This window comes from Sphaeramia orbicularis, chromosome 4, assembly GCF_902148855.1.
Source record: "Sphaeramia orbicularis chromosome 4, fSphaOr1.1, whole genome shotgun sequence".
NCBI lineage: Eukaryota > Metazoa > Chordata > Actinopteri > Kurtiformes > Apogonidae > Sphaeramia > Sphaeramia orbicularis.
This window is the reverse complement of record NC_043960.1, coordinates 16333918-16622275: the sequence shown is the minus strand read 5'-3', so window position 1 is coordinate 16622275 and position 288358 is coordinate 16333918. Positions and strand designations below refer to the sequence as shown.

The 288358-nt window shown below is 36.0% G+C and overlaps 1 protein-coding gene and 1 long non-coding RNA gene across 2 annotated transcripts; one reads left to right on the top strand and one right to left on the bottom strand.

The window, feature by feature from the left end:
• The first annotated feature begins 51130 nt into the window (after nt 1-51130).
• On the top strand, nt 51131-67114 carry LOC115418674 (uncharacterized). The gene is made up of 4 exons (XR_003935341.1): nt 51131-51188; nt 54208-54214; nt 54621-54630; nt 67102-67114. It is a non-coding gene; the product is annotated as an uncharacterized LOC115418674 (long non-coding RNA).
• On the bottom strand, nt 58845-172714 carry LOC115418673 (BMP/retinoic acid-inducible neural-specific protein 3-like). The gene is made up of 9 exons (XM_030133218.1): nt 172065-172714; nt 143267-143623; nt 112563-112753; nt 100414-100604; nt 92390-92495; nt 91885-92121; nt 79499-79721; nt 61819-62161; nt 58845-60053 (listed from the first exon to the last, which is right to left on the bottom strand). Exons 2-9 carry the CDS (start codon nt 143485-143487, stop codon nt 59283-59285), a joined length of 2283 nt encoding a protein of 760 aa, XP_029989078.1. The 5' UTR covers nt 143488-143623; nt 172065-172714; the 3' UTR covers nt 58845-59282.
• Between the last annotated feature and the right edge of the window lie 115644 nt (nt 172715-288358).

Genomic DNA, 288358 nt, shown 5'->3' with positions numbered 1-288358 from the left:
TAAATACCACTTCCTTTACATTGTACTTATTTTTTTTTTATTATTCCATTTATTCATTATTTATCAATGCTCATGCACCTGCATACACGTCACAACATTCTGGGATCAAAACAATGAGTCTACACATTCATATATAATTTGTAGCGAGATAAAAAAAAAAAGGCATAATATATTTTACAATACATTGCATTTTACATTCCAAGTAGTCACTTTTTGCCTGATAACAACTTTGCAGACTCTTAAGTAAGCCACATTTATTTGGTATAGCACTTTTCAGGGACCAAGGTCACAAACTGCTTCACGAAGATAAAAAAAAAAATTATAATAATAATAAAAAAATAAAACAATGAAAAGCAAATTGTAAAATAAAGAAATACAGGGGAAAAAAAGGCAGTTGTCCGTTTCTCTGCAGTTGGTGCTACTGAATTGTGTACCTGACTATTCCCATAGTAACAAAGGTCTTGACTTTCTAAATCCTCTGGTAATACCAGTTGGTGGTTATTTATTTTATTTAACTTTGGTCATTCTAAATTAGTCTGAGACTCTCCTTTGTTAAAAAAAAGTAAAAACCCAGCGTCTGAGCCTTTTGTTTTTTATTGATCTGCTCCTTAATTTAAGAAGTCCGTCCTTGCTCCATGCCTTCCTACCTTTCCAAGAAGTTTTCAAGTAAAATCGGTGCTCTAGTCTTTGCATAATCCAACCGACAACAGGAATAATCACATGACCACCGTGCTGGAGTTAATATAACATTTAGACAACAGATTTCTTGGCAATGTCAAACTAGCTTCATGGTGCGGTCTCCAAGGATTTTAGTGCAATTCCTTACAATCTGAACTGTTTTAGAATATTATTTGTGTTGTGCCAACTTAGCGATGGTATCAAGGGGCAAAGACTTTGGCTGCAAAATGAAGCTAATGCAGAAGTAACTTCAAGTTCTAATATTGCTGACAGCAGCTGGGGTTGGCTCCAAAAATTTCTAGATCCCATAGACCACAGGTGTCAAACATGCGGCCCGGGGGCCAAAACCGGCCCACCAAAGGTTCCAATCTGGCCCGCGGGATAAATTTGCAAAGTGCAAATTAGGGCATCAAACTCAAAAATAATATTGTAATAACCTGCAAATAATGACAACACCAATTTTTACTCTTTGATTTAGTGCAAAAAAACATTAAATTAAATTAAATGTTTACATTTACAAACTATCCTTTAACAATAAAATGTGAATAACCTGAACAAATATGAGCAACCTGAAATGTCTAAAGAAAACTGAGTGCAATTTTAAAAATATTCTGCCTGTTACTAAGTGTTTTGTGCCTTTGTAGATCTGATCTGTAATGCATATGTATGAATGAAAAGTCGAGGCAAAATACTGATAAGATTATACTTATATTTCTTAACAAATTTCATTTTTTTCAGGTTATTTACGTCCTTTTTGTTTGGATAGTTTGTAAGTGTAAATATTGGCATAAGTGAATGTCTTTTTTTTGCGCTAAAACAATTTGGAGTTGTCATTATTTATTGGTTATCATGCTATTATTCTACTGGTCCGGCCCACTGCAGATTTAATTGGGCTGAATGTGGCCCCCGGAAGAAAATGAGTTTGACACCCCTGCCATAGACTAACACTGAACGTGTTTGAAAACCCGAAGTCAACTTTTCTTAATGTCCAGGTGTCATTCATGTCTCATTCATTTAATTTGGAACTGCTGATAAGTGATCTTGTGTTCTTCCTTAAATTCAACAAGATCTCAAGGTGAATAGAAGGCGGTGAACGTCTTGCTGAGTCAGCCTTTGATTGACAGCTCTTTATGACAGCTCGTTCATCTGCCAAGTCAGACTTTTTGGGTTTTCTTTACTTAATACTACACATCTTTTCTTACAAGATGGTTAATAACTTCCACTATTGACTGTAAAATTACTTTTTTATGCAGTGCTTGATCAAACCTTTGGCTTTATTGAGTCACTTATCTAACACATCTCCAACCTCTTGAGCTTCTGCATTTCTGTCTATTTTGCCTAAATATGGTCACTTCCGGCCACAAAAAACTCTTATCTTCAAAATGTTCAGAAAACAATGGGTGATACTAGAGCAGGGGTCTCAAACATGCGGCCCGGGGGCCAAAAGCGGCCCGCAAAGGTTCCATGCGGCCCATGGGATGAATTTGCAAAGTGCAAAAATTCTACAGTCAAGGCTGTCAAACTCATTTTAGTTCAGGTTCCACAAACAGACCAATATGATCTACAGTAATATAATAACAGCATAATAACCTACAAAAAATAATGACTCCAGATTTTCTTCTTGATTTGATGTGGAAAAAATATTACACTATGCCTATAAATAATGACAACTTCAAATATTTGTCTTTGTTTTAGTGCAAAAAATAACATTAAATTATGAAAATATTAACATTTACAAACGATCCTGTAACAATAAAATGTAAATAACCTGAACAAATATCTACAACCTGAAATGTCTAAAGAAAATTAAGCACAATTTTAACTATTTTCTGCCTGTTACTAAGTGTTTAGTGTCTTTGTAGATCCGATCCATAATGCACATGTAGAAATGATAAGTTGAGGCCTAATATTGTCAAAATTGCACTAATTTTTCTCAAGAAATTTCAGTTTTTTCAGGTTATTCACATTTTTTTTTGTTTGGATAGTTCATAAATGTAAGTATTTTCATAGTTTAATGGGGGGGTTTCGCACTAAAACAAAGAAAAACATTTGGAGTTTTCATTCTTTATAGGTTATTATATTATTATTTTACTGGTCCGGCCCACTTGACGTCAAATCAGGCTGAACGTGGCCCCTGAAAGAAAATGAGTTTGAGACCCCTGTACTAGGGTTTCTTCCTCCTCTTATACAGTATTACGCAGTCTGGTATTCAGCAAATACTGCAAATGTATGACTATAAGCGAAAACCCAAAAACAAGAGCAACTCAACTCAGTAAAGAGAAAAACATTCTATTATTACAAGAACATATGAAGGTGTAAAAGCTTCAAAAATATCTTCAAGTGTACTTACAACACCTATGAAACACTGATAACTCACAGACCCTTGTTCTAGAAGCAGGTGTTCAAGATTTTAATGTATTTCCGCTTTCTTGTAGAGGTGGATTTAGACAAATGGACTTGAATGGAGTATTCACATTAACGCCCCACCTTTCATTGTACTGTGATTTAATACATATGAGTTTTTACTGGAGAGCTGGAATACTATTTTGTTCAGGAATACGTCAAGCATTCATATGTCACAGCCAAACAATTCATAGTCTTATACTTTAATTAATTCCCTGATGTTATTAGGCGGTCCAGTGCATTCAGCTAAACAAACATCCAAAAAGTCACCATGGTACATTTATAGTTATTAGATTCTTGCATGGACCAGAGAAAAATCTTTCTTGTTTTTGTAGTGTAATGTATATTAATCTGTTCATCCATAAAATCAGATCAAGGATTATGACAAACGCTGAATCCAATACTTTTCATGAGACATTAACCTCATATGTACTTATCGCAAATGGTGTTTGTATCATCAGCACAATGATAACAAACAAAACCACCGGGGAGGCTGAGAGAAAAGCAGAGATTAGACTTTCTTCTTTCTGCTTTTCAATGCAGAGCTCCCTTCCTCCTCCTCCTCCTCTTCTTCCTTACGGTTTTTAGACTTTAATTTGTAGTCACTCAGTGATTACACCAGAAAATAACAATGGCAGAAACAACAATAGGCTATTATGGAAAAAAAAAGCCACTTTGACTTTCAAGATTTCACGATTGTTGCAGCAGTTGCTTGTGATTTAAAAAAAAAAAAAAAATCTTTTTGAGGATATGCAATTATCTTGAAGGACATCAGACGTCTTGTCAACTGGGAAGCAGCAGACAATATGACCCCATCCCTATGAGCAGCAGATAGGTTCAGCCCTCATGTTAACTGTCTGACACCTTTACAATACTCTCATCAGGCTGACACTTGCACCTTGACCATTTTTCACAGCACCATGTAGCTGCCATCCAAGAGCTATCACAGATGACACAAACCATATTTCCATGTCTTCACTTAAGAAAGCCAAGGACTTCCTCAGAATGCAATTACAAATTTTAAAGGCTCCAGTTCCTTGGTCTGTTCCTCTGAGGGCCAGAATAGCTCTGCAGCCACGAGGACAAAGTGATATCACTTGTGACTTTCTAAAAAGGTGAGGAGGACTTGATGGGGAATGAACAAGTCTTTTGGGCAGGTCTCAAAGGACTGAAGATCAGAGGCAGAGGTCCTCATAGATCCAGAAAGAAAAATGGACAGAGAGAGGTAGAGGTGGAAAGGAGGGAGTTGGAGAACATGGGGTTCAGAGCCCAAGAGAATGAGTGTGAGGAATAGAAAATGTTCATATTCACTGGTCATATGTACACGTTTGATGATGGTTAGAAACAAATAAAAAGAAATCACAGAAGTTGCCATGTTAAAAAGACCAATCGACTTTCGAAATTGTATAAATTAATACATGTGAAAGGTTGTCGGTGTCAGATTTGTTCAAGCTCGTGTGCTTCTGTCTATTTGTATTGGACTGCTGTGCTGGGAGATGGACTGAGTTAACATTAGCTGAATGCATTTCTGAGCTAACAATGTCTAGTGTTGCACACTGTTGCAGTGGCAGAGGAGCAGGAGAGAGGCACTGAAGAACTTGAGTGAGTATAAGGATTATCACAGAAAATCCGTCCAGAAACCTCTACATAGAAATCAATATATTCTTGCTGTTATCATGGATGTAGGCAACCGAGGCAGGTGTTAGAGTAGAACTGGAGTAGAGTATTGTCAACAAATGACTGTCTCTCTGTAAAAAAAAAAAAAAAAAAAAAAAAAAACTTAACGTGAACTTCATGTATATACACAAACAGATGTATGGATTGCCAATGTATGAAATAATCCCAACCTTCACATCAATATTAAGACAAGGGAAAAGCAGCTTATAAGTGGTAGATACCCACAGGTTGAACAAGCTTGATAATACCAAAAATATAAACGCTAACATCTTTACAAGTTGTTTTTTTTTTCTTTTGTGAAAGCTGTTGGATGCGTAATATCATCTTAACCATAGACTACCATTTATGAAGCCACCCAATGAGATTCAGTCCCACTATGGTAGCTTGGAACAGGCTTCTATTACCTATACCTGTTTATTTATTTATTTTGGGTTATTGGGTTGAGTTGTTGTTTTTGTTGGCGGGCACAAGGGTAAGATGAGGCATATTAGGTCGGTTGTAATCTGCAACCTCATTATTGCATTTCCTATAAGTTGTATTTATTATTTTACACACTTTGTTTATGTATCTTTTAAATTCTATATTAGAGTAAATACACACTTGCTATACACTTACATTAGCCTCTACTTACGCTCTTGGCCCTGTTCTCAATTATCATGCTTGTTTTGTAATTGTTTCGTGAAGTGACTTTAATTGTAACTAGTAACAGAGACCCCAATAATGTTCTAAGAAACAGTAGAAGTCAACCAACCATGTAATTTCAGTGTCAGTAAACCGACACACCAACAGAAAATTTAGCAGAAGCTCAAATAACTTTTATACTACTTGTAAAAATGGTAATAATAATGATAATATAATCATCACTTACACGTTTGAATAACAAGCGCTAACGCCTAAAATACACATATGTAAATGGGATGACTCGCACTAATATTGAGCCTGAAAATTGTATTCATATTTGTGTTCTGTCTGACCTTCTGGCACCAACGACCACATTTTTCTCCATCACATGAAAGGGAAAAACCTGACATGTTTGCCTGAGGACCATCCCATTTCAAAGGTGGATTTTGTATGTAGACAACAACCCAGTAATTTCCCTTGGCGCAGCAGCTGAGCACACTCGTCTGTGTGATGACAAACGGAAAGGGTTATCTGGTCCCCTCAGAATACCTCACAAACATCGCTCAGATAAACCTAATTTTGCCCAAGGCTCTCTTCACCTGCTTGAAACTAGAGCAATAAATTTGCAAATATCTTCAAGAAATCCCACTTCTCTAAACCTGCAGTAACTATAACTCCAGAGGGGCATATTGCTTTCCCTTGAGGACTTTGGGAAATAACGTTGAGGCCTTCAATTTTTTTTCTGACTGTTACAATTACAAATGTCATGGAAGAAAAATCACAAGCTCCAACAGGGGCCCTGTAGCACTTTTTAGGGGGTGACATTGCCAAATGTGTTGGCTGTTTATTTATTAATTTTTCTCTTTTCTTTGCATAGCATTATTCATGAATATTAATGTTGCCTCATGGTGGGAACTGTTTGCAGTACTCAGTGGGCCGGAAGAGGCCATGAAACAAAGCTGTGGAAAATCATACTCGCTAATGTGAAGTGGGAGTTGTGGGCTTTCACTGCACTGGAACATTCCCTGAAATAAGTTCTCACTAACAAATTTAAAATGACTTCACAGGCATAAAAATGACAATTTCTGCTCAAATATTTGACATATATTTTTTCATTCTGTGCCAAAGAGCTGTCCAAGAAAAGTGCCCTGCCATTTTTCAAGAATAAGTCATATGGGAGCAGTGGGCTGACCTATAGTGGGTCTTTACCCTGAGACCAGAGCTGCTTTTAGAACAGACAGCCAAACTTCAGGTCAGCAGGGATTAATTAGCTTTTTGAAACCCACCCAGCAGATGTCAAGGTAATCTTGGGATGCAGGCTGCAGAGGTCAATGCAATATCTCAGAACAGAGGGAAGGAGAGCTGATCTCACCAGTGTCCAACACTCTATGCCAGGCATTAGTGTCAAACAGGCAGAGACCACTCAGCGCAGACTTCCAGCCCTCATTCAGGACTCATTAAAAGCAAACCATAAAAATGGGTCACACTAACAGTATTACCAAAATCAACGTGACTTTTTACATTTTCACTCGTTAATAGCTGTAAAGTAATTCAGCTTGTGTGAATTATCTTTTGGCATGGACTTTTTGAGGTATATCTTCGCATATATCGACTTTTCACACATTCACTGACTCAGTTTCCTTTTGTCCATTTTTATCTGGGTGAGGAGAGTCTTGCCTTGCCAGGTTTACCTTCATTATTCTGGAGTCGCTGTGCCAGAGAAGGAGCAGAGTCCAGCCAAACAGTTAAAATATTTCTGTAATTCCTGCAGTTAATTATCTCACATCACCCGGTATGATAATGTGAATTCTTTATACACTAAAAAGTTTCCACTGCATCATCAGCATTTTTGTTTTGATGTCAAACACAGTGTGTGTGCATTTTGGTCTGCATACTCTGGGAATACACAATAGACCTGTACTTCCTTGTATTGTTGTATCAGTGATATTCCAGCTAAAAATGCCCAATCTCAATCTCTGGGTGTAATCACATCCAGAGGTGTCAAAAGTATTCCCATTTATTACTCAGGTGGAAGTATAGATACTAGGATTTAAAAAGAGTAGAAGATGAAGTATCAACTCGAGCTTTTTACTTAAATAAAAGTGTAAAAGTAGCAGTTTCAAAAGTACTTAAAGTATAAAAGTGAATGTAAGGGGAAAAATGCCTTTAGGACAAAAGTTTAGGTGATGCCACAGCGGCCTATAGTGCACTACCCCACCTCCACAAAAAACAATTTTTCTGAAGGCCATCATGGCTATAATGTTGTATTAAAAAATTTGGGATGCACTAGGCTACCTGTTGTAGCCACATTTAAGCCCATTGAAAATGGTCTTCCCAGCTGGTGCTTGGTTGGGATATTTTGCTCGAGTTCTCTTGAGTCTCTGTCACGGACATTTTCATACTAGGCTACATACGTCTGCTATGTCCTCGCTGGAGTGGAGTTTTTGGAATGACGACAAACTGGAATGAAAACAAGCCAAAATGAAATAAGAGTAACGAGGCTATTTTTAAAATGTAAAGAGTAGAATTAAAAAGTCGTCTGAAAAATAATTACTCCAGTAAAATACAGATAACCAAAATTTCTACTTACATAAGCTAAAAAAGTATTTGTATTTTGTTACTTGACACCTCTGATCACATCACCATGTCCTTAGGGTCTTCAAACACAAACCTGGGGCTGATGTGTACCAATGGAGCTCTAAAGGTTAAATGGTTCACTTCCCTCAGTAAACAACAATTTTGTGACAACTGTTGGTTTCATAATAATCACACAACCTTTCAAAAAAAAAAAAAGACCTCTAACATCTTACCCATAGCAAAATATCACTCCATCTGTTAGGTCTAATATTAACAAAATGATCATTTGGCGTGACAAATGACAGTTTGAGATGTTGCGACAGGTGCAACACATCAACACACATGCATTTTCATATCTCTTTTATTCATTATAAGAACCAAAGGTATGAATAACCAGACTCAAACAAGTCACAACTCTTCCATTACATCTAAATAATCCACTGTGTTGTGCAATAAGATCAACTGTATTTGCATCCAGTGACATCAGGGAGTTAATGCAATTGACTCAGTGATAATCATGGACATGGCTTAAGCTAGTTAGCCACAGGTTAGCCGTTAAAAACAGGTACATATAAGTTTATTCTCCTGTCTGTGCCTCTGACCACAGTGCTGATAAAAACTTGAAGTTGGTCCCTGACCCCTTCAAATGGCAGCTCACAGCTCCTAATATGTGGATTTCAACACACATGTTCCACACATGTGCAAGTCTATCACATATTTTCCTATTTACGACAGTTAAGAAATATTTAAGACAAATGGTTTGAGAATACGCTGTCGCTACCAGTTCAGGTTACCAGTTCAAAACGCTAATAATTAATTAAATAATAATAATTAATTCATTAACCCTTTCATGCATGAATTATAAAAACCTTAGTCGAGATTTTTTTCATGAGTGTTTTTATTCCTCTTTAGGCATAAAAAAAACAATGCAATTGATTTTTTTTTTTTTTTTTTTTTTATGAACCTGTTTTTCATGGAGTTACAAACACGTCCACTCAACTGGACACCATGCATTTAATTTTTGAGGCAAAGAAACGTGTTAAAAACCCATCATCAGAACGTCATATACTGTGTGAAAACTGTTCATTCATTCATTATTTTTGTTTATTTCGAGCATTTACAGAATGCAGGCAAATTCAGAATTCCAAAATCATTCATCTACACGCAAAAAGGAGTTGGAAGAAGAAAAACTATGAAACAAAAACATTTTTCATGCAAATAATCTGGTGTTTTCTCACATTTTAACATACTCTAATACTAGTTAATACTAACTTCATGGAGATAACATGCAAAAAAACAAAAAACAAAAAACCTTTTTGATTACGAAAAATGTTAATTATAGTCTAATAACAATTAGCAACTGATTTCAAGCATGTTACTGCAGATCAGGTTTATCAAGAACAGCAAAATTACAGTAATAATATGAATGTCAGTGTATGGGATGATGCATAAGTGTCCACTGTGTTGTCTGACATGGAACTAAAACAACAAAACCTATGAATATACAAGAGAACAGCTGTAGAATAACTGTCCACTGGAGTGACCACTATGTATGAAAGGGTTAAATAATAATAATAATAATAATAATAATAATAATAATAATAATACTTTATTTACACTACTCTAACAGAAGTATTTAGTATTACACACTCATAATCATCGGCAAGAATGAAAAGAAAAGTGTTTGATCAGTCCTAAAATATTAGAAACATGCATTAAGTCTGGTTTTATTCTGCTGCAATTACTGTACAATACCATATGTTGGTAATTTTAGATTGCATTTATTTTTAAGATATTTTTTTTTCTATTCTGACTATTTTATTCAACCTGTACGATGGCAAGTAAGATGCAGCGAAATTTCGTTTGCAGTGTACAGTACATAAACAGATGTATGTTCTGAATGACATTAATAAAGCTCTATATATATATATATAGAGAGAGAGAGAGAGAGAGAGAAACATCTCTGGCAATTTTTGTCCAAGAAGACTTGCAGTACCCAAGATGGCGGAATTCGACTAGTTTTTGTCTAAACTGTTTTTATAACTTCTTGATTTCGTAATAAAATGACATTATTTCTATGCTCAGAACACTTTTTGAAGATTGGATTAGTGTGCCGTAAATTGAAACGTTGAAATGCAAGTTGTGACGTAGTTACATGCATTTGGGTGACCTAACTGGAACCGATTTGGTACTAGCGACAGTACTAATAGGCTATGTGTGCTAATGCTAATGCTGGAGGAGTGTATGTATTAGAAATGTAAAATGCAGACTGAATTTCCCTACAGAGATAATAAAGCAAGATAGCCTGGATGTTTTCATTAACGGTTAACCTGGCCAGATTGGAATCTGTCATTTTTAGTCTATCTTTGGTACACAGTCAGTTACAGTAGCGGTCACATGATCACCAGGCTTATGGGATCACCATGGAAACAATGACCTAGCAGCCTCAGTCTGTAACAGTAAGAGCAAAACAACAACATCTATGAACATTATACTTTAACGTAGAGAGTGGATAAAATTATTTGCTCAATATGAGATTGTTCTGTCAATTGAAAGAATAAACTATTGGTATTTAGTCATTGTTTGTAGGAAAACTGAATAAAGCTGTGGCATATAATTTTTTTTTTTTTTTTTTTTTTTTTTTTTTTTTGCACTTACACTTATAGTCATTTGTTTTCACCTCAGAATACATATCCATTCAGACACCTGCCATTTTGCCAAATTTCCTGAGCTGGGGAATTATTTTAATTCACTCTGGGATGCAGTTCATCATGGAGATGGATGAAGTGGCGTCCTGGGAAAATTCACCAGTGTAGTTTGTCTGCAGTGGATATTTGGCACACTGAAAATTTTAAGTTAATTCATTGTGTGTTCCTTAGTTCTTCTGGTCACAATCAGTATTCTGGTGCTGACTGCTCACACTAATTTACTGTGTTTGCTTTTTATTTTAATTGATACACTGTATTTCACGGTAGCCTCAGTTATTTTTCATCCTTTCCAGACACAATGTCACTTTATCTGTTTCCACTCTGGGAAGGATTTAGCCTGATAATATTTGCATAACAGTTTAGATTAGAAACCATTTATTGTATCTCGTCATCCTCAGACCCCGTGTCACCCTTTCTGTATCAGCCAATGCAATGCTAGAGGAAAAGCTTTGCCTGATGCCAGTTCAATGAATCCCATTAAATGAGTACAGACTATGTACTAATGTTGGGTAATACTGACAGATGTTTCTTTGTGCGTTATTACTTTGTCCACTTCATTCATGTCAACAATGTTCGGCTAAATAAGAGAAGCACTTCCCAGTACGGTGCAATACAATTTAACAGTATCACTCGTACTGAAATAAGCAGTGGCACAGTCATTACTGCTCTCCACAACTAAAAGGCTCTGGTTTCTAAGTGCCGGCTCGGTAGGTCTCTGTGTCCTACAGCAGCAAAGGATGTTGTCATCGAGGGGGATTGTATAAAAAGGCACTAGAGAACACTGTAAAACCATCGCATTCACCTGTTACTGGTGATAATGAGCATTTTATTTATTTATTTTGTATTTATTTGATTTTATTTCAAATGTATCAGTGCAAAATGGTGTATAGTCCAGTTGTTTCATTCATGTCATTGGTTTACAGAGGACATTCTCCATATGTTTACATGAAGGGAATTGAATCTTTTATAGCATTGTGATTTGTTACTTAGGCATGTGGTGAAAGTATGTGTTCTACTCACTCTACTTTATTTGTGTTGTAGCTTTTTTGAGTTACATAGATGAAATAATTGCTATTTAAAGGGGTCCCATTTTTTTAAACCCACTTTTATTAGTCTTTGGTACATTTATTTATGTATTTGGACCCTAATAGTTCAAAAAGTTTGAATGTGAACCCTCCAGGTGCTGCAAAGCTTTCTTTATATTCATTTTGGCAAACATCGAGTGGATTTCTACAACCCCTTTTAATTCCTGCTTAATTTGTTACGTTTTATTACTAGTTATGTTACGACATTTGCACATATAAGGTCAAGACTTTCAACAAACATTTCTCAGAGTCCACCGTAATTGTTTGTCAGCAGCAGCGGGTGTAGTCCATACTGAAAATATAGTAGCGGAAATAATGATTAGACCATCAAAAGTCACCAGAAACAATGGTTATGCAATCAAGTATTAACTCCTGTGTGTATTATGTGACTAAAACAGACAGAAAAGAAAACATGGAATGCCTAAAAGCACTGTTTTTGGCAGTACAATGCCATAGCTATTGATGTAAGAACTGAAGTGATTTTGGTTATTATCAAGAAAACCATGGAAAATGGATAGATATCAGCTCTGGAATTAAACTCTTATGAGCATTTTTTGTTGTTATCATTATATTTGTCCAAACAAATGTACCTTTAGTTGTACCAGGCATTAAAATGAACAAGAAATTGAAGAAAACAAGGAGTGGTCTAATAATTTTTGTATGTCCAAACTTCGAGTTGATTTGAGTTATTGGTTGTATTAAACAAACACAAGTGGCTGAATGGGACAGAGCAGCACAGCCAACAACCTGGAGGGGGTGGGGCATGAAGTGGCTCATTTGCATTTAAAGGGCCGGCACTCAAAACAACCTTTCTGGTGTCATTACTCAGAAATAGGGTTGAAGATGGACCTGTGGAGTTGAATTAATGAAGAATTCAGACCCAAGTATAGCATTTACAGTTTATGTAGACCACAGGGAAATGTTTTAAAATGCATAATTCCATTTTAAAAAAGTTAAATATCACTCCTTAAAACTATTATATCCACACAAATAATGGGTATAAAACTATAGTAATATGTTGAAGAAAAATCACAAAACGTGGTTCAAAGTTTGCTGCGATGAGTGTAGCTTTATTTAGTGTTCCGGAGCACGGTGAGAGTACCGATGCAGACAGAGTCTGTTTCAGTAGTCTGACCCCAAATCTATGTTTTCAGATGGTATTTATACAGTTACTTCAAAGCAGTCAATAGAAAACAAAAGACAAACAAAGTAATAAAGAAAAAGGGGGTTGTACTTTAGGAAAGAGACAAGAGAATTCACATTCAGGGGAAAGGGGAGGGGGGGTCGCACTCCAGAAAGTGGGGGGGGGGGGGGGGGGGTTCACACCAAAGGAAGGGAGGGTAGGTCTCTCAGACCTGGTGGAGGCATCTTAACATATAATCAAAACATCACTGGTTAATGCTAAAGAGGTTAGCTCGGCAGGGAACATGAAACAAAAGGGTGCCTTCTGTGCTCTCAAACAAAAGGGTGCCGTCTGCATTCTCAAATCACAAATTTTCTTCCTCAAATATATAGTTTTTACAGTAAAACTATTGTTAGAATGATTTGAAAATGACAAAAGTATAATTAATAAAAGTGACAATTACAGTAATTATACTGTAAATCCGCTTGTAAATTAGAGATAAAAGAAGCAACATTGTGATGTTTTAGACTAAGCAGTTGCCTTTATTCACTACTGTTGTTGCAGTTACTGTTATGACCCTTCTTCAAACCACTTTTAAGACGATTGATTATATTCCCCAAATCAGCAGATGTTCCAATTAGGCTCACCCTTGTGGAGTCCCAACTAGGTTTGGAGAAGTTTTGCATCATTAGCATGAACATGGGTGGCATGTGCAACACATGCTGCAGGCTGGGGAAATGTTGTTGGACAGCAAATAATGGACCAAATGAATCAACTCCCCAGCATAAGATGCTGTGGAAGTTTTTTTTCTTAATAATTGCTCATTATCTTGCACATATGTCATTATTGCTCAAGACGGGAGAAAAATATGGAACCACCAGCTCCATCTGTGTATTAAATGTAACTATCCCAGAGCTAAAAAATTAGAACATTTACTAGTACTATCTGCCTCATAGTTTACCCATTTTAGGCATTTATGTGGGTGGAATACTTGGAAAAACATACAGTGTTTCTGCTTGAAGCTGGAATCATTAAGAGGTGAATGTTGGACAACAAAAGGCCTACAGTGTGTTTATACATAACTGAGAATAGGTCATTCCCCTTGTTCCTGGTTGATCCAAACTGTTGACCTGCTCTCCAGTGACGCTTTGTTAATGGCTCGGTAAATGTAGTCAGGGACAACAACACCAATGGACACATCATTACAGTCACCATAACACTGGATGTGCACTGTTTTAATAAGCAGGTGCAGCACTTGAATGTAGGTCTCATCAAATCCAGCAATTAATAGGTTTAGAGGAGCAATGAGGAGCAGCATTTATTTCAGTAACAGCCCACTAAAAAGCACTAAATTCAAAGTGAGTAAATACCACTCTCTCCAGCTCTCTTTGTATTTTTTGCAGGTGTGCCTGGTTATGATTCATTCTTTGAAAAGGAATTCTATTTTCAAGGTATACACAGTATTATCTGAGAAATGCCACCTATATTTCTTCAGACTTACTGCTGAACACAGCAAAGCTTTCTGGTAGAACCTGCAGGATGAAGCCTCCTATACTCCCACAAGGAACAGCTGAACTCCTGTCTGGTACAATAATAACAGACTCCTGTTCTGATAGATGGTGCTAACATTTTTATCAAAGTTTAATACAAAAAAAAAAAAAAAGAAACTGCATGAGTGAGAATTTTGTGCAAGTTTACTCATTTAAAAGGTTGAAGACATTTCTTAGCGTGTTTTCTCATGAGAAATGCATGAACAGTTGATGTATCTGATATGCATGTAGTTGTTTGGTGTCATGCCTAAACAACACGACTGTTAACCCCCCCCCCCACTGTGATAAAAGACAGACGTTTGAGGGTAAATTTATCATATGAGTGTCCACTCTATTAAAGTGTCTGCAAACGCAGCTCTGAAACACTGCAACTGGGCCATTGTACTATTGGTTACTGATGCAACTGATTACTTTGGTTCTTATGGGGAAAAAAAAAACAAAAACAAATGCAATGCTCTTCATGTCAGAGAACATTAAATAAAGTATGTGCAGATTAACCCATGAAGACCCAAACAGCCACCACTGACCAAAAGCATCTACTGATGTAAATGTTTAATACCTGTTGTTCTATGAACTCTGTCAATACATGTAAATAATTGGTGTAAAATACAGTTTGTCATCTTTTCATGGTCATCAGATATGACCCATTTGGACGTTCAGAGACTTCATAGTGAACATGGAAACACCGTCATCTTCTACAACATTGGTTCACCATTAAAACTCATGGAGTTGGATCAATGCCAGTAGATGGACACACTTATTTTATGTTCAGTTAATGATATATTTGCTGAAATAATTACTTTTTTCTTCAGTTTTCTCTGTTTTTGATATAACCACCGTCAGCTTTAATCTGAGCTTTTATGAACATTTACATGATCAGTGAACTAAATATGACAAAATACCTGATGTTCACTAAAAAAAAATGCAAAATACAGAGGATAACACTGGAATAAATAGTGATAAATCACTTGAGAAAGGTTAAAAAAGAGAGAAAAAAATAATTTGGGAACTGACACAAAAGTAGTACTGGGTCTTTATGGGTTAACAGCAGTGGTGTGGCCGGGGGGGGGGCGGGGCAAACGTGGACCCCCCCCCAATTTCCACACTTTTGTTCTGCGCCCCCAAACAACCAAAATGCGTACCCACTTCCCACTTAACATTGTTGTCACACCTCTGGTTAACAGGCTATGTATTACTAATGTTTGTACTGAAATGTATGACTCGTGCATTCAGTTTAATAAACTGTGCGTGCAAATCAGTAATCCAGGGAAATCCTAAATGATGAAAAATGTGGGCTTTGTTTAAAAAAAAAAAAAAAAAAAAAAAAAAGGGCCCATGTTTGTGTTATTGTGAGGATACACCAGCATTAGAATGCGTGCAGTTTTTTTTGTGTGTGTGTGTGTTCAACTTTTTATTATAATCAGTGAATATGCAAATACTGACAAGTTTAAAAAGGGTTAGAGAGAGAAGGAGTAGAATCTCTCTCCAGTAGTGCATTTTTAGTGTTCTTATCCTCTTATCTTACTATTGTTAAATTAAATTCAAATAACAAAAATGAAGAAATAATACTGAAATCCTATAGCTGATTAAGAGTCAATTTGCAGTGTATGCTTGAGCAAGTCTGTATGTGATCCTTCATCTATCCATCTACTCCTCCTGGAGAAATGGAAAAGAAAAAAAAAACACCATACATGGATGGAGAGGGATAAAGTGTTACTTCTTGCAGGGAGTTTTCCTCCTTTTATCCTCCTCAACACGGCAGCTGGAGTTCAAGGTCCTGACAGAAAAGCCACCGAGCAGCTTGTAAAGAGGCTCATGTCTTGTTTGAGGACACTTGAAGGTCGTGTGTAGTTTAAGGACAGATTTTTACTGTCTGATGCAAAGCTGTTATGCCCTAATGTTGGATGGATCAAGCACAGAGACAGATATATAGATATATATCTATATATCGATAGATAGATAGATAGATAGATAGATAGATAGATAGATAGATATAAAGAATAAAGCCTATTAACTGATTGTGGGATTAGTGATATTGGTCTGAATGAATGACCTTAATCACAGTGTTGTTCAACAAAAATCTCAGATGAATCATCAGCTGACTGATTTCACCACAATCTGCATCATAACCATTATCTCAATAAATAGCAGAAACATAAATTTAATTGCAGTGCATCACCCACAATGCGAACAGCATATAATTTCAAATTATTCCATATACTGACATAATTCAACAATGACAATCACTACTGTGGTATTAACAAACCAACAGTTGAGCCCACAGTCTGTTATAATGAGTTCTATTCAGTTGTGGCCAAAACTTAATCAAAATGTGGGAATGAACCAACACTATAAGACTTTGTAACAAGCAATGATCTTTTCCTAAAAACAATTTTGTTACCAAATCCTAATGAAAAACTACACTTACTGTATATGTGATACTTAATTAGATGGTGCTCTAGAAACTAGTGTGGAAAAAAAAAAAAAAAAAATCAAGGTGCAAGTTTCAATTTGAATTGAGGCTGGGTGATAAAATAATGTATATTGCGATATAAGGTTTCCTCAATAGAAATATGAGACATGTTTGATACAATTTCGATAGAATTCATTCGACCATGTTTTGACAGACATAAGAACAGCCAATCATAATTAAGTAACACTACACCGCACCAATCCCACAAGAGCCACAGCTTAGGTTAGGTTGATGCACACAGAGGGGGGGATTTATTTTTTTTAATCTTGAAAAAACAAGCAATTAACAGGCATAATTCTTTTTTAAGTTAACGGTAGGCCCTATTACATGTCAAACAGTCGGACATTCATCTTTGAGAGACAGAGAGAGAGAGAGAGAGAGATCACAGTACTTATGGAGAACTCCCTCCTTCCTGCTCTAACGTATTATTCCCCCATTTTATTCATCTCCCCCGAGCCCCCCTTACAATTTATTAACCCCCTCCATCTCTTAAGTTTCACTTTCAGTACAGAACAGACCACACCCCCTGTCTGTGGATCTGTGCATACCTCTGAATCCAGGTCTGCAGGTGCACTTGCTGATGGGTCGGGTATACTGTATAATGCTAATGTTTGGGCTGCAGCAGGAGGTAATGAGTGTTCCCTCTGGAGAAAATATGACTGAGAACTCAGGTGAAAGGGTTACTGAAAAGTAGGGTGCGGTATAGAAGCCAGGAGTCAGACGTTCAAAGTATATTAAGTTTCATTTTTGGTTTACACCAGTTATGGCAGTTAAGGAATGCACCCCCAGTACTGTTTGGTGACGATGGTGTGTTTTGTTTGTGTTCTCTTTTAAAACTTGAAATCTTTTGCCTGCTGGCCAGACTTTTTGTTTTTGGTTTAGTTTTAAATATATGGACCTGTTTTATTTATCTGAAACAGTTGTATAATGATCTTCAGCACATCTGTCCTGTTCAACCTCTGACAGAAAATAAATCATATTTAAATTGAAAAAAAAAAAAACAACTGATGTCTTCACAACTAACTTATGAGGAACGGAAAAGTTCATCTTGACAAAAATAGTCATTTGATTTACATCATGATACATATCGATATTGTCTGATATGTAAAAAAAAATATCGTGATATGACTTTTTTCCCAGCCCTAATTTGAATTTAATATTACAAGGAGGATTTTTTTGTTGATGCTGCTTAACATCCAACCACTGAAACTATGTTTTATGTTAGCACATAACATAAATAACTATAATTTGGCATCTTAATCATGAAATAATAATGTTTTACTATTTCTTTCTTTGTGTTTTTTTTGGGGGGCGGGGGGGGGGGGTAAAACAGCACATTTGAACATTCATGGATAACAATAATAATTATATATTTGCATTAAAAAAATCATTTTGGTTAAGAGCTTCTACATACTGGTGTTTAAAAAACTACAGAAACATAAAAAAAAAAAAAAAAGTAATTTCGTGTGGCAGTGGCATAAACCTTACATTGGGTGGTGGTCTAATAAATTTGTTAAGCACTGTAGATGTACCACTTAATGTTTTTGGTTGTAAACTCTTCATTCAAGTCATATTTTCTATCTGTTGTATGAGCTTGTACCATTTCTTTTCAATGAGTCACCAATCACTGGAGAACACTGATTGAGACACGGAAGTCATTTGGGGGAACATCTTCATTTTAGAAACAACAAAGGACTGGAAAATTAATGAGTATTAAAATAATCTCAGAGCAGCTTTGAAGCATTGTTTCAGAAGTTGTGCCTTCAACTGTATGATTATATATATTATCTTTTAAACCTGGGAAACCATCGCTTTATTTACCCCCTGCTGTATTTTTTTGTTTCTTGTAACTCTGCAAGTTGGAGCCTATCTTGTCTTTGTGTTTGATTATTAGTGTTTAATTTACATAGAATTAAACGGAAAAGAAAAACAGTTTTTAATAAACTCCAAATCATTTGAAGGTGTCATTTTCTCCCCATTCTCATTGTTTTTCTTTAAATATTTGAATACATTTGGAAATCAGGTAAATTCCTCTGCAGTGCCCATGATGAACATCTACACTTGGTCTCCAAGCGCTGTCAGTATAATATGTGCTTATGCTAACTGCTAATGCTGGATGTTGTGTGTATTAGGGAGGATTAGAGTCCAAATTTCCCTGTGAGAATGATAAAGCAAGTTAACCTTTAAAGCTGTGTATGACTTCCATCACCAATTTTTTGTCAAATCTGTAAAACCCAAGTCATAGCCTTAGTATCACGAATCTGTAAGTCTTTCCGTGATTACGCACCTGAATCTCTTCCCTCACGGTGAACCATTTCGAAGTGCACTCCAGCATAAACAGTCCATTTGTTTACAAACACAGCCGGTAGGTCATTCGGGCATTTTTGTAAATTTGTCGCAACGTGCATTGTGGGAAGCGGAGCTACACGGAGCCGCAGTAGCAAGAGGCAATGAAGCCACTTCTGTTTTCATGTTTGTTTCTCCTGTGGCCATTATGCAGCTGCGTGGAGCTTCACTTCCCACAATGCACGTCACAACAAATTTACGAAAATGAGTAACCTGACCTACCGGCTCTGTTTGGAAACAAATGGTTTGTTCATGGTGGAGTACACTTTGAAATTGTTCACCGTGAGGGAAGAGACTCAAATGCGTCATCACGGAAAGACTTTCTGATACGTGATACTAAGGCAGAGATTAAAGTTCTCTGTCACCATGTCGGATTGCCATCAAATGGAAAAATTGAGGGGGGGAAAAAAGTCATATTGAAGTAACTTCCCCACGTGTTTCGCGGAGTCCAGTCGGGGTCCTGGGTCTGCTGTCCTGAATCTGCAGGTGTTTAACACAGGCACAGGGGGCTGATAGGTTTAACAGTGATGATAATAAGATGACTTCTTTATTTTTATGTCGGGAGGAGAGATTGATGACTATTTCTCTTTGGAAGGAAACGCTGCTCATTCTGTGCCTCAGAAACACATGAACAAGTTCAGCTTTACCAAAGTTCAGCCTCCAGACTAACTTTAGTTTAGTGCTAACAAGTAGCTTTCATTATGAAAGAACCACAGCGAAAAGGGAAGAAGACAGAACTGATCTGCATGTACCTTCATGTTTGGGTTCATAGCTTATCTCCTCTTGCTGGTATATGACTAGTGTGTGTGTGTGTGTTTGTGTGTATGTGCCCTTCCCGTGCGTGCGGCTGTGTGTGCCGCGGCCTTATGCGGTTACGCACCCGACTGCATAAGTGCTTTATTTGGACCCGTTTAGCATCTTATTTCTATCTGTGTGGTACAGTACGAAGATAAAACTGAATGAATAACACCCTTGGTATTTGCAAAGCCACTGTATTTTAAATACCCTCAGAGAGTATCTGGAACAGAATATAATTTCTGTTTCAGTTGACGTAATTTCTTCCAATCAAAAGAGAACATGATATTGGCGGGAGGGGGTTGTGGACGCAGGTTTGACGACGTACAGATTATTTTGGCTAGCATATACGACATCATGGACACGTTTGTAGAGGAAGGTGCTGAAGTGGTAACTATTGAGAGATGCGTGAAAAATAGATGGAGGTGGGCGTGGCTTGATGAGAAGGGAGACGATGGAACTCCAATTAGATCATGGCACAAAAAAATGAAGCAGCCTTGTTTTAGGAGTTCCTAAATTGTTAAATAAGTTTTTCACTCATTTTTTGCAGTAAGGTTTTCTTCTAGTTATTATTTTCACTTGCTTCAAAGGTTTTCATACCCTTTAAAATTAACCAGCGAGCACCAAAATTGACCTGAAGCTTTAAAAATTTTCTGGGGGAGAACCCCCAGACCCCCCACCAATACTCATGACATTTTTTCTATCCATGTTACTAATCTTCTACACCTGTACACTCTCCCATTCAGTGTGTTTTACAGTATTGCCAAATTTGACTATATAAACTTGTACGCTATAGTAGTATTGTATTGCATCATTTTTAATTGTGGCCAATGATTTTGACCGGAAGAAAATTTTCAGTCAGATGAAAAATTTTTGCTTTTATCCCTGTACTAAGGCTATGACTCAAGTTTTACAGATTTGATGAAAAATTGGCCACAAAAGTCATACACAGCTTTAAAATGTATCATTCATTGTGATTTTGATTCTGCTTATCAATTCTGATCATTACTCATTCCCTGTTTCAAGTGAAAAATAGTCAGAGAAAAGTTGGCCTAAGAAGTATTTAATAAATGCAAAATATAAAAAGGGTTAATCCTAAGGTATGTGCATGGGGAGGAGCAGGAGCTGAAATTAGGAGGAAAAAAAACCACCTAAACTTGCCTCTGCAGCTTTCAAGTCAAAAGTGACAGTGACACAAATCTGTCCATGTTATAACTTCGAACAGATGCAATTACACCAGTCTTATCAAACGATCAGATTTGCAGTTTTGTACTCACATCGTTTACGCATAATGCTCTTGTGTTATGAAAGTGAGGGGGATCTACTTTATATTTGCATAAATCCGTAGAGATAAGCTGTGAATGTTTTGCGAAATGACGAAGGAATTAGATCTTTGTGTGAGATGCTGGCAAAACACAAGAATTAAAAAAAAACAACAAAAAAAAAAAACACAAAAACTACTTATGGCGTAGTCCCATCTGTGTGTATTCCCATTTTAGGTCACAGCAGTAAAAATAAGAGAAATGCTGCATAATTTCCAATCTTAACAAGAGATTATGTGGGTTTTCAACAGTTTATCATACGTTTTTCCCAGAGTAGCTGTCAAGAATATGGTGATCAAAATGTGACGGATAGCTTTCACAGTAGCCCTCGCCTGCAATTCCTCTTGGCAGCACCCACAGAGGTATTCATTCATACTCAGCACTGTGGGTGTAAATGTGAATGTACATAGCTATAATCTGTCATGCTTTGTCACAGCACACCAAGGAGCAATTAACTTTAATCAGGCTTCAACTGGGTCAGTAATTCCAAAAGCAATCACGATATTCCAGTTATTTTTACATTAAATGCTGACTTGTCATCCGGTTTTATTCCTCGACATATTATTTATGTTTATTGACCGTGATAAGTGTCATAGGAAGTGCTCTATTCTATATCTGTAGTCATTTACCTTTCAATGGAAGGTTAACCCAGAGAAAACTGTGCTGAAATGATGTGAATTTTTAAGGTGAAAAGTAATTTGTTAAAGGGACATAGAGGAGTCCTAAATTTAGTAGTGTACTTGAAAAAAAAAACTAGGGGGACAGAAGACCAAAAAAAAAAAAAAAAAAAAAAAAAAAAAAAAAAAAGATAAAAATTAGTGGAGCAAACACCTTTTAATGTCATGCTCCAAAAACTCTGGATCCTACACTTCCCATAATACCTTTAAAGAGCCTCTAGGCATGATCAGGGTGGGATTAGATTACTTAGAAGTGGCATGAACCATTGTTCTATTTTGGAAACAGCAAAGACTCTTGTTCCAGCACCTACAGCAATAGTAAGTACATGTGGTATGTATGAGTGCATGTATACGGTCTATGTTTGCACTGGCATTTGTATTCAGGGTTAAAAACCAAAACGTGATATTTCAGACTTTATCCGAAATCTTAAAAAAACAACTTAAACCAGATCCAGTTTTTGCTTTGTTTGGTTTGAAGCCAGCTGCTATAGAACTTTCTAACAACCAAAACAATATGATATGTTTTGTGGTGTTGCTAGCGCGAAGATTAATCCTATTAAATTGGAAACAAAAAAACTCCCCCCGCCCATTCAGCCTTAATGAGAAGTAATGAAACACTTGCAATTGGAAAAAATTAAATTTTCATTAAAAGGGAAATTGAATGCATTCTACTTAACATGGCAACCTTTCATTGATTATTTTAATAATGCAAATGTGTAAACAACTTAGGAATGGCGATATATGACGTCCTCAGTTTGGTTTTTGATGTTCATTGTTTACTGTTGTTTGTGTGCTTTTTGTTTTACTGTGTGTTCTCATTTTTTTTGCATTGAGCACAATGAATATACATGAACACGTTTTTGTTACTATATGAAAAAACTCAACAAAGAGAATTAAAAAAAAAAAAAAAAACGTGACTCCAAAACAGAATTAAAATGTTGTCAAATGTACATACAACAGTGATGCCTGTTTGGATCAACGCAGCAGTAGCTGGGTTTCCATTACTGTTTTCTGCTATTAAAAAAAAGCCATATTTCTACAATTTTGACACTTGTAGATGTTTCCATTGAAGAGTTTTTGGCTTCTGATGTCTGATTCTAATCTATTCTAAATTCCAATCTCGCTACATGTCATAATTCTTGTAAAATACTGCTGCCAGTGACGACACTTGGTGACCAACTGTAGATATCCATTAGGGCACAAGTCTCAAACATGCAGCCTGGGGGCCAAATCCAGCCCGCCAAAGGGTTCAATTCAGCCCCTGGGATGAATTTGTGAATTGCAAAAATTACACTGAAGATATTACGAATCAAGAATGTTAAAATCACTTGGTCATTTCAGTCTAAAGTGGATCAGACCAGTAAAAGACTATCATAATAACCTATAAATAATGAACACTATAAATTTGTCTCTTTGTTTTAGTGTAAAAAAACTGTAAAATTACACAAAAATGTTGACATTTACAGACTAGCCTTTTACAAAAAACGTTAATATCTGAAATGTCTTACGAGAAGTACGTGGAATTTTAATAATTTTCTACCTGTTATTTACTGTTTTGTGTATTTGTAGGTCCACTGTGATCTCTAAGTTGTGATTCACATGTATAAATAATAAACTGAGGCGTAATACTGTTAATATTGCACTTATTTTACTCATGAATTCTCAGATTTTTCATATTTGTTCATGTTATGTTCAAGTACAATTCGTAGATGTAAACATTTTCATTACGGAATTTACTTTTTTTACTCAAAAGTTCTTATCCTATTATTTATATTATTTTACTGGTCTGGCCCTCTTTATATCATATTAGGCTGAATGTGGCCCCTGAACTAAAATGAGTTTGACACCCCTGCATTAGGGGCACCATGGGAGAACTAATCTTGCTGTGTTTTGCAACGTTATTCTTCATGTCGTCTCCCCCTAGTGGTGTGGATGTCTTTTATGCACTAATTGGAGAGACAGTAATGTGCAACAGTTTCATGACTTCCCCTGCTTCTGTTCTTGCTTTAGTTCTGTGTACAGCTTCTTTGGTATGTTTCTTATAATTGCAAGCGTAGTATGTTATTAAGTAATGAGCATTCTTATTTTCACACAGGAGTGTGTACAGTTTAATGGTTTTTCAGTTTGACAGTGTTAGCTACATGAAATTGAAGCCTTTGTTTAGCCCAGGGGTGTCATACTCATTTTTGTTCAGGGGCCACATTAACCCAAATTTGATCTGAAGTGGGCCAGACCAGTAAAATAACAACATAATAATATATAAATTATGTCATCTCCAAAGTTTCCTCTATGTTTTAGAGCAAAAAAAGTAAATTATGCAATGAATATGTTTACATCTGCTAACTATCCTTTAAAACAGGGGTGTCAAACTCCTTTTAGTTCAGGGGCCAGATTCAGCTAAATTTGATCTGCAGTGGGCCGAACCAGTAAAATAATAACATAATAATATAGAAATAATGTCAACTCCAAACTTTTCTCTATGTTTTAGCGTGAAAAAAAGTAAATTTACATTATGAAAAGGTCTACATCTACAAACTATCCTTTCAAAAGATGTGAATAACATGAACAAACTGAAAAGATAAGTATAATTTTCACAATATTCTGACTCAGTTTATCATTTACACATGTACATTATAACTTACAGATCACAGTGGATCTACAAATACACAAAACATGTAATATCAGGCAGAATATTGTTAAAATTGTACTTACTTCTCTTAAGACATTTCTGGTCATTCACATTTTTTGCAAAATTATACTTTGTTTTAGTGTAAATACATGAAAATATTTACATTTACAAAGAGAAACATTTGAAGTTGTCATTATTTCTATGTTATTATGATAGTATTTTACTGGTCTGACCCACTTGAGATTGAATTGTTCCGAATGTGGAGCCTGAACTAAAGGGATTGGTAATATTTTAGTGTAATTTTTACATTTCACACATTCATCCCAACGGCCAGACTGCACCCTTTGGCGGGCCGGATTTGGCCCCCGGGCCGCATGTTTGACACCTGTGGTTTAGCTGTTAGCTATTATTATTATTATTATTATTATTATGTACCTTTATTTAGGCAGGACAGTGCACATTAATGAACACATTTATACATTCCATTTCAGTATAAGTATGCAAATATTCCACAGTTAGCGTCAGTGATAATTTTCATCTGCAGTCCCCACTATTTTGAATGAGCTGTAAACTTACATGAGATTCTTCGGAGACTAATGTAAGAATGTATCTCTCCTTTTGCAGTTTTACCCTTTCTAACAATAAAACAACAATCTGAGCCTACGTCTTGTTGATTGGGAAGGAGTTTAGCTGCCTGTCAAATCACATGCCATGTTTCAGAGGACAGAAAAAACTTACCGTACTTTCAGGACTATAAGCCGCACTCACCTTGTCTCCAACATCTCACCATCGCTTCATTGATGCCAAGCTTACGTCCAGCAGCTCTGTTTCCTTTTTCGTCAGCCGGATCGATCATTAGCCCAGAAAACATAAATTACCTGCATCATTTTAGAGCCGCGGGGTCACAGTGTGTGGAAAAAAGTAGCGGCTTATAGACCGGAAATTACAGTATATGTTCCTGTTTTTATAACAAGAATGCTAACCACTATGTCACTGTGTCACCATAATATCCAATAATGTTAATACACACCCCTATTTGTTTTTATTTTCACACAAGCCTCTCTACATCTGCTTTAACAGGCTGTGGAGCGCTGTTCATGACTAGTAAATTGAACTTGATGTGTAAAATTGGTGAATTCCAGCCTAAATGTCAAACTTTAACTTAGAAATTACCCATTAATCAGCAAATCGAAAACCTGAAATCCACTGTCTGAAAAAGGGAAACGATCATTGGTTGGAAATGCGTTAAAATATATTTCTGCATGTCACAAATATCTGCAAGACTGATTTTTCACAGCACTTTTGCAGACCTGTGTGTGTATGCGAGAGAGAGAGAAGTCCTTGTTTACATCTGTTCCAGAGCGCTGGGTTCATTGTGAGTGAGCATTTATTCAATAAAGGCTTAGGGGGATTTGAGATGAATCTTGTTTCTCTGCCGTTTTCTTCTCCCTGTTTGATTTCTGTTTGAAAGGTAAAGATGATCTCATAGTGTGCCTTTCATTTGACCCTTGGCTGATTGTTTGACTGCCTACCTATTCAGATTCACAAGCGATGTAGCTACAATCACGTCAAATTAACGTTTCACTCAGCAACAAATCCTACCAACTCCTGACCCTGATGCCTTCTGACAGAAACGGGTGCTTCTTAATTCAACATGATCCTTTTGGACCTCCTCACGAAGATGTCACCTTGATCTGAAAGCTTTACATTAGGGAACGCTTTAACACATTCAACATTTGCTAGCGGAGCTAAACTTGCACATTAAAATGACCCTGTTCTTTTAAGGAGATCAGAGATTGAGAAAGCTAGAGAAAAGCCACGATGGTAAAGTAAAAGAAAAGGACTGATCTGTGAATAGATCTGAAGCACGAGTTCATTTCTCACTGGTCAACACCTGAATGTTAATGCCCACACATGTATCAGAAAATCAATATTGTCTGCAAACCTTGTATTGTGAAGCTCCCGGTAACCTTGCATGGATATTCCAAAGCTTGTAAAGTGTAAATGCTTGTAGGATGTATTAACTTTAGTGTAAATGGTTAGTCATTTTCCTGCATTTGTCATGTCAGGATCAATTCTCCACAGAAAGACTAATGCTGTACCTGCTCATGTCAGATTGATAGTTATGACATACGTTACATGATATCCTGCTGCTTGAGCTTATCTGGTAGAGGCTGCGAGCTGACACATTACAGAGAACACTGGCATCCTTATCAATATTCACTCTGCATCCCAAACTGCTATGAACAGATGGCTTTGCTGCTCTTTTTACATAAACCCAGAAGAAATTGTTACAACTCTTGCATACAAAACACTACGTAGGCTCAAATAATGGGGGTGTCACTCTGCATAATGTCCAGATTTCTGATGGATTTGGGCTCATAATGGATTCTTAATTAATACTTGTAAGTTTTGAAAGGCGGCAATGGCTGTGCGAAAGATAACGCTCTCCAGACGCTTTTTGGGGATCAGTGGACGGGAACGGGATGATGATGATTATGATGATGATGATGATGATGATGGCGGTGGTGATAACAGCTCTATTTAGATTCCTGTATGTATGTGCAGTCACCACACGGCCATACATCCATCTGTGACATTCTAATATTCTGCGATGTGGGCTGAGAGCGTCATTTGTCTTAAGTGTCAAAGGCACTTGACATTATGGGACTTCCAGCTCGCATCTCAAAGAGAGGCTGACAGGGCTTTACCAGGCGATTTGGAGCCATATAAGACAGCGCTGATCCGCCACAAGTCTCTTTTTCATGCACTTTAAAAGTTAACCGCCAAGATGACTTTTGGGAAACTTGAGCCGAGGTCTAAGATCAACGCGCAACTCCACAAAGAAAGCCGGTCACCTGGCTCCAGCCCGCTGAAGAAGATGAGGAGATTATTCACTCTGTACAGCACGATGGGCCTTGGTCCATTTAGCAATTTATACCAAGCCAGTTAAGTGGTGGGATGCAGGAGGCAGAGAGGCACTTGAATTGATTCTCTGTAAAAGTCTTTCTTCTAATGTCTCATAAATCTAAATGATCTGCACTTTTTCTTGACCGCGTAATTTCTAGTTTTCATGTACTCCGATTGGTTTGAGAGAAATATATATGAACTGCGCTGAAGTTTTATGTTTTCCCTCCACTCCTTTCCTGCATCTAATCACTCTGGAAGACAAACTTGCGCTCCTGCTATGTCTGATAAATGTCTCAGCAATGATTTATTTCCGCCAGATACCCCTAACGTCACCATTCTGTCAAATTCATTCACTCTGATCAAGGAGCAATTTCAGCAGATACACTAGAAGGCCTTTTTTGATTTACTTTTTGACATTTTTTCCAATATGTCTGACATGCAATATATGCAAATTCACCCCTCTAATGAGCATCTTCTTTGGTTCAATTGGTACAGACCTTTTTTCTTTCCTCTGACTGTCTGTGCATCTAATTTTGGTCATGAAAATAGCCTTATTATTTTCCTGATAAGGGCATGTCTATTGAGATGTCACTACTCTGTTCTCGCGGAGCAATCATCGCATCCATTCAATTTGGTTTTAAAATATCACTTCTACTACTCAGGGTTTGTTACCTCTGTGTAGCATGTACACCATGCATAGGCACACGTAAGGACACCTCATTGTCATCTCAAGTAAAAGGTGAGTGATGGATGATTTTGTAAGATGTTCAAGGCCAAGAAAGAACACTGAGTTCTCTCACCTGACTTTTTCCTCTTTTTTTTTTTCTTTTTTGGGCAAGTTAGTGAAGCCTAAATTCGGCATCAATACAGGATTTTTCCTTATTGGTATACAACAAGCAGTTACACTTAGGGTTAACCCTGTAAAGCCTGAACCATTAAATCATTGACAGAAAATTCCAGTTCTTTGAAACTGGAGCCTTTATTGGTCCTTCTTAACAACCCCCCCTTTTTTTTTTTCTTCAAATATCAATTTCCATCTATGAGTTTCAACTTTATATTGTATTTGATACATTAGGAGGTAAACTTTGGAATAACCTGCCCCTCCCAATAAGAGAGCGTCCAACATACAACACTTTTAAAACTTACCTAAAACAGTGGCTCCTAGAAAACCAGAGATGCACTCATTTTAAATTGACAAACATTTCATCACACATACACTGTTTCTGTTCTGTTATATGTAAGTATAGAGGCAAATGTATAGGCTAATGCCCCTGTGATCATCCTATCTCTATTTGGTTTTTTTTATTTGTTTGTCTGTTTGTTTTGATGATGCCTATGTCATCATTATGTGTTTTTTGTTTTTTTTTTTTATTTATAGCAAACAAGTGATTTATTAATGTTAGCTGTTTTATGTTTTGTTTCTGTCACCTGCCTAGGGACTGTAGATAAAAAGTAGTTATTTTTACTAATTCTGGCATATTTACATGGGTGTATTTTTTTTATACAGCAATGGTTATAAATGTGCATGGTCCCTATTAAATAAACCAATAAAATAAAATAAACAAACACTGGATCTCAATGTTCAAATATTATTGTTTCTGAACAAACAAAAACATAATATAACACAAACATGTCTAACTAATTGGTAGTTCCTTTTCAAAATTGACTAAGTTCTGCCTCCTTCCACATTAGTGACAGTCTTGTAGTGTCACTGGAAAGGCCTCTGGTGAATGAATTCCTCCCCCCTGGTGGATTATCTGTGTATTGCATGTATCTAATTGTATACATCAGGTTTTTCAAGAAAAAAAATATCACACTGATCATGTAGAGGGCTTCAAAACTCATGTATCAAATATATGTTTGGTGTTATAGGGTTCAGTGGCACACATTAAGGTCTTGTGGTAGCCTATATAACTGTGCCTTTTGCCCTTGAGAGGTTTCCAATCCACCCAAATGGTCAGTGCACTCGATCTGTGGGTGTGTTCTCCACGAGAGGGTGAAAAATGAACAGCACCAAAGCCGATCTGAGAAACTGTTACAGAGCAGCTGCACTGTGAAATTGATATTAATTGAAATTGATTATTCAATCTGGGACAAATGGGTCATTAATTTCTAATCTCTCCCTTTAATCAATAATAGATCCCTCTCTCTAAAGTATCTTTTACAGCGTTTAACTCTTGTTTATGAATAAAAATGATTACAATGATACCATTCCTTAATTAAAGCTGAGGCTTCTCTGCCTCATTATTTTACTGAATTTCATGCCTCTACTAGACTTTAAAAAAGTCATTAAGTGAAAAGAAAAGAAAGATTAAGAGTATGAGCAAATTATTTGTCTAAGCTTTGTCCTTTGCATCAAACAGTTTTCTTTTTTTTTTTCTTCATCACTAGATACAAACGAGTTGAGACTAATCTCCGGGTCTATTCTTTTTTCCTTTGGCTCTTTTCAGTTGAAGCGTTTGGGGGGGGTTGGTGGGGGTGAATAGTGTGTAAGATGCAGCAGCCATGTGCCCTTGGGCAGGAAGGATTTAGCATCGGCTAGATTTCCGTCTTTTGCTTTGGACATATCCTCATTTGACCCAGCACACACGCAGATTTAATACAATATCACAAAAACAGTGAATATAGTGCATGTCTCCAAATTCATTGGTGTAATATTTTGCAAAAAGAATTGTAAGTTACTATTTTGTATAACATACAGATGTATAGCTAACCACAGGCATGGAAGTACAGCTTTGAAATGCAAATGAAAAATACAGCGAGATTTAATCTTTCATCTTCTTCAGCTACATCACTGTATGTCTCAATAGAATATAATAAAAAATACATGCATTGGTTTGTTTTGTCGGTCCCAACTGAACAAACTTGGCTCTACCAATGTATTAAACATGTATTAAAAGGCAATAAGTAAACTATGGATGATCAAACCAACCACGGTGCTCCTGCCAAATATTCACTTCTTGACAACCCCCACTCATCTCACCAACTATTAAATGTGTGTAGTAGTTGTGGACATGCTGAATGAGCAATGTTTTTTATTAGTCTTTTATGTTTTGCAGCTGCAAGTGTGGCTGCATTTTTATTTTTTTATCAAATCATAAATGCATCCATTAATTTCACAATTATAGTAGAATGTAATATGGAATTGGGACACAGCCAGTGATTTAATTTAGAGTACAACTTCAAACCCACATTTCATGTATTATGTTCCTTAACAAACAAAAATTCTCATTAAAATTCAAGCAACTATGTTCTCAGCGGTGGCCACTTTACATGGACACAGAAAATTAACACAAGCTTCTCCAGGCAGAGGGTTTAACCACAATACAGCTTGATTGGATGTTGATTATGTTTGTTGGTTCAACCTTAATTATCTCGTCTGTTTGGTTCGGCTTCTTCTTCCTCTGATTACCGACGCATCTATCCATGAGGTGGCGAGGAGCAACATCATGCGAGCGTCAACAGGCATCTCGAATGCCTCTGAGGCTCCTAATGATCATTTTGAGGCACTCCACACTGCCCAGGATTTGATTTGAAGTATGTGGAACAGAAGCTTTTTCAGTAAACACACAAATCTTGAAGGCTTTTTTTTTTTTGGTGAACTTGGCGGATCTCGAATCATCATTCTCAAGGATGTTAAGACCTGTTTTCCTCAGAAGTGATTAAGCTATCTCTGTCTTCTCTTTACTGAAGAGTCTCTGATTAATGATCATAGGATACATGTAAAAGTGTCTGTGTTTCTGCAGCCATATGTAATTAAAAATATTCTAGTGTTTATTTATGTAGTGTTTTATTTCTGCTGCTATAGGTACAGCAAAAGAAGGCATGTGCCAACATTGCAGATCCCCCACTTTAGTTACTGTGATACTTTTATTCCTTTTAGCTTTATTTAACCAGATAAAGTCCCATAGAGATCGGGATCTCTTAAGGGTGACCTTCGCCAAGAGGTCAGCAGCACATGCCATGATGAAAAACAGGTTAAAAAGATTGGTGATAACAATAAATAAATAAATAGGCCATAACAACCCATATAACCCCAATTGTTACAGTCAGGCTCAGTGACCACAACAAAACAATCAGATGGAGGACGGAGGATCAATGCTAGACGTGTGATTTATTTTACAAAGTAAGGAATAAGTGCAAACGAAACCATAACCAGAACACAAAGTACAATAAAAAAAAACAAAGGTGGCTCAAGCTGAGCATCCAGCTGGTGGCAGAGAGAGAGAGAGCGCTGTCTGGACAGCCATCCTTTATAGTAGGGATGCACCAATACCAATACGAGTATCGGCGCCGATACTCAGTGTGTGTACTCGTAAAAGATATCCGATACAACTGCACTGATACCACTTACGGTCATTAGACATTCCTAGTTCAGTGCAGCAGGTATGCGGTGGAATAATGTCTGTGGAATGTGAAGAGTGTGGAGACTTTTCAAAATAATTGACGGTGATAAAAGTAACGCTGACTGCAAGTAACGTTAAAGACACTGACAGATACGGACGCAGATGTTCTGTCCATCCTCTGCGTACTTTCCATCCGTTTTCCAGGTGCTGGAGGATGCGTACCCAGAATGAGAATACCAGTGGGAGTACGGAGCGGTGCAGACCCCCACCAGCGGAAGTGAAAATGAAACTTATCACTCATGTATCTTTTCTCTACCTGCTGAAGCTAAGCTTTTAAACCTTATGAACGAAAACGCTGCAATATTAGTATCACATTAGTGTTGCCTCTGTCGTCTCCATGTTTGTTATTACTGACTTTCTTTTTCTTCTTCTCAAAAAACTTTACTCTTCTTTGTGGTGTTTGTCCAGTATGGTTAAGTCAGAGCAGCGCCCCCAGTGGATTAATTGAGAAACGCTCATTCCAACACATTAAATGTCAGTAGCAGCACTTTGTTCCAGGCAGACTAATGACAATGACAATAAAGCACATTTACAAAAGGAACTAAGAACTGGAATGGGATTATTAAGTACTCATATCGGTACTCAGTATCGGCAAGTACTCAAACGTAAGTACTCGTACTCGGTCTGGAAAAAGTGGTATCAGTGCATCCCTACTTTATAGACTGGGAACCAACGGCCGCAGGTGTTCCCGATTCCCAGGCTCCACCTCACGCACACTGACGCAGCTACTGCAGGGGAAGGTAACACATCCACAAACACACAGCACAGACAGCACAGACAGACAGCCCAGAGGCCCTGGGGCCGTCACAACATGTTAAGTGCAAAGGGAGGTCACACTAAATAAACCAGTAGTACTTTGGTTTACAGAAGCTGTTTTGCTGTATATACTTCATATATATCCAGGTTGGATCTTAATACAGCAGGGGTGTGACGATACACTCAGCTCACGAGACGAGTCGATACATGGGTTCAGGAGAATGAGACGAGACGATATTTCACATTACCTAAAAAAAAAAAAACTAAAATGCCAAAATGTATGACTGGACAAACAGACTTTTTCATTTAACAGAGTTACAAAACAATGTAGCTGCATTTTGAAATGTTTTATAACTTGCATCCACGCATGACCTAAGCATGAGCTTCAACTATTGAACTTCTTTCCACAAATAAAAGTAAATATTTATTTTTTTTAAAGAGCAAATAATATGGGCAAAATTGTAAAATCACCTCATATCAGCTGCGATGAAAACGCTGATGTCTGTTGTTATTGCCGTGGCTCTGGCATTTGATTCTGAGAGTTTATAGGTCCAAAGGGATCTGTCAGTGTTGTCTGGCCTTTAGCTGTTGTAATCACAGCTGCAGTGGATTTTAGAAGCGAGCTGTGGTGGTTCTGTATGTGTCTATGCATTGAGCTTATGTTGCGGTACTATTTTCTTCCAGTGCTTACATATTGTCCATGTCTTGTCTGTCACTCAGTTGCCATTTAGTATTTCATGGTGCGCCTGCAGAGTGAATTTGTGGAGTATGATGGGCCGCACAGGAATTGTGAATAGTTTATGAAACTGTGGGGTGGGGTTCTCCATAAGCACCGTGATGCTGTGCTGCAATGCACCTCACCTACCTCCTACCTCGAAGTTTGGGTAGGTGACAGTCTAATAGGCTTCTGCCCTGTGCCCGCGAGACAGCTTTTCACTTAAATGAGGAATATCGTCACAATTTAATCTCGCAAGATCTCATGGCACAACCCTATAATACAGAGAAATGCATATGTGTGATCATATAACTTTACTGAACCAGCAAACCTAATGTTGGATTCATGTACACTACTGTATAAACGGAATTAGTAGTAGTAGTAGCAGTAGTAAAATTACCATTAAAGTAGTAAAACTAGGTTATTCATGCTTTGTTGAGCTGCTAAAAAGCACCTGGAGCCTTCACCAACATTAGGTTTAGTGCATATATAAATATTCAGAAACTCGGATTTCAATCGTAGGACTTTTGCATAACTCTCATGGTGATGTTGCTCATATTTTGCCCCGGGGCTCCATTCAGCTAAATTCAGGCATGTGTTCCTTCTTTTGTATAAGGAAAGGATGTAGTTAGATGTGTTTTTTTCCATGGATGCCTAAGGAAATGGCCCCCATAACGATCCTGAACTGAGACACACAGATTGGTGAAACAGCTCTCGAACAATAGCTTGAAAAATGAACTGCAACTTCATTTCATCAAACTCTTTTCACAGCTGATTACCGCTTTATACATGGTACATGTGGGTGTTCCTATCCATTCGCATTATCTTTGCGAATAATTACGTAATGATCCTGATTTATATCACCCTCTTTTAAAAGAATTGCTTATCTAAGGGTCAAATCTAATGTTTCATGAGCGCTAAGAGGGTAAATAATATATTATTAAACCACATTAAAGCACACAGCACTGTCTGGCCTCAGTTACCCCAAGAAGGAATAATGCTGATTTCACACCACAGTCCCCGAACACACAACCAGACTCAGACATTGACTGCACAGCTGAGTGTTTGTAAAAATGTGACACAAATCCAAATAATTCATAAATGACCTTGTCTAGTGCTGTGCCTCAATCCTCTGATGAGTACATGTCACAGCAAAGGATTGTCTAATAAGTGATGCATTGGATAGCCTGGCTAGAAGATCCCTAAAGCAATTCTTTTGTAATTGATGTTGCAGCATAAAATGGCTCTCAGTGGGCCAGGCTGATTAGGTTGGATTTTTGTTGGTGTAGTCGCTCGCCTCTCACAAACAGTCACTCACCAGGTGGAATGACAGTTTCACATCCAATTATCCCATTAAGCCTGTTCACATTATTGAATGTCCTGTCGTGTGTCTCCCATCTCATCTCTAAATGCATGTTTGTGGACCAAAACGGTCTGCATACTAATATAAAAGAAAGATTATTGACTATCACTTGTATTGATGAACGGCAGAGAAAACAAACATAGGAAAGCAGACCCAGTTTATTCTTGAGTATTGAATGCAATCTATAATTTATGAGGATGAATATGCTGGAGAAATTCCACTCATTCTCCGTCTCTCTTTCTGTCTGCCTCTCTCTCTTTCCTTTCCTCATCTGCCTCATCCTCCTTGTTTTATTTTCTGTATTCACTGCCATGTAGACTCTGGGGACTCAATGCAAATGTCCTGGTGTTCCACTTACTCCTCAATCCAACAGAGTTCATCAAATCTAATCAGATATGTGCTCCGTTGCCTCATAAAATACAAGGGAAAAGAATGGAATCTACTGTATCTATTTGCAGAAGTGACATTTAATTTCTTAGAGCAGTTTAAGGAGAATTTTAAGCATGAAATTATTAACTGAAGCTTACTATGCAACATTGCACATTATATTAAAACCTTGATAGAAAGTGATAAATCCCCCATTGTGTAGATGGTGCTTGAAGATATTTAGTCATTTTTGAGTGTTGCATCATGAGCAGCAATTGAAGTCATGTATCTTTCGAAATATTCATCTTACACGCTATTTAAAGACAGGTAAATATAGGGGTGTTTTTTTCTCCTGTCAGTGTCTGTGATGATGTTTCAGTGGTACCTCACTTGCTCCTAATGTTTGCTAATGCTAATGCTAGTGTATGTATAGCAAGGTTATTATCGTTAACGAAAACTAACGAAATGACGAAAATTAGAATTGAAAAAATATTTTTGTTTTCTGAAATAAATAAAAACTACAATTAATAGAAAAAACGATAACTAACTGAAACGGTATTGTGTGCTTAAAAAATTAACTAAAACGTATAAAAATTATTGATAAAATGCTCTTCGTTTTCGTCTTTGTCAATGTGGGATTGATATGAAATCGATTTATTTCGCTTGACCAATTTTAGGTTTATGGTGGCACCATACGACACTTCATGGTCCGACACTTTTCATCACTTGTTATTTAGAGTCGTCTTCTCATCCTAACAACATGGAAACTAAAGTTGGGAGAAAACAGCAGAGTCCTGTACGGGAATTTATTTGAATATGACAGTGAGAAAGATAAAAGATATGAAAAAAACTAAAACTAAACTAAAACTAAGCATTTAGAAAAAACAAAAACTAATAAAAACTAGCAAACCTGCTCTAAAAACTAATTAAAACTAACTGAATTAGAGGAAAAAAAAGTCAAAACTAAATAAAACTAAACTATAATGAAAAATCCAAAACTATTATAACCTTGATGTATAGACCACTTCGGAGTTGACGTCACGGTCTATGTCACTGCAGTTGCACAGGCAATCTGGTGGCAGAACAACACTGTATATATCCTATTTGTTGTACATATCTCTCATCTGTAGTACAGAGTTAGCTTTTGTATATTCTTTCTGTGTATTTTGTTCATGTCAGGAGTTCTAGCATTACTTTAGTAGCACATGTGGACTAGTATTTTATTCTGAAGCCCTTGCACAGTCCACTGTGATATTTGTATTTTATTTTTCTTATAAAGTCCCTTTTGCACAAAGTGTTTTGCTGCTAAATTGAACTGAGCTGTTAAACGGATTTTCATTGTTCCTGTGACAGTGACAATACAGATCTATTCTATTCTATTCTATTCTATTCTATTCTATTCTATTCTATTCTATTCTATAACATTGGAGGTAAATTGAGAGATCGGACAGAATAGAGAGAAAATAGAAGGAAACATGTCTCGTTATGCTGTAGGTTGTCAGAATAGAAATGCTAAAAAAAGAAAAAAACAACCTTCACTTTTACGCCTTTTGAGGCTGTAGACGGTTATGGTTGCAATCCATTAAACCACAGGTGTCAAACATGTGGCCCGGGGGCCAAATCCGGCCCGCCAAAGGGTGTAGTCCGGCCCCTGGGATGAATTAATGAAATGCAAAAATTACAGCGAAGATATTAATCATTTTAGTTCAAGTTCATAATTTAATCTCAAGTGGGTTGGATGCGTGAAATACTATCATAATAACCTATTAATACTAACAACTCCAAATTTTTCTCTTTGTAAATGTAAACATTTTCTTGTCATTTTACTGCATTTACACTAAAACAAATTATCATTTCACAAAAAGACGCAAATAACCTGAACAAATATGAGCATTTTGAAATGTCTGAAGTGCAAGTTTTCCACTATTCTGCCTGTTATTAAATGTTTTGCGTATTTGTTGATCCACTGTGATCTGTAAGTTGTAATTTACATGTGTAAATGATAAACTGAGGCATAATATCGTTAAAATTGCACTGAGTTTTCTTACGAAATTTCAATTTGTTCATGATATTCACATTATTTTAAAGGAGAGTTGATAGATGTAAACATTTTCATTGCATAATTTTACTTTTTTCACTCTAAAACATACAGAAAAGTTTGGAGTTGACATTATTTCTATATTATTATGTTATTATTATATTGGTTTGGCCCACTTCAGATCAAATTTGGCTTAATGTGGCCCCTGAACTAAAATGAGTTTGACACCCCTGCATTAAACGGACGGACTCGACTGATGGAATCATCTGGAATTCTGGGCTCTGCAGTGCCCATTTCATATCAGTATGTACATTAAACAACACTTACCCAGTCATGCAAGTGCACTTACTCTGTCAGTATGGAGTTGATCACTTGTCGATGATCGCCCACGTCTTGTAAAACTGCGTTTCATGTCCTTGGCACTTACTATAGGCAGCATGTCGGTTCTCAACACACGAAAACCATCAGACAAATCTCAGTTTTCAATATCCTGGACATGACCGCAAAGTACAAAATTTGTTACATATTCCAACCTGTTATGTGTTCTTTGTACTCTTATTCTGAAGGGTCAAACAGGATGTTCACTCTTAAAAAGTGACATGGGCTTAGTGAGTTCCTGTCAAACATTACCGATAGCTGCGTATGGGATTTTTCTCCCGTGAATTGTGTGAGTTACCATGGTATTCGTATTGTTAAAATTTCTGGTGCAACAACGTTATAGGCATGGAGGGGTTTGTATGGCTTGAGCTTTTCTTTTGTGTAAACGCTGGGTTTCTCAACTAGATATAAACAGATGTCCATGACCCACTGAGAAGACAGTGCGTATGGATCAGAAAACCACCTCACCCCGCCGCTAATGGTCAACTTATCTTTGTAAGACACCTTGTCTCTCGTTGACAGACCATTAAAATGATTGGAGAAGGCCTCTGTATCTTCCATTACTCTGTTTCTCTCCTGATTTTCACGTTGCTGACACCAAATTCCATGTACTGTTGACACCACAACTGTCACCTTCTGCCACCAGTTAGGCCCCACCCACAAAATATGTCATCACTGTTCACCAACATTAAGGAAAACAGGAAAAAGGAGTTATATCTTATCCATTGTAATCTTCTGCCCCCAAGCTTCTCAATGTATTTTATTGATGCCGGACCAGAGTTGAACAGGTCTATACTCAGTACACATATTCTGTAAATACTTCACCTACCCTCGTATGTAAAAATAGGTGTCACTGTTTACAATTGTGATGAAGAGATGAAGAAGACCTTTCCCTCTGGTCACAAAGATATTGAGATAAGTGTTAAGTTGCAGTGAGCTAGTCACCATGATGCTGTGTATAGCATGACAACAGTGTATGATGCAGAAATCGAACTCAAAGATTCGCAATGACAAAAAGCTACTTTAGTTGAAGTGAGAGTTTGCAGCAATGTGAACTGGTGTCAGCTGTTATTCAGTTCATCAAATCGCCAGTGGCTTGTTTTAAACTGCGGTGCCATATAGGTGATGTTATTCTCAGTGTTTATAGGCTTTATAGGTCACCAAGAGCGCTGCACTGTTATCAGTCAGTCCCCTGGTGAAGTCCTGTCTCAATACTTTGTTTTCTCTGCTTATTAGAGGTGACACCAACACATCTGAACAAGAGGACTGCTCCAGGAGACAGGATAATTCCCGACCCACTCATTTTATGCAGGTGTTTAGCAGTTTCAAGTGAGTCACTGTCATTATCCTCATTCATATTGTAAAAGGCAGTAAATTATGTCTAGCTAAGAAAAGCCTACAAAAAGTCAAAAGAGCACCTGCAAAGATTTGCATTGTCTGTGAAGTGACAGGTTTTCAAAAGCTTGTAGAAAAGTGTTTTTCAAATGGTTGCAAGTGTTTAGCTTCCTTCATTATGAACCTATAGTCTGAGGAGGCGTTAACAGACCATAGCATTTTGTTATTGACCATGCAGTTCAGCAAAGCAGTGGAGTAACACCAGTTTTCTGTGCATTGAGTCAGTCAGCTGATAATCCTACTATATAATCCACGTTCTGTGTCCCATCGGTGTTGCAGCACAGGAGGGTGTTTGTACAGGTTTTCCTCAGCCTTCACAGGCCTGATCACCACCAAATGAATTTAAACATTACCTGACTATCTACTAGGCACAATTTTATGTCCGTATTCAAATGTTGTGAGATATGCTGGGCAGTTTTAGCCTCTCTCTTTTTTTGAATTCTTCATCCCTGCCGCCATACACCATTTTCGGAAGTGGTTATGCTGCTGTTCATGACATTTCTACTGCTAGCAGACAATGCTACAATGTGAAGTCTGCATTTACAATAATGTATAGGCCAGGGGTGGGCAATTAAGTTTCCTATGGGGCCACATGAGAAACTTTGGCATTTGTTAAGGGCCGGATCAATATACTTGCAGCTCTCTCTCTATATATATGTATACTTTACGATAATACAAAAACAGTAAATGCAACAATACAATAATAAAATGAAAATGCGGAGCACAGAATACAACTATTTAATGAATATTCACAAAAAGACTTTCGAAAATGTGCAAAACCAGCTCCACATTAACTTTAGATGAAAAACTCTAAATGCATCCAGCTTTGTTTGTTTGCATATCACAGTTCCTTTTATTTTTCTTTACCTCTGACCTCAGTAAAGAAAGACTTACAAGTCCATGTCTTGTTAAAAACTCTACATTTAGAATCAATCTTTCTTTTTTTGCCGTTAGCTGACATCTTCATGGGCTGAAACTGACCAACAAACCAATCAGTGCATAAGCCTTATGCAAGTACAGAAAGTATGTGTGAAAAAAACGGTCAATTAGCAGATCCTTCAAAATAAAAGCAGTGGCGTTGTATTGGTTATGTCTATTATGATGATACATATTTGCATTGACTTTTAATTTGCCAGTGACCTCATGTGGGCCAGTTAGGGTCAGCTGTTGGGCCACATGTGGCCCCCGGGCCTTACAATGCCCAGGTCTGGTATAGGCACTTTTAACACACAATGGCACCACGGGTACAATGCCGCTAGTAGCTTTTAAATGTAAAGTTTAACTGAAGTCTCCCTGCATTTTAGTCCTAATTTGGAATATCCACCCACATGAATATGCTGTTTACATGATGCTTCTCAAAAGAAGAATACTGCCAAATTGTACACATTGCAGTATTTGTGAAGAAAAGACCAGTGTTTACCATGTCGGCTTTGAGTTGGACTTTCAAAACTTCTGTTGGAGAATCTTAAACCTCGTTGCATGTTGCAGAATACAAACCCTTCTTTCCTTAGTGGCCTTCCCACTAGTTAAGCTCTGGACCTGTAGAGTCAGTAACTCAAATAGAGCCCTACATTACCATGTAGCTGATTAGACAAGTGCTGTTTTGCCTTGTACTCTGTTAAACTACAGTCTCTGTAAAAACCAGAGGGTGAGATGACTAAACAGAGGTATAAGAGGCTGAATAGGACTAACATTTCTTACCTGTGACATTTGGGGCTGCTTAATCATCTGCCTCACATTCATTCTGGAGTCCTGAGAGCTTCTGTGTGTCACTCGAGGTGACTTTACAACCCAGTGAAAATGATCCAATCACATTAAGACAACAGTATAAAAATAATTGTAACTAGCTTCAGAGCACATAAATTAGCATCCGGGGATGATTCTTTAACCCTTCAATGAGAGCACAACCTCATACCACAAAGTGAACTACACATTCACACACACACATTAACCCTATAACGCCAAACGCATCATATTTAATACATGAGTTTTGAAGCCCTCTACATGATCAGTGTGATTTTTTTTTTTCTTGAAAAACCTGATGTATACAATTAGATACATGCAATATAAGGCTAATCCACCGGGGGGAGGAATTTGTTCACCAGAGGCCTTTCCAGTGACACTACAAGATTGTCATTAATGAGGAAGGAGGCAGAACTTTGACAATTTTGAAAAGGAATTACCAATTTGTTAGACATGTTTGTGTTATATTATGTTTTTGTTTGTTCAAAAACAATAATATTTGAGCATTAAGACCCGATGTATCAAATATGATTCAAAATTGAAACTCATAGATGGAAATTTATATTTGAAAAAAAAAAGTTTTTTTTTCAGAAGGACCAATAAAGGCACCACTTTCAAAGAACTGGAATTTTCTGATAATGATTTAATTGTTCAGGCTTTACAGGGTTAATATATGACTAGCACGTTGACCTGTAGGGATCCACAGATTCTAGCTGTGGTAGTTTTTATGCTGTATGTATTTGTGCATGCTATACCGCATTTGTCCAGCAGTCACCACCAAAGCATTCTGGGTATAGCAACATCCCTATAGCGTCGGTTCATTCCCACATTTAGATTAATTTTTGGCCACAGCTGAAGAGAGAGCCCATTAAAACAGACTTGTGCGTTGACCCATGGGGAACCACAGGTTCTACATGTAGTAGATAATAAACCTTTGCTTTCTTTATTGTTTTGGTAAATTCCACTGGCATTTTTAGTTGAATAACCTCTCAGCTGGCATGTCTGTTTCTGCACATGAAATTTGACACCATGGCACTGTGGCCCTATTGTTTATTTGCTGCTTGGTAACCCACTTCAATTCTATGATTCTGGGCAAGGCAATTGTATTCCAAAATTACTAATATCTCCTAAAATATTGATCCTATCAACTTGCCGTTTTCGCTAGTCTCTTCCTTGATCCAAAATACATAAGTATGCCAAACTGCAGCAGTCGGCTTTTTCTGGATTTTGTGTGAATCCCGAGACACATATACACGCACACACACAGACGCCCCATGGCTTTTATAATATATATATATATATATATATATATATATATATATATATATATATATATATATATCTTTGCTAATTTTTTGCTAAAATTATCATTGTTAAATAATTCTTCTCCATGGAATTATAACTGGGGTGGTCCCATTATAACCCAGCTGCTTTTGAATAAGATCACATTTCAGCTGATGAGCCTCATCCGGCAACAATGATCATATTGTTAATATGTGCACAAATATAATGAAATTCATCTGTTCTTAATCTAATATTTACTCAAAGCTGATTTCACAGCTGTATGGGACTCATTTTACTATTTAAAGTCATGTTGCCGTAGCCGTATATTTTCACTGTGTCACCAAAGCTAATAATGTCTGAGCTAATTATCAGGTAGCAGAGCCAAAGCCCAGTGTTCACAGCAGTGTGTTAAATCTACAGCTGCATGACTCAAACTCTGTTAAAAAAAGGATGATTTTATCAGGAATCAATAAGGGATGTGCTATAATGATAATACCATCAATGCAGTCATAGGAATTCTATCCATATGTAACCGGTGGTGTCGGACTCTGCGTTGTGTTCTTTTTTTTAAATGATGAGACCCGCACGTGTGTCCTTGGAGGCAGTCTCCGTTTATTGTTCTGACAAAAGTGACAGAAAACATAAAAACCTCCGGTCAGTATCCCACGTAAAACACACACCTGCACAAACCAAATGATAAAGAAATGTGTTTAAATACATTATAAACGCCTGATACAGCCTAAACTAGCCAGTTCATGTAAAAAAAATTAAATTAACAGAGGTTAAACCAAAATTTTTCACGAACGGTACGGCTGCTTACCCCTCCCACAGAAATCCGGAACAAAAGGGAAGAGGCAAAGGTGCGAAAACTTCGGTTATAGTGCGCAGTGTCACACCGTGAATTGTTCGCAGGGGAACAGACCAAAACCAAAAGTTCCGCACACTGATCCAGAGGCCCACAATGTCAGGTACCAACCAAAAGAAATTGAAATAAAATGAACAGATTTTGTGTAATAATAACAATACACAATATAATATACATACCCACATTGCTGCTAAATAATTGACCGTGTTACACATACATGAAAAATGCATGATTTATTTAATACCACTTTTCATCATTCATGTTATAAATAGTACTGGTATTATGTTAACGAAATAACCTTCAGTCCAAACATCAAAAAATATGTTTTAGTTCAAAGCATCTACGTGTTTTCTGCACTACACATCCACAGTCAATGCAGCATTGCCTCCTAATGAATGGCATTCATCTAGCACCCTGAGTAATGTCATTTTACAATGCATCATACTGGCTAATAAAGCCAGGATTGATTTGTGCTTATACAAAAACACGTCAGGCGGAAACCATCACGTCAGTAATAAATTGATGCTGATCTGGTCGTGGGGACGGAGCAGCCAAATGCCAAGAGAATATTATTTATTTATATCTTTTTTTCTTATCGGAGGCTTCTCAGTGGTGCGATCGATCTCGGTGCAGAGCCTTTTGTTCTCTGAAGTAATAAAGCAGCATATTGATTTATTGGCGGACGACAGTTACCTTTCGCCTCCTCCTCCTGTTCTCTGTTTCGTTGGACTGTTGGGTCCCCCGGGAGGAAAAGTTTGGTCTGTACGGAAGCTGGAGCCTTACACTCTGCCACAGTACAATGCACATCCATACTGACATCAAGATTTAAGATCCCTGGGAAAATACAATGTAAAAAGATATTGATCTAGATGAGCACATGTCTCCGGGATGTGTTTTGGTCAGGGCTGGAGGCTCTATTGATGTGCAAAAATATGCTTGTTGATTTACTGATTCCCTCAAAAAAAAAAAAAAAAAAAAAAAAAAAAACAACTCTCACTTGATAAATGACCTCTTTATTTGCTGTAAGTGTGTGCATAATTTTGTACCAGCAAATGTCACCATGCAGACATTATGCAGGAAACAAAGTGGCAGATGTGGGAGCAGAAGCTTCCCAGTTCAGGATCAGCTACACCTACACTAATAAAACTGAAAGCAAATGTGTCCCATTGTTTTTAATGTAATATTTAAAAATGGATTCATGTTAAAAAATACAAAAATAACAGCCCCAGCACTAGAAAAAAATGGTCCCATTGTTTGTAGCTCCAAACCACGGATATATGTTACTGCAGCAAAATGCATTGTAGAACTATGCGCTTGTTTTTCTCTCTTGATAGGAAGGAGGTGGATTTATAAAACCAGGACTTTGCCCTAGAAACTGAAGTTTTGAGGTTTAGTCAATAACAGTATATTGGAAAAGATTGTGGTTTGAAGGAGATATTCATAAATATATTGTCAGTCATTTCTATCACATTCTTCTAACTTTTTCTGTATTAAACTAAGCTGTGGTATCTTTCCCTGAAGTGTTGTCAGTGCATAAGCCTCACAGTTAAAAAAACAAAGCAGTTAATTTACATATTCATGGATTTTCTCATCTGAGAGCATGAACAGTTAAACCGCAGGTATAAACATCTTGAAATGCAACTTTTAATTCAAGCGATAGAACTGCAAATACCCAGCTTTTAATTAATTTTACACCAGAAATATTGTCATGAACTGAATTTTAATTGCTTCAACAATATAACAAAGACAACTTATTACCACATCAAACATTAATTATAACCAATTCTGTCCAAACTATGTTTAGAAAACTAATCTACACTTTTATCTCTAGGATTAGCTTCTGTAATGAGTTACTGTTTGAGTAAAAATTGAGCTTCTTCCTTCAGACAGAGGCTCATTCATTCACTCCCATTCTCAAATCGCTATCACTGGATTCCTGTCTGTTGAAGAATTGATTTTTTTAACAGCTGTTTGCTTATAAATCAACTGGGTAGGGATTAAACTTGAATGTTAACCCAACAGACCTTTAAAATAAACTGAGCCTGGTCGTTGATGAAGCAGTTGTGTATTTATATAAAGTAACATATGTTCTCTGTTACGCTTAATTCAAGTGATGACTATAATTGATGGATATTGTCTTCACATCTTTTCTAATTCAGAGGTGAAGTTTCATATCTTCCACTTGTGGAAAAAAAAAAACATAGTAGTATTACAGTCATGAGTGGGAGATAAGTACTTTTTGATTTTATTTACACATATGACATTTGTTAGTTTAAAATATCATTTTACAAGTTAAGAAAGTCATAGTTTCTTGTAAAACTGAAATATCAGGCTATATAGAAATAGAAAGACAGTAATTAAAAACTCACATACTGCTGGGAAATGTCAGTGAACCCTTCAATGTAACTGAGCTGATCAAACCTGCACAATGTTCAGGAAGAGTTTAGGACCATTCTTCCATACAGAACTGCTTCAGCTCAGTCTTATATGTGAGATATTCTCGCTGCTGTATGGTTTTTTTGTAAAATACCTTATGTTACCCAGAAAAGCCGGTTTGTCGACGTCTATGGCACAAGTCGACGTTACTTTGGAGAAGTCGACTAGTCATGTGTTATTCTCTCTCTCAATGCTCTCATCTTTCTACACTGAACAAAAATATAAACGCACCACTTTTGTTTTTGCTCCCATTTTTCATGAGCTGAACTCAAAGATCTAAAACTTTTTCTATGTACACAAAAGGCCTATTTCTCTCAAATATTGTTCATAAATTTGTCTAAATCTGTGTTAGTGAGCACTTCTCCTTTGTCCTTTGCTGAGATAATCCATCCACCTCACAGGTGTGGCATATCAAGATGCTGATTAGACAGCAGGATTATTGCACAGGTGTGACTTAGGCTGGCCACAATAAAAGGCCACTCTAAAATGTGCAGTTTTACTATATTGGGTGGTCCAGGGGGGTCAGAAAACCAGTCAGTATTTGGTGCGACCACCATTTTCCTTGCACAGTCTTCTTCATGAATTCTCTGAAACAGCTTTGGAGATGTCTTATGGCAGAGAAATGAACATTCAATTCACAGGCAAAAGCTCTGGTGGAGATTCCTGAAGTTAGCATGCCAGTTGCATATTCCCTCAAAACTTGTGACATCTGTGGTATTGTGCTGTGTGATAAAACTGCACATTTGGAGTGGCCTTTTATTGTGGCCAGCCTAAGACACACCTGTGCAAAAATCTTGCTGTCTAATCAGCATCTTGATATGCCACACCTGTGAGGTGGATGGATTATCTCAGCAAAGAAGAAGTGTTCACTAACACAAATTTAGACAGATTTGTGAACAATGTTTGAGAGAAATAAACCTTGTGTGTACACAGAAAAAGTTTTAGATCTTTGAGTTCAGCTCATGAAAAATGGGAGCAAAAACAAAAGTGGTGCGTTTATATTTTTGTTCAGTGTACATGAAAACATGGAAAGCAAGGTAGTGATGTGCGGATCAGCGGAACCAAGTCGGGTTGATGCAGGTCCAAAAAAGGTCACTTTATTTGCAGGGCAGGGCAGGTCAAATAATTTCACAAAAGTGGGTTGGAAAAAAAAAACAAAAAAACAACCCGTGCATCACTAGCGCAAGGCCAAGACTGAAGGAAGAAGATGACTCACTAACTTACTAAACTGACTGTAACCTAGAAAAACTATCGTCTACGTAATGTTCTGTGAACCATGGAAGCATGACAAATATTGAATAATAACTTGGACAGCCAGTGTGTTTGGATTATTTCATGAAGACAATAATGCACTCTTTTCTCTAACATGCTGTGCGTCTTGGCTGCCACTGTCAACCTTTTCCTACTTTATGTTGTTCACTTAAATTTAAAAGAAAATTAAAGGTGTTAACCTACAATGAAAAAAATGTTGTTTTTTTGGTCGTAATATTTCTCAGGTTAACTGTCACAATTTTTAATTTTCTAATTGTAAGTATCAGTGAGAAGTGGAATTATTCGAGTAAAACTAAATATGTCATTCGTGTAGTAAACTGTGTGGGAAGAGTAAGTTGTATTATATATATTTTCACAGTTATTTTCACAATTGTAGTCATTACACATGAACCTAGAAATACCAAGTGAGTTTTAATAGGCAATTTAAACCGTAGAAAAAATATGTTAAATTTTGTGTAAATGTTACTTATGTATTGTCCATTAATTAAAGTTAGAAAAAGTATTGTAGTGAGCCACACTGACCGTAATGGGGGCAATTTGTGCCGAGTCATGTGACTCACATAGTTTACAGTGTCACTGAGTCATGTGACAGCGTGCTACCTTGCAAGTTGTTAATATTCTTTAAAAGCAAGTTGCTGTTCTGTGTTCTGTAGTTCTATGACTCATGTTCTGTCTATAGGGGACAGTATCTGAGTTAACTGGGCGGAAGGTATATTTCAGTTTGACACCATGATTGAATGATCTGTGTTGTTGTCATACAGTCTGTGCTATTTTGCACATGTTATTTAATGAAAGTAAATACCACTGCCTTTTTAAAAGCGTGTTGTGTATTGGGATCCGAGAGGTACGACCAATGTGCACTCTCCCGTAACTTTGTTCTACCAAAACATCACAGTATTTAAAAATTACCTTGAAAAGCCATTAGCTTTACACTGAAAAAAAAAAAAAAAAAAATTGATGCAGTAATATTTCTTAGGTTATCTGTCACAATTTTTATTTTCTAATTGTAAGTATCAGTGAGAACTGGAATTATTCAAGTAAAACTAAATATGTCATTTGTGTAATAAATAAACTGTGTGGGAAGAGTAAGTTGTATAATGTATTTTCACATAATATTCAAAGGTTATAGTCATTACACATGAACCTAGAAATACCAAGTAGGTTTTAATAGGCAATGTAAACTGCAGAAAAAATTTATAAAATACTGTGTAAATGTTACTTAAATATTGTCCATTCATAAAAGTTACAAAAAGTATTGTAGTGAGCCACACTGACTGTAATGGGAGCAGTTTATGCCGAGTCATGTGACTCACATAGTTTACAGTGTCATTGTGCCATGTGTCAGTGCGCTACCTTGCAAATTGTAAATATTTGTTGAAAGCAAGTTGCTGTTCTGTGTTCTGTAGTTCTATGACTCAAGTTCTGCCTGTAGGGGAGAGTATCTGAGTGAACTGGGTGGAAAGAATATTTCAGTTTGACACCATGACTGAATGGTCTGTGCTGTTGTCATACAGTCTGTGCTGTTTTGCACATGTTATTTAATGAAAGTAAATACCACTGCCTTTTTAAAAGCGTGTTGTGTATTGGGAATCCGAGAGGTACGACCAACGTGCCCTCTCCCGTAACTTTGTTCTACCAAAACATCACAGTATTTAAAAATTACCTTGAAAAGCCATTAGCTTTGGGTGCATTATCATTAGCATTTTTTCAGTTTGAAGCAGTCAGAGTCTAAGTAAAACTTACAAAGAAGGTAAAATTCAAATATTAATAATCATCAGTAAATTACCTGAGGTTTGCTAGTAAAATAAATGTACATCCACAAGTAAAGTTTACTTGATTATCACCCTAGTAGAATTTACTTACAATTCTAAGTGCAAATATTTTCCTAAGTTTTCCTAAGTAAATAACACCCTCAATTATTTTCAGTGTATGTTTTGGTTTGGTTAATTGTCTGAGAAGGACTGTTGATGCTTGTGTCTTGCATGTTTTTTATTCTGCTCTGTACTGTACGTTGTTCATGTTCCAGTGAACGTTAGTACAAGTTGATTATTGTTGAACGGCTGTGTGTCTGTGGTGTTCCTCCGCTGTCAATGTGATGACGTCATCACGTGACTAGTCGACCCGACTTCGATTTTATTGACAAATAAGTCGATCTAAAAAAATCTGAAGTCACTATTGCCCTATTACCCAGTATGAAATGGTGAATACATATGCAGTCTTTCAGTGGCAGCTGCTGAATTTCCTTCAAGTCCACTTCAACTGTCGGATCTATTTTGCAGAAATGTCCCGACCCTCAGGTGAAATGTCCTTTCAAATAAAATCAAAGAAACTAAGAAAAGGAGAGAAAACATTTCCAGTAACTAAGAAACAGGAAATTTACTCGAGCAGATGTACAGTGAGTGGGATGGCCTTTTCTCGCCTCTGATAGCCTTGATTGACAGGTTCCTTAAAGGTCAAAGCTTCTCTAATCGAAGCTTTTCTCTTACCACCCACTCACACTGTCGTAAGGGATGCTGCATGGAGTCACTGGTGGAATAAAAAATTGAGCTATTTACAAGCTCACGTAATGAATTATGGCTAGCTGCCTCTGCAGGACAGGTTTTTAGAGTGTGGTAATTGCCCAATAAGCAGAGTGCTGTTAAACATCATAATTATGGGTATACTACCTTGGGATCTTTTTTTATTATTGTGCAGGAGGAACACATATAATAGGGAGAGCGGAATTATTTCCAGTCCTCCTTTTCCATTTTTCTTTAAAAACATACAGTCCATAAATACTCAGAGAGACTGTGCAGATGAGTTTTTTTTTGGTAATGTAGTGTTTCATGTTGTTTTACAGAAAAAAATGTATTATATGTGTGACAATTGCGGCCACTTCATGACCTCAAAACTGCAAGTCATCGTAGAGTCACACATATACTCTGACTTTTTTTTTTTTTTTCATTGCTTCAGAACCTCCCTTTTGATGCTGCCATGAAGCCCTCATTTCCTCCAGATAATTGACAGGGCTGTATCCAGAAAAAGACATGCTGACATTTGGTAATACATTCAACTAGTCACACATCTCATCAAACACTGCTCATCCATGTACAACCTTCTGTGAACGTAGCTTTTGACATGAGCTGGTTTCCAGGGGAGGAACAGCGCACAAATTGAGGTGATGACTGTTAACCTTCACAGGTGCTTGACTTCCCTTTGGACTGTTGTGTCATTATAAGGCACGTTACCGTTAACAGATTAGAGGTGGCATCTTCTACCTGACATTATTAACGCCGGAGAAATTCTCTGAACTACACGTACAGGCAGACACAACAGTGCTCGGTCGCGGTGGCTGACCTAAATGTCCTGTTTGTGTGTTTCTCTCACATCAATAAATCATGATTAGTCTGGAGACATTAGTATAATTAGTGTAAGGAGAAGACGCCAACGTTAAAAAGTGAGGCTGTTTAAACCTTCCCAGCTGAGATTGGCTTGAACAGATTAAAGTGAACACGAAACCCAATGGAAGAGAGAAAGTCTGAGCTATTAAGCTTCTTAAGTTTGATTTGGTTTGATTGATCTGATTTGGTGATTTATTCTGAACATGCAAGGAAATTTAACATACACTACAAATAAAAAGTTAAAGATATTTCATTTTTGATTTGTCTTTTTTTTTGTGTGTGTCATTTTTGCCATTTGTAAATAAAACTATGTCTGGTCATCAAAAAAATGTGTTTCAATTCAATTCACACACAAAAAAGCAAAAAGCGCTGTGCAAGAATTCAAACTGAAATAAAAATAGCCCAAAAATTTAAAATATCCATAACTTTTTGTTTGTAGTGTATATGTGAAAAAACTTGAGTCTGGTTTCAACCAGCTCTATATGTAAAGTGTCATGAGATAACTTTTGTTATGATTTGGTGCTATATAAGTAAAATTTGATTGATTGATTAATTGATTGATTGATTGAAGTAAAACATAAATAATAATACAAAAATCAACAATCAAGATAGTCTTAGACAGAAGAAGAGTACGATAGTTTCATTCACATGCCCGAAAAGGGGTGGGACAAAAGGCAACTTATTTAGTCCCACCTCTTCTCCATATAATATTAATAATATATTTTTATCTCCCTAAGTTTGTATTTTGCATGCAATTATCTGGATTATTCTTCAATTGCATGATATGAAACTGGTCCCTAAAAACAGGACATGGGGGCTAAAAATTCAAACCAAATGCAGACTAATGTTATGAAGCAAGTTTAAAAGCACTTTGGGTCTATTTTAGAAATAAATATTTACTGAGATAAAAGAGAAACTATTTTTCACATGAAACACATTTTTATATTATTTTTATACAAAATATGTATGTAACACGGTAAAAAGGACACAAAAATGACATGCTACTATTTTTTCCAATATCTTTTTTTTTTTCTCGTGGTTTATCGTTAAACTTGTCTTTGTGTTTTCATACTGTGATATTCTGTATCTCAGGTTCAAAACACACCATTGTTTTATGAAATACATTTGTGAAGTTTCACTTTTAGCAATTTGGGTCGCCGCTTCTCATTGAGGGGTGGTAGTGGGTCCTGAAACCAGACCAGTTGAGAACCATTGCTGTAAACCAGGGGTCCCCAACCCCTGGTCCTTGGACCGGTACAAGTCAGTGGATCATTTGGTACTGGGCCGCAAAGAAAAAAAAAAAAAAAGTGGTTAATATTAATTTTAATATCAATATCAATAATGTAATTTTTTTCCATTAGTCTTGTGGAGATTTTATTTTGAAAAGTGACCATTTCCGCCCTCGCCTCAACCGCTCTGGACTCTGGTGCACTGTTTCATGAATCAGTAGTAACACAAGCTAAAGAAATGAGCCAAAAACAAAATTAACTGGAGAACTTTTTCGGGAAGAAACGATGAAACGATGAGGCTGCAGAAGGGTCACAGACTGCCTGTGAACAGAAAGCTGCATTTATAAAGAAATATCATGATTCTTGCCAGTCAAAACTGCTCCGGCACATCGATTTATGTTTGAGACAACTTCAAACTTCTTTGCGTTCTGGAATAAAGTCAAAGCAGTATATGTGGATCCCGCCACAAAATCCCTGAAAATCCTTCAGTTTCCAACCTCATGTGTTTGTGAGGCTGGGTTTTCTGCGATAACATGGATCGATGGATTTACGGAACACAACTGGAGTGTGTGTCTCCCATCACCCCCAGATGGGACCATCTAGTTGCAGGGAAACAAGTCCAGGGTTCTGGCTGGTTCTGCATTAGGGTGAGTTGATATTGTACTGTAGAATCATTGTAACTGCCCGATATACAGTGTAATTGTTTCAGATCACATGCTCTGAACTGACGAAGGTTTTTGTTATTGGAACACCTCGACCCGGTCTGCAGAAAATTTTCATGCATGGAACCGGGGACCATTGCTCTAAACCATTAGACGGCAATATCTTTAGATCCTAGTGTTGGGCCAGCAAGGTCTTCTGTACTGGCTTAAAGAATCAGATTTACACCTTGTATTTTTATATTTATTCCACAAAGATCTATTAGATTATTCCCAATTTTCTGTTCTCTGTATTTTGTAGTTTCCAGTGGTGTATGTGTATGTTAGAGCATTCGTCCAATCATATTTCAGCCATCATGTGTTGCCGGGTAAAATACATCTGCTTCGAGGTCTTCAGAATCACAAGCTTCAAATAAATTGCAGTAAACCAGTTGGTTTAAAGAAACAGAATTCATGTTGACCACACAGGGGCGATCTGACAAATGTGCATTCATGTCAGTATGTTTATGTCATTTGATTGGATGGTCAAAGAGCAAGCTCAGCTACAAACCACATCTGTAGTGACTTCTATAAAAACAAATTGGTTTATATTCAAAAGCTGTTTTCCCAAAAATAAGTGACAGAGGAGAGTATATGGATTTAGTCACAGACATCCTAAAAAAATAAGCAGTAGTTTTGGTGAGTATAATGTATTTTATTATTTTTTGTCATTTTATTCAGTGAATATTGATAATCGTGCTTGAGGTGAAGTAGGTGGTGCAGCTGTGGCTGTAGTGAAAGGAGACCTGCTGAGCTGTGTTTGTTGGGTTTCTTGCTTTAGTAAATGTATTCATTCTTGCTATGTCAGATACCTGTCTGTGATGCAAAACCCTGTTATAGCACTTTTTTTTGTAAAGTATTGATGGTATAGTATTGATATTAAAAGGTGGATTAAGTCATGTAGAACACTACCGAATAAATCTATGCTAGATCCATAGTGATATTAGGGATAATAACTGTTAAAATGCAGTATTCCAAAACTGATTTCCTTGCAGGGGTAAATATGACTGACAGTGGTAGCCCTGCAAAAATATTTGAGCTGTTTGTCAGGAAAAAAAATAAATAAATGAAAAAAAAAAATCAATGTCTGACTCAACTCCTGCCACTCAAAGCTGACACAACAGGCATTGGCCTTCTTGTCTTCAAAACTGTTACAACACGTACAATTTGACAATATTTTGAATGTGACAGGTCTCATGTAAACAGCATATTCTGCTCATATATTCCAAATTAGGCCCATTTCCAAATGGAGCATTTTCTGATTCACACAACTAAGATTCTTTGCACATATAAATGACACATTCAGTAAAGAGTAGAGAAGGATACTCCACACCTCTGATCACAAGGACCTACTGAGGATATCAACTGGTTTATAGAAATGTGCAAATATCAAACAGCTGACCTTCTTCTAGACCACAGGTGGCAAACATGCGGCCCGGGGGCCAAATCCTGGATGAATTTGTAAAATGCAAAATTTATACTAAGATATTAACAATTATTTTAGTTCAGGTTCCACATTCAGACCAATTCAGTCTCATAATAACCTATAAATACTCACAACTCCAAATTTTTCTCTTTGTAAATGTAAATGTTTTCATGTATTTAGACTAAAACAAAACATAATTTTGCAAAAAATCTGAATAACCTGAATATGAACAACCTGAAATGTCTTAAGAGAAATGCAGTTTTAATAATATTCCACCTGTTACTAAATATTTTGTGTATCTGCAGATCCACTGTGATCTGTAAGTTATAATGTACATGTGGAAATGATAAAGCATAATAGTATTAAAACTACACTTTTTTTTTCAGTTTGTTCACATTATTCACATTGTTTGACAGGATAGTTTGTAGATGTAAACATTTTCATAATGTAATTTTGCGTTTTTTACTGTAAAACATAGAGAAAAGTTTGGAGTTGACATTATTTCTATATTATTATGTTATTATTTTCCTGATCTGGCCCATTTCAGATCAAATTTAGCTGAATGTGGCCCCTGAACTAAAATGAGTTTGACACCCCTGTTCTAGACTGTGTTTGGATCAACAGAAGAGTGTGTTCACACAGTAGAACATCTGGCACCTGTAGAAAACCCAAATATATACATATATGGACTGCACAGTTGCATGTAAAAAGGAGTATTAGGGCAATATTGATTTTCATTGGCCTTGGAAGCAACTTGCAAAACAATATACAGTCTTTTTCAGAATGAGGGCAAGAAAAATATTATTAGTGTTGATGGGGAACATAGTCAGTGACACTGGTTTAGAAGCAAGAAAAACAGTGAAAGTGTTCATCTTATATTGAGTTAAAATGTGAAATTCTGTTAATTAATAAGAGAACAGGTTTCACTCAAAAGGAGTGTTTGTCTGTAAGCCACCAGATCTACTTCAAGACATTTACTTTTCACATTCCTCCCAGTGGAAGGCTTAAAAATCTATATATAAATGTATGCATGTATATATGTAAGTGTATGTATGTGTGTATGTATGTCCATATCCATATAACTTAAAAGCATCATCCAAATAGCAGATTTGCAATTTGTTTTCTGATTTTTCTAATCAAATATGTCAGATTAATAACATTTCATATTGCATTTCACAAAAATTGTAAACCAGTGAATTTGTGAGTCTGTGCGAAACATCACCTTGTCTGAATACTGTAAAGTTTAACACAAACGTTCAGCTGGAGGCAGGGATTTATCAACTTTGGTCAATAAAGTCAAATGTCAGTTATAAATAAACAGAGAAAAAAAAAATGCATCTTATATCTAGATAGGAATTTTGTATTTTTTTTTGGGGGGGGGGGGGGGGGTTGTTGTCTATATGTTTTTTGTTTTGTTGTTTTTTTGTTCTGTTTTGTTGTTTACTTTAGTTTTGTGTTTTTTTCTTCCCCTCTATAGCTTTGACTTCTTCCTTTCCTATTTGGAAATGAACTGGTACATTGTTAAATGAGCTTTGTTGTCAAGGAGTGTTCATGATTGTATGCAATCAGTGTTTGACCTTGATGATCAATAAAACTAGTTAAAAAAAAAAAACTATTTGAACTTTGACCTACTGCTTCCAAAATGTAATCAGGTCAATTCTGGGTCACTAGCAACAAAACTGCTGATTGAATTCATATCAAATGTGGGTTTATAGTAGAGCCCGACCGATTAATCGGGCTGATTATAGCGTTTCACCAGTTAATCAACATCGGCCAATATGTAGCCGATATATTAACTTTTTTTTTGCTGCGCGGAGATTCTGTCGCTCGCTGCTCCTGTGTGTGTGTGTGTGTGACACGGAGAGTCAGACGAACAGTAAAAAGAGTTAGTTTCACTTTGACTCCTGCTCGGACAATGACGCTATCACCCCCCCCACACACAATCACATAATCATGGAGCTACTGCTAATCCCCCCCCCCCCGTCTTATGAAGTATTCACCCCCACACACATATCTGTGCACTTCCTGTCTATCTCACAGTTTCATTCTGCCGGCATGCCTGGGTGTTAATAGTGTAGGGGAGACTGGGGACAGTTGTAACACAGGTCAGTTGTAACTCTTGCAATTGCTCCAATCAGGAACAACTTAGGACTCACCTAATTCACTCTGCACATGCTCAGTTTAGTCCTTAGTCCACATAAGAAGTTGTAGTGCCATGAGGCAGACATATCAAAATTTGTGAGTGAAAACATAATTTTATGGTCAGTCATATTTTTTGCTCTAATTATTTTTGTGATTGCATAGTTTGCATTTGAAAGTTGTGTAAATTATATTTGTCAGATAAACACAGATTTATGCAACTGTTAATCCACCTGTCCACAATTATCTGATAAAAGTTTATTATATCCTGTGTACATCAGTGTTCTTATTTCATATATCAGCCAATATATCAGTTATCGGCCAATATCAGATATCGGCCAATATATGGGATATCGGCTTTTTTTAGCCCCCAGTATCGGTATCGGCATCGGCCCCAAAAATCCCATATCGGTCGGGTTCTAGTTTATAGATTGCCAGAGTGTTAACAAACAAACGAATTTAACCAAAAACAATACCCCAGGGTTATAAATAGATAAGTTCTGAATAATGAAAACAATATTGACAAACTTTCAATTATTTATATGATAGGACAAGCCATACCGATAAATTGTAGATACAGTATTTTAGAAGAGCTTGTATTTAAAGCTGAGGACAGACTTTTGGGAAAACTAAGAGAAATACCAGCTGTTTGTATGAAACCTAAATCACATCCTGACCTGTGATTTGAACTGCCAGACTTCTCACAGAGTCATGATACACACCGTTGACTTCTCAAACTCCGTCCCCCTGTCAGTGTTTAACTATAGTTCCTTTAGCTGCTCCACACTTGAATGGGACACAATGTGCTGTGTGATGCCTGAGTTTAATTGGTATTTGGTCCCATCACCTTGTCTACACTGGCCACGCAGAGATAGCAGCACCTCAACAGCAACAGCTGCTATTGTCTGTCACTGTCTACACAAAGTCTATTCTGTCACAGGACCGTCTGTCACCATTGTCAAGATGAATTTGACAAATCTCGCTGTACAATACAAACATGTACCTGCGGGTGTCAGTGATAAAAAAGAAATCGGGTATAAGAAAAAAAAAAAAAAAGGCTTCAGGTCAAAGTCACTACAACTGCACAGCCCATAAAGCTGCTATTGAGCCACCTGCTGTATTTTGTATTGTACATCATTCTTTTTTAGCAAGAAATTAATTTTCAGGCAGTGAAAATAAAATAAAGTCAATTATACATGAGTTTTTTCCTCTTACCCCATAAATTTTTCCTCAAACTACATTTGAGCTTCAATCGTTGGTTTACATCTTGTATATCTTATTATTTTTAGCTTTTATTTATGAGAGACAATTTTACCTTAAATTAACCACATGTTGTAAAACATAATATGACAAAAAAAAAAAAAAAGAGTATAGTTATTTACCTTTGTGTTATTATTTAGTTGCATCACTATTATTAGTGATGGTATGCTGAGATGTACTCTGAGAAATGATCGTCGGAAATCTTGACCTTAACCCTTTAAACCCGAAGCCTAAAATGGTCTGTCTGGATTTTCTTTTTTTCTTATTTTGACTACAAAAGGGTTAGAAATTATGCTGTGAGTAAGTCCTTTTGCCCATTTTTCCAGAGCACTTAAAATAGTGTTTTTTAACCTTGGGGTTGGGACCCCACATGGGGTCGCCTGGAATTCCAAAGGGGTCATCTGAAATGTCTAGTAATTGATAAAAATACAAACTTACTAATAAAAAATATATGGTGAGTTGAGAGAGACAATTCCAATACATAAAAGACATGACAAACTCTGAAGCTGAAACTGAAGCACTGTGGTACTGTTGATCTTTCAAATGTTCATTGTGGTCAGTTTCAGATGCTGCAGCTCTTCTATAATTCATAGTTTGAGTTCTTGTTTGTTCAGTATTAATTGTCAGCCTTGTAAATCCAAGCTGGACTGACTGTACATATCCTGACCAAGGAAAATATAATTCTCACTTTGTGCAATAATCTACACCTGGCTTTTCTGCCTCCGTCCATGATAATATACATTATATAGACTAAATGTCATCTAAAATTAACATTATAGCAAACTATTACATGATCAAAAACCAATTAATTTTAGCAAAAAAAAAAAAAAGTCTCTGTTTTGAATGTCTGGGGTCGCCACAAATTTGTGGTGTTAAAATGGGGTCACAAGCCAAAAAAGGTTGGGATCATTGCTGTAAATAAAACATTAGTTTATATTGTATTGGAGTAAGCTGGTTCAAGACAATGCCATTTCAAGTGACAATGTTTGTTTCTATAGCAACGCCTCTTTCTGCAGCTGGATATAATTGTGCACAAGTAAGCGTAGTGGTAGTGAGTGATTTACTCCAAGCTGCATTTACAAAGAGAAAAAAAAAATAAGAAAGATGGTAATCCCACACCACTGCTGTTGTTTCGAGAAGCTGGTGTCACCTCTAATGAGCAGTGAAAACATGACCTATCAAGACGATAATTCTCCAAGGGAACGGCTCATGATAATGCTGCTCTTCGTAGGCAAAGGTGCAAAGTACCGTGCATAAATAGTGAGAAAAACATATACAATATAGCATTACATCCTAAAACAAATTCACAAGCAGCCCCATAATGTCGAATTGTAAACAATTTCATCTTGCCATGAGTCTTTGGGCTTTTCACAGGTTATTTGTGCTTGGAACTCATTAAGTTAATTCTGAGGAGCACATAGAAGTGAGGAGAAAATGTGCATAATTGTAGAACAAAACACTTGAAACTACTTAGGTCCGATCTGTTCAATTCAGCTTCAACATCTGACAAGGTTTAAAAACACTTCAAAACTAGAAGCACTCGGAGAGCACAGACCTCCGCCAAGGCAGATCAGTGCCCCGGATTTGGATGAAAAATTCAGGAAATGTTGATACTGGCACAAGGAACAAATGATTAAATTTTGGTGGTGATCAGGGGTGGGGGGCCACGGGGGCCCACTGATCTGCCTTGGCGGGGGTCTGCGCTCTACGAGTGCTTTTCTAGAAAAGACAGCACCCCCGTGCCCCCCCCCCTCCCTAATCACCACCAAAATTTAATCATTTGTTTCTTGTGCCAGTATCAACATTTCCTGAAATTTTCATCCAAATCCGTCCATAACTTCTTGACTTATCTTGCACACAGACAGGCAAACAGACAAACCAACGCTGACAAAAACATAACCTCCTTGGCGGAGGTAATAACATCAAGCTTATTTGCATCATGAAACACCATTTAAAACAAAAATAAAATCCCAACAAGCCAAATCTGTTATAACATGATGTTTTAATATCAATTTATCTACAAAATCTTGACTGACACCACTGTATTCTGGTCTTCATGGAAAGTGCACTGTCACTGAAGCAAAGGAACATATAAAAATTACAAACAAACAGACTGTACCATTGTTTTTTTTTAGCATAAAATGTCCAATCATTTGGGAATGGTACTTACAGTATAAATGAGCAGTCATATCGAAACAAGATGGTTCAACTTTATGTAGCGGTATCTGAATTTCTACTGTTGATTTCTTTTTGTTAAAGATTATGTTCTTGAGAAACCGTTGTGCATGTTCTTGCTAATCCAAGTCATTCTTTATAATATAGCACTGAAAATAGTCGCCACAAAACAGAAACCAAAAAAAACAACCAGTTGAGTACATTCTTCAGCTGTCAACAGCCGGGTAGTCCAGAGCTGGTCGTCTCCTGATTAACCATACAGTTTGGTAATCCACAGAGGCAAGAGTACAACTCTAAGAATAAGCACCACAAGTGGTACAATTCATTTGTTCAGGATTTTTTGCTTGAAACCATTTACAGTCCTGGCCTCCCTTCAAGCAGCTGTTAACTACACAGCTTGGTGGTCTCATAATCCAATGAATTGGGCAGACGGGAGCTGAAGGCCTGCAGGGACGTATGAATGCGGACCACTTCACTAGCAGTGAGTTTGAGACGATGCCGAAGAAGACAAGCAAATAGGTCCAGCCTCTGTTGTCCTGGAGGGGACAGGCGATTCACCCGGTCACGTATTTCCAGTAGCTGAAGCATGGCTGTGTCCTGGGAACCTTGGGTGTACGGGTAGTCCAGCTGCAGAATCAAGTCACGTATCGCTTCCGGATCAAAGTGCATGCTGTAGCCAAAGACCTGAATACTGTTGATCTTCATGTAGCCCAGGTTCCGAGTGGGATCTGTCATTTCTAAAGGTTCGTAGTAAACACTGTCATTCACCGCATCCTGAGTCTTTATCCTGCTCCGAAGGTAGATATGGATGGTTTCAAAAAATGTCTTCCACTTGTTGCCTAGCGTCAGAGTCCAGTTGTAACACTCAAAGGGAAGGTCCAGCTTAGTGGCTTGCCAGTCGGGGAAACCGTTTTCGTTGACGGGGATGTACCAGCTCTCTGAATGGCTCCCTCCGAAAGGATTGATGTAGAGAGTAAGGGCCGGCTCCAGGGTGCTGTTCTTTGTAAGGCAGATCTGGAGTGATATTCCCAGCAGCATATGGACCATGTTGGATTTGTATTTATTACTCTTCAGAGTCAGCAGCATCCTTTTTCTCCACGATGGGTCAAACCAGCTGTTGAGTCGCATGTCGTTGCTGATGAATATTGCATGAACCTAACAGAGGAACACACATAGAAATAGTATAAATGCATAAACTAATGAACTAGAGAAAAGGCAAATAATAAGAATACATAAAAAGGTTGTAGTTGATGTAAACAGATACAGACAGGAAAAAACAAAAAAACAAGGGTAGATGAACTCCAGTTGTCTTTCATGTAGTATAAAGTGCAGCTACTGCTTGATTACATATAATAAAACTGTATAATCATGTTATTTTCAACGCTTTACGGTTCTTTACTGTTCTACTCATTTAAAGTGTTATATGATGAATTTCACGACATCCATTGTGAATGTGAAAAAAGCCATTAAAACAAAAACTGCTTTTGAAATATGTTTAATTTAAGCCTGTGTCATTGTATTTTTGCCGCATGTGCCTAATGTGCTGATACTGTCTAAATTCTATACTGTCTGAATTTATAGAATTATCTTAAGTTGTTTTAGAGTAAGGGTTTTAGCTTAGGTAGAAATAGGGATTGTCTTCACCATCAGTTGTACTGTTTGCTTAATGTCTTGGGCCCCTGTTTATAAGCTATGGATAGCTTCTGGGGTTACCCTTTTTACACAATCATATGTTGTTGGAAATTATGAATACAAGTTGCATACGTATTTTAAACCATTAAAATGTGAACGGAACTGAAATGAACTGAATGTACCGTCACGGAAAAAATTATTAAACCACCCCTGGTTTTCTTTAATTTCTTGTTCATTTTAATGCCTGGTACAACTACAGGTACATTTGTTTGGACAAATATAATGATAATAACAAAAATAGCTCATAATAGTTTAATTTCAGAGCTGATATCTAGCCTTTTTCCATGATTTTCTTGATGATAACCAAAATCACTTCAGTTCTTACATTAATAGCTATGGTATTGTGCTGCCAAAAACAGTGCTTTTAGACATTCCATGTTTTCTTTTCTGTCTGTTTTAGTCACATGATACACACGGGAGTTAGTACTTGATTGCATAACCATTGTTTTTGATAACTTTTGATGGTCTAATATTTTTTTCCGCCACTGTAGGTGTACCAAACTGATCTACTAATGCAGATTGTTCTCCCAAGACAGTCACGTAAAATTTGCCCATTAAAAGCCTTTTTAAGAAACTAAGAACGGCACATTAGAAGACTTTTCAATGTGAAATGGTTAGTCTTGGGTTTGCATTAATGCAGTAATTTTAACATGATAAAGGTGGGCTGATCAAAACATACCAATAACAATGATCAAATAGACAAAAAAAGATATAAAACTGTGTGTCTGATACAAGCCTGTTTTAAATAAAAGTGTGTATCATCTTAAAGTTGATATAAATGGAAGCAGAGGTCAAAGTTTGAGAAAATAACCTTAAAATAAAAGCATTAATCAAGATCAGAGTGCCATCTTACATGTATGAAGTTGCTATGAAATATACGTTGAGGCAAATATTGAGCAAATTGAACAGTGTGTTAAACAAAGACTGAGTCAATGTACATTTATTCAGATTAAACAATGACAAAATTCAATTGTTTTTTGTTTAATATCATGTTGTATTCCTAACAAGGCACCAAGGGGCTGCCTCAGGCATACAGAATATCTAAAATTTGTACAACACAAATTGGCAAAAACAGTAAGGTAACTTTAAAATGCCAAAGTAGCCAGAAGGGTAAGACTGCTGAGTGGCTCCCCTGAGTCCAGGTATCCTCCCTAGGCTACCACCATGAAAGACAGCTCAGGTTTGGGTCATCCTGACATGCTCTAACAAAGGCTAAAAAGAAAAATACCTCTAGCCTGCGGTCAGCTCTCTGCAGTAAGTATCCCAGCTCCAAGTCCTGGAGGTCTGTCTCGAAGCCCAGGTAGTTCTCTGTAGAGTCCACCACCATTGGCCTGCAGGCGCCCTGTGTGAGGGTGAAGCCGGTGTTGCAGGTTCCACAGCGGGTGTGGTTGTCTGCTGCACATGAAGCGCAGGACGAGCCTTCCCCGACGGTGCACGGTGCGGGCAGCTGACAAGGACTGTGTTCGTATCGACAGCTGCAGCTATGAAGCTCCTCGGAGAATGCACCGAGCTGGTTGTTCTCTGAGCAGTACAGAAGAGCCTGGAAATGACTCAGCCAGTAGGACTGAGGCCTGCACAAGGGTAAGAAGAATAAAAAGAAAGGAAGAGAAAAGGGACAGGGAGCAAATAGTTATTGAATAGGGCTTATAGGATGAGCTGGTTTAATAAGAGCTGCTTTATTAGGTCCAAGACACCTGTCTGGGTCTGCAGGCAGCCTGCTTGTTTAGAATACACAGAATATGAGAAGAAACCAGACAGACAAGAGCCATCATATACACATGAGTTATATAACGTGGTTCAAAGAGTCAAAAGTAAACCAAAGATGGCAAAACTTTATATCAGGGTTCAATTCTACCTTAAAAGACCCAAATATACGCCAGTGACCAAAAGCATCTACTGATCTAAAATAGCAAATCTCTTTAGAGCCACTGATCTTATCAATATGTGTAAATAATTGGTGTAAAATACAGTTTGTCATCTTTTCATGGTCTGTAGATATGACCCATTTGGACATTCAGAGGCTCTGTAGTAAACATGGAAACACCGTCATCTTCTACAACATTGATTCACCAGTAAAACCCATGGAGTTGGATCAATGACAGTGGATGGACACACTTGGATTATGATCAGTTAATGATAGATTTTACTGAAAAAGTCACTTTTTCTTATTTTTTTTCTGTTTTGATATAATAACCTTTGAATTTACTCTGAGGTTTTATGAACATCTACATGATCAGTGAATTAAACATAGGAAAATAGATGATTTTCACTGGAAGAAATGCAAAATTCAGAGGATAACATTATAACAAATGGTGATAAATCACTTTAGAAAGGTTAAAGGGAGAGAAAAATTCATTTGGGAACTGACACAAAAGTCACACTGGGTCCTTATGGGTTAAAAGACCCAAATATACATCAGGGACCAAAAGCATCTGCTGATCTAAAATGGTAAATAACTTTAGAGCCACTGATCCTATAAATATATGTAAATAAATGGTGTAAAATACAGTTTGTCATCTTTTCATGGTCTGTAAATATGACCCATTTGGATGTTCAGAGGCTCTGTAGTTACCGTAGAAACACCGTCATCTTCTACAACATTGATTCACCGGTAAAACCCATGGTTTGATAAATGACAGTGGATGGAGACACTTGGATTATGTTCAGTTAATGATAGATTTTACTGAAAAAGTAACTTTTTCTTATTTTTTTTTCTGTTTTGATATAATAACCTTTGAATTTACTCTGACATTTTATGAACATCTACATGGTCAGTCAATTAAACATAAGAAAACAGATTTTCACTGGAAGAAATGCAAAATTCAGAGAATAACATCATAACAAATGGTGATAACTCACTTTAGAAAGGTTAAATAGAGAGAAAAATTCATTTGGGAACTGACACAAAACTCACACTGGGTCTTTATGGGTTAAAAGACCCAAATATACACCAGTGACCAAAAGCATCTACTGATCGAAAATGGTAAATAACTTTAGAGCTGGTCTGAAGAGCAAGCAAAACATTTTGTTTTGCAGTCTTCAGAAAAGTATAATTTGACAAATACACAACTTTGGATCTTCTTCTACTGAAGTTCAAGACCTCCTATTCTTTAGAACAACTGCTGAAAATGTCATGCATCTAAATAAGTCTGACTTATTGAACTCAGCATCTTTTTTTCTGCACCACTCATTATTACAATACAATCAGCGTCACATACCATTTTCAAAGCCCAGTATCTCAAAAAATAATTACATTTACATTTATGCATTTGGCAGATGCTTTTTTTCCAAAGCAACTTACAGAAGGGAGATTAACAATTAAGCTCTCTCTGCTTTATTTGTAAAGCACTTTAAAACAACCACAATGGACCACAATGCTGTACAGAATAATAAATAAAGCCAAAATAAAAGAACAAAATCCAAGAGTAGATTAAAGACATAAAACAGGTGTACAATTAAAAACAATAAAAATTAAAACAATAAACCAATACCAAATACCAAATAAAACAACAATAATAATGAAGAAATAAGGCTGAAATGTTGTGTGGTGTTTACTATGATTAATATTAGTACATGAAGTATTATTATTATTATTATTATTATTATTATTATTTAAAGTATGTAGCAAATCAGAGATTATCAGTGTTTAATGATTTCCACACAATATTACCCATAAACCACTGCTGAAAAGGACACATATCATAGCTCATGGGTTCAGGGGCCACATTAAGCCAAATTTGATCTAAAATGGGCCGGACCAGTGGAATAATAACATAATAATATGTAAATAATGTCAACGCTAAACTTTCCTCTATGTTTTAGAGCGAAACAGTTAAAATTTTGCGATGAAAATATTTACATTTACTAATTATCCTTGAAAACAATGTAAACAACATGGACAAACTGCCATTTCTTAAGAAAACTAAATACAATTTTAACAATATTATGTCTCAATTTATCATTTTCACATGTAAATTACAACTTACAGATCACAGTGGATCAACAAACACATAAAACATTTAATAACAGGCAGAATATTGGTAAACTTCTACTTCAGATATTTCAGAATGTTCATACTTGTTCGGGTTATTTGTGTTTTTGTGAAATGATAGTTTGTTTTAGTGTAAATACAGTAAAATGACATGAAAATGTTTACATTTACGAAGGGAAAAATTTGGAGTTGTGAACATTTATAGGTTATTATGATAGTATTTTACTGATCTGACCCACTTGAGATTAAATTGGTCTTTAAGTGGAAGTTGAACTAAAATGATTGATAGCTTCAGTGTAATTTTTGCATTTCACAAATTCATCCCACGGGCCAGACTGGACCCTCTGGCAGACCAGATTTAGCCCCTGGGCCGCATGTTTGACACCTCTGATATAGACATTTAAATGTAGGCTTTGTGAGGCTATAAGGTGGTAGTCCAAACAACTATAACTCTAAATGAAGTCATTTTAACCCAGAATATGTTCCTTATTCTAAAGCAAAGTCACGGACGTAACATAGGACTCTAAAAATGAATTTGTGATGATGCTTAAGATGCTGTATTTACACTGTTGCTTATAAAGTTGGAATAAAATAGCTCTTCTCCTAAAATCATGTGATTTATTCATGATAGATAAAGTGTAACTGGGACTCGGTATGTAATCATTGAACAGGTCAAAGGTGATTACTGATGTGTATAAGTAGGAATAAAAACAGGAACGTGTCTGAAAACAAAATTAGTCCAACTTTATGGGCAACAGTGTATTTTGTTTTACATGGTTTAACTGCTAGTGACTGCTGCAAAAGTCCTTCTAGGTTTTTTTTTTTTTTTTTAGAATTGCAAAATGTAATGTTTTATAGAAGAGGATTTTAATTTTAATGTCAAGGCTAAAACTGTTGCGAAAAGCCCACTTTGTTTCAGTTGAATAATTACTACAGTATAATAATTGCAGAATTAATCCCGGGTCAAACCCATTAGGACATTTTATCACACTGTTTTCAAAAGTAACTATATTTTTTTGGATTCTGTCTGGCCTGAAATTCCTGCGTTTTCCAAACTTTTATGTCTTGATCGTTGTGCAGTGTCAGAAAAATGTTGAAAACACAAACAATATGAGCAGAGATGTGTGTTTGAAACCAAACTATAGCGAGAGACAGTAGAGAAAGGGAGAGAAGGTTGTCTTTGATCAGTTGGTGACATAAATGTTAGAAGTTTGCTGCAGCCGTAGGGTAACTGACTTTGACACATACATATAATTCCCCCATGTGGGCTGGAGTTTGATTCCCGTTTGTAGAAATTTCTTGACTGTGATCCCTTTATGCCTTTATCCTCTTTGCTCTCTGAAGAGAAGAAATGCATAGTACATACTGCTGGCTTTCCTTAGAGAGAATAATAAAAAAAAAAAAAAAAAAAAAAAAAAAAAAAAGCTTTTTCTTTGATGAGGGTGTATTGTAGTAAACTTTATGCTAATCTGAAAATGTTTGCTGGATTACATTTGGGGCATCTTTACACTGAATTCCAATCTCATTGTGTGCTTGGCAGCCTGAATTTGGAAAAAAAAAAAAAATCACTCATTTGAATATCAAAACCCCCTAATGGAAAAAATGGTCATGGGAAATGAACCGAAAGGCCTCTTCCGTCCATCATCTGCTACCTGTGGGCGAGGCATTTCACCTCCGACAGCTTCAGTAGACCAAGACAAGGCTACGGATGCGCTGTTAGTTCCCTGGTGTGAAAATGTACAGTGTTTCTGCTCCTATTTCCACTCATCCACAAACAGTTCCTGTAAAAACACCATGGTTTCAAACATATGTGTCGCTTGTAAAGGAACAGAAAACACTGGGTATTCATATTTAAATCTGCCAAGTATACACTCGACTTACTCTGGAAGAAAAAAAAAAAAAAAAGGCGAAAACAACTTTCAGACATAGACAGGATAATACTGACTCTATACTCCAAAAAGAGGACAAGAAAAAACAGCACTTACTTATTCAGATGTATGGCTTTCAGAGATAACGTTTTATTATCATTGTTTTAAGCAGATCTAATGGAATTTTTAATAGAAAAAAAAAAAGTTAGTTAATGCACTGCTATATTTTTATTGTATTTTTAAGTACCTCATATTGCAATTCTGCACCAAAAAGCACTATATTAAGTTTAATTTGATTTGCCTTTCTGAAAATACAGCAAGAGTGCACTGAAATGTAATGCGTGACTTGAGAGAATATGCAGTAGAAAAAAACAAAAACAGCAAAAGCAATTTTAGATACACAACTTATCTTGCGTTGATTTTTTCCCCCTTTACTTTGCACTTCATAATTTCAATTACGTACTAAATTTTAGTTTATTATTTTCATTGAAATAAATTAACATCAAATCATTGTTTGTAATAGGGCATCTTACATATTACTCCGTAGAATATTACGTTAACTTGTTGTTTTTTGACATCTGCAGTACAAGATTCCAGTCTATACCTTTGTAAAACCTTATTTCTTATATATTAACATTAATACTACTGCTAGGTGTCTCGATTAAAAACAGTAGCATCTTGGAAAAATGTTCACGTTTAAGTCGTAAATAATTCAGTTTGCACATTTCACTTTCACCTTTCCATGGTTGGCCTGCCCATTTCATTCAGTGCATTTAAACTCTTTAAAGGAGTGATATGTTGCTTTTTAAATTGAATTATGCATGTTAAAACATTTCCCTGTGGTCTACATAAACTGTAAATGCTATGCTTGGGTCTGAATTCTTCATTAATTCAACTCCACAGGTCCATCTTCAACTCGATTTCTGAGTAATGACACCAGAAAGGTTGTTTTGAGCGCTGGCCATTTAAATGCAAATGAGACACTTCAGGCTCCGCCCCTTACAGGTTGTTGGCTATGCTGCTCTGTCCCGTTCAACCAACAACTGAACATTTTAGGTAACCAGCTTAAAGTTTGGGCATATTTTCAGTATGGACTACAACCGCTGCTGCTGACAAACAATTATGACGTACTCTGAGAAATGTTCGTCGGAAATCTTGACCTTAACCCTTTAAACCCGAAGCCTAAAATGGTCTGTCTGGACTTTCTTTTTTTCTTATTTTGACAATAAAAGGGTTAGAAATGATGCTGTGAGTAAATCCTTTTGCCCATTTTTCCAGAGCACTTAAAATAGTGTTTTTCAACCTTGGGGTCCGGACCCCACATGGGGTCACCTGGAATTCAAATTGGGTCGCCTGAAATTTCTAGTAATTGATAAAAACAAAACAATACAAAAAACTTACTAATAAAAAATATATGGTGTGTTGAGAGAGACAATCACAATACTTAACGGAACTGTGAAACTGAAGCACTGTGGTACTGTTTATCTGTCAAATGTTCATTGTGGTCGGTTTCAGATGCTGCAGCTCTTTCATAATTCATAGTTTGAGTTCTTGTTTGTTCAGTATTAATTGTCAGCCTTGTAAATCCAAGCTGGACTGACTGTACATATCCTGACCAAGGAAAATAAAATTCTCACTTTGTGCAGTAATCTACACCTGGCTTTTCTGCCTACGTCCATAATAATATACATTATATAGACTAAATGTTGTCTAAAAATAATGTTTATTTGCAACATAGTATAGCAAACTATTAAAGCAAAAAAAAAAAAAAAAAAAGTCTCTGTTTTGAATATCTGGGGTCACCAGAAATTTGTGATGTTAAAATGGGGTCACGAGCCAAAAAAGGTTGGGAACCACTGACTTAAAACTTCCAAAATCTAGCAGTCGTTTATAATTTACTGCATGTTATAATTCTGCTAAAACAGCTTCTTCTCCAGCTTCTAGTACCGGTGTGAGTGAAATCACCATAATAACCCAATAAAGCCTATAAAGCACAATGTCTCAGGTTTCAGAAACTGTTGGAATTTTTCCAGCTGAACAAACAATGAAAGAGTTACAGCCATTCAAACTATATGCACAGGGTGTGTCAGCGGTGACACGTCAGGTTTTAAAGGGATCACATTTTGCTAAACCCACTTTTATTATTAGTCTCTGGTACATTTATTTGTGTATTTAGACCCTAATAGTTCAAAAAGTTTGAATTTGAACCCTCCAGGTGCTGCAAAGCTATCTTTATATTCATTCTGGCGAAAATCGAGTGGATTTCTACAACCTGTTTCAATTCCTGCTTAATTTGTTATGTTTTACAAGTAGTTAGATTATAACATTTGCACGTTTAATCATACATAGCATGCCTATATTGGTACAGGAAATATGTTTATGAACATTGTTAGGGGAGGGGTTATAATATAATATATATGAATAATAACATGTAGTTGATATCGTTGTGGGATTATGGGAATTGTTGTACTCTGCTGATGGAATCTGACGTGACTCATTATTGTATAAATTAGTAAAGGAACTAATGCGACAGACATCTGAATGAAACGGGCCATTACACTGAATAAAATTATGAATTTATCTGAACATTAACAGTGCAGGAACTATTTGATGGATCTTGTCATTTTTTTTTTTTTTTACTATTTCAATCACATAATATACATTTAACTCATTTATATTCTGTCCAAAGGGCTGTATTTATGTGTCAAAAAATGAGAAGAGAAATGAAAAGTCAATCAATTAATCAGGAAAAATTAAAGTAAAGAATCAAGATGATGAAAAAATGTTCATAATAACCACCTCTCCCGGACATCTTTTCCTCTGTACAAATTAATATGAGGTTGTAAAGTCCAAATTGGTCTGATCTATTGAATGCCTTGACAAGTTCATTAAGGAGCTGTTTAACATTTTTCCAGACAACTCTTAATTACACTCTCTCAGTATAGGCAAACAAAGATGAGAGGAGTCTTTTAATGAAGCATCCAAAACCTTGGCTTATATGAAACAATCTGGCACCTATTTTCAAAGAAGCCTATGCATAAGAAAGGCATCCTCTAAGCTGATTAAAGCAGAAGTACTGAAAACATCACTTGAATGACAATATGCATCATTATGCCTAATGGCTAAAGTTTGAGCACAAAGTCTACTGTGCAGTCTTATCATTACCCGCTTAATAAAAAAAACCGAGCTGACTGCTTCTTCCACTGGCTTATTTCTTCATAATTGTCAGCGCGGAGGAAAAGTAGCCCCCAGGATGCAAAATCAATCACATATCTCTCATCTATCTCAAGTGCAATGACTAGGATTTTAAAGGGAAATTTAGTTTTTTTTTTCTTTTTTTTTTTTTTTGAGCGTTTCCTCTTCTCTCCAAGGCAAACAGACAAGCGTTCTCAGTCTCTTTTCACTTGAGTATGAAGATTTCTATGAAGAGAAAGAAAGAACAGGGCTTCTTCACAGTTGATGCGGCGGTAATAACATAGATAAACACTGTCTGGATGAAGCGTTGACGCTCCCACTCCTTTTCCTGGCAAGTGGGTGGGAATATCGCCTGCATGGATCAGTGATTAATGTGTGTTTTGGCAATGTGGTGGAGAGATTAAGCAGGAAACACAGAAACAGAGAACAGAAAGAGAAACACAGAGAGAGACTGGACATTGCAACACAGCGCACTGTATAGATTAATCTGCCGCTTGATTTATGTGTTTTGCTCTCGAGCGTTGCTGCTATTACTGTGGTGACTCAGTTGATTTGAACACAGTTTGACAGTGATGGTTGGTTTCATCCCTTTCAGCAATCTGCCTCGCTGACAGATGAAGGTAGCCTGTGCGAATGTGGATTGTTTTCAGCATTAAAACACTATTTTAAAATTCTGACTTGTCATCACTAGGAAAAAAAAAAAAAAAGAAAAAAAGAAAAACAAAACACTGAAATTGGAATTTGTTCAAACGCTTAAACGATCACAAAAGTGAATTGGTATTCAGTTTTGTACTCAGTCCCCTAGCAATACTCAGAGTTGATTTAACTATGAAGTCAGTCTTTTTCTATCCAACAAATAACATTTTAATAGAGCTGACTTTTTTTTTTTTTTTTTTTTTAGAAAAAGATAAATATGTAATATGTAAATCACCTGATCTGACCCAAAGTTGACATTTCTGACACTCCTTTAACCCTAAAAAAACAAAAAAACACCAGCAACCAAAGGCAACTACTAATCTAAAATGTAATAACTCTTGAATTTGAAATAATTTGGGTAAAATGCAGCTTCTCAGAGGCCATTCAAAGGCTTTGTGGTGAACTTCAAACACTTCTGCAATATTTATTTGTCAACTAGAAAAGCACTCGGAGATCGCAGACCTCCGCCAAGGAAGATCAGCCCCCCCCATCACCTTCAAAATTTCATCATTTGTTCCTTGTGCCAGAATCATTTCCTGAAAATTTCATGAAAATCCATCCATAACTTTTTGACTGATCTTGCTAACAGACAAACAGACAAACCCTGATGAAAACATAACCTCCGCCGTTTCACTTGGCAGACGTAATAAAACCCATGTGGTTTGATAAATGACAGTGGTTTATAGACACTTGTTTTTATATTCAGTTAATGATGTATGTCACTGAAAAAGCTACTTTTTCTTCAGTTTTCTCCGTTTTGATATAATACATTTGAATTGACCCTGGACTATATACTGGAAAATATTTGATTTTCACCAAAAATTTGAATTGCAGAGGATGATATTATAATGAATGGTGATAAATAAATAAAAAAGGGTTAAATATAGAGCCTTAGTTGTTTTTGAAGTTCAGCTGGACTGGCTTTCTTCTTGCAAAGTTTTCATCTCTCATCCAAGAGACTTCATCAGTTCTACAGTCGCAGAAAGAAATTAGTAGACCACCCTTTGTTTTCTTCAATTTCTTGTTCATTTTAATGCCTGGTGCAATTAAAGGTACATTTGTTTGGACAAATATAATGATAACAACAAAAGTAGCTCATAACAGTTTAATTTCAGAGCTGATATCTAGCCATTTTCCATTCATTCATTCATTTTCTGAACCCGCTTTATCCTCACTAGGGTCACGGGGGTCGCTTGGAGCCTATCCCAGCTACATAGGGGTGAAGGCGGGGTACACCCTGGACAAGTCGCCAGTTCATCACAGGGCTGAACATATAGAGACAAACAATCACTCTCACATTCACACCTATGGGCAATTTTAGATTAACCAATTAACCTATTAGTGCATGTCTTTGGATGGTGGGAGGAAGCTGGAGTACCCGGAGAGAACCCACGCAGACACGGGGAGAACATGCAGAAAGGTCCCACCCCCCGTCGACTGGTGTTGGAATCGAACCCAGGACCTTCTTGCTGTGAGGCACGAGTGCTAACCACTGCACCACCGTGTCGTCCACCATTTTCCATGTTTTCTTGATAATAACCAAAATCACTTCAGTTCTTACATCAATAGCTATGGCATTGTACTGACAAAAACAGTACTTTTAGGCATTCCATGTTTTCTTTTGTCTGTTTTAGGGGCCGTTTACACGGCGTCGGATTCAGTCGACTCCGGGAAGATTTCATCGCGGATTAGCCTTCTGTTTACATGGAAACGGTGCCTAGAGTGCCGGAATCCGGAAACTTTTGATACCAGGGTCCAGGGTGGAACGTTATCGATACGCTCCGCATTTCAGCTCCGTGTTAACGCGAGTAGGAGCGTTCCGGGGTAAAATATGACGTCACCACACGTGCGCGCAGCCAAGAACCGCCAGTTAACCCACTCCAGGCCAGTTGGTGGCGGTAATGCGCCTCCAAGCTGGTTTGCCAGCCTCTATGACACAATAAAGTTGCAGAAAAAGAAGGAACAACCACAACAACAATGGCCGGTTTCAGAACAACATACGTGCTGCTAACTGTGCGCAGCTCGTCTGTCCAGACAAAGAAGTCCTGCGTCTTTGTACGACCACTCCCCATTGTTGTTTGTAAATAGTGTTGTCCGCCTCTTCTTCTTCTCCTCATTTAAAGGCTGTCTAAACCGGAAATCATTTGTGTGCAGGCGCGTGTTTTACCGCCACTGTTTCACTACAGCTCTACATCGCCAGCTACTGGTCTGGCATGGCCACTACAGCGTATTCAGCCGTCCTCGCGGACTCATGTTAACGCAGATCGTTATCATAGCGGCTTCGTCTTAACGCGGAATGATTTTATAACGCAAAGGAGAAATCTTTGCGGAGTGTTGCCGTGTAAACGTACCCTTAGTCACATGATACACACAGGAGTTAGTACTTCATTGCATAACCATTGTTTTTGATGACTTTTGATGGTCTAATAATTTTTTCCACAACTGTATTTGCTAGTGGAGGAAAGCAGACTTATAAGTCTATAGGACAGTGTTTTTCAACCTTGGGGTTGCAACCCCACATGAGGTCGCCTGGAATTCAAATGGGATCACCTGAAATTTCAAGTAATTGATAAAAAAAAATGCTATTAGAGAATATTTTTTAATGATTCAATATATATTTCATTATAATTAAAACACTACACATTTTCCTAATAAAAATCAAGTTCAAATAAAATGCAGGATATAATATTTGAGAGAGCATATCTTGATTGACCCAATCATGTGACCGCATGCATTACTTTGCTTCAACCTGCGCAGACACAGTCACAGTCACCGGACCGAACAGAGAATGGAAAGATTTTGTCTCCTGCCTGGCCCCGCTAGGACATCTCCAAGAGAAACTGAGAAGCAGACACCGAAAAGGTGCATTATATACATTATATAGCCTAATTGTCGTCTAAAATTAACATTTATTTGCAACATAGTATAGCAAACTAATACATGATCAAAAACAAATACATTTTAGCCAAAAAATCTCTTTGTTTTGAATGTCTGGGGTCACCAGAAATTTGTGATGTTAAAATGGGGTCATGAGCCAAAAAAGGTTGGGAACCACTGGTATAGGAACAGTGGAGGTTGTTTTTAGTTCACCGGCCCATAGGCCATGAGCTATTGTAAAGGTGATGTGTCTGGTGTCACCTTCATTGTCGTCATCTTCATTCTCATTATCAATTTCTTCAAACGTGGTCTCCGATGAAACTACTTGTCAGATTTATTTCAAATTTTATATGTAGTTTCCTTGGGATAATGTCTGCAAAGTTTTTTTTTTCACAGTTTGGAGAAATTTTGATTTTTTAATTTTTGAGGGACTTTTGAAATTTTACAAATTTGCCTTTACTTATAATGGACCATATGCTGATGGTTTATAACATGGAAATGGTTAAAGATACAAATATAGTTACAATTGAGCACTGATAGGAAGTCATAATTTAATTACACTGGTCTACAACAAAATGCTTTCAGAATAAAAGTAGTGATATTTACCATGTGTGAGTCACTGATAAAGAAAAACCAAGTCAAAAATGCTGGTTGACTGAAGTTTCCAAGATACAGTTTTGGGTAAAAATGTGAAAACTGAGAATTAATGAGAGAATGGGTTTAAACTCCAAAGGAATATTTATGTTTACGCATTGGTAGCTCTATTTGTCTCAGAGCTACCAAATCTACTTCAAAACACTGTCTGCACGTGACAATATATTCACTTTACAGGTTCTCTCTAGCGGAACATTTATAAATATATAGTATAAACGTGCATAAACCACTATGTATGTGTAATAACACTTTATCATATCCCTTGAAAACATCAGCAAATCAGCACTTTTGTCATTTGTTTGTTTTCCAATTAATCTTATTAAAATACGTAAAACTTTGCACATTTAATCTCTGAAGTGGATAAATTAAAAAAAAAAAAAAAGTAGACCTGTGTTAGTTGAGTTCTCCTCCTGCATTAAAAGCCCACAGGACTCTAACATAGAACCTGACAACCTCCCAAACTCAACTTCTTGATCGAACATGCCGGTGAGATACAGAGACTAATGTGCTAATGACCCTAAATATAGAGAATATTTATTTAGAAATCACAACAAATCTATCTTTGTAATTTTCTTCCTGTATAGTTAACTGTATTCAGAGCTAATATTAGGGATATTAGCAGTAATTTACCTGCAGAGGTCTCATAGCTGGGAATCTGTCACAAACAAACAACTGTCTTTAGCTTCTTAAACTCATAAATTAGTCAGTGTGCAGATGTTTCACTTACAGCTCTCCATGGTCTGTCCTCCCTGTTCACTCGGTAAATTTATCATACTAAATAAAAACTCATGTTCTAGAGTCTGTACCAGGGGATGGTGAGGTACCATATGGAGAAAAGTGCCTTTGGGCAGTCGGCTTTTTCTATAGAGTAGCATGAACTAAGACGAGCATCACCACAGAACTAAGGAACACCACATATCTGTTATTATCAAGAATAAATGCACTATTTTTATATAGACTTGGTTCATAGGTATACATACTGTATACAAAGATAACATATTGTTTTTATAGGCAATGCATACCCTTAATAACGTTGATAGGTATACATACTGTTTACATAGATAAAATACAGTTTTTATAGGCAATACATACCCTTAACTAGGGCTGTGCAATTAATCGAAATTCAATTACGATTTCGATTATTAGACGCAATGATTACAAAAATTATGTAATCGAGAAAAAAACGATTATTAATTTTGAGCTGTTTTAATTCACGCGCACGCAAGCTACCATGAGCTGCTCTGCCCCGCCCCCCTCTAAGCTACTGCTGCCAGCTAGCCGGCAGGTCCACCCCAAGAGGAAAGTTGTACCTAGCGGTCTGGAAAAATGGCAAGAGAATCACAGCAGAAGTGCTTGGTAAACAAAAAAGGCAAGTCAGATTCAATTGTATGGAATCACTTTGGGTTTGATGAAGAAGACGAAGAGCAAAAACACATCACGTGCAAAAAGTGTTTCGTAGTTGTGTCCGCACCGACCGCTAACACAACAAACCTTTTTAACCATTTAAAGTTTAACCACCGCCACCTTTATCATAATCTTATGAAAAACTAAAACACATAAAAACAACTTCGTCCGCAATGCAATCTTCAGTTTCCGAATCTCTTTACGCTGCAACTCCCGTATTAACCTAATCCTAACCCGTATAACCCTAACGTACGTATTCTAGATGGCTGATGCATACAGAAGGCCTGAACTGAAACCTTACGGCACGCCACTGAATTTACTGTTTCATACTACATTGAACATACTTGAATTTATAATTTGCACTTTACATTAGTTTTTTTTTTTTTTAATTGCTACAGTTCTATGGCAAGTCTATAGCAGTTTAATTACAGTGCACTATTTATTTACAAAAGGAAACATACTTGAATTTACAGTACACTTATTTGCATTCAAAGATTTTTTTGTTTCGTACAAAAGTAAACATACTTTGCTTAAGTGGTTAAAAGCTTTATTTATGTTTAAAGAGTATATTTTACATTGTTTTGCAAGAAAAAAATAAACAACTTTAAGGTTAACAAATAATCGTTTTTAATAATCGTGATTTCAATTATTGCTAAAATAATCGTGATTTTTTTTTTTTTCCTATAATCGAGCAGCCCTACCCTTAACCCTCCGGTATCCCGTCCAGCAAGGCCCTTACTAAGCACCAAGTGTGCCATTTTCGCACACTTGTGGAATAATGTCAAAACAATTGTCATAGTTTGTTTTTAATTCTTTTACACTTTTTTCTATTTCATCAACTTGAGCCGTAAATAAAAATACCAAATACTCAATAATTGTCACATTTTTTAACCCTTTAAATGCTGCGTTTATAATGTAAATTAACTTTTTTTTTTGGATGCAAAAAACATTTAAAAAAAATTTTTTTTGGTATACTACATAAAAAGTGGATCACATATTATTTGATTTTTTCATCCTGGCATATGTCAATGATTAACTCCAACACTGGTTAATTTGTATTATTATTTCTGGCACTAGGTCAAATGTTCAAAAATACTAGCGTCTGTCACCAAGTGTGCGTAAAATGCACACCTATAAATCAAACTATTAAATATTATATATATTTTTTTATTTTTCTGCTCTAATTTGATTTTATTTTTGTAAATCAAGGTCAGTCCTAATCATGCATATGAAATGGGAGAAATAGTACGTTTTATGCACACTTGGGAGACAGATGCTAGTCTTGTAATTTTCTTTTGTTTACAATGTGCAAATTTTAGTTGGTGGCCAGAATTTCAGATCACGCAAAAATGAACAACTTTTGAATTCTAACCTTATTTAAATTGTGAAAAATAATATGAAGTTTTTCAAAACAAAGTGCAAAGTGTACCTAAAAGGCGCACCCGGATACCAGAGGGTTAATAATGTTGATAGGTATACATCCTGTTTACATAGATAACCTACAGTTTTTATAGGCAATACATACCCTTAATAATGCTGATAGGTATACATACAGTTTCACATACATACATGGGTAATAATACTGTTTATACTGTTCATAGATATACATACTGTCACATACTGTTAATATTGTGAACTGCACCTACTTATATTTTGTCCAGTTTTATTTTTTATTCTACTAAGCTCTATTCTTATGTTACTTTGTTATATTGTAAATTATTACCCCGCCCCCTGAAGGGGAGGCAAGGGGTGTTGTTTTTGGTTTGGTTTGTGTGTTTGTTTGTTAACACTAGCAGCAAAACTATTAACTGAATTCATACCAAATTACATTTATAGATTGCCAGTGACCCAGAATAGATAAGATTACATTTTGGGAACGGCAGGTCAAAGTTCAAAATTTTTATGAATTTTTAAAATCTTTTTTTCCCCCATTTACTTAAATTGGGCAAAAATTGTCTATGCTGTCTATGTCTAAGATGACATCAGCGCACACATAGATCTGATGACATTAGCTGGATTGATGCCAAAATAAGCTACAATACATTAGAGGGGCGGGGTTTGCTGTGCCCAGGACCACTTGTTTAGATTATATTCTCTGATCTTATTTGTAGTTTTTGCAATTTTATAATCACTCTGTTCTTATTTTCTGTTGCACTGGCGTTTTGTTGATATTGCTGCACTGGCTAGAGTTCCTCCTAATTTCATTGTACACATAATGACAATAAAGGCTATTCTATTCTATTCTATTCTATTCTATTCTATTCTATTCTATTCTATTCTATTCTATTTTTTAGATATCTCCCCAAATCTATAAAATGGTGGCTACTCCACAATCACATACGCTGCCATAATTTGGAGAATATCTAGTGTTGTGTTTTTAATCTCCAGTCTGTGTGTGCTTCTGTCTATACTCACATGTTCAGCACTAGGATCACAATAGTAGAGTTAATAGTTTATGTACATTTCTTATGTCAAGTGCTGGTGGCGTGACTGTTTTCTACATTAAATATCTTTCCAGTAGTTGAGCTCCTTTATCAACCAAGTAGCGTGGTAGCATTCACAAAAGTTACACTTTCCCAGCGACCCTGAACACAGCAGAGTTTGTAAAATAAAACAAAGTAAGTACGATGCCACGACCAAATATGGATGTATATAAGCAGCTGAAATATCTACATTTATCAAGCTGACATCAAGGACGAAGCCTTATCAAGAATCAGGAGCAGAAACAAGATGCGTTGGAGAAACATGATAGAACCTGAAACAATGGTCCAGAGGGAAAATGCATGAGTTTAACTAAAACAAAAGAGAAATGATATATTCACTTAATGTTTAATGCTTAATGTGTAAATCCCAGAAGCAGCTGATCTCAATACACGCTGAGGTAATTCACAAATACGCTAATAAATGACTATCGCTAATCAATAAGGCACAAGACCATGTAAACTTGTGCTGAATTATAATGTGATGGTTTGATGAAATTATTTGCTTGTTTACAGCTAATAGAAAACACCAAGCTTGAAAATACTAATACTACCTTTTATATAAAGTCTATTAATTATATCAAAAAGGAAATTGAGTATTAAAGTAGACATTTTACAGAAAATACGGCAATAAGAGTTAAAAACAAATGGATTTAAAGGCTAAATGATCCACAACAACAAACATACACTGTCAATAGAGACTGATTTGACTCAATACAAACATTTATAAGGGATAATGTGATGTTCTAATATAGTTTACCGTGTTCCTGTATCTTAGTTTGTTGTATTTCTCAGGAAGTCACTGCAGTTAAGCTTTATTCTTTGCATGTTTACTATCATTTTTTTTTTGATGGCAGGTGGTTATTACAATAATCTACTGTGCTATACTTACACTGTCAAGGTCTGCGGATGAAAACAAAAAATGAAATACGACACATTTACATAATGAACCAAAGTATTTGTGTTAATTATTGTTACATAGAATAAACACATATTAAGCATTATGAACACATGTTCAGTCTTTTTTTTTTTTTTTTTTTTTTGAGAAGGAAAAAAAAACAACAACAAAACAAACAAAAGTGAAAAATGTATGTAATTATTAAGGTGAAATTACTTTCTCGGTAGCTATGAAATCTTATAGAAACTAGTTCCTGTGAAATAAAGTCCTAGAACGTTGTAGAGTCCAATGAAATAACATAAAGTTCAATAAGTATTTAATTAGAAGAATCTTTTAGTTTTACTTTTTTTTTTTTGGCGTTGCAGTTATAGAAGTTCTCTCAGGAGCGCGTGATAACAGCAGGTCATTTCAGTTCTCGGTAGCATTTTAGAAACTTTTTTTTTTTTTTTTGTATCTACTGTACAGATTATGTTAAAGCTTCTTTCCTTAAGGGTAAGAGTCTACAAGTCAAATGCCATCTCTGTTACAGCGACTTGTTTACCTCTGCCTATGTCCCTGCATTAATCTGTGGAGTCGAAGGCAGTCAGTAACTCGATAGAGAAGCTGTGGACAAAAAAGTAGCATAACTTTGCAACTCCAGCAAAAGATACACATCAAACATAAGCCTGTGAATACACAAAAAGGAGAACTACATCAAACAAAAAGAAAATAAAATGAGTTGGTCACTGTCTTCAGCACAGAACTGACATTAAAACTGTGCACTTCGTAAAACTTCAGTTGCAGGTAAAGACACACATACGATGCTGGGAATACAAATGTGTGTGTTTTATAGGAGTGGTGGTTACCGTTCTCGTGGTAGGCGGACATGGGGCTGTCTGTGACATCTTTTGCTGAGACTGAAGAGCTTGTAGATGACTCTCTGAGCTCTTTTGGAGAGGAGCCGCATGCTGTTTTCCAGCTGTTCGTACCGCCACTGGAAAAGACTGTCCAAGGACCACAAGTGTTGGATGGCAGAAACATTCAGGAAATAGTTTTGAGGCAGCCTGGCAAAAAACGCCTTGAATTCATCTGCAACAGACAAAGACAATGGGGACACATTTTTCATTATACCATCAACTCCTTGTTATGAATATTGGACCTCATTCACCAGAAATTACCCAGAAATGACTCCCTAAACCCCATGAAGATTCTAGCATTCAACAATATTTTCTTTTGTTGGATTGGTTCTAGGGAAAAACACATTTTATGCATGTTTAAGAACACATTAATGAACACTTGAGTGATGAGTAGTTTTATCATTACATCACAATAATATTTTAAGGCAATGGCTACTGCCACAGTTCTGTGGCATGAAATATCAGTTTGTCTGTTGCCACTAGGGCTGCACGATTTTGGAAAAAAAAAAAATCCCGATTTTTTCCTCTAAAAACTCGATTTTCGATTTCGATTTTTGGGTATAACTAGAAAAGGCAACAGCAGTCAACATGTCGTTTTCGTGAGCAGCCCACAATGCAAGCTACTGCTCCGACCTCAAAGCTGTGATGGGATCACGTGATGAACCTACAGTTTTGTTTTGTTTTTTCTCTTCATTAAATCTTTGAAATGAAGTAGAGTACACAAACAATGTATACAACAAGAAAATAACATAAGTTTGTCAGGGGGAATACACTATAAGAAAATGTCCAAATCAGAGCAAATACTGATAGTTGTTACAACCTTTTTGTTTCCACATTTATCTAACAGCTTTAAATAAATTTCAACATCTTACAAAACATAAATAATATTTGGTTTTGTGTTACAGAATTTACATTTGTGAATGAAAAATTTAGCAAGTAAGAGGACTAAATTAATTATTAAAAAAAAAAAAAGTTTTTTTTTTCCTTTCTTTTCTGGGTATCTGGCCCACAGCAGTGATACCAGTGTCAGTCAGTGACAGGCATCAGTCGTGCGTGTGTGCGTGGACCAGGTTAATATGAGTGATCCACATGCGGTTCTATTTAAACTGGGGGATCCGTGCGTGGAATAGACCGACCCAGGACACACTGGAGGGATTCTATGTGTGGAGCTGGTGGATGTGTGTGGGCAGGGGGCTGTGTGGGCTCCTCTGCTGAGGCTGATGACCCCGAGACCCGGACCCGGTTCGGAAGAAGACAGTACGGTACGGATCCGGGACAACGGAAGATGAGTGATCCGCTTGCAGTTATATTTCAATTGCGGGATCCGTGCGTGAAGCCACGGCTTATATTGGTATAAGTACTGCGGGTTCATGAACAGATTTAACGTCCGGTCATTACACGGACTTCTGTGACAGACCGCTGTCACAGGAAGAGCCTACGGTAGCCCGCGGGCACGCGGAGGCGCGCGGCCCGGAGGCATGAGAGAGATGAAATCGATTTTACGATTTCCCTTTTTTAAAAATTGTCCTAATTAAAAAATCCGATTTCGATTTAAAATCGATTAATCGTGCAGCCCTAGTTGCCACAGAGCCACTCAAATGATCTGAATTCTGCATTCTGAGCGTTGTCCCACCTGGGCAAATTCCTCATATGAGGCAAAACAGTCGCCTCGTTTCATGTTGTTTGCCTGCTGCTGAAACTGAAAGTGTGAATAGGTACAAACCAGCTTCCAGTAACTTGTACCCTAGCATTTTCCTGTAACCGGATAGGCACATGGCATGTACGATGCTTATTGCTGCAGTATTATGGCAGCAGGGTGACAGGTTACCGGTCTACGGTGGACGGACGTTTCGGACACGGACGTTTTGGCCTAGGACGTTTCGGCCTTTCAAGGGTTAGGGTTAGGGACTGCAAAAGTGCAGTCCGAAACATCCTAGTCCGGAACGTCCTAGGCCGAAACGTCCAAGTCCGAAACGTCCTACATTCCCGGTCTACACAGGATCTGTGGTAATAAATGAGAAAGTTCGTCCCACAGTACTGTGGCAATAACCACTTCAATATTTTTAGCATCTAAACCATTTTATCATGTTCTAAATTAATATTTTTCATAGTTATTTTTGTTAACCATTAAAGACCTAGAACTAATATTAGAATTAATTAGTAACGGACAAAAACAATGGAGATACATTTTTAATATACCATCAATTCCTTAATCACATGGTCCTTTTTTTTTTTATAAACATTGGGCCTTATTAACCAACCAGAAATGACTCCCTAAACCCCATGAGGATTCTGGCATCTTAGAACTACTATTTGTGGTAACTTCCAAATGAATATTTCTCTGCATTTAACACATATTGCCATTTAATATAATGTGTTCTGCATTTTTCATTTCCTATTCATAAAATCCAAAGTAAATCCAAATGTTATCATATAAAACAGACATAACTGAAGAAAAACTGGCTTTTTCAGCAAAATACATCATTAACGTTGTGTAAAAACAAGCCTCTGCATCCATTGCTGTGTGAAACTCCATGACTTTAGTGGGGCATCAATGTTGCAGTATGACACTATTTCCATGTTCACTCTAGAGTAGGGGTGTCAAACTCATTTAAGTTCAGGGGCCACATACAGCCTAATAGGATATAAAGAGAGCTGGAGCAGTAAAATAATATCAATAATAGGATAAGAACTTAGAAATAATATCAACTCCAAAGTCTTCTCTATGTTTTTGAGTGAAAAATAAATATGTTTACGTCTACGAACTGTACTTGAACATAACATGAACAAATATGAACAGCTTAAAAAAACAAGTGCAATTTTAACAATATTTCGCCTTAATTGTTTTTATCACAACTTACAGATCACAGTGGGTCTTCATATACACAAAACATTCAGTAACAGGCAGAATATCGGTACAACTCCACATACTAGCATAACATTTTTGTGGAATTTTCCTTTTTTTTTTTTTTTTTTTTTATACACTTAAAAAAAAAGAGAAAAAATAGCTTTTTTCATTATTTATAGGTTATAATGATAGTATTCTACTGGTCTGACCCACTTTAGATTGAACTGACCTAAAATGATTTCCACATCCTTGATTGCTAATATCTTCAGTGTAATTTTTGCATTTCACAAATTCATCCCACGGGCCGGAATGGACACTTTGGCAGACCGATTTTGGCCCCCGGGCCACATGTTTGACACCTGTGCTCTAGAGTCTCTAAACATTGAAATGGACCATATCTGATGCTGCAGAAAAGCTACAGAACTGTATTTTTTGTATATTCTTTGCATGTATTAATAGGATTAGTGGTTCTAAAGTCATTAAGCATTTTAGATCAGTAGACACTTTTTGTTTTTGGGGGCTAATGTCTTTAGATCTTCAAATAAATGAACACCTCAAACACATACCAATGCCTCTGTACACTATTCTAACAAAGGATGTCTTTAGCTTCATACTGTACAGTCTAACCCTGTATTGTTGCATACTCTGCTACTGTCCGCCTGGGCCTTTTTTACACAGGGCTGGCAAAACACATAATCACAGGCATCCATCAGCCACCCACCCCCTCAAACACTCCCATACCCTCCACCATGCAGCGCACTATCAGCATCTAAGAAGGACACAGCAGGTGACAAACTGCTTTACAAACTGGAGAAGGTGTTTATGAAGGTAAGAGCGGAGAAGCAGCATTAGGTCATATAGACGACATTAGCCACGCTCTGTCACATTTTAGAATCTGGCGTCTTTTAATCAGATCCAAGAGACACTTTTTTAACCCTTTGATGCATGAATTATGAAAACCTTAGTCAAGATTTTTTTCCCCGAGTGTTTTTATTCCTCTTCAGGCATGAAAAAAACAATGTGATTGAATTTTTTTTTTTTTTTTAATGAACCTATTTTTTATGGTGTTACAAAAAGTTCCACTCCGCCGGACACCATGTGTTTAATTTCTGAAGCAAAGAAATATATATTTACTGATATATTGTGTAACAACTATGAAATAAAAACATTTTTAATGCTGCTAATCTGATGTTTTCTCACATTTTAACATACTCTAATACTAGTGGTTAGTCACTTCATGGAGATAATATGCAAAAAAAACCCTTTATGTTTAAAAAAATATATTAATTATAGTCTTAATAACAATAACAAGCAATAGATTTACAGGGTGGGGAAGCAAAATTTACAATATTTTGAGGCAGGGATTGAAAGACAGTGTATGACCAATTAGTTTATTGAAACTCATGAGAATTTATTTGCCACAAGAAAATTTACATCATAGAAAATGTTTTTATTCTATGTGTCCTCCTTCTTTCTCAATAACTGCCTTCACACGCTTCCTGAAACTTGTGCAAGTGTTCCTCAAAAATTCGGGTGACAACTTCTCCCATTCTTCTTTAATAGTATCTTCCAGACTTTCTCGTAATAGTTTTGCTCATAGTCATTCTCTTCTTTACATTATAAACAGTCTTTATGGACACTCCAACTATTTTTGAAATCTCCTTTGGTGTGACGAGTGCATTCAGCAAATCACACACTCTTTGACGTTTGCTTTCCTGATTACTCATATGGGCAAAAGTTTCTGAAAAGGTATGGATAATAGTGTTAGGTATGATTATGACATCAATATATGTTTGGTTTCAAAATAATTGACGTAGTGCCTGCTGAGAAAAAACAACTAAATGTTCATTGTAAATTTTGCTTCCCCACCCTGTACACTTAAACATGTTAGTGCAGATCAGGTTTATCAAGAACAGCAAAGTTAAAGTAATGGTATGAATTGCAGTGCATTATGGGATGGTGCATAAGCGTCCACTGTGTTGGCTGATATGGAATTAAAACAACAAAAACCCATGAATATACAAGAGAACATCTGGAGAAGAACTGTCCACTGTAGTGACCAGTATGCATGGAAGGGTTAACCATCAGTTGTTCTTTGCACCTCCAGATACCACATTCACTGAACATCTCTTTTTTTTGTCATTTTAAATCTCCTACTGATGCTTTTGAATTCTGTTAGCCTACCATGGCAATAATACCTCTACTTCACAGCTACTTCAGCTATTTTTTTTTCCATTTAAAGGCTGTTTTTTTTTTTTCATTCCAGCATTCTTGACACCTTCCATATCTTCTCTGTTTTTGTTCACTGTCTCTACTCTCCTGCCCTTTCACAGGGAATGGTGAGGAGTTTACCCTGTGCTACTTAGAGACGACTAGTATGCCTACTCAGTTTATGAGGACAGCGGGATTCATCATTTTAACAACACAGGTGCGATACAGACTTTTCTTCTGACCTTTCTTAAGAACAACTTTAAGAAAAAAAAACAAACAAACCTGGGTCTCATGCAGTATTATGTATAGCCATGATGAATGTTGGTTTCCTGACACTAATATCCTGCACCGAGGGTGTTAAAACCAAGGGCCAACAACCGCAGCTTGGCCATAAAGCCAGTGCATATAACAGAGTAAAGTGACAGTCACTGTATCCTTTAACTTCGTGTCTTTCTAATCCTTTTTTCTCTCCGTCACTGCTCCTTCATGTCAATATCTTCAGCTCTGCCCATAGTTTGACAGAATCGTCCAATGTCTGCTCCATTTGTTGCACTTTCTATGTGATTTTCTTGTTAACTTCTCTTTCCCCTCACCCCAGCTGGTCAAGGCAGATGGCTGCCTACCCAGAGCCTGGTTCTGTCACAGGGTTTTTTTTTCCATAAAGTAGGTTCTTCCTCCCTGTTGTCACCCCTTGGTCTTCCCTTTTTCTGTTTTTTCCCCTCTGTTTTCACCATATTTACGCTATAGTAGAGTTAATAATTTGACCTAAATTTGGGAAGCACATTGAGATAATCTTGTGTTATGATGTATACAACTGAATTGAATTGAACTGAATTGAATCAAATCGAACTGGATTGAATTGGACTGGGTTGAACTGAACTGAACTGGACTGGATTGAACTGAAGTGAATTGAAATGAACTGGACTGAAATCAATTGACTTGAAGCAAATTGAACTGACCTGAACTGAATTAAATTGAACTGAATTGAATTGGATTGAATTGAACTGAACTGAATTGAATTGAACTGAATTTAACTGAACTGAACTGAATTGAAATGAATTGGGTTGAACTGAACTGAATTAAACGGAACTGAATTGAACTGAATTGAATTGAATTGAACTGAACTGACCATGCTGGCTTCAATAAACACAGCTCCCGTGGGTTTCCACTGAAATTCTTCTTATAAATAAATGCTATTCAGGAAATATTTTTCAGGAAACACCAACATCTTATTCACTATTTTTAGACCTAATAATCTTTAATCGTGTACTGGACGTCTTATATAAAAATGACTGTAACTTTCAGGTGATTTCATTGCAAAGAGAAGGTTTTGATGGCTGTTGTGTCAAGGTTTCATTAATTGGTGCATAGCTTGCTTATGGAGCTTCTGTTTATTGAATAAAATATTTTTAATCGCTATACTGCTCCTCTGTTGTTGCATTTAATAAGTTGCGTTAACAAATTAAATTATCTTTTTTTTTTTTTTTACGCAACTGACTTAATTATGTCTATCACTTTAACACATAATTAATTTAGCATAAGCATTATCTCATCAATCAATCCAGTCAATCTAAAAATCACTTTTCAGTCTTAGTTTCCGTTGGTTAGCACAGTTTCATCTACTCATACTGCTTCCTTTATTTCAATCGAACATGCAGTTATTACCATGTTGGATTATGGATATAGTGTTTGTTTGTTTGTTTGTTTGTTTATTAACACTCTAGCAGCAAAACTATTGGTTGAATTCATACCAGATTTGGTTTATAGATTCCCAGTGACGATGAGTAGACATTACATTTTGGGAACAGTAGGTCAAAATTAAATTTTTAAATGATTTTTTTTTTAAACTTTTTTTTTTTTCCCCCATATACTTACAATGGGTGAAATTTCACATGTCTGTGGCAGCAAAACTATTGGTTGAATTCCTACCAAATTGACTTTATAGATTGCCAGTGACCTAGAATAGATGTCATTACATTTTGGGAACAGTAGGTCAAAGTTCTCATTTTTTATGAATTTTTAAAATCTTCCCAACTACTTATAATGGGAGAAATATGTGCAAGGGGCGGGGTTTGTTGTGCCTGGCACCACTTGTTTTACATGAATTTATGCTCCTTAAAATTTTGGATCAAGCAAATAGTTCTCACTTATTTTTCAAAAAAAAAGTGTCTGCAGAGTAGACGCTGGGGTAGAACTGCCATTTCAATAATGACATAAATATTTAACGTGTAAATCTGTTTATTGCATTAAAAAGTTTTCAAATATGTTATTCCTAGTTGCAAAAAGTGCTAAAATGTGATCAGTGTGTGATGTTACCATAGCTCTATTCACTTATTTTATAGCTTGTGGTTAAAAGCTCAAACTCATGCAATTGATTATATCTTTAATTTGTAAAACCTCTTGACCTGAATTAAAACTCTTTAGTCTCTTTAGATAATTGTGAATTGATTAATAAACAGCTCCACTTTATGTAACAACATTTAATCTTTATGTACTTTCCTTAAAAACAGGCCTGAATTGCTAACCAGAACACATTTTTAATGGCCTTCTTGGGTTATTTACATCCTGCAGTGGGTTTTTCATGCGCACAGTTCATGTTATTTATTCACCAGTCAATAATGACCACCTTAAACCTAAAGCCTTTGTAAAAACCATGTGACCATCTGATATTTCCTGACTTTACAACTTGACATGTTGGAAACGCAACGCTCCATTAGAGTGACCCATACATTATGTTATACCCCACCAGCTGGGTCCTCCTCTCTGAGGCAAAAGAAAGGGTGCATTTCACAGCTGCTTTCAAAGGGATCTTTGAAATGAGGAAGCTCTGGCAGCTGGTTCTGACTGCTTGAAAATGCAGACTGTGGTGGATCAATCCCTCCTGAACTGGGAAACAGTAGAATCTGGCAGGTGGTTTTTCTGAAACAGCTCTTCCAACATTTCAATTTCTAAAGCAAAATCAAATGTTGCCGTACGCAAAGCTGAGATGCTTTATGGTGGAACTACACTTAAAGTTTTGGAAACTAGCATTTTAATATGCATTTTGGATACACATCAAATTTAAAGTGACTATAAAGTGTTTCAGCCAAACAGAGCATCAGTGATATTTACCTACTAAAACAATGCACCAAATGTTGTTTATATGCAAATATGCCATAATGACCATTATCTTATGTACTTTACATATGTTTAATTTCTGTGCTAAAATGTCTTTTTTTTTTTTAATGTTTCCACAAAACACTTTCTATTTTAGAAAACTATACTATAGTTGCATTCATTGAAAGTGTGTCTGATTTGATCCTGTCAATGGTGTCATTACTTGCACATATTTAATTGCAATAGAATTATATAAAGTGAATATGTCGTACAACATGTCCTTAGATGTAATGTAAAACATACCTTGAATTCACAAACATGTTTTTTGTTTTAATATATATAAATATTTTTATTGGATTTTCATACACACATAGTAATATCTAACATGTACAATATTTCCAAGTGTTCTAGTTGAAAGGTAATAGACAGTTGTCTTAATACAATGTATTTTGAAAACAACAATTTTAATCTAACTTAAACGGCTTTTATGAATGAATTATGATAAGCCATTATCCCTTCCCACCCACCAGCTATATTTCCCATCCACCTGTATTATTTTTTGTGTTTTGTGCTATTATGTTTTTCCTTTCAATGGTGGGTGGGAACAAACATGTTTTTTGTATCAAACATCAGATACACTTAACTTCTGCCTCTGCCCCTCTCTCTTTAAGTAAGGACTGGCTCGATAATTAATGCATTAGTTATTACAAACATCTGAGCCTTTGTTTTTGTGTTTTGACATAATGGCAAACTGCAAAATAAAATATAAAAAACCCGACAACCATCCGATACACTTTTATCAGAAAATGTGATGATCCCATCACTCCACATTACTTCATAAACCCATTAACCATACACCCACGTTTATTTATTTTTTATACTAGTTATTTATTTTTTTAAGGAATAGACCAATAACAATTAAAATTACACCTTATGCTTTTTAAGGTGACCTCCAATGTACCTAATTCAAATGATGCAATAGTATTTTGTTTTAGTGTTTTGCATATTCAGCATTAAAATTGCTGATTAAGGCAACTTCTGCCATCTAAATCACCAATTTTTAGAATTAAAGGCAGGGTAGGAGATCCTGGAAAAACAGTTTGACCAAGCTACATTTTGAAAATACACAATTCAAAAGTCCAAACCCCTTTCTTCAGACTTCCCCCCAAAGCCATGCCTCCAGAGTACCGGACTGTACTCTCGGAGGGGGGAGGGGGGAGGGGGGAGGGGGGAGGGGGAAGGGACAAATGGCAGTTGAGTTTGATAGACGTATCTCCGTTCAGTCATTTCGATGGGCCGGTTAAAATGATTGGATAGTGTTTTTTTAGTCCTGTCCGTTCAGAGGTGACTACAATTTTTTTTTTAGTTTTGTGTTAGAGCATTTAATTAATTGGTTGCAATCAGGGTGTGAAGGGGGTTTTAAGCAATATAGTAAAACATGCTCCAGGAAAACATCTCCTACCCTCCCTTTAAAATGAAGGAACTAGCTGAATAATAAAAAAAGAGTACATAGTATTTCAGACAATAGGTAGCAATAAGCCTCAAATAGGTTAAGCGGAAAAAAAACAAAAAAAACAAAAAACAGTACAGAGAGAAACTCTACTTTCCACTTACGCCCTGTCCTTTATTAATTTAAAAAAAAAAAATAAAATGTTCAAGGTCAACAATAGCATTGCTTCCAATTACTATTTTAGATCTCCATCTGCATCCATTGTGTCACCAGTTCTGTGTGTTCTTCTGCTGATAAAGCACCGAGCCAGAAATCTGTAATATCTTGCTGAAGGACACATTTATGACACTATCAGATGTCTGCATTCTGAGCACGCTCCTGCCCTCACTATACACCCAGCTATTAAAACATACATTTTGCAAGTAATTGCACTTATGGATATTCCAACCAAATTTGAGGAGTGGAAAAAAGTCATCCATTTTGATGTCACCTGAGTAATAATCACCATGGCAGGGTGACCGAGCACAGCAATAATAACCAAACATTATGCTAAGAGCTTCTGTTCAAACTCTGTTTTCAGAGTAATATGTAAAGCTGGACTGACAATAAATGGCTTTATAGCTGATTAATCTGCTCCAGACATATTGTAAACTACCTGAACTGAAAGGTGTAGATTTTTCTTCTTCTTTTTTTTTTAATCATGTCCGGTTGCTTTGTCAATTTGCTACTTTATGCAGATATTGTACCAGGATTCATAGACAGCTGTAAGTCATGAAATGGTGGGAACACACACATGAAATAATCTCTTAGATCAAACAGCGGATGTAAAATCTTCTCATAATAATGTTTTTTTAGGACAGGGCAAGTATGTGAACTCTCAGTCAAAGTCACTGTAGGTCATGTAAACTCAAACTTTTTTTTTTTTTTTTTTTTTTTTTTTTTTTACAGCTCTAGTAATACAAGTACCAATGAAAAAAAAATCACAAATATGAAAAATGACCAATGCAACAGTAATTAAAATGAAAATAATTTGCAGATTCAATCAGCTTTTTTGTCATACTGCTTTGCACAGTATGAGATACATGTAATAGCTGCACTTTAATTCTTGCAACTTAAAACATGCACTTTATACTATATTCTTTATGACTGGACTGCAGTTTTCTGACTGTATTGTATTGATATATGTATTGTTTTATTATTTGAAACCTGCCAAGGGACTACAATGCAATTTAATTCAATTTAGCAGTTGTGCTAATGCTGGCATATTTACATCAGCATTATGTGCTAAGGTCATTGATGTGCAATGTGTCTTCCCAAAAAATGCCAGAATTCCAGGGGTTTTCTTAGGATTTTTGAAAAACTAAAGCTAAAAAAAAAGAAGAAAAAAAAAACCTCTAGTTACATTTCTCAAAATAGAAATAAAACAAATCACACGTAATTTACAGTCGTGGAAAAAGTTATTAGACCACCCCTTGTTTTCTTCAATTTCTTGTTCATTTTAATGCCTGGTACAACTAAAGGTACATTTGTTTGGACAAATATAATGATAACAACAAAAATGTGTCATAAGAGTTTAATTTCAGAGCTGAAATCTATCCATTTTCCATGTTTTTCTCGATAATAACCAAAATCACTTCAGCTCTTCCATCAATAGCTATTTTCAATGGTTTTCTTGATTTTTTTGCGATCAAGTTTTTATTCTCATTTTGATTTCCATTTAACAAATGAAGTCCAATAGAGGTATTTCAGGGGATACAATATTACTAGAATGGATTCTCAGAACAAGTATACCAACAGTGGGCCCAAGGCATAAGAACGTGTCATGAGATAACATAGAACACAGTGATAGTATGATGATAAGAAAAGGAAAGAAAAGTAAGGTTAATTACACACTTAAAAAATAAAAATGTATTAAAATAAAAATGTATCCATGGTTTTCTTGATAATAACCAAAATCACTTCAGTTCTTCCACCAATATCTATGGCATTGTACTGATAAAAACAGTGCTTTTTGGCATTCCATGTTTTCTTTTCTGTCTGTTTTAGTCACATGATACACACAGGAGTTAGTACTTGATTGCATAACCATTGTTTTTGATGACTTTTGATGGTCTAATAATTTTTTTCCACAACTGTATATATACTATACAGGGTGGGGAAGCAAAATTTACAATGAACATTTAGTTGTTTTTTCTCAGCAGGCACTACGTCAATTATTTTGAAACCAAACATATATTGATGTCATAATCATACCTAACACTATTATCCATACCTTTTCAGAAACTTTTGCCCGTACGAGTAATCAGGAAAGCAAACGTCAAAGAGTGTGTGATTTGCTGAATGCACTCGTCACACCAAAGGAGATTTCAAAAATAGTTGGAGTGTCCATAAAGACTGTTTATAATGGAAAGAAGAGAATGACTATGAGCAAAACTATTACGAGAAAGTCTGGAAGATACTATTAAAGAAGAATGGGAGAAGTTGTCACCCGAATATTTGAGGAACACTTGCGCAAGTTTCAGGAAGCGTGTGAAGGCAGTTACTGAGAAAGAAGGAGGACACATAGAATAAAAACATTTTCTATTATGTAAATTTTCTTGTGGCAAATAAATTCTCATGACTTTCAATAAACTACTTGGTCATACACTGTCTTTCAATCCCTGCCTCAAAATATTGTAAATTTTGCTTCCCCACCCTGTATATTATACAAAACTGGTACGGTTTTCTCACCTGACTCTTCAAACTCTTTGTAGAGTAGCCCCCAGGTCTCTGTGATCCTCTCAAGGCTTTCCTCCATGGCTTGGATGTCCATATAGGGGCAGTTGCATTCTGGGAACTTAGGATCGCAGCTGCACCAGCAGTCATTGTCCTTGCAGACGAATTCTCCCTCTCCATTACAAGCGATGTAGCTGAGAGCTGCCTGAACAAAACTTTCCCTTAAGTAGTCCGGAAGGATCACTTGTAAGCCTGTAAAACGAAGCAGGATTTAGTGCTGTCATCAAACTGTGAATTTACAAAGTGACAGTGGGATGATAGTGGCAATATAATACTGCATGAGCATATAACTTATCCAATAAAATGTGCAACAGTGTTTAGAAAGCCATCCATATATAAGAAAATTATTACTGATGTTTCTCCATTTTTTTTTACTGAGGATGTTTATTTATTAATTTAATTATTTATTTTTATAAAGGTATTGTGTTAGCCTCATTAAAACAGGTAAAATCAGACAAACCTTGCAGCTGGACTTTATTTTCAGGGCTCTGAACCAGCACGGAGCTGACAGAGTCAAGGTTGTCATAGTTACTGCATCCAAGAGGACCTGTGCGGGTCTCTGTCACCTGGGCAACAACAAATGCAAATCTTATTTAAAAGACTTTTTAACATATCCGCATAGCAAGTTACCTCGTTTGAAAAAAACAGACATTAAAGCCTCTTGTATTTCTCAGCCACACAATAATGGCACTGTTTTTTATAGTAATCAGCTTGAAAGAAATGGAAAAAAAAAAAAAAAAAAGTAAGCGATTTTCAGCCATCTAAATTGTTCTAAGAGTACTCTGCTTTCCTTTCTTCAAGAATGCCACACCACACGTGTCTGTTTTTTTCTCGTCACTGATTGAAGACGTTTCCATTGACCTTTGGCACACGACAGCTCCGGCAATACATTCTTTTTCACTTCATTTGCAAGAAGAGATCTTATTTCAGCACTCTCCTTTTTCTTTGTTGCGACATGGTGGGGAGCACCTAACCGGTTCTCATTTTTCTCTCTTTGTGGTTGCGGGACACCGTATTTTGTTCAGCGATTTGTCCTGGTCGGGCTTGTCAGAGGACAGTTGGTGTAAAGTGACAGATGGATGAGGCGAGACAATGAGGGTCAGTCGATCAGTAACACAATCATAGAGGGCTGAAGGGCTTGGGAGCTCATATGAAGCTGCTGTGCCTGGGATGTGAAAACTCAGTATGGGGCTCTTTAATCAAAGCCTTAATCCACAGGAAAAGAGGGGTGTGAAGGGATGAATAAATATCCACCGTGAATGGGAAAAGGAAAATGAAGATAATTTGAGTGCAATTCTTCGGCTATAATATTTATATCACGTTATAAATCCCGTGTTTCCCTCACGAGGGATTTTAATGTTGATATGAATATGAGGAAATGAGATACAAGTCTGTGTTTGAGAATATTGAAACCATATAAGGAATTATTTGATATGCCATATGATATGCCATATGGCAGAACATTGACTGATGAGCAGAGCATTCAATTTCCGCTTTGCATAGCAGATGCTATTCACTGTAGATACATTCTGGTATATTAAAAATACTTAATAGGACATTATTGGCCACCTGTATCTTGGCACATGATTATACAAGGTAGTGAAGGAAAGGCTCAAAGATTTGTGTCATTTTTTAGTACATTTGCTGTTTTATTGAGGGAGGGTTCACGTTCAGTTGCGATGAAAATGTTGAAGATGAAGGGAAATTTTCACTGAAAAACAGGAGAAAGAGGAATAGTTTGATCGCTGCCAAACACAGAGTCATTTCAGATGCAGAGGCCAAAACCTTCATTACAAATTCTGGTAAACATATTCTTTTCTTTGTTTTTTTTGTTTTGTTTTTCAGTTTTGAGTTCCCATTTGCTAAAATAACCCTGTCAAATTTATTATGTATCTTTAAAAAAAAAAAAGAAGAAGAAGCCAAAAACAGACAACAGCAGACTATTTTATTTCTTTCTACCCTTCACATTATTACTAAATTATAACTCAGATAATTAGTCAAAACAATGTCCATTACTTTTTATATTGAGCATAATAATTGTATGTTGTTGATAATTGTCATTTCTAAATGGCAGACGACTACATTGACTTGCCTCTGATTGATTTTACATCATTTTCTTTAACCCATAAAGACCCAGAGCTGCTTTGCGGCAGTTCCCAAATAAATTTAACCTTTCATAAGTGATTTATTACCATTTATTGTAATATTATCCTCTTTATATTGCATTTTTTTCAGTGAAAATCTGATATTTTCCGATATTTAATTTTCTGATCATGTAATTGTTCATAAAAGTTCAGATTAAAGTTGATGGTTATTATATCAAAAACAAAGAAAACAGAAGAAAAATGTACTTTTTCAGCAAAGGTATCATAACTGAACACAAAAACAAGTGTCTCCATCCACTGTCATTGATCCAACTCCATGGGTTTTACTGGTGAATCAATGTTGTAGAAGATTACAGTGTTTCCATGGTAACTACGGAGCCTCTGAACGTCCAAATGGGTCATATCTGATGACCATGGAAATTTGACAAACTGTATTTTACACCAATTATTTCAATGCATTGATAGGATTAGTAGATCAGTAGTTATTAAACATTTTAGATCAGTATATGGTTTTGGTCGCCAGTGGCCGTTTGGGTCTTTATGGGTTAATGTTACATTATCAGTGTAGTGAATAATGCTCAAATGACCTGATTTTTCTTGTATACAAATTTTAAAGCTTGAATTAATAATTGAACACCCCAAAAAAACATAGCATTATCAACAGTGACAATAGTCGCTTTCCATTGACCCTCAAATTGCACAAATATAACTTGCGCATAAAAATTTACCTAATGGAAAAACAACAATTTCGCCAAAAGTCTCATTTTTCATTTAAACGTTTTTGCACTGGCAAGAGGTGGTTTTTTTGGGCGTAGCGCAAAGGGTATATCATGCAAAACTGCAATGGAAAGACCTGTTTTCGCAACTTAAGTCAGGTGAATTAAAAAAACGGATGTTGACGGACATTACAACAAGCGAAGAAGAAGAAATATGTCGCAGTATGTGTGGACACACCAGGAAACCCAGTCATTTTTTGATTTAATATGAGATAGAGTGGTAATATATAATAATAATGAATATATCTGTAAATCAACATCATATTTACGTTTGTCACCATGTTTACGGAATGATTTCTCGTGTCATCTCGCGATAATAAATAAACCAATCATCGCATTTGTGATTTAATGGAATAACCGACATTACGCACTTCTGTTTTTTTCGACATTTAGTAAATATCGGTAAAGTTTTGCGCAGATGTCCAATGGAAAACCGACTAATGTGATGGAAGAACCATATCCATATTTAAACTTGTTACAAATGTGTGGCTTTTCAAGAATTTATTTCACATAAATACATTTTAATTAAAAACCAGTCGTATAAGTCTTATATCGATGAAATAGCTGTTGTTCCTTGTTCTGGAGTGTTGTGGGATTTGTGCAACACCGACAAGAGAGAACACAGCAGAATATCATATAGGCGACTATTTCGTTTTGATTCAATTTTTTGACTGGTTTTCCTCGTTGGACCTCAATGAAACAGTTTCTGTACTTTCACCTACACCTCTGATATATAGTGACTCCTACACACTGATAAGGAACTCAAAGGTATAATGACTCCATGATGTTTTCATATATACATGTTAATTTCTGTGTTTCTGAGATGGATTTCACCCTTTATACTTACCTTATCAACTATCCCCTGTACAAAGAATCTAATATTACAGAGTTATAGTGTATTAGGAGCACAATAAGTTTCTACATTTACTGTAAAGTGAAAGCAAATGCATGTGTAGGCTCTAAAGACACAGATAAATGTATAAATAGTGATTTATTTGCACATCCCTATTTTCTACCAACTCATAAGAACAATCCCTGGTGCACAAATGTAAATATTCACTTAAACATGTAACAATTTCAACATTGGTACAAAATAAGTGAGTGCTAAATGCAGGTTTAAAACATAGACTTGAGAGAAAAGGCTGTCACTGTTATTGTATTTGGGATTATTGATTTTGCTTTTTTTGTCTCTCCTTTCCCTTTCCTTTCTAAGCTCTTTTTTCCCTTAAGCTTCTTTCTAACCATTATTTAAAACCCTTTACTGATTTCTCGCTTTTGTATACTCACATCCTTTGACCCTTGTACTTACTAGACTGTCAATTTTGTTTTCATTCCCTTTTCTGTCTCCACCTGAATATGCCCAACTCGCACAAAATCACCACAAATAATCACACATTTTGTCTGTTAGTTTTCATTACCCCTGTCACAATATTTGTCTACCACTATATGAATTAAAAAAATAAATAAATAAAACATAGATTTACTTGTGTTCATTAGTGTATCCATATGTGGAAGTCTGGTACAGTGTGCCAATGTGCAAACATTTCCTTTTTTTTTTTTATTTTTTTCCTGTTTGAATCTGTCTGTTTACTGTAGCTTGTCTGCAATTACTGGAAAAATATAGTTTGGCTTTGAGAATGATGATCGTGTTAGCTTTGTCCATACACTTTGAACGAGTTCTAGAACTGAGAGCACAAAAATATATTACCGTTCAATGATGAAAAACAATACAATCCAGAGACTGTCCATGAATTGAAAATATGACGCCACAGAACCCTGCTATTTCCTTGTTCCGGGCTATAACCCTCTTTATCACTGTGTGCAGACAGACTGGCAAATACGGTTTGAATCAGGTGGGGATATCGATTCCGTCTAGGAAATTCTCAAATTGTAACAAAAATGATCCCCGCCGCTCTCAAACAACTGGAGTCATTACTCATTGTACAAACAAGCTGGTCTGATCACAGACTCTACGCTGTGCTTTGACTTCTTTAAAAGAGCCCACATTTCCACTGTCAATCCAAAGCACACAACAGTAACAGGCTTTTCCTGCAAAATGAGCTTCAATTTCCCCTTTGCATTGAGACAGCGGGGAACCCTTAGCCTCGCCGGCCCTCTCTTATTCATCCTTCAACTTGTTCGATTTCAGATTCATGCAGAAGAGTGTTTAAACGTATCTGTTTCGCCACTGTGTGGGTCAACGCCCTGTGAGAACGACGCACAAGTGTGAAGGAATCTGTCATTCCTTCCATTCACTTTCTACCCGTGATGGAGGTGAATCTCTCTTCTTTTCACTTCCCCTTCTGTCAGTTACGCCAGATGACTGCCTTTGGAGCATGAAAGCATGCTCTTTTTTCCTTTTCTCATCTCTGTAGCTACCGAAAAAAAAAAAAAAAAAGCCTAATTCCCAAGAAATGAAACAGACAAAAGCATCTGCCTCTGCACCTCAGATGTGCTCACCTCAACTAAAAAAAAAAAAAAAAGAGGAAAAAAAAAAACTTGTGTTCAACCTTCCCTGAACACAATGTAGTGAGAGGACAGAGCTTTGATATAAGTACAGAGAGTGTGATTCATGTTCTGCTACAGTAGAGAAAGCCTTACTTCACAAGTTGACTACCACTGTGTTCCAAAGAATGAAAAAGACCGAAAGGAGGGTCATCCTCCCCTCTGTCACCCTATTAACCCCATGCTACCTGAAGGTGACAACCGGAGGCAGAAACCTGTCAGGAGCTGTGCTTCACAAGATTCATTTATCTCCCCCTCACCATATGTGCTCTACACATCCCTTCAGCCACACTGGGTGCATTTGACTGTTAAGCACCATGTCTCATCATAGGCTGATGAAAAGTGTGTGTCCAAATTTAATTGCATTGCCATTTTCTAAGTCTTATGGAGCTATCTAAAAGGAGCATAAGGATGGTTGTAAAAGTGGTTATGTGAAAAGAAAAAAAAAACAAAAACAATAAGTAGCATCAGAGAAGGAAGAGAAAAAACAATAAAATATGGGGTATTTAACAAATTGTGTACATTCAATATAGTTCATGAAAACTAGAGATTCCATAATTGTGTCTATGTTTAATATTTAGTGTCCTGTCCCTCCAATTACAGGGTGGGGAAGCAAAATTTATAATGAACATTTAGTTGTTTTTTCTCAGCAGGCACTGCGTCAATTGTTTTGAAACCAAACATATATTGATGTAATAATTATACCTAACACTATTATCCATACGTTTTCGTATGGAAAAACGTCAAAGAGTGTGTGATTTGCTGAATGCACTCGTCACACCAAAGGAGATTTCAAAAATAGTTGGAGTGTCCATAAAGACTGTTTATAATGGAAAGAAGAGAATGACTATGAGCAAAACTATTACGAGAAAGTCTGGAAGATGCTATTAAAGAAGAATGGGAGAAGTTGTCACCCGAATATTTGAGGAACACTTGCGCAAGTTTCAGGAATCGTGTGAAGGCAGTTATTGAGAAAGAAGGAGGACACATAGAATAAAAACATTTTCTATTATGTAAATTTTCTTGTGGCAAATAAATTGTCATGACTTTCAATAAACCAATTGGTCATACACTGTCTTTCAATCCCTGCCTCAAAATGTTGTAAATTTTGCTTCCCCACCCTGTATATCATATTATACTTGCATACATTTGTTATTATTCATTGACTTGCACTGAAATTAAAGGGATTGCATCACAATTCAATTGACAGGGATAATATACAAAGACATATTGCCTCAGTATTGTAATAAAGCGGTGAATATGTTTTGCAATAAGGTACTAAAATTAGGTACAAGAATGTTGCTCATTGAAAATACAAGTAGTTTGTTAGACTTTTATTCCAAGGAGGGCTTTAACCATCTTTGGACGGCTACCCTGTAAACAGATCCAGATGGCAGAAAGATGTAATTCAGTAATCTTAAAATCCAGATATGATGCATCATGATTCTATACAGATTATACAATGAGTTTCTGGCTCTACCTTCCACTCTGCTGTGGATGAAGACTGATGAAATGGTTTGTGTTAAAAAAAACAAAAAACAAAAAAAACAAATTGCCAAGCACTTGAATGGAATCAGCAGTATGAGACCACTCCAAAACAGGGACAATATGGCTACGTTCAGACTGCAGGTAAATGTGGCTCAAATCCGATTTTTTTTGCCCTTATGTGACCTGTAACCGATCTGTTAAAGACAGTTTGAACAGCACAAATCCGATTTTTTAGCTTACCGGCCGACAGGCTGTAAGCTATTGTCGTCATGCGGCGTCCGACGTCATCGTCTGTCATCTGTTACAAAAATTTCAATCGACTTCTTCGCCAAAACTACAATTCCGATTGACTTCAAACTTGGTATACAGCTTCTTTATGATGATATCAACAAAAGTTAGTGAAATTATTTGGGTCTGGATCTGATTCTGGATTTGGTGCGACTTTGAAAAATTTCCCCATTATAAGAGATAGGAAGTGGATCAATGCAATAACTCAGTAAATATAAATGATATCAAGTGTAAATTTCTACAGTCCAGCCCTGATGGGGAGATGACCAAAACATAATGGCCACATGCTGATCAGGATCTTCTTCTGGATCCGGGAACTTACGGAAAATTTAACATGGGCTCTTGTGGGGAAAAATTTCAATCGTCTTTTTCTCCCAAAGTACAGTTCTGATTGACTTCAAACTTGGTATACAGCTTCTGTATGATGATGCCAACACAAGGTATTGCAATTATTTTGATCTGGATCTGATTCTGGATTTGGTGCGACTTTGAAAAATTTTCCCATTATAAGAGATAGGAAGTGGATTGATCCAATAAATCAGTAAGAATTTGAATTTTTTACAGATCTGATTGGAATATGACCAAAACATGGGCTATTTCTGTAATATAATAAATACACATAACTGGGTGATAATAAATGGTATCTGGATACATTTCCCAAAGCTTTTAATTTGGCCAGTAAGTTACAGGGTCATTGGTCCTATTTTTCAAATCTGACCCAGGCCACTTTCATATGTGATCCTAAATCTGGTACGTATCTGATATTGTGCAATGCGACTCCAGTCTGAACGGCCAGGTCGCATTTGTCCGACCTTTACATCATTGAAATGCGACAAACCTCCCAGGAGTGTTACTTCCATAAACACAGTGTGTGCCTGCGTGGTCACGTATTACATCAAGACCTCTTTTGTGCATGTGAGTCACTTCAGGGTTGCATTCAGTTCATACTCAAAACTGATAGAAGTCGCATTTAATGTGTAATAAGAACAAGCACACACACCAAAAAAAAAAATCTGAATTGTGCATTAAGACCTGCTGTCTGAACATAGCCTTAGTCTCTAAAGATTGTTAAAAATGTGTTGCGTTCTCTTTGACCCTTTTCCAACATTTAAATTAAGAAAAACAAGAACTATTATGCAAAGACAATGGAATAATTTAGTCATTTGTGAGTGAAAAAAAGTACAGAAATTCTAATGAAATGGAAAAGAGGGCAATCTACAAAGGCCGGCATCAGTTCAGCTTTTCCCTAGATGTTTCCTAGATCTTTTTTGCCATAGTCTAATATGACTAAAGCACTCCAAATATATATACAAAGGTGTTACCTTGATAGCAGTGGAGGCAATCTGGATGTGGTGCAGCTTGCGCAGGGTGCTCTCCCGGTCAATGAAGTAGGAGGCAGCCAGCTGGTGCAGAGCCTCCAGAGTCACAGTGGAGGAGTTACCTGAGTAATCGCTCACCTCTGCTTTCTTACTCAGTTTCCTCTTGTCCACGAATATTGTTAAGGCCTCTTCTCCTGCACAAAAATGGAATAGGAGCTGGTTACATACTGAGTAAATATTTAGCTTTTTAGCAGAGGTTGAAGACCAGACCCTGTGAAAATAGTAAACCTGTACAACCATTAGTGTGCAAAAAACTCAAGTACTAGTCTTTGTGCAGTAAATTATTGATTTGCATTGCTGGAATTAAGTCAGACTCATTCCAAGTGGGCTTTGGAAACTACTAGCGCCAACCTTTAGTCAGTGTTGTATAGTAACAAAGTAATAATACCACACTAATATGCTCACTGCTCAAGTATATTTTGGGAGAATTTGTACTATACTGAGTATTTTTTTTTTAAATTTTGTTTACTTTCACTTTTTTTTTTTTTTTGAACATTCTTTTTATTGAACATTTTCAAAATTATCCAGTCCAGTGCAGTACATACAGGTTGTATGAAATACAAGGCAGATCCAAAATATGTCCACAGCGATGATCTCAAAAGTTCCTATTAAGTCTATTTCAGGTAGTTGCAGTCTGAGTTCCCAGATATTCCAACACTTTTTCCAAACTTTGCTGTAAAGACGTCCTTCTGATTGTTAATATAAAATCTTAGTCTTTCAAGAGAAATATAGTCTGATATCAAAGACTTCCACAGATGTACTGAAGGAGGTTCTTCTCCAACCTATTTGGTCATAACAGCCTTTCGACCCAACATTAACAAAAACTGAACTGTATACTTATGTGTTCTCAGTGATTCAGGGATACATCCAAGTAGACACAATAATGGATTAGGCTGTAACTGGTGCTTAATGACCACACTGACCTCAGCACATATGGTTCGCCAAAATTGTTGAATCTTTTCACATTCCCAGAGGCAGTGAAGTCTTGTCCCTCAAAGAGTTTTACATTTGAGGCGTTTACTTTCACTTTATTTCACTCTGATACATTTTTAATGCACAGAATCGTTACTCATTAAAAATAATAAATTAAAGGAAATTTGGTGTTTTTTTTCCGCTGAGATCACCAGTGACTGCAACAAAGTCAGGAAGCTAATTTGTCATTGGGCCTAATCGCGTAATGAACAAGTGCAAACGACGGTCCACACTCAACCTGTAGCCAATCTTGAAGCTTATGTCAAAAACAGGTTGGTATTAGGTCAGTGGTTTAGACTTTGGATTCCATGTTTACGAAGTGTAATGTAGGCTCCATGTTTTGAGGAGCCACATCAGCTTCATAGTTTTCTTTTCTGTAGGCTCCACACTCAATATTTAGACCTCTTGTCTTTTACTTTACCATGTTTTAAAATCCTGGAAAAACTTTAAAATACTCAAACTTCAGAGTACCTTTGGTTGTTATTAACATTTACTTGTACTTTTTGCTTTCATTACTTGAGTACATTTAATTGTAGATTACCATACTTTCCAGACTATAAACCACACCCACCCTGTCTCCAACGTCTCACCATCGATTCATTGATGCCAAGCTTACATGCAGCAGCTCTATTTCCTTCTTCATCAGCCGGATCGATCGTTAGCCCAGAAAACATAAATTAGCCACATCCTTTTAGAGCCCATAGAGTTCACAGTGTGTGGAAAAAAATAGCAGCTTATAAACCAGAAAGTACGATACTTGATATACTTAAATACAGTAAATACTAGATACTTACAGACTTTAATTTGAGTAACATTTCAGTTGGTGACTTGAACTTTAACCAAAGTCATTTTTTGGTAGGGTACCTGTACTTCTACTCAAGTGTCACTTTCCAGTACTTCATACAACACTGGTCATAGTAAGAATTTCTAGGCACAGTCAGTATGTTTATGACCGTAACTCGACTAAACCGTTGACTTGGATTGTTGTCTTTGTCCCAGTCTACATGCAAGGGAGTGTAATCGATTTATTGTTGAAATCATGTCACCTCCACTGCAATAGGTGGCGATATGCACTCTTTCAGCTTGTTAACTTACACCATCATAATCACAACAATAGTCAGTAGTGAACTACCAAGTCATCAGAGGTAGACTGGCATGACAATGGACAGCAATGAAAATGTATACATGCTGTACTTTCATCCAGTCTACTTTTTGTGCATGCTGCTTGAAGTCTGATCCAGGATTTGGTCCAGAGCTGTAGTGCACGTGCAGCCCACCTGGTCCTGTTCCGGTCCTACTGATTGGATTACATGCAGGAGTAGATGGACTTTCAATCACATTATGTGTTAGTCTGACTCTCAGAACTTTGATTTCAGGCAAGCAAAAATGTTTACATGTCCACTTTTAGTCGGACTAAAGCAATAATTATTACCTCCACCAAGGAGGTTAGGTTTTCATCTGGGTTTGTCTGTTAGCAACATAACTCAAAAAGTTGCTGACAGATTTTGATGAAGTTTTCTGGAAATGTTGATACTGGCACAAGGAACAAATGATTAAATTTTGGTGGTGATTGGGGTGGGGGTGGGGGGGACTGATCTGCCTTGGTGGAGGTCTGTGCTCTCCAAGTGCTTTTCTAGTTATTCATTTTTTTTAAGTGTTGAGTAAACCCACTTAGTGATGCTGTTGGGGGGTGTCTGGTTCGGTGGCCTGAGGATCACATCTCTTAGATGATGTGGTCCTGTTGGCGTCATTGAGCTCTGGCCTCCAGGTCGCCCTGAGGTGGTTTGTAGCTCAGTGTAAAGTGGTTGAGGTGACTATCAGCTAGGGGCTGTATGATACTGGAAAAAACTGACACTGCAATTTTTTTTAACCCTGTGATACATATTGCGGTATGAAAAAATACTCAGGGGGATATAACAGCTGTGTGATGTGACATGAATGGTCAAACAAATTAGTCGTGTTTCCTCTCATTGTGGCAATATAGAAGACGTGTTTTCATATCATCCTTCTTGTAGCCGAAATAATTCCAGATTACTGAAGTTGCTTTTCATTTGCTTCATTTTCAGTGATTTTCTCTTGTCCGTTGCTCATTTTTCAATGTTGTTACCAGCGACTCACTCCCTGTGCAGGGGCGTGGTCTGCTTCGGCAAACTGATTAAGAACGATTGTGATTGGTGGATCGCTGTGCGTAGTGTGTGTCAGGTACCCAGGTTGAAATTAGATGAGAATACGTTGAGTTCATTTGCCTCCTACATTGCAGGACCTGCGATGTGACTATTGTACACACATACATTGCAATAACGATGCTTGAACGATATATTGTGCAGCTCTACTAGCAGCACCTTCAAGTCTAAGTGCGTGAAAAGGGTGAAGACTCTGTAGCTGCTTCTGGAAGAGGAGTTTATGTATCTCTGGGTCTTTCTGACAAGTGAGGAAAAGGAGGAGCATGAGGTGGACTGAAAATTATGTGGATCCTACATAGGTTCATTGTGGTGAAGCTTTATTTAAAGGTTGATCCCAATTATTGGTCATCTGTGGTCACAAGATGCAAATAGCGACTGATCGACATGGGTTTTATCTGCACAAATAACTCCTCCACATTGAAAAGAGCCAGTGATCTGATGATGGTTTGTTTATTTCCAGCTTCAAGGCGACCTCAAATCAGGCCCAGGGCACATTGGAGGGATGACATTTCCCCACTGGCTTGGGACAGCCTTGGTGCCCCCCCCCCCAGAAAAGCTAGAAGAGGTGGCTGAGTAGACGGTCTGGGTTTCTTAGCTCAGGCTGCTGCCCCTGAAACCCAGGAAAGTACCAAAAGTTGGCATTTGAAGTACTACTGCACTATTAATGTGTATGCATCTCTTGATGTTTAGGTTTGACCTCATTTGAGCTACTTTATATAGTATCGTCAACTCTCACAAACACAGGAGAGCACCCCTGTTTTCAGCTCTGTGACTGCATTTTTCAGCTAAAATTGTTCTGAGAGAGTTCACAGTCCAATAAGATGGTTCCTCCATTGCTTTATATGATTGCTACGGTCCATATGTAAATAACCATTTACATATGGATAGTGCATCATTGTGTACACCACAGTTATATCTTTGCTATTTTCCTTGTAAATGTTTTATTTGACCTCGTAAACAATGAAATGCTCAACCGGAAATAAAGTCAAAGATGCTTAGAGTGAATGGAGAGGGAGCGCCTCTTTAGAGCACATGGGGACTTTGGCATGTACGCTCAGAATGAACAGAACCTGCTGTTCCACAAACAAGGTGGAACAGATTAGAATAGTGTATAGAGTATTTCATGGAATAGCACACAAAACCCCTACATCCTAGAAATGTCAGGCTTGTGACTCATTCCAGACAGGAACTGTTTTCATGCCTGACATCAACGATGCTACTTTGTCAAAAAAAAAAAAAGTACGACATTTTTGTAACATTTTGTATCATATTTAGAGCCCTTATTTGTTCCCCCCAATCCCTAAGACCCCGAATAACAGTTCTATATGATCTAAAATCTGTTTATAATCATTTGCTGTGTGTTACAAATGTGTGAAATTAATTTTCATTTCTTTCCCTTTCTTTTTGTGATCATATTGCTTCTTTCTATATTATATAGCACGACTACAGCATGAATACTCTTGAAAAAAACAAAAAACAGGTTGTCTTAAAAAAAGAATGTCAATTCCTCGAATGTGCTTTACAAGGCTGAGGTTTTTAAAGCATTAATACACAAGAAGACCAAGCGAAAGAAATGTAAAGAAAATGCCTCAGTCTGGTTAGGGTTAATTAGCTTTAAAACAGCAATATTGTCATATTTTTTATGTTTATGTTTATGCATTTGACGCTTTTTTCCAAAGCGACTTACAGGGGAAAACCAATTAAATCACTCAATCAATCAAATTTATTTATATAACGCCAGATCACAAAAAAAGTTATCTCATGACACTTTATATATAGAGTTGGTCAAAACCAGACTCTAAGCCAATTTACAGAAACCCAACAGAATCCTCCAGGAGCAAACCCTTGCGACTGGTGACAGTGGCGAGGAAAAACTTCCCTTTAACAGCAGAAACCTCGAGCAGACCCAGACTCCTGGAGGATGGCCGTCTGCCTTGACCAGTTTTTTAATACATTTCACATCAAAATCTAGCACAGATCATTCATTCTGCCATGCCTATGACCTGCCTTTGAATGCACATTAGACCCTGCTCCCCACACCCTATTTGGTGACATAGATAACTTCATAGAGACACTCTGCCAGGCTATTAAAATGGTCTGCAGGGTCCAGAAAGAATGGCTGTGATTGACAGTGGGTAGTGACTGTATAGTTGTGACATCACAAATATTCAAAACTAGTGCGGTGACCCGTGGGGATCCACAGGTTCTAGATGTGGTAGTTTTTATGCTGTTGTGTATTCGTGCATGCTGTACCACATTTGTCCAGCAGTCACCGCCAAAGCGTTCTGGCCATAGCAACATGATTCTAAGGGTATTCCAAATTACTAATATCTCCCAAAATATTGGTCCTATCAACATGCTGTTTTCGCTAGTCTGTTCCTTGACTCAAAATACATTAGTATGCCAAACTGCAGCAGTCAGCTCTTTACGGATTTTGTGTGAATCAGTGGACACACACACACAGAGGCCACTTGGCTTTTATAATATAGATTCCACACCATTCTTTTCAAGCCTAGTTAACTGATAAGGGGCTGCAAAAACAGGCTCCATTGAGGAAGTGTTTTTTTTTTTTTTGTTAAATGTCAACAAAGACCACATTCCAACATGAGACAGACTCTAAGAAGATACTCAACCATGTGTGGATGTTACATTTAACCTTTAAGGTGTAGGACAATCAAGGTCAACACATTTAGTATAATATAGTTTTCAGGATGTGACGAAAGAGTGTAATCTGAAAACTAACAGTACTTTTTCTTCTGAGATGTCAGGGAATAAACACATACATTTGAATAAAATCATTGGAATATCTCAGTAAGCATGTAGTTACCCTCCCCTATGTAAAGACTTCCAAGAACAACCACACCACACTTAAATACACAAGTTTTTAACTATTGTAATTATGAGCTAAGGTTAGGTTTTTTTTTTATTGCATGTTTTGTATATGTTTTATATTGTGTGTACACCTGCCCGGGGACAGCAGATGGAAAGTAGCTTGTAGCTAACTCCAGTGAAAAGCATCTCTTCTCTTTGAGATTAATGTATTTGTACATTGTCCCTCAAAACTAAACTAAACTAAACTAAACTAAAATAAAATAAAATAGTGTCTAACAATAGACCAGTGGATAGAGAAGTGATCTATTGTATGGGAGGCATGAGTTCAAACCCCAGGCAGGGCAGTGACTTTCTCCAAAACCGAGGCCATGGTTCTCGACCGGAAAAGGGTGGTCTGCCCTCTCCGGGTCGGTGGGGAGTCTTTGCCCCAAGTGGAGGAGTTTAAGTATCTCGGGGTCTTGTTCACGAGTGAGGGAAGGATGGAGCATGAGATTGACAGACGGATCGGTGCAGCGTCTGCAGTGATGCAGTCGCTGTACCGGTCAGTTGTGGTAAAGAAGGAGCTGAGCCGAGAGGCGAAGCTCTCGATTTACAGGTCAATCTACGTTCCTACCCTCACCTATGGTCATGAGCTTTGGGTCATGACTGAAAGGACAAGATCCCGGATACAAGCGGTCGAAATGAGTTTCCTCCGCAGGGTGGCTGGGCACACCCTTAGGGATAGGGTGAGGAGCTCAGTCACCAGGGAGGAGCTCGGAGTAGAGCCGCTGCTCCTCCGCGTCGAGAGGGGCCAGCTGAGGTGGCTCGGGCATCTGTTTCGGATGCCTCCTGGACGCCTCCCTGGGGAGATGTTCCGGGCATGTCCCACCGGGAGGAGACATCGGGGAAGACCCAGGACACGTTGGAGAGACTATGTCTCTCAGCTGGCCTGGGAACGTCTCAGGGTCCCCCTGGAAGAGCTGGAGGAGGTGTCTGGGGAGAGGGAAGTCTGGGCATCCCTGCTTAGACTGTTACCCCCACGACCCGGCCCCGGAAGAAGCGGAAGATAATGGATGGATGGGAAATAAAATAGAATAAAGTAAACTAAACCTTCGTCCTTGAAAATTGAGCGCACATGAATATTTTACAACTATATTATAAAACTAATATGGTTTTGTTAAAGAAATATACAACATGGAAAAACTAACTTTCTCCTTGAACCTTAATTTGGACAAATTTACTAATTATTACCTAAAATGGACAACGACCCCAGAAGTTGTGACACCCCAATAGGACAACACCTTGTTTTTCTCCTGAAGAATACACATATATCTCAACATCTGTGTGTTTCTTTATCAACATGTGTAAATACGCACTCCAGGAAAATGTCAACAAATGTCTATGAAAATGATGATTGTAAGTAGTTGTCTGTGTGCATGAATACAAAGTGATGTCACAGTGGAACCATTTCGCACACCTGGACATGATCTGATGCCACATAAGAATATATCTGAATGATCTGACATGGACTGAAACAGGACTAAGCTAACTCAACCCTCTTATCATGATGGGATCATGTTATGGCTCATTGTCCCACTTCTTTACCACTGTACTTTAAGTTTTGATGCTGCCCTGTCTGTGCTTGTTGATGTCTGTTGCTTCATATGTCTTTACATTTTCATTTCATTGTCTGTTTGTTAAAAAAAAAAAAAAAAAGTAAAATCTGTTAAAAATAAAGTGTTAAAAAAACCCAAAAAACTAATATGTTTTTGCCTTCATGTTTAAGAGATGGTTATACTTTGCAGCAGTGTTATATCCATCCCTTTTCATATTGTCTTACCAAAGCTTGATATCTCCATTGGCACATTTTCATTGCATCCATGTGGTATTGTCCACAGCTTGTGACACCATTTTGTAACTTCAATTAATCTACTTGAAACCAGCATCTGATCTGGTCATGGGCAGACTGTAAATACCAGGTGGTATGGTTCAAGAGCCATATCATTGGCAATACAGGAGGCTTTTGAGAACAAAGATACTTGACCGCATGGATAAGCATTGATAAGTACACTCACAGGATGATCTCTTTACTCTCCATGTCAAAGAGGCATGGCAGCCACTGATCAAAGCAATCAGCACTTCATACTCGAGGCTGCAGCACGCCCTTCTTACTCTGAGAGTCCCCAAGACACCGCACATCATATTTCTCATCATAATGCGGTGTTAATGCTTCAGGGCAATTTTTCTGCCCAGTGCCTTTCCTCCTCAGCTGCTGAAGGGCACCCTCCTAATAACACATATATTTATTAATTTCATTAAGTCCATATGTTTCTGAACACAGAGGCAATCCATTCAGAACCACACAGGCATATCTCTGGCAACTTTCCAAGGCAAACTCCTCATTCTCCTCTCTTCATACCACTAAGTACTGGCTCAAAGCCAGAGTGTGGGGCTGCATCAGCTCAGGCAGCCGATAGAGAAGCATTATATGCAGCCACTCACAATTTCGACCTTTACTAAGGCTGGAGTCAGGTCTAAAGTAATTGACAAGTGTTGCTCTGTAAAAGCAAATCTGTGCTGCAAGATGAGCCTGGACCTCAGTGGCATCTTAAGTTTTTTTTTTTTTTTTTCTTGTACCTTCCTTTGTACCGTACTCTGAAGTCCATAGATGCTTGTCTATTCATCAAATTGCATAAATCCCTAAATGGAGGGACTGTGTGTGGGAGTGGCATGCTTTTACATGCATTCATACATCTCTGAAAAGTGATTGCTGTGCTTCAAATAGCGTATTATTCTGATGCGGTGCGTAATTCAGTTACTTACTGTGACTGAATTATTGAACCTTGTCCATCTGTTTCCATGAGCAGTACGTAGAAGGGCAAATTCTAAAGGCTTTTATCAACTTAAAATGTATGCTTTATTGAAAGAATTGAGCGCCAGATGTACTTTTTTTCTTTTACTTTGACTAGGTAAGCTTTATAATCAGCAATTTTTTTAATTGAAGTTTTTTTTTTTTTTTTCACTGTGCCACTGACATAGTGTGCTCATCAAATATATATTGCATTTTTTCCACTAATTTAGCACTAAATATTATAAGATGTAAACTGAATATTAACCTTATTTATTAATGAAAAGATCTGTGAGAAACATTAATTTTAAGTTAGAGAAATCACTGGACACGGATAGCTAGAAGCCTGTTTTGTTTCTAGTTTTGTCTCAAATACAAACCCTTTGTTCTGAATGTACGTATAACTACTGATTCTCTGGTAAATTCTCCTTTGTTATCATTACGAACCTCAGTGTGAATGAATGTAAGACTTGGGGGTGACAAATAACAAGAAAAACCTGATGGGATTCTCTCTTCCAGGATGATAATGCCCACATCCATGGGGCAAAGGTTTGATGAATATGTAAATGAAGTGATTCATATGCTGCACTTTCAAAGTCACCATGTCTCAACCCTAGAGAATATCACATTTTGGATAGACATGTTAAGAAAAAAAGGTTCAAAGTGAAAACAATTTGCAACGTGATGGTCTGCAGTGTTCTCTAAAGCAGTTTACACCAAAGTGACAAAGGCCATCTGTCGTTTACATAGCATTTACTGTCTTTACTTCTGTTGGAACTACCAGATTTCCAGGCTTTTGTATGTCTTAAAATATAGCCGGGATAGTGATAGTCAGTTGCCGTAGATATATACACTAGATGTTGCGTTCAGCCTCTCGACATACGTAAATACTGTCACCATCTTGTTATGGGGTAGCGCTTCAGTCGGGTATGTAGAAGGCTTGTAATAATGTCAAGGTGTTACGATTAATCGTGATTTTAAACATCACGGTTAACTAATCGTCAAGGCTGTCAATAACCGTCTCATAAAGTACAGTAGATTAAGAGTGGAACCAAAGACGTGCCAATATGCGTTTCCCGCACGGAACGAAAGCAATGTTACAAAAGCGCTGCATTCAACGTTCCACAAGTGAAAATAACAGAGAAGGAACAAGCTTCTCGCTCAAAAATGTAGACAATTCAGAAATACGTCACATCTCTCTGAATTGTCTTGGCTGTAAATATATTTTCAATGCGGCCTCACTGTCATTTCCATAGAGTTTGTGTTCGCTACTGTCATGTACGCAGGTTCCATTCAGGCTACCGTCGTCCAAGCCATTCACTGAAATCTGGCTGCAAAGTGAGGCCATTCTTCTCCAGCAGTTCAGACTGTCATACAAGCTTCAGGAGGGTGAACTTATGAATTGATTCAGTAAACATGCTCTGTGTAACGACGGGTCGCCGTTACGTCCGGTATTGATTATAGTAGTCTATTGAATGATTGGATGTAAACGTTAACTCACGTAGCACAGAAAATATACACACGGTACATTTAAACAGATCTTTACTGAATATTGTTGTATGGTAATGCTGTGGTGGAGTGGGTCCAGCAAGGGGATGGCGAGCCGTGTGCACTGCGGTCCTCGTTCGCCGTGCCTGCATAAAAAACAGTCGGCGCTTATTTATTCTTAAAGGTGTATAGCAGTGGTGAGATTATATAAAGTTAATGTAGTAGCGTTATGTTTTAGAATATTGTGAGGAATGGGTGTAGACGCTAACTTACTGTATGTGGGCTTCCGTTTCCGGCATGTGTCCAGCTAAAAGAATCCCTGGGGGGGGGGCTTGGACACTACTTAAAGTAAATATGTATATATGTGTTTGTCTAGTGTTATTGGGGTATTTGGTTCTGTATTAATATTTGTAAATAGTGTATTTTATGAGTATGTGGTGTTTTTTTAAAGGTAAAAAGAACTGTATAGTTAGTGTGTGTATATTGTGTCTTCCCTGTGATAAATGGTGTAGCCTAGTCACATGCACAGTGCGCTTTTGTATATATGTGGGTCATTTAGTGTTGGATGGTTGTTGGTGAAGGTTGTGTTTGTTTGACTCTCCGAAGAAAATAAAAAGAAATTTGTATTTTTGCTATAATTCTGGGTCCGTGCTCCTTTTTAAATGCGCCTTGACCGCTTGAGCTATTACACTCTGTTTGATCACAAGGCAAACTGCATAAAATGGTCTGATGCTTGACAACAGCGGGAGATGTAGAGGAATTAGTAACGTACATTAAGTTTAATTTTTGTGGCGTATATATCCTACAAACAAATCTTAGTAATCATGAAACCGTGATTATTTCTCTGACGATAATTGTAGCACCAAAATCTCTAATCGTTACATCCCTAGCATGTAGTAGGTGTATAGTTTATTTGGAATGGAAGAACTGCCTATATACACATTACATTTTCAACATAAACTAGGCTATATTGACAAAAAACACTTCTATCTATCATTCTACTCACGGCTTGGTTGTAAATACAGGTCTGACGTTTGTAACAAACAAAGACATAAAACATCGCTTCTCAAATTTGCCGATCTATAGTGATTTAATTCTGTATAAACCTTGGTCCCGGACTGACCTTCATTCATTTAAAAGGAGTGCTACCCTGTACCAAGATGGCAGCTCCATTGACACATTTGTTCCTATATAATTACCAGCGTGACATCTAGTGTATATATATCTATGGTCAGTTGCTAATATTGATAAAATGGTAAAAATATATTAAAAACATAAGGGTATTCTCACAGTGTTTCTGTCATTTAGAAGATTTGTTATCAATCTAATAAGCAGAGAAAACACAAACTATTTAGACAGCATATCACCAGGAGGACAGCTGATTATAACGTTTTTGCTTCTTGGTGACAGGTGAGCTGCAGTCCATAAATGCTGAGAAAAATGAACACGATATAATGTTCAGTCCTGAAACCAACCACTGAGTCACAGGTGATGCCATCAGCCATCACAGCTGAAACTTCTCCCAGCAACATATTAAAACGATTTCATCAAGTCACAAATCTTTTCTCTGAACTGGGCTTTAGACAGCACTCTCCATCATCACCGTCAAAACATCAAACCGAGGGGGGGTATCTTTGGGAGTAATGGTGTTACACCCCTCCAGATGAGCTCACAGACTTGTGGAATCAATACCAAGGTACATTTAAGCCCACAGTGGCCCAAGGCTTATCTCCACCATCATAAAAGAAACATATGGTAATATAGGAAGCATTTGCTATGACTTTGCTTACCTCCCAGTGTGGCTGACAGAAGGAAGTGAGTCCCATACTTCCTGATCAGATTGTCAGTAATCATCTGGGTAGTGGGCCTGCGGCCCAGGAGTCGAATGTTCCTGATGAACTCAGGAGTCAGAGGTAATGGAGACTCTAGGAAATCTCTCCTCTCCACTGCCAAGTTGTTCACCTTCCATCTTCCGAACTCCCTGTCAGGAATTATAGAGAGAGAGGGGAAAAAAATATAATAATAATAATAATAATAATAATAATAATAATAATAACACTGATAAACATCATAACAAACTGTCAAGATGAAATTATTAGTGGGTTGTTTGCATTAATCAGCAGTTTTGATATTAATTTATCAAACGAAAAATGCTGAATATTTGGCTCCAGGTTTTTACATTGATTTAATTTATTGGCTGAATTTAAGAGTTCTGTTGACACAGTTAAAACGTGATCCTACAACTACTATTACTTTTATTACTACTACTAGTGTTACTACTACTACTACTACTACTATTACTCTGTTGTGTATTAGTATATAGATCAGTCCCTCCAGTAAAATGTGTGCAAAAATCTTTGATTATGTGATGGAATTTGCAAAAAATGCACGAAGTTGCAAAAATATGGAACTGGAAAAACATGTTTCAATGAAAAAAACTAATTCTTCTCCCACCCCCCGTTCTAACTGAGTTACTACTAAATGAAAAATGTCTAATTACATCCTACGATACACAGCCCATACAAGAAGTAGGCTAAGCATCCAGTACGTCACAGAAAGTGCTGGTTCTGTTTTAGTACTTCTTTATTTTCTAAGCATGGCTCAAACATGGCACAAGTGAATCACAAGTGTCAAAAATAAAATAATTGCTTCCTGTTTCACAAAAGTGAACTAGAACAGGCCACCTGTTTCAAGGCTATTACAGCCTTTATATAATATTATTATCGCTGCAGCTGAAACCATTTTCAAATGTTTCACACTGGTAAAGTGACTCTGATTTTCTCTTATGTCCAGTGTACAGTGATAATATGCTGCCACTTTCCTGTAGGACATCAAGGTACTGGTTTGCACTGTCTTTTGCGGATATTTTTGTCGGCAAATGAGTTGCATTTTTCATCATCTTGCAGGATTTTTTCGGAGGTTCGTGTTTAGTTTACCTTCTGTGGACACGCGAGCTGATGATGCTGCACACTACCCGTGTCAAGTTACAATGCAATATTTTTTAAACTTTATGTAGAAAAATGCAGGAATTATGCAGGCGAGCCCCACATATTTCGCGTATTTTGTGCAGAACTATGTAATTATTGCGATCAACATCAACAAAAAATGCGAATCCCCACATAATATGCATTGTTTGCTTGATTATGCATTGAATTATGCGATCGTATAATCACGTTTTTCTGGAGGGACTAATAGATATATATTCGTAGCACACCGGCTCTTTATTTGTCAGATAAAGTATGTCTTATTTGCATGATGATGTTGAATGAATGACTTAATAAATGAACGAAAGAATGAATGGATGACCTAATTACTACATGAAGTTGCTGTAAATGAATTGGGATCTTAATTTGCTCTACTAAGTATCTGTGCTTATGTACCATTTGCAACAATTTTGGTTTAAATGGAAAGCATTAAATGAATAATAAAAAAAAAGAAAAAAATCCTGTATAAATGAGTCCCTCTAAATGCAACAGCACTCATGACCATGCAAACTGTAAGTGTTTCAATACAAAATAATGGAGAAAAAAAAAGATATTCAGCAGGAGAAAAAAAAAAATATCGCAGATAAGAAGCCAGTATCATTGGGAACTATATTTGTCACCTGGGACTGAAATGTGCTCCCACTGCACAGCTGACAGATGTTTTCCTTAATAGCTCATCATGACAGAGATATACATTGAAATGAATAAAGTGCAAGGTGGTAAAAGAAATAGTCCCATAGCTCAAATAGAGAATGTGCTCTGTAATGAGAGAGAAAACAAGGTAGGAGCAAAAATGTCATGAAAATGGTGAAAGCTGCCAGAACAAAAGCGTCCGCCTGCCTTTGTTGCCTTTGTATGTTTTTTTTTTTTTTTTTCTGTTTCCCTCTGACAAATAATATGTCTGATTGTAACTGTGACTGCCACCTCTATATATTAATCACTAGTACTCCATTTACCGCAGTATCTGTGGACTTGTACCTATTCAGTTGCAGCTGGCAGCTTTAATATGATAATATGATATAAGTCAAGATAGCAGGAGAGGCAAAAATGAGGAATTTTAATAAAGCTTTGTATATTTTATAAAGCAGGACTTTCTTTTTGCCTATCTCCGTCTTACAGCTTTCAGGCTACTGTGACTTTCCTCTTTCATGTAAAATCCTAATATACGCACTTAAATTATATGAGGAAAAAAACAGATATGTCAAAAGCAGCTGAACTAGAGCAAAACTTAGCCAAACAAAGAATACAAACATTGAGTCCATACAGACAAACCTGGCACCCTGTATGCACTATTTTCTCTGGTACTTTGGAGCATTTGCCCAAGGCGCTGCTCTTTGAACTGACGTTGCATTTGGCAGTGCTTTGAGTCTTACGCAGAGTTATTCCACAATAACCAAAAAGTTCAAGGTGTTTAGCAGAAGATTTCCATGTCAAATGCCCTTCACAGATACTACTCATCTACTTTCAGTTCAACACTCGGATTAACAGAAAGAGAGGGCACGCCATGAATTAAAATGAAGCATGCATGTCTTTGTTTGCCTGGCATTAAACATACACTACATATTTTGCTGCAGGAATATTTTGTTTCAAGAAGACAGGGGTGCATCGACTCAATAGCTCTGCAAAGCTATAAAGTCCCTGTTGAGTAAGGTCTTCTGAATTATTACCTCGCGAAAAAAAAAAAAAAAAGAACATGATGCATTTCCTTATTTGTTTCGCTGTTAAGAGCAACATTGATCACACAGACTGTATTTAAAGCAGCGAGGGGAGTCTGCAGATTACTCAGCGTAACTCGCACATGCTGTAGATAGTAAAAAGTAGCTAATTTCAATATTTTAGTTTTGATCTGAGACACTAATCAGTGAGAAGCTTTGATCAAGCCTGGTGAGTGTGAAGCTAATCACCAGAGAAGCATAGTAAAGATAAAACTAAATGTGCAAATTGGGAACTTCTACAAAGCTGAGCTGTAAGCTCCCACATAAAGTGTTCAGAGTTTAGATACATGCAAGGCCAACTTTGTAATATTCACTAACGAACGACAACTTAAGAAAATGTAAAAATGCTGTTGCTAAATTACCTGTACAAATGGCTGCCAAGGCAAACACTAAAAATCTTAGGCTACATTCAGACAGCAGGTCTTAATGCACAATTCGGATTTGGATTTTTGTGTGCTCGTAGTATATTATACATTAAATGCAACTTCTATTACTATCATTATTATTATTTTATTTTTTTAATTCAAATTTTTATTCCAAACAGCCTCATAACATATTATACAGGACAACATTGGTATAAAGTACACTGTTTCTCTTTTTATTTATTTATTTTTTTTAAGAAAAAAAGGTGTCAATATTGCTCACTGAAAAGAAGAAAGGGAAAGAGAGAAAAAAAAGATAATTTGCGAATCTTTGTTGCTTGAATATTGTCATATAAATATAGACTTTTCAATGCGATACATAATAGGAGTAATTTGTGAAGATAAGTGTTTTTCATGGTCATCCTACTTTGTAGAACAATAACATGAATAGTAATAAAGATTATATATGCAAACAAACATACAGGGTGTCCCATAAGTCTCCATACATAGGAGACATAATACATTCCATACATATATGGTTCTAACATGTATTTCTTTATATTTCTTCTTTATAGTTCTTCAGCAGTGGAGGACACGCATTGAAATGTGTTCCCGACAAAATGGCAGTCATATAGAGCATATTATATAAATAAAAATGATTTATGTCAAGAAACGTTTATTTTTCCTATGTATGGAGACTTATGGGACACCCTGTATATACAACTTCTATTATTTATTATTATTTGAATGCGATCCTGAAGTGACCTGCATGTGTAAAAGAGGTCCTGATGTAATATGTGACCATACACGCACGCACTGTGGGATGCAGAATTGTGACATTTGTCGCATTTCAATGACGTAAAGGTCAGATAAATGCGATCTGGACATTCAGACTGAAGTCGCATTGGAAAATATCAGATAGGTATCAGATTTAGGACCACATATGAAAGTGGCCTGGGTCGGATTTGAAAAAAACAGATTTGTGCTGTTCAAACTGTCTTTAATAGATCAGATACAGGTCACATATGGGCAAAAAAATCGGATTTGGGCCACATTTGCCTGCAGTCTGAACAAAGCCTAAGAGGCAATTTGTACTGTACTCAGTAATCCCTGTTATAAATGTTGTCTTTCTATACCATAACTGTTTCACCCACCTTAGTCATGTGCACACTGAAGCTTAAACACATGCAATTTCCAGTGTACATTACCTGTAATTACAGACTGGTTAGCTCAAGACATGTCAAACACTGGAAAAAATCTAAATCTTACCAAGTGTATTTTTCTCATTTCTAGACAAAATATCTCATCACACTTAAAATAAGAGACAATCACCTAAAGAGTAACTTTTCAGTGAGATATATCAAGAAATCTTACCAAGATAATTTTCACTTGTTCCACTGGCAGATTTTTTTTTTTTTTTTTTTTTGCTTGAATTAACCAAAAAAAAAAAAAACTTGAATAAAGCAAAAAAAAAAAAAAAAAAAATCTGCCAGTCTGCCAGTGGAACAAGTGAAAATTACCTTGGTAAGATTTCCTGATATATTTCACTGAAAAGTTACTCTTTAGGTGATTATCTCTTATTTTAAGTGTGATGAGATAATTTGTCTAGAAATGAGAAAAATACACTTGGTAAGATTTAGATTTTTTTCAAGTGAAATTTTTTATTTTATTTAACCTTTATTTACCCAGGCAAGCAATTAAGAACAGATTCTTATTTACAAATGCAGCCTGATCAAAGAGTAACGGCTCATTGAGGGGTAGGGGGTGGGGGTGGGGGGGCTAAAAGTAAAAACAAGGTTAAACAATTACATTTAACATTAAACCAAATGTATTTAACATGCTGCCACTGAGCAGGTGAGATTATTCTGACCACTACTAACCTGCTGTCACAACAAACTGGCTAAAATAATAGTAATCAGAAAACCTCCATACGACTAAGGCAGCAGAAGATCAAAATTCCAAGGTCAGAACAGTTTGCTTTATAGAACATTTTCTCTGGGAACAGACATTTGGCTCAGCAGTTCCACACCTGAACCTACGCTTTGGGGTAAAAACCCAGTGCAAACATATCCCGTCTAAATTTTTGCCGGAGTCAAAATGTCGCTCGTTATTTCACATCAGACTCATTTTATGTGTTTTCTGCAGAGGGGCCAAGTGGCGTCATTATGATCCATCAATCACAGCTTCAGCCTTGAATATGTTGAGCTTGGCCTAAATAGTTGTTCCTCTTCAAATAATGGAATTTTAATGTAGGAGTGTGCTACTTTAACTGGAGCATCGGAATGGAGGGGAATTATATAACAGCACATATGTCACACCATGACGCATACACAGAGCCAGGAAAGGTGCATTTACACAGAAAGCATTTATTCCCTCCAGTTCCAGTTCGTTTCCAAATTCTGTAACATCTGCATGGTTTTAGCATTGAGGTGAACAAGTATTTTATGTGTGAATCTGAATGGATGGATGGTTTGAGTTTTCCATTCATGTGGATATATAAATAGTGAACAGAGGAACCGTGATGTCACCCACTTGATCATTTTAAAGCCATTAGTTCAGTGTTCGGCTATTTATTTATTAATTTTTCTTAGATCTGTATATTTTAAGTTGTAATTGTTATTATTTGTCTATTATTTGTCTTCTTCTTTGTGTCTCTAAGCCTTCGCATTATTTTAATTTATTTGTTTAGATGCTTTTCCCTTTTGACATCTTGATGTTTGTTCAAAATTTCTTGTTTTGTATACCTATATATTTTCAATAAGGTTGAAAAAACACAATACAAAAACAAAACCTAATAAAATACAGGATGTTGAAACTTGTAAAAAAAAAAAAAACAAAACACTGCAAAAATATAAATCTTACCATGTGTATTTTTGTCATTTCTAGTCAAAATATCCCACTTAGAATAAAATATAATCACCTAAAGAGTAGCTTGTAAGTGAGACATAAGAACTTATTTTTAGACAATAGATCTTGAAAATCTTATTTCACAAAATCTTACCAAGATGATATTCACTTGTTCCATTGGCAGATTTTGCTTGAATTAAGCAAATAAATAAATAAATAAATAAATAAATAAATAAATAATTAAATAAAATTCAGAAAAAAAAAAAAAAAAAAAAATCTTGAATTAAGCACAAAAAAAAAAAATCTGCCCATGGAACAAGTGAAAATTATCTTGGTAAGATTTCTTGAAATAAGATTTTCAAGATCTATTGTCTAAAAATAAGTTCTTACATCTCACTGAAGAGTTATTCATTAGGTGATTATGTCTTATTTGAAGTGTGATGAGTTATTCTGACTAGAAATTACAAAAATACACTTGGTAAGATTTAGATTTTTGCAGTGTATGTTTATTACTCAGACATCTGATGTGCAGTCTATGGCTATAATTTATCTATGAAAAATAATTAGGACAAATGTATCATAGAATAATGCAAACACACCCACAGATTACAGCGTAGCACTTATATTAGTCTGACAAACTGGAGTTACAATGTTCAACTGGGGAATGCCCAACTCAATTTTCTCTCCTCTCTCACGCTCTCTCCTGCACTTCCTCTAAAAATATTTGTACATTTTCAATAAATCACTGGAAAACAATGCCCTTTGTTTCATCTCAGTTTAGACACACAAGGTCACAAGGCAGGGGGAGGATGAAGAATTTTCCAGGATAACTTCACCGTTTCTAGGACATTTGACTTTTTTTTTCTTATTTTCCAGATTTTCCAGGATTAATTCTCTATCTATCTATCTATCTATCTATCTATCTATCTATCTATCTATCTATCTATCTATCTATCTATCTATCTATCTATCTATCTATCTATCTATCTATCTATCTATCTATCTATCTATCTATCTATCTATCTATCTATCTATCTATGGTTTCTAATGCTGCAAATCAGATGTTTTCTCACATTTTATTATACTCTATTACTAGTTATTATTCACTTCATGGAGATAATATGCAAAAAAAATTACTTTTTGATTAAAAAAAACCCCAGTTAATTAAAGTCTAATAACAATTAGCAATTGATTTACACTAAAACATGTTACTGCAGATCAGGTTTATCAAGAACAGCATAGTTACAGTAACGGTGTGAATTGGTATGAGATGATGCATAAGCGTCCACTGTGTTGGGTGATATGGAACTAAAAAAACAAAACCCATGAATGTATGAGAACAGCTGTAGAATAACTGTCCACTGTAGTGACCAGTATGCATGAAAGGGTTAATATATAAACTAAAATCCTGGTACCACTTCAGGAAATGGTGACAGAATGAATAAAAAAACACATTAATGGATATCTGATTGTCCAGATTTTCTACCAGTTCTCTTTTTTTTACTTCAAATGTGTTATGTATAGCATGTTTGCTTCTGTATTTTATTTTTATTCTTAAATTTGATTTTTACTGTTTGTAATGCTGCTTCACTATAATCTATCTATCTATCTATCTATCTATCTATCTATCTATCTATCTATCTATCTATCTATCTATCTATCTATCTATCTATCTATCTATCTATCTATCTATCTATCTATCTATCTATCTATCTATCTATCTATCTATCTATCTATCTATCTATCTATGCATCCATCTCTCTCTCTCTCTATCTCTCTATCTCTCTATCTCTCTATCTCTCTATCTATCTATCTATCTAGTATATTTTTGCCTGTACCATGCTCTGCTCATATCTAATACATAACGGTGCATATTAGCATTATGACATTAGAAATTTGGGGCATAGAGGACATATAAAACCGTAGGGAAAAGGGAAAGATATTAACTTTTCTATATGTCTAAAAGTAATAACTGACACGACTCCTCATGAAATTATTTTCTCACAAAGGGGTTTTCTCTCCTACAACTGAACTTAATGGAATAGCAGCCGATATCTTTTTCTTTTTTCTTTTTTTTTTTCCCCAACATTTGAATGAAACAACTGTGGATAAATTCTGTTTTATTGATGTGTGGGCTGGGATTAATGTGCATTCAGGATGTCGGGGAGGGGGGGGGATTCTGTAATAAAACCCACCTACAGAGAAGTAACCCATTTTAGTGTCTGTAACTCCAACTAATTAAATATGTACTTGCAAAATTAAGATACTTTGAAGAACAGTTCCATTTGATGTTTAAAAAGGCAAGTTTGATGAGATTTTTTTTTTTTTCTCTAAGCACTTTCCTCTCCATCACAAATCTGTGTAGTAGTGGTTTTCATAAAGAGGCAGTTATGAAGCCACGGACACATATCACAGCTATAATTATTGCACAAAATCAGTTGTGATTACTTTCAGGCTACAGGAGTTTGTGACAATTTTTGTTATCCGCATGGCACTTCCCCCAGTTTACTCAAAACTCATTTATACATGAGAAGAAAGTGTTCTTCAAAGAGTCTTCTTATCTATTCAAAGATCACTGTGTTCCTTTTCACAGTTTCCAGGATATGCCCTTTTATATTTTCTTTTAATAAAATAATTAAAAACACCTCTTTATGTATAGATGAAAAGCCAAAAGGAGCTGTGAAAAGTGAATATGATTGATTGGTTTGACTGACAGATTATACTCGTGGAATTCCAGGAAACAAACATCCAGTAAAAGATATCAAAAAATATTGTCCAGTCAGTCAAAAGCTGCACTTTTAAGTAAAATCTTGAGTGTTAAATTATCACGAACGACTTGAACAACCTCAGCTGCTGATGATGGATGGTGCGAGTATGGCCTTTTGAAAGGGTATATATCACATTAAACCAGAAGCAATGAGGAAACACACAAACACAGATGTTTGAGTGATACCAAGCGAAAATTCCCCGGAATTAAATTGCTCCAGGCGCAACGATTTGCAATGTACATCAATTTAATTTTCTGTTTAATAATCACAAATCTAGACAGTGATTCACACAGTGTTAAGCAGAAACTGCAGACAGAGTGTGGGAAGTAAACATAATGATGTTAAATGGATATGTGGTACCCACTGACCTTTTTGCTGACACTGTAGTATTCAGACAAAGCCTTTGACTAATCTCTTGCTCAGATAAATCTACTGTAGCTATTAATCTTCACCTCATTTTATGCCATACAAATAAATGACCTCTTCAAATGGGACACTGTGTCTCTTGAGTTCCACTTTGAAAGCACTGGTTCAAAGCTACAACACGTTCAGCGGGGGAAAAAAAGTAAAAAAAAAGAAAAAAAGAAAAGTAGAATACACAGGGAAGGGAGGCAGAGAGTGCGAGCAGAGAACAGGTATAGAAAGAGCATTCGCAAATCCCTGCTGTCGTTCGTTTCTTCAGTTATCGTTGACTGTGATAAGCTAGCCCTGTCTTATCTTAAACCCCCGATAGGCCAAATGGTTCATCCTGCAGGGAGAGGAGGAAATGAAATGGGTTTCACCACAGGGCTGATTTTAGGGGCCGCAATCCTCCTACAACCAGCTAAGTCATTATTATTATCAATTTCATTGCTCCATTTCGGCAAAAGAACATCAGTTTCATCCATTTAACTCTTTGGCAGTTATCATAGCCAAGTTGTTTGAAGTGTTTAACCCATAACGACCCAGTGCTAAATTTGTGGCAGTTCCTACATGAATTTTTCTCTATATTTAACCGTTCTTCAATTATTTATCAACATTTATTATAATGAATAATTGAATCATTGTTGGGAAGATAGGAAAATATTTTCAAATATGTTTTTGTAGTTATTTAAAACATTTGATGTTGAAAGATTATAATGTAAATGATGTCTCTTATTACATGTTTAAGGGCCCCAGTTTATAAGATGTGGACTGCTTCTGGGGTGTCCTATTACAAAATGTATTTTGTTAATGAATTGTTAATTTTAATAACTGTTGGTAATAATTTTGTAATAAACTGACTGACTGATTGATTGATAATATTATCCTCTGTATGTTGTGTTTTGTTTTGTGTTTTTTTCGGTGAAAATCAGGTATGTTCTGGAATGTAATTTACTGATTATGTAGATGTTCGTTAAAGCTCATATTAAAGTTGAGGGTTATTATATTAGAAACAGAGAAAACTAAACAAAAGGTCACTTTTCTCAACAAAATCTATTAACTGAACATAAACTCAGTGTGTCCATCCACTGTCACTGATCCAACTCCATGGGTTTTACTGGTGAATCAGTGTTGTAGAAGATGACGGTGTTTCCATGGTAACTACAGAGCCTCTGTACGTCCAAATGGGTCATATCTGATGACCATGAAAAGATGACAAACAGCATTTTACACCACTTATGTATATGTATTGATAGGTTTAGTGGATCAACAGGGATTAAACATTTTAGATCAGTACATGGTTGTGGTCGCCGGTTGCTGTTTGGCTCTTTATGGGTTAAGTTTTGCTAAGAAAGGTTCCTCTTCTTTGCTTATTCATCATGTCTGCATCTGATATTCCTTGTATTCACATTTGGTTGCTGGCATGCAGCCTAATCTTGAACAAAATTTAATGAGCACAGAGAATTTTCCACAGCTAAAAGTCATTTATAATGAAATCTTGTGCCATAAAAAATTATCACAAGCATTATCCAAATGCAATATGTTCAGACGACAGCCAAATGTATGTCAACACTCCTGCCTTGGTGGATATGGCAGCCTTCCCTTGGCAGTATTTGCTGTGGACAGGTGGCTAAGGCTGCAGGCCCGTATTGTGTTTGCATTGGAAGCTCCGGGTATGCTCTGCGGCGAATCCCCAAAACACACATACATTCTCTCCCTCTTCCTTCAGCCGACTCGTTAAAATTTCTTTCAAATTCAATCAGTTAGAAAGGTGGGAAATTGTACAGAGGGAAACAGTGCTGTGAATTCATTACTCTATCATCGCTGAGGTAGATCACACACACTGTAACCAGAAGCACCGATTCTGGTAATTCATCTTCCCCCTGTCATGGAGCATTTATTAGGATTTACCAGAGATCCGTACTGCACATGAGGAAACCCAGACCAGAAAATAATGATGTCACTTTCAATCGCCTCTGTTCCTGCTTTTTTTATACGACAGGATGTACCCCTCACCCACAAAATGACTGTCAAAAACGTATACTCACAAATGTAAGATTGATCTAATTAACCAAAAAAGACCCAAACAACCACTGACAACCAAAACCACCTACTGATCTAAACTGTTTAACAACTGTTGATCCACCAATCCAGTGGTTCTCAAACTTTTTATAGTGGAGTACCCCCTGAAATGCACTTTTTTAAAAAATCCAAGTACCCCCAACTCTCACTTCAGCATTTTTAATTGAAAAAAAAAAAAAAAAATTAGGCAAAATTTGTTCCTTTGTCAAAGGTGTCTGTTTATATTTTCAAAGCTTTGTAAACAAACAACATATATTTAACTGTAATATATGTAAAAAAAAAAAAAAAAAAAATTAAAGTAAATTTTATGCGCAAAATATAAAGTGAAAAGTGCCCTCTTTCACTGATAAGAAAAAAATAAATAAATTGGTGATTAATTAATAAATGAACCTTTCATCAACAAATAATAATTGCGTAGCTACTCAAATAAACTCATTTTGAATAATATAAAATAGAAAAGTTCTTAAAATGTTACCAAAGCTTAAACAAGATGATTCACGATAAAACTATTATATGAATGCATTTCTTGTGTTTTATATTTCAGCTTTAATTCTCATTATTTATTTTGTATTCAGAACATGACTTATTTACACCGTCATCTTCTACAACACAGGTGTCAAACATGCGGCCCGGGGGCCAAATCCGGCTCGCCAAAGGGTCCAGTCCGGCCCCTGGGATGAATTTGTAAAATGCAAAATTTTTACTAAGATATTAACAATTATTTTAGTTCAGGTTCCACATTCAGACCAACTTAATCTCATAATAACCTATAAATACTCCCAACTCCAAATTTTTCTCTTTGTAAATGTAAATGTTTTCATGTATTTAGACTAAAGCAAAATATAATTTAGCAAAAAATCTGAATAACCTGAACAAATATGAACAACCTGAAATGTCTTAAAAGAAATGCAGTTTTAATAATATTCCACCTGTTACTAAATATTTTGTGTATCTGTAGATCCACTGTGATCTGTAAGTTATAATGTACATGTGGAAATGATAAAGCATAATAGTGTTAAAACTACAGTTTTTTTCAGTTTGTTCACATTATTCACATTGTTTGACAGGATAGTTTGTAGATGTAAACATTTTCATAATGTAATTTTACGTTTTTTACTGTAAAACATAGAGAAAAGTTTGGAGTTGACATTATTTCTATATTGTTATGTTGTTATTTTACTGGTCTGGCCCACTTCAGATCAAATTTAGCTGAATGTGGCCCCTGAACTAAAATGAGTTTGACACCCCTGTTCTACAACATTGATTCACCAGTAAAACCCATGGAGTTGGATCAATGACAGTGGATGAAGACACTTGTTTTTACCTTCAGTTATTGATATTTTTGCTGAAAAGGTCATTTTTCTTCATAACCCTCAACTTTAAGCTGAGCTTTTATGTTAATCTCCATGATCAGTAAATTAAATACACAAAAATACATGATTTTCACTGAAAAAATACAGGGGATAATATTAGAATAAATAGTGATAGATCATTTAAGAAGGGTGAAATATAAAGAAAACTGCCACAAAAATAACACTGGGTCTTTATGGGTTAAATTACTATTGCCAGATCTGTCTCTATATGGTACAAATTTAATGAATTATTAAATACAAATGAGTTTGTGTTCAGTACAAACAGCAGTGAGACATAACCCTTTTGTGTCTCTCCCTAAAAATGCTGTATATGTTTTGTTATTCTAAAACACCACACTACTATTTCCTCCAAATCTGCATCACTGATATTATGTATGACAGCACCTGTGTCTCCGCTGTTAGTTTTATTCATTATCCTTTCAGAAATTCTCTTTGTGTCTGCCGCAACTGTCAGATAAATACAACCATAACAGAAAAGACTTTACAATCAAAGACAGACATTTAACAGCAAAGTTCCCCGCAACAACATCACAAACTAACCACCAGCAAATCTAGTGTTTGTAAAAGTACAAGGAAACACAAGTGACACACCCATAATTCCACTACTTAACAGAGCTGTAAGGTATGAAAGAGTGAGGTGCATGGGGAACCTGTGAAGGTCCTGATACCACCACAGAGTGGGTGTGATACTTCACTGATGACTGCATGGTCCTTCCTCACCACTAAGAACTCACACTGTTGTTGTTGTTGTTGTTGACCTACACTCTGCGGATAGATTAATAATTGAGTTTGTGGTTATTAACATCAGGAAGTGAATAAAACCTAAGAATAAAGCAGAACATGTTCCAGGTCCAGTATGTCATATATGTCCATCCTCTGTGGACACAAAAGAGGTTTAGAAACAAAATAACTTAGTTCAGAAGATTATAGCAAGAGATAATATAAGAACGTTAGATGAGAGTTAGCATAGAATAGAATAGAATAGAATCAGCCAACCCGACAAAAAAAACCAAACGAGCAACATGACAGAGTACATGTTCATCTTATGCCATAACTGTCTAATATGTGGATATGATTTGTACATCAGGCACTTGTTGATGTAAAATGTGAAGTTATTACAACAGAACCTGTGTTTAGTTTCCATGAGTTGGATCAGGGGTGTCAAACATGCCCACAACTGGCCGGCCAAAGCAGTCCCATTAGGCCCATGGGATAAATTTGTGAAATTCAACAATTAATCAATCATCAGAATTAGAATACTTTATTAATCCCAGGGGGAAATTACAGTCGCTCCATTCAAGTACAATAAAAAGCAGAAGGAAAGAAATTATCAATACAACAGAAAAAGAAAAAAATATATACATAAAGCTCTAATTATACAAGCATTTACATATATACACCAAGTACAGGGTGGGGAAGCAAAATTTACAATATTTTGAGGCAGGGATTGAAAGACAGTGTATGACCAATTAGTTTATTGAAAGTCATGAGAATTTATTTGTCACAAGAAAATTTACATCATAGAAAATGTTTTTATTCTATGTGTCCTCCTTCTTTCTCAATAACTGCCTTCACACGCTTCCTGAAACTTGCGCAAGTGTTCCTCAAATATTCGGGTGACAACTTCTCCCATTCTTCTTTAATAGTATCTTCCAGACTTTCTCGTAATAGTTTTGCTCATAGTCATTCTCTTCTTTCCATTATAAACAGTCTTTATGGACACTCCAACTATTTTTGAAATCTCCTTTGGTGTGACGAGTGCATTCAGTAAATCACACACTCTTTGACATTTGCTTTCCTGATTACTCATATGGGCAAAAGTTTCTGAAAAGGTATGGATAATAGTGTTAGGTATGATTATGACATCAATATATGTTTGGTTTCAAAACAATTGACGCAGTGCCTGCTGAGAAAAAACAACTAAATGTTCATTGTAAATTTTGCTTCCCCACCCTGTATACATATTAAAATATTCTATTGAGACACAAAATTAGAGCAATTTGTACAATATGTACTGGACAATATATTATCAATATGATAATTATGATTTACAGGATATTAACAGTCACAGATGTCAAAGTCATTTCAGTTCAGGGACCACATACAGCCCAATTCAATCTGAAGTGGGTCGGACTAGTAAAGAAAAGAAAAAAAAAAAACCAAACCTATAAATAATGACAACTCCAAATTTTTCTCTTTTAGTGTAAAAAAAAAAAAAAAACATGAAAACTTTTACATTTACAAACAACCTTTTCACAAAAAAGGCAATAAAGGGAATAAAAATGACCTGAAATATGAAACTTAGGAAAGACATTTTAGTGCAATTTCGTAAGAAGTGCAATTTTATTAATATTATGCTTGTTACTAAATGCATGGTGCATTTGTAAATCCACTGTGATTTGATGTAAATGATAAGCTGAGGTATAATTTTGCAAACATTGCTTATATTTTGTATTTATTTTTTACAATAAATTTCAGGTTTTTAAAGGATAGTTGAAACTTGAAAAACACAGACAAAAGTTTGGAGTTGTCATTATTTATATGTTATTATTTCCGTATTGGGCTGTATGTGGTCCCTGAACTAAACTGAGTTTGACACCCCTGAGTTGGATATTTACTGCCTATAGTTTTATCATTCATTCATTCCGGCTCCTTCGGTCACAGATGCCTTATTAAAACTAAACTAAACAGTGAATTATGACCTTGACCTTCAGTAGGAAGAGAAATGCAGCCAAATCAGGTGGGAGTGAGTGTATCTGTGGGCTAAAATGTTATTATAGGCAGATGGTGTTTAATTCACCACATAACGTTAAGACTGACCACATGTGGGCTAGTAGAGCTCTACAAATAATTTATATCTTTCTGCTTTTTTTTCTTAGAATTAGTATTTTTCATACAATCATGTGAAATGAGGATTCACACTGACGAATAGAAGTCGACAGGACGATCAGAGTCACTATTAGTGCAGCTTTAGCCTTTATTTAGGCCTGGTTCTGTTCCGTCCTTGATAATACAGTCACATTTACATCCTGCATTAAACGGCACGGTAAAAACACACCAGAGGAAGTATCCAAGATGCACATTTCATCGTCCATATTCAGACCGAGGTGCTTTCATCTTGGCCGAATCATGTAACATCTGTCTAGTGTTACATAACATCTGTCTAGGGGCTCCTCTCAGCCCCACCATGTCTTTTCCTAAGTCCTTATGAACTGTCCTTTCCATCGTTCCTTACCCCTATGATGTGTTCCACCGAGGAAAAGTGTTCAGCAAAAAGACATAGGAGGGTTTTTTATTTTTGTACTTTTCTGATACACCTCTTGTCTTGTCTTCCATGCAAGTCCACAGAGAGCAATATCACTTCTTATTGATGTGCACTCATAAACTTGTCCATATGGTTGCAAATGCACACAACAGGCATTTTAAGCAAATCTGCATTTTTCCGTTCAAATCAGGCTGAATAGAAATTTGGAACCCTCTGCAAGCACAGTATATCCTCACCTTCCTAAAATAATTTCCTATTTTGATATTGCCTTTTGTCTTTTTTTTTTTTTTTTTTTTTTACAAAAATGACTTTTTTACTTAAATCTCATGCTTGTGTGGTTAAGTTATTTGTATTTCCTGAAAGGAAAAAAAAAAGATTTCTGTCCACTCAAGTGTCAAAACCTTCACAGGAAGTATAATATTTATAATGTTTAGCTGTAGGTGACACCAGTATGTATTATTTATGTATTTGTTTATTTATTTTTACTTTTTTATTTTAACATTTTTAACCCTTAGGTGTCTGAGCCTATTTTGGCAGTTTTTAAGTACTTCTGATTTTGCCTTTATATACTATATAAATAAATGTTTATTATACCCATGCTTGGTATCTTTGTTTTCAGCACAACTTCATCTATCTCATCTGTCTATTATTTTTTCACTTTAACCCACGATATCAACACAAAAGGACAAAAAAACACACAAAATATATAAAATCCGATTTGAAAAATGTACATAATTTATTGCATAAATAACACAAAGATGCTTAATGAACCTTTTCAAAGACTTTAAAAGTGAATATTGGCTCCAAATATTAGGTATATAAAATCTGAATTGTAATAAATTAAAACTATACTCAAATATTTGACATAAAAGCATATCTTTACATAGGCGTTTTCTCCAGTTTTCTCACATTTTAACCACCTCCTTGTAACAACCTTTTTGCAGGCAAGAATTAATATTTTAAATAAATAAGCCTCTTCTTTTTTAAGATAGATAGTCTGGGGTGGTGACACTAGTATTTAAATCCAATGACAGTTTTTGATGGAGTTTAACCCTTCGGGGTCCATGGTCCATGGTCCGTGACTGAATCACATGACATTTTCAACACGTTGCAGTGTCGGAAGTCGGTCACGTAGACCACTGGGGATAACTGCATTTGAAAGTGCGGACTTGAAACACCCTCCCACTTTTTATTTGATGTTGATAAAGCAAACACAACCGGAGATATGACGTTTTAAACCCGGAACAAACTAGCGATATAGTGTTATTATAGTGATATAAAGCAAACGTTATATTTCTTACCATATCTTTGTCATTTTTTGTCCTTTTTCAAAACGGAAAAACTGGCCAAATCTGCGGATTGTAATCCACAGACTGCATTAGCATTACAGGTAAGGGTGAAGACGACCCCACCTGAACCGGATGAAGAAACTGGGAGGACCAGTGGTGGGGTGGTGAGAAAACCGTAGAAAACGCCTATGTAAAGATATGCTTTTATGTCACATATTTGAGTATAGTTTTATTAATTACAATTTTAATTTTATGTACCCAATATTTGGAACCAATATTCACTTTTAAAGTCTTTGAAAAGGTTCGTTAAGCATCTTTGTGTTATTTATGCAATATATTATTAAAAAATTTCAAATTGGATTTTATATATTTTGTGTGTTTTTTGTCCTTTTGTGTAGATATAGTAGGTTGAAGTGAAAAAAAAAATAATAGGCAGATGAGATAGATGAGGTTGTGCTGAAAAAAAAGAAACCAAACATGGGTATAATAAACATTTCTTTATATAGTATATAAAGGCAAAATCAAAAGTACTCAGAAACAGCCAAAATAGGCTCAGACCCCTAAACACACTACTGTCATAATGTGCCGTCTCTGTGATATTTATATTCACATACAACTTCAATGCGCAGACACTAACTGTAGGTAAAATAACCAAAGGCATCTTGTAATAATTTAAAGTCATTTTTAGTTTTTATACTGCCATAAAACTGCTCTAATAAGGGTGCTCACAGTGCGATTCGTTCTTTTTTTTCATGTCTTTTTACATTGCACTGAATGAAAAATACAACTCCAATCTTCAGTTCCGCTGCCTCCAGCATGAACTAATTGAACAGAAGAAAGAACGGTCCTAAAGTCTGAGCAATTAACGGGCCTGTTCAGAGTAGAATGGGCTATTTGCAACTTCCAAACAAAAGCAGCTGCGACTCGGTGACTTCCCTTGCGCTGTTTGAGGGGAAAAGGTGAAAAACTATTATTTACTCCCATTCTCTCACCACCGGTTGTGTTGAAGTTGCCGAATCCTCTGAGGGAATTTCAGCGGTAGAAAGGTGGAAAGAGAACATCAGTAAGAATGTAGCAGTAGGAAGTTGAGATGCAGCGCTGAGGGAGTCTGCTCTAAAGCACTCACCTCAGCCCTCTTCAGAGCACCTGCAGACTCCCCCGTGGCTCCGAAAACCTGCTGTTGTTCATCGTACCTGAAGTGGCTCTTCCATCAAACAGTAAGCTGCTTTCTTCTGATCAACTTAATCTCAATGGGTGGGCCCGTCATTGCCGCTTTTCATAATAAACTTATTGAAGATAATGGAGCCAAATTGTTTTCTTACGCACAGTGATGCTCCCTGACACTCCATATCCTTAATTTACCTCAATAAAGCCCTGAGGTTTCTATTCTCCACTTTTTAATTGTGTGCACTTCATTTTTTCAGCGTAAAGCAATTACTTGTTGTTACTGTCATCATCGGAGTCGACAGCAGCTTTGGGAACTTTTCTGTAGAGGTTTTAATTAGAACTGATTCAGTGATTGAGGTTCAACATGTACCTGGACAAATAATTAGTGTCTGTTCTGCGCTTTGAATCTCTATGATGTTGATTTTATACTAATGTGAAGCAGCATGTAACTAAAATCCAGTAAATAGGAAAGAATATCGAGTACACAGTGTTGGAAAATGTGGCCATGTTCTATTCCTTGTACAATTATACGTGTCATATTATTGTTTTGTTTTGTTTATTTTAGCTGTATTTAGTATAAATCTAACAGCCAACACATGTCTGAGAGTGCTAAGGTATTAATTTAATGACTTAATCTCTGCCTTAATAAAGTATTACCTCATAATAAGCTATGGTGTTTATTTATTTAACCCTGTCATATATAATATACACCATGAGCATCTGTTTGTGCTTATGTGTGGTGCTTTTTTTTTATTTTTTATTTTGGTTTGGTTTAATAATTAAGTGTATTTAAAAGAGAAAGTGCCGAGCTGCTCCGGTTGCTGCTAATTAGTGAGAAGGCAAATGGTTTTGTGCCTCTGTGTGTAATCTTGCGTTCTATTTTTTTCATCTTTATTTATTTGGTCAGTTCATCCGAGGATCAGGAAGTGGTGAGCTGAAGATTTGATGAAAACAACTGAACTGTTTGAGAAAATACACATCATGAACAATATTATTATTATTATTATTATTATTATTATTATGCAGTATGTGCACCATCTGTACATAAATGTGTAATATTCATTTTTGGGATTATTATATTTCACCCTTTCATGCACGAATTATGAGAACCTTAATCAAGATTTTTTTTTTTCCTGAGTGTTTTTATTCTTCTTTAGGCATGAAAAAAACAATGCAATTGAAAACTTTCTTATGAAAATAAATAAATAAATAAATAAATAAACAAAAACTATACAAAAAACAAAAAATGAAGTTAAAAAAAAGATATACTACTACTACTAATAATAATAATAAAAATGATCTTATGAACCTATTTTACATGAAGTTGCAAAAATGTCCATTCAGCTGGACACCTTGCATTTAATTTTTGAAACGAAGAAACATGTATTTACAGATAAATTGTGTGAAAACTGGGGGGGGGGGCTTGTTGTTCTGGGGGTGAGAGTATGCTCAGGGGAGATCTACACAATGTTACCAATTCATGTCAGAAAAGATATGTAGTGTCTTAAAACTTTAATAAAGATATGTGCAAAAACAAACAAACAAAAATATCCATGAATATATAAGAGATCAGCTGTAGAATAGCTGTCCACTGTAGTGACCAGTATACATGAAAGGGTTAAGCTGCAAGAGGGTAAACAATTAAAGATATTATTATAGATCCTGTCCATATTTATTTGTAGACAACCTAAACCTATGAAAATGGGAAAAAAAAAAAAAAAAAACTCTTACAAAGATGAGCTACTGCCACAGAACTGCACTTTCTCTCCTTGTTGCTCCCAGTGGGTTAGAGCTGGATTTGACACTTTAAATTCTCCTCAAAAGCAGCAGGAGTGTAGCATAGGAAGTGTGACAACTGAGAAGACAATGCAGGAGGCCATTTACTTTAACAAACCAAACCCACTGAATTTTTACGAGCCTTCTCCAGGTAAGAGCTCCCAAAAAAAGAAAAAAAAAAAAAAATCACCACCACATATCACCTCACCATGCCCACTGCAAGAAAAAAAAACAAAAAAAAAAAACATAAGCCGTATCCCACAGCTGTATCCCTCCTGTCTTCATCAGGTTTGTTTCTGAAATCGAATGGGATGGGATCCAAGTGAATTCAATTTAGGAAGATTTACAGGCTATTTACTTTTTAGGTTAGTTTTTCCTTTTAATATAATCACTATTAATCAATGCCGCATTGTGGTAATCTAGAGGGCCTCAAACACAACCTTGCAGCTGACAGAAGCCTCTCAGGGGATTCTGTGATAATGCAGAGTAATAAGTACTAAGAGCTCACTAATCACTTGGCCACATGATAAGACTATTAATCTTGCCGCCCATGCAGCTCAGCTCCAACGGACCGCTGCCTTTTGCCAGAGAAGGAAATATTAAAAAGCTCTAACGCGGCAACCGATCACCGAAGACATAAAGCATCGGTGCACCGATCCATAGATGTCAAGACTCCTGTCTGTGTATTTCCAGATGCCTGGACAACATCCTCCTAAATGACGATGGATATGATTCATGACACGGTCTCCACTAATTCAGGCGCATACCGATACCTCGGACTGTGCTGCTGTCATGACAAATCATGATTGTTTTCCGCTGCTAATCACCATATTTCAGTTGACCACCTGATCAGATACCACCCTCAGGGCTTGGACGACAGCACTATGTGATATACTGTCAGCAGATAGCAGGGTAGCTGGGTGTAATCCATTATAATTCTGTCTCCATGTACCACTGAGGTCAGGGGCTGGCTTAGACCTTGGCTACATTTCAGATAAAGTTTTTCATATTTCATATTTCATATTTCTTTGCTCTATAATCTATTCCTTTTGTCAGTTATGCTAAGTCAGGTATGTAATTTTGGCTGATGTTAGTGTTCAGTTAGTTTAGTTTTATTTTGAGCACATAGAATTATCAGATAACCACAATAATACCATAAGTTAGACTGGTAAGATTGGTATTATTATTATTATTATTATTATTATTATTATTACATATTTTTGTGTTGTTATTATCATCATCATTATTACAGCAATTACACTGGTCAACAACAAATTTATTGTTTAAGTTTTTTGAGCTGATTTAGGATCATTTTGGTGTGCTGAATCCAAAAATCACATTAATTTTGCTCAATCAGGTCAACTTTCTGAACTATGCTACATATTGGCATTTTAACATTTTTGCTTACATTTATGGGCATTTTCACATCATATGATACAAAATTCTTTCATATTTCTTGTAATAAACAAGTTCTGAACATTTTACTTTTGCCAATTTATGATTAATGCTTTTTTTAATATTACAGGTGAATGAAATGGCTTCGACTAGAAGATCTTGCAAAAATAAGCCTGATGTATTCTGCTACATCTGCGGTGAATACACCATTGTACCTAACAGGAATCAAGTCACAAGTTTCATAAAGTGTGCTTACCAATCTTATTTTGGTATTAAACTTGGTGACCAAGATAAAGTTCACAAAAATGTAATCAATTTTGTGAGAAGATGAAATTTTTCAAAATAAAATTAGCAAAAAAACCTGACCTGATTGAGGAAAACAGATGTCATTTTTGGATTTAGCGGTGCAAAATGGTCCTAATTCAGTTGAAAACACCTAGACAACTTGCAAAAAATATTTTTTTTGTAACCCAGTGTTATTATTTTCCTCCTCACTCCCCTTCTCTCTTTCTCACTTTCATTCACACTCCCCTCATCCTCTTTTCCCTATCACCCCTAATCAAGCTATATTGTTTAGCTGCTCTTTACATTTATTATCTTTTTCATTGTAATATGATGTTATTGTTGTTGTTTGTCATTACTCTGTCATGGTCATGGTTGTTGTTTTTGGTTTGTTTATTTGTGTGATTTTCCCTACATTTATGTGCTATTTTTGTTTTTTTTTTTGTCCACAATGTCTTGTTAACTATCACTAATAAAAATAAATAAATAAATAAATAAATTATCAGATAACAAAGAACCATACAACACGGTCAAACAAAATTTTTCAGCGCTCAAAAAGGAGTGGGAAGAAGTACAACTTACAAACTCCCACCCCCTTTTTACAAACTAATAATTAAATGAATTCCGCTTCCTTTGCTTTGTTAACACAATTTTATTCTATATATTTTTTTTTACAATAACACAAAACATCCATACAAACCATTCACATACACTTTTTTAGTCACCACACACAATCAGATTTGCATAATTAACCTTTTTTTAAAAAAAAATATAAACTACAATATTTATATGCACTTTAAGTATTTACTACAAATACAATCATTACCGCCGCCAAGGAGGTTATGTTTTTGCCAGGGTTTGTTTGTTTGTTTGTTTGTTTGTCTGTCCATTAGTGTGCAACATAACTCAAAAAGTTATGGACAGATTTGGATGAAATTTTCAGGGTTTGTTGGAAATGGGATAAGGAAGAAATGATTAAATTTTGGTGGTGATAGGGGGTGGGGGGGCCCACGGGGGGCGCCACTGATCAGCCTTGGCGGAGGTCTGCGCTCTTCGAGTGCTTCTAGTTAATAAATGTGATAATATCTCCTTATTATGATCGTCTACATTAATTAATTAATTACAAATAGACAACAAATAATAGTATACAGATACTATAGATAACAGACCATTAGAACAGACCATTTTTAACTTCAGCTTTCATTTACTTTGGCACATTTAATCACATTCTCAGACAGTAAAATAAAATCATACATACTTTGTTAATATTTGCGATTAAATTATATATCTTGAATCAGACACATGGAGTTTTTCTAGGTTTCTAGGTAGTTTAGTCATGACATACGCTTTGTGAAGCCAACAGACTTTTTAACACTTGAAATCCTAGAACTATTTTGTGACATCTTCTATATAATTCTGGTGCTCACTTTCTCAGCTTTACATGGGCTGCTACAACTGCTTGCATTTCATGTATTTATCATATTTTAACTGTATTTTAATTGTATTTTAATTGTATTTTGTACTGTAAAGTTTGTGACTCCCTGTCTGTGAAAAGCACTGTATAAATGAAATCGACGTACTTACTTTTATATAATTTTTTCCCTCTACATCAAATCTTTTCTAACGATTTATCACCATTTATCTATATTACTATCAGCTGCATTTTCATTTTTCAGTGAAAATCAGGTATTTTCTTATATTCTATTTACTGATAATGTAGATGTTCATAAAAGGTCAGAGTAAATGCAAAGGGTTTTATATCCAAACAGACAAAAGAAGGAACAGTTAAGTTTTTTTCAACAAAATATATATTTTAATATAATATAAAAGCAAACCTCTACAACCACTGTCATTTATCAAACTACTACCGCTGCTGCAGAAGCTGACAGTGTTTCCATATTCACTACGGAGCCTCTGAATGTTTAAATGGGCCATATCTGATGTCTCTGAAAAGCTGAAAAACTTTACCTGAAGTATTTAAATATACTGATATGATCAGTGTTTGAAAAGTTACTACACATTTCAGATCAGTAGATGCTTGTAGTCGCAGGCGGCTGATGAGGTCATTCAGGGTTAAAGAGAGTGAACTTGGTGGATGGGAACATTTGACCTTTTGAGAATGTGATGAGAAATTAAAATTTCTGTTTCCTTTTATTCTGTAATTCACAGAAAAATAAGTAAGTGAAGAAGCAGATGGGCATGAAGTATATTAACTCATAAAGACCCAGTGCTACTTTTAGGTCAGTTCCCACATGGATTTTTCTCTCTATTTAGCTGTTCTTAAGTGATTTATCACTATTATTATTCTAATATTATCCTCTGTAGTTGACATTTTGTCAGTGTAAATCCTGCATTTTTCTGTATTTAATTCACTGATCACATAGATGTTCGTTAAAGCTCACAGTAAAATCAAAGGTTATTATATCAAAACATAGAAAACTGAAGAAAAAGTGTCTTTTTCAGTCCAATCTCTCATTAGCTGAACATAAACCAAGTGTCTCCATTCACTGTCATTGATCCAACTCCATGGGTTTTACTGGTGAATCAATGTTGTAGAAGGTGATGGTGTTTCCATGGTAACTACGGAGCCTCTGAATGTCCACATGGATCAAATTGTACATGCCTTTAACATGTGAAAATAGGCCTAACCTGTCAAAAATCAAGGGTTGTCTTTCAGCTGTTAGGGATTGGCTCTCTGAAAATTTCCTTTTCCTGAACTCTGCAAAGACTGAAATGATGATCATTGGACCACAGAAATTGCAAAATTTATTCATTAATGTTACTTTGTCTCTTGATGACTGTGTTGTTCTTGGCAGAGACAAGATGAAAAACCTTGGTGTCATATTTGACCAGACACTTGCTTTTGATAAGCATATCAAGGAGGTGACTCGAATATCATTTTTCCGTCTTCGAAGGATTGCTGAGATCAGGCCAATCCTAAGTGACAAAGATGCTGAAGTCCTCATTCACGCCTTCGTAACATCTCGTTTGGACTACTGTAACGCTCTTCTTTTAGGTTTACCTAAAAAAAGTTTCCGAGTCCTGCAGATGGTGCAAAATGCTGCAGCTCGGGTTCTGACTGGAGCTGGGAAATTTGATCATATTACCCCAGTATTGGCCTCTCTTCACTGGCTTCCATGTCAGGTTCGTGCTGATTTTAAGGTGCTTTTATTGACTTATAAAATTTTAAATGGAGCGGCACCTTCTTACTTGACGGAGCTGGTTAGACTGTATGCACCTTCTCGTGCCCTTCGCTCTCAAGGATCTGGCCTCCTGACTGTGCCTAAAGTCAGGAAAAAGACTGTCGGTGAGCGAGCCTTTTCTTTCCGTGCGCCATCACTCTGGAACAGTCTTCCTCTGGACATAAGGCAGGCATGCTCTGTGGATGTTTTTAAAGCAAAGCTCAAGAACCACTTGTTTACTCTGTGTTATAAGTCTTGATGTGCTTTTACTGTTAATGTTTTTAGCTTTTATGTTTTATTGTGATTGATTTTATATCTGTACAGCACTTTGATTGAAAGCGCTTTACAAATAAATTATTATTATTATTATTATTATCATATCTGATGACCATGAAAAGATGACAAACTGTATTTTACACAGATCATTTACAAGGATTGATAGGATTAATTGAACAACAGTTACTAAACATTTTAAATCAGTAGATGGTTTGTGTCACCAGTGGCTGTTTGGGTCTTTATGGGTTAAAATGAAATATTCAGAATAGAGAAAATTGAGTTTGCATGAATTTATCCGAGAAGGAGGTAGAGCTCTGGCCTCTACTGAAGGTATTTGCTAAATATCTTGTGAACACTGACAACAAAGCTTATCAGCATGACAACACAAGCCAAAAATACAGTATGTCTAGCAAATATCCAGAAATAACAATATTATCAAGCATATTATCCATGTTGTACAACAGCAGAAGAAAGGCTGAAAACACTTTAATTTCAAACTGGAATCAAAGCTGTACTGGTTGTAAAAAAGGTCTCTGAAGACGTAGATGTAAACACTTTTACTACACTTATTTGTTGATACAATGACCTTGAAATGATCTTGTGATTTGCTCTAATTTTTCTTAACCAAAATAATTGCGACAGTTTTACAGACACACGGTTTTCAAGCACATCCAACTGAGACAAATGAAAGTCCAGTTCATCGCTGCCTTTTAATTCAAGCTCACCCAATTTAAATGCAGAGCGTTTCATTATAAGCAATATAATTTTCAGCAGAGAGTTTTAATAAGGGTCAGGTAAGGACTCAGACAAATTCTGGGTGGGCTTGAGGTTGCTGAAATTAATGATCCACATTACGGATGAATACCTTTATGCAGGGCACACACACTTAGCAACGCACAGAAACACATGCAGCTGATTTTAACGTTTGACAGTCAGAAAGGACAAAAAGACTAATAAATGAGTCAATTCTGTATGCAACACAGTTAATGAGCCATTAATGAGGTGACATTCTGTCAAATGATGACCAAATCTGACAGTATATTGTGTCAGTAATTGCAAGTTCTTGTACCAAAGCAAACATGAATGCCAACTTGCAGCCTGTGTTGGTTATATTTTAATGGTGTAAATGCAGTAAAGCAAGTGTTAGAGTCCTGTGTGGGGTGAGATCCTGGAGAAAGAGGTGTAGAAAATGTGGTCTGAACAGGGTATAGAGTCAATAAGGTGTAAACTTGCGTGAAAAAGTACTGAGTTTAAAGAAGGGATATTTAACTTTTTTTTTTTTTTTTTTTTTTGAAGTGGAATTATGCATTTTAAAACATTTCCCTGTGGTCTACATAAACTGTAAATCAGTGGTTCCAAACCTTTTTTGGCTTGTGACCATATTTTAACATCACAAATTTGTGGTGACTCCAGACATTCAAAACTGAGCCTTTTTTTTTTTTTTTTTTCGCTAAAATTATTATTATTATTATTATTATTATTATTTTTTTTTTATTTTTTTTTTTTTATTTTTTTTTTTTTCTTTAAATCATGTAATAGTTTGCTATACTATGTTGCAAATAAACGTTAATTTTAGAGGACATTTAGTGTATATAATGTATATTACTATGGATGGAGGCAGAAAAGCCAGGTGTAGATTACTGCACAAAGTGAGAATTTTATTTTCCTTTGTCAGGATATGTACAGTCAGTCCAGTTTGGATTTACAAGGCTGACAATTAATACTGAACAAACAAGAACTCAAACTATGAATTATGAAAGAGCTGCAGCATCTGAAACTGACCACAATGAACATTTGAAAGATAAACAGTACCACAGTGCTTCAGTTTCAGCTTCAGAGTTTGTCATGTCTTATGTATTGGGATTGTATTGGGATATATTTTTATTAGTAAGTTTTTATTTTTATTTTTATCAATTACAAGAAATTTCAGGTGACCCCATTTGAATTCCCGGTGACCCCACACCTGACCCCAAGGTTGAACAACACTACTGTAAATGCTCTGCTTGGGTCTGAATTCTTCATTAATTCAACTCCACAGGTCCATCTTCAACCCTATTTCTGAGTAATGACACCAGAAAGGTGGTTTTGAGCGCTGGCCCTTTAAATGCAAATGAGCCACTTCACGCCCCACCCCCTCCAGGATGTTGGCTGTGCTGCTCTGTCCCGTTCAACCAACAACTGAACATTTTAGGTAATCTGCTCAAAATTTGGACATATTTTCAGCCTGGACTACAACCGCTGCTGCTGATAAACAATTATGGCGTACTCGGAGATATGTTCGTCGGAAGTCTTGACCTTATATGTGCAAATGTCGTGACGTAACTAGTTATAGACACAACAAATTAAGCAGGAATTAAAACAGGTTGTAGAAATCCACTCGATTTTTGCTGGAATGATTATAAAGATAGCTTTGCAGCACCTGGACGGTTCAAATTCAAACTTTATGAACTATTAGGGTCCAAATACACAAATAAATGAACCAAAGACTAATAAAAGTGGGTTTAGCAAAATATGACCCATTTCAGCTAAAGTAGATGAGCCTGTGTGGTTTGTCTTTCATATAATGCTGTTCAGCCACTCATCCTTTCACAGCTCATCCATTTTTTATCATTTCAGGTCACACCACACACCTGTTTTTTTCACCATTTTTCTCTTTACTGTCTCCTAGACCACAGTGATGTCATCAGCTGCCGACATGAAATATTAAGTGTTTAAAAACATCTCTGTGCTAACGATTTGCAATGACTGGATCTAAGGACGTTAGCCTGAAATCTTTACACACCAAACACAACATGATTTTATCAGAGACTGTCAACATTGACTGAGCCCGACTGGAACAAATCTGATGTCTGACTATGGTATTGACTGCAACCATGGCACTTGTTGCTAAATCATGAAATAAAAATCAAAAATCCCATATTGTCTACCATCCCAAACCAACCATAACATCAAATATTGACTTATCTCTGTCTTGCAGACATTCATTGTATATAAAACTGTGAAAAAAAAACCAAAACACTCCTGTTGTCAATGGTTCCATTATTTTCGCTGTTATCTGAGAATATTGCATTTGACTTATCTGACTGGTACAGGAACTCTCATAATAAATTGGAAGCTTTAGAAATTGCTTCAGAGTATTAGCATGGTGTCTTTGTTAATGATAAATGTCAATAAGCAACTGTTTGCTCAAAGTTAAATCAGTTAAATCCAACCAGTGTAGGACAGTCTGATCTTTGAAGGACAAACTTCTTTGACTTTGGGAATTAAACATATGCAAATATGTGAATAAAGGATCTTGCACTGTATGTGGACTTTATATATTTATATACTTATATATAGCAGCTATTTTAAAAGTACTTCATCGTTATTGTTTTATGAAAATGCCCAGAACTCAAACTCAACTGAATAAAATGTACATGTATGCAAACTACGGGTGGGTGATACTGGGAATTTTGGTATCAATCCGATACCAAGTAAATGCAGGGCTAGTATCGCCGATACCAATATGATACTTTTTACTTGAAATATCATGATGATTGAATAATTTTGTGATTTTGCCTTTAGTTAGTTGATTATGATTATGATAAAACACAGGACAAAGATTTTAGGCAAATACACGTTTTTCCACGCATCATATGTGGCAGTTTCCCTGTCAGCTGCAGCGAATAAGCTCCACACAGCGCTTCTCTTTCTCTCCGCCATCACAGGCTGCTCTTAGTCAGTGCTCTGACTCTCCGCTGTCCGGCAGAATGGACAGAGAGAACGAGAGAGAGAGAGAGAAAGAGAGAGAGAGCAAAAAAGGTGGGCTGTTTGCTCAGACGGACTTGGAGAGAGGCTGTGCTCGGCATGAACTCTGCGAGGAAATTTGAGTAATTTGCTGGACATATAGAAAAGAAACTGCAACAAAAATATCAATCAATCTGATACTGACACCTTGATATCGATACTATCAATATTTAGATCGATATGCCCAGCCCTAATGCAAACTACAGACCTATAAGTTCCCAGTCTTTGAAAATCCCCACCTCCTGTAGCTCTTTGGGTGAAGTTAAATGCTGCAAAATATATTGTGAGCCATGCAGACATTTTCTGTATTAAACAGCCCTGGTATTTTTCCCTAAAGGCTCCTACAGTCCTCTAAGTTTATTGCCAGCCACACTATGCAACATGGATCTAATAAACTTTGCTACGACACATATGCAGACTGTGCAATTATAAAATCTACTGAATGTCAGACTCAAGCAAGAATTAAATGCAATCAGTGCATGTTGCCAATTTGTGCTGTAACAGCTTTAAACAATGAAGTTACGATAATGATTGTTCTGTTACAATAGCAGTATTTATTTGAAAGAAAAATAATCCAAAGTGGTGGGGAAGGAGGAGAGTGAGGACCTGGTCATGACTCAGGAAATGAAGACTTCATAAAAAAGGTTAAGATTGTTAATTTTAGAAACATAAACACACCTGCTGCTTTGACCAGTGTATGATTTTGTGGTGCACCCCTGTTGGTTATGAAGCAGACTTGGTTGTAGAAGTTCAGACACTTAAAGCTTGGTTCTAGATTGCCATCTTTGAACCTTCATTACTGTACAACATAGTACCATCATTGCCATCATGATTTCTCATCATTCATCTGGGAGAGAGAGCAAAATTATACAGTATATGTGCAGCTTTACCCTTATAAGGGCTTTCACTGCCTATACGTCCGAGGGAAATAGGAAGCAATGTCTTAGAGGCAAGGTTGAAGAGCACCACGCACTCACAGACACATATAGAAATATGGAATATGAAACATATTTTTAGTTTAAAAACATTCCTATTATACAATGGTGGAGGAAAGTTTTTTGGACACCCCACGCATGTCTGATATATTGCATTAAGAGTCGCTCTTATGTCATTACATTCTGTTGTAATAATTCCATTCTCTAAACCCACACGGCCCCTTCTGCACATGCTCTGATCTATCAAGGTCAAAACTGGATGTTTTAATAAGATAATAAAACACAACCAGGACATGACATGTTGAAACTGTGAAGAATTTAACTTACTTTTTTTCTTCTTAATGATAAAAAAAAGAATAAATAAAAAAAAAATACATTTGTTTGTGTCTGTCTGATGCAGCCACGTCTTTTCAAGCACAAAATATGTCATGATAATATTTGAGATACACTGGTGTCCGAAACCTTTTTTCCACTTTTCCACTACTGTACATATTTGTGTTTTGAAGGAATCTACACTAATGTTTTATACTGTCGACTGGAGTGACAAATCTAATAGATGTGTGACACTAAATCCAGTGTTCAGTACTTCTCCCCGCAGACAGACTCACCTGTATATCTTGTATCTGGTGGAGAATCCTTGCCGGTTCTTCTCCACAAAGTCGATGTACTCTGGGGAGTGGTGGAAGGGCCCCTTATCAGACAGGAGCCAGTCCAGGGGGCCTCCGGGCTTGTCATTGGGGAGGCTGGTTGTTGCTGCTGCTGCTGTTACCGCAGACCGTAAACACACCCAGCAGTGAAGGCTGAGGCTGACGACGCCCCATAGAGCCATCAGAGATGGAAGGAGCGAGGGAGGGATAAGGGAGGTGGTGGTGAGGGGCGTTCAGCAGCCAAAGCTATTCGTCATTAGCTGGCTCCTCCACTGGGATGACCGGGGGACCTGCATCACCTCAATGCCCCCCGAACACCTACACAAAAACACAAGAAAACAGATAAACATTTACACACACTGCTTCCACACTGCCGCTTGAACATTTTAATAGTTTTATTACTCAAACTCGTGTCATGATATGATCACAACAGCTCTTCTGTGTTGAGGTGATTTGTTGGAAACTACCGGCAATAACAAAATCATGATGCAGTATTTTATTACAACCCAGTCACCAGAAAAAAAAAAAATATAGCTATTACACATTGTATGCAAGTGTATTTCACTCATCCAACACATCCTTAAATAAAAACTTATGAAGATGAACATGATTATGAAGTGAAATTGAAATACATTTGCACTGATATGTGTATATATATATATATATATATATATATATATATATATAGATATATATATAGATATAGATATATACATAGATATATAAAATAGAAATATACATATGCTCAATTATCCAGATGTTGCACATTTATGTAAATATTTTTCTCTTTGTAATAGTAATTTTTATATTTTTTATGTTCTTTTTCTTATGTCACTTTGTTTTGGTTGTCGTAATTTCCTAGCAAAATTATTATATTTGAATTTTTATGCTTTTCATTGCACAGGAAAGCCTGTTTCTTTACTGTACATATGTCAATAAACACTTTGAAATAAATGACAAGAAACCTACAATATCTGTAAATGTAACATATACTACAAACTGCGGTGTTTGGCTTTGCTGATTTGGTGATTCATTCAGAATAAAAGTGACGTCTTAACCCTATAACACCAAATGTACCATATTTGATACATTAGTTTTTAAGCACTCTATATGATCAATGTGATTTTTTTTTCTTGAAAACCTGATGTATACAATTAGATACATGCAATACACGGATAATCCACCGGGGGGAGGAATTTGTTCTCCCGAGGCCTTTCCAGTGACACTACAAGTTTGTCATTAATGAGGAAGGAGGCAGAACTTTGCCAATTTTGAAAAGGAATTACCAAATTGTTAGACATGTTTGTGTTATATTCTGTTTTTGTTTGTTCAAAAATAATAATATTTGAGCATTAACACCAAATGTATCAAATATGATACAAAATTGAAAATCACACATGGAAATTGATATTTGAAAAAAAAAAAAAAAAGACGTTCAGAAGGACCAATAAAGGCTCCAGTTTCAAAGAACTGGAATTTTCTGTCAGTGATTTAATGGTTCAGGCTTTACAGGGTTAAATTTGAGGATGTGCTCTGTTTCTCTGATAAGAAATATACTTTTTTTTTTTTTTTATTTGAGGTGTTTTAGTTCCCAATAGCTTAATTAATTTGCCTGAAAAAAATCTCATGCCATTTATTTCTATTTGTTTGTGTTTGCTGAAGTCAAAAGTCACATCCACTCTAGACTAAATTCTCTGTTCATGAATTATTTAAAAATCTATAGATGTTGGATGAAATATATTAATTAGGCTGAACTCAGGAGAATAATTCCACACGGCACATAGTGGGAGGTTTGACTATTAATTCTATGTATTTCTACTGGATTTGTGATTTGCATGAACTGGTGGAGGTTGTTATCTTAATTGTGGATTCCTGCCTTTAGCTTGGAGTGAAGCCAGTTTTAAAGTAGGCTATAATAAGAGTAGTTTTGTTTGTTTTTTTTCTTTTCTTACAGCAGCACAATGCTCATTCTGTTCCACCACAACACATCTTTAACAAATTGCGCCCTCATGCAAATCACGGATGGAAGCGGCACATTCTGTTGCTGGTATGTGAAACGTCTCAGATGTTGTGTTTTATCAGACAACCTGCTGTTCCAACTGTTGTCCAGAGCTCACATTAGTCTCCATCAACATCTCGAGCCCTGTCAGTCATCTCCCCCGCAGTGACACACTCCTTTACTGTGCATGCGTGGGTCTGTCTGTGTATGTGAGTGTGTGTGTTGGGGTGTTAGGGGGTTTGAGTCCCATTACAGTTTTCTGATGACAATCTGTCAAGTTAACTCAGCCATATGACCGTGTGTGTGTGTGTGTGTGTGGGTGTGTGTGGGTTTCAAAAATCATTATTCTCAGACAACACAAAAAAATAGCATGGGGAAAGCACACAACAGCTGGAAGTGGATAAAAAAACCCAAAAAAACAAGGAAAATAAATTTAAGATTTGATATCAAACCCCATCATTCAGCACACACAAAGAAAGCGATAAGGGTTAATTAATGCAAGTTGCAGACAGCATGCAGGAGGATTTTAATTTTTGAGTTTTAATATGAGCTGTTAAGAAACGGATTTCAATCACACATCACTGCTGTCAGCATCAGCTTGTCCAACCTTAGTGTGTCCTGTGTGTGTTACCAACACAGTCTGAAACCTGAACCAGATGATTCTACAACATATTATGTCCATGTACTTATTTGACACCCCAGTGCTGCAGTATTACTACAGTATTACTCTTGTCTGTTCCAGTTTCAGGTCTATTGGTAGAAGGCATCATCTCTTATAAAGTCCAAACATTTTCTGTTCACAGGTGACAGCTTATGTGGTGGAAAAATGGACACAAGGTTCTTCAACTACACTGGAATACAGTCGCGGAAAAAAATGATTAGACCACCCTTGTTTTCTCCAGTTTCTTGTTCATTTTAATGCGAGTCATTTTTTGTTGTTCTTTATTAAACAAAGCCCTTGTGTCTTTTTGTAACCATCACCAACTACTGTCTTTGCCTAAATTTAACCACAAAAATGACTGAATTGTTATACAGTTGCAAAAAACAAATTATAGACCATCCTTGTTTTCTTCAATTTCTTGTTCATTTTAATGGCTGGTACAACAAAGGTACATTTATTTGGACAAATATAATGATAACAACAAAAGTAGCTCATAAGAGTTTAATATAAGAGCTGATATCTAGCCATTTTCCATGGTTTTCTTACATATAATAACCAAAATCACTTCAGTTCTTACATCAATAGTCTGTTTTAGTCACATGATAGGCAAGGCAAGGTAAGTTTATTTGTAAAGCACATTTCATGTACAGGACAATTCAAAGTGCTTTACATAAAACATAAAAGCATCACAGGAGAGGCGTAAAAATACATTTAAGATGAGAGAAAGTTAAAATACAAAACTAGAAGCACTCAGAGAGCACAGACCTCCGCCAAGGCAGATCAGTGCCCCGGATTTGGAAATGTCAGGAAATGTTGATACTGGCACAAGGAACAAATGATTAAATTTTGGTGGTGATTGGGGGTGGGTGGGGGGCACGGGGGCCCACTGATCTGCCTTGGTGGCGGTCTACGCTCTACGAGTGCTTTTCTAGAAAAGAGAGCACAGACCTAAGCCAAGGCAGATCAATGGGCCCCTGTACCCCCCACCCCACCCCCGATCACCACCAAAATTTAATCATTTGTTCCTTGTGCCAGTATCAACATTTTCTGAAATTTTCATCCAAATCCGTCCATAACTTTTTGAGTCATCTTGCACACAGACAGACAAACCAATGCCGACAAAAACATAACCTCCTTGGCGGAGGTAAATATTAAATTTAAAATAGACATTAAAATCATCAGCAATAAAATGTGATTTTAAAGTTCATTTAAAAGACATTATTTAAGAGTTTAAGGGAAAGCTGCAGTAAACAATAATGTTTTCAGGCCTGATTTAAATGAGCTGACAGTTTGAGCAGACCTCAGGTATTCAGGAAGAACTGAATGCTGCGTCACTTTGTTTGGATCTGATTTTGGAAACACACAGGAGTCAGTATTTGATTGCAGAACCATTGTTGTTGATGACTTTTAAAGGTCTAATAATTTTTTCCGCGACTGTATCAGGGGAGTTTTTTTGTTTTTTTTTCTCCATAATGTCACGTCTAAGAATGAACCTATACATACAGTATATTCCAAACATACATACGGTATTTGACTATACAAAATACCCTTTACCCAGTATCCCTAACTCTTCTTTATTATTTTAATTTCTTAATTTAATTTTCTGTCATAGCCAGCTACATAAATACAAATCAACTGCTACTCGATGGGGGTGGGACCTTTCTGTGGAGTTTGCATGTTCTCCCTGTGTCTGTGTGGGTTCTCTCTGGTACTCTGGCTTCCTCCCACCATCCAAAGACATGCACTGATAGGTTAATCTGTTAATAGGTGTGAATGTGAGAGTGATTGTTTGTTTGTCTCTATATGTCAGCCCTGTGATGAACTGGTGACATGTCCAGGGTGTACCCCGCCTTCACCCAAAAGAAGCTGGGATAGGCTCCAGTGACCCCCGTGACCCTAGTGAGGATAAAGCAGGTTCACATTATGAATGACTGAACGCTACTTGAGGAAACTGATCTGATCTGGATTCAATAATACTGACTGGCACATCAGGAGTTTTGAGTTATGCTGAGTTCTGATACCAATTCAGTATCAGAGTCTTGCTCAGCTCAGCTCAGAATTGTTCCCAAATGATTCAGACACTTCTTCTGTGTTTGGTGGTTGTGACAGTTCCCCTCTGTAGGAACCAACAGTAATCACCATCATGTTGGGTTCAACTCCCTTGGTACCTGGATTCCATTTCAAAGATATATCGATTTGGAAACAACACCCCTGATTTAGATTATTGGGTCTCCCAGTAGCAGTATCAGTATTGAGCAGTGTTGTTCTTTTTTTTTTTCTTCTGTGACATCTTTATGTCACAATCCTTTGGAGTTTAGCCAGTTATTTCAAGTCCAAATTACATCTCTAACTGTTATTCTACTTAAAGACTCATTTGTAGATTTCTTTTTTTTTTTTTTTTTACATTACATGTACATTGCAGAGGTCTAAGTCCACTTTTACCTTGACTGTTTTTTCAGGGTTGAAATGAGCATGCATTTATTCTCAAACTCTTTTTTTCATACATAATAAGAAAAAACAGGGTCTATGCATAGCCATAAAAGACATACAAAAACCTGACCTAACAGAGTTCTAAAGGTTAAAGGCACTATTACTGACCCTATGACAAGAGGCTGCACAAATAATAGAAAACATCTGACATGTGTTGAATAACTGTATAAAACATCATTTTTTTCTATGTTATCTATAAGTCACAACCCTTAGGAGTTTAAGTAGTTATTTCAACTCCAAATTATATCTCTAATTCTTGTTCTACTTTAAGACTAATTTGTTGTTGTTTTTATTGTTTGTTTGTTTTTTTTTTTTACTTTAAAAAAGCAGACAACATGTATAGTACCATGTAAACGTCTAAATCCACCTTTACCTTTTGTGTTTTTTCAGGGTTAAAATGAGGTTATTTATTTAGTTATTTATTTATTTATAATTCTTTTTTTTCATATACAACAAGAAAAAACAAGAAATATGTGTGTAGCCTTAAGAGACACACAAAAGACTGAACTAAATGGGTTCTAAAGGTTAAAGGCAGTGTTTACTGAACCTATGACAAGAAGCAGCTCAAACAGAAACATCTGACATGTGATGAATGACTATAAAAAATCATCATTTTTTTTTAAGCATGACATCTATAAGTCACAACCCTTAGGAGTTTAACTAGTTATTTCAACTCCTAATTATATCTCTAATTCTTATACTACTATTTTTTTTTTTTTTTACATAAAAAAGTAGACGATATGTAGTATCATGCATAAATCCACCTTTACCTTTGCTGTTTTTTCAGGGTTGAAATGATCATATATATTTACTTCTCAATCTCTTTTTTTTCCACATATACACAGGGAATATGTGTAAAGCCTTAAAAGACACAAAAACCTGAACTAAATGGGTTCTAAAGGTTAAAGGCACTATTTACTGACCCTACGACAAGAAGAAGCACCAATAATAAGAAACATCATGTGTTGAATGACTATAAAACATCCGAAAATGAATGCATTAAATCACATATTGTCTGAACAAAAGGGTTAAAGACCGGTTAAATGTACGAGGAGGTCACAGTAAATAGTACTACTATGGTTTATAGAAGCTTTTTTTTTTCCCCTTAAACCTATATTTCTACTGCTGTACATACTTCCATATATCCAGATTGGATCTTAATACGTAGTCATTAGAACTTGACTGAACCAGCAAAACTAATGTTAGCCTAGGACTTTTGCATTACTGTATTTCTATTGTACTATTCATATGTGCAGAACTATGTATCTTATAATTACTGTTACCAACTAAGATAGAAAGAGAGAATAATAGAAATCTTTTTTGTGTTTGTACAAAAATAAATAAATAAATCCAAACCATCGTCCTAGATTGTCTGTCTTGTTAATTGTGGTGCACTTTGTATAAAAAGGAAAGAAGTAGCAGGGGAAAAATAATTATGGTGGGACTGGAAACAATTTTGCAGAGACAGTTGAATCTAACTGTTAGATGGACCTCAGGAAGGCTAGCGAGCACTGTATATGTGGAAGCTCATTGTGGATCCAAAGACAGAATAAAGAATCTGAGCTCGCTTTAATGTGAAGACCTGAAGACCTACATTGTAAAATAATTCTCCTCCGAGGCCTGGCACAGTGCTTCAGTGTTTGCTGACTACATTTCTGTTTCTTTATAAAATACTGAACGTGAGGATGAGACATGATCAAATGGTAAAAGGTCAGAATCTGTAAATCTCACAACTGTTTATCTCATAACCAGACTCTGACAGTCCACGTTTCCTTAACATAATGTGATTGCTTTTAATGATCAGCCAACCAATAATAACCAATGTGGTTTTTTATTTGCTTGAAGAAACTCTACTTTTCTTGCTTCAAGTCTACAATACAGATATTTACACATTACACTTTTATAGAGAGCATAAAATTGGAGGACGGCAGTAATATGTTCCAGCTCTGTACAACTTTACAGCTCACAGCGAAACAGGGGCAAGGATAAAGTTAGCCAACTCTGAAATGGAGCAAATTCTCTGCGATTCTCTTTTAACTTCTCCTTTTTTTTTTTTTTTTTTGTTTTGTTGATGCTGTTAAACTGTGGACGAGCCCGTTCGCAGTTTCTGCTCTCATCTCAGCAGTCTTGAATAGTTTATTCACACTGACAGAGAGAGGCCTCTGTCTCGGCAGCATTGCTGTCATCTTCTGCCATGTTTTCTGGTTGAGCTCAAACATCTCAGTTTCCCCCCGCGGTCCCTTTAGCAATGGAAGACCACACAGTCTGCTGAGTGCTCCTTCCTTCATCTGTGAAATTTCACAACTGGATGCTTCCAGGATTGGGAGCAAAGTGTGTTGTATATTATTGTAATTAAGGTGGATTTTTAATCATCATTACTGATCTCTTAGAACAGTGGTGTCAAAAGAGGAATTTGTGAAATGCAAAATTTACACTGAAGATATTAACAGTCAAGGGTGTCAAATTATTCTTGTTCAGGGGTCACATGCAGAGCAATTCAGTCTCAAGTGGGTAAGACAAGCAAAAATACTGTCATAATAACTTAGAAATAATATCAACTCCAAATGTTTAGCCAATGTTTTTGGTTCAGTTTGTTTCTTTGATGTTAACACTCTAGCAGCAAAACTATTGGTTTAATTCATACCAAATTGTGTTTATATATTGCCAGTGATCTAGAATAGGTGCAGTTACATTTTGGGAAAAGTACATCAAAGTTTACATTTTTTATGAATTTTTAAGATCTTTTTTTTTCTCCCATTTACCTATAATGGGCAAAATTTCAATTGTCTATAAAAAACATCAATTTTCTTTCAATTTACTTTAAACTTGCCACATATATAGAGGTAGTTGATATGCTGACATCAGCACACACATAGACATGATGACATCAGCTGGATCGATGCCAAGATAAGCTACAATACATTTGAGGGGCGGGGCTTGTTGTGCCTGGCACCACTTGTTTCTTTGTGTGTTTAATACTTTAGCAGCTAAACCATTTGTTAAATTCATACCACACTGGGTTTATAAATTGCCAGTGACCCAGAATAGATGTGATTACATTTTGGGAAAAGTATGTCAAAGTTAAAATGTTTTATGAATTTTTAAAATGTTCTTTTTCCCATTTACTTATAATGGGCAAACTTTGTTTATGCTGTTTATGTCTATGCTGACATCAGCACATGCATAAACATGATGACATCAGCTGGATCGATGCCAACATAAGCTTCAACATGTATGAGCGGCGGGGTTTGTTGTGCCTGGCACCACTTGTTCTCTTTGTTTTAGTGTAAAGAAAAAAAAAAAAAGTTAAATAACATGAAAACGTTTGCATTTACAAACTATCCTTTTTACAGAAAAATATGAATAATCTGGACAAATATAAACAACCTTAACTGTCATGAGAGAAGTAAATGCAATTTTAACAATATTCTGCCTGTTAATAACACTTTTGTGCGTTTGTAGATCCACTGTGATCTGTAAGTGGTAACTGACGTGTGTCAATGATAAGATGAGGCATAATTTTGATAAAATTGTGCATATTTTTCTTAACACATTTCACATTGTTCATGGTTGTTCATGTTTATTTGCATTTTTTTAAAGGATAGTTTTTAGATGTAAACATTTTCATGATGTAATTTAACTTTTTTCACTCTAAAACATAAAGAAAAAAGGAGTTGACATTATTTATTGGTTATCGTGTTATAATTTTACTAATTTGGCCCATTTGAGATCATACTGGGATGTGTGTGGGCCCTTAACTAGATTGTGTTTGACACCCATGCCTTAAAATATGCATTGTTTGTACTGAGATAAAATAATGAGGATCACAGGAGAGTTTTGCACTCAGTGAAAATGCAGAATGTTCAAGACAATGGGACTAAGATTACTCAAATCTTGCTGAGTTTAAGAAAATATAAGGAAAAACAGACATTATGAACTTAAAAAAGAAGAAATCTGTGGTATCTGTGCTTTGTTTATGTTACTTATAAGAAAAGAGGGAAGGTATTTTCCTCTTCCTGCTGCTTTTTCTGTACTGTAATGTATATTGTTTGAGTTATTATGTATTATTTCTTTTTGATTTATTTTATGATTTGGCAATTAATCACCAATAAGGAATAACCAGAAGTTATATCAATACTTTTATTTGAACATTTCCCCATAAAATATTGATTTTAAAGAAAAGACTTTCAAGATCACAAAAGTCTAATGGATGTCATATAGCCCTAATTAGTGTTTTTACTGTAATTACTCTTCTATTAATTAGGAAATCTGCAACTGCAATTTGTAAATGTGCTGATGATAGGAACAGTACACTAGCTTTTAGCTTTGTTTAGGGAGTCTTTGTTGACATTTAATGTGGCCTCTATTACGTGGTTTCATACATGAGCATAGGCTTTTCGGAATTAAAGGGAATTAATATTTTGCTTTTTTACAATGGAATTATGCATTTTAAAACATTCCTCTGTGGTCTACATAAACTGTAAATGCTATGCTTGGATCTGAATTCTTCATTAATTCAACTCCACAGGTCCATCTTCAACCCTATTTCTGAGTAATGACACCAGAAAGGTCGTTTAGAGCCCTGGCCCTTTAAATGCAAATGAACCACTTCATGCCCCACCCCCTCCAAGTTGTTGGCTGTGCTGCTCTGTCCTGTTCAGCCAACTACTGAACATTTTAGGTAATTGGCTGAAAGTTTGGACATATTTTCAGTTTTTACTACAACTGCTGCTGCTGATAAACAATTATGTCGTACTCGGAGGAATGTTCGTTGGAAGTCTTGGCGTTATATGTGTAAATGTTATGCCGTAATTAATTATAGATGTAACAAATTAAGCAGGAATTTAAAAAGGCTGTAGAAATCCACTTGATCTTTGCTGGAATTAATATAAAGATATCTTTGCAGCACGTGGAGGGTTCAAATTTAAACTTTTTGAACTGTTAGCGTCCCAAAACACACAAATAAATGTACCAAAGACTAATAAAAGTGGGATTAGCGAGACATGATTCCTTTAAGTCTTATTCTCAGCTTAGAGCAGAAGCTGTTATGTTCATGATGTTAACGCTTTAATGCACTGGTGTCAAACATGCGGCCCGGGGGCCAAAACCGGCCCGCCAAAGGTTCCAATCCGGCCCGCAGGATAAATTTGCAAAGTGCAAATTAGAGCATCAAACTCAAAAATAATATTGTAATAACCTGTAAATAATGACAACACCAATTTTTACTCTTTGATTTAGTGCAAAAAACATTCAATTAAATTAAAAGTTTACATTTACAAACTATCCTTTAACAATAAAATGTGAATAACCTGAACAAATATGAACAACCTGAGATGTCTAAAGAAAACTGAGTGCAATTTTAACAATATTCTGCCTGTTACTAAGTGTTTTGTGCCTTTGTAGATCTGATCTGTAATGCATATGTATGAATGAAAAGTCGAGGCAAAATATTGATAAGATTGTACTTATATTTCTTAACAAATTTCATTTTTTTTCAGGTTATTTACATCCTTTTTGTTTGGATAGTTTGTAAATGTAAATATTGGCATAAGTGAATGTCATTTTTTTGTGCTAAAACAATTTGGAGTTGTCATTATTTATTGGTTATCATGCTATTATTCTACTGGTCCGGCCCACTTCAGATTAAATTGGGCTGAATGTGGCCCCCGGAAGAAAATTAGTTTGACACCCCTGCTTTAATGCATGAGCACATTCCATGCAATCTGACGTATCTACATAAACAGAGTAATCAGTTAATATTGATATTGTGTTTTTCCTGCTCTCACTGTAATGTACGACAGTGTGTTTATGCTTGTAGCATTGGGTCCAAAAACAGCTCCATTTGGTGCATCAAAAAGCACTTTCAGCTTCCACTTTGACTATATATTATACAGGAGGTGAAACTGCCGTGCTCTACATGGTGCATGTTGTGTTTACAGTGACCTTGTTCAGAGGGGAGTGTATGGTGTGTTAATAACAGAAAAGAGCACCAAGGTCATATTAAAAGACTGTTTAATCCTATCATCCAACAGGCAGCTGTCCAAAAAGCTGATGCAGGAGAGCAGCCGATCACTGAGGTCTCTGTTCCACGTTCCTCTCTCGCTCTCTTATCCTTATCTTTCTTCTTTGCCTTTTGTCGCTCCATCCTCAAACAATCCACTCACTTCATCCTGCACTTCCTGGAATACCTCTAAAACCCACTTTTGAGTCATATCCCTGATAGTTTTTTTTGGGTTTTTTTACACGCTCTCTGTGACAGTCTATAAACATTCATTGGTTTGATACGAGTCTGCGTCAGCTCGGTAATCACGTTATCACCCGTACAAAGCTATCAACTAAGCCTTTTGTTATCAGCTGCCTGGATGATATCAGATACGTGACATTCCCACCAAACAAGGACATCATGTCACAATCTCAGCCTCATGCAAACACATGCTTTTCATCAAACAATATTTAAAATGCTACTACTCTGAGCAGGAAGCTCTCACATCATCTAAAAACAACAAATCAAATGTTGAGTGTTGCAAAAAGGAATGAGTTTTCAATTCAAGCAGTAGGAAAGCGCTGGGCTCCAGTGGATCCACTCAAATATGATTTTGCACAACGTGGGCCAGCAATAACCTGCGGCTGTTTGGAACCTCTGTATAAAATGAAAGCTCTGTTTGTTCCGGTGAGGTCCTCTCAATGGAATTGTGAGAGAAGTGCAAATGATGGGGGAATAGATTTTCCTACACATGAATGTAATGAGGGCTTGTGCTTGCTGAATAGGCAAATGCCAAGAATAATATTGGAAAAGATGGCATTATTTAGCAAAAAAAAACAAAAAACAAACAAACACATCTTGCCAATTACACTGTCAAAGGTGCCCTGCCACATGTATGTCATTACTTTTGTGGACATGTCTGAAGTTCTACCATGGACTCTAACATTTTTTGTAGAAAAAAATGCTTTGATTACCAAGTTTCCATCCATTCTAACGTGGTATAGAAAGCCTGCTGGAGGACTCAGCTCGATTTGTGCCAGTTCTCATGAATATTCAACATGCTAATCTGCTTGACTCTGATTAACTAACAGCTAGCCAGTCAGAGCCTGGATTTTCAGCATCCTTTACCCTGTGCAACAAGTAGAGGAACTGCTGGAAACCTCTCTTGTACGGCGGGCCTTACATGGAATTTTGACAACTTCTAACCTGTATCCACTGGACCCCCTCTACTGCTCTATGGGCTCCCCGGGAATGCTGGGCCCCATGAATTTGTCATGTTTACCCCCCACCCCCCACCCCCACCCCTTATGGTGCCCCAGCTTGCTGTATATGAAAACTATCACTAAGCCTCACAAATTCTGTGGGCATGGTCTCTTGAATAGTAATGAGCTCAGGCATTAACACATCACACTGACCAGCTTTAATAATTGACCTGATTTCTCCGCTAATTTCTTTTCAGTGTCAATAGCAGACAGAGGAGGGAGCGGTTCATTTTTAAATTCACTCCATAACACAAACACTATGGACTGAACATATTTAAAAAAAAAAAACAAACAAACAAACAAAAAAAAGTAAAAATGGTTTTGTGTGGCAGGGTACCTTTAAATAATTGTTTAGCGATTATCTGCCTCAGAGATTAAATGTGCTAAATCTCAGGCAACTGACTATTTTTGGTCATTTCCACACACATTACAAGACAGTGATAGCAACAGTCCCAGTGAGGACAGTGAGTCAACAATCTCAGGTCCAATGTGGTCTGCAGGGTCTGTAAGGTCCACCTCTGCATGAACAGTGAGTGTACCTGCTTTGTTAGGTACCATGAAGTAATGGTACTAATGTAAGGAATGATGTTCAAAGGGAGAATGTGGATGTGGACAGGGGTCTGGATCAGCACTAATGTTGGTCTAATGTTCTGAAAATGTTCTAATGTTCTAAAATGCATGTTCCTTTCATGTTCCTTGTGTTTTTCTTGAATTTTTATATCCTTCTTGGATATTTTTTTGCCACTTATGGTTTTGTAAAGCACTTTGGGCACCATGAAGGTGTGGAAAAAGTGCTATATAAGTGCAGTCCAGTTACTTATGGGCAAGGGACCTTGATTTTCTACATGACAATTAAAAATGTTGAAAAATTTCACAAAAGTACTAAGTCTTCCAATACTTCCAGTCCTCCAATACCACACTAAGGCTGAAATTTTGCATTTCAAAGTATTTCTATGAGTACCCTGTAAAGGGTTAAATAAAATAAAAAGGAAAACAAATAACAAATGTGCTGGTTAGCTGATGTTTTCAATGCATATGGTAAAATTTATATTGGCTTATAATACATTTATACAATACATTTATAAATCTTCCCCTAGAAAGAACATGTAAATGAATGAATGAATGTTTTGTAACTTGCAGACAGTGTTTTGAAGTAGATCTGGTAGCTCTGAGACAAACATTCCTTGTAAGTAAAACCCATTCTATCACTATTTCAAAGAATTTCACATTTTTACCCAAGGCTGTATCTCTGATATTACAGCCAACCAGCATTTTTGACTGATTTTTAGCTTACCAGCCGACAGGCCATAAGCTATTGTCGTCATGCAGCGTCCGTTGTTGTCATCGTCGTCTGTCGTCCGTTACAAAAATTTCAATCGTCTTCTTCTCTGAAACTACAATTCCGATTGACTTCAAACTTGGTATACAGCTTCTTTATGATGATGTCAACAAAAGTTAGTGAAATTATTTGGATCGGGATCTGATTCTGGATTTGGAGCGACTTTGAAAAATTTCCCCATTATAAGAGATAGGAAGTGGATCGATGCAATAACTCAGTAAATATAAATGATATCCAGTGTAAATTTCTACAGTCCAGCCCTGATGGGGAGATGACCAAATCATAATGTCCACATGCTGATCAGGATCTTCTTCTGGATCCAGTAACTTACGGAAAATTTAACATGGGCTCTTATGGGGAAAAAATTTCAATCGTTTTCTTCTCCCAAACTATAGTTCTGATTGACTTCAAACTTGGTATACAGCTTCTGTATGATGATATCAACACAAGGTATTGCAATTATTTTGATCTGGATCTGATTCTGGATTTGGTGCGACTTTGACAAATTTTCCCATTATAACAGATAGGAAGTGGATTGATACAATAAATCACTAAGTATCAATGATGTCAAGTTGGAATTTGAATTTTTTACAGATCTGATTGGAATATGACCAAAGCATGAACTATTTCTGTAATAGAATAAATAAACATAACTGGGTGATAATAAATGGCATCTGGATACATTTCCCAAAGCTTTTAATTTGGCCGGTAAGCTACAAGGCCATTGGTCCTATTTTTTCTTTACTAGTGAGTCAAACCTTGTAAAGTTTCTCTACTTTTATTCTGAAAGCATTGTACTTGTGGACCAGTGTTACTAATAAATTATAAAGACTTAATACATTGGTTTTACATAGTGCTTTTCTAGGTACTCAAAGACACTTAATACAATAAAATATATACAATATAATACTCACCTACATTTTCACTATCAAACACCATTTTATGTCTAATGTTTTCAAAATCTCTGCTCAGATTGTTATACTATTCCCAGACACACTTTCAAGCACCAATTTTTGGCTAAATTAAACACTGTATGAGCTTTCATAAGCATTTATCCCAGCTTTGAAAACATCTGTTCCAGTGCCCTCAAGGTTTAGAAATGACTCTCTGGTGGAATTGACAGTCAGCATGTGTTCCCCTCAGCCTTGTGATATGACACACAATCTTTCTTTAAAACCTTCGCTAACATAAATGAATAAATGAAATAAATGATTCAGTCGTTCTCTAAGCAGAGAAAAAACAGCCATAGCAATTTTTCTTTTAAATGACTCTTAACACAAGGTCCTTTTTATTACAGGAGCAAAGTCTGGAAAGTTTTGTGGGGTTTTTTTTTTTTTTTTTTGGGATGTGTTTGTTGTCTGGCAGTTAGACAGAAAATGGACAGTCTTAAACAAATGGTGATTTGAGTGAAGTACAGCCAACAGTGGATCAAACTCAACATTTTTAACGCCCACCTCCTGTCATAGTGACCATGTTCACCACTGAATATCAAATACTTGAAGTGCAAAAAAAAAGCGTGTGATGACTAGCACCACACTCCTCAGGTTTAAAGGCTGATCAAGAAGGACTACTCATCCCTGCATGCGATTTTTTGCTTTTTTTTTAGGCCAAAACTAAGGTTCTGTGTGGGTGATATGAAAGCCTTTTTTTTTTCTTTTTTTTTTACTTGAAAGACAAACTAACAGAAAACTACAACTGAGATACAAAAAAAAAAAAAAAAATCTGAAAACATGACTTTGGAAAGAGTTCTCAGTTAGTGAAATACCAGAGGAGTGTTTCAGCCTCCATACCTACAGTTTCACCGTGCACTCTGTCTGACAATTTGCATTACACAGTTTCTTTTTCACAAACTACTTTCTGACGCTGCAACATCTCACTGATTTCTGTTTATTTCACTCCGGTATCTGCTCACAGAGGCTGTAATTTATTCAACAAAACACCATAATAAAACATAGGTCTCACATTGGTCTCTCTTTACTTTGCTGTGGAGTGGTGCATTTGACAAAACGACAGTATTCCTCCACTATGGAAATTAGTCCCAGTTTAAAAACCTGTTTAGCAGCATAAGCCAGTGAGTTATAGATGCTAAATAGTGGATTTCCAGGTGTTTATATCACCATTATTCCAAATATCAATGTGTATTTTAACCTGATAGACATGATAATGTATCGCAAAACAATGGATTCGCCAATAGCAGAAGCTTCATACATATAAAACCAAGTTATGATCGGAAAACAGCAAAGATTAGACACAATACATAATCACTGCTTCTAGTGATGTCCCGATCTGGATTTTTTTTTCTTCCAACACAATTTTTTTTTTAGATTAGTTTCGTCGAAACCAATCCGATACTGACTTTTTACAATGAATTTTTTACTTAAATTGGGAGTCATTATTTATAGGTTATTATGCTATTATTACCTCTGCCAAGGAGGTTATGTTTTTGCTGGCGTTGGTCTGTCTGTCTGTCTGTGTGCAAGATAACTCAAAAAGTTATGGACGGATTTGGATGAAAATTTCAGGAAATGTTGATACTGGCACAAGGAACAAATGATTAAATTTTGGTGGTGATGGGGGGGGGGGGCACTTATCTGCCTTGGCGGAGGTCTGCGCTCTCCGAGTGCTTTTCTAGTTTTACTTGAGATCACTATTGGGCTGAATGTGGAACCTGAATTAAAACAAGTATGACACATTTGACTCTTCATAACTTCAGTATAATTTTTGCACTTTCCAAATTCATACTGTGGGCCAAATTAGAACCTCTGGTAGGCCGCTTTTGGCCCACGGGCCATATATTTGCCACTGCTGTAGCACGTCTATGGACAGGTTCGTCCAGGTGTTGCATGGGGGTGCGTTCTGTGCCGTACGTTAATGACGCGCAGATCAGCGGGTTGGGTCCGGTCAAATAATTCCACAAAAGCCCCATGGGTTGAAAAAACCCCAACTCATGCATCACTACTGTACCTTAAATTGAAAGTGAAACTTAGACGCTTTACTCATTCCTCTAAGCCTCCTACTGTTGTGCAGCCAATTTTCCTTTTCCCTACCTTTGGAAACTTTAATTTGAGGGGGCAGGATGTTTCTTTACCCCGCCCCAGAACCGGGCCCAGATCAGCCTGATCTCATGACTAAATCCGATCCAATCTTTTAAAAAATGCCAGATCGGCAGCCGATACCGATTTTTAGATCGGATCGGGACATCCCTAATTGCTTCATAATATGATCTTTGTTTTTGCTCTTCTTTGACTCGTTCAGTGACTTTTAGTGGGAAAATATTACTTGTACTGTTGGATTCGGGTGGTGTTAGCTTAACGGTGCAAAGTTTTGTCTCATTAGTCTTTTATTTAATGAAATTATTCACAACATATGCTGGTCTTGGACTGTTAGCTCATTTTAGATATTTGCCCATTTAACTGCTTGTTGTTTGGATTGTGTTCTGTTTTCCAGAAATTGGTTTTGTTGAGCTTTTAACTGATGTTCTTCTGGTTACTTGGATGTATAGATTGTGAATATTGCCACAAGCCTCGTGTAGCATTACCATGGCAACACAGACTGAAGTATGGCTTAAGAGGCTACAAAAAGACTGGCATTAAAACTGAAGTCTAGGTGTTTAACTCAGTTTGTGTTTTTCTTTTTATTATTGTCTTTTGATTCTAATATTTAATGTGTAGTTTGTGCACACTTGATGAAAGTTAAAGAGTTAAAGTAAAAAAGACAGATAAATGTTGATTCAAGTTTCACCCTATTATCTAGTTTATTTTATTTAGGGTTTCATGTCCTTTTCGTAAAACATAAAACACATTTTGATACACTCTGATGAGGAAATTGTTTTTCTTCAGATGGTAAAATAAAAGTCAAAGTTGGTGGACTGGAGATAAAGCAAAAGGGAAAATATTGGAATAACTTACTTTCATCTTAAAATGTTCTTCCCTGAGGCATGATGTTAAAAAGTCAATGGAATCATAAAACAGTAAGTCAAAGGCATTTTTCATTACACTCACTACTGGTGATTACATTAAGTTATGACACTTAGTGTGGGCTTGGCATATCCTCAGGCTGTTTGGACCTTTTTTTTTTTTTTTTTTTTTTTTTTTTTTTTGCCCCAATTTTTCCCAAATAGTTGAGAATCATGGTTTCATAGTAATTTCTCCTTGATACTCCAGTAGAAACACTGTGCCACTGGGGGAAAACTCATGCAAATTCGTTCAGTCAGTGATAATTTCATAGAAGCAGTAATTGCAGATATTCTTGACATTATCAGAAGTAATTTTCAAATTAAGCGATTGATTCACAGACTTCTCGAGCCAAATTAACTAAATTGCCAATTTCCACTTTGAGTTAAAATCCCTATTTACATTGCTATAGAGAACATCCGAAACATGCTTATTTATTTGCCTTTTTCTTCTTCTTCTTTTTTTTTTTTTTTTACCAATCTGTTAGAGTTGCGATGGGGAGATTGATCTATCTTCGCAGCGTCTTTCAGCCTTCACTGCAGCACTTGGTAGAACTTTGTGTAACTGCCAGAATCACACATTCCCTCCTGAGATATGAGCCTGGCTACCGACTGCAGTGTTGGATCTTGACTCTCACCCTGTCTTTTAGAGGGTACAGTGAGCTTGATGAGATGTGGGAACTCCCAAGCCTAATCTTTCTTGAGAATTTGAGCAGCCGTTTTCATCGGAGACGGGGACAAAAACAGAGCGTTCGGCCCCTGAACATCTGGCCGTTTATTGTAGGATGCCAGAGCTGTAATGGTCACCTACCTCAGCTGTGTGTACAGATGTATGTGTCGTTTTCCTACAATTCATGCGTGGAAGAATCACCAGAGCAGATGCTTTCAGTTGGCAATGCAAATGTGCAAATGAAACGGGCCTGGTTGTGATATCTTTGAATACATTTGAAGGAAAACTATGGGAAAAAAATGGAGGTAAAAACTTTGCGGGAGGGGGATTTGATTAAAACATTAGAATTTCTTCAACAGGATCCACTGTGCAAATTGTCTGCGAGCCAACCCCAAAACCATCCTCAAAGTAAGGAAACAGGAACTGATAAACTTTACATCTTCCCCTTCGTGCTGACTAATGAGGTTTTTGGCCCTAATTAACCCAGTTATCTTCCATCCTACAACTGTCAACAATACCTCTCATACCAGCGCCAGGGGTAAAACGCAGCCTTTGTGAAATTATAATATGACTGCTAGTTGCACTCATCCGGCTGTCTTCCGAACAAATACAAAGGATGAGCTCCCATGGTGAGAACACATCAAAGACTAAAAATGTCACTATGTAGGCGCTCCGTGGACATGCATATACAGTTTGGAAAAAAAAAACAAAAAACACGTACAGTTCTGCAAAGATGCAATTGAAAGTTGAAGATAAAGGCAGAAAACAGTAGCTGCATCAAGGACAAATGACAGTATGTACAGTATTCTATATGTTTATGTTGCACAATTAATTGTAGACCTGCTGTTCTGTGTTCGACTGAATATATACTGAACAAAAAGGGTCCACTAAGAGCATAATGGGTTTACAAAGAACGGTTTGCAGAAGGAGAAATCTGCTTTAAACCATAAAGACCCAAACAGCCGCTGGAAACCAAAGTCATGTACTGATATAAAATAAAAGTTTAAGAACTTCTGAACCACTAAACCTATTAATACGATGAAATAATTTGTGTAAAATACAGTTTGTCATCTTTTCATGGTCATCAGATATACCCCGTTTGGATGTTCAGAGGCTTCATAGTTACCGTGGAAACACTGTCATCTTCTACAACATTGATTCACCAGTAAAACCCATGGAGTTGGACCAATGACAGTGGATGAACACACTTGTTTATATGTTCTCCAACTGATACCTTTGCTGAAAAAGTCATTTTTTTTCTTCAGTTTTCTCTGTTTCTGATACAATAACCCTCAACCTTAAACTGAGCTTTGATGAACATCTACATGATCAGTAAATTAACCCTTTCATGCACACTGGTCACTCCAGTGGACAGCTGTTCAAAACTGTTCTCTAGTATATTCATGGATTTTGTTGTTTTAGTTCCGTATCAGCCAACAGAGTGGACGCGTATGCATCATCTCATACACTGCAATTCATACCATTACTGTAACTTTGCTGGTCTAGATAAACCTGATCTGCAGTAAGATGTCTGAGAGTAAAAAAACTGCTAATTGTTATTAGACTGTAATTAACAGGTTTTTTGTTTTGTTTTTTGCATATTATCTCCATGGAGGTATGTTAAAATGTGAGAAAACATCAGATTAGCAGCATTAAAAATGTTTTTATTTCATTGTTTTCACACAGTATATCAGTAAATACATGTTTCTTTGGTTCTAAAACTAAATGCATGGTGTCCAGCTAAGTGGACATTTTTGTAACTCCATAAAAATAGGCTAACAAAAATCAATAGAATTATTATTTCTATGCCTAAAGAGGGATGAAAACACTCAGGAAAAAAAAAATCATGATTAAGGTTTTCATAATTCATGCATGAACGGGTTAAATATAGGAAAATACCTGATTTTCACTGGGAAAAAAAGCAAAATATATATATAAAATATATATAAAAAATGAGAATAATATTATAATAAATTGTGTTAAATCAAGAGAAAAATTAATTTGGGATGTGCCACAAATATAGCTCTGGGTCTTTATGGGTTAATGTAATGATAAAAAAAAAGGACTCTGAATAGTAAAAAACAACCTGAAAAAAGTGGTAATTTGTTTTAAACCCATAGAGTTGGATCAATGACCGTGGATGGAGATTTTTATTTTTAGATTCTGTTATTGATATCTTTGCTGTAAAAGTCACTTTTTCTTCAGTTTTCTCTTTTTCAGATACAATAACCCTCAACCTTAAACTGAGCTTTGATGAACATTCTACAAGATCAGTAAATGAAATGTAGGAAAATACCTGATTTTCACTGGGAAAAAAAAGCAAAATATAGAGAATAATATTATAATAAATTGTGTTAAATCAAGAGAAAAATTAATTTGGGATGTGCCACAAATATAGCTCTGGGTGTTTATGGGTTAATGTAATGATAAAAAAAGACTTTGAATAGTAAAAAACAACCTGAAAAAAGTGGTATTTTGTTTTAAACCCATAGAGTTGGATCAATGACCGTGGATGGAGATTTTTATTTTTAGATTCTGTTATTGATATCTTTGATGTAAAAGTCACTTTTTCTTCAGTTTTCTCTGTTTTTGATATACTGTAATAACCCTCAACTGCAAACTGAGTAGGGCTGCACAATATTGGAAAAAAACTGACATTGCAATTTTTTGAAACCCTGCGATATATATTGCCATATGAAAAACTACTTAAGAGGATATAACAGCTGTGTGGTGCCGACGTAAATGGTCAAACAAATTAGTTGTGTTTCCTCTCGTAGTGGCGACACAGAACAAGTGTTTCAGTATCATCCTTCTTGTAGCTGAAATAATTCCAGATAACTGATGTTGCTTTTCTTTTTGGCACCAAGTCTTCATTTTCGGAGATTTTCTCTTGTTTGTTGCTCATTTTTAATGTTACCAGCGACTCACTTCATGTGCAGGGGCGTGGTCTGCTTTGACAAACTGATTAAGAACGACTCTGATTGGTGGATTGCTGTATACAGTGTGAGTTAGATACCCAAGTTGAAAATAGATGAGAACACGTTGAGCTCATTTGCCTCCTACATTGCACGACCTGCGATGTGACTACTGCGCACACGTACATTGTGATGACGATGCTCAGATGATATATTGCGCAGCTCTAAAACTGAGCTTTTATGAACATCTACATGATCTGTGCATTAAATTTAGGAAAATACCTGATTTTCACTGAAAAACACAAAATACAAAAGATGATATAATAATGAATCACTTAAATAAAGAGAAATATTTATTTGGGAAGTGCCACAATAGGAGCTCTGGGTCTTTATAGGTTAAACCAACATTATTGCAGATATATCTCCTCAGCTTCCCTGCTCTTGTTGGAAATGAACTATCTTTAACATTACTAGAAGTCTATTATTGCTGATATTTACATCAAGCTCAATGTAGTTTTTCAGTATATCTAGAAGTGGAACACTTCAGACTGAGTGCATCATCTTTTTTATGAGCTTTTATTTACAGTATTTATGTATAATGTTATAAATCAGCCATTGTTTAGCTAACTCTTGCCTTGTTGGTCATCCCTATTGAACATCAAAACAAACCTGAGTTTTTGTAATAAAAATACTAATAGAGATAATCACTCAGCTGTCATTTAGATACACAGGGTTTACGTATGGGGTGTTTTAATCAGAAGTGCACTAGTCCTTTTATTTCAGCCAGCTGGATGATTGGTCCGTACAGCTGCTGTATGGAAGGACAAAGTATGTGCAGTATTTCATATATGTTTCTAAAGTTGCGTGAAGTGCAGTTAATTGTCGCCCTGCTGTTCTATAGAATACTAAATGTACAGTGAACAAAAGAGGTCGACTGATTGACCGACTGGTATTTAGTTGATTTTTAAAGAATGGTTTAGGGAAGGAAAAATCTGCTCCAGATTGTTGTTATTGTTGGATTTATCACCTCACCCTCCCGACTCCCTACAAACTGTTTGAAATTATCTTTGACATTATTAGAAATCTATTACTGTTGACATTTACATCAAGTTCATTGTAGTTTCTCACTACATTTGAAGCTGAAACATTTCACACAGAACCCATTTTCCTTTTTTGATCTTTTCCAGTGGACAAACTTATCAGACATTATTGAGTTAAGTCATGTCAGTGCTGATTATCAGTGAAATGTCCTGTTGTTCATCTCCATTGAACACCAAAACCTGGGTTTTTGTAACAAAAATACAGATAATAGATATTATCATTCAGTAGTTGTTTAAGTACACAGATACTTATACATGTATTTGTATTGGGTATTCTGATAAAGTGCACTAGTGCTTTTGTTTCAGTGAGTTGGACAGTAAAATATTACCTGGTTATATTTTTAATATGCAACAAAAAAAAAAAAACTCCGCCTCTCACACATATTTTAGCTTCTTTTGGCATCGATCCAGCTGATGTCATCATGTCTATGCATGTGCTAATGTCAGCATATCAATTGTCTCTATATATGTGCCAAGTTTGAAGTAAATTGAAACAAAATTGATGTTTTTATAGATATTTGAAATTTCACCCATTATAAGTAAATGGGAGAAAAAAATGTAAAAAATTAATTAAAAATTTGAACTTTGAGCTACTTTTTGCAAAATGTAATGACATTTACTCTGGGTCACTGGCGATCTATAAACCAAATTTGGTATGAATTCAACTAGTAGTTTTGCTGCTACAGACATTTTAAATTTGGCCAATTATAAGTAAATGGGGAAAAACATGATTTTAAAAATTCATTAAAAATTTGAACTTTGCCCTACTTTTCCCAAAATGTAATGAGATCTATCCTGGGTCACTGGCAATCTGTAAACCCAATTTGGTATGAATTCATCCAATAGTTGTGCTGTTAGAGTACTAACAAACAAGCAAACAAACCGAACCAAAAACAATACCCCATGCCTCCCTTTCTGGGGGGTATAAAAAATAAATAAATTGTGAATGAGGTGTTGGCACACCAACTGCTGGTTTGACAACATATTCACATATCAAGACATTTAATGGTTATAAATCAACTAATAGCTGTTTGAGGAGGTTCTATGACACAGAAATAAAGTTGCCCATAAATCTTTCTATACACATACTTATATTGCTTTTGTTGTTCAGCACACTTGTGGATCTAATTTCGGAATGAAAGATCACCCTCTAAAAAGGTAATTGTTTCGCCCATGACATTTTACATTCAGCACATCTTCCACTCACATTTAGAAAACAGACACTATGAATTAGAATTTCATGCAAATTAAATATTTTTTTTGTTCAGTGAATAGGTTTGACTTAGACTACAGCGTATTTAGCATTTTGGGTGCAATTTTCTTACAGGTTCTTTGTATGTAAATGAGTTTAAATCAAGTCTCACAACAAAACATATTTGCATTTCTTATTTACATGGGGTGAAACTCATCAAGACAATAGATTTTTATGCATTTATTTGAAGAGGACTAACATACTCTGCTGTTTTGTAACAAGCCTGCCATTAGCACAGATATTACTTTCCAGCAGTTTGTTATAACATCTTCCTGTGTGGAAAGCAAAACTGTCCCACACATTCCTTCTTATTTAAAAATCCCAATTAACACTCACACTGACTCAAAATGAGACAGCAGCTTATTAAGGCGGAGAAACTGTACAGCACACAGCTTCTGGGCCAGCATGGCAACAGATCAGGCCAAGAAACCCTCAATCTACACAGAAAGCAAAATGCTAATTTGGTTGCGAGATGCAAAAAATAAACACAGCAACCCTCCTTTTTCAATACAGCGGTGATTCATTAAGGGAGACGATTAACAATCAGCACGACATCGTCACACACGGACATCAAAAACTGAAATAAACACGCAGAGATAATAATAAATAAATAAAGTTGCCTGCATTTCAGTTCAGACGAATCGATTCAAAACAAAGCTAAAATCTGAGTCAATATCGACACGATTATTATAAATTCAGACTGTGTGTGTGTGTGTGTGTGTGTGTGTGTGTGTGTGTGTGACATTCTCAGACTGCATACAATGTGTGTGTCTGTGTTGTCCTTATGGCAGCAATAGGAGATTAATTATTGACTTGAATCCAATCAATCTCTCAGTTGGTGGTCTCTGTATGTGAAGGTTTACAAGTTGAAAATGTTCAAATTGTGCTTTTTTTTTTCTTTTTGTCGACAAACATCTTCTAGTAGAGTACCATAAAAAACCTAATCTGAAAGCAAATAGGGCAGAAGGTACTTTAATAATTGCTACCCAGACTGTAAACTTCTCGCTTGCTTGTTTTTTTATTTGGGTGCATATCACCGAGTGGCTGCAAACATGCAGAGAAAGAAGCTTCCATAAATCACAGTACAAAGACTTCTTCTGTTGGTGGCCTTGTACGAACAGGAACAAAGGTGGCTCTTGAATTAAAGGCAAAGCTCACTGAACTGACTTCTTCAGCACATAAAAGCATAAAAAAAATTAAGCATTCTTTCCATTCTTACACCCTGTTCTTACATTGATACTGTATACAAGCCTGAGTTTGAGCCTGAACCTTTTATTTGACAATAATGTGAAAAAGTTTGGTACATCTAACTTTTAAGTGGGGGTACTGTATTTGCTGGTGGTATATTCACAGCAACATTTTAATGGAAAATTCCTGTACACTAGGGTAAGAATAGAATAGAATAGAATAGAATAGAATAGAATAGAATAGAATAGAATAGAATAGCCACTTTATTTTCATTAAAAACAACAAACAGCTGTGGCAAAAATTATTAGACCACCCTTGTTTTCTTCAATTTCTTGTTCATTTTAATGCATGGTACAACTAAAGATACATTTGTTTGGACAAATATAATGATAACAACAAAAACAGCTCATAAGACTTTAATTTCAGAGCTGATATCTATCCATTTTCCATGGTTTTCTTGATAATAACCAAAATCACTTCAGTTCTTACATCAATAGCTATGGCATTGTACTGACAAAAACAGTGCTTTTAGGCATTCCATGTTTTCTTTTCTGTCTGTTTTGGTCTCATGATACACACAGAAGTTAGTATTTGATTGTATAACCATTGTTTTTGATGACTTTTGATGGTCTAATAATTTTTTTTGTGACTTTATACTAGCTAGTGTATATAAATAATGGAAATTTCAGTGCACTAATTCGCCATCAGACTCAAACAAAATTCAGAATAAAAGACAGAATGTAAAAATTAAGTATCTAAATATGAAATTTTCACTTTACATACAGTTATAAAATAATAACAGACAGCCAGTATTGCACTGCCCTGATACAGTCGCGGAAAAACACTATTAGACCACCAAAAGTCATCAAAAACAATGGTTATGCAATCAAGTACTAACTCCTGTGTGTATCATGTGACTAAAACAAACAGAAAAGAAAACATGGAATGCCTAAAAGCACTGTTTTTGTCAGTACAATGCCATAGCTATTGATGTAAGAACTGAAGTGATTTTGGTTATTATCAAGAAAACCGTGGAAAATCATCTCTGAAATTAAACTCGTATGAGCTATTTTTGTTGTTATCATTATATTTGTCCAAACAAATGTACCTTTAGTTGTACCAGGCATTAAAATGAACAAGAAATTGAAGAAAACAAGGGGTGGTCTAATAATTTTATTTAATGAAAAAAGTTCATAAGGTGCATTGTGTGGTTGATAAATAAGGTATATAAAGGAGGGGGGGGGGGTCCTAATGGAATTGCCTTAACCTCAAAACAAAACATAAATAATTAACCAAAGTTTTATTAATCACACAGCAGTTTTCATGACAGATCTTGCGCTCTTTACATGTCCAAAACAGGATCTTACACTTTGCATTTAAAGGCAGCATTAACTGCATAACAGTATTAAAACCATTTGCATATTATTACTATAATTATTATTCGGTAAGTGATTTCTGCCATAGAAACTGGTTTTACCCATAATTATTGTTAGTTAATAGTCTGACTCAAATCTGTATTAAAAAAGGCTTGAAAAAAAAAAAACACTCTTTTCATATATTAGAGTGAACTTAACTGTAATATTATGTGAAATGCATTACTCGCTCTAACTTTTGTGTGGATAATACAGCAGTAGGGTCTCTGGTCTATCTGTTAAGAGTGTGTGTGGGTGTGTGTGCTTTTACAGAATATGTTCAGACTCAAAATTCAATTACCAGTTGCTCAGAGAGAGATTTTGGTTTAATGCCCCAGTCAGTCTTAATCTGAGATATTCTATTTTAATGCCAATGTCGGTCTCAAATCCCTCAATGAGTCATTTTTCCCCCTTTTCTGATTTTCTTCTATTTTGCTTTTCTTCTCATCCTCTCACTCTCCTACTCTCTCTCCTCTGCGCTATCACTTTAGATTGAAGTCAAACTTGTCGGTTTGCTCATTATCATAAAATAATGGGCTGTGGATATTGAGCAGATCCCGGTAAAACTTGACCCCAAAATACCACCAAAGCTGCACAGTCAGTCTTTTTACTTCAGTCTACTTTCACCGCTTTAGTTTCTATTTTTTTTTTTTTCTTTTTTTTTTTTGCTGGTGTTCCTTTATAACTACAAATCATTTAATAATAGACATAATTTCACCTCTTCCCATCCATTTGCACTTCAGAGTAAACAACACTAGTTACTGAAGTAGCTTCACAACACTTGAATCCACCCTCTTTTTTTTTTTTTTTGCAAAAACTAACCAACTAATCTCAATTTTGCCTCAAACTGTAACTCCATTGAATCCATTATGTTGTGTTTACTGTGGGAGGAGGGCGGCAGGTCTCACTCCGTTTCCTCCCTCCTCTCCTATTCTTTTCACAGCTGTCACACCTACGACTGATGCCTCATCCGGTCCTATCACGCAACCAACACTAAATGTAAGAACAAGGAGCTCTCTCAGGCATGTAATTCCTCCTGTTGGCATTAGTCTAGAGGCCTATAGATGGCTCCCTGCTCCTTCACAGCCACTGTGTAACAGTCACAGTCAAAGTGTTTTTCAAGCTCAATTTATCTTCCCTCAAGTACTATATGTGTATCACATGCAGCCGATCTTGTCATTAACAGGTTGCCAGAGATACAAATTCACACAAAAACAAACTCCCATCAAATCAGATGAATGACAACACCCCGCCAGGCATTTTCACATGACACAAAGTGAAATCTGAAATTGTGATGAGCTCTTTAGTTTTTGTTTTCTCTTTTTGTACCGCAGGTGACCGATACAAGGAGAGAAATCGCTTTTTTCATAAGAGGAGACAGTGTGCCTTTCAGGCCTGGATACGGTCGGGTTCACCAGTCTCCCAGGATAGATGAGGACACCGCTGAACACTGGCCCTGTTGTGGCCCTATAAACAGTCTGAGGCTTTGGCACTTCTGCCCAACACTGGCAAGTGGCAATGAGAATTACAGCAGTGATTCACTGTTTTTTTTTCTTTTTTTTTTTTTTCTATCATAAAGCTCTGCTACAAAGCTACCTTACTGCCACTATTCTGGTTCAATATAAAGTCACATTTAAAATACTGCAAATAACACCTTTGGTCTGCCCTTGGGTCAGTGTGATTACATTTGCATTTTTGCAAATGTTATGTGTTTTATTCCAGGGCATTTGGCTCATTTTCAGAGCTGCAACCAATGATCCCAAAAGGCTGCCCTGACTCATGTGCCTTCTTTGAGGGTGACGCTTGAGGGTGAAATGTATAATTATCAAATCGCTGGGACTTTTTTTTTCTTCTTTTTTTTTTTTCCCCCAGCTGAGAAGGAGTTGGTGCTTCTGCCTAACTGATGCAAACCATCTGTGCATACATCAGTGTTAGACCTGATCCTCCACAGTCATGAATGCCAATACACCCTAAGGAATGTAGATTAGAGATGTTTGTTGGAAAGGTGTACAAAGGGTGCCAGAGTGGGTAAGGGGAGGTGGAATGAAAGCGGCGGTGAAAGAGCGGGTAGATGAGTCTGATTGTGCTTATGTGTATACTGACAAGGCATGAAATGCGATATTCTGAAAGCCTTTTTGAAAGCACCAGCACTGTGTGTGTGTGTGTGTGTGTGTGTGTGTGTGTGTGTGTGTGTGTGTGTGTGTGTGTGTGTGTGTGTGCGTGTGTGTGTGTTACTGTGCGCGCGTGGATGTGTGTGCATGCTCCTATGCGCAAGTGTGATGCAGTTATGGTATTTGTGCACATGCATGTGTATTATAATTTGTCTGACTTTCTGTTTGCATTGTGGCCAAACCTCTGAGAAGCATTTGACACAGAACAGTAAAGGTTCTATCCAGGTCAGACACCGCTCTGATGGGATGTGAGCATTTTCCACATGAATAAGCACAAAACATCCACAGGTAGGTTAGACCATTGTAATTTCTATGTCCCACCTATAATGAGAAATGGACAGAAATGCATCATGACATGAACTCACCGCGGTTTGAAACAGGAGATAAAGTTTAACTCAGTATGTTCCATTCTCTTGCTGGACCCCAGCTTCCGAAAAACGTGAAGAAACTCATTTCACAGTTTGTCAGGGTTCAATAGCAAACTCCGCGGAGGAAAAACACCACTCCAAAAACACACTCTCCGAGATCCGAAAGAAGCTGAAAGTGATCGGCGAAAGAAGGCTGCTCCGGACCAATCCGTCTCACGGTTCTACACCGCTAAGAAACTTTCAGAAAGCAGCCGAGGTGCACCAGAGGCGAACGGCGGCTTATCCCAGAGGAATTCACCGTTCCTAGAAGTAGAGGATTTTGACCTTTGTGGGGATAATGACTTTACAAAATGAAATCATCCAGCAGGAGATGTAGTCAAGAGGAGAGACGAGTGGAGCAGGAGAGAGAGGATGAAGAAGAAGAAGAGGAGGAGGAGGAGGAGAGGCTGGGGAGCGCAAAGGGGATGTCGATTAGGACAAAATGCGTTTGCGCATTGGTTTCATCCAGGAACCGCCGGTTTCCAGAGTCAGGCAGATGCACCGGAATGCCGCTGCTGGGACGTGATCATCAACCCCACGAAGATGCTTAAATATCCCGTTATGAATTCCTGCCCAGTGCCGTTTTTCTCCTACTTGACCCGCCTACTCCGTACCGCCGCGTGCAGGAGCGCAGGAGCGGAGGAGCCAGTGGAAAGTGGAGGTAGGCGTCCAGCAGCATATAGCAGGCATGGGCGCCTCAGCTCTCCCCTGTGCCCCTCTCTCACTTAGTCACATGTTGAAGACACAAGTAGCCTTCTGTAATAGCTGCCAAAGGAGGGTAGACTAAGGTAGGAGACGTGGAGAGAATGATAACAAAGGTTTGTCAACAGTCCTCACTTTAAATGATGCACTGGTGCGCACTGAGGGAGATTACACTCCTGCAATTAACTTTATGCCCCCGTATAGTGTTTTAATGTCGCAGTTATTTATAAAGACATTGGCAATGGAATTAATTGAATATCTCCTTTAACTGCCATGGTCCACTCCGAAAGGCGCCTCCAGGGAGGACGCCAAACATTTAAGTCCTTATCTGTCTGAGCTGTCACGTTAGTTGGAGGAGCTAAGGTGTTGAGCATAATACCTAATCCTCTTTGGTTATGTCTTGTGGAGCATGCCTATGCATGAACCACGAGTCATTAAGTGGCACTGCAAAGGGAGCTGTGCTAAAATCACCATGCAGCAGAGACAGTAGTCACCGGGTGAATGAATAGATGCTGGCATTTTCATAATGACTATGACAGCACACATTACAGCTACACAGATCAGCGCTATTAAAGTGTATGCCCGGCTACCTGATTTCATTTCAGATTGCATTGATCAAAACTAGAGCCAGAGCGTGTAGGACTCGAACTAGTTAAAAAAAAAAAGACATTTTCCTTGGTTATTTAATGGGATTCTGTTGTCCTGCAGGAACAATTAGCCTAAAAGACAGTGTTACCAAAAAAAAAAAAAAAAAAAGAAAAAGGGCATCAGTGTTTTATTTGGGACCTTTCTGTGAATCATTTAAAACATTAAATACACTCAGAGATATTGTATGTGTACTGTGTGTGGGTGTTTGTAAGAACCATGTGTAAGTATAAGATTACAAGCGTCATTTGGAATCATCTGCAGTTTAGAGAATTTGTCACATTTCATCAGCTTATTAGTTGAAATTCCACATTTTATCTTTGGAAATTTCACCTTTTCATGCATGAATCATGAGAAAAAAATAAAACTTTTTCAGCTTATTTTGTACTATTCAGACTCTTTTTTTATAATCATATTAACCCATAAAGACCCATAGCTATTTTTGTGGCACTTCCCAAATGAATATTTCTCTTTATTTAACCTTTCTTAAGGGACTTAACACAATTTATTCTAATATTATTCCCTACATTTTTGCATTTTTTTTCAGTGAAAATCAGGTATTTTCTTTTACTGATCATGTGGATATTCATCAAAGCTCAGTTTAAGGTTGAGGGTTATTGTATCAAAAACAAAAAACTCAAGAAAAACAGGACTTTTTCAGCAAAGGTATCAATAATAGAATGTAAAAACAAGTGTCTCCATCCACTGTCATTGATCCAACTCCATGGTTTTACTGGTGAATCAATGTTGTAGAAGATGACGGTGTTTCCACGTTCACAACAGAGCCTCTTAACATCCAAATGGGTCATATCTGATGACCATGAAATGATGACCAACTGCATTTTACACCAATTATTTCAAGGTTTTGATAGGTTTCGAAGTGATTAAACATTTTAGATCAGTAGATGATTTTGGTCGAGGGTGGATGTTTGGGTCTTTAAGGGTTAAACATTATGTGCTGCAATGTTACATATACTCTGTAAGATCTGTGTCGGTAGTAGCCTAACCAAATAAAGTGTCTATTTCATGTAATGAGTATATTATTGTGACATATTCTTGTAGATGGTTAGACATGTGGGTGGCATTCTTGGATGACTTTTTACCTCACAGTTCTGACACCAAAAAGAAGCAACCAACTCTACCCAGATACAGCAGGAATTAATCTGTGAAAGCAATCAGGGCTTATAATTCTATGGGCACAGCAGCATCAGTGTGGTGCTAATTAACCCAGTTCCCCGTGTATTTCAGTGTCCATTTAGTATGCGGTGTTGTGCTGGAGCTGTCCAAGGTTCTGAAGTTGATTTATGTCGCGTCCCAGCAGAGATTTGTGCAGATTCGGTGTGACACAGACTCCATTTTATATTCCTAACTGCCAGTTCCGATCAGGATGGTGCTGCAAAAAGTGACAACTTGTTAGAAAAATGTCATTAATTTAACCATTTCCTTAAGTGTATTCATCCATCTGTATGGTACATTAGAAAAATGACAGTGTTGTTCCCATCTGTGTCCATTTATTATTCATATGAAACTGTTCTAGCATGGTGATGGTGGTTGTTACCCCGCCTCCCAAAGGGAAGTCAAGGGGTATTGTTTTTGGTTCGGTTTGTTTCTTTGTTTCCTTGTTAACACTCTAGCAGCAAAAATATTGCTTGAATTCATAACAAACTGGGTTAATAGATTGCTAATGACTCAGAATAGATCTGATTACATTTTGGGAACAGTAGGTTGAAGTTCAAATTTTTAATTAATTTTTTAAAATCTGTTTTTTTCCCCATTTACTTATTATGGGCAAAATTTCAAATGTCTGTAGCAGCAAAACAATTAGTTGAATTCATACCAAATTGGGTTGATAGATTGCCAGTGACCTGGAATAGACATCATTACATTTGGGGAACAGAAGGTCAAAGTTCAAATTTTTAATGAATTTTTTAAATCTTTGTTTTCCTCATTTACTTATTTATAATGGGCAAAATTTCAAATGTATGTAGCAACAAAACTATTTGTTGAATCCATACCAAATTGGGTTTATAGATTGTGTGTGACCCAGAATAGATGTATTTACATTTTGGGAAAAGTAGGTCAAAGTTCAATTTTTTATGATTTTTTAAAATATTTTTTTTCCTCCCATTTACTTATAATGGCTCACATTTCAAATGTCTGTAAAACATCAATTTTGTTTCTATTTACTTCAAACTTGGTACATATATAGAGGCAGCTGATATACTGACATCACCACATACATAGACATGATGACATCAGCTGGATTGATGCCAAAATAATCTATAATACGTGTGAGGGGTGGGGTTTGTTGTGCCTGGCACCACTTGTTTAAGATAGGCTCATGGATGGGGTGCTGTCCATGGTGCTGAAGGACCAGCCTCCACACTGCTTCAGCCTCAGATCATCTGTGTTTAACTTTTACATTAAAAGCTTCTTAGATGCTTGATGTTATAAATCATCCACTGCGACGACTATTAGCACAACCCTCCAAGAGTGCCTCTTTTGTGTAACTACAAACAAAACGTAATAATTACTATCCACTTCATATAATTGTGTTTGTATGACAAAAACACTTAAAAGTCCTCTGAAGATTTTTTATTTTTTTTCCCCTCTCCTTTCTCAAAGTGGCTCTTTGTCAGAAATCGTGTCCCTTTCTTCTCGGCCACGACCTGCTAAGTACTGTAATTCCATTAATTTCGCTATCAACCATTAATGACTTCCATTAGCATATTAATGAGTCATGTTCATGAAATGGATCTCCATCTTGTCTGGTGGAACTGGAGCAGCCCAGTGGATTTGCTGCTCTAGTGTCTGTGATGAGAAAGGCTGTGTAACTAATTTACACCTTAAGCACAGTCTCATTAGAGGACCTGGGAGTGTCTGGAGAGCATCACATTCATTTAAGCTCAGCGACTGTCTGTCTGCATTGAAATGTTCCTCCAACAAGAAGAAGACCAGTGTCACAAGTAATATTTGGCCTTTCTCACTGTCATATTTCATTTTCTAATGCCAGCGTTCGGTTCAGAATGGAATTCAAATCCAAGTCAGCGGTGACTCATTCTTAAATCAGAAACGTAACCTTTTTTGAGGCTGTTCCGTGGTTCTCTGATGTCACATTTTTGACAATAGCGGCTGTAGTGCACGGAGTAGGATTTATGTTTTCCCCCGTATTATTCTCTCTAGCCTTTGTACGTCTTTAGTGTTGCTTTCCGGCTTGACTGTCAGGCTCCTGCGATCTCTTAAGGCAGTTCATCCACGATCACACACAAGCTGAAGCCCCTCCATAATTTGACCTTAGCCGTCTCCGATCTCCCTCAGGCAGCCATGGAGGACAGTAGATTCAGATAACTCCATTCCACTGGGCCTGTGAAATGAATTTAGGTCTGTTCAACTAAGAGCCCATTCATTTTAGCTCCATTTTACCGTCTATCATTTTCCCCCAGAATACCATCATACCAGCACTTATCTATTCTATATTTAAAACAGGCAGGATTATTTGGTGCAAGGGATGAATATACCTCATACTTCATACAGATTACCTCAAGCTATCTTGTGCTACGTTCTATCTATTGCTGCTCTACAGATTCTCTATTAAAATATAAGCTTGTGCCAGCAGTATTATACCCTGTTTATTATGGTATATGCTTATCACTCAGTAGGCAGGACAAAAGGATCATGAAAAGTAAGACTTTGAAAATAGAATATTTAAAGGTATGTCTCATCATGCAAAGCAAACTGCGATGTTTACACTTTTATGCCTTTAAGATGCCAAAAACCATGCATCATTACCAGATGAGGTGTGGGCAGATATATGCTCTGAAGCCCATATGGTCACTAATTCCAGTTCATGGAGAGAGTTCAAATGGAAAATTGTCATAAGATTTTTCAGGACACGAGTTAATTTCAAAAATGAGCCCTGTGAACCCTAATACCTGTTGGTGAAATTGTGGGGCTCACTTGGGGAACCATACCCACATATTCTGGATGTGTGTTAAGATCAGACCTTTCGGGGATGATATACACTAGTCAACATTTGCTAGGGATCAGGACTATAACTTTGCTATATTTGGGGGTGTAATTCTGGAAACTTGAAAATTTACTTTCCCAGTGGAGTACAGCCTGCAGATGTGGATGGTGGCCACACACATTACTGACATCACACCGTATGTGTTTCAGAACATTCTGAGTGGTTTCAGTGAAAACAAAATTGGAAGAGTAATTGTTGTGAACTCTAATTTCTAGGGTTGTATCACCCTTTTGCCAGAAAGTGCAATAAAAATTTATGTTTTTTTACCTTTTGGTCCATTTTTCTTTACATGACTAGCCAAAGTACACACATAATATATGAAGTCACCCAAAATATTATACAACATCAATTATTGTGCAAATATAAAACTGATCCCTAGCGAATGTTGACTAGTATATTTGTCACTGTGAACACAGTTTTCAACCAAATATTTTCTAAAGAGTTAAAGTTAGATATTTTAGGTGTAATCCCAGAAAGTTTAGAGGGAAATAACTGAAAATACCTTTTGCGAATTTTGCTAACGGCAGCCATTAAATGCATCACTATCAAGTGGTTGAAACCTGAACCTCCCACATATAACATTTGGATTGAGAAAGTGAGGGAAATCTATCAGATGGAACAAGTTACTTAGAATTCAGGGAGAGCTATTTACAAACAGATGGAGTCCCATGATTGACCTTTTAATGCAATAAGCATTCAGAAGTGGTCATCTACAAGGAAGTTTTTTTTTTTTTTTGTCTCTTAATAGTGTCATTCATGTTTCATTTGTGACTAATTGTAATCAATATCTACTGCAGATATCCATATTTTTTTTCACACATGCCATATTTTTTATTTATTTATAAAGTTTATTTGATAGGCTCATTGCAGATTACATAGTGTAATTTATACCTGTTACAAACAAGCTGTAGTAACTGATGATTCACATCAAGAGATTATAGCTATTGCTAGTTTCCATCTCCAGTCCCTAGTCAGGCTTTTAGCAGAGAAAAGAAAGAAAGAAAGAAAAGTAAAAACATTTAAGGCTGCATAAAATGACAATGCACAATCACAGATGTTAAAGAAAAAAAAGAATAAAACACACACACATATATACACACACATACATACATACACATACTGGGATGTTTGATTAAATTTGTTTATGTTTGTAAAATGCCTTGTATATGTGTATGAACAAAACTACATAAAAATTACATTAAAAAAAAAAAAAGAAAAAGAAAAAAACAAACATGCATCTTTGACCTTTACTGAACCCATTAACTCCTTATTGTGTTCTGGAATAAGCTTAATGATGTATTCAGAGTTAATGTTTTAATCTTCCCACATTTTTCATGAAATCATAACCTGTAATAGGATCATGTTCCCAAATGCGCCTTGCTGTGTTACTTATTATACCAGCACATAACACTTTGTGTAATGGCCAATACAAGGCTTAATGATGAGTCTGATGAGAAGAAGAATTAAGTTGATACCAGAGGGTGTGTTATAAATGGGAGATAACCTTGTTTTGGACTGGAAACAACAACAGTAATACTGTGATAGTAATCAGTGTTTTCATTCAAGATATTATCATGGTACGGTAGCTTTACTGCTTCACAGTGTGACTGCTGTTTCGGAGGGATTGTAGAAATGATAAAACAACTGTGGAAAGGATCAGGATGGTAAGCTTCTGTGCTTACCTTTCAGTAAACACAAATGGAAGTCAAAATCTCACACAGATATTATGCCATACTTTTTAAACAAAATATTCATATTTTTTTTTCTGTGGTGAAACTATGGGTTTAAAATGCTTTGGAAAAACTGAAAATACAAATTGGATTTTCTTTCTGCAGTATGAGAAGTAATCTCAGGACAGTTAACTCCCTGGACAGCCTTGAAAAAATGAACAGAGATGTCTTAGTGCCCTTAGGTAAAGCACTAAAGTAGATAAGTTGTTCATTTGCCAACAAAACACAGTTTCAATGAGCATTTGACAAAGTATTCCAAGTATAACCACTCCCCTGCTGCTGTTGTAATGTATTCTGTTTTTAACATGCCAAGCCAAAAAAGTTGAATACACTGAAAGACAAAAAAACAAGTAAAAAACACAGAATCTGCACTCGGTACTCATCTTTGTAGTTACCATTTTAACAGAGCCGACATTATCAGTAAGTTCTTCCTCAGACAAAAAGTAGGAATCGAGAGGTTTGATATGGATAGACTAGGACGCCTTTTATACCTAGAGTTGTTGCCATATCACCGCTGCCATGGAGGAAGCCTATCATTGAAACCCAATGAACAGATAGGTTGGAGATTTATCAGAAATGATATAGTGCTGTGAATGAGGAAGGCTATGGCTTCTCCATTACCCATCCATCACCGGTGATGTATTGCAGATAAACTACTAGGCAGCAACAAGCTCGTGCTGAGAGGCTGACCTCGTTGATGAAAGCAAAAACTCCCCCATGGCCATCGCGGCGCACACAGCCCCCTCTTTTCAATACAACAGTCAGTGCTTGTCTCTGTACAAGGGAACTCATATCAACACTATTACTTGTTGGGGGTGCTGTGTGTGCACTGACAGAAAAGAACAAACACACAATTTGTCTCCAGACGTTGGGTGAAAAGTCCTTCTGCTTGACATCAATGCTTGAAGGTGACGCCAACAGACAGCTTCCATGGCTTCTGTGCATCTTCATAAGCTTATACCCTACACTGTAGCACGTTTTTGTAATTTCTACTGTAAAATATTACAGGTGCTTCTTGTTCTAACAATTTACAAGGTGTAAATGTATATTGCAATGCATTATGGGTAAAAAAATACAGTAAATTCAAGCATTTGTTCACGGTACCATGTTGTAAAATTACAGGATGGTTGTGTTTTCTGTTAATGATAAAAATTACAGTTACACACGTCGCTTTTCCATAGGACAAATGTGCAAAACTTTGCTGATATTTACTTAATGTCAAAAAAACAGAAGTGTGTAATATTGGTTTTTCCATGAAATGACAAAAATGCGATTATTTGTTTATTTATTATTTTGAGATGACACGAGAAGTCATTCCATAAACATGGCAATGAAAATAAATATCATGTTGATTTACAGATATATTCATTATTATTATATATTACCTCTCTATCCTGTACTAAATTTTAAAAAATGATTCAGTTTTCTGGTGTGTCCACACATACCACACCAGTTTTCTTTTAAAACGCGTTTTCTTCGCTTGTTGTAGCGCCCATCAACGTGTTTTTTTTAATTCACGTGACTCTAGTTGCGGAAAAAGGTCTGTCCATTACAGTTTTGCATGAAAACACCTGAAAAACCACCTCTTGCCAGTGCAAAAACTTTTAATCGAAACTGTCGTTTTTCCATTAGGTAAATTTTTATGTGCAAGTTATATTCGCGCAATTTGAGGGTCAATGGAGAAGCGACTACTGTTAGTATTTGAAGGCCCAAAAGAGGACATGAAGGCAGACATGGGGCAGTGAACCCCACATCCATCCACTCAATAAAGTGTAAGACATTATTATTAGCCCACAAAATTAAAATGTGATTCAAGTAGTACCTTCATGCAATATAATTTGACCGTGTAGACATCTATTTTAACTCAGCGTGTAATGTAAGACATGTCAAAACCAACATTTTCGTGAGAATAATGTGTCTTTATTTGTGTGAGTGACTGTATTTCACATTATTTTATTTATCTTAGTTGTGTTTCATACAGAATATACGGGGTGTGGGACTCAGAATGCACTGATTTAGAAAATGTTAGATAACAAAATACTGGTTAAGTTAAGCTAATGCTAGCTGCGTGCATTAGCCCTGTTCAGAAATGTCTCCGATAGTCCAGCCTTTGTTAGTGCCATTAGCACAACTACAGTCAAAGTGGAGCAGTCAAAACTAAAAAAAAACTAAAATACAATTAATGGTTGTTTCTAATATGAAACAACAATACATAACTGTAATTTATATACAGCAAAAACCTGTACAAAGTATCCGGTAATAAACACTTTAACAGCACTTTATCGGCAACTTTTTTGCCCGGTATTTATTGTAACTTCTACAGGAAATTTGTTATTCATGTTGCATCAGTCACATTTCAACACAAATGAATAGTGACGAGTTTAGACTGAATTTAGTGTTTTACTGTTAATAATTAAACACCTTTGAGAGTAATGCAATCTCCCTCAACTGCTTGTCATTTTACTGGCATGCTGCATCAAAAATCAAAGCACGAAAGCCATCACTTAACAGTAACATTAGTCATTAATAGTTTACCAAAGATGTGCCACGTCTTTAAAAACCACTCACAACAAAACCCTCAGTCATAACTTCCCTAATTTTGTAGCAATAAGAGTGTCCTCTGAAGCTGAGTATCATCATTAGGTTTATAGCCCAAAATGTCAAGATTCTTTAAAAACGAGTGCTTAATTATAGTGGTCAACCTTATATTTACTTTTTTTTTTTTTTTCCACTCTGCTAAACAGGGCCTGACTAGCTTAATATGACATTAATTAGATCTACTGTATATAATTTAGTATCTGAATTCTACTGCACTAAGGACTCAAGTCAGATATCGGTTTGGTATGCAGTAGTATTTTCTTGTGCCGTCAAAATCAATCATTTGTGAATTTTTGAAGTTAATTTTAAATATTTAATATATTTTTTAAAATGCTGCTGTGTTTTCTTTGGTCCTTGGTATGTTATCAGTGTTGAGCATGAGCTACTAGTTCGAAGGCGTGATATGTGGCATTGGTATTCACAGCTATCATCAAAACTACCAACATTACATCTTCACAGACTATCGCTCTCTGAATACAGTCTGGAGGCCACTGTTTATGTATTATGGGATATTTAAAGGAGTGATATTTTGCTTTTTTTTAAATGGAATTATACATTTTGAAATATTTCCCTGTGGTCTAAATCAGGGGCACCACTACCAATCGTGGGCCCCATGGAAGCATAAACATTTTGGACCCTCCATAAATTCAGTATATTCTCAATACATCAGATGGGGGTGGCATAAATAATGTCACTAATGCTAGCGTGAAACAAAAATGAAACTTTACATGCTTTCAACGTCCGAGTCCTGACTTCTATGCCTCTGTTATACAACTTCTAACCTTTATCCACTGGACCCCCTCCACTGCTCTATGGGCCCCCCCACAAATGCTGAGCCCCATGAATTTGTCATGTTTACCCCCCCTTATTGGCGCCCCTGGTCTACATAAACTGTAAATGCTATGCTTGGGTCTGAATTCTTCATTAATTCAACTCCACAGGTCCATCTTCAACCCTATTTCTGAGTAATGACACCAGAAAGGTCATTTTGAGCACTGGCCCTTTAAATGCAAATGAGCCACTTCATGCCTCACCCCCTCCAGGTTGTTGACTGTGCTGCTCTGTTCCGTTCAACCAACAACTGAAGATTTTAGGTAATCGGCTGAAAGTTTGGACATATTTTCAGTTTTTACTACAACCGCTGCTGCTGACAAACAATTATGTCATACTCGGAGAAATGTTCGTCAGAAGTCTTGACCTTATATGTACAAATGTCATGAAATAACTAGTTATAGACATAATAAATTAAGCAGGAATTAAAATGGGTTGTAGAAATCCACTCGATTTTTGTCAAAATTAATATAAAGATAACTTTGTAGCTCCTGGAGGATTCAAATTCAAACTTTTTGAACTGTCAGGGTCTAAATACACAAATAAATGAACTAAAGACTAATAAAAGTGGGTTTAGCAAAATATGACTCCTTTAAGTTTTGTTCTTTAAAACAAAAACTCAGTTGGTCAAAATACCGCTGATGTTTTACGATCCTCATGTACGGTATTGTCTAAGTTTACATTATAGCTCTGTTAGCTGTATTTTTAGGCAGAAAACAGACACAGTAAAACTACATAGTCCCTCTGTTTTCTGTACTGTTTTTGTAGTTAATAGCTGCACTGTTTGGAATCATCCAACCAAGGTCAGAACTGTCACAGTTTAGTCTGAAATGTGTATTAGCAAATGACAGTGAATATGCGGTAATAACATAATATACTAACTTTAGACATTCATAGGCTTTATACTTGAAATCCAACCTTCAGCTTCAGTCTCACACTTGCTTCGGTGTGTTGCGTGGTGAAAGTAAAGGCAATGCTTCTGTTTTTCCTATCACTTTGTCATTTCCTCTGACTCTGAAAGCTTTTTTCTCACCTTGGCCTTTTGCAGCACAGTGACTGCCTATTCCTGCTACTGGTCAAATATGTTCACAATGACATGCTGGCATTTAGCCATGAATGAATTCAGTGCATATGTCTGCAATAGAATACACTGAGATCTATGACATGACATTAAAAGTAATTTTGCGAAACCTTCAAATTATACTTATTATATTTTGATATTTTAAAGTAGAAACACTGGATATAGATCCATTAATTAAAATTGTTTGTACACTGTTGGAATAAAATATTTACTTCTTCTCAATGTGGTTTATTCTTGATAAATAACGTGAAACTGGGACCCAGTAAGTAAATATTGCATTAGATCAAAGGTGATTAATAATGTGTATAAGTAAGAATAAAATAAGAATGTGTCCAAAAAAAAACAAAAAAAAAAAAACGGATTCTAGACCCTCTGATCCAGTTTATTCCTTTACTTTCTTGGTAAATTCCACTGGTATTTTCAGTTGAATAACCTCTCAGCTGGCATGTCTGTTTCTGCACATGAAATTTTACACCATAGCAACATGGCCCTATTGTTTATCTGTTGCTAGGTAACCCACTTTAATGATGATTCTGTGATTCTGGCCATAGCAATATGACTGGCTATTGTATTCCAAAATTACTAATATCTCCCAAAATATTGGTTCTATCAACTTGTTGTTTTCACTACTCTCTTCCTTGAACAAAAATACATAAGTATACCAAACCACAGCAGTCAGCTCTTTCTGGATTTAGCGTGACACCCAAGACACACAGACACAAGTTGCTTTTCCATTGACCCTCAAATTGTGTGAATTTAACTTGCGCATAAATATTTACCTAATGGAAAAATGACAATTTCGCCAAAATTCTCATTTTTCAATGAAAAGTTTTTTGCACTGGCAGGAGGTGGTTTTTCGGGTGAAGCAAAATTGGTATATCATAATTGCAATGGAAAGACCTTTTCCACAACTACAGACACATGAATAAAAAAAAAAACAGATGTTGACAGATGTTACAATAAGCGAAGAAGAAACATAGATGTGTGGACACACCAGAAAACCGAATCAATTTTTAACTTATGCCGCATTTCCACTACATGGAACTGACTCGGCTCGACTCGGATACCAGGTACTATTCCTGGAGACGGTTTCCATTACAGGATACTACCAACTTTAGAGTACCTGGATTTCATAGTGATGTGTTGTGTTACTTCTGTGTCGTCTGCTCAGGGAGTTGCTGATAAACTCGCTCGTTGCGTGTTGTCTCGTCAAGCTCATGCTGAATTTTTACATCGGCCACCACTGAATCTCCTTGACCGACCATGGTGTAATTTTGCGGGTTGTCATCATGTGGATTAACCCACTGCTATATTTACTGTCAACTTCCACATCTGTTTTTTGTAAAACAGCAGGTCACAGAGACAACTCTCCGACCAATCAGTGGTCTGCAGTGTTTACATGTCACGTTTTAGTATCTGGTCCCCAGTCCCGGAACCTCGACGGAGGTGATACTAAAAAACTAGTACCAGGTACCAGATTCCAGGTCCTTTTTCGTAATGGAAACGCAAAAAGGCCGAGTCGAGTCGAGCCGGTACCACGTAGTGGAAACGCGGCATTAGTATGGGATAGAGGGGTAATATATGATAATAATAATGAATATATCCGTAAATTTATTCACATATAGCCCATATACAGGGTGGGGAAGCAAAATTTACAATGAACATTTAGTTGTTTTTTCTCAGCAGGCACTACGTCAATTGTTTTGAAACCAAACATATATTGATGTCATAATCATACCTAACACTATTATCCATACCTTTTCACAAACTTTTGCCCATATGAGTAATCAGGAAAGCAAACGTCAAAGAGTGTGTGATTTGCTGAATGCACTCGTCACACCAAAGGAGATTTCAAAAATAGTTGGAGTGTCCATAAAGACTGTTTATAATGGAAAGAAGAGAATGACTATGAGCAAAACTATTAGGAGAAAGTCTGGAAGATACTATTAAAGAAGAATGGGAGAAGTTGTCACCCGAATATTTGAGGAACACTAGCGCAAGTTTCAGGAAGCGTGTGAAGACAGTTATTGAGAAAGAAGGAGGACACAGAATAAAAACATTTTCTATTATGTCAATTTTCTTGTGGCAAATAAATTCTCATGACTTTCAATAAACTAATTGGTCATACACTGTCTTTCAATCCCTGCCTCACAATATTGTAAATTTTGCTTCCCCACCCTGTATTTGCTAGAACAAAAAACACCTGAATTCAACGTGTCCAAATACTTTTGTCCATATAGTGTTTGTCGAAGCCTTTCCATATGATGGTGACGTCATGTCCCAGTGGTACTGATACTGATAATAAAAAAACAGACTGGCCTGTCTCACTGCTGAATGTTAAGAAGGACTAAGATGAATGGAAAACACTTCATCAGTCTGAAACATTAACAGAACTTGCTTTCTTATCCCCTCTGGCGTATAAGGCTGTGGGATGCAGTGGTCAGCATGTCTGTCTGTCTGTCTGTCTGAACATAACTGGAAAACCATTCAATATTTTTCCAGTGAGAATTTATTACATCTTGAAGCAGTTCCTTTTCGTCCTTCTGCGTGTCATGTACTCATCTGATCCATTCGCTATCAGTTTCATTTGTCACGGTATTTGAGTTTCCTACATACATGTTACATACTGATTCAATGTACCCTTTTCTGAACCTCCTCTGCTCCTCTACTGTCTGCATGCTAATTCAATGATACAAGACTGCCATCTGTATCAAGAATCACTCTTCAATTTTATGGGACGTGAAATCCTCTCATATTTGCTGAACTGTTATGGACCTTTCAGAAAATCAACTGGCACTTCAAAATGGAACACATTATTGTTATTATCATTTACAGTAGAGTGTATGACAACTTATTGCTTTCTAAAGTGATATTTAACTTTAATGGTCTTAATGGTTTTCAAATCTGAACGTTACTATAACGTATAAGCCTGGCTTTTATTAATACAATATATCCACATCTATGCGATAAAAGATGATTTTTTTTTTTTCTGCTGAAAGTTTTACATAGTGGTTTTATTTAAAATGTGTAGTTCATAGGCAAATCTTTGCTTAAAGGAGTCATATTTTGCTAAACCTACTTTTTTTTTTTTTTATTAGTCTTTGATACATTTATTTGTGTATTTGAGGACCTTAATAGTTCAAAAAGTTTGAATTTGAACCCTCCAGATGCTGCAAAGCTATCTTTATCTTCATTTAGGCAAAAATTGAGTGGATTTCTACCACCTGTTTTAATTCCTGCTTAATTTGTTGCGTCTATAACTAGTCACGTCACAACATTTGCACATATAAGGTCAAAACTTCCGACGAACATGCTTCCAAGTACACCCTAATTGTTTGAAAATATGTCCAAAGCGTGAAGTGGCTCATGTGTGATTAAAGGGCCAGCGCTCAAAACGACCTTTCTGGTGTCATTACTCAGAAATAGGGTTGAAGATGGACCTGTGGAGTTGAATTAATGAAGAATTCAGACCCAAGCATAGCATTTACGGTTTATGTAGACCACAGGGAAATGTTTTAATATGCATAATTCTATTGTAATAAGCAAAATATCACTCTGTTAAAGTTAAAAAAGATGCCATTTAAATGTAGTATTGATGTTACAAACTCTGAACATCAGGGGAAAGTCTCACACCAGAACCCACGTAAGACTACCAAAACCAAAACAAATCAGCTCTATGTATCCACAGACTGTATCACTCAATGAATAAAGTATAAAGTTCATTGTTAACACACATCTGTATTATGGTGTCATCAACTTTTCTTCTTCAAACTAGAATGCATAGCTGGTTATTTTGACAGTAGATCAAAATATCACTGTATCTTATAACTCTTTATCTTTTCATGTGCTGCATCAGCTGATAGTTTACATTATAGCTCTGTTAGCTTAGCTCTGTTTTTCGACAGAAAACAGCCACAGTAAAACCACAAATCACATCCAGTTTCTATATTGTTTGTATCATCAAAGCTGCATTAAAGATCTGTCATGGTTTAGTCTGAACTGTGGGTCGACAAACAGCAAATTTCGCAACCCTTTATTCTGAAGACTATCATGGCAATTTTTTTTTTTTTTTTTTTTTACAATTTTTTATTTATTTCTCATTTTTATCAGTGTCAGTGTAATACAATACAATCTTTTCAGGTTGAGGAGCAAGAAAAGAAACAAAAGAACAGAAAAACAAAGGAAAAGAATAGCCTGTGTTTGTCTCAGAATATGTTTAGGTCCCTTAATAGACACATTTGTCCCTGAATGTCAGCCATTTTCCCAGGTTTTTTTAAGAAGAGATTTTCTTTCAACTTCAGTTTATATGTAAGGTGTTCCATGACAAGTATATCATCTATGATTGAAAGCCATTGTTTGTAAGATAGAGCATCAGTCTTAAGCCAGTTCTTTGTTATGACCTTCTTCTCGGCCACCAGGAGGATCTTGACAAGATATCCGTCTCCTTTATTCACAGTTTCTTCCAAATATCTGAGGTAAAGAACAAGACAAGAATTGGGGATTGCATATCCCAGCACATCACAGAGAACTGAGTGAACCTTTCCTGAGAAGGGTCGAATATTTGTGTATTTCCAAAACATGTGTGTGATCTGAATCCATATCATGGCAATTTTAGGTAATTTATAAATATTTGAAAGTAGAAATACTACATACAGCCCATTTAATCAATTAGTAGCCTTATTTATTTAGTTAGTTATTGTATAATACATGAAGATGGAGGTATCAGTCTGAATCTGTTGTGATAGAAAGATTCAGAGAGCATATACATAGCATAAAACTATATGATCAGCAGAATATTACATCATAAATGTATTTTAGGATACTATAAAATCCAATATAATCTATAGCAGCACAAGGTTATGGATATATATTTTAATCCAGTTGTGTTTGTTCAGCAAAACATGATCTGGTGTCATTTAGACCACACTAAAATATGTATAAGTTCTACTAATTTTATTTTAAAACATTATGCATAGATAGATAGATAGATAGATAGATAGATAGATAGATAGATAGATAGATAGATAGATAGATAGATAGATAGATAGATAGATAGATAGATAGATAGATAGATAGATAGATAGATAGCAGTGGCGGTTGCTCGTCTCTCAGACAGGGGAATCTCATTGTTGGCTTACACCAAAAAAATTGTCAAGTTATTTAAACATAAATTCGGCCCTCCGTTCCATTAGCATTGTCTGCCATCATGTGCACCTTGCTAGATAGCTAGTTCACTCCGACCTAGCCAACAGTATGATTGATTTAACTATCTACAAAATGATATTAAACTCAAACAAAAAATGATTAAATTATGTAACTGAAGCAAGAAAATTTTGAAATTGTTAAATTGAAACAAGGAAGTGCAATGAGTGTGTTTTATTGACAGTGCAAGAAATGAATTTCTTACTGGTTTCTCTCTCGATTTCACAGCAGAATGCGCGACAGTATTAAACTGAACTATCAGTGAAGGAGTAGATCTCAAAATAACTGTATATCAAACGGGATTCAGCCTTTTGACTGATCCTCCAATCAGCACGTGGAAGCCCAGTGTCCAGCCCAGCCGAGCTCCGCCCACAGCTCCATTCACCCCCAGAGATGCCGAGCGTCTGGGGGCGGGACAACATCGTGGCATTTATCCAATTACCGTCTAGTTTTGAGGCAATGAAAAAACTGTTCCACTCAGTCCCATTGAAGTGCATGGACGCTGAGCGTCTACGGACGAATGCACTGAGCAGAGATCGAATGAGAAAACAGCGCAACGGGAATGTATGAGAAGTGAGCAACATCGAGTCCATTGATTTGTGATAAAGCTGATTCTGAACGAACTCTTCTGTGAGATGAACGTGTTCTAACACATTTGTAGTCAATGAAATGTCAACACAACCGTACATATTTAACCATTTAATTTTCGTAATTTTAGGGGAAGCCGAGCTTTCCTTGCAGTCTATGAGAAATTGCCTCAGATAGATAGATAGATAGATAGATAGATAGATAGATAGATAGATAGAATGTAATAGAGCCAATACAATGCAGTATAAGTTTTAGAAGTAAAAAAGTTAAAAAAAAAAAAAAAAAAAAAAAGAAAAGAAAAAACATCGTGCTTTATACATGTCAGTGTTTGACGTCTGAATGTTCACTCTCTGTAACTATAACTGACACCAGATTTTGCAGGGCCAACAGAATAGCTCTATGCCGTTTTATCAAAGCACAACTTTATGATTTTTTTACATGAAAAAAGATTTCTTACGGCAACCCAAGACTGTTGCAAGATTGATCAGTTCTCTTGTCTTTTTTTTTTTTTTTTTTTTTTTTTTTTGGAGAGTGTATTTTTCTTATCCTGCCTTTTGCTTTGGATGTAAGAGAGTAAAGAGAGTAAACAAATGACAGAAGAAAGAGTGGAAGTTTTAGAGATAAATTCCCAACCTGTGGTTTTCAGACGATTGAGCGCTGGAAAAAAAAAATAGACAAGTTAAGGCATGTGAAGTGACCCGGTCCACATTACCCCTGTCACTATCTGTATTTCCCAGCTTTGCCTGATAGATCCATGGGCCCTCTGCTGACAAAGATAATACAAAGCTGAGAGAAAGACTGTTTTGTGACAGCATCGGGTAAAGGAGAGAAGAGTAGGAAAAGCAGGGAAGGGCAAAAGTGCATGACTCAGCGAAAGGTGTCGCACCATTAAAATTAAATTTACCGCTGGTTTCAGACAAATCTGTGCGCTATGTAGCTGTTGGGAGAGATGGTTGGGCATTTGGAGGACATTACAAATTGACACCCTACTTCTCGAGACTACTGAATCATTTATTACACCTACCACTACTTAAGCTGTCCAAGCAGTGATGGCTTTGGCACTGTGTTGTCCACAGTTAATTTATCAGGGATGAGCTGCCTATTGCAACGTCTGCCCAGTTCTCAGTCAAACTCCCCCCTCTGTCATTAAAGACGTCAAAATCTTCCACTTTCATTTCCTAACTCATTAATGTGCATGTTACAGAAGATATTTGTTGTGTCATAATTTGAATAATCAATATCATAATGTACCGCTGCAGCTTATATCGTTACCGTGTCTGTGTGGAGTCATAATAACGTCAGTGTTTACGAGTAAGGAGGGGTTTTAATTCGTCAGAAACGCCGCTCGTCTTTCAGTTCGGAGATTACATTTGAATATGTGCAGGTCTGCTACCGCCGGCTTCAATCCCTGCTCTGAGGATTTTTCTGTGCCTTTATGAGACTGAGTTTCTGCTGAACACCAGGTCTGAGTTCAATTAGTATTGAGTTATACAACTTTGCAATGAAGAGCATTTATTATTCTCGAAGAGGGAGTTTAAAACCCTCAAGACTAGCACACAGAAATAAAGTAAAATGCATTTGACCTGTAGTATTAGAGGAGGATACTTGATCTCATTGTGCACATGGGAGCATTGACGGGACCCAGTAATTTCTTCTGCAAATGATGACCCCCCCGATTAAACACACAAATTAGAGCAATGACACAAACCTGGCTTTTACCACTGAAATATCACGAAAAACACCACTTCCAACATTATGCAAAGAAATTGATTTTTTTTTTTTTTCTTTTTTCTTTCTTTCTTTTTTTTTTTTTTTACATTACCATAATACCCTTATATCTGGCTGCCCACATTAATTACTTCAATTAAGCTTAGCAGGATGGATTTGCATTTTGTTGGCCAGACAGTAAATGTCAGTCCTTCTCTAAATTTGCTGCAGAGTGGGCTGAAACATCTTTCTCCACAGACAGGTAGCTTTACTGGGCTCACAGCTTAATTTCAGTCTGTGAAATACCTTAAAAACATTATCCATTTATTTACTTATTTATTCATAGATTGTGGTAAATCTGCAGTGCAAAGCTGGCAGTTCTTCAGACTTTCACACATTTCATTTCTACTGAAGACCCTCAAATTGTGCTATGTGTCTATTTCAGGGGTGTCAAACATATGGCCCGCAGGCCAAAACCGGCCCTGTAAAGGTTCCAGTCTGGCCCCTGGGATGAATTTGTAAGGTGCAGAAATTACACTGAAGATATTAACAGTCAAAAGTGTGAAACTCATTTTAGTTCAGGGACCACGTACAGACCACTTAGGTCTCAGATGGGCCAGACCTGTGAAGTAATAGCATAATAACCTTTAAATAATGCTAAATCCAAATTCCAGACTCTAAAATTTTAACAATGCTATGCCTGTTACTAAATGTGTTCTACTTTATATGAATGCATGGTCCAGATGTCTTCAAATGGCTGACACAGTTTATCATGCTTCTCTGAGGTTTATTACTAATTCTAAAGCCATGACACACCACTGTGAGTTGTATTCTTGAGTGGGATGGCCTGCCCTGTCCACTAGGAGGCTGGGACACTGGTATACCTTTATTTACAAGGTCATACTTGGACTATTGCCTTCCTATATCTGTAGGTTAATAACAAGAAGTGCTGATTTCTTGTTTTCTGCAATCAAATGAGCATTTGTTCCTCTTTGTGCCATTCACCCATACAGAGCTGGGCCACATTGCATTTGTCTACTCTGCTCCTTACACATGAAATGTGTTGCTAAAAGACTGGAAACTGACTGAATTGATCTCCTTGAATGCTTTTAAATCCAAACTCAGTGCTAGAGACTAACTCAATGACTTGCTCTTGTTTTTCATAGTTTGACTTGTCCAAATTCATGTATGTTGTATTTCACGCTGGAGGTTCTTAATTTCAATGGGATATTTTTTCTTGGTTAAATAAAGGTTAAATTAAAAAAAAAAAAAAAAAAAAAAAAAGTTTTGTGCTTTTTTAGATCAACCACACTCTGTAATACACATGTACACATAGTAAGCTGATGCATAGTATTGTTAAACATGAACTTGAAATTTCAGGTTCAGATTATTCACGTTTTTGTAAAAGGATAGTTTGTAAATGTAAACATTTTCATTAAGTAATTACACTTTTTTGCACTAAAACAAACCAAAACAAAACAAAAAAAAACATTTGGAGGTGTCATTATTTTAAAGTTATTATGCTATTGTTTTCTTGGTCCTGCTTCAGATCAGATTGAACTAAAATGAGTTTAACACCCATGATCTCCATGATCAGCTCTGAAACTTGCAGCCTCTGTAATATGCCGCCATATTCTGTTCAACATGTAATACACACCTACACTCAGTGTTCACTATAGCATGGCCTGTATTTTACATGAGAATGAGTCAGTCTATAATTAATATCTGCAGGCAATATAAGCAGTTCTAAAAATATCTGTTTCTTTTATTGAATACAAAGACAGACTATCAGAAGTTCAGCTTTTGGTCATCAGCTTCCATATGAGGTGTTGAGTCTTTAAATGTGCAGTTTTGTTATTAAGCTGTTTGGCGCTGCAGACTCATAGATAGCAGAATAATGGCTGTGTACTTTTCCCCACTGACCACTTGAGAGTTCATTTAGCAGGGGCAGCACTGAAGGATGACATGGTTATGGGCAGAATTCATGTTGGAACTAAAACAAAACTTTGTATAATGTCTCTTGGCAGTGGTTGCAGTTTATTTGGCAAAACTAAAACTGAGACACATCACAAAAGTGAAAGTTATTGCCTTATACAAGTACAGTCTCTGAAGGAAGATCAAACAAAAACACACAAGTTATCATTTTGTTTCCTTACTGTATTTTCAAAGCTTGGAGTTCAGAGAGTTTTCAAAGTTTATAGAAACCAAAACAAAAAACAAAAAAAAAACAACAGATCACTGATCTTTTCTATTTTGAAATATGCATGTTATTATTTGTGGTAAAGAAACTTTGCTTCCATCTGGTTACTTTGTTTTCTTTAAATTTATATAACTATGGTTAAATGAAAATACTTATCCCTAAAAATGCACTCCAGGTTAGATGAGAAAGGTGTTTTTCAGTCACTTTACTGGTAAAGATTTGCTGTTGGGGGTTGAAATCACTCTCTAAATAAATATATAAAAAGTGAAGTGAAGTAGCAGCGGGAAAGCATCCAAGTCAAACTTTTTTTAGGGAACTGCCAGTACAGGGTTTTGTAAGTACAACTATATTACACTCCAACCACTCAGAGCTGTTTCAGTAAGGGTGTGAACAACTTCAGAATATTCGGAAAATAAAACACAAGTAAAACACTGACAAGTATCTGCTGAAAATCTAAATCTGTGATAAAGACCCAGCACTACTTTTATGTCAGTTCCCAAATGAAAATTTCTCTATATCTAACCTTTCTTAAGTGATTTATCACCATTTATTATAATAGTATGCTCTGTATTTTCCATTTTATGAGTATAAATCAGATATTTTCCAACATTTAATTTACTGATCATAAAAATATTCCTAAAAGCTCAGATTAAAGTTGAGGGTTATTATATATAAAACAGAGAAAACTGCAGAAAAAGTGACTTTTTCAGTAAAATATATCATGTATCCATCTACTGTCATTGATCCAACTCCATGGCTTTTACTGGTGAATCAATGTCATAGAAGATGACTGTGTTTCCATGGTAACTATGGAGCCTTTGAACGTCCAGATGGGTCATATCTGGTGACCACAAAAAGATGACAAACTGTATTTTACACCAATTATTTACATGTATTGATAGGATTAATGGATCAACAGGGATTAAACAGATTAGATAAGTAGATGGTTTTGGTCAGTGGTGGATGTTTGGGTCTTTATGGGTTTAAAAAAAAAAAAAAAACATGACAAATTATTATAGTTGTGGTGGTACTCTACCTACTTAAATTACTTGTATGCAAATAAAAGGTTGGTCAGCCTCAGCAATAGAATAGAATAGAAGTGCATTATGGAATATCTATCTATCTATCTATCTATCTATCTATCTATCTATCTATCTATCTATCTATCTATCTATCTATCTATCTATCTATCTATCTATCTATCTATCTATCTATCTATCTATCTATCTATCTATCTATCTATCTATCTATCTATCTATCTATCGTTCTATCTATCGTTCTATCTATCGTTCTATCTATCGTTCTATCTATCTATCGTTCTATCTATCGTTCTATCTATCTATCGTTCTATCGTTCTATCGTTCTATTAGTGTAATTATCTTCCTATAAAACTAAAGTGTTTCACCCTCAAACATTGAGGTCTACTTTTAATGGAGCACTAAGTCATTTAAATTTGGCTTTATTTCAAGAACAACTTGTATTTATCAACATAAATTTGAGAGTTTAAATGCTTGACATCTGTTTTTTTTTTTAATTTTTTTTTTTTTATATATATAAATATATATTCACCGGGAAACAGAGCTGTCGCCAATCCCTGGCATTGTTGTTTTATCCCCACTACAGACAAGGGATTTAGGGGCCCTTTAGAAACAGTGATTGACAGCCATGTTAAATTACACTGAGCTTCCAGGAGAGGCTTCTTCCCTCGTGATTTGGACTGGCTGTAATTTTTCCTGAATCTGGCGCAAGCATTCCCCTGTTCCCGAGCCCTAATTTAACAGTCCTAAAGCACCCTTGTGCACTCTGCGCTGAACAAAAACCAAACGTTGCTAATGCCAAGTTAATTAATAGAACCCCAGCTGCTCAGACAGACATACAGTGCCAAGGAGGAAATATTCTGCTCTGTACGTGTCTACCGTGACAATAACGCTTTGGTGTCAGTGGGACATGCCCTTATTGGCCCTCTCATCTGCTTTGTTAATTTTGTTTACAGAGCCACTGCTTTCCAAAAAATGCTCTGATTAATTTCAGTATCAGAGCTCTTGGGGCCCTTCGTTCTGTCAGATCTGAAAAGAAGTTAGCGCTCCTCGCAAGTGACTTCCTTTTCACTCAACAGTGATTCATCAAGAACTTAATCTAAAGAAATCCAATCAGTTGTTCTTTTGTCTGCAGTGGCAGATTTGTGTATTTATTCTTTGCTCTTTATTCTAATAGTCAACTAATCTAATCAGATCTATTCTATAAGGATTCAAGAAGACTATTGGTGCAAGGTGACATGCAACTTTTAATGGATCTCATATGAGCTTTTGTGCAGCCAATGGATTGGAATGACATTTACAACAAATCAGGAGTTACAATTTATTTCATTTACTATTATTGCATGAAATATCTGCACAGACTTAAGTATTTGAAATCATCAATTAAGCATATGAGCAATACTTACTAATAATTATAATGTTACAACAAACCACAGCTTATGACGTGTTTTCATTATTTTTGTCAATTGACACCACAGGTTAGTTTAACTGACTCTGTCCATGGCAAAAATCAGCTTTAAGAGCCACAGACACAAAAACAATACAACTACAACTGTAACATGAATATCCACAGTGACGTCTATTAATGTTCTGTTAACAGTGGTACGCTCCAGCTGTGTCACAGCCCCAAAACGAATATTGATCATCTGTTACTGCTGTAGGTTGCACTCAGGATATGAAGGAGTATTTGTTTCACATAGCAGGGTGCATCACTACAATGGTCTTTTGATTAAGATAAGATAAGATAAGATAAGATAAGATAAGATAAGATAAGATAAGATAAGATAAGATAAGATAAGATAAGATAAGAAAGGAAAAGATAAGACAACATAACATAACATAACATAACATAAAATAACTAGGGCTGTCAAAATTAACATGTTAACGCAGATTAATCCATCATCATGATCTTAATTTTAATCTTAATCTGATTAAAAATTTTAATACAATTAACCCATCTGCAGCACAGAATGACTCTGAACATCTCTGCCAATGCATTTCAGACAGTTTGACCAAGTAGAGTTAGTGTCGCGCAAATGGGCAGTTGATCAGTAACAGTGGCAGTGACAGGCAGCAGAACCGACCCATAAAGATGGAAGACACTAAACAGCACATTGGCCCTCTGGATGGAAATATGAGTACACAAAAACCCAAGACAGAACAGTCGACCAATATAAAGTATTATACAATCTGCAGGAAGGAGTTTTCTTTTCACCAAAGCACTTCCAGCTTCAAATACCACATATCTCGCCACTCCTGCAACCACTGTTCTGTGTGAGAGACTGTTCTCAGTTGCAGGCAACTTTGTAAATAACAAGTGATCAGTTCTCCTCTTGGACAATGCCAACAGTTAGTTTGTTTTAGTAGCAGCTGAAAGAGGAGCAACAGGGCCACATTAATGTGGATAAATGTTTATTTAAAACAAAAAAGACGAAAAGTTAAGTTGTTTCAAGTTATTTTGTTGAAACTGTTGAAGGTGTTTAATAAACACGTCAAGTGCATATATATTCTCTTTTTTTCTTAAGTTTGCTCATGCAAAATTAAACGTGATTAATATAGATTAAAAATAAAAGATATTTAATCATGGTTAATCAAAATTAATCCACAGCAACCCTGTGTTGAATCTGATTAAAAATTTTAAACGTTTAATAGTACTAAACATAACATAACATAACATAACATAACATATGACTTTATTTATCTCACCATGGAGAAATGTCACAGTTAGCTGCAGTAACAAACAACAAGCAACTGTAGAGAAAAAGACAGGTGGAAAACCCACAAAGGAGTGAAAAGTGAAATATAAAGAGAAACAGAAGAAATTTTGCATTCATCTTAATATTTATATAATCTATAATTAGAATTAAAGTTAAATAGTTAGTAGTTAACAAAGTGTATGCGTCATTTTCTCTCCTTGCAGATACTTTTCAGCGTTTTTCTTATTTGTTTTGTTTAGACAGCTAACATGAAAGCTATATCAAGTAGGTCTGTGAAGTGAGGTGTTTTTAAATTGGATGTCAGTGTCTCAGTCATTCATTAAATCTCAGTGAGTTCATTAAAATACTGATCAGAACTTTCTTTGGCATCATCCAGTATGAGCTCCTCTAAACACTTTGTACACTATGTACAACAGTTTTTCAAACTTTACTGAAAGTTTGTCATCCTTGGTCTGGAGGGCCCTCCAGTTTTATGTGATCCAGGTGCTAAACTCTTTTCAGGTGATGGGTTTGTCCTTGGGTCAATTGGTGCAGTTGTTTTAGCTCTATCTTGGTGACAGACAAATACACAAATCACAGAAGTGCATGGACAGATAATCAGCAGTAGAACCCCCCCCCCCCCCAAAAAAAAAAAAAAACAAAAAACAAAAAAAAAAACAACACTACTCTTGTAATTAACAGAGAGAAGACAAAAAGTAATCAAGGTAGCACAATTAACCCATAAAGACCCAAACATCAACCAGTGATCAAAACCATCTACTGATCTAAACTGTTTAAATCCGGTTGATCCATTAATCCTATCAATACATGAAAATAATTGGTGTAAAATACAGTTTGTCATCTTTTCATGGTCATCAGATATGACCCATTTGGAAGTTCAGAGGCTGTGTAGTTACCGTGGAAACACTGTCATCTTCTACAACACTGATTCACCAGTAAAACCCATGGAGTTGGATCAATGACAGTGGATGGACACACTGGGTTTATGTTCAGTTAAAGCAGTGTTTGTCAAACACCCAGGGGGGGTACGAAGGCTTGCCGAGGGGGCATGGGTTCTCTCCGGGGTGTTTTTCTTTGTTCTTCAAGTTAAAACATGTGGCAGGTGGAACTCATGTTTTAGTATAGAGCACCCTGGACTCATTTTAGGGACGTACAACAAACAAATCTAGTGCCATGGTGATCTGTCATTAGAATAGACAAAGAGTTTAGGTTTGGAGAATGGACAAGGATTTGTGCAATGTTTCTATTTTTGCACAGTTTGTACAGTTTGCCCTTTAATGTTCTGAGATGTGTAATGTAAACAGGCTCATTGCAGCCTCTGATATTGTTAAGACGTTCATCTTTGGTACCAAAATGTATTTGTTTTTATATAAAAAAAGTAACTTTATTATCATAGTTGTAAGATAATTGCACATTTCTTATTTTTTTTCGGAAAAATATTGTCTCAGGGAGCCGTCTTGTAAAGTTTATTTGTATTATTCGAGCAAAAATCCATGTTATTTTTAATTTGAACAAAAAATTATTCAAGGAAAAGCAATAAGTATTGTTACAATATTGATGTTTCTTTCAATAAATGATATAATTGCACCACCGTTACAATGTTGTTGGGGTTGAGGGGGGCCTGGAGATTTTTTTTCATCCAAAGGGGGGCGACAGAAAAAGATTGAGAACCAGTGAGTTAAAGATAGTTTTTTTCTGTTATTACCTCTGCCAAGGAGGTTATGTTTTTGCTGGCGTTGGTTTGTCTGTCTGTCTGTCTATCTGTCTGTCCGTGTGCAAGATAACTCAAAAAGTTATGGACAGGTTTGGATGAAAATTTCAGGAAATGGCACAAGGAACAAATGATTAAATTTTGGTAGTGATCAGGGGTGGGGGGGCCACTGATCTGCCTTGATGGATGTCTGTGCGTCCGAGTGCTTTCTAGTGTTATATATATTTATTTTTTTCAGATTTTAATATAATTCACAAACATCTAAATGAAATATGTGGAATTAAATACAGGAAAATACATGATTTACAGTGAAAAATGCAAAACACAGAGAATAATATTATAATAAATAGTGATAAATCACTCCATGAAGGTTAAATAGAGAGAAAAATTAATTTAGAAACTGCTACAAAAGGCGCACTCAGCCTTTATGGGTAAAAAGAAACTTGGGAAAAAAAAAAAATCAAAGGAAAACGTTAAATCTCTGTTTAGGATGAATGAAACGGCAGTAGGAAACAAAACATAAAAGTTGTGTTTGAGATAATCAGTACCTCTCAAACTATATATTTCATCCTGCAATTACAAGGGGTTGAAATAATTTTTTTTACCCCTTTTCAGTCGTGAATCCCTCCTCCCCTTCATCATGGGACTGGGATAATTGAAAGGATAGATAACAACGTGTTTCCACTGGGTGCAGAGCTTTATCTAATCCAGTTTTGAGGAAGATAATTAAAGGTCAAACGACTGACCAAGGTACCGCTTCCATTTGCGCTGTTGCCCCCTCTGATAAAACACCATGTCACCCAATCATTTAATTGACTTTGCTTTACATGTGGTATCTCAGAAATGAAGAGCGAGCGATATACGATTGTGGGAGGCAAGGTCATAAATCATCTGGCTGCCTGTAAACACCATCACTTAAAAAGTGTAGTAGAGACCTAGCAAACGCTGTTAACAAATCTCCTTTGACCTGAGAATCAGACCGGTAGCCCTCCTGTTTGGCCCTGACAATTTCAGCGAACAGCGGCGGCACGCACATGGGCCTTTCCATTCTGTATCTGACTGTTTAATTTTTCATATGCAGCCTACCGCCAGATATGAAGAGGCAGGTCAAATTGAGAAACATTGCCCTGAGTATGGTAACTGTGGTCAGTTAATGGCTCTGAAATATGTAGGTATTTTCTCCCGTCGGAGGCATGCGCGCTATTGATTCCTTTGGGGTGCCATCAATCACAGCGATAACTTCACCGTCACATAAGTTACTGAGAACCATCGCTCAGCCCCAAGGCTGAGGGAGGACAAGACAGGAAGGGACAGAAATCTATGGGCCCCTTTATCTTTTCAGTTAGTTTTATTCTCACCCTGTTGTTTTCAACAGCCAGAGTACGATGCCATTAACAGCCCATGAATCAGCTGTCGTAACCGCTCCCTATCTAATTGTGTAAATCACTCCTCATCACCTTTTACCTAATCAGTTTTATAGTACGGCACCCAAACATATCTTTGGGATGACGTTAGATTATGTGCAATGGCTCATATCAGCATGTGCTACTTTGATTAACCCATAAAGACCCAGTGCTAGATTTGTGGCAATTACAAAAATTATGAATATTTTGCTTTATTTAACCTTTCTTAAGTGTTTTATCAACATATATTATGATATTATCCTTTGCATTTTGAATCTTTTCAAGTGAAAATCAGTTATTTTCCTATATTTCATTTACTGATCATGTACAGTCGTGGAAAAAAAAAAAAAAAAATTATAGACCACCCCTTGTTTTCTTCAATTTCTTGTTTCTTTTAATGCCTGGTACAACTAAAGGTACATTTGTTTGGACAAATATAATGATAACAACAAAAATAGCTCATAAGAGTTTAATTTCAGAGCTGATATCTATCCATTTTCCATGTTTTCTTGATAAAAACCAAAATCACTCCAGTTCTTACATCAATAGTTATGACATTGTACTGACAAAAACAGTGCTTTTAGGCATTCCATGTTTTCTTTTCTGTCTTTTTTAGTCACATGATACACACAGGAGTTAGTATGTGACTGCATAACCATTGTTTTTGAGGACTTTTGATGGTAGATGTTCATAAAAGTTCCAATTGAAGTTGAGGATTATTAGGTCAGAAATAGAGAAAACTAAAGAAAAAGTGACTGTATCAGCAAATCCTATATTATAAAGTGTGAAGTGGACTGTGTGTGTGTGTCTTGAGCATCACACAAAATCCAGAAAAAGCTGACTGCTGCAGTTTGACATACGTATGTATTTTTGGTCAAGGAAGAAACTAGTGCAAACAACTAGTTGATAGGACCAACATTTTGGGAGATATTAGTAATTTTGGAATCCAATGGCCTCCTAATAGCCAATCACGCTGCTATGCCCAGAATGATAGAATCATCATTAAAGTGGGTTACCTAGCAACGGATAAACAAAAGGGCCACGTTGCCATGGTGTCAAATTTCATGTGCAGAAACAGACATGCCAGCTGAGAGGTTATTCAACAGAAAATACAAGTGGAATTTGCCAAGAAAGTAAAGGAATGAACTGGATCAGAGGATCTAGAACCTGTGGTATCATGTTTTTTTTTTTCCATATATTTAATTTACTGATCATGTCCATGTTGATAAAAGCTCAGAGACTGATCTGCCTTGGCGGAGGTCTGTGCTCTTTGAATGCTTTTCTAGTTTATGTTCTGTATAACAAAATGATAAATACCTAATAAAAATTAAGTGTCAAAAAATAAATAAACAAACAAATAAACAAACAAAATCGATCAGAAAGCATGTTGTAATGTGTAAATGTGGTATGTAGTGACCAAACACAGAATCATTAAGTGGGCAGCAATTGGACGTTTTTGCTTTTCAATTTATTTTCTTTCCAAAGCGTTCAGGCTGGTAAAAAAAAAAAAAAAAAAAAAAAAAAAGATACATTTCTTACATTTGAGGTATGTGAACAATGTTGTGGAATATGTCTATTAAAAACCAAGACAGGCTTTGGTAATGCTTTGTTTTCAGCTTTTGAACACAGCACAGTCCTTGAATTTGTCTTTTAGTTTGTGTAAATTGCCAGCTACAGACTACAGCCTGTGTAAGGGATAAAGATACTAAAATATACTAGAAAAATACATGTTGACAAGCCGATCAGGAGTGGGAGAGCGAATGTTAACCTAAGCTGTTCTGTTTTTTTTTTGTTTTGTTTTGTTTTTTACCTGCTTTATCATTTACTAATCGGATGTTCCAATCACTCTTGTCACTCAGAACCAAATTAAAGTCTATAATTCTAATGATTTCCTGTATATCGTTATAGTTTCAATGAATGTGCCGGCTTTTTATAACCTGTCTCTGCCTGGAAAGTATATACCTTGGAGCATGAATATCAGCAGCACATGGACATTACTTACAGCTTCCATGCCTAGACGTATTGATTGTAATGGAAGCATAATGTTGCTTAATCTGCTCCGTTTATGTGCTGTGTTAAGTGTAGCTATTTTCTAACAGGTAAACGCACAGCCTTTAAACCAAGGTGATGTCTAAGATACACCAAGTGTCTAAACCAGACAATGTTTAATGTAGTATTTGTAGCAAATCAGTCTGTAAAATGATAAGAAAATGGTGATTTAAATCAAAATTCTAATAAAGCTACACACATTTTATTCCTTAATATTAATGTAAGAACAGTTTTGTTCCACTAATATCAGTCATTGTCGAATTTCATATAGTGGTTATGAATTGTATGCCATTTTTCTCTATTTAAGAATTGATTTTTTTGGAGCCTTGAGCATTTTTTCATGCTTGTCTGTGTTTTTTGTGAAGATGGAGGCCTTGTCTGAGCTGCAAACCTATTCATCTAACAGATCAAAATTACCCCTAAGGATCCAATGTGACTTTTGTGTCAGTTCCCAAGTGAATTTTTCTCTCTAGTTACCCTTTCTTATGTGATTTATCACCATTTATTATAATATTATAGTCTGAATTTTGCATTTTTCTGTTGAAAATCATCTATTTTCTTATGTTTAATTGACTAATCATGTCAGTGTTCAAGTAAAGTAAGTAAAGTCAAAGGTCATTATATCAAAATAGAAAATAACTGAAGAAAAAATGACTTTTTCAGTCAAATCTATCATTAACTGGACATAATCCAGTTGTATCCATCCACTGGTATTGATCCAACTCCATAGGTTTTACTGGTGAATCAATGTTGTAGAAGATGACAGTGTTTCCACGTTCACTATGGAGCCTCTGAACGTCCAAATGGGTCATATCTTTATATCTTTTTTTGTTTTTATCAATTAAAAAAAAAAAAAAAAATTTTCATAGTGCATCTCCAAAAATACAATAAAAAAGAATGAAATTCACATTTTATGATACAAGATTTTGTGACACACAAAGTATACCCCCCCCCCCCTACACACACACACACACAAGAACCAATGGCGACCCCGTACCAACCCAACCTAGACATCAAAATACGAGAACCACAAATAAAAACAAATACATGCATATAGATTAAATAAATATATAATTTATAGATATAAACAGATAGGTGATCAGGATAGTCACAGACAATTATGTTGCACTCTATCTTTAACCATAATGTAAACAGCATCCTACATATTAAGGGTTTTTTGACTGGCTGCATGCATCTGGGCCACTGACCAAATGGGTCATATCTGACGCCCATGAAAAGATGTAAAACTGTATTTTACACCAATCACTGGTCAACAACAAATTTATTGTTTAAGTTTTTTGAGCTGATTTAGGATCATTTTGGTGTGCTGATTTTGCTCAATCAGGTCAACTTTCTGAACTACAGTATGCTACATATTGGGTTTTTAACATTTTTGCTTACATTTATGGGCATTTTCACATCATATGATACAAAATTCTTTCGTATTTCTTGCAATAAATGAGTTCTGAAGATTTTACTTTTGCCAATTTATGATTAACGTTTTTTTTTAATATTACAGGTGAATGAAATGGCTTCAACTAGAAGATCTTGCAAAAATAAGCCTGACGTATTCTGCTACATCTGCGGTGAATACACCATTGTACCTAACAGGAATCAAGTCACAAGTGTCATAAAGTGTGCTTACCAATCTTATTTTGGTATTAAACTTGGTGACCAAGATAACGTTTACAAAAATGTAATCAATTTTGTAAGAAGATCAAATTTTTCAAAATCAAATTAGTAAAAAAACCTGACCTGATTGAGAAAAACAGATGTCATTTTTGGATTTATCGGTGCAAAATGGTCCTAATTCAGTTGAAAAAACCTACACAACTTGCAAAAAATATTTTTTTTGTAACCCAGAGTTATTTACATGTATTGATAGAATTAGTGGATGAAGAGTTTAGACCATTTGATACTTGTGGTTGACGGTGGGTCTTTATGGGTTAAGTAGCCTGAACCTGAACTGATAATCATGGACATTAGGTGAAAAATAAGGACTATGACAGATTACAGAGGCAAATACATTCAGGTTCATACACATTTGGACACATTTTTTTCCCGCTTTGTACAAAAATGAAGCAACTGGTTACTGACATCCTTGTGTTAAAAACAGTCCTCATATCTACATCAATAATGGATTTGATTTCTATAGCACTTTTCAAGGCACCCAAAGCACTTAAACATTATTGAGCCACTCTCACTTTCACGCTCTGGTGGTGGAGGTGGGTGAGGTGTCTTGCCCAAGGACACAATGGCACATGACTAGTACAGAGCGGGATTCAAACTGCCAACCCTTTGGTTATTGGATGCTCTACCTCCTGAGCCATGGCTGCCCCTAACAATGTTAGTTTATCAAATTACTTTTCCCTCTCTGAAAATAATGACACTTGAGGCATTTTTTTTTTTCAAAACCCCTTGAAATAAAGCTGAAAGTCCACACTTCAATCACACCTCGACTGTTTAATTTCAGATCCTTTGTGGCGCTGTACAGAGGTAAAAATAATAAAATATGTCACTCACTAAATATACTGTATTTAAATCCTTAATGGACTCTCAGTAGTGATGAAGACAGCACGTTGACCTTCACAAACCTTTTTTTTTTTTTACATTATGATGCACTTTTCTTTTGCTAGTGTCTTATTCTTGTGATCAAGCCAAGTTTTAAGTGTTTTTTTTTTTCTTTCTGCCAATTCACAACTATTTCTACCTTGACAAGAGCACAACTCTGCACAAACAATGAATACGTCTTTTCTAATGCTGACTTTTAGACATATTCTATATCAGTGCAACATTCTGTGAAATGCCTAGGTGTTCGTTCTTAAAAATAGCGTCCTTTATCTACTTACCGTCAGCCACATCACAGCTATTGAATTTGCTTTAAAGTGTAATAAAGCTTGGTTTTTACCATAGGTCAATGCAATTAGTTTTCTGACAGTAACATGAATGTATTTGAGAGTCAGTTTAATATATTTCTGTGTGATTGACAAGCCGTCGACACTGCTGACACAGCTTTAATTGTGCTGGTGCAGAAAATCCCGGCCATCATGTAGTGCACGCAGATTAAAACACAGAGATTGATTTGCAAGTAGTCTTTGACCTGGGTCTTACTCACAGGGATCACATCCTGTGGAAATGTCACACGTGCTGCATGTCTGAGCGGCGAGAGGACTGAAAAAGGCAGCGTGGGAAAAAAAAAAAAATTAAAATGATTTTGAAGGGTATGTAAAAGGGCCTTTTCATTCTTTTCTTACAGCCAGCTGTGTGTAAACAAGTAGCCATTGTCTGATTGCTTTTTCCGATGTCAAAACTTTCCCTTGGGACTGATATAAAATATTCATGAGGCCTGTTTTGAAAAGCATAAAGTCATAGCAGTAAGTGAGTTCCAGAGGGTTTTCACTGTATTACTTCCATTAGACAATATTTTAATCATCAGAGCGACTCCAGCATGTTTTAACCCTTCTGCCCAGGCATAAGATAACAAGATCCATGTTGGTGTTTTCATTTACTTTGTCAGATTTGCTTCGGTTTAATACTGTTTTATCAAAAATTTAACCTATAAAGACCCAGTGCTACTTTCTTAAGTGATTTATCACCATTTATTTAAAATAATATCCTCTGTACTTTGTATTTTATCAGTACAAATCAGGCATTTTCCTATATTTAATTCACTGATCATGTAGATGTTCACAAAAGCTCAGATTAAAGTTGAGGGTTATTATTTATAAAATATAGAAAACTGAAGAAGTGATTTTTTTCAGTAAAATATGACAGTAATTCAACATAAACCTAGTGAGTCATTAATCCAACTCCATGGTTTTACTGGTGAATCAATGTTGTAGAAGATGACGGTGTTTCCACGTTTACTATGGAGCCTCTGAACGTCCAAATGGGTCATATCTGATGACCCTGAAAAGACAACAAACTGTATTTTACACCAATTATTTCCATGTATTTATAGGATTAGTGGATCAATAGGTATTAAACACTTTAGATCAGTTGATGCTTTTGGTGGGTGATGGATGTTTGGGTCTTTATGGGTTAATGTCATTCAGTCAAAACTAGGGGTGGGAATTACTAAGATTGTATCAATATCAATGCCATTGTCGATTCTGCTTACCAATCCAATCCCTTATCAATCCTCCTATTGATTCCTGAGAGGGAAAAGAAGTAGTTTGACAGGTCATAGTGGAGCTTGTTTAACCAGCAACATGAGCACTCATATGCAGGCGGTCGAACACATGACCTTCCTGGAATTTAATTCCATGCCTGGTTGACAAATGCTTGAGCATGCTGCTGGTATTTGCTTCCTTACATGAAATTACAGCATTACACTGATTATACACGGCATTATTCTAGTCTGTTCTGGTGAAATGTAGCCAAGCTTTGGATCACATTTTCCTTTCCATTCCTTGCGGTTCAAGCAGGTCAGTGGGTGATGTAATTATGTATTATACCGTGACACGATGCAAGGAAAACCAGAAAACGGCAGGCTGAAGAATTGATAAAGCTGGAGGTGTGCAATCCTGATGGAATTGATCAATTGGAACCAGTTCTAAGTCAGAAACCAGTTTTTGCTTCCCACCCTTAGTCAAAACACCCAAATGATCATTTTGTGTCTGGATGGGCCAGGATGTTTAAATTTGGATAGAAAATTTAAGCAGGGTTTTAATGATCAGATTTTTTTTCTTTTGTTTTTTTTTTTTTTTCAAAGTGGCTATTGACACAGTACTGTGGCATGAAATCTTGGTTTGTCTAATACCAAAGAGCCAATCAGCGCCCTCGTTATATCATGTCTAGAATAGTAGCTTCATACATCTAGAAAAGTACCAAGACAATCAGACAGCAAATAGGTCAGACTTAGTAACAGTGGAGATGTAGTTCACTTGGTAGCATACTGGTAGCAATGCTGAAGACTGATGTTCAATTCCTGGTTAAAGTAGGTTTTGTTTTTTGTTTTTTTCTGAAGATTTTCAAACGGGGGGGTGGGTAAATCCAACATTGATATAAATGAGCCACTGGGACAACATTCACGGCACAGCACTCAACTGACACTGAACTGACACAGAATTGAGAAGTCACACGGCACATCTAACATGTAGCTCCGCCCACCGTCTCCAGCCTCACTGACTCACTGAACAATAATTCCTATTTTATACTATATACTGTCACTAATTTGTCATTTCTTCCATCAGTTGCCACAGTACTGTGGTAGCAAAATACACAAAATTATGCACTGAAGTATATGACATATATCACCACAGTACTGTGGCAACAAGAGGATAATGAGTTCATGTCACAGTATCCATGATTGACTCTGTACAAATGCTAACATTTGATTGGCTCTGTGAGAATAGACAAACCCATATTTTGTGCTACAGTACTGTGGCAGTAGCCTTTTTTTTTTTTTGTAGGTGGTCATGAATTTCCATTAGCTCCTTTGGCATCAGTTATGTTCTAACTGACTCAATCCACCTTTTATTATCAATACTATACAAATACTGCAATATACCAGGGTATTGCATCACTGACAGGTATCTCATGTAGCAAGAATGAATGCCATTACTAAAGCAAGAAACCCAATGCACTGCATATATCATCTCAAGCACAATAATCAATATTTACTTACTAAAATGACACAAAATATACAAATGTTCAGAAAATACATTATTCTAACCAAAAAATGCTGCTTATTTTTTTAGTATGTCTGTGACCAAATCCATTTATTCTCCTCTCTTTTATCTTTCCAGTTAGTTTTACTCTCAAGTGTATGATACCATTAACAGCCAATGAATCATTCAACATAACTGCTCTCCATGTAGTTGCTGTTTTATAAGAAAAAGGCTAAACTAATATGTGGGAGACTCAATTGATGTATGCAAATGTGTAAAGTTTATAAGGAATCTGATGCTTTAGGAGATGTTTTGTGTAAAGTTTGGTGTGTAGTCTTTGGTTTCCCCTAATATTTTGTGGAATGTTGGGATATCTTATTTGTTTTTTTTTTTAAATTATTATTGTTATTATTATATTTTATTTTGTGATTTTGAATACAGGGTCACTGTTTGTAAATAAGAAAGAGTCAAAAATGTAAATAGGAAATTAGTTTTATCTTGAAAATCAGTATCTTTGAAAAAAAAAAAAAAAATCATTTTCTCAGCTGAAAATTTAGTGTTTTCCTGAAAATTACCAATATTCAAATGTTTATATCTCATGAACGAATGAAGATATAATAAAATGTTTTTTAACTCTTTATTTAAATTACAACAATGACAATTTAAAAAAGACATATATAGCATCTAATATATGCGATGTCAGAACAAGAACACTACACCTGCACTCACATGTACACACACACAAACACACACACAAAAAGTGTGTGTGTGTGTGGGGGGGGTCTGCCTACTTACTTAATATTAAAGTAACATATAAATGGCTGCCAAATTGAATAAAATAACTTCATATTATATTTTTAGTGAAAATTTGATTCTCTCCAAATGAAAGTGTTGCATAATGTCTTTCAACAGAGCCTGATGAGTTGGAGGACTTTTCTTCTTCCAGTTTAATAGAATACACATCTGGCCAGTAGTGTCACAAACCTCAAAACAACTCTCCGTTTAGTAATAATAATAATAATAATAATAATAATAATAATAATAATGAATTGGATTTATATAGCGCTTTTCTGTGAATGCATACTCAAAGCGCGTACAGTAGATCCATCATTCATTCACACTGAACATTATTGTTCTTGGGTCTGGAAGGATCTGTCTCTTAAAAATCTTAGAGAAACTCTCTAAAGTTTCAGTCCAATAGGTAGTGATGTTGGGGCAAAATGTGTGTGATAGTGAAGCTGAACTCTGGCCACAACGATTCCAAAGGAGGTTCACTCCAGGGAGCATCCTGGACATCTAGAATAAAATAGTTTTTTGTGTTTAAAAGATGAAGTTCTGTTCTTTCTTTTGATGTATTCAGTGTTCACATACTCCAAACACAACATTTTCAGTGGGCCTTCAAAGATTAGTGGATATGACCAAAAAAGGCTGGCGCTGGCTAGCAACTCACTGAAAAACACTATAGTGGGGAAGAATTTATAAAATGACAAAAATTTAGAAATGTTCGGAAAATACATTTTTCTCACCAAAAAATGCTGCTTATTTTATTAAGTATGTCTGCAACCAAATACAGTATATCTTTCCAGTTAGTTTTATTCTACTTTCAACAGCTAGTGTACGATACCATTAACAGCCAGTGAATCAGCCAACATAACTGTGCTCCATGTAGTTGTGTAAATTGCTCCTGAGACACAATTAAAACAATAAAAATACAGTTAACCCTTCGGGGTCCACAGTCACAGCTCTGTGACTGAATCACATGACATGTTCAACACATCATAGCATTGGAAGTCGGTCACGTAGACCACTGGAGACAATTGCATTTGAAAGTGCGGACTTGAAACACTCTCCCACTTTTTATTTGATGTTGACAGAGCAAATTAGTGATGTGACATTCACGAACGAATCAAATCTTTTGAACGGCTCTTTGAAATGAACGATGGGAACCGAGTCTTTGTAAAGAACCATTCTTTTTTTTTTTTTTAAGGAGGGAGTGTCCAATTGCCTGTCAATTTAGCGTCACTGGGGAGGCATTGGGTAGGAGGAGAATGTTCGAGCAGAAAAGAAAAAGAGTGCTTGCACACTGCGCATGTCTCATGGCAAGAAGTTAGCAAAAAAACAACAGTTTGAAGCATGAGGTGAGTATACTGGAGGAGGTGGAGCTGGAAGACTGGTCAAAACCAGAGAAAAGTTTGAGAGTGAGTGGCTGACCACCTGTGAGTAATGAGCCAAAGAAAAAGGAATAGTATTTGGATGCACTTTTCAGAAAGAAAAGATAGGCATGCAACTTGCAATATTTGCAAAAAATATATATCTTTCAAGTCTGGGTCAACGAATAATTTGCACCACCATTTGGAGATGTTTTTTGTCAAATTCCAGCATTTGCCTAATGTCTCCTCTCATGTCATGTATTTAGCCCACACATTTTAACTAACTATTCTTTTTTACGGTAAGATAATATTTACTGCCGCGCCAATTAAACACCTTTAAAATGTAATGTCAATCATCACATGTAGCCTATTTAGTCATTAAAACATTGGTGTTTCAAAAGAATGCAAAAAACATGAAAGAGCCAGTCTTTTGAACAGCTCTTTTCAGTGAACAGCTCCTGCTTTAACGGCTCCCTTCAAAGAGTCAAAAGTCCCATCACTAGAGCAAATACAACTTGAGATATGACGTTTTGAAACTGGAGCAAACAAGCAATAATAAACACCCATGTAAAGATATGCTTTTATGTCAAATATCTGAGTATAGGTTTAATTTATTACAATTTTGATTTTATATACCCAATATTTGGAACCAACATTCACTTTTAAAGTTTTTGAAAAGGTTCATTAAGCATCTGTGTGTTATTTACGCAATAAATTATTTACATTTTTCAAATCGGATTTTATATTTTTGTGTTTTTTGTCCTTTTATGTTGATATAGTAGGTTGAAGTGAAAAAATAATAGGCAGATGATAGATGAAGTTGTGCTGAAAAAAAAGATACCAAACATGAGTATAATAAACACTTATTTTTATAGTATATAAAGGCAAAATCAAAAGTACTAAAAAACGGCCAAAATAGGCTCAGACCCCTAAGGGTTAAAACCAGAACATTTTGACATTGTGGAGCCCTCAGATGCTCAAGGAGAGTGTGCATCCTGTAGTGTGCAGTTTGAATCTGGGGGGTTGGAGACGGTGAAAGCCAATAAAATGGAGATTTCTGTGAAAATAATGGGGACTGAGCAGTTTGTTGAGATAATCTGGGACATGGCCATGAATACATTGACGAGTGAGAAGACACATGGTTATAATGTTATGACTGGTCATTGTGTCTTCCCAGTGGGAAATACTGTATTCCTCAAAATATGATAATTTTCTTCAAAGTGTGGTCATTTTAAGCCACTGGTTCATTACTTAAGCATTTTCTATCAGGCAGAAAATCTGATTAGAGCACTAAGACCTGCAGTGTACCAACCGCTTCTTCAAGAACATTGCTGGAACATTGCTGGAAAAATATAATTCCGTTTTTCATAACACCTAGAATTACAGCAAAATATATGTCCAGAGTTCAACCTTGTTGGAGAGAATGTGGAGATGTCAATGTAAGTCCTGCATATGTCTTTTGGTTATGTCCTAAACTTGCATCATTCTGGGATAATGTATAAGATAATGGGTTATGCAATTCCTAAAACATGTTTGGTGATGTATTTTGGATGTATTATTGGTAATAATGTAAGAAAAAATGATAGATATTTGTTTAAAATACTATTAGCAGCCTATAGAAAGGATATTATCAAAAAATGGTGCAGATTAGAACCAACTACAACTAACGACTGGCTACAAATAGTGAATGGAATATTTGAGATGGACATTCTGACCTATAGACTGAGGATTGTTGAGCCGCATTATGTAATAAATTCCCATTATGTAATAAAAGTTCAAAATGTAATAAGAATGTCACGTCATCTTGTAATAAAGCTGCATTATGTAATAAACCGACGCATTTTGTAATAAACTACCTCAGTGCAATATGTAGTAAATTTTTTCGCATTACGTAGTAAGTTATTACAATTTGCACTTGACACATTTTTATTTTCAGGAAAATGTAATAACATGGTTCATTACGTAATAACGATACTCAAGTAGATTTTTTTGCCTCTTTAATTGAAGTATCCCTGCAGATTAGTAGTTGTTGTAGTGGTAATGATAGCCTACCTATTATATTATATTCGCAATTAGTACACACACTCCAATATGCACACACAAAGTAGAAAATGCTGATGTTGAACAATTAATGGCTTTATTTCTAAACAGAACCTTTTTAAGGCAATTAAAATATTTTGATCAATATATGGTGTCTATGCTAGTTCAGAAGAAAAAAAAAACTCAGGAAAGTGTCTTTAACAATGTAAACAACATTTCTGGACATAAAAAAAGAGCTAAACCGTCACAACTTTGGTGGCTAACTTGCAACTAAAATGTATTTTGCTGAATATATTTCGATCAATACAAAGTGTCTATGGCAGCTGAAAAAAAAAATACTCGGGAAAGTGTCTTTAACAATGTAAAAAATTTACTACAGGGTGGGGAAGCAAAATTTACAATATTTTGAGGCAGGGATTGAAAGACAGTGTATGACCAGTTAGTTTATTGAAAGTCATGAGAATTTATTTGCCACAAGAAAACTGACATAATAGAAAATGTTTTTATTCTATGTGTCCTCCTTCTTTCTCAATAACTGCCTTCACACGCTTCCTGAAACTTGCGCAAGTGTTCCTCAAATATTCGGGTGACAACTTCTCCCAGACTTCCAGACTTTCTCGTAATAGTTTTGCTCATAGTCATTCTCTTCTTTCCATTATAAACAGTCTTTATGGACACTCCAACTATTTTTGAAATCTCCTTTAGTGTGACGAGTGCATTCAGCAAATCACACACTCTTTGACGTTTGCTTTCCTGATTACTCATATGGGCAAAAGTTTGTGAAAAGGTATGGATAATAGTGTTAGGTATGATTATGACATCAAAATATGTTTGGTTTCAAAACAATTGACGTAGTGCCTGCTGAGAAAAAACAACTAAATGTTCATTGTAAATTTTGCTTCCCCACCCTGTATATAATGCATTGAGGTAATTTATTACAAAATGCGTCAGTTTATTACATAATGCGGCTTTATTACAAGATGACATGATATTCTTAATACATTTTGAACTTTTATTACATAATGGGAATTTATTACATAATGCGGCTTAACAAGGATTATAGAAGAACAGTGTCATAATAAATGGAAGAAATGGACAATTTTCATTTCAACGTCACATTACTAAAAACAATTGTTAGTCACAAAAGTTTGTCAATGTATCCCAAATGTCCCTTATGTTTGTTTTGTCATGCACAGAAATCAAACAATAAAAATAAAGTGGAAAAAAAGAAAGACTTGCCGTCTAAACATAACTACACCTTGGGTTTCAATATTATCTTGTATACTAAGCTAATACCAGCGTGTTCAAAACCACTGATGAAACCACTAATGAGTTCTCTTCATGACATATACACTGATCTTCTGATATGTTTAGCACCATGTCTTTAAATTTAGAATGCATCTGGTAGAGAGGGTTGGTTTTCTTATTGTTTGCTTAATCAGTTGAAAAAAATAAAGAAAAAAATACAGAAAAAACAGTGTCTGAGAGTGTATGCCCACACAACATGAGATTCAATCAGTGGAAACATCTGTGTTGGTGTGTCAGGGTTAATGTGAGGTTTTAACTGATGCAGCTGTTGTCGTGTGATTAAGGCCCAGGAAAATGATCACCACTACATTTTTAGAACAGTTGAATTTTTATTAGAACCACTTCATGTTCGGATTAGCAAGACTGCAAATGTACAAAAATTAAATTATGGTATTTTCATTATTGAAGTAAGACGATGATATTTACAGTTACATAAACAAGCACATTTATGGAGCAGTGATGATTAACGCTGCAGTGTTTCATAAGTTGTTGGCATCACAGCATGTTATACTTCCAGTGATTTGAGAAGACATGAGACTTCTGTATCTACTCTTTGTGGGTGTTTTCAGGTTTTGTAAAGTCTACCCCATGATACAGACATTCTCAGACAGATAAGAGGTTAAATGCATAATTTAGAGCAGTAATCACACATTAGTGACTCAGTTCTGTCAGATGTGCCCTGGATGGGATTCTGCTGCTCCTTGAAAAGTGTTGAAAAGTGGCTTCATTTGGTTGTAAGCACATGACACAACATCTGCACACTTAGATTTATATTTATATTAGTGTGTTTGGTCTTATGTTGTATTTGTATTGTTACTGTATGAGTGTGATGCTAATGCTACACTGTAATTTCCCAGTTTGGGAGAAATAAAATAAAAACCGTCCGTCCGTCCATCCATCTATAAATCTATCTATTGATGGATTGATCTGTCCATCCATCCATCCTCCATCATCCTCCAACCTTCCTCCAGCCACCCTTCCATCCATCCATCCATCCATCCATCCATCCATCCATCCATCCATCCATCCATCCATCCCATAAATCCATCTATAAATCTATCTATTGATCCATTGATCTGTCCATCCATCCATCCTCCATCATCCTCCAACCTTCCTCCAGCCATCCATCCATCCATCCATCCATCCATCCATCCATCCATCCATCCATCCATCCATCCATCCATCCATCCATCCATCCCATAAATCCATCTATAAATCTATCTATTGATCCATTGATCTGTCCATCCATCCATCCTCCATCCACCCTTCCATCCATCCATCCATCCATCCATCCATCCATCCATAAATTGATCCATCCATCCATCCATAAATCTATGTATCGAGCCATTGATCTGTCCATCCATCCATCCTCCATCCACCCTTCCACCCATCCATCCATCCATCAATCCATCCATCCATCCATCCATGTATCGATCCATTGATCCGTCCATCCATCCATTTCTCCATCCATCCATCCATAAATCTATGTATTGATCCATTGATCTGTTCATCTATCCATCCATCCTCCATCATCCTCCATCCATCCTCCAGCCACCCATCCATCCATCCATCCATCTATAAATCTATCTATTGATCCATTGATCTGTCCATCCATCCATCCTCCATCCACCCTTCCATCCATCCATCCATCCATCCATCCATAAATTGATCCATCCATCCATCCATCCATCCATCCATCCATCCATAAATCTATGTATCGATCCATTGATCTGTCCATCCATCCATCCTCCATCCATCCTCCATCCATCCTCCATCCACCCTTCCATCCATCCATCCATAAATCTATGTATCGATCCATTGATCTGTCCATCCATCCATCCTCCATCCACCCTTCCACCCATCCATCCATCCATGTATCGATCCATTGATCCGTCCATCCATCCATCCATTTCTCCATCCATCCTCCATCCAACCATCCATCCATCCATAAATCTATGTATCGATCCATTGATCTGTCCATCCATCCATCCGTCCATCCATCCATCCATCCTCCATCCACCCTTCCTTCCTTCCATCCGTCCATCCATCCATCCATCCATCCATCCATCCATCCATCCATCCATCCATCCTTTCTTTCTTTGTCATGAATGACTCACAGACTGTCATTGCTCTAGCAGATTGTCAACATAAATGTACTTCCTGTTGTTTTGGACACAAACACCACTCTCCTGTTTTTAAGTCTTTGTTTTCCAAACCTTTCATTTCAACCTCCTCCCAGTGGGGTGGAGGCTATAAAACTACAAAACCACACTTGCTCTGCTGAATGAAACAAGTAAAAATATGGCAATGGGGGGAACAATGACTGGTGTATAAGTTTGGAGCGTAAAAAGCAGTTTGCGTAAAAAAAACAACAAAAAATATCAAACTTTGACCATGTTCTCAACAGGAATACAACCTCCCTCGGTTTAACACTAACATAAAGTGGAAACTGTCTTCAAATTTGCGAAATAAAACACAATTCAGTCTAATTTCGATGTGTACGAGAAAACTTTGAGCTCACATTAGCCTTTCTTCTGCGAATGTAAATTGGCTGTCATCAAATACTGTTGCTGTCTGTCATTTTGTACTTGAAAACAAACAGCAGGGAAGTAGAAGGTAAGCAGCATCTCCTTTTCAACAGGAAGCAGTGGGGTTTATGGGTAAGAGCACAGGTGCGAGCGGCTTATCAACTTGCTACAACTACAGCTGTCAACGTTATGATTGATTTCTTCCACTTCTACTCCCTATAAATAAGGTTCTATGGGAAACAAAATAGAATGTGATCATTGAGAGTCATGTTGACTAGAAAAGAAAAGGATCCTAGGGGCTTAAATTGTGCCGGAACAGGATGTACTCTCTGTATGAGACGGCTTATGTGCTCATAGTTCATGGAATATAACACAGTAGTTTCCAGAAAATCATCTTACCATTGTATGTTTATGCAAAATATGTCTATATTTCTGAAATATACTTCATACCACTATATCTTGTATCTATACCAACATTAACCTTTTTTTTAAAAAAAATTTGACCTTGCATTGATTTTCTTTTCTTTCTCTTGTTTTTCGAAGTCAGGAAGTGTTACAGTGCATGGTGAGTGAACAAAATCCAGGATTTGAACATCAAAACATGGGTTTGCTTCCAAATACATTGCAAATTTCCACTGAATTTACCAAAAATACAAAAGAAAATTAATGTATGCATGTTTCCTTATTCCACTACTGTTGAACGATTATTAACAGCTGATCCTTCATCATCATTATCATGGTTTAACACTTTGCCAGAAAGATATAATGATACATACAGTAACAGGCAGTAGGAGGTGAGGAGCTGACAGACGTAATAGGTAATTTGGCAAAAACCTGGAGCTGGCTGGCAGTCTTTTCCACCCTGTTTTCAAACTCTTCCAGGGTTTGTCAAAGCCTTTCACTAAGATTTATTAATGCAGCTCTGTCAAACACAGCATTTCTGTTTGTTTTTTGTATTATTTCAGTGAATAATACAGTCACCTTTTTGATCCAAACATACAGATACTGTCAATTATTTGCTGAATTTCTTTCCTTAGAACTTTTTTTTTTTTCCTTTTACCTTCTATATCATCTTTTCTAAGTTTCTCAAACAGAAAACCTTTTTTTTTTTTTTTTTTTTTTTGCAATATTTCAAGGTTTATGCAAGTTTCCTGTGTTTCCATCCACTGTTTTATGCACAATGTAAATATATAAATATATCTAGAGGTTAGAGATTACATCCAGACTTCTATATGGTTTTAAAATTATGCAATAAAAGCTTCCAGTTAGGGTCAGGAAAAAATTATGGTTTCATTCAAAACCTATCAGCAGCCACAAGGTCACTTCTGACCTTAACCCATAAAGACCCAGTGCTACTTTTGTGTCAGTTCCCAAATTAATTTTTCTCTCTTCTTAACCTTTCTTCAGTGATTTATCATCATTTATTATAACATCATCCTCTGTATTTTGCATTTTTTCCAGTTAAAATCAGGTATTTTCCTATGTTTAATTTACTGACCATATGGATGTTCATAAAACGTCAGATTAAAGTTCATTGTTATTATATCAGAAACAGAGAAAATGGAAGAAACAATGACTTTTTCAACATAATCTATCATTAACTGAACATAAAACTAGTGTCTCCATCCACTGTCATTGATCCAACTCCATGGGTTTTACTGGTGAATCAATGTTGCAGAAGATAACGGTGTTTCCATGGTCACTACAAAGCCTCTGAGCGTCCCAATGGGTCATATCTGATGACCATTAAAAGATGAAAAACTGCATTTTTCACCAGTTATGTACATGTATTAATAGGATTCGTGGTTCAGAAATAATTAAACATTTTAGATCAGTAGATGGTTTTGGTCGTCAGTAGCTGTTTGGGTCTTTATGGGTTAAGGTTAGACTTAGGATTAGATCAGTCATGTTTTCTGTTTTCACCACATCCTACACACATGAAAAACAGAAGATATTCCTTCATAAAATGAAGCTGAACATATGCATTTTGGTCTTACAGTTCTTATGTCGTAAGCCTAAACATGCCATGTGCTTTCATATGTGGTCAGAGTTTCAATACACAGCTTACTACTTTGCTTTGCGGGCGACCATGGCTCAGGTGGTAGACCGGGCCGTCCAATAACCGAAGGGTTGGCGGTTTGAATCCCGCTCTATCCTAGTCAGTCCGTTGTGTCCTTGGGCAAGACACGTGTGCTGGACCACAGGCTAACTTTTCAATCTCAGGTGGATGCTGTATGTAAAAAGGCTCATCAGAGGATGTATTTTTACCGTAAAGTTTGCAGTTTCAAAGTGGATGACACTTTTATGAAAATGTTTTATTCTTGTTTTATTGAGTCTGTGCTGACCTTTTCTTTTATCAGCTGGTATGGGCTGCTTACCCTTAAAAATAGGAACAGGTTGCAGGGCATCACTAAAGTGTGCAGCAAAATTGCTGGCACCACACACTGATCTGACTGTGTTGTACCAGAGGCGGACTCTGAAGAAGGCTCAGTCAGTCCTGGATGATCCCAGTCATCCCCTTTATGATGTGCTCAGGTTGCTTCCATCAGGTCGCAGATACAGTATTCCTAAATGTAGGACCAATAGGATGAGGAATTCTTTGGTTCCGGCAGCCATTGTTCTGCTGAATAGTTCTTTGTAATGTTGGTGCTATTGTTTTTAATGGATTATTTATTGTATTTATTGTTGGTTTGTTGTCCATGTGAAACTGCTGGCTGTAGAACAAATTGCCCCTCGGGGATAATAAAGTTTACCTTGACCTCCTTGCCTCCAGTGCCACTCACACTGGTGTATGAATGCGTATGAATGTTCAGTGGTGGTCGGAGGGGCTGTAGGCGCGAATTGGCAGCCACACTTCTGTCAGTCTGCCCCAGGGCAACTGTGGCTGCAAATGTAGTTTACCACCACCAGAGGGAGAATGTGAGAGCGAATAAATAATGGATCAATAATGTAAAGCGCTTTGGGTGTCTAGAAAAGCGCTATATAAAATCTAATTCATTATTATTATTATTATTATTATTATTATTACTATTATTATTATTATTATTATTATTATATTAAATTCATTGTGAATCACTTTTTATTGTGTCTTGTAGACCCAGGTTTCTTTTCCTGACCCTAACCAAGCATGTTAAATACATTCATGAAAAAAAAAGTTTTAACCCTGTGATACATGAATTATGAGAACCTTAGTCAAGATTATTTTTCCTGAGTGTTTTTATTCCTCTTTAGGCATGAAAAAAACAAAAACAAAAAAACAATGTGGTTGAAATTTCCACTCAGCTGGACACCATGCGTTTAATTCTTGAAGTAACGAAACATGTATTTAAAAATTTTAAAAAGTGATATACTGTGTGAAAACTATGAAATAAAAACATTTGTAATGCAACTAATCAGATGTTTTCTCACATTTTAACATACTCTAATACTAGTTATTACTCACTTCATGGAGATAATATGCAAAAAAAAAAACAAAACAAAACCTGTTTGTTTAAGAAAACTTTTAATTACAGTCTAATAACAACTAGCAATTGATTTATACTCAAACATGATAATGCAGATCAGGTTTATCAAGAACAGCAACACTACAGTAATGGTATGAATTGCAGTGTATGGGATGATGCATAAGGGTCCACTGTGTTGAATGATATGGAACTAAAACAACAGAACCCATGAATATACAGAGAACAGCTGTAGTGAGCACTATGCACGAAAGGGCTAATGATTAATCTACATAACCATACAAATATAGTTACATAATAAAGCAATGTAATAGCTATGATAAACACAATTATACACAAATTTTCTCAGATACACCAAAGCACTGTAGAAGATACAAAAAAAATAAAATAGAATAAAACACACTATTCTTACAAATACGTGTGTGAAAAAATGTAGATATGAAATATACTTTTGATTAAGAAATGTTGAAATCATATCTATTACTGGTTTGCAGAAACATCTAACAACAATATTTCATTCTGGAAAGAGGTTTATAAGCATGAAAATGGGATATTATTCATTAAAAAATTATTCAAGTTTATAAAAGAGGGAAGAGCAGAACTGTATTTATGATAATGAATTGAGAACTAAAAAGGATTTTTAACCACAATGTCTTCAAATAAATCTTTCAAGTGATAAGACTATAAAAGACTGTTGCATATTTGAGAACAACAGTTAAAATAAGGACAGGGCTTTGTAAAGGTTTGTACTATCAAAGCAAATTAATCCCAGTTACACGGTGTACAGCGTACCCATTAAAACCATGAGTGACTCATGGAGGCATTTTGCTATTTTTAAGTTTTTAAAGTTCAGTTTTAGAATGGCAAAGGGACATACTATATGCAGTCAACAGTATGTGAGATATTTGAGCTTTTGTCCGTTTCTGTCACATGTATCTCAATTATTCTCACAGGAGTCATGGATTCATGACTGTAGAAATGGAGCTCATACTAACTCTTCTAAGGCTGGTTTTTGTCCCATTGGAGACCTTCATTAACATAGTCTCATGCTCAGCGCCTCGAGCCTCTGACTGTCCTTAAACTGCCCATGCAAAAGTGGAAAATTAGCAAATGTCAATCATTCGCTGACACCAGTATCAAGAGGAGTCAGCTGGAGTCTGAAAGGGCCTGAGGGTTTTGTGGTGATGCTTACTTTACATCGTCACACTCCGGATATCAGCTCATCATATAATGTTCATCCTTCGCACTGAGCTCAGTTCTTGCCTATAGGGTTTTTTTCACAGTAAGACGTCTTCTACCGAGTCACCTTGTTTGCTCAAAATGACAGTCACCAGAAATCAGGTCTTGCATCACTTTTAGATAGTGACAGGCTATACCAAATTAACGATTTCTGGGAGACCTACAACACTCATGCCTTTTTGTGTCTTTGCAAAGTGGCTGGGATTCAGACAAAATTGATGAAGTGCCACTAATCTTCAATGATGACTTTCTGGGTGTTGCGCTACAAGTAGGGCTTTAGCAAAATTGAAATTAAAATTACCACAATTAAAGCTTGACTGAAGTACTTACTAACCTCTCTTTTCAAGTCATGTTTTTTTTTGTTTTTTTTTTACTGAATTTATGTTTAGACTCCAGTTTAATTATTTTAGGTACAAATTGATTTCGATGAGAGTTCTTTGAGTTCAGTGTTTGTCATGTCAATATCTTTCACAGAGATGATCTTTTTCATCATTACTGGAACAAAAAAAGCTATACAAAACCCTAAACTCTAACCATTATCCTGAAAACACAGGTCCCTCTGAACACAGTCAATATGTCACACTGCAGGCCTGAGAAATACCTGGGAATGAGGAGAGATGCTTTAAAATATACTGTGCTTGCATGCCAGGTTGACAAGTCAGTGCTCAACTCCTCTCCATGATGCAAGATGACTTTTACATTGCAAGAGCTGAGTAAGATGATACTGTGTGGATGGAAGTACAAAATGCTGTTATAAACTAAACAGAGAGCAGTGTGTGGGTTCATAGTGGTTCACTTAGAATGCATACGTTTGACTTTACAAATCACTGGCCTGAGGTGACTGCGAAGCTAAATTGTGGTTTAACCCTCCGGTATCCCGTCTAGCAAGGCCCTTACTGAGCACCAAGTGTGCCTTTTTGGCACACTTATGGAATAATGTCAAAAAAAATTTCTTACAGTTTGTTTTTAATTCTTTTACACTTTTTTTTCTATTTCATCAACTTGAGCCGTAAATAAAAATACCAAATACTCAATAATTGTCACATTTTTTAACCCTTTAAATGTCGTGTTTGTAATGTAAACAAACCATTTTTTTTTCGATGCAAAAAACACAAAAAATATTTTATTTTCAATATACTACATAAAAAGTGGATCACATATTATTTGATTTTTGCAGCCTGGCATATGTCAATTATTAATTCCAGCATTGGTTAATTTGCATTATTACTTTTGGCGCTAGGTCAAATGTTCAAAAATACTAGCATCTGTCACCAAGTTTGCCAAAAATGCACACCTATAAATCAAACTATTAAATATTATATACTGATTTATTTTTCTGCTCTAATTTGATTTTATTTTTGTAAATCAAGGTCAGTCCTAATCATACATATCAAATGGAAGAAATACTGCATTTTAGGCATGCTTGGGAGACAGATGCTAGTCTTGTCATTTTCTTTTGTTTACAGTGTGCACATTTTAGTTGGTGGCCAGAATTTTAAAGATCATGCAAAAATGAACAACTTTTGAATTCTAACCTTATTTAAATTGTGAAAAATAATATGAAGTTTTATAACATGAACAGCAAAATGTGCCTAAAAGGCGCACCCAGATACCGGTGGGTTAAAGGAGTGATATTTTGCTTTTTTTTAAATGAATTATGCATTTTAAAACATTTCCCTGTGGTCTACATAAACTGTAAATGCTCTGCTTGGGTCTGAATTCTTCATTAATTCAACTCCACAGGTCCATCTTCAACCCTATTTCTGAGTAATGACACCAGAAAGGTCGTTTTGAGCGCTGGCCCTTTAAATCTAAATAAGCCACTTCATGCCCCGCCCCCTCCAGGTTGTTGACTGTGCTGCTCTGTCCCGTTCAGCCACTTGAGTTTGTTAATACAACCAGCAACTGAACATTTAAGGTAATTGGATCGAAGTTTGGACATATTTTCAATATGGACTACTACCGCTGCTGCTGACAAACAATTATGTCGTACTCTGAGAAATATTCGTCGGAAGTCTTGACCCTATATGTGCAAATGTCGTAATATAACTAGTTATAGACGTAACAAATTAAGAAGGAATTAAAACAGGTTGTAGAAATCCACTTGAGTTTTGCCAAAATTAATATAAAGATAGCTTTGCAGCACCTGGAGGGTTCAAATTCAAACTTTTTGAACTATTAGGGTCCAAATACACAAATAAATGAACCAAAGACTAATAAAAGTGGGTTTAGGAAAATATAACCCTTTTAAGACAAGAAAAAAGCTAATTACCAGCACGCTTTTCCATTGACCCTCAAATTGCATGAATATAACTTACAAATTCGCCTCTTCTCTTCTTCTGCTTTTCTTCGTTTCTCATCTAGTGGCCATGAGTGGTACTACAATGATCTTCCACATGGGCTTTGATTTGGAGTCCTTTCACAAAAAAAAAAAAAAAAAAAGTGTTTTAATTGGAACAAGTGAACTTCTAGTTCTATATGTTATTCAGGACACTCAAGACTAAGACAAATAGAAATACTCACCCCACCTCAGTGCAATAGTCACCACGCATGCACCTTGTTTTCCTAATCTTAACTGTATATATCCTGTATTACCTGTATAGAGTCGTGGAAAAATTATTAGACCACCCTTGTTTTCTTCAATTTCTTGTTCATTTTAACAACTAAAGGTACATTTGTTTGGACAAATATTATGATAACAACAAACATAGCTCATAAGAGCTGAATTTCAGAGCTGATGTCTAAACGTTTTCCATGTTTTCTTGATAATAACCAAAATCACTTCAGTTCTTACATCAATAGCTATGACATTGTACTGCCAAAAACAGTGCTTTTAGGCATTCCATGTTTTCTTTTCTGTCTGTTTTAGTCACATGATACACACAGGAGTTAGTATTTGATTGCATAACCATTGTTTTTGATGACTTTTGATGGTCTAATAATTTTTTTCTGTGACTGTATATCCTATATTACCTTTACATATCCTTATTTGTTGTACATATTTCTCATTTGTGGAATACAGTTAGCTTGTGTATATTTCAGTCGTTTTAGTCGTACTTCAGTAGCGTATGTATATTTAATATCTCATCCTGTAGCAGTTTGCAAATGCCTACACGTTTCAGTATTTTGGGTGATTTTTGTATAGTCTTTTTTTGTGTTTTTGATGCTTAACAGAACAGAGCTGCTAAACTGATTTTCATTGTTCTCGTGACAGTGACAACACAGATCTATTCTATTCTATTCTATTCTATTCTATTCTATTCTATTCTATTCTATTCTATTCTATTCTATTCTATTCTATTCTATTCTATTCTTTTCTATTCACTGGCTGTATATTTTGTTAAATGCATTGTTTAATTGCCTTTATTGTAGTCTAATAGAGTTATTTATTTATTTATTTTGTAGAAAGTCCTTTCACTATACACGCAAAAAATAAAAAAGTATTTAGGGTACATTTTCTCAAATTCCTACAAAAGTCTACGGCAAACTTCAGAGCTGGTTCAGTATTGAGTAATATTATCAATAATTACCAGAATCCTTCTCTTCTTTTCCAGACAGTGGTGTCTGATTAGGATCTGAGGTATAGCTTCCTATACTTCTCTCTGAGGCGGATGTGGCCGCTGATAACGGCGTCGCTGTAACAAGTTCCACAGATTCTCGATGGGGTTGATATCAGGACTGACGACTGGAGATGCACAGCGGTGGAACGACTGACGTTCAACTTTCTGAATATAGCTTTGGCGCTCTGACTAGGAATACAGATGGTGATGTCCCTCTCTGCTTACGTCAGCTATGGCTCCTCTCCTGACAGTGATGTGGATGTCATTTTGTGATCCTTTTCAACTAAAGGGATCAAGGAGGGTCAGAGAAGATTGGCAGCTCAGAGGAGTTAGAAGTTTCAGGTCAGACATTATAATAAGTTGTATTTTGTGTAAAGAATAAAACCCCTGAGGCCAAATTGACCCAAATGTTTGTCATTTTTTATTGACTGTAGCCCCTTAAGAAGTTTGTCTGTGTTGCTATGGGAGGCTTGTAGCAATATACACATGCACTATGTCCATGTAACCAGAGGAACATTGGCTTAAAAGTCAATAAAACCAATTTTCACACAATCCAAACAGCAAGCACTTAAATGGTCAAATATCTAAAACAAGCTAACAGTCTGATCCAAACCTAGTTCTCAGTTGAATCACAAACTATTCCTCCAGTTAGGGATGCACCGATACCACTTTTTTTTAAGAGTACAGGGTGGGGAAGCAAAATTTACAATATTTGGAGGCAGGGATTGAAAGACAGTGTATGACCAATTAGTTTATTGAAAGTCATGAGAATTTATTTGCCACAAGAAAATTTACATAATAGAGAATGTTTTTATTCTATGTGTCCTCCTTCTTTCTCAATAACTGCCTTCACACACTTCCTGAAACTTGCGCAAGTGTTCCTCAAATATTCGGGTGACAACTTCTCCCATTCTTCTTTAATAGTATCTTCCAGACTTTCTCGTAATAGTTTTGCTCATAGTCATTCTCTTCTTTCCATTATAAACAGTCTTTATGGACACTCCAACTATTTTTGAAATCTCCTTTGGTGTGACGAGTGCATTCAGCAAATCACACACTCTTTGACGTTTGCTTTCCTGATTACTCATATGGGCAAAAGTTTGTGAAAAGGTATGGATAATAGTGTTAGGTATGATTATGACATCAATATATGTTTGGTTTCAAAACAATTGACGTAGTGCCTGCTGAGAAAAAACAACTAAATGTTCATTGTAAATTTTGCTTCCCCACCCTGTACAAGTACTTACATTTGAGTACTTGCCGATACCGAGTACCGATACGAGTACTTAATAATCCCATTCCAGTTCTTAGTTCCTTTTGTAAATGTGCTTTATTGTCGTTGTCATTAGTCTGAATGGAACAAAGTGCTGCTACTGACATTTAATGTGTTGGAATGAGCGTTTGTCAATTAATCCACCGGGGACACCGCTCTGAGTTAACCATACTGGACAAATACCACAAAGAAGAGAAAAGTTTTTAGAGAAGAAGAAGAAGAAAGTCAGTAATAACAAACATGGAGACGGCAGAGGCAACACTAATGTGATACTAATGTTGCAGCGTTTTCACTAGTAAGGTTTAAAAGCTTAGCTTCAGCAGGTAGGGAAAAGATACATGAGTGATAAGTTTCGTTTTCACTTCCGCTGGCGGCGGTCCGCACTGCTCCGTACTCCTGGCGGTTCCCGCTGGTATTCTCTGTCTGGGTACGCATCCGCGAGCGCCTGGAAAACGGATGGAATGTACGCAGAGGACGGACAGAACGCTGCGTCCGTATCTGTCTGTCTTTAATGTTACTTGCAGTCAGTGTTACTTTTATCACTGTCATTTATTTTGAAAAATCTCCACACTCTTCACACTCCACACACATCATTCCACCACCGCGTACCTGCTGCACTGAAATGTGAATGTCACACGGCCGTAAGTGGTATCGGTGCAGTGTATCGGATATGTTTTACGAGTACACACACTGAGTATCGAAGCCAATGCCCGATACTCATATTGGAATCGGTGCATCCCTACCTCCAGTACATGGTCAACATATATGTACTTTCTATTTTCTGAAATTGGACACAAACACCACTCTCTTATATTTACCCCCACTTCCATATATTTCAACCATCTCCAAGCAGGGGCAGACTGACCAGTAGGACATTCTGTCCAAGTCCAGAATGGCCGTCCCACCAACATCTGTCTGATGTGGTGAATCAGAAATAAAAAATCTGATAAGTGGTATTAACGGAAAAAGAACGTCAAGTTTTCACGATGATGATGACTGCATTCAAAGTTAATGCAGTCCAACCTGATGTTATTAGGGCTCTCTCTCTCTCTCTCTCTCTCTCTCTCTCTCTCTCTCTCTCTCTCTCTCTCACAAACACACACACACACACACACTGTACCTTATCTCTCCCCCACAATGGCATAGCCTAATTAAAATTATCCTGAGCGTAGCCATTATTTTAATATTTGATTTACTGTATTAAAGGATATGGTATATTGAAGGCCTATTGAATAGGTTATATTTAAAGGTCATTCTAAAGTATCTGATACATGATATACAATCAACTGGCCATACACAGTGGCTAAGAATGTATTTAAAAAAAGAAAAATAATTTGTTAATTCCGGTTGAGGAAAAGTGCAGGGAAGTCCCAGGATGCACCAGGATGCTCTGCCCTACATAATACTATTTTAAGACTAGTGTTTTGTAAATAAATAAATAAATTAACACAAATAATTGTTGAGTGTGAAACGTTATTCTCTGTGACTATCTTGTCTAGGCTTGTAGTGGAGTATCTAGACATGCTGGCGGCTTATTTAAATGCATAATCGTGTATGGGTTGAGAGCCTAAATTTTGGAAAAAGTCCAGGGCCTTTTTTTAGTCCCAGTTCATCCGTACTTTTGTTTTTTATATGTGCACTTTTAAATCTGAGTATTAATTTTGTTTAATAATGTCCTGCTTGGAGACCAAATCTGGAAACTGCTGCTGTATTATCAATAACTAGTAACATTTACAATTATTAATAGAAATACTACTATTAGAAGTGTAGAACAGCAACAAAAACTTTCATACATTTCCTTTTCTACTCTAATATACAAATAATTTTGGTGCCTCAAGAAAAGCAGAGGCAAATATGAAAACCAGGCTTCTGCACATCATGGTCCCTTTTAAATAACCAATGAAAGTAAACTTAAAAAATAAATAAATAAATAAATAAACAACCTCTGGCAGCCTGTTTGTATTCACATTGCTAACAAGAATGAGTCGGGCTGCTGCTCTTCAGTTGCAGTAGTGAGGATGACTTTTGACTTGTTTAAAGGACTAAAGCAAATGCAAAGCGGTAACATGACATTTTGTGGCTTGCTAGGCTGACAAGGACCTTCTAAATGCACCATTAAACAATTGACAATTGTAAAATCAGTCACTAGGGGCCAAGCAGTTTGTGTCCTCCAATGTGAAACAAGAAGATTGCAGCCTTTTGTGTTGTATTTGAAGCAGTCTGGTTTTGACAACCTGTCCTGACACGCAGGCTTTGGAAATATGGACTATAGTAGGAAGCTTCTGAATTAAGATGCAACACACTGCAGAGGTGCCAAGTACTTCCTCAGCTTCCTGTAGTGTTTTCTCCACATGCAGTCCTGTGCTCCCCTGTCTCAGCTGTTTCTAATTAAGGCCTACCTTATTATCCCTAATGTATTTAGGCTGCGTCCTCACTCAGCTCTGTGCAGGATATCGCTGTGTTCTGCTGAGAGCAATGACACACCGCAGTAATTGTTTAGAAAAATAGGCAAACAATCTAAGTTAGGAAATTAAATTATGTGTTAAAAAGGACAGTAATGCATTGGTTGTAGTAAGTGGTCGTAGTATAATAATAGAAGTTGTATTGATTGATTGATAGTTTGATTATTTGAAGCGTGAGAGTAGAATGAAAAGACAGAAAAGAAGCAAAAAGAAGGAAAAACATCATAAATGTTCATTTACAAGTGGAAATAGAGTGAAAAATATGCACACAATATAAGCTACAAGGTTAAAGTTTGTGTCAAAATGACTGAAAGTAATGTATTGGTCGTAGTAAGTAGCAGCAGGATAATAGTGGAAGTACTGATTGATTATTTGAAGCATGAGAGTAGAATAAAAAGACAGAAAAGAAACAAAACGAAGGAAAAACATAATGTACATTTACAAGTGGAAATAGAGTGAAAAATATGCACAAAATATAAGCTACAAAGTGAAATTTTGTGTCAAAATGACTGACAGTAATGTATTGGTTGTAGTAAGTAGCAGTAGGATAATAGTGGAAGTACTGATTGACTGATTGATTGATCATTTATTTCAAGTATATGAGACCAGAACAAAAAGACAAGAAGGAAAAAGAAGAAAAAAACGTAATAAATGTATGACACAGTATGAACTAACAAGTGAAATTATGGATTTAATTTAGTGAAAGTAATGTATTGGTTATTGGCATAATACTAGAAATAGCACTGAGTGATTATTTCAAACATGTGACAGAAGAATAAAAAGATAGAAAAGAAGGAAAGAGGAGAAAACACACAGAAAAACTTAATAAATGTACTGTACATTTAAAAAATAGAGAGGAGAATGTGCACACAATGTAAGCTACAAAGTGAAATTATGTGTTAGAACGAGAAAAAAAAAAAAAAGTGAAATTATGTGTTAAAATGAGTGAAAGTAATGTATTGGTTATTGTAAGTAGCAGTAGCAGAATAGTGGAAGTAGTATTGATTGATTAATCATTTATTTCAAGTATATGAGACTAAAAAAAAGACGAGAAGAAGGAAATCAAAGAAATCACAAAAGGGAACGCAATGAATGTACGGTATAAGTGGAAACAGAGGAAAATGCGCACACAATAAGTGAAATAATGGGTTAAAGTTAGTGAAAGTAATATATTGGTTATAGTAAGTAGCAGTAGTGTACTACTAGAAATAGTATGGAGTGATTAATTGTTTATTTGAAACATGAGAGAAGAATAAAAAGACAGAACAGAAGGAAAAAGAAGAAAACGCGTAAAAAAAAAAAAAAAAAAAAACAGAATAAATGTACAACATTTACAAATGGAAATAGAGAGAAAAATGTGCACACAATATAAGCTACAAAGTGAAATTATGAGTTAAAATGACTGAAAGTAATGTATTGGTTATAGTGACTAGCATTACCATAGCATTAGCACTGATTGATTGATTGACAATTATTTTGAGCATGTAAGAGTAGAATAAAAAAAGACGAGAAAAAGAAAGGGTAGAGTCCAATAATGAAAGTACAATGTTTGAAATAGAGAGAAGAAAAAAATGGTAGTAACAGTAGTACATCTGTTACTGTTGACTCAGTATGCCATCATTGAACCTTGTCAAAGGTGATTATTGACACGTATACAAATTTAATCTGAAAACAAAACTATTCCAACTTTATGGGTGACAGTATTTACACATAGATATGGTACTGTGCGAAAGTCTTAAACTACTACATGTTGATTTTCCAGCGTTGTAATGAACGTGCATTATTTGTGAGTCTCTTTATTAAGACATAATAAGATAATTCAGGGAATATGAGCCCAATATTTAAACACTACATACATCAGAACTAATTGGCTTCTACATTGAAGTCAGTATTTAATTTGATGTCTGTTTTTGGATTTAGTGCTTTTTTAAATCTCTGTCTTTTTAATTAATTTGGTTGTTTATAAAACCAAGCTTCATTTAGAATATCCCACAGTCTTTCTATAGACTGTCTTTTCACTGTTTAGATGGTCCCTCCTCTATAACTTATATAATATACTTTTTTTTTTTTTTTCTTCTAAATGTATTTTGTCTTTTAGTGTTGTTTTATTTTAGATATTGTATTTCTTCCAGGGCATATATTGATCTGTATGTGTGGTCATTATCACTTTTTCTAAAAGAACGCATCTAATGGTGGCTCAGTACTGTAATATAACTACATCCCCATACCTACATACATACATCTACAGTATACATAGACATCTATTTATATATAGGAGTGGGAAGACGTACAACTTATTTACTCCCACGCCCATTCCATAGTCATATATGTTTTTGTCATATATTTATTCAACTGCTTCTTATCAATATGTATTAGTTATAATATATGTTAAAATAAAGGTGCATAGAAGTAAAAAAAAAAAAAAAAAAAAAATCATCTTTTCCCTAAAAATACTTGTTTAAAAGACTGGGATCAATATTGGTAGTTGCGAGAAGGACATAATTTACCTGAATTAAATTAAATATGTATTCTCTTTTGTTGTATATAATAATAATAATAATAATAATAATAATAATAATAATAGCTCTTTGAGTATACATTCATAGAAAAGTGCTATATAAATCTACTCCATTATTATTATTATTATTATTATTATTATTATTATTATTATTATTATTATTATTATTATTATTATTGAATATACATTCATAGAAAAGTGCTATATACATCTACTCCATTATTATTATTATTATTATTATTATTATTATTATTATTATTATTATTAGTAGTAGTAGTAGTAGTAGTAGTAGTATATTGTTTAGCAATGATTACATTGAAAAAAAAAAAATCATTGTTTGTTTTCTTGTGGAAACATTGTGTTAATTGTAAATTTGATTAAGCAAAATAAGTCTTAACTTCAGCCTAAACCCTTTTGGTTGCACTGTATATGGAACAATGGATATGTTGTTTTTGTTTGTTGTTTAAAGTAATTAACAACTGAATGAACTACTGCTACTGCTACTAAAAAAAAATATTTCACGCTTTTATTATTTTAACAAATACTAATGAAAAAGATGATTTAGAATTGAAACATAACTGTAATTGTAACAATAAAATCCTACTGGCAAACTTAAAATAAATAAATAAATAAAGGTGCATGATAACTAAATAAAGGTATAGTATATGAAGTTCTTTGTAACGTTCTTATACCCATGACTCCAGATTCAGTAAACACATAAAGAACCAAAACAGCTTAATTGTTTCAAACATCTCTTATCCTATGTACCCACTCGTGCTGCTCAGTTATCTATGCACATGATGGACTTAGCTCATTTTTCATACCACACATCTATAGATCTGAAACCGAACATCAATCATGCTCTGAAAATAATGGGCACAAAGTCTGTCTGACGGCATCACCGACAGCTTCAGATATAAAGTATTGTGCAGTGAAGGTTAAACGCTGGTTAAGTGCACACCACAGCTGCATTGTGTTGCATGTATTTCATTGTACTTCAGTATGTTTTTATATGTGTTTTAGTAGATATAGACTATACAGTATATTCTCATGGTGTTTAACTGAGTGTATGTAAAAGGCCCAGCAGCAGTTGGTGCAAACGTGGAATAACTAAAAATATACTTATTCTTTTACATCATCCATCTGCAACACTGGCATTGATTCTCTTTTGAGAATGCTGGGAACAAAACCAATTTTTAAACCTAAACCTTGGAGAAAAAGTATGTGATCATAGTGTCAACATCAATTTTCGGTTAAATCTGAACACTGCCTTTCTATCTCATATTTCTGTCTTTTGTCAAGGACAGCCTAAAAACACACAGTGTAGAGTGGCGTTTAATATGTGTGTGTAATTATATTCTAATTCTAATGAACACTTGATGGTAAAAAAACAAAAACAAAACAAACTTAATGCCGTTAAAAATGCACAGTCCAAACGTGGTGTAATTTCCAGAAAGTGATTTGCTCAGGTGACTATTTTGTATATTATTATTATTATTATTATTATTATTATTATTATTATTATTATTAATAATAATAATAATAATAATAATAATAATAATAATAATAATAGTTTATTTTGAGCATTTACAGAATATAAGCCATTTCAAAACTCCAAAATCATTCATTTACACTCGAAAAGGAGTGGGAAGAAGTAAAACTTATTTAATTCCACCCCCATTCTCATCAGCAAATAACTTAACATAATAACGTTTTAAAGACTTCAAGCCGGAACAATGAACAAAATAGGCCTATACCAAATTAGAACAAACTAATTCGACAGTATTTACATTATAGAACCAAAATGTGTGTGAAAAATAGAAACAAAGTACATTCCTGGTGGTGTTATCATGGGTAACAGTTAACCATCAACTTACATTATAATAATTACATACCAGCAATGGTAAGAAAATAAAACTACAGTACCCCAAATGATAAAGGGCAGCACATACCAGCAATGGTAAGAACAATAGTAGAAGGTAATGGACAACACATATCAATTAGATGAGGAACAACAAGCACACATTAACATTATGTGACACAATATTGATGTAACGTAAGTATTAAAACCTTCTATCTTCACACTGGGACCAGACCATATGTTTATATAACAGTTTAAATCGGTGGATGTTTTGGCATTGCTTGTGTTGGATGTCCAGACTGTTCCAAAGTTCCACTCCACATACAGACACACAAAAATGTTTACGAGTGGTTCGAAATTTGGGTAATGCGAAATCTCCAGAGCCTCTCAAATTATGAGTACTCTCCCGAATTGTGAAGGTTTTTTTTTGTATATTACTTGATAGTAATTTGTTGAATGCTTTAAAGAAGATTATTGATGCATAATATTTTACAAGATCATGGATTTTTAATAGTTCATTCATTCATTTTCTGAACCTGCTTTATCCTCACTGGGGTCAGGGGGGTTGCTTGGAGCCAGTGGCGGTTGCTCGTCTTTCAGAGAGGGGAAGCTCATTGTCGGCTTACATCAAAAAAATTGTCAAGTTATTTAAACATAAACTCGGCCCTTCGTTCCTTTTTAAGAAAATAGTCAGTGACCTTATCATACCAAGTAGTCGTCTTTTCCAGGGACTTGATAGCTAGTTCACTCCGACCTAGCCAACAGTATGATTGATTTAACTATCTACAAAACGATATTAAACTCGAACAAGAAATGATTAAATTATGTAACTGAAACAGGAAAACGTTGAAATTATGTTAAATTGAAACAAGGAAGTGCAATGAGTGTGTTTTATTTACGGTGCAAGAAATGAACAAGTAATTTCGTAGTGGTTTCTCTCTCGATTTCACAAGTAGAATGCGCGATGGTATTAAACTGAACTCTGTCAAGTGAAGGAGTAGATTTCAAAATAGCTGTCAATTAAACAGGATTCAGCCTTTTGACTGATCCTCCAATCAGCACATGGAAGCCCGGTGTCCAGCCCTGCCGAGGTCCACCCACAGCTCCATTCACCCCCAGAGACCTTATGTATGATCCACACTGCTCGTATATCTAGCTCACTAGATGAGCAACACAGTCAACAGCTGTATTTTTTTCATTCCCGATGTGTGCAACGTTGGCATTTGGACTAATCCCTTAATGTCAGACACTGAGTCGAATCTTTTGAACAGAGTCACGTTTGTCTGGTAACTTTAGGTGTGGTCAACAGCCGATATAAAGGCAGCAAAGAAAATGCCACGACTTATGACACAACAGAGAGAACATGACATTGGCTTGTTACGAGGTCTGAGCCGTGGTGAAGTTGCTCATTGTCTATGCTGTCATTGCAGTACAGTCAGTCGTCTGAGTGTCAGATCGGTGCCAGATCGGATCGGATCCCTCAGGACAGGATCAAGGGAATTATTAGTTCCATGCATCATCGCTGGAATCCAGAGGTGGACACACCTGATATTGAATGATGATACTTTCAATTTCTGAGAAGCTGCATTCAGTGACTGAATAAATGTGTTAAGTTGATCACAATTTGTCCACAATTCATTCTCTAATGACCAACGTTTTCCTCTTTAATATGAAGGTAAAACCAAACCAATTAATTACCTCCACCAAGGAACGGCAGAGGTTATGTTTTCATTGGAGTCTGTCTGTCTGTTAGCAAGATAACTCAAAAAGTTATCGACAGATTTGGATGAAATTTTCAGACAATGTTAACACTGGCACAAGGAACAAATGATAAAATTTTTGGTGATGATTGGGGGGGCGGGGCTGATCTGCCTTAGCAGAGGTCTGAGCTCTCAGAGTCCTTTTAGTTTAATATATGTCCAATAACCTGCTCTACCTCCCAGTACTTTAATTCAAATGCGCAATAAGTAGTTTTTACCTTCCAGTACTTTTTTTTTTTTTTACCTCCGCCAAGGAGGTTATGTTTTTGCCAGCGTTGGTTTGTCTGTCTGTACATGTGCAAGATAACTCAAAAAGTTATGGACGGATTTGGATGAAAATTTCAGGAAATGTTGATACTGGAACAAATGATTAAATTTTGGTGATAATCAGGGGGGCACTGATCTACCTTGGTGGAGGTCTGCGCTCTCCAAGTGCTTTTCTAGTTATTATTATTACTGTTTTCTGACCAGTACTCTATTTTACAAGTGTGTATTTGTGTTTGACTGTGCAATAACTGTTTTTATTTGTTTTAGCTGTCTTTATGTTTTGTTTCTGTTTTTGTTCATGTCTTTTTTTTTATTGACTCCGTGACTCAGGGAAGTGAACAAGAATTCCAATGTATCTATACTGTGATGTATCTGTGCAAATGGCAAATAAAGTCTATTCTATTCTATTCTACTCTACTCTATTCTATTCTATTCTATTCTACTCTACTCTACTGTATTCTATTCTATTCTATTCTACTCTGCTCTGCTCTACTGTATTCTATTCTATTCTATTCTACTCTGCTCTACCCTATTCTATTCTATTCTATTCTATTCTATTCTATTCTATTCTATTCTATTCTATTCTATTCTATTCTACTCTATTCTTTTCTATATTCATATTATTCTGAGGTATTATTCTGTGCTAAGTATATATTGTGCTGTTATGAATGTTAGCTCATTTCACAAGTGTGACTGTATTACCTTCATCTTAAATCTACACTGAAATCGTCATTTTTGCTAAATTTAGTCCAGTGTGCACCTTGGAGTTATATAAATCTCCAAGGTCTTCCGCTGGTCATTTAATGAGCCTTTCTTCGAGTTTCCCCAGTTACTTCTTTTTGGATTACAGCAGCAGAAAAGTTTGTTATTCCATTACTCATTGTTTTAACCAACTTCAAACTGTAAGATTTCAGCAGTCTTAAAAGTAAGCATCACTATCATGCTTGAATATGTAACACATGTTTTCTACAAACATTAGGAGATGTAAAAGAATGAAATAAATCAGATTAACCTGTGTACATACAGGAAGACATCTGAGTATTGGAAAGAAATCCAGGTGTGTTAATCCGGTTTCTCATAATCAGATAATGAGTCTGTTTACATGCACACCGATACTCCGATCATTATCCTGTTTCTGGACTTATCAGATTATTCATGTATTAATGTAAACAGGATAATCTGATCTGCTTTAACTGCCATTGAGCCGGTTTACATGACCATATAAGTCCGATAAGTGGGAGTAGTCGGATAATTGTAATAATCATAACCAACACATTTACTTGCACTTATGATATTGCGATAATAGAAAAACCCTGGTTTAGATGCTCCAGTCCATTATCGTATTTCTTTCAGAGTATGTACGTACTGGATGGAACATGGTGATGAGAACTGTTAAGAAACAACTCTCAGTGACAAAGTGATTAAAACAAAGAGAAACATTGGCATTATTATTATTATTATTATTATTATTATTATTATTGTTGTTGTTATAATAATAATAATAATAATAATAATAATAATAATAATAATAATAATAATAATAATAATAATAATAATAATAATAATAATAATAATAATAATAATTATTATTATTATTATTATTATGCCACTGTCACAGCTGGAAAGGAAAAAATACTGAAAAACACTGAAATGGCAGCGTTTCTTCTACACAAGTGAGTTTGACTATGAGGCTTATGAATATATACAGTTATTATACAATGTTATTATTTTTGCTAAGTTCACTGTTCAGTGGTACTGAAGAAATCATTTCCGTTTTCTCTCTCAAAACAAAGCTAAGCTAACAAAGCTATAGTCGTGGAAAAAATTATCAGACCACCCCTTGTTTTCTTCAATTTCTTGTTCATTTTAATGCCTGGTACAACTAAAGGTACATTTGCTTGGACAAATATAATGATAACAACAAAAATAGCTCATAAGAGTTTAATTTCAGAGCTGATATCTAGCCATTTTCCATGTTTGTTTGTTTTTTTTGATAATAACCAAAATCACTTCAGTTCTTACATCAAAAGCTATGGTATTGTACTGACAAAAACAGTGCTTTTAGGCATTCCATGTTTTCTTTTCTGTCTGTTTTAGTCACATGATACACACAGGAGTTAGTACTTGATTGCATAACTATTGTTTTTGATGACTTTTGTTGGTCTAATATTTTTTTCTGTGACTGTATATGTCTGTGTAAGTTCTCATTTGCCCAGGTCATCGTTCTTTTCGGTAATTGTTCTCGGTTCAACTGGACCGGTTTAGCTCCTTTGAAAATGTTTCATCACTCATCCAAGACACTTCATGAACTGAAGAAGTCTCTTGGATGACAGATGGAACATTCTCAAAGGAGCTAAACCAGTCCAGTTGAACCGAGAAGAACTACCAAGATCGAATAAAACTATAATGTAGACTATCAACTGTGTTATTTTCACTGAGTTTATTTATTTATTTTTTGTTTTAGGAGGAACTTGATGTAACAATAAGACAATTACATATAAAAAAAAGATATCTTTACACTTTGTTCAGTGTGTGATACAGTTTGTGGAGATGTAGGGTTCATTTGTTGGTTTGTTTGATGCCTGTGAGTTTGTTTCAGTATCCAACTCTGCCCTGCTGTTGATGATTTGGAATGTCAATTAGACCAAAAAATTATTAGACCATAAAAAACAATGGGTATGCAATCAAGTACTAACTCCTGTGTGTATCATGTGACTAAAACAGACAGAAAAGAAAACATGGAATGCCTAAAAGCACTGTTTTTGTCAGAACAATGCCATAGATATTGATGGACAAACTGAAGTGATTTTGGTTTTTATCAAGAAAACATGTTAAATGGATAGATATCAGCTCTGAAATCAAACTTTTTTGAGCTATTTTGGTTGTTATCATTATATTTGTCCAAACAAATGTACCTTTAACTATACCAGGGATTAAAATGAACAAGAAACTGGAGAAAAAACGGGTGGTCTAATAATTGTTTCTGCAGTTGTATATTAAGTCAGACAAAGATGTAGACTTAAAGGTCACAGAATCCACTTATATTCTGTATTCTTGCAATTTTTTCCTCCAATATGAGAAGTCAGAGGATATCCTGAATAAAATATTTGGCTATTAACTTGCCTTCTCAATAACACTGACTTGACTGATCTGCAATGTTGGAGCTGTTCATAATTAAAGGCTCTCAGATTCTCCTTTCTTTGGATTATTGCCTCCCTGCAGGTATGAAGGAAATAAACAGTATTTAAAGCATTTATCTTTTTAATCACATCAAACACCAAATAATCAAAGAAACGGAATAGTGCATGTTAAATGATTACTGAAACACATTTCTTTTCACCATGAGGTCATTAGCTTCCCATCAATATTATCAAGAGGCATTTGTGGAGAATCACGAAAGAGGAAATGTGTGTGGAGTGCAACATTTTCTGCAGAAGACCTTGTACTCTGAGATCGTTTTTCAAGTAAAATGTTTTAACTTATACCTTTTGTCTACAGAAACCTTATTCATTAAGGTTATGAGTTAGTTGAGGGATGGTGTTTCATCACAGTCATCATTTTTTTGTGTTGATGAACACAACAATAGCACAGCAAAAGCTCCGGAGGCTCCTGAGGGGAATACTACAGAGTAAATAGATCAGAGAGGAAAATAAAAGAAATCTGATGACTAGGATAGACATTTGATTTGGTTTGACTTTCATTCACTCTCACTCAGATGATTAGTAAAATATCCACACAGCTGAAACCTTCACTGCACTGTCCTTTGTGACTGTTACAGGACACTTCCTTTGTCATCATAATTTATACGTATCAGTAACAATATAATGAAAACATGTCATTTCAGTTGTTTTTGCTACAGACTCTATAAACTAGGTGGACAGAACTACCACAACATCAGCCATGGGTTTTTAGACTGCAATTGGAATCTTCTAGCTTGCATTTTGGCCATTGTATTTTATTTATTTATTTATTTTTTTTATCGTGTCTTGTTCAGAATCCGAATCAGTTTATTTGCCATTTGCAGAAAAACTACATTGGAAAAGGAGTTGCAAGAGCTCAGCATAAAAATACATAAAAGATAGTACAAGGTTAAAAAAAAAAAAAAAAAAAAAAAAAGCAATGAAAAATTACATGAATAAGAGAAATAAAAAGTCAGATGCCCCCGTAGATCAACCGATACTCACTTGGACAAAGTGCATGAATACAAAGTGTATTATTTATACACAAATACAAAAATGAAACATACTCCATATATTGTTAAGTATGTGATATGGAGTTGTCAAGGCTATGCACAGCACTGGGAAAGAAACTACTGGCAGATAGAGAGGTAGAACATTTGATACGATAGTGTCTGCTGGATGGAAGAAGAACAAAAAGACCAGCACCAGGGTGACCAGTAGGGTCCTTTACAATACCTAAGGCCTGGGACAGAAGCCTAGAGCTGTAAATGTCATCAATGACGTTCAGACTGCAGGCAAATGTGGCCCAAATCCAATTTTTTTCCCCATATGTGACCTGTATCCGACCTGTTAAAGACAGTTTAAACAGCACAAATCTGATTTTCAAATCCAGCCCAGGCCACTTTCATATGTGGTCCTAAATCCGATAGATATTTTGCAAGGCGACTTCAGTCTGAACTGCCAGGTCGCATTTATCTGACCTTTATATCATTGAATTGTGACAAATATCACAATTCTGCGTCCGAGGATAAGGAGTGGCGGGAAAAACATGTTTTCTTACATAAACACAGTGCGTGCCTGCATGGTCATGTATTACGTCAGGACCTCTTTTGCGCATGTGGGTCCCTTCAGGGTCGCATTTAGTTCATACTCAAAACTGATAGAAGTTGCATTTAACCCTTTCATGCGAATTATGAGAACCTTAATCAAGATTTTTTTACCTGAGTGTTTTCATTTCTCTTTAAACATGAAAAAAAACAAGAAAACAATGTAATTGAAAAATGTCTTATAAAAAGTAAAAAATAAATAAATAGATGAAATAAATAAAAATTAAAAAACACATAAAAAAAATAAAAAAGAAGTAACAATAAAATATAATAATAATAATGATAATAATAATAGTAATAATAATAATAATAATAATAATAATAATAATAATAATAATAATAATCAGCTGGACACCATGCGTTTAATTTTTGAAGCGAAGAAACGTGTATTTACTGATAAATTGTGTGAAAACTATGGGGGGGCTTGTGATTCTGGGGGTTTATGCTCAGGGAAGATCTACACAAGGTTACCAATTCATGTCAGAAAAGATATGTAGTGTCTTAAAACTTTAATAAAGATACGTGTAAAAAAAAAACAAAAAAAAAACAAACACAAAAAAACAACAAAATCCATGAATATACAAGAGAACAGCGGTAGAATAGCTGTCCACTGTAGCGACCAGTATACATGAAAGGGTTAATGTGTAATATGAACGAACACATAAAAAATCGTATTTCACCAAAAAATCCAAATTGTGCATTATGACCTGATGTCTGACCGTAGTCGAAGTCTGAAATTGTGTACCTCTATTATCACACTTACATTCAGTACACTGTATACATCGTCTACTTAATTCCCTACAAATTAGTATTGTCTCAAATCAAAGCAGCCATTGTGCACTTACCTGAACCAGCAATTAAATTAAGAAGCAATGTCCTTTACTGCTTTTTAATGGTTAATCAGTGGCGCACTACCGCCCATAGGAATATCCATCATTAAACTTGACTTTCAGTTTGTTATCCGCTGCATTATTCACTAACTTGTACCTCCATTTGTGTTAAAACTTGGCTAATGACAGTAATTCTGTAAATAGCGGTCGGTGTTTGCTGTCCCCTTCAGCTACATCAGCAGGATGGCAGTCACTGAAAGTGAGAAGCGGCCAGTGTTTCACTTTCAACTTTTCAATTATTTTGAGTATACATCCACATTATCACTGTCTACTTTGGCATAGCTGACAGTAGGAATGTATTTAATCACAAAAAAGTGTACTTTTAAGTACAGAAATCTATCTATCTATCTATCTATCTATCTATCTATCTATCTATCTATCTATCTATCTATCTATCTATCTATCTATCTATCTATCTATCTATCTATCTATCTATCTATCTATCTATCTATCTATCTATCTATCTATCTATCTATCTATCTATCTATCTATTTCTAATGAAGCATGTGTGGTCCATTAGTGGTATCACCAGTCAATATGCTTCCTCGGTTGTTTGTTTTGGTATTTACATTGTGTTACTTGCTGATAAGATCTAAAAACAATGATATAAAATTACAGTTTTGGGTCAGAATTGTGGTTTGTATGAAACATGTACTGCTTTCTTCAGGTAAGGGTTGGAATTTAACCCATAAAGACCCAGTGTTATTTCTGTGGCAGCTCCTAAATGCATTTTTCTTTCCATTCAACCTTTCTTAAGTGATTTATCACCTGTTATTATAGTATTATCAACTGCAATCTTGCTTTTTTCAGTGAAAATTTGTTATTTTCCTATATTTAATTTATTGATCATGCAGATGTTCATTAATGTTCAGATTTAAGTTGATGGATATTATATCAAAAAGAGGAAATGGATTAAAAAAAAGTGACTTTTTCAGCAAATATAACATTAACTGAACATAAACCAAGTGTCTCCGTCCACTGTCATTACTTGCTTTTCCACTGACCCTCAAACTGCACGAATACAACTTGCGCATAAAAATTTATCTAATGGAAAAACGACAATTTTGCCAAAACTCGTATTTTTCAATGAAAAGATTTTGCACTGGCAAGAGGTGGAGTTTTAGGCAGAGCAAAATTGGTATATCATGCAAAACTGCAATGGAAAGACTGTTTTCTGCAACTAGAGTCACGTGAACCAAAAAAAAAAAAAAAAAACAGATGTTGACGGACGTTACAACAAACAAAGAAGAAGAGTTTTAAAAGAAATGTGGTGCGGTATGTGTGGACACACCAGGAAACTGAATCATTTTTTAATTTCATACAGGATAGAGGGGTATTATATAATAATAATGAATATATCTATAAATCAACGTGATATTTATGTTCGTCGCCATGTGCATGGAATGACTTCTCGTGTCATCCCACAATAATAAATAAACAAATCATTGCATTTGTGATTTAACGGCAAAACCGATATTACACACTTCTGTTTTTTCGACATTACTAAATATCGGTAAAGTTTTGAGCATATGTCCAATGGAAAAGCCACCGGTGATCCAACTCCATGGGTTTTATTGGTGCATTAATGCTGTAGAAGATAACAGTGTTTCCACGGTAACTACGGAGCCTCTGAAGGTCCAAATGGGTCATATTTGATGACCATGAAAAGACGAAAAACTGCATTTTACAACAATTATTTACATGTATTGATAGGATTAGTGGCTCAGTAGGTATTAAACATTTTACATCAGTAGATGGATTTGGTTGATGTTTGGATCTTTATGGGTTAAACACAGTTCATATATTATAAGATATTTGAGGGTTAGTGTTTTTGTTGTGGGTACTTATATGTTGTGTTCAGGTGGTTACATGCAAAAACTTTACATATTTGTCTGATGTGTTTTGATACCTAGTTTTAAAATTCATGTTTTTTCTTTTGTTCTGTTTTCTTTTTTTTTGGTGTAAAGTTGACACATTTCATCAAGAACAGGGACAAAAGGTCAGATTTTGCATCTGCAGCCTGCTACTGCTTAGAATTCTCTCCCTTTCCTGTGTATCGCTGTAATTTCAGGACGATTTGTTATGTCTGGTACTCCAAAAAATCAGAAGAACTTTCAAAGGTCATATGTTAAATATGGAGTCTCAGTCAACTCCAGCTCTGGTAAAAAGGTATCAGTACTGTTAGGGTTAAAGCCATCCAAATGCTCTTCTCATTTGCCCTCTTAAGAACACACTTAAATGTATCTTTATGAAACACTTGTTATCTTGCTCAACAAATATTTAAAGACCTTGTTCACCTTTTTCTTGTCCTACGTTTTTAAGTGGAAGTCAAAAAGCACAATAGAGTACTTTTTAAGACCCACTGCGTAACGTGTCTGGAGACGGTTATAATGTGAATCTTAAACAATGACAAATCATCCTTAGTTAAAGTCGTGCCTATGAGGGGGCCTGGATTTGATAGCGCAGGAGTGTGAGATCATTTGCATTGATTATGTCACACTCTTGTTATAGAGAGCCAATCCCTGAGAATTAACTTCAGTTCCGGAACTCTAATCATTTTTAACCATCCCGCTGAAATGAAGGCGCGAGTGATCGATATGACTTCGACTGATTCCATGTGGGGGTCGCTCCACTTCTTATCTCCTCCTCCAACAGCATTGACAGATGAATTTAACAAGAGGGGCACTATCTGCCTCGCCAAGAATAGAACAGCTAAACTATCTGCAGCTTTGCTTGCATGGTTTCAGCAGTATTGATGAATATATCACAGTGTGTTCAGTGGAAAGGAACCAATCCCCTGTGCTGTTTTTTTTTTTTTTTTTTTCTCCAAATCACCAAATCTTTTAGATCTCTCTTCGTGCAGCTGGGTGTGATGACCCAAGGTAAGCAATGCTTTTACAAACACATTTGTTTGCTGTCCAATGGAAATTTTCTTGATACAAAAAAGCACAGTTTCAGCTCAGTAATCAAGTAATATATGTATTTTGTGCTATAAGCAAATCACAAAGAGCTTTCCTTCAAACAGCTTTTCTTTAATTTACTTCACGATATCAGACAACAAAAGAATGTATAATATAACAGCTTTTTTTTCTGACACTTAGTTTTTATTAGTTATTTATCATTTTGTCATACAGAACATAACAAACAACAACTGGCAACAGTGAATAGAGTCCGGTTTCGACTGATGAAGTAAAGTGTTAAGTAAATGTGAAGTGTCATGAGATAACTTTTGTTATGATTTGGCACTATATAAATAAAATTTGATTGATTGATAATAGTCACAATCTAATAGTAATGATATTTTAGGTTACAGTTGTGAAATAGCAATCACGTTACCTAATTAACTAAACTTTTAGAGCAGCAGTTTATAAAGCATTTCACAGAACTATGAGACAAACCACACATTAATTGTATTTAAAGAAAACTAACCCCATTTTATTATGTAAAATTCATTTCACAGCCTCAGCATAAATGTTAATCTCTCCATTTTGTGAATTTCATCAACAATTTTCAATCAGTCCTCCAGCACCGGTGGATCAAGTTGAAGTCATTTTCGAGTGATTGTTTTTTTTGTTTTGTTTTGTTTTTTTGCTGCAGCACCAAATATTTTTTTAGAAGGTATTTAATATGACAGCTTTTTAATCCACATTATTGTTAAGAAAACATGCAATGCCTCTGTATCACATTAACTTTGTAAAGTCATGCATATAGTATAGATGACTTGGCTAATATGTAGTGGAATACATGTACAGGGTGTCCCATAAGTCTCCATACATAGGAAAAATAAACATTTCTTGACATAAACCATTTTCCTTTATATAATATGCTCTATATGACTGCCATTTTGTCGGGAACACATTTCAATGCGTGTCCTCCACTGCTGAAGAACTATAAAGAAGAAATATAAAGAAATATATGTTAGAACCATATGTATTATGTCTCCTATGTATGGAGACTTATGGGACACCCTGTATAAATCATATATTTTATGTATTATATTTGCATAACCTAATATTGTTTGTGAGTTATAAAAAAAGCATGATTGAGATAGTATACATTATAAGGAAAGTAGTATATAATTATGAATAGAATAGAATAGAATAGAATAGAATAGAATAGAATAGAATAGAATAGAATAGAATAGATTTTAGTGTCATTGTACAATGGCTATACAACAAAACTGGGTAGAGCTTATCTTCTTTAGTGCAAAAGGGAAAAAGAATAAAATAATAAAGAAAAGGAAGAAAAGCAATAAATAAAACATTTAATAAAATCTGAGTCAATAAAATGTTCTATATTAAATTATATTAAATTATAGCAATTTGTGTATTGTACTTATATGGGTTTATATTTAGGTTATATGTAGTGGATTATGATGTGGAATTACTTATGATAATAATTATATTGACTGATACAAGTAGATGAATATGTGTTATATTGTAATAGGTTGAATTTGGGGTTGGAATGACTGAGCTTTGGCTTCAGCCTATTCTATTTTAACTGATTACATAATTTGTTTGAATTTTTGTATTTGTTGTGATGTTCTGCATGTTCTAATTCAAGATTCTCATTCATTCATTCATTCATTCATTCATTCATACATTGGAAACCGTCAGCATGTGTCTGTGGACAGTCCTCACATGTTCAGTTCACAATAAGTCACTGAGCCAAATAAAAGCTGCACTTAATGTGTCTTGACTCTTTATTTATGTGGATAAAGCCCCTTGTCTGACTATTAAATTATCTGAGAATATTGGAATATGACAATAGGACTCAGGAAAGGAAATGAATCATTGTTAGGTAGATAGGCAAATATTTTAAAATATGTCTGTAGTTATTTAGAACATCTGAATTTATTAAAGATTATACTGTAAATTGTGTCTCTTATTACATGTTTACGGGCCCCCATTTATAAGATGAGGACTGCTTCTGGGGTGTCCTATTACAAAACGTATCTTGTAAATGAACTGTCAGTTTTAACTGTTTGTAATAATTTTGTAATAAATTGATAGATTGATTGAATGTGGTAACTAATGACTGTGACAAAAAATAACCCCACTTATCTCATATCTCATATGTGTCAAAAATGGAAAATGTGACTAAGGCAGTGTTTTTCAACCTTGGGGTCGGGACTCCACGTGGGGTTGCCTGGAATTCAAATGGGGTCGCCTGAAATTTCTAGTAATTGATTAAAAAAAAAACTTACTAATAAAAAACATATGGTGAGTTGAGAGAGACAATCCCAATCCAAAAAACACATGACAAACTCTGAAGCTGAAACTGAAGCACTGTGGTACTGTTTATCTTTCAAATGTTCACTGTGGTCAGTTTCAGATGCTGCAGGTCTTTCATAATTCATAGTTTGAGTTATTGTTTGTTCAGTATTAATTATCAGCCTTGTAAATACAAGCTGGACTGAAAGTAAAATTCTCACTTTGTGCAGTAATCTACACCTGGCTTTTCTGCCACCGTCCATAGCCTAAATATCGTGTAAAATTGATGTTTATTTGCAACATAGTATAGCAATCTATTACATGATCAAAAACCGATTAATTTTAGCAAAAGAAAAGTCTCTGTGTTGAATGTCTGGGGTCGCCAGAAATGTGTGATGTTAAAATGGGGTCACGAGCCATAAAAGGTTGGGACTAAGGGAAGGAACTGACCCATGTCAATATGGTTTGAGCTTATTGGCCCAAATCCTAACCTATTTCTTTATTGATTCCTGATCAAAAAGAAAAAATAATAATAAAAAGATATATATATATATATATATATGTATATATATATATATATATATATATATATATATATATCAACCTGTCACAGTGTATCCACTTGTTCTTGAAATTATCTTATAGACTTTAGAGCTTTTTATAGTCATCTTTCCTCATGAGAAGAATTCACACTTTGCCAACAGTAGGTGCATGATTCCTCCAGTTTTTTCCTGCAGCTTAGACACATGCAATTAACACTATCGTACAAGTGTCAAAAAACCCTACCAGCACTAATAAAACCATGATTAAAGAGACATATGATGCTGTTGGACTTGGAATTTGGGACAGATTCCCATCCTTATATCTCACAATGGAAAGTCCACTGATCCCAAGCCTGTTCTAATTTTTGGTTTGGTTATTGTATTGCTTCACACTTTTATATTTCTTCCCATTACAAGCATGATAGGATAAGTAAAAGAGATGGTGACACACTTGCTGTAGTTGTATTTTTTTTTTTTTTACTCCGCAATGAATAAATGTGGTGCATAGGTTAACAAGATCCCACTGCGGGATATGATGAAGGACACTTATTAATATCGCAGCATGTGCAGGCCTGGGGATAAAAAGGGCGCTCTTTGTTTTTCTAAGCAGTGTGCCATCCTACAGTGTCACAGTGGAGAGGTGGGTAAAGGCTTATTTACCACTTATCCCTCAGGTTGTTTGACATTTGTGTTTCAAATGCAACCTCTTTTTGTCTCTCATCTGTCCAGCTTCTAAGAAACAAAGGACAAAAAGTCAGGAGGCACTGTGCTCCATACCATTAAATGTACAGCGAAACCTGTGGGATTTTTTGAAATAAATTTGTGTTTTATGTTAGTCCTTTGATTACTGTCACACCACGAGGAGACAAAAAAAAAAAAAAAAAAAAAACTGGATTGCACATAATGATGAGATGTTGACAATACAATTACAACCCCAGACTTTTTCCAATATAGATTAACTTTCAGCGTTGTTAATTGGTCTCCCCAATGACATTTTATTTCTTTTTATTTTCGTGCAGAGGTAATTAGTGTAATGAGGAGCATTGCTGTTGAACAATAACAGGCCACATAACTGTGCATGAGCAGACAATTCTTGCTACACTGGAAAGCGTTGATGACTGCATCGTAAAGCTGTACTGGCAAGCGAGCAGGAGAATTTTAAGAGAAGCAAAAGCAGACCAAAGGACTCAGAGAGCAGGAGGAGGGGTGAGAGAAATAATCATTGAGAGAGGAATGTGCTATCCACAGGGGCTCCTGCTAATTGCCTCGCTCATGAGTTTGTGGGACGTGTTAGTCGGCTACTGGATCTGGATCCAGCTCTGGCGCCTCAGGGGTGTTGGCATCTCGGCTCACCAGGCGACAGCTCAGTTTGACATGTACTTTTTTTTTTGTTTCCTCCCAGCCATTGCAGCTTGCATCCCCTAGAGGTTTCTCCCCCCATCAGAAGTGGCCTAGCTGTGATGGATTGGCATCCTGTGTGTGTCAAACTGCTTTATGGGTCTTTAATGAGGCGATCAGGCAGAGGGAGCCTCCACTGCCTCTGCCACGATTGGTGCTTAAATAGGATATCAAAACAGGTGAAGTTTCATTATAGCTGCTGCTGTTAGCCCCCGCCTTCAGTGACCAAACTCCCACGTAAACACAAACACAATCACGCACGTGCATTTCCAGTGAGAGTACGGACGGATGTATTTCCATTTTTCAGCTTGCCTCAGGTCAAATGTTCATATATGTGTAATAGACATTGTCAGCTCGAGGGATTCGCGGGAATGTGACTCTTTTTTGATTTTAATGGAGAAAATTCTATAAAAGTTATCAGAAAAAACTGCATTATTATCTGCATTATAATGTTAGATTAATATAAGGGTATTTTCCTGTGTATTGCATATTATAGATTAGGCAATGCTTACATATGCAGCGAGCAGATGTTTTTCCCCAGCGTCATTGTCATTTTTGGAATTACATCATTACTAAAATACCGCAGAACATCCAGCAGATAGATTCATTAAATAATGATGTTACAGTTCACAACAATCTGTTGGTTTTAATGTATTCTGCTCTGACAGAAGACCCACCCACATACAGAGCCCACACATACACACCACACTCAGCAGCGACCATATACACATCTGCACACAACCACACAAACACTCGAACGGGAGCAAAGTGAACCCTGTTGACAAAGAAATACTCCAATTATGCATAAAAGAAGATACAGAAGCAAGCAATTACTCAAACTGTGCCAGCTGTCACAACAGTAATATGGCTGTGCATATGCTGGGTTCCATCAATCACGAAACAGCCACATGTTTGCTTGGCACAGAGCGCTAGACTGGTGACTGGCAAAAATAATCTACCCTGACAAAATTAGACAAACTCAAAAGCAAAAAATAGGTCTTTTTTTGCAAACAAGAAAGACTCTCTAGAGTGTATTTATACATTTTTCACAACTTTACTCCAACTTTTATTTGTTGTCACCAAGTTAGCTGGAAGAGTTACCCAGTTAAACATAAGTGACAGGAAAAACTCAGCAAACTTTGCATGAACTCTTTCCTCTTCTGCAGAATGGAAAGTGTCAAATAAACTGGTCATTGTAAAGTCACCTATGACACATAGTCAGGTTACATTTAGAGAAATACATCAGCTCTGATCAAAGATGAACAAGTTTCTACTCTCTGCATTGCAGTCACTGTGGGAAAAATTGTACAATAAAACTCTCTGTTATTTGCCTTGCCTTTTTTTTTTTTTTTTTTCTTTTTTACAGATTTCAGCTGTAGAAATTAGGTTTGTGTGTCTTCTCATAAAAACATTCGACTAGAAAATAAATAGTGTGTCCTGATGTCTCGTTTGCAGTGAAAGACAACAAAGTACATCTATAAAACGACTCCAATATTTATTTGGTATGAAATATGCTGTGTACATACAGCATGCAGCATAAATGACTACGTCCCCTCTGGAAACTAACACTGTAGGTATATGATGAAGTGGCACTGGAGTGTAATTTGAATGGGTGCATTAATAATCCATAACTGTGGATCAGCTTCTGTTGCTGCCCAATAAATGTCATGGGATGAAAAGTAAAATATCCCCCTCCAAATTGTATCGGAGAGCTGTTGTAACCTGCTTACTTGAGTAACAAGCATGATCTAAAATAACAGGATTGTTCATTTGAACAAATTAACAATTAATTAATTTGTTAGGACTGAATTAGGTAACAAAATCTTTTAGGTTTTAAGCTCCTGATGCCTGAAAAAAGCTTCAGTCTGTCTGAGCTGAAACTACAAACACTGATTCCTTTGACTGATTAAAACTCTGGAATCAAGGCTGTTGGTCTGTAAATGTTTCGAGTGATTGCATGTGGGGGTTTTTTCCCTATGTTTGCAAATGCTTTGATTATTGTGAAACTGTAATGATGTGACTGTATCGCTACTGTTTTGGCCAGGTCTTCCTTGAAAAAGAGATCCCCCATTCCAACTGGACCAACCTGGTTAAATACAGGTTTATATAATAATAATAATAATAATAATAATAATAATAATAATAATAATAATAAATGAAATTACATTACAACCACTACTACACAAAAGTTGGGACAGCTATGTAAATTGTAAAGTAAAAACTGTTTGCAATGATTTGCAAATCTCAGAAACTCACATTTTATTAGAATAGATAGATAGAATAGATTAGAATAGAACAGATAAAATATATAAAGAAAATGTACAAAAAGAGAAGTCATTTTGAATTTAATGGCAACGAAGTGTCTCCAAAAAGTTCAGATCTGTGGCAACAAAAAGCTGAAAAAATTAGTGGTATTATGAAGAAAGAACTAGAGCAACATTTTGCAACTAATTAGCTGAAGTGACAACAGGTCAGTGAGAAGATTTGGTATAAAAAGAAGTTCTTACAGGGTCAAAGTCTCTCAGAAGTTTAAATTAAAAAAACAAAAAACAAAAAGAAAGTAGACTTTTCTCACAAAAAAATAAACTACATTCAGATTGTGGACCATTGTCAGAAGAATGTTCCTCAATGTGAAATCGTGATGACTTTGAATATCTGATACATAATGAAATCAAAAGATTCTGAGAATCTCGAGAAATCTCTGTCCACGGGGGACAAGGCAGAAAATCGATACTGGATGCTTATGATCTTCAGGCCCTCAGGCAGCACTGCATTAAAACCAGGCATGATTCTGTAAAGGTTAAAACTTTATCATGTAACAAAGACACCGCTGTCTTCTCTGGACCAACACTCATTTAAAATAGACGGAGGCGAAGTGGGAAACTGTTCTGTTGTGAGATGAATCAAACTTTGAAATTCTTTTTTTGGAAGCCACAGATACTGCATCTCTGAACTAAAAAAATCTATATTCTACTGTAAATAAGACTTTATGAGACTTCCAAATCATTGGATTCTGTCTTGATTTATTAATTTATTTAGTTTCTTGTTCTATTAAGCATTATATAATTAAAAGTTGACAATGGTTATTACCTTGTGACGTAAATCTTTAATAACACAATAATAAAGGGGAGGCAAGGGGTAATGTTTTTGATTTGGTTTGTTGTTTGCTGGAGTCAGTTCATAAGTCTGTTTGTTTGTCTGTATGTCCTGTAGCGGTCACATTTCAAGCATTATTGACATGAAACTATGACCAAATGATATTCCATATTCTCTAGTTGACTTGATTAGTTTTTGCCAGTAGTCCGCCAAAATACAGCTGATATAGGCTAAAGCTCAAAAATGGATATTTTGACATAACTTCCATCCAAATCATCGTATCAACTTGAAACCAAAGCCAAATTGTGCATTTTTCCATTCTACATCCGATGGTATGCATCATGACATCATAAGGGTCATGCCCTCGTTAGCGCAGGTAAATATGAGGGGGGGGTCAGTAAACTCAGTTTTCTGAAATTTCAAATGGCTGTAATATCGCCAATATTCATCCAATCATAAAATAAAATTTAACCATACCATACCATACCAACTTTATTTATAAAGCACTTTACAGCTGGCCAAAGGGCTGTACTCCAAACATAAAACAAAGGATTAAATAAGTAAATAAAACTAGTGATAACACAGGGTGTTAAGCGGGTTAAGAACAACAAAATACAACCATGACAAAAACAAAGACAAATTAAAATCTGTTAAAAACAGCACAAAAAAAACCAGACATGTCACTCACTGATTAAAAGCTAATGAGAAAAAGTGCGTTTTTAGATGTGATTTAAAGACAGGTACAGACTGAGCCTGTCTAACAACAAAGGGTAACTTAACATGCAACATGTCTGTACAATTCTCTTCTCATATACCAAATTTAACTCTAGGTTGTGTGACTTCCGGTTGCTATGGCAACATATGTATAATTTGTTTATCATTAATAACTTCCCTTCTGTTTGTCGTAGCGATTTCAAACTAATACTAGATTACTGGAAATTCAGTTCTCTATATATTATCTACCTTATTCGTCATACGTGTATGAACAGATTTTGAGTTATTGGCATCTAAAGTGACTAGGGCTCTAGAACCTAATTTGCATATTCACAAAACGGCTTCTCTCTGGAAAACTAATACGGATATCAACTAACTTTATATTATCGACTTAGAGGAAGTCTTTTATGGTATTTTATTTGGCACCTATTTTGTTGACCTTTGATGACCCTGAAAGGTCAAACTCAAGGTCATGATTTCCAAAGTACCCAATTTTTGACCGCAACTCCCTTAATTTTGCAGAAAAATGACTAGTAGCAGATTATAAAGTGTGAAAATACAGGTCAGAGTTCTCTTTCAAAGGCTAAGAAAAGCATTCGTTTAATTCATACCATATTAGATTTAGAGATTGCCAGTGACCCAGAATGGATGTCACTACATTTTAGGAAAGGTAAGTCAAAGGTCAAATTTTTACCTCCGCCAAGGAGGTTATGTTTTTGCCAGGGTTTGTTTGTTTGTTTGTCTGTTTGTTTGTTTGTCTGTCCGTTAGTGTGCAACATAACTCAAAAAGTTATGGACAGATTTGGATGAAATTTTCAGGGTTTGTTGGAAATGGGATAAGGAAGAAATTATTAAATTTTGGTGGTGATCGGGGGTGGGGGGGCCCACGGGGGGCACCACTGACCAGCCTTGGCGGAGGTCTGCGCTCTCCGAGTGCTTCTAGTTAATGATTTTTTTTATTTTTTTAATCTTCCCATTTATTTATAATGGGCGAAATACGTGCGAGGGTCGGGGTTTGTTGTGCCTGGCACCACTTGTTTAATCTTGTGCAGTTTATAAGCTTACTTTCTTAGATTGACTGAGTTTTAGTTATTGATTTCAAAAAGGCAATATTTGTTAAACTCATCAAAACAAACAAAGTTAACCAACATTTTACTGCATTCAATAGGCAGCAGATAGAGCAAAGGGATTCTGTATGCAAGCGGCAGTGGAAGCATAAATAAGCAAGTTCATAACCACTTCAAGGTCTAGGAGATGTTTGTAAGAGGAATTGCATTTTACTCCACTTTGTTTATCCAATATGGAACAATTAAAAAGACATATTGAAAACTGAATAAATGTCCTCTCCATCTATACCCTTAAGGGCTGACAAATGCAGAACTCATCGCTAAAATGTCACTTCTTGTTTCTTTCTTTCCCCTTTGTGTTGTCTGGTCTAAACCGGTGAATTCCACTTCATCTTGTGTCTCTATTGCTCCACAGAGGCTGAATCTACAGAGTTTTCTGATTGAAAATACTCTTCTTCTAAAGAAATATGTGTCCCAGGAATTGCTTGCAAACAGAAACAATTTCATGCTGCTTTAACACTCAGAAAAATCATTTTAATTCAGGAACACAAAGCCGCTCCCGTACAGTTTCAGTCAGATAAATACCATTGTGAGTGTTGAAGTAAAGTAATAAAACATGGTATTGACATGAAACTCTATGTGTCGCCTTAAAACAGAAACAGATCACAGCAGATTCCTTGCGCCTCTGAGGCTTAGCAGATTGATGGTGTTGCTGTTCTGTTTGAGGGTTCTTCTGGGAATCATCTTTAAATTCACATCTATGGTGAGTGCATGAAACAGTAAATTGCGGTCCAGGATCTGCATCCCTGATGTTTCAGAAGTATATGCAATTAATTTTCAGAAGCAGAGCAGAAAGTAGATAGTTCTTTTATGCAGTTAGAAAGTAGCATGTATAATTAATCAGTGTGCGATGTCTTCTTTAGGTACTTAGATATCATTCAGATGTTTACATTTGTGTCTTCTGTGGTTTTTCCCTCAGCCCTTGCTGCAGGGTGTTGTCATGAGTTCGTCGTCCGTCTGTCGGTCCATATGTGCAAAAACTTTGCATTACACCAACACTTCTCAACTGGAGGGGGGGTGCAGCAGATAGTCAATAGTCGCTTTTCCACTGATTCTCACATTGCCCAAATATAACTTGCACATAAAAATTTACCAAATGGAAAAACGACAATGTTGCCAAAACTCTCGACTAAAAGTTTTTGCGCTGGCAAGAGGTGGTTTTTCGGGTGTAGCGTGAATGGTATACCACGCAAAACTGCAATGGAAAGACCTTTTTCCACAACTAGAGTCACATGAATTAAAAAAAAAAACAACAAAAAACGGATGTTGATGGATGTTACAACAAGAGAAAAAGAAGAGTTTTAAAGTAAACATGGTGCGGTATGTGTGGACACACCTGGAAACCGAATCATTTTTTAAATTTAGTACGGGATAAAGGGGTAATATATAATGATAATAATAATGAATTTATCTGTAAATGAACGTGATATTTAAATTCGCCATGTTTATGGAATGACTTCTCATGTCATTTCGCGATAATAAATAAACATATCATCGCATTTGTGATTTAATGGAAAAACCAACATTACGCACTTCTGTTTTTTCGACATTTAATAAATATCTGTAAAGTTTTGCACAGATGTCCAATGGAAAAGTGAGTAATGATAAGGAAACTCTGGTGTGGACTGAAGGTCGAGGGTTTTCAAGTGCAGGCACGTTATATTATTTATGTGTATTCATGTTTCAATGTCACAGGTTTATTTATGGGTTATGAGTGATACTTAATTACTCAGGTGTATTATTAAAGAGTTTCTGCGGGGTCTTAAAAAGTCTTAAAAGTCTTGAATTTACAAATTTGCATTTAATACCATAAAAAAGTCTTTAAAAGGTATCAAATTTGATATGGTAGGTCTTAAGTTATGTTACCATAAACTGCCATAAATGTGTTTGTTAAATGCTAAAAATGCAAAGAACTTAACATTAGTTGACGCAGTTCCAGCCGTTCCAATCCGACACTTTATATTGAAATGAATAACCAATTATCACTAACTTTGCAGCCCCTGGTGAGAAATGACTTGGAACAGTGGGAATCAAAACGTTGGAGTAAAATACATTTTCCTAAATTCAAGGAGTTTTTTTATTATTATTATTATTATTATTATTATTAGTGATAGTTAACAAGACATTGTGAACAACAATAACAACAAATAAACGAAGGGAAAATCAAACAAATAAACAAACCAAAAACAACAACAACAACAGAGTAATGACAAACAACAACAATGACAACATTATATTACAATGAAAAAGATAATAAATGTAAAGAGCAACTAAACAATATAGTCTGATTAAGGGTGATAAGGAAAAGGGGAAGAGGGGAGTATGAATGAAAGTGAGAAAGAGGGAGGGGGGAGTGAGGGGGAAAATAATAATTGTTGTAATAACAATACAAAAATGTATAATAATATAAATACCACCCAGATAGCAAAGAGACACTGGGACAGATCTGGAACAGAATCGCTGACCGATTCAGCCCGAAACCATTTGGCGGATCTGGCCCAGTGTCAAAATGCACATCGGGCCAAAACAGGCACGGCTCCGCAAAACGTATCTTCTACAGAAATGGTCCAGCTCTGGCCCACCTCCGTTCAATCACATCCAGAATATACACAAGAATCATGTTGGCCTGGATTTGTATTACGACTCTGGTCCAGATTCATATTACGAGTGTGGTCCAGATCAACATTACAACTTTGAAAATCAGTCTTGGTTGTGTGATGGGAGACTGTTCTGGGCCAAATCCGTAAGCCAGCACAACTCCGGGACTGCTAGAGAGAGCTGAAAGACAGATCAGATGCAGATTTGGTCCAAAGTCAGAAAACGGATGTGAGCTATAAACGGATGTAAAGGCTTTAATGTGGATCCAGCCCAAAGGTAATTGCTATCTGGGCAGTAGTCTAATTTGCTAGTACTATTGTGGCGGCAGTAGCAGGGGAGGCAGCCACAATACAACAATGAGTTAAATAATTTAATATTTGTAATAATGTACAGTATTTGTATCAATTACTATCAGTTTGAGTTTATATGAATAAATTAATTAATTTAGGAGACAGTCTGTCCAATGTGGAGTAACCATTTTTAATTTTTTTTTTATACAAGAGGCGGGGTGGAGGTCTTAAGAAGTTTTAAATGGAACTCATAGAAACCTGTAGCAACCCTATATTAATTCTCCAGGTCCCCATCATGGCCATAGTAACCTGACATCCCAGTATTCAGCTTTTCACTGTGACTCTTGCTGGACTGCTGCTCCCTTCACCATCCACTTCTATAATGTACAATGTGTTTGCTGCTGTCCATTAATGTGTTTATTAGGTGGATGAGTTCTTCCCGCAGGAGTACTCCCCACAGGATGGCTGCTCTGATTCTTTGAGAGCTTCCTGAAACACCAGATAAATTTTAATGAGATGCCCAAGACGAAAAAAGAAAGAAGGAAAAAGAAATGAAAGAAAGGACAAACCATATGCTGATTAGAATAAATAATTAATATTTTTCTGCATCTATTCAGCCTGGTGATGTGGTGACACTATACTCGCCCGACTAAGCTGTATATCCGAGCAAACAGCTGTCATTATAAACATTAGAAAGTGTTTTTTTTTTTTTTTTTTCTTCTGCATACTTATCCTACTGAATCGAGGCAGGGTGTGGCTGCTTTTAGTGGAACGCTGCTTTATACGCAAAGCAAACCCATAACCTTTGTGCATGGCAGCTATACCGACACTTACTCTGTCACTTCACAGAATAGCCTCCCTAAAAAGCAAAGCAAGTGGTGATTATATAAGGTTGAAAGCAGCTTTGAAATGAATCATATCCTTCAGCCTGGCCCGATGGAACAAATTCAATCTCTCCAAAAGTGCAAGCACTGCCTATCTGGCAGAGCACCTATGCACCTAAACTCAGTTTAAGCATTTTGATTGCTATTTGTCCATGCTTTAGATTCTAATTCCTCTGTAGGCCCACCAGAAGCTGAATGTTGGATGCAGCAGATGGCATTAAAAAGTTCCCCAGGACAATGATTTATGTCAGCACAATGCATTTGTAGAGACCCAAACTGAATTAAATACTTCCAGTTGCATCTTCACAGGAATAACAGAAGAGAGGAGGTGCCGTTTTATGATGTTAGAGACTTGAAACACTGAACAAAAGTCAGAAAACATACAAATGATTGTCTTTTCTTCATTTTGTCTGTGTTTGTTTCTAAGCCATTATTATTAGAAGTATAGTGAAAATAGCAATAAAAAATACATGAAACAATGATTCATTCAAGGTGCATGTTGCTTTGTTTCATTTATATATTGTTTTGTTTTGCTTTTACCCAGCCCCTTAAAGGCAAGGCAAGGGGTACTGATTTTGGTACCGTTTGTTTGTTTGTTAGTTAATGCTCTAGCAGTGAAACTATCAGTTGAATTTATACCAAATTTGGTTTATAGATTGCCAGTGACCCAGAATAGATGTCATAACATTTCGGGAAAAGTAGGTCAAAGTCACAATTTTTTATGAATTCTTAACCCCCCCCCCTCCCATTTATTTATAATGGGTAAAATTTCACATTTGTAGCGTCAGAACTTTTGGTTGAATTCATACTAAATTGTGTGAATACATTTCCATTGACCCAGAATAGATGTCATTACATTCTGGGAAAAGTAGGTAAAAGTTACAATTTTTTATGAATTTTTAAAATCTTCCCATTTACTTATAATGGGTGAATATGTGCGAGGGGTGGGGTTTGTTGTGCTTGGCACCACTTGTTTTACTTTTCATTGTATTTCATTTGACTTTTTTCTGACCCCTTCAGCCATCACCAGCTGTCTGTGTGTCTGTCCAGTGTCAACACTAAACTTGTCTAATCTCCTTCATGTTTGGTCTGTAGATGTAACTAGTCAAGTTCTTAGATGAGTTCTGTTGATGTCAACCTTGACCTTCATTTTCAAGGTCAAATCAAGGACGAAGCACCAAATTTGGCAACTTATCAACTCGAATACTATTCACCAAATCATCTTTAGGTGCATCATTGGAAGCTCTTTGATATGTTCTTTGGGCGTAAACCTTGACCTTCATTTTCAAGGTCAAATTGGGGTCAAGATGTCAAATTTGGCCTTTGGCAACAGTGTCAACATAATTTCTCTTATCCAAATTGTCTGATCTATGTCAGGTTTGGTGTTAGGTGCAACTTGGGAAGCTTTTAGAAAGGTTCTTTGGGAGTCGACCTTGACCTTCATTTTCATGGTCAGATTTGGACAACTGATGTGTATTTTTCTTGTTAATCTGGATGATTCATGTAATTGAAGTCATTTACCGTACTTTACGGACAATAAGCCGCTACTTTTTTCTCATTTTGAACCCTGTGGCTTATACAGTGATACAACTTAAGTATAGATTTATACAGGCTAACAGCCACCAGGGGGCGCTCTAGCAGGAAGCGCAAAAGTGAGACAGACAGGTGGAAGAGGTGATGCGGAGAGGAGAAGTTTTAACCTTAACTTTTAACCATCATTTTGCATGTCATGCACAAACCCTCATCATGGAAAACACATGAAGAAATGCATATTTGCAGCTTTTAAGTTGAAAGCAATGGATGTGTCTGTGTCTAAGGAGGAAATAGAGCTGCAGTACAAAAGTGCCATTGAGCAACAACGGAGGAGAGACGTAGAAGGTGTGGGACGGAGCCTTTGAGGCTGTTCAACTCCAACACTGAAGAAGACGACTGCAGTGGTTTCAATGCGCAGAAGGAAGATGAAGATAGAGATCAATGACTTTTCTGGGTTTTTTAACCAGCCTCTTCCTGCCGTTTTACTGCCGTGTTACAGGCACTGTTTGGAAAAAAGCAGTTAAGGTATGGAAATAAATATTTAAAGAATCTTTCTGTTTACCATCTTTCTGTGTAAATATCTCATGTCACAATGTGGACACCTGTGGCTTATAGTCAGGTACAACTTAAAGTCAGCCACGGCTTATAGTCAGGTGCAGCTTATATTCCGGTGTGCCTTTTAGTCCGGAAAGTACGGTAACTCCTCAGACTTTTGGCTTGTAACACCAATAGCAAGAGTATACGTGACAATATACAGATATAAACACAGAAAAAACAAACATAATACATGACATATATTTTACGCCCTTAAAAAAATAACATTATTTCAGTGATTGGTTTGGATGAAATCATATGTAGCATTAACAAAGAACCACTTAGTTTAATGGCTGTGCTCCATTATGTCTGTATAAAGCATTTGTGTCTGTGTGGTATATATATAAATATATATATATGTATATAAAGCAGCTATGACTGTGTTGCAATTGTTTTAATGCAAGATAAATTTTATGTGTTGGACAATGGACCCACAGCACTGTGTTTATTGCCGGGATGAGCCTTCCAACTTAGCTCATTTCCATCCAAACGTCAACTTTGATTAATCACCTTAGTGAGAGCCCTCCACCATTTCACGCATCTGCCAAGACACAGCACCAGCACCACCACCACCACAGCACATCAGCAGACTCTCAAATAAGAGGAAGATTCAAGAGGATATTAGAAGAATAGCGCTAGATTTTCATCAAATTAAGTCATTTCTGCGACAATATAAAAAGATCCAGGAGTCTAAATGAAGTAAAGCATATGATTTCCTCAGAGTGATTGACATTTCCGTCATGACTAGTGTATCAATAAATGTTTATCATTTTTTAATAAAAATACAAATTGAAAATGAAAGTTATCAGAGGTTGTTTTTTAGGACTGCAGTGGGAGAAAGAGTCTTAACTGCAGATAAATCTTGACAGTTAAATTCAAACTGGTGCGAATACGGTAGATAGGTTTTATTGAACTAATTGTGACACAAACTCTCATAATGATTTTATTTAGAAGAATAAATCGCGGGCAAGTCCGGATATGCGAATATTAGGAAAAATAATGACATAAACAAAGTGACTTTATGAAAGTCTGTCAAAGTTGTCATTCAAAAATAATATGATTTTAAATTACCTGCCTTATTATCATTACATTTTATTACTGATGACTGATAAGATCCAGAGATTATAGTCTGCCAGTTACTTAGCAAAACTGTTGATTTATGAGATGATGAAGTTTTAATAAACTTTAAAGAAAGTTTAGTGTGTGGAACGAAAAATACATAACAAATTGCTGAAAGCTATTGGATCAACAAATTCTGCACACATCATCCCCACGGCTTATCATTTTCATTTCTTTGTTGATGGAAATGAATAGTAAACAGGCAAGTATTCCATATTTAGCTGTATAAACTCAGTAATGATAATAATAATGATACTAATACTACTATTTCACTGTTATGTATGAAAGAATTATCATTATCATTAAGGAATATAGGGAATAGGGTATAAACGTATTCATGTATGTATCTGTATATGGATGAATGAGTGTGTGTGAATAGATATATAAACATAAAAGAGTAATGTAAAAGGAAGAGGGACCTATATATTATTAATAATATTTTAGGGAGAGGGGGTGGGATTAAATAAGTAGCACTTCTTCCCACCCCTTTTCGGGCATTTAAATGGAACTATTGTGCTGTTCTTCTGTCTAAGATTGTTATGATTGTATTATTATGTATGTTTTGCTTGTTCGCATTTGTTAAATTTCATTGCATGTTCGGAATAAATCATTAAATCAAAGGAAGCAAAAGTGATGTGCTATGTTGTATAACTGAGAGATGGGGGGGTGAGATTTAAAAAGTTTTCTTCTTCTCACTCCTTTTTGAGCAATACATATTGAATTTATTTTGTTATTACAAGTGTACATCGCAATTGCTATATTGTCTCGATCAGCTCTGTTTATTAGTTTATTTGTTCTGCTATTAGTTTCTTATACACACAAAAGTTTAGTTTTTTCTTCTGCTTAATAAATGAAATTAAAATGAAACAATAATTTTGTTTTCAGACACATTCCTCTTTTTATTCCTATTTATACACACCAGTAATGACCTTTGACCAGGTGCAGTGATTACATACTGAGTCCTGGTTATTCATGGAAACAGATATTTCCCCACCAGCATTTTCAATAATAACATCATACACACCGGATTGTTTTCAGGAAAGTTTTCATCTACACAAACCTGCATAAAAATGCTGTTTATTGCTATCATGGGGTTAGGGTTAGCATAAACAAAGATCACACACATAATTCATTTTTTAATGTTGCATACTGTGACATTCAGGACCGTAAATCTCTGAGTTTTCCAAAATCTCCACTTTGGTTTAGGTCACTGAAAATGATTTTTCTTTTTGTGAAAACTCTGGCCAGAGTCATGGGGGGAAGGTGGGGGGTGAAAGGCAAAAATACATGAAAAAATATCAGTTTTATCTCATACCTTGGTATATGTACACATGGCATGACTCCCAGTTACACTTTATCTATCAAGAATAAATCACATTGTCACAATCATTTAATGAGAAGAGATAAAAATATTCTATTCCAACTTGGAATTGGCAACAGTGTATTCCTACTACTGCTACTACAACTATAATAATAATAATAATGATAATAATAATAATAATAATAATAATAATAATAATAATAATAATAATAATAATAATAATAATAATAATGAAACAGAAAAAAAACAGATAATATTACATAAAAAATAAATAATCCAATCTAGTCCAATTTGATTTATAAAGCATTTTAAAACAACTGCAGTAGACCAAAATGTTGTACAGAAGAAAAAATAAAAACCAAAATAAAAGAATGAAATACAAGAATAGATTAAAAGACATAGAACAACTGTACAAAAACAAAGAAACAGCGCTGTACAGAAAAATAAATAAAACCTAAATAAAAGAATAAAATACAATACAATAATTGCAATAATAATTGTAATCATAAAAAACAAATAAGCTGTGGTCCCTTGCAGCCATCCCTAGCCCTAGAAATCATTAAATTAAATAGTCATAAAGTGTTTTTACTGAAAAGCTATTGTTTGTATGGAGAGGGCAGATAAAAATATTTATCAGAATCATAGTTAGGAGGTAAAGCAGACAGACTGTTAAAATTTGAAATTAAATATTGCCACTTCTTAATAGAGTAATCATTGCTTCCTCTTAATGCATATTTAATTTGTTCCAGGCTATCTCTGCTGTTTATCAATGTGTGGTGCGTCAGTCAACAGGATTTCCTCCATCACACTGTTGGAATTTTTTAAAGAGCAATGCTGTTAAAACATGTTTTTATGACAGTTATTCAATTACAGATCATGTTTCAATTGTGGTAAGGTCCTTTCCTTCCCAGTCCAGGAAGCAGAACACATCCTGTCTAGTTGTGCACAAATGTAACCCATGAGAAAGCTCCACTAATCCTATCAATACATGTAAATAATTGGTGTAAAATACAGTTTGTGGTGTTTTCATGGTCATCAGATATAACCCATTTGGACGTTCAGAGGCTCCATAGTTACCATGGAAACACCATCATCTTCTCCAACATTGATTCACCAGTAAGACCCATGGAGTTGGATCAATGACAGTCGATAGACACACTTGATATATGTTCATTTAATTGTATATTTTGTTGGTAAAGTCACTTTTTCTTCAGTTTTGACATCATGACTTTTGAATGTACTCTGAACTTTAATGAACATCTACATGATCAGTGAATTAAATATAGAAAAATGCATGATTTTCACGGAAAAAATGCAAAATACAGAGGATAATATTATAATAAATGGTGATAAATTGCTTAAGAAATGTTAAAAATACAGAAAAATTCATTTGGGAACTATTTTGAAGTAGCACAAGGTCTTTATGGGTGAAAAGCTTAAAGGTTCTCATTTCTTTTGGGTATCGAATTCCTGCAGGCTGTCAAAATAAGCAGCTATGAGTTTTAGTTTTGAAGAAGAAAACTTGATGATATATTGATGTGTGTAAACAATGACCTTTTTAGTAGATGGAGATGTCTGTTTTGACTCTCAGTTATTGATATATTTTGCTGAGAAAGTCACATTTTCATCAGTTTTCTCTGTTTCTGATATAATAACCCTCAACTTTAATCTAAGCTTTAATGAATATCTACATGATCAGCGAATTAAATATAGGGAAATACATAACTTACACTGAAAAACCACAATGTACAGAGGATAATATTCCAATAAATGGTGATAAATCACTTCAGAAAGGTTAAATATAGAGAGAAATTCATTTGGGAACTGACACAAAAGTAGCAGTGGGTCTTTATGGGTTAAATGAAGGGTGAATGTGCAATTAGCAAAGAGAGACAAATGACTAATTCGACAGGAACACAGAGTGGACTCAGCGACATCAGACATACATGAATAAATAAAAACAAGGTTATGATATCTGCAAGGAATTGATTAAAAAGCTACAACATCCAGTCAACATCTGAAAGCAGTAGTAAAAGATCCAGGTAATAAAAAGGAAACAAAACCACAAACATCAGGGACAACAGCTGTGACCGGTTTTCTAAAATAAGACATAATGATGCCAGTGCAAAAAACTATCTTGAAATATATCATTATTAATTATTATATTTGCAGTAACTATGAGCAGGACCAGCTGAGGACTGGAATATATTTGTACAGCAAATGGAAAAAAAGGTCAGTCTTTGTTAAATCACCACATGCGTCCCAACTGACTGTCTTAATAATGTTATCAGGTCTAGTCAACACTATGGAAAAGTTTACACTGATATACCTCAAGATTCTGTGAGGCATTTTGGCTTTGAAAATGGGCTGTGATGCTGATTTCAACTGGTACAGAAAATGATGCTAGGTTCAACAAGTGGTGCCAGGCACAGCAAACCCTGTCCATCACATATATTGATGCTTATTTTGGCATCAATCTAGCTGATGTCATCCTGTCTATGCATGTGCTGATGTCAGCATATCAATTGCCTCTATATATGTGCCAAGTTTGAAGTAAATTGAAACAAAATTCATGTTTTATAGACGTTTGAAATTTCACCCATTATAAGTAAATGGGAGGGGGAAAAAAGGAGTAAAATATTTATTTAAAAATGTACCTTAGACCTACTGTTCCCAAAATATAACCACATCTATTCTGAGTCACTGGCAGTCTATAAACCCAATTTGGTATGAATTTAACCAATAGTTTTGCTGCTACAGACATTTGAAATTTCACCTATTATAAGTAAATGGAAAAAAGTAAAGATTTTAAAAATTCATAAAATATTTGATCTTTGATCTTTTTCCAAAATTTTATCAGATCTATTCTGGGTCACTTGCAATCTAAACTCAATTTAGTATGAATTCAACCAATAGTTTTGCTACTGGGGGGTTAATAAAGAAACAAACAAGAGGTGCCAGGAGCAACAAACCCCGCCCCTCGCATATATTGCAGCTTATTTTGGCATCGATCCAGCTGATGTCATCATGTTTATGCATGTACTGATGTCAGCATATCAACTGCCTCTATATATATGGGCCAAGTTTGAAGTAAATTGAAACAAAACTGATGTTTTTATAAACGTGAAATTTTGCCTATTATAAGTAAATGGACGAAAAAAGATTTTTAAAAAATCCTAAAAAATTGGAACTTTGACCTACTGTTCCCAAAATGTAATGTCATCTATTCTGGGTCACTGGGAATCTATAAACCAAATTTGGTATGAATTCAACCAATAGTTTTGCTGCGAGAGTGTTAACAATCAAATAAACAAACCAAACCAAAAACAGTACCCCTTCCCTCCCCTTCGGGGGGCGGGGTAATAAATCATCACTTTAATATTTTAACTTCAGTAAAACAAGATAGATAGAACAATAGTTTTATTTGCCATTTGTGCACATTCAGGTGCATAGGAATTATTTTGCAGATATCTCTCAGAGTGCAAGTATAAAGTTTAAAAGACACAATCAAATAAATGTCAAAGATATACTGACAGTCAGTGAAAACGTCCAGGTCAATAATTTATTATATTTTGCAATGAAGAGTTTGGGAAGTGTTTGATTTGAAATGTTTCAGTTGAATAGTGCATGTGCACAGAACTCATTAATGAGTCTTACATTTTCCAAACATTTTTCACTAGGCTTCAGGGAGTGGTCCTTAACAATCGGGTCAAAGTGCTGTTTTGGAGAAAAACAAACATTTGTACACAGTTTAAAGGATGGGTTGTGAAGCCTTTATAAAGGCCATGAAAAGGCCTAAATTTTTATCCCTTACGTCCAAGATGCCACGGTTAAATCCAGATGAACGCTGTTGGTGGGGACAGCACTCGTTATTGAAGCTGGAACTTTGCAATGGCAGGGTAGCCATTTGGTTTGGACAGGACATTGTCATTGCTTACAGCAATTGTGAATTCATTATTTGTTTCATCTCTTGTTATGTTAATTTATTGATCGGTACAGCTTCTACATAATTTTACAGCTTCATGAAAAAATTATTTTTATAAATGTCACCTGGACGTTTTCATTGACTGTCAGTGTATAAGTAGTAAAGTATAAAGAATAAAAATATAAAAGCAGTGTAAAAACAATTATAAGACAACAGCACAGTGACTTGTAATAACAGATCCATTGTCGCATATTTGTCAAATTGTATTTTGCTGTAAACTGGCGAGAAAAATGACCCAGTGCATCCCCACATAGAAACATATGAGATCTGTCAAATATACTACTGTCATAATTTTTTTTTCTGAAATAAATCAAACATTCTGATTTATGTAGCATTAAAAATGAAACAAAAAGTAATTTCACACCTATATGTGCATATCTCTCATGTATGACAATTCTATCACTATAGAAAGAGCATGTCTACATTAATATACACTATGTATGCTTGTACTTATCCTCAAGATTAATGATGCTCCATTTACATCAGCTGCCAGGTATTATTCACTTCCTTTATTCCACACCATTTCTTGTGTGTTATTAATTTGGACATCTTCATGTTTTTATAAACTGTTATTTATGTCATGAGTACTTTCACAAATAACATATATTATACAGAGAAAAACTGTTTTGTTTTATGACGACAAGGTCAATTTTTCCAAGCTCTTACAATATGAATAAACCCATCAACCACTCATTTGTGTGAAATAGACGTTATGTGACAACAGCAGTGATGGAGTTGGACTTGTTGACTTACACAGGTACACAAATGATATAAAAAAAAAAATAATAATAATAATAAAGTGAAGGACAACGTGCACAGCAGCATCAACAAACAACTACACTATCGAGATAGAGTGGAGTTAAAGGAGTGATATTTTGCTTTTTTTTTTTTTTTTAAATGGAATTATGCATGTTAAAACATTTCCCTGTGGTCTACATAAACTGTAAATGCTTTGCTTGGGTCTGAATTCTTCATTAATTAACCCTTTCATGCATGAATTATGAGAACCTTAGTCAAGGTTTTTTTCTGGAGTGTTTTTATTCCTCCTTAGGCATAAAAAAAATTCCGATCGAGTTTTTTTTTTTTTTTTTCATGGAGTTACAAAAATGTCCATGCATGTAATTTTTTTAAGTAAAGAAACATGTGTTTAAAACCCAATATTAGAAAGTAAAATGAAAACAATGAAATAAAAACAATTTTAAGGCTGCTAATTTGATGTTTTCTCACATTTTAACATACTCTAATGCTAGTTATTACCTCATATAATATGCAAAAAAACAACTCTTTATGTCTAACAAACAACAATTGATTTACACTTATACATTGTACATTACTTGTACATACGTACACATATTAGTGCAGATCAGGTTAATCAAGAACAGCAAAGTTATAGTAATGGTATGAATTGCAGTGTATGAGATGATGCATTAGCGTCCACTGTGTCGGCTCATATGGAACTAAAACAACAAAACTTATGAATATACAAGAGAACAGCTGTAGAATAACTGTCCACTGGTGTGACCACAATGCATGAAAGGGTTAAACTCCACAGGTCCATCTTCAACCTCATTTCTGAGTAAATTAGTAAAGTGTATTTATAAAGCGCTTTTCACAGAAAAAAATCACAAACAGCTGTACATAAAATGGATGCAATAAAACAACATAAGAATAATTTCATAAAATAAATAAAAAAGGATAAATCCATCAACCAAAAGCTTTCCTAAATAACAACATCTTGAGCTGCTTTTTAAAAGAGTCCATGGAGTCGACTACACGGGGGGACAGGAGCAGGTCATTCCAGAGTCTGGGGGCTACAGTCTGAAAGGACAGGTCTCCCTAGGTTTTAAAACGGGTCTTTGGGACCTTCAGGAGGCTCTGGTCTGAAGACCTAAGGGTGCACCCTGAGGAGTAGGGGCATAACAAGTCAGCAATATACTGGGGGGCCTGACCATGCAGGACTAAAATTTTAAAATCAATACGAGATTTGACTGGAAGCCAATGAAGAGCTGACAAAATGGAGGCGATGTGGGCTGTTCTGACCCCACAAATCACTGGCCTGAGGTGACTGCAAAGCTAAATTGTTTAAAACTGCCTCTGGACAATTGGCATCAGAGAAGACACAACCTTTAGACATGACAAAATGATTTAAAAAATATGGTTTAAAGGAGTAACATTTTGCTTTTTTAAATGGAATTCTGCATTTTAAAACATTTACCTGTGGTCTACATAAACTGTAAATGCTATACTTGGGTCTGAATTCTTCATTAATTCAACTCCACAGGTCCATCTTCAACCCTATTTCTGAATAATGACACCAGAAAGGTCGTTTTGAGCGCTGGCCCTTTAAATGCACAGGAGCCACTTCACTTCACGCCCTGCCCCCCTTCTCTGCACCACCATGCTTCTCTGTCCCATTCAGCGACTTGTGTTCGTTTATACAATCAACTGAACATTTTAGGTAATCGGCTCGAAGTTTGGACATATTTTCAGTATGGACTACAACCGCTGCTACTGACAAACAATTATGTCGTACTTGGAGAAATGTTCGGCAGAAGTCTTGACCTTATAAGTGCAAATGTCAAGGTTTGAGGTTCACTTTATTGTCATTTATTGTCATTAAATGAAACAAAATCAGCATTCAGGACCAACAATGTCCATCGTAAAAATCTATTATATCATATTATATATCTAATATTTTGCTAAAAAGAATTTAGCAAAATATGACCCCTTTAACCCTATAATGCCAAATGTATCATATTTGATACATGAGTTTTCAAGCCCTCTACATGATCAGTGGGATATTTTTTTTCTTGAAAAACCTGATGTATACAATTAGATACATGCAATACACAGATAATCCACCAGGGGGGAGGAATTCATTCACCAGAGGCCTTTCCAGTGACACTACAAGATTGTTGTTAACGAGGAAGGAGGCAGAACTTTGACAATTTTGAAAAGGAATTACCGATTTGTTAGACATGTTTGTGCTATAGGGTGACAAGGTGGTGCAGTGGTTAGCACTCATGCCTCACAGCAAGAAGGTCCTGGGTTCGATTCTGACACCAGTTGACGGGGGATGGGACCTTTCTGTGTGGAGTTTGCATGTTCTCCCCGTGTCTGCGTGAGTTCTCTCCGGGTACTTTGGCTTCCTCCCACCATCCAAAGACATGCACTGATAGGTTAATTGGTTAAAGCTATACCGTATGATGTGGCAATTTTACACTTTTCTTTTGTCATCTTAAAATGCTCCTAATAAGTGTGTGTCAAACTAAAATGTAAAAGAAATCCACCAGGTATTGAAACTCAAAAATGTTTAATTCTCATATATTTCTAATAAAAGTCTGACCAATCATTTTAGTCGGTCCGAATGAAATAATTGGCCGAACCTGACTGAGCCTCCTGTCAATCATCCATTACGGCCGTCCGGCATCCGATCCATTATCGCCGTCTCACATCCGATATGTGTCCCGCTGAATCTGACGCTTCACTGGCGCTGCTTCTCCTGTCACTGACCACAGTCTACTGTCTAGGATGTGTTTGGATAGAACTGACATGCACATGTGGAAGGGAAAAAATGGATTTATGAACAGAAACGACAACTGAGGGGAAGAAACGGGAGTCTGATGAATGAAAGATGGGGATAAAAGTCCGGAAGTCAGCTGTACTGGACTGAACAGGTCTGCATAAAGCTCAGCTTTTATGACGGTGGGACTCATACAGGTACATGTACATGGTGTCACACATGTAAGATGATGTAGGATGATAATTGTATGGACTATGAAACCTCAAATGTCCACGGAAAATTCGCGGAGGCCGCGCGCTCACAGTGCGCGCGCCCATCCCCTGGGCACTGCAGTGAAGACCCTGACCCAGTACTGCACAGACCAGGTCTACTGATGGAACAGGAGCCGCGGGCCCACGGCAGGTGGATGATGCATCTGATTACTGAGGGAGGGGTCCGCGGACACGCCAAAACGGACCGGACCTCCACCTCTGCTTCCTCCTCCGTTTTCATCGTGCATCAGATTAGAGGAGGAGAGAGGAGGAGGAGCCTCAGAGCTCACGCAGAGGGAAGGGGGCGGGGCTTTGGAGAGAGGCGGGTTGTTCATGTTCAAACTTCTGCTAAGTGCTGTGAGAAATGCCACATCGGTAGGTATAGCTTTAATCTAAATTGCCCATAGGTGTGAATGTGAGAATGATTGTCTCTATATGTCAGCGCTGCGATGAACTGGCGAGTTGTCCAGGGTGTACCCCGCCTTCGCCCCTATGTAGCTGGGATAGGCTCCAAGCGACCCCCGTGACCCTAGTGAGGATAAAGCGGATTCAGAAAATGAATGAAAGAATGAATGTTTGTGCTATATTTTGTTTTTGTTTGTTCAAAAATAATAATATTTGAGCATTGAGACCCAATGTATCAAATATGATACAAAATTGAAACTAATACATGGAAATTGATATTTGAAAAACATGATAGATAGATAGATAGATAGATAGATAGATAGATAGATAGATAGATAGATAGATAGATAGATAGATAGATAGATAGATAGATAGAGTCTTTATTGTCATTGCAGAATCATACACTATATAAAATACATTGAAGTTAGGGCTCAAAACTTTTTGGTGCAGAGGAGAATAAAAAGACAAATCAAACATACACAGGGCAATTAGAAAGTGCAAAGATGTAAAAAAATATGTAAAAATATATTAAAATATGTTGGTTGTTCAGAAGGACCAATTTTCTGTCTGATTTAATGGTTCAGACTTTACAGGGTTAATGTGAGCATCAAATGAAATCTGCACCACGTGAGGTTTTACCTGGACACTGGACATACAGTTAAAAGAACAGAAAACACTGAATCTGTCACACAACCTGCAGATGAGGCTCCAGGTGATGTTGAAACCATTACCGTTTCTGTCCAATGGCCTGACCCGAAACAAATGTTTATTGAATATATGTTGCAACTGTCACAAACTTGCATTGCCACAGGTTCAGATAGTTTTGATACAAAATATCTGGAGGCAAGTATTTTGCACTTTCTTCTTGCTTTTTCAGGCCCCTTGTGTGTGAAGGTGTTTAGTGTTACAGCAACATCATTCAAACCAAAGGGGAAAAAGAGGAAAAACAGCAGACCACAGAATCAATGATGGATGAACATGAGACAGGTGGAACACATGCCAAAAGAGGCTGAAAGTGTGTGTATGTCACCATGCTTCTACTTAATGAAGGGAAGAATTGGCCAGAATTTTGGTAAATTTCTGTCTCTTACTCACCCAGTCTGTCCTATCCATTTTCATTTTCATTTTCAACTCTCTACCATCTCACTGGAAGCCTCTTACAAAATCATATGTAAAGAGTAGTGTGTGTTTGAGGTATTCTTTTTCGAGTAACACACATAAGTAAGTAAGTAAAGTTTATTTATAAGCACGATTCACAGATAAAAATCACAAAGTGCTGTACATAAATTGGGTGCAATAAAATAACATAAGAATAATTTCATAAAACTAGAAAAGCACTTGGAGAGCGCAGGCCCCCGCCGAGGCAGATCAGTCCCCCCGATCACCACCAAAATTCAATTATTTGCTCCTTGTGCCAGTACCAACATTTCCAGAAAATTTCATCCAAATCCGTCCATAACTTTTTGACTTATCTTGGTAACAGACAAACAAACAAACGGACAGACAGACAAACGCCGGTGAAAACATTACCTCCACCATTACACATGGTGGAGGTAATAAATAACTAGAAAAGCACTCGGAGGGCATAGACCTCCGCCATGGCAGATCAGTCCCCCCGATCACCATCAAAATTTAATCATTTGTTCCTTGTGCCAGTATCAACATTTCCTGAAAATTTCATCAAAATCCTTCCATAACTTTTTGAGTTATCTTGCTAACAAACAAACACACAAACCCTGATGAAAACATAACCTCTGTCATTACTTGGCGGAGGTAAAAAGGATAAATCCATCAACCAAAAGCTTTCCTAAATAACAACATCTTGAGCTGTTTTTCAAATAGTCTACGGAGTCGACCACACAGAGGGACAAGGACAGGGGAAGGTCACCCCCCCACCCCCCCACCCCCCCCCGATCACCACCAAAATTTTATCATTTGTTCCTTGTGCCAGTATCAACATTTCCAGAAAATTTCATCCAAATCTGTCCATAACTTTTTGAGTTATCTTGCACACGGTCAGACAGACAGACAAACAAACCAACGCTGGCAAAAACATAAACTCCTTGGTGCAGGTAATAATACAAAATTTGGCTGGAAGCCAATGAAGAGCTGACAAAACGGGGGTGAAGTGGGCTGTTCTGGGTGTACCTGTCAAAAGTCTAGCAGCAGAACTCTTTACCATCTGAAGTTTGTTGAGAGTCATCTTATTGAAACAAGTGAACACAGAACTGCAATAACACTGGGTTACAAAAAATGTTTTTTGCAAGTTGTCTAGGTTTTTTCAACTGAATTAGGACTATTTTGCACCGCTAAATCCAAAAATGACATCTGTTTTTCTCAATCAGGTCAGGTTTTTTGCTAATTTGATTTGGAAAAATTTGATCTTCTCACAAAATATAATTATTAATACCAAAATAAGATTGGTAAGCACACTTTATGAAACTTGTGACTTGATTCCTGTTAGGTACAATGGTGTATTCACCGCAGATGTAGCAGAATATGTCAGGCTTATTTTTGCAAGATCTTCTAGTCGAAGCCATTTCATTCACCTGTAATATTAAAAAAAACATTAATCATAAATTGGCAAAAGCAAAATCTTCAGAACTTGTTTATTGCAAGAAATATGAAAGAATTTTGTATCATATGATGTGAAAATGCCCATAAATGTAAGCAAAAATGTTAAAAAGCCAATATGTAGCATAGTTCAGAAAGTTGACCTGATTGAGCAAAATTAATAGGATTTTTGGATTCAGCACACCAAAATTATCCTAAATCAGCTCAAAAAACTTAAACAATAAATTTGTTGTTGACCAGTGTAATCAATACGAGATGAGATGAAAGCATGAATAGTCATTTGAAAATCTGATTTTGACAACATCCTCCTTACTTTAGAGATATTTGTCAAATGATAAAAACTGTTTGTTTTTGTTTTTTTCAGTTTTTTTCATAAACCTCTAAGTCCTGAATTTCTATGGCCTTTTGAGTTTCATTTATATAACGAAACATGTCACTTTCAATCAGATTCTGGCCACTACATTCTAGCCATGGAATGCAGAAAGTAATTAACACAGTCCTTGTTGCATTGATATTTTAACCCATAAAGACCTAAACACCAACCAAAAACCAAAAGCATCTACTGATCTAAAATGTTTAGTAACTTCTGATCCACTGATCCTATCAACACATGTAAATAATTGGTCTAAAATGCAGTTTTTCATATTTTCATGGTCAAAACATGTTTTTATGACAATTATTCAGTTACAGATCATGTTTAAATTGTGGTAAGGTCCTTTCCTTCCCAGTCCAGGAAGCAAAACAAATCCTGTCTAGTTGTGCACGAACTTAACCCATGAGAAAGATCCACTAATCCTATCAATACATGTAAATAATTGGTGTAAAATACAGTTTGTCATCTTTTCATGGTCATCAGATATGACCCATTTGGATGTTCAGAGGCTCCATAGTTACCATGGAAACACCATCATCTTCTACAACATTGATTCACCAGTGAAACCTATGGAGTTTGATCAATGACAGTGGATAGAGATGCTTGGTTTATATTCAGTTATTGATATATTTGTTGAAAAAGTCACTTTTTTCTTCCGTTTTCTCTGCTTTTGATAGAATAAACCTCAAGTGTAATCTGAGCTTTTATGGACATTTACATGATCAGCAAATTAAATAGCAGAAAATACCTGATTTTGACCAAAAAAAAGCCAAAATATAGAAGATAATATTATAATAAATGATAATAAAACTCTTAAGAAAGGTTTAACCCATAAAGACCCAGTGCGACTTTGATGGCAGTTCCAAAAATTATTTTTTCCTCTATATTTAACTTTTCTTTAGTGATTTATCACCAATTGTTATGGCATTATCCTCTATATTTTGCATTCAATCAGTGAACATCAGGTATTTTCCTATATTTGATTTATTAATCATGTGGATGTTCATAAAAGTGCAGATTAAAGTTGATTGTTATTATGTCTAAAACAGAGAAAACTGAAGAAAAAGTGACTTTTTCAGCAAAATATAGCACTAACTGAACATAAACCAGGTGTGTCTATCCACTGTCATTGATCCAACTCCATGGGTTTTACTGGTGAATCAGTGTTGTAGAAGATGATGGTGTTTCCATGTTCACTACGGAGCTTCTAAACATCCAAATGGGTCATATCTGATGACAATGAAAAGATGACAAACTACAATTTACACCAATTATTTACATGTATTGATAGGTTTAGTGGATCAGAAGTTATTACACATTTTAGATCAGTAGATGGTTTGGGTCGTTGGTGGCTGTTTGGGTTCTTATGGGTTAATAGAGAGAAAAATCAATTTGGGAACTGACACAGAAGTAACACTGGGTCTTTATGGGTTAAAAAAAAGTATGTCTACTGATATTAGATGTCATTTCAGGAGTGACAAAAAATCAACCTGTTCTGCCATGAAGATACGAGAAAGTGTCGAATATTGGAAACACAAGGCTAAAGTAATAAAACAACCCTCTTGTGGATTATCTCCCTAATACTTCTTTGGTATGTCTGAGCATGTGGCCCTTTTGTTTCTACTTATTCACAAGTGTTGCCAGGTGAGAGGGCACCCAGAGCAGAGAGGAGGGAAAGGGTGAGGGTAAGTGTCCACGCTGAATTCAAGAGTGGATGTGACTCTAACACTCCAAGAAGATAAGAGATGGATGTAGAAATGCAAATAAAAAACAAACAAAAAAATAAATAAATCTCACTCAGCCTAATCATGACACCTTATGAAATGAAAATGTAATGACTACCTGCTGGTTTTAATAACACTAACTTGAAACTAATTTTGCTGATGATGATTCAGTTTGGGCTGTGAATTCATTGAATGTCACTGTGTCTTTTGTGAAAACCAATATCTGTTATTACACAAATGTTTTGTATTTGAATGGAATTCCACGCCTTTGTGACCACTCGGCTGATTTAATGCACTTTTTATGGGGGTTAGTGGGTTGTCTATCGCACATCTCCAACTGGTTCAGAACGCAGCTGCATGTATTTTAAATGGCACGAGAAAGTTTGAGCACATTTCACCGACTTTAGCGTCACTCCGCTGGTTTCCCATCCACTTTAGAATTCATTTTAAAATCAGTGGATTGCAGACATCGTGAGGTTTTTACATATGGAGAAGATGAGATGTCTGTTAGCAGGATCAACTGCAAGAGTCTATAAAGCATGACAGCCTTTTCTAAAATACACTGAAACTTATAGAATGAGCACTATATCCTCCTGAGACCCCGCAATGCACTTTTGTCCTGTGTAGGGGACAAAAGTTTCACAGTTGTACTTCAAAAATGCTGTCCATTGCAAAGGACATTCCATTGAAAAAATAAAAATAATTTAAAAAATGTATTTGAAAAAAAAGATGCATTATGCAGTTTCCAGTCGAGATAATTGTTTAATGTAAAAAAGCTAAAACGTTCACTTTGCTGGATCTCAGGAGGTTTTCATGACTATCATGACTTCAGAGATTAGGGGTAGGTGTATATACGTTTTTACTTCCTCCTACTCCTTTTCGAGCATGTTTAATTAATTCATTAATTTATTTCCCTTTTTGTTTACTTTTATACCTTTTATGTATCATTACTGATATTTTGTTGGTTGATTTTGTTTTGATTTCACTGTCTACATGTTCAAAATAAAGATATCAATCAATCAATCAATCAATCAATCACTTTAATATCAAATCACCACTCATCACCTGTATAACTGTAGCTATTGTGCATATTTTATTTCTTTTATTGTCATTTCTTCTTTCTTTAAAAGTTAATTTAATGTTATTTTATTTATTTATGCATTCATGCATTTATTTATTTTTATTTGCTGTGTTTTCACATCTAGAATGTTGTGTGAATGCTATGTGCTCATATTCCTGATGTCTTTTGTTATATATATTTACATGTTTATGTTTATATCTAAATTGGGGGTGGGGACTTATGTTAAGAAGGACAGCAAAAATGTACACACTGTATGATGCATCCATGTTATGCTGTTGAAAATTCATAAATAAAATTATATATATATATATATATATATATATATATATATATATATATTTTTTTTAATTCATTTTAAAATTCTTTTATTTGCTTTTAAATGTCTAAATGGTCTTGCCCCATCGTACCTCTCTGAGCTTGTGCACCCTTACACACTCAGCTGATCTCTCAGGTCAGCTGACCAGCTGCTCCTGAAGGTTCCCAAATCGAGGCTGAAGCTCAGAGCAGACCGAGCGTTTTCTGTCGCAGCTCTGAAACTATGACTATAGAATGACCCGCTGCTGCACATTAGACAGACCTCCTCACTGTCTAAGTTCAAAACTCTTCTTAAACCCCACCTCTTTTCTTTGGCTTTTCACACCACGTAGTTGGTTGATTTTATGTCCACAGATATTTTATCTGGGGCGGTCAGTTTATTTATTTATTAATTTATCATGTTTCATTGTGTTTTAATCTTAGTGTTTTATATTTAAAAAAAAAAAAAAGTTTTTATTGTGTTAATTTTACTGTACAGCACTTTTGAAACCTTTGTGTTTATTTAAATTTGAGCTTTATAAATAAAAATGGATTGGATTGGATTGAATTTACAGATTATTCCGAGTGAATAATACTCCTCTCATCTGTCTAACTACTTTGAAGAGGATATCTTAACTTAAAACTTAATACAATTTGCAATTTTGTCCTTTCTGATTCATATTATGTGCTCTCTAGTACCTCTCCAGTACCTGCTTGCACTGCGCACTGTTCATTTTCTGCAGATGTGCACCGGTAACATTAAATAATAAAATACAATGCATTTATTATGGCTATGAAATGAAGGAAGGCTCTATACTTTCCCTGGTAATTGTCAAAGTAATTATTGTAGACACTAACAGATGGTGCAATAGAGTAAAGGCTGATTAAGAAAATCTCCTGGCAAAGTTCCTGGATTGTTTATCTTTTTTTTTTTTTTTCTTTTCCTAAATTACAGAGGCCACATCAGCCTTTGTTGATGTTCACGCACAACTGTTCAATAATAACAACCAATGAGTCACACAGACATTAAAAAAAAAAAAAAAAAAAAAAAAAAGAAGAAAGCACTATGAAACACTGATGCACCTTCCTGGATAGTTTCAATTCAATGGAAAAGACACAAACTCTCATAAAATGCTTAATTCAAAAATCCTTGCTTAAGACTTAGTTTAGCTCCCACTGCATTTCAGAGATTGTATGCTATGTATAAATAAATATATTAATAAAAGAGTAAATAATTAATTGCCTGTCTTTTTCTGCATTAACAAAAAACAATTCTTCCTTTAGCTTTATCGCTTATGATGAAAGACTACTGAACATGCAGTCTCTTTGAGTTAGCGGTTCATTTATTTTTTTGGCCGCGTTATATTAAGAACTGAATATGTATATACTGTATATATGAGAGTATTTCACAGGTGCTTGGCCTTCCTGTGTATTCAGTATATTTGTGCATGTGTGTGTGAGACAATAATAAAACCACTGCAGTCAGAAGAAACTAGTGAAGAGCACATTAGGAGAAATGCTCTTGTAGTTTTGTCTGTTTAATCTATGACGGGAATGTGGTGCGATGTGTACTCCAGATGAAAGCAAAGGCTGTTGCATTTATGTTCACACAGTGAAGTTGTTGTTGTGTGTTGTGTGAAACTGCTAATAGCTGTGCAAAAGACGCTGTCTTATTTTTACACAGAAGTATTTTCCAACTGAATTATGACAATTTTATTCTGTCTCCTGCCATCTGATTTTTTTTTTTTTTGAGTTTATTTTTATATTATTACAACAAAAACAACAGAAAAGAACGTTTGAAAAAAGACAGACAGGGTCATCATAACAATCAGGAAGTTTGCCAGTATGTAAGGGTAAGTTTGCAGAAGTACAAAACAATATATGAACCTAAAATGAATTGTCTTGTACATGAAATGTTCTATATAAATAAATAAAAAAATAAATAAAAATAAAATAAAATGAGATGGGTTACATCAGGGTGTACAAGACCATGTTTCTTTCAAGTCTTTTCTTTGAAGTCCTTAATGGTCAATTAAGTCCAAAAAAATAATAATAATAAAAATAAAAATAAATAAATAAATGGGGAGTCTTTATAAGCACAATTTAATTAAGATAAACCACAACAAAAATGTCAGCATTGCTCAAGGTTATAGTATGACATCCAGTTTTTCCAATATTCTCCTTTTTTGGCCGTGTATCGTACAGAAAATATTAATTGTTCCGTCCTATGAATTTCCTGAATTATTTTTCTCCATTCTGTGATTATTGGAGGTTCTTTATTCAGCCATTTTTTAGTTATTGCTTTTTTACTACCAGCTAGTAATATCTGCAATAAATATCTCTCTGTGGTTCCGAGCTGACCGCTTGTTTTTGTTTCAGGACCTCTGCCAGACCCACTTGTGCTGCCCATTGGTGAATGGCTAAGACAGCATACACCCCCGCCCCTATTGTCAGTGTTACATGCAGTGTTGGGCAGATTACTTTTTAAAAAAGTAATTAGTTATAGTTACAGTTACTTTCCCCCAAAAAGTAACTGAATTAGTAACGGAATTACTCCTTCATAAATGTAATTAGTAATTATTGCATTACTTTGTTTGAAAAACCTTCAAATATGTAAAAGGGAACTGATTTTTGAGCGTGTTTCACAGGCCAGTTGCACAGAGTAGAATAGCAGACAGGTACTGAATACCATGACTGTGGTGAGGCTGGGGTCCACCGGGGCCCGGCTGGGGTCCACCGCATGAATGCATATCTGCATTTATAGGAAGAAGATGCTCCTCCAGTTAATCCCACATCTCCACTTTTTTCAGTCGCTCCTCCCTGATCCAGCGGTAAATGTTTTCAGTCCAGTCAGTCAGACTGTCACTGATAACTCCTCCCCTAAATTTGCTGTGCACGTAGCTGCGTTCAAGTGAATGGGGTGTGCTGGGACAACTCAAACTCGGACATGTCATTAGTCGTTCAGGTGAAGGCAGCGTGGACAACTCAGACTCATGGGGCACACAGGTGAAGCATGAAGGCAGTGTGGGTAATCTGAATATAAGAACGGCTCGTAAACGAATAGCTTGCAATGAATTGGTTCTTATTGTTTACTTCAAAGAGCTGTTCAAAAGACTCGACTCGTCCGCGAACGTCACACCTCTCGTGCCTGGCTAAGCGAGCCAGGACAGATAACAGCTGTTAGATATCAGTGCGTAGTAACGCACCACATTTCACTGCCAGTAACGGTAATGGCGTTGTAACGTTTCAAATAGTAATTCATTAGATTACCCGTTAAAGGAAAACAATAACAACATTAGTAATGCTGCTATTTTTAACGCCGTTATTCCCAACACTGGTTACGTGTATATGCTTTCTCAACGAGATGCCCCCCAGTTACTCTAAGGAAATCACAATGATGTTTTTCCCTACTTTTAACCTCTTAATTCTCTTCACAATAATGTTGACGTTTCCTTGGTAATCCTCTTCCCAGAAATGTTGGCTACACAAGAACGTACTTCCCGATCAGATTCTGAAGTTCGACCCCTCATCTCGACAAACTCCGATGACCGATTTCTCCTTCTCAACTTAATCTGAAAGGAAACCATGAAAATTTAATGGAGTGATATTTTGCTTTTTTAAATGGAATTATACATTTAAAACATTCCCCTGTGGTCTACATAAACTGTAAGTGCTATACTTGGGTCTGAATTCTTCATTAATTCAACTCCACAGGTCCATCTTCAACCCTATTTCTGAGTAATGACACCAGAAAGGTCATTTTGAGCGCTGGCCCTTTAAATGCAAATGAGCCACTTCCTGCCCCACTCCCTCCAGGTTGCTGATAGTGCTTTCTATCCTGTTCAGCCACTTGTGTTTGTTTATACAACCAGCAACTGAACATTTGAGGTAATTGGCTCAAAGTTTGGACAGATTTTCAGTTTTTACTACAACCACTGCTGCTGATAAACAATTATGGCGTACTCAGAGAAATGTTCATCGGAAGTCTTGACCGTCTTGACCTTGATGACAAATGTCGTGATGTAACTAGTTATAGACACAAGAAATTAAGCAGGAATTAAAAGAGGTTGTAGAAATCCACTTGATTTTTACTGGACTGAATATAAAAATAGCTTTGCGGCACCTGGAGGGTTCAAATTCAAACTTTGTGAACTATTAGGGTCCAGTTACACAAATAAATGTACGAAAGACTAATAACAGTGGGTTTAGCAAAATATGAGCCCTTTAAATATGGTTGCCTTTGTTTATTTGATGTACATTGGGGCACACAGCAGTGACACTTCAATGTTGCCTCAGCCATTGTTGACAAGTAAACTGGAATAAGTGGTGCTCAGACTCAATAGTTTCAAATTGTTTCCAGGTCATGTGTGAAAATCCAGAATTACATTTTTCTCTCAGAAACCTCTACTCTTCTTCATGGTATTTAGCCAGTAAGTTATTTCAGAGTAGCGCCCTCTGGTGGATTGATTAGCAAATGATCATTCCAGTGCAATAGCTATATGGAAGTTTAAAGGCGTATAATGATGTTTACACCGTTTGAAACACACTTACCTCTGTTTGAACATATGTAGAGTATAAATGAGCCTTTGAAAGGTCAAAACAGTCAAGGTTCACATAAGTCACTTTTCCACTGACTCTCAAATTGTGCTAATATAACTTGTGCATAAAAATGTACCTAACGGAGAAACGACAATTTCGCCAAAAGTCTCATTTTTTGATTAAAAGTTTTTGCGCTGGCAAAAGGTGGTTTTTTGGGCGTAGCGCAAATGGTATATCACACAAAACTGCAATGGAAAGACCTGTTTTCGCAACTACGGTCAGGTGAATTAGAAAAAAACGGATGTTGACGTACGTTACAACAAGCAAAGAAGAAGAAGAAACATGTTGCGATATGTGTGGACACACCAGGAAACCCAATAATTTTTTAATTTAGTACAAGATAGAGGGGTAATATATAATAATAATGAATATATCTGTAAATAAACACCCTATTTACGTTCGTCGCCATGTTTATGGAATGACTTCTCGTGTCATCTCGCGATAATAAATAAACAAATCATTGCATTTGTGATTTAATGGAAAAACCGACATTACGCACTTCTGTTTTTTTCTACATTTAGTAAATATCAGTCAAGTTTCGTGCAGTTGTCAAATGGAAAAGCAACTATTGGCAGTAAATGGCTGTGTGAATGAGCTTGAGTTAAGGCTGATAATGTCATGTATAAAAAATGTAGTATATCACAACAGACTCCTTGCAGGAAACAGTGTGGGTGGGTATGACAACATGACAAACCTGTGGATGTTGGTGTTCCATTAGAAAAATGAAAGTATTACTTTTACACTGTGTCTGTTCTATAATCATGACACCGGTTGTCACATAACAGCCTTATTTTTGCTTTAATCCAACTCCTGCATCTAACCAAGTGGTTTTATTTTAACAGTCTCAAGACAACTGCAACTTGATTGCTGATATTTTGTGCTATTTGTTTAGTGTTTTTTTTTTTTTTTTTCAGCTCATATCTGTCATTTTTCCATTTCTCCTGCTCCCTAAAGGGTCTATAATCCATCGTCCTATTATGTTGCTTTTGCACTGATGGTACCAGTTCAATTTGCCTTGACTCAGCACAGCCTTTTTATGTAAAAGCAAGGACTGCGAGGCACTGTCAGATATTATTTTTTTATTTTTTATTATTACTATTTTTTGCTGAGGTTCCAAGTGAGCTGAAGCAACACTAAGCGTGACGTAAAGTTATGCAGATCACAGACTGGTTGATCCAGAATGGTTGCTGAGTCAATACATATGTGTGTTTTCATGCTGTGATATGGGACATCAAGTTATGGTAGCAGGAAATCTCTGAAAATGGCAAAGTAAATTGTCAAGTAGGCATTTTCTTGATAAATCCACCACAGATTTGAGGTATAAACAACTATATTCTTGCCTGAAAAATTCTTTTTTTTGCTTTCATTTTAAGTTTGCTCCACTGCCGCTGTAGCTTGTAGCTGTGCTGACCAGCAAATCACAGACATAATTATAGAAGCTACTGCCTTTTAACCTTTTTTTTTGTCATTTAAGTATTTATACTTCCAAACAAGTTCCACATAATTAAAATGATTGTAGCAAATTAATAAAAGCTGGAATAAGTTGGGCATTAAACCAACCAAACTTTCCTTTTTATGAAGTCTGTGCAGAGGTGTTGTGGTCCTGATGTTGTGGTAAAAGAGCACTGGAGGCTACTTTATAATTACCAAGATTCCTCTGCTATACTTATCACTTCTTTGGCTCTCTGATGACATTGAAAATGCCTCGAGGACATAATGGACTGCTGTGATAAAGAGCTTTAAAACCATCCATTAATGGAAATCAGACATTTTGTTTCCATCCATCAAACATGCCACTAGTGGCTGCATTTTTAGGCGAAAAGGAAAAGCAAAGAAGTCCTTTTTCTGTGAAGTATATTCTTACATATTTTGTCGATGTATGTTCTGTTCTATGCTGAAGTCATCCTTTTAAGAGGTTCTGAGCAGTGCATGTCAATAAATGTTGGGCATCTCTTTTCAAAATAAAAGTGGTACTTCTATTGCTTCGCTGCAGCGGGTAATCCAAGCACTAAAGGAACATCTGTTGGTGCTCTGTGACTGTTTATTCATGTCACAGTTCTCTCTGTGCAAAAAAAAAAAAAAAGTCCCAAAATGCATTGAAACTCTCAAAGGCACAGATCAATCAGTCCCACCAAAGTGCCCAAATGTTTGACACATTCCAATCCAGTCTTGTCTTTCTAACAGCGTTCCAGCTGAGTGGCATGTAAATGTTTAAAGCTCTCACATCTTAAATATCTGCAGCACTTCCCACTTTATGATCTGAGGATGTTGTTAAACTTCTCAATTAGCCTCTAATTACATCTCCTCTGAAGCAGCTCTGACAGGATGGAAAAGTAGGCCAACCAAAAAGCAATCCAGACAGAACCGTGGATGCAATAGTAAACCTTAGTATTTTACATTTATGAACCATTTGATCTGCTTTCAGGTTAAATAAACCCAGATATAAATTAATCTAAAGCAGTGTTTTTCAACCTTGGAGTCGGGACCCCACCGTGGGTCACCTGGAATTCAAATGGGGTCGCTTGAAATTTCTAGTAATTGATAAAAAAAAAACAAAACAAAGAAAACTTACTAATAAAAAATATATGGTGAGTTGAGAGAAACAATCCCAATACATAAAAGACATCACAAACTGTGAAGCTGAATCTGAAGCACTGTGGTACTGTTTGTCTGTCAAATGTTCACTGTGGTCGGTTTCAGATGCTGCAGCTCTTTCATAATTCATAGTTTGAGTTCTTGTTTGTTCAGTATTAATTGTCAGCCTTGTAAATCCAAGCTGGACTGACTGTACATATCCTGACCAAGGAAAATAAGATTCTCCCTTTGTGCAGTAATCTACACCTGGCTTTTCTGCCTCCGTCCATAATAATATACATTATATAGACTAAATGTTGTCTAAAATTACCATTTATTTCAACATAGTGTAGCAAACTATTACATGATTAAAAACAAATGAATTTTAGCAAAAAATATCTCTGTTTTGAATGTCTGGGGTCGCCAGAAACTTGTGATGTTAAAATAGGGTCACAAGCCAAAAAAGGTTGGGAACCACTGATCTAAAGATATGTGAGACCTCTGGCACGTCACTATTTAGAATATTGGCTTCATGCATGTACCACATGAGTTCTTAACCCATAAAGACCCAGTGCTAATTTTGTGTCAGTTCCCAAAATGAAATTTTCTCTCTGTTTAATCTGTCTTAAGTGATTTATCAACATTCATTCATTCATTCATTTTCTGAACCCGCTTTATCCTCACTAGGGTCGTGGGGTTCGCTTGGAACCTATCCCAGCTACTTATGGGCGAAGGCGGGGTACACCCTGGACATTTTGCCAGTTCATCGCAGGGCTGAACATATAGAGACAAACAACCACTCTCACATTCACACCTATGGGCAATTTAGATTAACAATTAACAATTAACCTATTAGTGCATGTCTTTGGATGGTGGGAGGAAGCCAGAGTACCCAGAGAGAACCCACGCAGACACGGGGAGAACATGCAAACTCCACACAGAAAGGTCCAACCTCCCGTCGACTGGTGTTGGAATCGCACCCAGGACCTTCTTGCTGTGAGGCACGAGTGCTAACCACTGTACCACCATGTCGCCCAACATTTGTTATAATATTATCTTCTGTATGTTGCTCTTTTTCCAGTGAAAATCAGGTATTTTATTCATTGATCATATAGATGTTCATTTAAGCTCAGTTTAAAGTTGATGGTTATTATATCAGAAACAGAGAAAACTGAAGAAAAAGTGACTTTTTTTCAGAAAAGATATCAACAACTGAGCAAACTAAACATAAAACAAGCATCTATATCCATTGTCATTGATCCAACTCCATGGGTTTTGCTGGTGAATCAATGTTATAGAAGATGACAGTGTCTCCAAGGTAACCACAGAGCCTCTGAACGTCCAAATGGGTCATATCTGATGACCATGAAAATATGACGAACTGCATTTTATACTAATTATTTACATGTATTGATAGGATTAGTGGATCAACAGGTATTAACAGTTTAGATCAGTAGATGGTTTTGGTTAACCCATAAAGACCCAGTTGTATGTTTGTGTCAGTTTATTTCTTTGTATTTTATGGATTGTTTGTTTTATCTTGTTGTACAGTGTCCTTGGGTGTCTTGAAAGGCACTTATAAATAAAATGTATTAGTTCCCATATAGATTTTTCTTCTCTATTTACCATTTTTTTAAACAATTTATCACCATTTACTATAATATTATTGTCTATATTTTGCATCTTTACTGTAAATCATGTATTTTCCCATATGTAATTTAGACGTTCATGAAAAGTCAGAGTAAATTCAAAGGTTATTATATCAAAACAGAGAAAGTGAGTTTTTCAGTAAAATCTATCATTAATTAAATATAAAACAAGTGTGTCCATTCACTGTTATTGATCCAACTCCATGGGTTTTACTGGTGAATCAATATTGTAGAAGATGACGGTGTTTCCACGGTAACTACAGAGCCTCTGAACGTCCAAACGGGTCATATCTGATGACCATGAAAAGACGACAAACTGTATTTCACACCAGTTATTTCCATGTATTGATTGGATTAGTGGATCAACAGGTGTTAAATTAAACAGTTAAGATCAGTGGATGCTTTTGGTCAGTGGTGGGTGTTTGGGTCTTTGTGGGTTAATTATCTTAAATATTGCAGATCAGTCAGGTCAGTGTTATTAAAAAGACAAGCTCCAGTTAATAGTCATATATTTTAATCATGATATCTTCTGGCTTCTCGTACTGATGAGAATAATCGTAGGAGTGTAGAATAAATAAATGTTTTCTGTGACCTTTACGTCTACATCTTTGTCAGACTTAATATATGTAGTATTGATATTCTAAATCATCAACAGCTTAGGGGAGTTAGATACTGAAACACACTCACAGGCAGCAAACAGACCAACAAATGAACACTACGTCTCCACAGACTGTTCTGTGTACTGAATAAAATGAGACTTTTTTTTTTTTTTTTTTAACAGATAACTGCATTATGGTATGTAGCATTGCATTGTGTAATAATGGTGCAATATGTCATAATGTAATAATTTTACACCTCATGTAATAACGCCACATTTTGCAATAAAATTCATGTGCACATTTTGTAATAAAAATTGCCACATTTTGTCAGTTATATATTAACCCTTTCATGCATAGTGGTCACTACAGTGGACAGCTATTGAAAGCTGTTCTCTGAATATTCATAGGTTTTGTTGTTTTACTTGCATATCAGCCAACACAGAGAACGCTTAAGCATCATCTCATACACTGCAATTCATACCATTACTGTAACTTTCCTGTTCTTGATCAACCTGAAGTGCAGTAATATGTCTGAAAGTAAATCAATTGCTAATTGTTATTAGACTGTAATTAACAGGGTTTTTTTTAAACAAAAAACTTTTTTTTTTTTTTCTTTTTTTTGCATGTTAGAGTGAGTAATAACTAGTGTTTTCCAATCCAACTTTACTTGTAAAGCACTTAAACCCCCCCCCCCCCCCCCCCCCCGCAGTGAACCAACGTGCTATACTGCTGAATAAATATTACCAAATTAAACAATAGAATAAAAAAAAATACATTCCTAGATTCCTATACATTCCTATAGTATGTTAAATGTGAGAAAACATCAGATTAGCTGCATTAAAAAAATGTATTTCATAGTTTTCACACAGTATGTCAGTAAATGCAGCTGAGTGGACATTTTTGTAACTCCATGAAAAATAGGTTAATTAAAAAAAAAAAAGTCAATCACATGGTTTTATTCATCCCATTCATAAAGAGGAATACAAACATTCATTCATTCATTCATTTTCTGAACCCGCTTTATCCTGGAATAAAAACACTCAGGAAAAAAAAAAATCTTGATTAAGGTTTTCATAATTCATAAATGAAAGGGTTAAGTAGTGCAGTTTTTGTCTGTAGCTCACTAATACGTTCTCCATTATAATGAATACAGTTACATTTGATTTAGGTTTGACCAATGAAATATCCAACTAGTTTTTTTTTTTTTTTAATGAATTCTAATTAAGCTGGAATGCTTAATGCTTTTCTTCTGGTACAATGTTTTTTTTAAGGTATGAATTTCAATGGTTTTTCGATGGTTTATTACATAATGCGCCAAATTATTACATTTTCTTTAAAAAAAAAAAGTGCTCCACCCGCATTTTGTAGTAATTCTTGCGATATGTAATACGTTATTACAAAATATGGCAAAGTTTATTATAAAATACATTCAAGAATTTAATTACAATATGTAGTATGTTATTACAAAATGTGGCGTTATTACAAAATGGTGAAAAATGATTACATTATTACATATTGCACTGTTATTACATAATGCAGCGCTACATGGTATCGTCACGTTCCTGTTCCTTAAAACAAAAACACAATAATACTCTTATAATTGTCATGTGCTGCATCAGCTGATAGTTTACATCACAGGTGTCAAATATGCGGCCCGGGAGCCAAAACCAGCCCGCCAAAGGGTCCAATCTGGCCCTTGAGATGAATTTGTAAAAAGCAAAAATTACACTGATGATATAAACAATCAATGGTGTTAAAATCTTTTTAGGTCAATTCAATCTAAAGTGGTTCAGATCAGTAAAATACTATTATAATAACCTATAGATAATGAAAACTGCAAATATTCCTCTTGGCTTTAGTGTAAAAAAAAAAAAAAGGAAAATTACACAAAAATGGTTACATTTACAAAAATGTCTGAAATGTGGAATTTTAAAAAATATTCTGTCTGTTACTAAATGTTTTGTGTATTTGTAGATCCACTGTGATCTGTAAGTTGTGACGCACATATCTAAATGACAAATTAAGGCGTAATATTACTAACATTGCCCTTATTCTTCGTAAGAATTTTCAGGATGTTCCTGTTTGTTCATGTTATGTTCAAGTACAGTTCGTAGACGTAAACATTTTCATTACAGAATTTTACTTTTTTCATTCAAAAACATACAGAAAACTTTTGAGTTGACATTATTTATAGCTTCTTACCCTATTATTTGTATTATTTTACCTGTCCGGCCCACTTTATATATATATCATATTAGGCTGTATGTGGCCCCTGAACTAAAATGAGTTTGACACCCCTGGTTTACATTATAGCTCCGTTAGCTTAGCTCTGTTTCCTGTATGATTTATGTTGTCAATAGATAAAGAAAGATACTGTATATTTGGCATCAGTCACAGTTTAGTCTGAACCGCTGATTAATAAATAACATCACTTAATAACTTCATAAGCCCCACAGGCACACTTGCCTGTATAGAAAAGAAACACATCATTAAACTCCATTCTTTTCATTTAGTGCTGTGTCTAGTGATAAAAAAAACTACAGTGATTCTAGCTTTTATCACAGTGTCACTTTCTTTGACAAGGAAATGGGAAATGGATACTCATATTGTCACACTGTCTTACAATGTACAGAAAATGTTTCAAAAATAAGATATTTACAGGCATATTTTATCACAGAACACGTTTCAGGAGGTTCTCCAACTGTAAAGGACAAACAAAGGTTGAAATCCAGGCTGTTGAAGAACCTGCTGTTAATATAATGTACAATAACATATAGACTTATTTATATTCATAGCAGTCCAAAGTGCTTTTTTTTTTTTTTTTTTTTTTTTAGAATATATGCTTTTTTTTTGTCATGTTAGATTAGACCAGGGGTGTCATTTTAGTTCAGGGGCCACATCCAGCCTAATATGATATAAAGTGGGCCGGACAAGTAAAATAATATAAATAATAGGATAAGAACTTTTGAGTGAAAAAAGTAAATTCCGTAAAATAAAAAATACACTTAAATATGCTTAAATATCCTACAATACACGGAAAAATACTCTTAATTATGCTCAAAATTCCTACATTACACACAAAAATACACTTAAATATGCTTAACTATCCTACAATTGACGCAATAATGCACTTAATTATGCTCAAAATTCCTACAATACACACAAAAATACACTTAAATATCCTACAATACACACAAAATACACTTAAATATGCTTAAATATCCTACAATAGACGCAACAATACACTTAATTATGCTCAAAATTCCTACAATACGCACAAAAATACACTTAAATATGCTTAAATATCCTACAATAGATGCAAAAATACACTTAATTATGCTCAAAATTCCTACAATACACACAGAAATACACTTAAATATGCTTAAATATCCTACAATAGACGCAACAATGCACTTAATTATGCTCAAAATTCCTACAATACACACAAAAATACACTTAAATATGCTTAAATATCCTACAATAGACGCAAAAATACACTTAATTGTGCTCAAAATTCCTACAATACACACAAAAATACACTTAAATATGCTTAAATATCCTACAGTAGATGCAAAAATACACTTAATTATGCTCAAAATTCCTACAATACACACAAAAATACACTTAAATATGCTTAAATATCCTACAATAGACGCAAAAATACACTTAATTATGCTCAAAATTCCTACAATACACACAAAAATACACTTAAATATGCTTAAATATCCTACAATAGACGCAAAAATACACTTAATTGTGCTCAAAATTCCTACAATACACACAAAAATACACTTAAATATGCTTAAATATCCTACAGTAGATGCAAAAATACACTCAATTATGCTCAAAATTCCTACAATACACACAAAAATACACTTAAATATGATTAAATATCCTACAATAGATGCAAAAATACACTTAATTATGCTCAAAATTCCTACAATACACACAAAAATACACTTAAATATGCTTAAATATCCTACAATAGATGCAAAAATACACTTAATTATGCTCAAAATTCCTACAATACACACAAAAATACACTTAAATATGCTTAAATATCCTACAATAGAAGCAACAATGCACTTAATTATGCTCAAAATTCCTACAATACACATAAAAATACACTTAAATATGCTTAAATATCCTACAATAGACGCAACAATACACTTAAAATTCCGTAATTAAACTGTTTACATCTACGAATTGCACTTGAACATAACATGAACAAATATAAACAACCTGAAAA

Coding starts and splice junctions, on each gene's coding strand:
- LOC115418673 (XM_030133218.1), bottom strand. CDS start 143,487: ATGGCTCTATGGGGCGTCGTCAGCCTCAGCCTTCACTGCTGGGTGTGT. Junction 92,496..100,413: donor TTGCCTCCACTGCTATCAAG/GTAACACCTTTG, acceptor GTTGTTGCCCAG/GTGACAGAGACCCGCACAGG. Junction 79,722..91,884: donor CAAAGAGTTTGAAGAGTCAG/GTGAGAAAACCG, acceptor TGTCTGTTGCAG/ATGAATTCAAGGCGTTTTTT.